At 41.1% G+C, this 237,805-nt stretch overlaps 2 protein-coding genes and 1 non-coding gene across 3 annotated transcripts; 1 reads left to right on the top strand and 2 right to left on the bottom strand.

The window, feature by feature from the left end:
- The first annotated feature begins 23,158 nt into the window (after positions 1 to 23,158).
- LOC103179091 (protein phosphatase 1 regulatory subunit 12B) lies at positions 23,159 to 43,019 on the top strand. The gene is made up of 7 exons (XM_007894182.2): positions 23,159 to 23,733; positions 29,207 to 29,223; positions 30,122 to 30,257; positions 30,957 to 31,061; positions 31,185 to 31,235; positions 32,716 to 32,766; positions 40,888 to 43,019. Exons 1-7 carry the CDS (start codon positions 23,632 to 23,634, stop codon positions 40,972 to 40,974), a joined length of 549 nt encoding a protein of 182 aa, XP_007892373.1. The 5' UTR covers positions 23,159 to 23,631; the 3' UTR covers positions 40,975 to 43,019.
- A 15,489-nt stretch (positions 43,020 to 58,508) lies between these two features.
- Positions 58,509 to 194,581, bottom strand: LOC103179110 (synaptotagmin-B). The gene is given in 10 exon segments (XM_007894209.2): positions 58,509 to 64,292; positions 68,233 to 68,366; positions 90,090 to 90,207; positions 91,091 to 91,258; positions 95,161 to 95,207; positions 95,210 to 95,327; positions 102,510 to 102,638; positions 111,326 to 111,501; positions 112,672 to 112,857; positions 194,539 to 194,581. Coding segments are annotated over 9 exon segments (1,272 nt in total). The 5' UTR covers positions 112,847 to 112,857; positions 194,539 to 194,581; the 3' UTR covers positions 58,509 to 64,085.
- On the bottom strand, positions 129,200 to 129,271 carry trnaa-cgc. The gene has a single exon. It is a non-coding gene; the product is annotated as a tRNA-Ala (tRNA).
- Positions 194,582 to 237,805: the final 43,224 nt, after the last annotated feature.

The following is a 237,805-nucleotide window of genomic DNA, read 5'->3' as shown; positions in this document are numbered from 1 at the left end:
TAATAATTAAGTGCATGTAGCATAGTTTCCTTCAGTTATCCATTCTTACCCAAGTGTCAACTGTTACCAGTGCCTCATTCGGCAGAAGAAAAGATGAATTCAACAGTTCCTCCATTTCAGTCATTCCCATCACAACCTCAGTCACTTCAGCTACTGCTATAGCAACATTTACCTCAGCTGCAGGCCAGCAACCCAGTCGAACTGCCATCACCTCTCCCTCCTCCTCTTCCTCCATCTTAAATAGTGTTGCTTCCACCACAATCAACCAACAGGGCAGGTAAGACTTAACACGAAAGGTATGCTTTCTCGTGTTTTCTGGTAATACCACAGCCTGATTTTAATACTTGTATTAAACAAGTATATAAAGGAATGTATGTAACGACTTATACAAACAAGTATTTAAAGGAAATGCCTAATGCAAGATTTCTAAGCCATCTCAACTTTTATGCTTGCTTTAATCGTTGTCTTCGTATCTTTGTCCAGTTCATTTAGTCTATTAAATCTGTGTTTGGTTACTACTAACATTATTAATAACACACAGTTGTTGCAAGGTTTTTCTAACTGAATTATGATCAATCCAAAGTTTTCTTGGTCAGCATGGTATCACTATACAGCAGGGTGTCATTTGGTTACTATACGCCAAGTATCCAAAACAAATTGAGAGCTCCACCTATTCCACTTATACATGGAAATTTTCCAGATATTTATTGGAATGGAATTCACACTCTCTCCCTGGAGTGTTGCATTCTGCTTACCTTATTCCCGAGCGTATTAAGTACAGATTGGCAAGATCCAAGGTTTGGAACTCCAGAATGCGTGTTGGGGTACTGCTGGAGTCCAATCACCTAAAAAACCCACATACTATCTGGAAAGCTTTCTTGTCGCTTGTCCAGTTAGGACTACCCTATAAATTAAGACTTTGGCTTGCAGAGTTAACAGGAGCTGAGTAGGAAAAGTCCCTGCACTCAGTGACAGGTCTGCCATTCCAAGTCCTGTCAATGAGCCAGGCTGGCTGGTCTATCATCAGCAGTGCCCTGGAGTTCTGCGGATTCACATGGCTAAGGAACTGAACTACCAAAACTGCTTGTTGGCTTCTTGTTTCACTTTAACTTACAATAATTCACTTTCAATATCCACGGTGGAGCAACAACTTGTATTTATATAAAAAACAGAAGTCACTAGGATTGCTCAACAGGTCAGGCAGCATCTATGGAGAGAGGAAAGTAAGTTAGCATTTCAGGTCGATGACCTTTTGTCAAACCTGCTTTTTATCACTTGTGCCTTTCAGTTGAGGTAAATCTCAAAGGCCTTTACAGAGACTACTATATGCTGGACACCAAGCAGGGAGGGTGGGTGGATAAGGGAGGTGATTGTTGGCGAAGAGGTAAGTTTTCAAGAGGCTTTTAAGACAAGAGGGGCAATGTGGAAGGATTTAGTGAGGAGGTGTAAGAGGGTAGGGATATAATGGTTAAAACCTTGGCCGATAATGGTCGGCTGAAGGAAGTGAGCACGTATGCATACCACCTAAATATGTAAATTTCCTTGTGTTTGGAATGTTCCTTTAATACTGCCTCAAGACCCTCCTCTTCGACAGTGCCTTCAGTCACCCTCCTACCTCTACCTTTCCCGCCCTCCACCCCTCCTGATCCCAACCACCAGCTCGGGTGTTGATCCCTGACTGCCCAGCGCTTTGGGACGTCCTGATGGGAAAGCCGCTTTGCAAATATAATTTGTTGTTGTTCTCTCTCTCCATGGAGAGATGCAGGGTACCCCTCTTATCAAATTCCGGATAACATTGGCAAAAGCCAATGCTTGTTGACCGCAGAATGTGCTTTGGGGTACTCTTGGAGATTAACCAGTTAAAACTATAGTTTGCTACTTGGAGTACTGTGTAGAAAGAATCCTGCTGACGAGCCAGACTGTCTGGCCTCTCATCAGCAGTAACTTGGTACTTTTGACCCACTTGACTTGGGAAGCGGAATATCGAGACCACTACCACTCACTCGATTCCGTTGACAAGCTCGTCACTTTGGAACCAGCTCAGCCCCAAGGAGGATAGTCACTTGTTGGTCAATTAACAGCTGATGCTTACAGGTTTGAGTCCTTCCTTGGTCGGTATTACAATCCCGGGAGGACCATTACCAGATAGGAATTCTCCCTCCCTGCAACCGCTTCCCCTTTTTATCACAAATTCACTTCACTTCTCTTCCTGGACTTTCTGAAGAGCCGAAGAATATCCTGAAGCTGCATATCTAGGAGCTCAGAACCAAGAAGGAGAGCCGTATTGACTCAAGTTTTACATGTCATAAGCTTAGTTTGTATTGGAACTTTAGTAAAATGCCGTTTGCCCCTTCTTGGTCAGTGCTCAAGCAAATGTTGTTCACTGCAGCCCCAGAAACAAATACAAATTATAAATTGGGAAGGAGGACCTTAAAGAAGTTTAAAAAGCGTACTAAGTCTACCTAGGACTTCACATCCTTTACTATGGTTGCACATGTTTTACCTGGTTTGTTGGTTAGTATTTGGTTCAAATAAAATTGATTTGTTCCACAACTGTTGGTTTGACTACTTCTTTTGCAACACCCCTGTGCCGTTACAGCATCTTTCAAATAGACATTGATGATTCAAAGTAACATGACTTGCCAGTTGCTGATTTCAGGTAGAGGATTAGGGTTGGAAAAAAGCCCATAATAACATTCTGGTATTGCTGTTGTGCAACTCCAGTGTCCTAGATCAGTTAACTCAACAGGTTTTGAATGTATGACCTGGTCTATATTTAGTGTTGCTTTTAAAGTATTGTTGTGAATAAATTGATAGTTGAGCAAGATTGTTTAAACTTTTAGAACAGTGGTGGCCAACTTGTGGCTTGTGGGCCAGAAGTATTCTGCAGGTTGGTCAAGAAGCAGCCCCTCAAACATTCACACGAGTTTAGGTAAGTCTGCGTTCAATCGGTCACGATATAACTTTTTTATAAACTTAAAAAAAGGACTTTTTTNGACCTGCCATAAAGATTGCCCACCACTGTTTTAGAGGATGCTATTTATTTCTCAGACACATCTCAATTTAGTGAAATATTAATGTGTATCTCGCTATACATCAAGTTGAGAGTGTCTAGAAAATGAATACTCCAGACAAATTTGAGGGGAAGACGGCGTTTGGTTGATTCTGAATCTGCTTTAATTCTATTCACATTTTCTTATTTCACATCTTTCCTGTTTACATTTCGAAATCTAATAGCACTGTGAATTATTTCGTTCTGTTCGATTTAGCATTTACAGTATAGTTGTGAATCACAGTTCCATTTATACATGGATTTTTTTTAAAACCTTGGAATATGCCTTCTTTCCAATACCAAATCATGTTCCAATACCAAATCATGTTCAACGCAATACACCACACATGTTTTTTGGGGGTAACATGAGATGCTTCCCCAGCATGTGAAAGGAAAAGCAAAGATTGAGTTATATTTGTACACCTCTTACCTACAGCACAGGAAAGCAGCATTGTAAGAACCAGAAAGGATTTTGCATTCAAAGCAATGTTCCAGGTGATTATGCTTCTGCAGGTAAATAAAGGCTGCTGAGCATTTTATCAGTAACTACATGCAAATAGAACTTCAATTTGACTGTTTAACAGTAAATGATTTTGAAGGGAGATCAGGGGAGGAAGAAGAGGAATGAAGAAGAACATTCTGTGTGTACACCACAATTGCAGCCAATGTCTGTGTCTTCCTTTTGTCATTTGATTGTGAGACTATGTCCCATTGTAATGAATCCTTCTACCAAGAGGAACAATCATCCACTATCTAACCTGTCAATTCCTCCTAATGTTTTAAATACCTCAATCAAGTCACCCCTTGACCTTGTCTTGTCTAAGGAATATAACCCAGTCTACCAAGCCTCTCAGTATAGCTAAGCCTAACTTTTAATTAAAAAATTCCACAACGTCAAATGTTGGGTTGACCAACCACGCCTAACATACATTTCATCTAACTCTCACACAGTTTCAAGTGGGAACGCCTTTATATCTCCCTGAGCTCCTCCCTCAGCCCACACCAGACTACTCTTCCCAGCATTGCTCCTTGCCCCCAGCTCAACTAAAATGTTTGTGGATTGATTGCATGTGGCCTGGGCTGAGCCAACTTCATGATTCTCATGCACTGAGCTGTTGTATATTTATAATTAATTTTGAAACTCCCAAGTGTGCACCAAACCCTTTATGTAGTTGTGAGACAGCCAGACTGGTTGCCAGAACAACCAGTTTATTGGGGAGGGGAAAATAATTGCATCCAGGTTATTGAATGAATATTTAATTTTTTAAAGATCTTGGAGATGAGTAAAAACATTTCCCCCCCCCTTTATTCAAGTAAAACCTCAGCAAACATCACAGATTAAGGACGTTGTATTCTGATAAGTAGTAGCTGGTATGCAAAGAGCATTGTGATGAATCTGATGGTTATTTTCTAGCTCAATTATTATAGGTATAGGGACCTACTTGTTCTAAATTTGTAATTTATTTTTAACTTGGTTGGAATGGTTTGCTTGTAAAGATCAGCAGCAGAAATCTCGGATGTACTAACTTGAAGATCTCAGGTGTACAGTCACTTAATTTTTTAATCGGCTATCAGTTTCTATGGTGATAAAGTATTGTCTGGTGTTTCAGTACAGTTTGTTCAGTGAAAAATGCAGTGGCTCACAATAACCTTAATGGTTCTCCCTGTAGGTTCTGTAAAAGTTGCTACGTAACCTTCTTCATGCCCTCAAAATCTCTTAGTGCCTGAGTGGCATAAAAATACACTCAGGAATGTCAGAGGAGAACTAGTATTCCATCAATCAGTATAGCACACTAATATAATGTTGGTAATAATAATTATAATAATAATCCTTGCATTTGATATAGCGCTTTTCATGTCTTCTCGACATCTCAAAGCGCTTCACTGAATAGACTAAAGTGAATTGACCGTATATTTGTGGGTAAAATGCGACAGCCAATTGCGCACAGCAGCGTTGCACAATCAATTGTAGATTGAAAATGACCAATTTATTTTTTTTTGTTTTGGAGGGATTATTATTAGGTGTGTGGAGTAAGGAAACTTGCCCAAGGTTTCGCCTTCTGCCTGGAATTGAACCCAGGTGTCTCGAACCACTGAGTTACAGGACTCCTCAGCTCACGTGAACAAAATAATTGCCGTTAAACATTTTAATAGGAACCTTTTTGGGGAATGGATGTTAAGATTGTGAGATCATATTTTTCTTTCCTCAGTACTTTATTTTACATCCAGCTGTCAATTTCAAGTGAGTGTTTTCTGTAAATATGACATCTTATCTGGTCTTTGAAGTTCCCAATGGAATGAGGATCTGCAGACTACATTGTGATAAAGGCTTGCTGTAAATTGTCAGTGTAATGATTCATTCTTCTCGTGGATGCTGGCTGACCTTTCCTCATATAGGCATGCAGATGAGACCTAAATCTGGGCAAGATTACAATGTCGTTGGATTTTGCTGTTGGTACAATGCGCCATCCAGTGACACCTTACTATAAAAGGCTTCATCAATGGCCTACAGCTAATCTTACTCAGATAAAACTCGTGTCAGCTTGGATTTCATTGAGAAACCTTTCCACAGCATCAGCGGAGAAAGCAGTAACTGGAAGCATGTACTCCTGATATAAATTTCCTGGCATCTTAAGTGTAACCGCATGTTGCAAAATAGTTTGTAACGGTGACGTTTTACTTTGTAGATAGCGGGTTACTTAGTTGCTGTTAATGACATGGCCTTTTTGACTTTTGTAAGTGAAGGTGCTCAGTAGCAGTGAGTAAGGCAAACCAGATGCTGGGCTGTACGTGGAGTCCTGTAGCTCAGTGGTTAGAGCACTCGCCTCGCAAGCAAGAGACCTGGGTTTGATTCCCGGCAGGGTGAAACGTTGAGCAATTTTTCTTACTCCACACGTCTCTGGTTACCTAGCAGTAAGTAGGAACCTGATTGTTAGTCGATTCGCGGATCGGATCGTACTTCCAGGGGTTATATTATAATTCCTTCAAAGAAATATTGGTCATTCAGTCCACAATTGTTTGTGGGATACTGCTGTGTGTAATTGGCTGCTGCATTTTGCCCACAAAATATACAGTCAATTCGCTTTACAGTATATTCTGTGAAGCACTCTGAGGCACCTTGAAAACGTGATAGGGCGCTATATCAAATTCAAGGATTATTATTATTAAAAGGGCAATATTGAGCCGAAATAGTGGAGTAATTCTGCCACTTTCTAAATCATCGGCACAACCACACTTGGAATACTGTGTGCAGTTCTGGTCACTCAGTATAAAAAGGATACTGCAGTGATTGAGAGTATACAACTACAACAATATAGTGCTGTTCACATGGGGTTAGTAGTATAGGACACGACATGTCAAGCAACTGCCAAGATGGTGGAAGGCGAAATAGATGGACCTTGGTTTTCTTTCGCCTAGCAAATTCTTATGTTCTTAAGGTGGAAATGTGATTCCTTTTCCTTTTAAAGCTGAGATTTAAAGTTTGAGCACAATGAATTTGTACAAGAGGCTGGTGTGAACAAATAATTGATTGAATACTACTGCATAAACGTTCTGCAAGTTTTCCAAAATTTGAAGTGAAAATTTACTCTATTTTCAGTTGGTATTTGAAAAAAAGCTTTATAAATCATTTATATGAACAATATTTTTTCAGCATTCAGATTCAATATAGAAAATATTTCATTATTATAATGTCGGAATAGTTATAAGGCAGTAGTCCTATTGGGACATTCAGGTGGAAACTAAGCTTGAGTAATTTACATTAATTATTTGAACACGAATATTTTTACAACCTTTAAGCTTATATGGCTACTTTTATAATCATTACTGTGACATCTGTGCACTTATGCAGGAAGAGGGTCACACAAAAGAATGAATTGTAATCACAGCAGGGTTAGAATTCAGTCTAGTCCTGAAATAAAAGTAACACAGTAAAATGAACTACAACAGATTAGCTAGTTTGATAGTGACCAATTTGAGTAAGCAATATTCATTTAAATAACTTCCATCTTGAACTCCTTTGCTTTGGTGCCCAATTAGACATAGAAACAACAAGTACGTTGTTCTTGCCAAATACCTCCTTGCAAGATCAGATAGTTCTCAGTCTGCAACGACATTTAAAACACTTTGGTGGAATTTTGTTTGAAAGAAAACCTTGGACTGGTTTAATAAATGAATATAATTACGTATGAGCTTATTTCATTCCACAAGCATTTTTACTATGTTTTATACTTGTGCATTGTGGCATGTGATGGAAAAATTCTGATTATTCAGTAATTTGGGGGACAGATAATACAAGTTGCTAACTTCAGTGTTAAAGGTTCAGACATTTTGAAAGCTCATGTGATGTCACGTCCTGCCGAGCTGCAGCGTTCACATAGTTATTTCTCACTCGCAGGCTCAGCGATATCTAGCATAATGCAAGGGTTTGCTTGTCTTCCATTGAGATTACACATAGTTCCTGCAGTCTGCTGCAAAGCAGCACCTTTCTGTAAGCGTTCTTGTCCTGACCTTGAAACCAAGATGCAGGCTTACATAGAGAGGTATAGTTTTGTTTTTTTTAACTCTTAATTGCTTGGAGCTTCTGATTTATTATAAAAGTGACAATTTATTATTAAAGGAGCGTGTTTGTTCCTACTCGTAATTAAAATACATGTTTGCGTTGAATTTAACCTGGGCACTCTCTTGAACAAGTCTTAAAACAGAACCCGTTTTCTCAATTCAGATTTTTTTGTGTGTGTTGTAACAAATAGGAAATATTGCCTGTTGGAAGACAAGGTAGTAGTACGCTTGCGATGAGGAAAGGATTGACTTGATTGCATGCTGGTTGAGATGTATTACTGTACATATCTTGTTTAAAAAAACACTATTTATTAATTTAGGATGTTGATAAGTTAACCTATTTGAAAAACAGTTTCCATTATGTCTACTGACCTGCTAAAATGGTTATCCTGTGCATAAAGTGTGAATAAAGTTTGAGTGATAGCGCTGCTTTCATTACTTAAATTGAAGGAACAGACCAAATCACTGTGCAGAGCTCTTTAGAAGCATACTTTTTTTAAAAAAAAGTGATCTCTGTGTTGACATATTTCAGATCCTATCTCACGCCTGTCAGAGATGAGGAGGCTGAGTCACAGAGAAAAGCTCGTTCCAGGCAAGCAAGGCAGACAAGGAGATCAACACAGGTCAGTGGTGATGTCGAACTTTTAACATTTAGTCATTAAAAGTTAGAAAGATCGTATCCTTTTGCTTGTAAAATCAGAAACTTTTTATTATTACATGCAAGTTACCCCAGAATATGGTCAGTGAGGTATTTTCAATGCAATACTTTGCCATACATTTTAATTGAATCGTGGTTGTAGTTTCTTCTGATTCACTTTCAGGAAGAATCATTCTCCCTTCGGTCTTGATCATACTTTTGAAAAAAATACTTTTCTAGTACTTTCAGCTGGTTGATTTTAATTGCCAATGTGTTGTGTTTTGAATATTAATGTTGCGACCAACTGGATGGAATGCAATGAACTTTTCCAGACTTACACATTCCTAACTTAAAATGTAATAATGAACCAAAGCGTGCCTAGATTAAGTAATTCTTATCTTTATCTCTATCTGTTCATCTCTCTTCTTCCCCTCCACCCCAGACAACACAATCCTTAAACATAACAGGTTGATTAAATAGCACTGTTTTCAACTGCTTTCGATTCTGTTGCTGAATAAACTAAAGATGTATTTAGTACAGCAGATATACAGACAAGGACTTCCAAGACTGGCTTTGGGTTTGAGCTCCAGAATCACCTCTATCTGCACAAAGGCAATGACCAAGGTGGTTTAATTAACACTGAGGCTAATTATTGTGACTTTTGGACCAGTAGGCATTTATAGCTTAAAACTCAGTCTTTGAAACAATTTTTTTTTGCATATTTATACAGTTATGAATACACCCTACATAAAATAAAAGTTTAAAACAAACTAAGTCGTTTTGGGGGAACGATTTTAATATTTTGCCTGTCTTCCAATTGGGCGACAATTGGAAAAAGCTAGGACTTTTATATACAAAAATAAATCTGCAAAGTATTTATATTTTGCATCAGTTACAAAAATAAAACTTAATGGAGTGATCAAAACCCTGTTGTGCACTTGTATAAATCCACTTCATCCAGTCCTGAAGAGAACTCTTGTGGTATTATTAGATTAACTAGAAATAGCCTATGATGGAATGATCAATTTAGCAACAGTGACTTGCTAACTAATTTGACTTAGTTATAAAGGTCTCATTGTGAACTGGCACAAGATAACAACATTAAAACCCATCCACTCCTCCCCTAATCACACAAAACCTACCCTATTGTGGATTTCTTTCTTATCCACTCTGTGTTCTGAGAAAATGAATTGTGTTGATATTCCCTGAATCTCAAAGGTAATTAATCAAACTTTCCAGAATATTCATCCATCCTGACATCTCCACCATCAATCTCTGGCCTCTTTTCTGCTGCGTGATTTTCCAGATACATTTTCTCAACTTTCATTAACCTCCTATCCCCTGTAAACGGGGAGAGAGAGAGAGAGCTGGAGAAAGATAGGGGAGAATTGACTCATCTTCTAGTTTAGCTCTCACTGCCTAAGCCCAATTTACGTTCACCTTAGTTTTTCTTCTCCTCTTTCCTCTCCTCCCCTTCCCACTATAACCTTCTTTAAATGAGAACAAGTTCAGCTCTGAGAGTCATTCACAACATAGACCTTAAATTTCCAGAATCATCTTTGTTGTTTTTCCTTACAACCTCTTCAATGTTTGTTGTCTGTTTGAAACACCTAACACTGACCACAGCATGCAAATGTGGCCTCCCTCATAATCTAGATAAGAATGATTTGGTTTGAATGTAGTCAGAATATTTTCAAGGTGCAACTTCATGTTGGATTAAGGGGACCTTACAGAATTGCATAACATTTTAAATGGGATTGAAAAAGTAAATGTCAAATAGAAGACATTTACTTTTACAGTATACAGAAGTATACTTTAAGATGAACATGCAAATAGAAAAAGAGAACACGAGTTGTGAGGTGCAAAGACCAGTTTCAGAACACACACCAGAAAGTGTTTCTTAATGATTGGAACAGTTTGTCAGGAACAGTGGTTGAGGCCAGGACACTTGGCTCATTTAAAAGAAAACTTGATACTGTGATGGGTGCGTATTCTGGAAGGATGTCGTCAAATGGGGAAAAAGGGCCTTCTTCATCCAAACAAATCTTGTGATCTGTTTCTGGGTCTTTCTATGTCAGAACCTTTCCCATCTTTTTCATCAATGCTTCCATGGGTTTTGCTACACTGAACCCTCTTGTTCCTCATAACAATAACATCAAATTACATCTGTATAGCGCCTTTCACGTCAGGAGGACGTTGCAAGGTCATAAGCTTAAAGTATGGTATTGCACACCTTTCGCCCTAATTGAAGTCAAACTTCATCTGCTATATACATTATAATCTATAAGTTAGCCACATTGTGATATGTCCTATTTCTCTGCTATTCTTTTGAACTACAGTCTTGTGCGCTGCACTGCAGTTCATATTGATGAAACATCTATTAAAGGATGAAAATTTTACGTTAACTTTTGTGTTGTTATTATTCATATTGTACTCCGCCTTGTTACATTAGGGTGTAACACTAACAGATCTGCAGGAAGCTGAAAAAACGTTTAGTCGATCTCGTGCTGAGAGGCGAGCTCGGGAACAACAAGAGAAAGAGGAGAAAGAAAACCAGGAAAAGCAAGATGAAGAAAAAGAGAAGCAGTCGTTAACTCAAGATTCAGACGATCAAAAGCAACGATGGAGTAGAAACCTGGAGGACGAGGTATGTTAAACTGATTGAATAATTATGAACAGAAGTGTTGATGCATTTAAGTATAAATGCAAAAANTAGTTTATTTAAAAAGTAGTGTAGCAGAATAATGTTTAAATTTACTATTAAAACCCAGGTGCTTGTGACAGATGTGGATTTTAATTGTACAAAGTAGTAATGTTAATCAAAATGTAAGTTTTCCACTATCTGAGAAGGATTTTAACAATCAAAATGGGTTGTGCTAAATGATCAACTCCAACATTTGCAGAATACTTCCATGCATTAAACATATTGTGACCTGAGGAAGATTTGCGTGTGATAATTGGTTTATGCCACATGAACACATTTGACAGGTGGAAGGGGAGCACCTATTGCCCTGTTCCCAGGTCTCGGTCAGTGTTGTTCTGAAACACCTGGTCTCAATTTTATCTTCTCTCAGACAAAAGTTTCTTGATATTGTTTGGTAACTGTGATCAGGACTGTACACCCAAATTTGCATGCTTCTGATTCAGTGCACCAATGCAATAACATCCTTGTCCACTTAGTGGCACTGTTCTTGCAATTCTCTTCTGGCTCTCACTGAAACTTATTTCACATGCTCTTGTACAAGTCACATATACATATACATGTATAAAAGAATCTATTTTAACTCCTATAATTTTAAAAGTAGAATAGATTACACTACAGGTTTCAACGTCATTAAATACAGTATCTGAATTCCAAATACATTTGATAGCCAGCCTGTTAGCAGTTGGCAGCAGTCTGAGTCAGAAGGTTGTGAGGTCAAATGCCGCTTCGGGAACTTCTATCTCCATTTCCGTGGAGCGCTGCATTTTTGGAGGTGGCATTAAGCTGAGGTCTTGTGGAACATTGTGTGCAAATTGGCTACCACATCTGCCTACAAATTACAAAGTCACTACAATTTCAGTAAAAATCCTGTGAACCACTTTGAGATGTCTCAATGACACGATACAGCACTGTATCAAAATGCAACCATTGTTATTTCTTCATGAAAAAGATTGGTAAAGGGAGGAATAATCCCCATGAAATTCAAGTAACCTGTACATTTTATTTTAACTGGTGTTTCTTGGTTTAATTTAGAATGTTAATGGAATTTTTTTCTTCTGACTAGTCTGGGTATCGACGATCACGATATACATCACAAATAGATAGTCCAACAACACCACTGGCATCGCCTTCTACATCAAGCAATTTTCTGTATTCAACAACCCAACAAAACCGACTGAATGGTGTTATAGGTCAAACGTCATCTAATTTATCACAGTCAAAGATTATGTCCAAGGAGATGGAAAGCAATGGTAATAACACTCAGTTGTTCAGATTCATGTATTCTGTTCACCCTCTTAACATTGATTTGGAGGAAATACCAAATGTTTTTGTTTAAATAATTATTAGAAGGTGTTTAATGGCCATTTGGTTTATAATGTGTATTATAGGTTACCTGAATGAAAAGAAAATTAGAGTACTCGTTTCATTGTTTTGGCCAGTTACTTCCCTTGTCCCTCTTGTAGGTGTGTTCTTGGAGTTTCTGTTTCCACAGCCTCTGATTATTTATACAAGAGTGTTAATTGTAACTTTGGATAAGCAATTGTTGTGGGTGTGGTGGTGGGGAAGAGAGAGAGGTTATATAGCTAAGGCTGATTATGTCTTCACTTGGTGTCCACTTATGGATCTCCCAACAGGTGCCATTAGTCAATGATCAGGAATGATGCTCAGGACAGTTGTAATGTTCTTGTTGCTTTGTGAACGAGGATATATAAACTTGGACACTAACGGTTTATGAAGTAAACCATAGCAAGGACAATTAATCAAAAGTGACTGTTACTTCTGATGCATTTTGCCAGAATAAGTCACTTTAGTTTGTAACAGGTATAACTTCTAACTATTATACACCATGTATATACAGAGTTTAAAGTGAAATCAAATTCCTTTCCAACTGTACAATTGTTAACATTTGTCCCAGTCTGTGATAGGGAATGCATAAAGAATAGATTGAACTTTTACACAGGACAACCCCATGGTGAGTTGTTTTGGGGTTTGTAAAATTAGACCATGTTATAGGGGCTCTATAATTTTGAAAAAAAGGCTGCCTGTCCCACTTCCGGGTCTTCACATTTCAGCTCCTTCTCAGATTGACCTACTTCCTGCATAGTCTGCAGAATATCGTCGGGTGCTTGCTGGAAGTGGTCTACACTTCTGGTAACAGCAGTCCATTGGACACCTCTTGATATGAGGACCAATATGTTGTGAACACTTTATACCATGGAAAGCTCTGTAGAGCTTCCCTGTAGTGTTGTTACTGAGTTGGATTTAATGTGTTGAAATAAATAATACTGGTGAAGTTGTTCTGAATAACATTTTTAATATCATAATGATTATGTCAAAAAAGATGGCTCGGAAAAAGCAACTGATGATGACAAGGATGCCAATGACCGACAGCTCTCAATAAGAGAAAGGCGACGCCCCAGGGAGAAGCGACGATCTACTGGAGTATCGTACTGGAGTCCAGATGTTAGTATTACTTGTTGATATTCTGACAGGAGCCTATTCAGAGTGTTTTGAATAAGTAATTTGATTTGAATAGTCAATTTTGTTCAATTGGTGTGAAGTGTGTGAGATTTATATTAATTTTTTCCCAAACATTTTAATATCTACATGTTTATGCTTTGCGATGTTATCCGAATGTATGGGGTTAACTTCCACATGTACGCAGATGACACCGAACTCCATCTCTCTGCCTTGATTCCAGGACTACTGCTGTTCTGACTGATTGCCTGTTGGTCATCAAATCCTGGATGCACTCTTATCTTTCTTCAGTTGAATGTTGACAATTACAGAGGTTCTCCTGCTTGGTGCCTTCTCACCACAGACGCTGATAGCATCAAACTACGTGGATGCACACTCAGCCTCTATGGAACCTCGGTGAATTTCGACCCAACTGTCCTTTAAACCTCACATTCGTGCTCTGACCCGCTCAGCTTTCCGCCACCTCTGTAATATTGCCTGCCTCCACCACTGCCGAAACCCTCATCCACGTTTTCATCATGTCGAGGCTAGATTACGTCAACTCTCTGCTTGATTGAATACCACCTCTTCCCTTTGCAAGCTATCCAGACCTCTGTAGACTATTGAAAACTCTGCAGCTCATGCCTCCTTCCCCCTCCTTGAGCCTGCCAACCCCTATCTTCGCCCAATTCCAATGGCTTTGCATCCGCCAGCGGATGAAGTTCAAAATCTTCAGTCTCACCTTTAAATCCCCCCATAATCTTGCCCCTTCCGTATATCTGTGACCTCAAACCCTAGTAAACCGGCCACTCCCTCCACTCAATGGGCACCAGCCTGCTTCCATGTTCCCTGCGCCCACCATTGGATTTCAGCATATTGCCCCCACTCTGAAATTCATCCCTGGAGTCTCTTCAACTTGCCCCTTTGCTCACCTCCTTCAAGGTCCACCTCAAAACCTTCCTCTTTGACTGTTCGTTTGACCATATAAAATAAACTCCCATCAATAATTAATAACAAAAATGACATAATTGTAGTGCCTTATCAAGGTATATTCCTTTAAGAATAAACATCAGTTTGTGAGTTCCTTATTTAAGTTTTGCTTTTCTTCAGGGTGACGAGTGTGATCGAAAGGACGATGAAAAGAGCACTCAGGTAAGCCTGGCATTGGAATGACAATGACATAAACAGCTGAAACACAAAATCAACTTTTTTTTTATTAAGTCTTATTATTTAATGTTACTTTCACTGTCTTTTAAATAGCGTTTGAACACAATTTAACATTGCACATTGCAGGAGCATTATGCCTCCAAATAAAAGCATACGTGGTGAAATCATTTAGGCATTTGTGAAACGTTTACAGCGTAAAACACAAATCTTGCTTGGCACAGCTGAAAGCACATCCACTTGTGTGTATGGTTTCAGGCTTAGATTAAATTGAGCATTTTATAGGGAACAAACGAGCACTGTCTCACATACTGTAGCATTGTAGCAGGACATCATTCCAGTGTGCACAAAATTCTCTCGAGGACTGCATTCCCGAAACTTATTTCTTCCACAAAACACACAGTCCCTACACTTGACAGTATATCCTGTGAAGTGCTTTAGACGTTGCGAAAACGTGACAAGGTGCTATATCAAATGCAAGGAATATTATTAGTATTATAGTAGATCTTTGAGGACCAGGACCTTGAACTGAATCCTCTGTGTGATGGGATAAAGTGCTATATCAGATGCAAGGATTGTTGTTATTATTTTCTTCCGAAATAGGGGAGAATGGGCAGTTGAGGTGATTATTTAAAAGATATACGGGGATAGTGAGAGACATCCACTGCTTCACAGCTCATAGATTGTTGTTGTTTCGGAACTCTATCAAGATGCCACTTCTACTAGCAATGTTGAAGTACGGAAAGAAGTGGTTCTTGTATCAAAGTTGCCTTCCACTGTTTTTGGAAGGGTTACCTTGGTGCTGCACAGGGTTGAAGGAACCTCCGGTGTTCGTACTCTGCATATAAGGCTTGCGTGCAGGTATTGGAGATGCTGCAGAAGACTCCGCATAGTCACATTATGTTTGAACTTGCTGTCTAGGTGATTCCAAATTGGCTTGCTCCTACCACTTGTCCATTCCAGCACTCGCCTCACAAGCGAGAGGACCTTGGTTTGCTTTCCGGGCAGAGCAAAGCGTTAAGCAAGTTTCCTTACACCATACGCCTCTGTTTACCTAGCAGTAAGTAGGAACCCGGTTATTAGTCGATTGGCGGATCACTTTTCTGGGGATAATAATCCCTTGAAAACAAGTTTTGAAAAAAAGTGGTCATTCAATCCACGACTGCTTGTGGGACACTGCTGTGCGTAATTGGCTGCCCACAAAAATATACTGTCGATTCACTTTACAGTATATTCTGTGAAGCCCTTTAAAATGTCTCAGAGACGTAAATCGCTATTTCAAATGCAAGGATTATTATTATTATTGCTGGTTTCCAGGCTGGCATGATGCTTCTGGTTCATGTAACACTGCAGATTAGTGCCACATACTGCTAGTGCCCCAGAATGGTGATAAATTGAACCATAGGCACATTGCACAACCATTGCCAGGTGTCATCCAGAACTCTGCAGCCTGTGTCCTCTCCCGCACTAGGCTCCGTGACCCTATCACCCTCATTCTCGCTCGACTACACTGGATTCCCACCACACAGAGGATATAGTTCAAGACCCTGGTCCTCACCATCAAAGTACTCCATGGCCTCGCTCCCCCCTACCTCTGCGATCTTGTAACCCCCTACCAACCTGCCCACTCCGTCCGCTCAGCAGGCTCTGGTTTGCTTCACGTCCCCTGCCACGCCCGCTCCAACATTGGTGGGCGGGCCTTCCGCCACTCTGCCCCCACCCCCTGGAACTCCATCCTGCAGTCCCTCCGCCTCGCCCGCTCCCTTGCCTCCTTCAAGACCCATCTCAAGACCCTCCTCTTCGACCGTGCTTTCGATCTCCCTCCTTCCACCACCTGCCTCCATCCTCCCCAATCCCGACCCCCAGCTCGGATCTGAAACACTGACTGTCCAGTGCCTTGGGATGTCCTCCCGACCTGAAAGGCACTATACAAATGTAATTTTGTTGTTATCATTCAGAGGTTTTTCAGCTGCATCTACAACAACAACAGCTATTTGCAGTTATATAGTGCCCTCCACGCAGGGTAGCGTCTCAGAGCGCTTGAAGACTAGAGATCTTTGCAGAAATTCTAAGAGGATGCAAACAGTGTCTATTTATATGATGGTACATTTCTGGGTCATCATTTGCTTTACTTGCCTTCAGCTTCCTCAAATTTCAAAGATTAAAATTTCAAAGATTAAACACTTTAACTCATTCTCCAATTTTTTTTCTAAATATGAATAGTGTCTTCAAGGACAGAAGATTTCTGTCCATTATATTTGACTGCTTGAAGGAATGAAATGATTTATTTTGAAGGACAGAAATGTTTCAGTGATTTAAGGCTGTGAACAAGGCATTCAAAAAGCAGGCTATTGTTACAATTGTCTATTGTTCATTATCTTTAGGCATCTGGTTTAAATGTTGACACCCTTTGGAGAATATAAGAGTTTCTAAACTGTCTAAAAGACTTTGTTTTTAAAAGCCACCTATATACAACATTTGTTCTTATCGCCTGCTTGAAGTATGTGTCAAAACTTCTATTGCTTTTAACTCTTAAAGGAATCGACAATCCCTCAAATGTTTGTGACAGTGCACCTTCATGTACATGCTGGACCATTCAAAAGAACTGTACTACAGCTGAGGCTTCTGTAGATATATGTAGCATTTGAAACAGTTGGGATTTAAGGAGTCTAATAATAATATATCGGAGAAGCAAATCGAATTTTGACCCCAGTGTGTTTGAAGCCTTCAATACAAGAGCCACTAGATGGTGCTGTCAGTTCAGTGCAAGACACTTCCTTGTTTCCTGGAAAAGAGAACAGGCTTAGCTTTTAGGATTGTCAGAGTGCCAACAGCATTGGTTTGTAAGAGGTAGCTTCCTTGTTTTGTTGTGTTAACAGAGTAAAAGGTTTGAAAGTCAGTTTTCCTAATGTCTCATCCATACTAAAAAATTGCACCAAACTTCTTTATGAAGCACATATAGAACGATTGACTATATATTTAGTTTGTGTATACCCACATCTGGGAATGGGAGTTACTGATGGAAATAATTCCTCTTTCAGACAATAACTCTTAAACACCAACATTCATCTACCAAATTTGTATCTCTAATTGCTTTTAGTTTTAAAGCTTTTTTTAAAAGCACTTCCTTATGACTAAAGATTGCAATAAAAAAAGGTCTCCTAAACACAGGGAAGCATTTTACAAGTACCATGTACAATTTTTTAATCTTGAATCTTGCTGTGAGAGTGTGGATTACTCAAATGTCTGTCGAAGACTTTCCTTTGGGGAAACGGTTGCATTTTTATTTGAACAACTATTTACATTTTTTTGTTGAAAACTCCCAGTTGCCATGATATAGTATTTTTGTGTTTAATTTAGAAAATAAATGATCCTTTTTACAGTATGGATTACAGCTGTGTTTTTGTAATATTTACAGCAGTTGCAAAGAGCACCATAATGTAAATGCTTAAAATATTTTCCCCCAATACAAGCTTTCTACTAAAGACAGTGAACAGTTAATTTAAATGTTGACTTCAATTCTTTATAAAGTTCCAAATATTAAGGCAGGATGACTTGACTTTACAGTATGCAGACATAATGACCGCTCTACAAATATGCATTTTACTCCTCATGTATGGATGTTTACTTGAAACTGTTCTAATTAATATGGAGATTCTGTTTTCTTTGCTAGCATTCTGGTTTCTAAAAATGGCACTGAAGAATGTCCACATATTGTATTGTGGACAGTGTGCAATTTGATTTGTTTCCCTCGAGTACATATAATAATTTGACCACTTACAAAGCATGTTAATTTTGTTTCAGAAAGGCACGCTTTGTATTCTAAATTCTACAAACGCTGTTTCATCAAAATGGGTTAGGATCTATTTCAGATTGTTCCCTTTCTAAGCATATGTGGTTTCATGTTGTCAGCTGATTTCCAAATATGGTAAGGTATTTCTATGCAGAATCTGTGGAGCTTACTGGGTGGATGCAGGTCAGAGGATAGGTGAACACAGTAAGCAAAACTAATTGTAATTAGCTTTTAATTGGATATTAACATCATTAAGAAAACAAAATTGTCAGATGTATTGTAAAAGAGATTTAAAACTTAATGTTTAAAAAAAATCTTGTGCAAATTCTAATGTATTATTTTCACATAATATTTTCTCCCTGAGCCTTTGAAGTTGCAACTTGACATGTTGCATGGGCAATTGAACTATTAACAGCAAGATACAACAAAATTACAATTGTATAGCGCCTTTCACGTTGGGAAGACTTCCCAAGGCGCTGTTATATCAGTGTGTCAGCCTGCCTCAAGTAGTACTCTCGCATCTGAGTCAGAAAGTTGTGGGTTCAAGCCCGAGAGGGTTGCATTGAACCGAGGTCCCGTCTGCCTGTTCAGGTGGATCTTAAAGATCCCATAGCACTATTTGAAAAGAGTAGGGCATTTCTCCTGGTTTCCTGGCCAAAAATACCCAAATAAACTTGGTCACTCAACTCTATGGTTGTTTGTGGGACATTGCTAAGTGTAGACTGGCTGCTGTGTTTTGCCCACAGACTAGAGTCAATCCACTTCACAGTGCTTTGAGACATCTTGATGATGAGATAAGGGGCTGCATCAAAATGCAAGGATTATTATTAAGGAGAACATAGTAAGAGGGCATTTGATCCAGTATAGTAGTTTAGTGTTTGCTTCTGCAATAAAGCCATCTATCCTAATCCCAATTCCCTGCTCTTTCTCTTATCCTCTAATACCATTTCTTCACATATGCTTATCTAATTCCCTTTACACTCCTCAGTGCATTCTATCAATAGCCACATCTGGCAATTCATACCATGTTCTGACAACCTTGTGGGAAGTTTTTTCCCCTAATTTCCTTTTTTCTCATCTAGTTGTTTGAAATTCATGTCCTCTTATCCTTTAATCACCTAGCAGTGAAAATAGTTCCTCCCATTTATCCTCATTAATTTCATTATTAAAAACATCCCTCGCAGCAAAATCTCCTGAGATTAAAGCCCATCTTGCCATTCAGAACAAGTCAGGGCTTTCAGTGGTAATATTTGTAAAAAGTTGTGGAAGGCCTTCTGGATTAGTGTAATACTAATCACATCAAACCAGAAAATCCAGGAATGCATAAAAACAATGTACTGTGCAGATTCTTGTAAGCAACAATATCATACAACAGAATTACCCATACAGACCAAAAAAAACTTTTTTTATATTTGCATACATTGGTTTGTCTCTTCGCCAGGGCCACTTCTACTCTAGCTACATATTCAGTGCAACTAAAATGAAAGTCTGCCCTTAATATATACAGAACCATTCATCTGGCCTCCCACTAAGCCAGGATAGTTTCCAGTTATGATGCAGATATATGAATTGCCATTTTGTTTAGCTGAGTACTTTGTGTTCTACAGAACAGCCCTCTTGAGTCTTGAAACATCTGTTAAGTTTTATCTATTGATTCTCATTTTGGAAAGAGGATGAGAAGAACATCAGGCAAGGTCAGTAATCTTTTAAATGGTCGTAAAAGCTTGAAACTGCAATCAAACTATGTAACTTTGGGCAAAGAACAATTGAATCACACATACATTCATATTTTTCCATTTTTAGTTCTCTGTTTCCCCTATTTATTTATTTTCCTCAACACTTATGAACTTCATCTTTCTCTTTTAGTTTTCTGTGATCTGGCAAGATAATACTCTCTAAAGATGGATAGCTAGATAGATAGCTGGATAGATAGCTAGATAGATGGGTGGGTGGGTGGATGGATGGATGGAGTAGTACAAAAAAATGTGTGCACTGGCCCTATCGAATCTCAAACCAAACTGCCAGGTTTGCCTTTAGATCTTATTCCAATGCTAATGATGAATTTCAAGATCTTCTGTGTTTAGAAATGCATTTTTATGAGAGAGAGAGTGCGGCCTTGTATGCTTGCTATTTTACTGATCTTCAATAAATCTGTTTGATACAATTGTGCTTCGAGGCAATTACAGTGGAAGCCGGTTAAGCTGGACACGTCAGGGATGGACATTTTGTCCTTCTTAAGAGATGTCTAAGGTTAACCTAAATACCATTCCCTCCAGAGGAGCTGCGGCCGGAATGGTTAAAACACTCTCACAGAATTCAGTAAAATATATTTTCCTTTGATTGCCTGAAAAATACCATCCAGTACTTTCCCGCCTTCAGTGGAGCCCTCTGCAGTGCTCCCTCCCTCCCATTGCTGTTGCTGAGGTGATTGACATCCTGCAAATGATAGGCATGCCACCCATTCACAAGCAGCTCAACTGTCAATCAATAGTGATTTGACTCCTCCCATTCCCTCTTATTTTTCCCTGTTCCTCCGCCCTTTCACTGATTGACAGCCCAACTCCAGCCGCTCGTGAATGGCTGGAGTCCGCTGTCAATTGCAGTTTCACTCCTCCTATCTCCAAACCAGAGCCCCTCATGGCTGACGGCTCGACACACACAAGGCCCGAGTGAGTATATTCAGCAGCTACCAACGCTTTATTTTGTCCAGATTAACTGGATTTTCATCCACATTAACAGGCATATTTAAGACTGGTAAGAATACAAATGAATCAGGGCTGGACGTTTTGTTCGATTTACTCGACATTCAGGGTTAACCGGCATCTGGTAAAAGCAGATTCTACCGTATATCCCTAACAGATGTGCAGTACACCAATCTGACCAAGCTTCCTACAGCAAAACCTCAGGACTGGAAATTGGAAGTCAGTTTATTTTATTTAAACGTTTGAATGCAAAAGATAATCCATTGGAGTCTTGCTCAAGAGAAAGGTTGTTAAATTTTACGATGCTTGAGATTTCGACTTGCCCTGTCAGCACCAAAAAATAAGATTTGTTTCCTGAAAGAATTTGAAAACTACATTACTGTTAAGGGAACCTAACTTGTTTATTATGAAAAAGGTTGAGTCAAAAATCCTCCTTTTGTGGGACGGCCTGCTTCAGTTGATAGCCCGGTCACCTCTGAGTTTGAAGGTTGTGGGTTTCAGCGCCTTGGACGAACTTCCGCCGTGAAAGGTGCTTTACAAGTGTCATTTTGTTGTTATTGTTGTCCATATTGGGACTTTGAACTCTCGTGGTGTAGGCTAGGCTGATACTCCAGCACAGTGCTGGGGATGTGGTGAATTGTTTGAGGCATCATCCTTCAGATGTGATGTTAAACTGAGGTGCTATCTGCCTATTTAGCTGATGTTAAAGATCCCATTGTGGTTCACAAAAAGAGAAGGGAGTTTCTCCCAATATCATGGCCAACAATCCCCAAGATAAAATTGGTTATTCTGATATAGCTGACATGGACATGGTTGCTTCAGTTCAAATTGGCTGCCATGTTTGCCTACAAAATATAAAATCACTCCACAGTAAATGCTGAGAAGTGCTTTGAAATGTCTTCCCGAAGTGAATGGTATTGTATCAAATGCAAGGATTATTAATTGTCATGGTGGAACAGCCCAGTTCTATTTGTTAGGTGATGTGGATTAAACCAGTGTTTGGAGGGGGACAAAAGTATTCATTACTCTTTGATGTCAGTATCTGGGTTAGATTCTCCCCCAATTTGATTCCTTATCTTTTGACGGCACTGACTCTTGCTGTGGTACCGTTGATCGTGAGCTCGCAACTGTCTGGTATTTCAAGTCAGGTGATTCTTCATGTGTGAGCCTGGATAATGATTGTCTGCAAGGTATATGATCCTGGATGCTGTTACAGTCCTGCATGATCCATTTTTTTTTCTCTGGTGTCCACAAACGGTTCATTCCATTAGATGTTGCTGGAGGGTGATTAGCAGTGAAAGCTAGACATTCTTTGCCTCCATAATGTATCACTCGCAAAAGCAAACTCAGCATAATACAGAAACTCACCTTCTGGTCTGTATTGCTTTGTACTGTACTGGCAGTCCTTTAATAATTAATTGTATTCTATTTTTCTAAATCTAATTGGAATAAAAAATGATTATGTTGAACATTACATATGACTCTGGGTAAGTGATCAAACTTATTAATAGCAGCAATTTTGCTAGAATGTATCTACTTGTGCCATAGAAATCCATATTCAGTATTAGAACCATTCTTGTAATAAAATTGTTTGCCCTTGTTTTGCATTTGCAGCTTTTTATGATCCGGATTGAATGCCAATTAATTTAATATTATTTCCCGATGATTATTAGTGATTGCTGCATAAATAGCCGAAAAGACACACTAGCACAAGGCCTTGATAATTAAAGTAAGAATTCATTGAAATATGTCGTGCATTCATAGGAAAGGGTTAACGGTTGACCAGGGCTGGATTGCTTTATTCAGGGGATTGAACACACCGAAACACAGTAAACTATTCCAAAAGTGATATTCTCACATTTCATTTTTTTAAATCAGGTTGCTTCCAACTAACTCCTGATTAGTTGACTTCCGAATTACAAACTATTGAAACCTTATGTACATCAGGGAACATTTTAAGGAGTTTCTTCCTCCAAGAAAGGCTTAATTCCCAGCTGAAAGCGAATGATGCCTTTGGCTTAATTCCAGCATTCCTATTCAATTCAGGAAAGATTTGGAATGTCAAAAGAAAGCAGTAGTTGATGCAGCCCAGCTAAGGCAGTAAGAGCAAAACTTGTTGAAGTTCTACATCATCGAAACTGCTCCGCCTCTAGTGTGAACAAAATCTCAAAATGAAAGATCGTGTTTTGATAGTTATCACAGTGGTAGTACTCAGGTAAATGGAAAACTATTTGTGTGCAGCAGCTGTATTTTGAAAAGCAGTCTTTTGGATTTTATTTGTTGGTTTTACTGCGGCTTAATATGTCGAACTCTTGAAGCATTTGTAGCACGAAACTTCAGCTTGAAGAACGTCATTTCAAGCAGGATTCTATCTTACCTGGCAGCTTACGCCATTACAAAAAACTCTCCACAATATTTGCTTGAAGTATGGAACAAACTAGATGTGTGTTTCCGAGTGAAGACTAATTGATTCTACACAAAGGAGACCTACTAACAAACGTTCATTTTTACTTCTGTGAATTTTGTACTAATTGGAAGTGAGTACCTGGGATTTGGACAGCTATGGCAACACTGTATTCCAGGAATAAGGACCTTTCAAGGAGCAGGAAAATGCAACCAGAGACACCCCCTTGCTCACCTTCACCCACCAGCAAGACTTTCCGCGTAAGAGAACTACACTGACTTTCCCTACAGAGCTCTGGTATAGTAATAAAACTAGCCGAACAAGTTCTAATCAGGAAGGAAGTTGTTTTAAAATAAGGCTGTAATTATATCTTTACTTTGTAACTCAAGTGGAAGTTTTGAAGCAGTTGGGCGGTAATGCAAAAATAGATCCTGGCAGTCTGGCAATTTTCAAAGATGTAACTTCTGGGCAGATGGAGGGTTAATTAAATGTAAGCGCAAGTACTATTAAATTAAATGTAGTTCGGCTATACTTTTTTATAGATGAACTATAGATTTAGACTATTGTGAAAAAGAATGTGCATTCAACTAAGCCATTTCAGTGACTTATTTTTCTGCCACAGGATTTGTTTTTAGTCCTTTTTACAGCTGGAGGTTTTGATGATTGTATTGAATGATTTACCAGTCTATAGGGAACTGTGAGCATACAAATCAAATGCACTTTTTTGTAAGTCTGACTTTCATGGTTCTGTTTACTGTTACATTCGGACACATCTGACCTCAGGCTTTCCTTCTGAATAATTGGCACTGACATATATGTCTGTGTGCCTGCGGGATAAGCCAAAGTAATGGTCTTAAACTAGTATATTAAAAGTATTGCTGTGCAGCAGAGTGGCTAATTGGTGAAACATTTAAAAAAGAAAATAATGGATTTTGTTTTTGTAGCCAATTGTACCCTGTTTCATTTAATGCCAATTCTAATTGTGTGGCCTCTTAACATATAGAGGAATGGTTTGTGGAAAGTTAGCACAAGAGTGAAGTAGTAATTAGCAACAGCTGTTGTGCAGCTGATGTGCTGCCGGGTAGTGTGCAAGGGAACCTAGTTTGGGGCCCAGAGAAAGTTTGCCAGAAGAAAATAGCTTGAACTATGAACTACAAAACTTTTTTTAAAAAAAGTTTTTATCATACCAATGGAAAGTACCAAATAGTTGCATTGTAAACTGTATGGCATCAATTCAATTTGTCTTATTCCTTGAATATTTTCAGGTGAGAAATCTAATTTATGAAACTCAAATACTGTTTCGCATGGGATCTGATATTATTCTGTGATGCATTTTTTTTATTGCTTCTAGTATTTTATGTCTTATAATACTTATATTTCTTATAAAACCACACGATTTTTCATGTTACTGGATTTGCCAGTTCAATGATTTAAGGTCTATACACTTCAATAAAAAAATCCTGAATAATTGGTAATGGCAGTTTTTGAATTAAGCAGATTACGATTTACTGTATTTCTTGGAATTCCACAGATGTGGAGATATTAAACAGTTAAGTTTAAGATTAAAGAAAGTATTACATTATTCTGGAAAAAGATAAAATTCAGATAAAGAATTGCTATGTAGTCCAAATCAGAATGAGAAGAGCCAAAATGTCGGGCCAGTTAAAGATATAAAACTGATCATTCATATAAACTGATTTAATACCATATTTTTAAAATTCTGTGTAGAAGCAGTCAATGACAAATGTTCTCATATTTTAGCAAAACCCGATTTCTGGTTAGAACTTTATGATCCCCTTCCAGTGTTTTGTTTTCTCTCCATATCCCTCCTCTCTTGAAAGCTGTGACTCATTTTGGGATATTGCCCTACTATACCACATGAAGTAGGAGTATTGATGGCATCTTTAACAGTGGAAACCTTTGTTTCGAAAGACCAATTTGTCCTTATCTCACATCCACCCACGTGTGCACTTTCAGTCGGGTTGCAATAACAGAGACGGAAATCTTGGCCATTTTCTTTTCCCCTCAGAATTTGAAGCACATTGAGATCCTTTCACTAAAAGTACATCAAAGTCCAGTCATTTCACAGTTGATGAGCAAGAAAGGACTTGCAATTGTCTCAACACGAGACAGGCTTTGTGCTGATTCTAAAACTTGGATGTAAAAACTTTAGCAATCTTAATGAGTTCTTTTCTTGCTTTTGCGCTGAAGAATGTTGTTTGCAATGATGACAGCAGCCAGGTAAGGAAGATGGCTAGCCTCCATATTGTCACCTATTACATTGTGGCAAAATATTTGTGAGAAATACAATAAACCATTGAAGTAAGAGGAGCATACCAAGTACCAAATTTAGATCACATCTTTTCAAGTGCTGAGAAGCAAGTATTGGGAGGTTTCTCGTTTTAAAAGATATGTTTCATCTAGGCAAGCATCATTTTTATAAAAATACCTGCAAAACTGAAGAAAAATGAGCTCCCAGCTCACAAGCACTGTCTGTAGGCAGGCATTTTGACAATGAAATAGCATTAGCTGCTGCCCTTATTAAGACGGAACGACTGTTCACGATGGTTTATTTGCTGAACACTGCATGGAAAGGCTCGCTTGAAATGAAAACACAACTAAAAGTTGAAATGCATCAAAAAACACTATTACTTTGCGAATGTTTTTGAAACTATGACTTTGAGTGTACAATATGACTGAAGCTACGACTTTTTTTAAAGGGTAGCGTCTCTGGGAATGATTATGAGGCAGCCTTATAAACCGCATGACCAAGGCTCAGCCATCCTTAAATCCCACCCCCGCTCCATTGTGGTTTGATTTTTTTTGTGTGGTTTATTCTGTGAGCTCCATTTTTCAACTTAAGTTGGTACTGTAATATGTTCACCAAGAATAAATCACAGATATAACTGCTGCTCATGGAATTATCTAGTTAATTTCTCAGACTTTCTGGACAGTGTTGTCTCTGCAGGAAAGGAGATTAGTGTGAATGGAAGGGATCATTTGATAATGGGAAAGAGAAAACAAATAGTGAAATCTCAATTTTGTAAAAATCATGGAATTCAGATTTTTTTTACCAATAAGAACGACCATTATTAATCAGTTAAAGGAAACCAGAATGTGTTCTTGGAGAGTTTAATAATGTTCATAAGATGTGAGCATAATCTAAACTGAAACTAATAAAAAGAATAATTCTTCCAAGTACATAAAGCCAATAGCAAAATTCGCAGTGTACAATCGACTCAAACTGGAGTGTAAAAGTGCAACAAATAAAAATAAACACTAGGTACTTTTGTTTGTATGAAAAATACTCATACTCAGTCAATCTAGAACTTAAATTTGTCTTAATTGCTTCAAAATAAAGTAATTTAAAAAATAATTAAGTTGGCCTTGACGAGAGCAAGCATGATTCCAACCCCCAACATAAAGTCAAATAATGGTCAAATTTGGTATGAGAATATTGTTTTCACGCTACTGTACTGAGTTACAATAATATACTTACCAGTATAGTCGTATGGAAAAATATGACTGAAAACAATCAGTATAATCTGATATAAATCCACTGATTAAGTTGGAACTGTGCCTATCGGTTTGCCACAAATTTAATCAAAAGTCTTTGATATCTTGTTTCCACTGTTAAGATATCAAATTCTATACATTTGTGAAAATTAAGAAATTCTCTGATTGCTGTTCTGTGAATACTTTCTTTAATTATTCTGACATTTGAAAGATATTTTGTGCAATACTTAAATTGAAAAGTCTGCTTACAAATTTCATTATTGACCTGATGTGAGAAGAAGGTTCCCCCTGCTCATGAAAAATATCTGTCTCCTCAAGTTTTGAAGCCCTCTTTATAAATGTGTTACATAATACAGTAAATTAATTTTGTGCTTCAGGCTCTATGACACCGAAGGCCATTCTACCCTGTGTATTATTGTGTTCTCCTATAAAACAAGTTATCCTCTTCCCCATGCCCTCTAATAACTTTCTTACACCTGTATTTATCTGATTTCCTTTTGAATATCTATATTTAGCAATTTGGAATATTTGCTCCATGATACACTGGGAGATGACAAAAGTCCAAAATTATTTTGTTCTGTTATTCCTAAATTATTGTTTTGTTACACCCAAGTCATTAAACCGCCAGCTATAATTGTCATTTTTTTAAACAATAATGTTAACAATTTTTTTCACGGTTGTGGAACTTTGCTAATTTTGCCATTTTGCTAAAGATGCTATAAAAAATAAAATAATCCCGATTACAAATTTGAAGTATACATACATCATTAATCTTCTATCATTTTCTTTTAAAATGCATCCCACAATCTTTTGTGTGTTTTTTGAATTAAAAGAAGCTATTGCAGCGAATTTTAATTTGTATGGATAACAAACTTGAATTTCTAGTCTGTCACGGGTGCACTAGGTTTCCTACAGACAAACTGCGTGCGATCTGTCCTCAAAACAGTAGAAGTCTGCTAACCCCTACAAAGGTTCCATTTGCTCTTTTGTACTCATGTAAGTAATTAATTCTCACTTCCTTCATCCCAACTATAATTCTTTTCTTGATAACTGACTAAGCAGGCTTACTTGATGAAGGTTTGACTTGGATTAATTTCCCCTGATTATAGAATCATAGAATTTTACAGCACAGAAGGAGGCCATTCGGCCGATCATGCCTGTGCCGGCTCTTTGAAAGCGCTACCGACTAGTCCCACTCCCCCGCTCTTACCCCATAGCCCTGCAAATTCTTTCGTTTTAAGTATTTACCTAATTCCCTTTTGAAAGCTATTATCGAATCTGCTTCCACCATCCTTTCAGGCAGTGCATTCCAGACCAGAACATTCTTTTTTGGTTAAATTCAAATCTTGAAAAACAACTATGTACTTTAGCTAGATAGATCCATAATGATATGGAGATACATATTTCTCACATCCATATTATCCTTGTTGCACTTGCATTGTTGCTGAATGAATACTGTAAGAATATATTCAGCCAAGCTACAAATTGTTATTGTTATCTGTTTTGTAATTGATCATGCAAGTTTCTGCTCTTGCAGTGTAATTGGGGCAATAATACATTGTTTGAAGGTAAATTGCTTTCTTCAGAAAATGAAAACCATGTTATGAAATCATATAAAGGGACAGACACATCGTTGAATAAATTGCCGCCACTCATTATTTCAGATCAACCACACTGCTGGTAATGAATTGTGTTCAACAACCAAAATAGTGTATACAGTAGTGCATGTGTGGGTGGCGGTGGGGGGAGAGAGTGAAAAGTACTTTCATTAAAATTACCCTCCTCACAAGCATTACCATCTTGTCTTGGTAAGAATCCAGCCTTGGCTGGTACTGACTCTTGTTTATGCGAGAGGCCATTGGGGTAGGCGATGGTTAGGACTTCTGGTTGAAACCTGTGGCAACTGACTGGACATGGAATCATCAGATATGGAGTAGAGCGTCTTTTTGGCCAAAAGATTTGACCTCGTTGGCTTCCAGTTTCTTGCATCTACAACCAAGTAGGCAACATATCTATTCTCAGAGAGATTCTCTATGACTTTCACAGCATTTATGAGGGAAGTGTTTTAGATTAGAAGAATTCCGTCATAAGGTAATGTGCCCCTTGATGTATAACCTGAAAATAAATATAGGCATTGTATCATAAAATCAACAATAGTTTTCATGAATTATAGATGTTTAGCAGTGTTTTCATAACTTTTTTGTTTTTTTATTTCAGCATGATCGACTTTCTAGGTAAGACTATACTGATACTTCTCTCAATTTTTTTATTTAAACATAAAGTGTTTTTGGTCAAATATTTGTGTTTTTCAAAGTATATGATTTGTGAGAATAGCCAACACAACTCAAAGCAAATTTGCCCTGTGACAATATTCTTTGGTATTATTTTTTATGACAATCCTGTTGTAACGTGCCTCACTATTGTGCCAATTCAATTATAACTTGGCTGTCATGGGATCTGTGTCCGTGGTTGCCAGCTTTCACTTCGCGGGAAATAGCAGCAGCAGCCATTTTACAGGAAATGCTATCAGCCGCATATATAGAACGTCACCAGTCGCCATTTTAAATTTGTACCACGGTATAATTTGAAATTCAAATTTATGAACTAGTAATAGCCCATTATGATTGGGTTCTTCTGTGTCAGGAATTGTTGATAAAAAAATTTTGACCATTGTTTTTTGACCATACTCAATAGTTCCATTCTGCCTATAAAAGCTGCCATGAATAAACGCTTTTGGTATAATGATTTCACGGTAATCTACAACTTTAATTAAAGGTCATTTCAGGGTGAAGAAAGGAGAGTTATGAAATGTACTGAATGAATCATGATTTGAGCTGCTGGCTCAGTAATTCTCATGATCCTTTTTTAAAGAAGCACACAGTTGTGTATCTGCATTTATTCATCTTGAAGATCTATCCTAATATAATTATTGTAGTTAAGTATAAGTATTGTAGTTATTCAACTATAACTACAATTTTCAATTTTTACTTGACCTTTGAAGACGAAAGCTTTATATTTGCTGTGTGCTGGTACTTGAATGTCCTTTAACTATATTTAAATCTGCAGTTAACCAGATTGCTCAATCTGCTCTTCAGTGTCTGACATTGGGTTAATGTTGACTTTTATGTTTAGGTTGGATTCAGGATCGTCAAGTGAGAGTTATGGTGACCGGTTGTTGAGTCGAACCAGTTCTTACACACGTAGGGAGAACCGCCTGGCATCTCTTAGTAAACTAGATCAAGACGATGGCACAAAGAATTATAAAAAGGTAGACAATGATGTATTTGACTTGAAATTTTTCCTGAAATATTTGTAGCCTTGTATAGATTTTTTTAGTGTATTCCTAAAAATTTAAATACTTGTAGTGTATTTATTTATTGTATTCCTGTGTATTCATGACATTGGTAACACTTTAGGATGCCTTGTGCTGCCCAGAAGTGAATGCAAAGATTATTATTATTAAGTGATGAGACCTAGGACCACACAAAATCCTCTTTATGGTGAATGCGCTTAAAGCAATTTGATTTTTGTGATACTCTCTTGAGTAGTTTCTAGGGTTTAACAGCTGGTTGTTGTTGTGAAATGTTTGTCCACTTACCTATCTGCAGTTGTGCAAACTTTGTAATCCCTGCCTTTCACCTTCCGTTTGGCACGAGGAAAACTTGGTTGCAGCCTATGTCCAGTTTACAGAGCAGCAGAAACAAGGTTTAACCAGCGTGGTCCAACTGGGCGCATCCAGGCTGGGCCGAAAGGTGATTTTATTTGGCCTGAGACCATTTCCAACTTTCCAACTTATGCTCCTTCCCTCCCTAGTGAACATCCTCCCATGGCAGTGGCATTAGTTTTACAAATGTTGTTCAAAACATGATATCGAAATTATGCATCCTGAAGTAAAAATATTAGATTTTGAATCACGAATCTTTGAAAATACTAATTTTGATCTTTGTCTTTTTTTGGGGGAAAAAAGTTATATGAAGAGGCTTTGGCTGAAAATGAGAAACTTAAAGCCAAACTGCAAGAGGCACAGCTTGAATTCACTGAAGTAAAAACGCAGCTGGAGAAAGCCACACAGGTTCAGAAAGTTTACAAGAGATTTTAATGAAAAGATTACTTTTTAATCTTCAATCCCATGATTTAAAAAATGTTTGTTTTTGATGATTCAGCCCAAACTAATGTAAGAATTTATCCATTTCAGAAGCAAGAACGAATTTCTGATAAGTCCTCTATGCTGGAGATGGAAAAAAGGGTACGTTAAGGTTTTCCTCAGAATTTGTAAGCATGGAAGAATGAAAGGAAAAACATTACTACTCTAGTTGCTTGCTAATTCTGTGCTTGTAAACACGGTTTAACTGTGTTTAAATCAGCTTTCTTTTGTGTAGCAGAAAGGAAAAAAAAGACAGATTGATTTAACTCTTTTGTCCAGGCCGGTCCCTTTGCTTAGTGAGCATTGGTTTGCTCCATATCTTCTGACCTATCCACCACACAATTGGCGAACAGGTTTTCAGCCATTTTGCTTGCCCTCTCTGGAACTTCATCCTGGGTTCGCTCTGACTCTCTCCCTCCAACAACTTATTCAAGATCCATGTCAAGACATACCTCGCTGATACCCCTTCTATCATCTTTCCCCTCTCCACCCCATTCAGCTTCTACCCCCAACTCAGGTGCCTAACCAATTTGGGAATGCTTTGAGACATCTCCTAGCATAAGGGGTGCTATATAAATGTAAATTTAATTAAATTGGAGATATATTTTCAAGCTCTATAAAGCAGCTTATCAAAAATATTTTGAGTTAAGTTTTTTTTACAAAAAAACTGTTTTGAAAGTTATGGAGTATGATTTCATACAGAACCATTTTTATAGGCTATGTGGGTAATGATGAACAATTGCTCATTGAAACTACAATATGGTACGTCACAGGGGGTCAGGGTATGGGTGGCTTCCACTGTTCCCTGTCGTCAATTTCTGATTTCAATTCTCTCTTCCGAAGCAAGTGCAAGTCAAGGAAGTTGTAAGCAGTTTACTTCAAGTAATGGAAAAGAAAACATTTCAGATACCCTCAGCATCACTTTCAAAGCTTCAAAAATATTCAGATGTAAATCTTCAATTCAAGTCAATTATTAAAGAAAGTAATGAAGTAACACTTTAGGAATGCCTAACGAAATGTTCAGTGGCAGTCTGTGGCATTGAATAACTTCACAAAATGAAGAATTGAAACCTGTATTTGTGCCAAATGCTGGGGTTCCTTAATATGTTTAGATAATTAGCCTAAAACTATTTCAAAGCTGAATAATTTCAAGAGACACTGCTTTCATGAAAACAAGTTTTTTTCCGGATAGGGAGAGAGGAGAGTCATTCCTTATTCTTGTATTCATGATGTCACTGTAATGCTTTTCAGAGAAATTTACATCTTCAATTAAAACATTTTGATGGATGTTAACCATTATCAGAACAAGTGTCTGTCATAATGTTCTGAGATTAATAGTGTGTGTTATACTTTAAGATTTTTACAAAACTCAACTCTTTTTATTAGGCAGTGACAGACCTGTCTTCTCATCTGAAGACAGGGTAAAGTTCCTCTTGATGGTCTCCATGACCAATAGTTACCGACATCAGGGTACTGAGTTAAAAGAAGAGGGGAAAATTGAAATAAAAATAAAACTTTCTAGGATTGAAATACTTTTGTATCTTATTTATTCTAACATAGAGAATATTTTCTCTTATTGTAGGAAAAAAGAGCTTTGGAAAGGAAAGTTTCTGAAATGGAGGAAGAGCTGAAGGTATGGTCCAAATCATATAGCTTCACTATACCGATGACAGTTCTATCTCTTATGAAAGAGCAACTAGTGTGAAATGAAACCTATATTACCTATATCATAAAATGATAAAAAGATGCGTAACCATTGACAGGAATATACCATCATGGGCCAGAAATTCCACTCAGTCGTAGACTGCAAGACAACTTATGCTTAAAATTTAAAATTGGATGGTGTTTTGGAAAATTCTTAAATTTAATCTGAATTTGGAAATTGGGTCATTTCGACAACTGCCGATTGATTACTAGCAATCGGAGTAAGACTGAATTTAATAATATTGCAAAATCTTACATTGTAAGGCATAAAGGTTTTAAGGAGGTGTCAGAATGGCTCACTTAGTAGCACACTTGCCTCTGAGTCAGAAAGTTGTGAGTTCAAGCCGTATGTTGAGACTTTGAACTCATATTCTAAGTTGACACTCCAATGCAGTGCTGGGGCTATGCTGCATTGTCGGCCGTGCTGTCCTTTGGATGAGACTTTAAAAATGAGAACCGTTTGCCTGTTAAGGTGGATGTTAACTTTCCCATGGCAGTATTCGAAATCAAGGAAGATTCTCTTGGTCAACAATTCTCCATATAAAATTGGTCACTCACTTCATGGCTGTTTGTGGGAACCAATGGTGCAAATGGCTGCCGCATTCACCCTCAAGACACACAATCACTCTACTTTGCAGTATATCCTGTGAAGCGCTTTGGGACGTCCTCCTGATGTGAAAAGGGCTATGGTAAATACAAGGAATATTATTATGGGCTAGGTGGAATTTCTAGCCTTATATACTTTATATATTATATATTAATATTAAGGTCAGTCTTATGATATAGGTAATCTCACCTGTTTAACTAGTCATATTATGAGAATGATTTGATCCTTCAGAATTATTCAAGAAGAAACTTAACCTTGAATATAAATTAACAACATAATTCCAGTTAAAATACTGTTTGTGTACAACGTAGATCTGTCAAACCTCAGATCCTTCTTTCCTCAGGTTCTTTTGCCCTTTTGAAATGGCAAAAGATTGAAGAAATATTGAGGTATTTTTGTTCAATTGTTTTGTTTTTCTCTGTTGATTTACCATGCTTTTGACTCCTGTTATTCCTGTGTCCGGTTCTCTGCAGAACCTTCAATAAATAAAGCAGATTTATACTTTGAGGTTTAATTGAGTGTCTGCTGACTGAGAGCAGAACCTTTACCACAGTGATTGATAAATGCTCTTGAGTTTTATGAGTAGTTTGAGACTCGGGACTTGTAACCTTTACCCTCACTTTATGCATCTCTTCCCTTCCACATCCAGACACCTGTTTCTTCTTGTCTGCTCTTTGCATGTGCGATTTTCAACAAGGCAATATCTGGTCTAAATGAGATTTTCAATTTGTAACCGTTGATTATTTGCCTCATCTGACACTCTGGCCCAACATGCGTTTCACTTTTGAAATCATCGTCATATTGAGAATAGTATGATTAGAATTTTTTCTGGAACCTTCATAAAAAAATTCCCACATCCTTTTTTTTAACCATCATGTGCCATCTGTTTTGTTTTGTATCTGTCTAGTGTATAAGTGCGCAGAACACATAATGGTCCCTTAGGAAGAGGCCAGTGATTATTACAAGACGCACAGTACACAGAACAACTGGATAAAGTATAGGAAACTGATCGTAGAACCAAAAAAGGAGATAAGGAGATTTAATAGAGGCAATGAAAAAAGGATAACAGGAACATAAAGAGAAAATTAAAAAAAAATTTATAGACAAAAAATGAGAGGATAATAGGGAAAATCTACTCAAGAGTATGGAGGGTAAAATTAGTTGCGTAGAGGAAGAAAATGACTCATGTATTAAGCAGGTTCTTATACAGTAGAGGGAGTTGTTGAGGTACTGGAAGAGCGGAGGTGGATGAGAAGGAACAGCTGTTAGATATAGATGCCAGTAAGGAAGTGATAGACAAATGGTTTATAAAACATAAAGTGGACAAGTTGCCCAGACCAGATGGGTTTCATCCCCGAATGCTGAGGGAGGTTAAAGACCAAATAGTGGGAGCACTGGCTGAAATGCTTTTTTTTAAAGAAGTCTTGAAAACAGGAAGCAATTCAAGCAATTAGAGGGTGGAAAATATTAATCTCATTGTTCAAAAAAGGAAACAAGAAAAACCTGGAAACAACAGGCCAGCTGTGTCATACTGGTGGTGGGGAAAAATGTTATAGAAATGGTATAGAACCATAGAAATCTCTTAACAAAGAACCTATTGTTGCGGGCCTGTTTGTGGGACCCTGCTGTGCGCAATTGGCTGTTGCGCTTCGCCCACGAAATATACATTCAATTCACTTTACAGTATATTCTGTGAAGTGCTTTGAGACGTTTTGAAGACTTGGATTATGCAAGGATTATTATTAATATTATATAACATCATGTTTGTGTTGGCTCTTTGAAAGAGATCTGTCCAGTCACACCTGTCTCTTTTGCCTGACTATTGCATCCCTTACTCCAGATATCTATCTAGTTCCCTGTTGAAAGTTTCTATCTTTCTACTGCTGAATGTGGACAAGATGGAAGCCGTACTCCTCGGCTCCCATCAATGTCTTCACTCATGGATCTGAACTCCTCAAACTCCCTGGGATCTCCCTCAGACTCACCGAACTAGTGCGCAGTCGAGCCGTTCGGTTCGACCCCCAGCTGTCCTTCCTTCCCATATCATGTCCAGGACCGCCTTCTTCCACCTCCGCCACATTGTTCGCATCTGACCGTATTTACCCCAAATGCAGCCGAAACGCTCGTGCATACGTTTGTCACTTCCCGCCTGGATCACTCAAATCCTTATTGCAAAATGTTTGGATAATTGGAAAATATAGGGGTATTTTTAGTGTGCAAAATTCTACTACTTGTGAACAAAATAACAGAAGTTGGCATTTCTTTCATTTCTGCAATTTACAAAAGCTTCTGAATACATACAATTTTTAGCCTTCCCTGAACCTCAATATATGAAAATTTTGATACATTAACTACTCTAACAAAATAAATAATTCCTCGATAACTCAGAGGGTACTGTATATTGCTAATTGTGTCCTATTGTCACCCAAGTTGGGATCAGTGAGCTAGCCATAGATTGGAGCTCAAACCAAACCAGTGATCTACCTGGTATATATGGCTTGCTTACCACTCTATACATATTCTCAACTATGAGGGGAAGCACAAGGCCTATTTCAAACCAAGGTTCAGCAGCATTCTTCATTTAAACAGTTCTTCAATGTGAACTCTGATAAGTTAGTCTGGTGGGAACTGGAATTTAACAAGTGTTACTATATGAAGCGATTTCATACTCAGTGTGACATTACCTGCTAAAAATAGATGCAGTTCCAAATTTAATCAGTCACCTTGTCTGTCCAAGTGCAGAATATATCATTTAATCACCTTGTGTTATGTATTTTTTGTCCTCCATCATATGAAGGATTTTTTTTATATACAGAGTTAAATATTTGACATGTGTAGTGATATGGAGAATTTTTCACACACAGAGTTGTTTCGATGTGGAATGCCTTTCTAAAAGCGGTGGTTGAGGCAGAATCAACATTTGCTTTCAAAAGGGAACTAAATAGATGTCTTAAAAAGGAGTCAATTTCAGGGGTACGGGGAAAATGTGGATAGATGGGACTGAAGGGATTGCTCTTTAAAAGAGCCATCACAGACGCGATGAGCTGAATGGCCACCTTCTGTGCTGTAAACTTCTATAGTTCTGGACAGGAAACCCTCCTGGAACACGCTCTTTTGAGCTCATAAACCGAATGTTGCTTTATAACAGGGAACAAAGCCACAACAGCAGCTGCAACATCACTTCCTGTGCCTTACACATGCAAGAAATCAGCAACCATACACATGGGTCCAATGATCAATCACATTGTAACAATTCTGAGATACATCTTTTTAATTCATAGAAAGCAAACACCTATGTATGTTACAGTCGGGTTAAACAAAAATGTTTGGGCTTTGTATCTTTTTCTGACTCTGTCAGTCTTTCTCTGTGTATCTTTCTGTGTGTCTTTCTCTTTCATTCTAACTCTATTTGTCTCATCAGTGAAATCCGAGTTACTGTATGCCGCTGTCTCCAAATGTTTATGAAGCACATATAAACCCTGTGGATATAAGGCACCGTTGATTCTAATGCATCCTAATTTGGGAGCGGATTTTTTAAAAAAAACTTTTGAATTGAGTAAATAAAGTATATGTGAGGTGATGTCTGCGTTTTCATAAGGTCTCAATACTTTTAACTGGACACTATATAGCAGCTCAGCATTGAAGTCTACAACACATCGGTTTCTATTTTCCTCCACCAAAGTCTGATTTGTCTATAATTTTAGATTTTTTCCTACTGATGTAAGAATTTGCTGAATTTTATCCATGCCCTTTCGACATTGCAGCTGTTTTGAGCAGAAGCATACAAGAGTCATTGTACCAGACAGAACATTTACAAAGCAACGTAATGCAGCATTTTTTAAAATGTAGAGATGTTGACCTTCATTAAGTGGCTGAAAGGGCAGCTCTTTTGTATGTCGCATTGTTTGTGATTTTGTTATTAACAGTTCACCTTTTCGTAAGAAACAGATAACTGCTGAAAGAAACCCTATGGCCTCTCTCAGGAAATGTTATTATCATCTGAAAGCTTGACGGAAAGTAAATTGCCAGAACAATATTAAGCTTCCAGATTTTAAGGATTAAAATCCAGTAATATAGGGCAGCCACTTGCACAGTTGTGTCAGTTTGATGACTTTAAACTGCTGTGACTGTGAGAATATAATAATAAATTGTAAATGCTACTTTCTAAAGTCGGATCACTTGAGAAAATGAACTGCATTATGTTTACGATTCTTCTCTGCATTTTGGTTAGTATTTATTATTATGACACTTCCATTGTTTAAAATTATTGAAAGTTTACACCTTTATGTTTTTTTTAAACCCAAGTCCTGTTTTTAATGTTAGAAAAGAAATTCAGTTATATTTTTCATGAATGTTTACTAACAAGGGGACGGATGTTATTGCTTATGGTGAAATGTAAAGTAAAGCTCATACTCTGTCCCGAATTATACCTGACATTAAAAGCATCACCCCCTGTGCATCAGTGAGTCAATTTTATTTTCCACAAAAAATGTCCTTGGAGACTGAGTTAGATTCCTAATTTAGTGCCAAATTAGGGACAGCTATGCCACTAGGAATTGAGAGTATCTGGACTTCATTTGCAAAGATCCGGTATGGACTGGAATCAAAGCCACCTTCCAGCAGCAAAAGAACAATACGTTACATACAATCTGTTACACCAAACTAATATCCCCTTACATCCATTATGCCAGGCTCCACTGGCTCCCAATCACCAAACGGATCGATTTCAAGATCCTCTCACTTGTTTTCAAATCACTTCATTCCCTTGCATCTCCCTTCCTATCCAACCTGCTTACCCTCCAACCCACCACCTGTTGTCTCCACTCGGCTGGCTCCGACTCCTATTTGTCCCTCGTTCACTATGCTCCACCATCAGTGGCTGTGCCATAAGCCACTACGCCCCGAAACTCTGGAACCCTCTCCCTCAAACCCTCTGCCTTGTCCTTCCCCACCTTTAAGTCTCGCCTAAAGACCTTCCTTTTTGATTGTGATTGTCAGACTCCGCCACTATATGCGCTCCGGGACGGAGGCTATATAAATGTAAGTTAGTGTTGTTGTGTGAAGTTATTGCTCATTTCTAATGCTGTTGGCATTCTGTATCAGCACTTTACTGATCTTGTGAATTTGCAGGAAAATGTGTTTTGGTTGCACAGAAAGGAAAACTTCTTTTAGTCGGACAGAAAGGGAAACCCATGACCAAACTGGAATAACTTGATTTGGTCGGTGCTCCTGTTAAATTCTAAATTATTTTGTGTTTCCAGGATCACAAATAGTCCTAACACTCAATCACTTCTTGATGTAATCAGAGAGGCTCATGCCTTTCCAATTACATCATGGGGTGATTGAGTGTTACAAAACAATAAATCAGTTAAAAGTGATCTAAATAGCATAGATTCCATATGTTTGTTGTATGCCCCAAATGGCAGGCATAACATAAAATGATCAAGTGTTTGGAGAAAAAAAGGAAAAATTGTAGCACATTTAATGCAGAAATACTAAGTCGGGGGATTTATTTATAGTTATATAACTTGCATGTAAGGGGATATTGACACTTTATAAGACAATTTAATGCATCCTTACTTGGCCTAAAATATTATACATTCAGTCAATAACTGGAAAACATATGGAGTCAATCATTAGATTCAGTGAAAGCCAAATAGAAGATTATAAATTGCCTAACAATGATAAGATAGACCAGATCTACCGTTTCTGAAGCTGAGCAAGCTCACAGAATTGTTGAGGATCCAACATCTCATTAATTGTGGAAAGCCGTAAGACATAGTGTATCAAGAAGTCTAAAAGGCCAGTGCCAGAGTACCTCATGAAAATAACTCTGTTATAAACTAATGTTGCTGTATCCTGTTCTGTTTATTGAAATATAATGCAGAAATATGACAGTCTGGGTCATCTATATATAGACTTTCTTAGATGGATTACATTGTAATCATTATCTTGGGAAACATTTCAATCACCAATACAGTACTTGCTCCTAAGATTTCTTTATTACATTTCAGAAACGCTTTGTAATTTTTCAAAATCTAGAAAACGGCAATTCAATTGGTTTAAATCGTTTTACGAAAGTACCTCTAATACATGTCCACATTCCCACGTAAACCTTTGTTTGCCAGAGGAGAGAAAAGACATTTTGTTAGTATTGCAAATGAATCTTGGCATTGTGTGATGTTGTTCATTGTGATAAAATACCATTCCAAATAAGTGCTTTGATTCTTGTGGAAGGACAGAAGAGCCCACCCCATCAGTTTCTTAACATGGCAGACCTCCAGAATGACTTATTAGGGCATCTACTTCAGTCTGCGTTTTCCCTGAAAACTTTGTTGCGATTGGTTTATCATCAAATGTTCACATATCCAAGCTATGAAAGTCAAGAATGCCATTTAATTTACTTTTTTTTAGCGTAGGAAAGTCTCTTACACTGTCTTATAATATACTTCTGTATAGTTGTGATGTGAATTTCCACTCAAATTACTCTAACACTTAAATTGTCTCCAGAAATAATATTGGATGTAATGTACAATTACTGGTCTGTGAAGTTATTCATTTTTGACGAATTGGGTTGCCAGTTTTCTCCCCTTCTGTTTCCTCCTCCTCTGAAAGATGCTGACTCTTGCTGGTTTATATTTGCAGGGTGGCTGGAAACCCTGAATTACCATATCCAAGTGGTAATTTCACAGCCTAAGCCTAAGAATGTCAGCAGAGTATTGAACTGTGGAGGTATCACTGCCTATCCCAGCGAAACAGTTTTAGTTCAAGGATATCTCTGAAAATGCCTTGCAGTGCCTGCATCATGGGCAAGAACCATGACAGAATTTCTTTCTCTCTCCACCTCTGGTGCGCAAGGGAGCTAAGGCTAATTGTAGGGTGCCAGGATCCCTAGCTGAAACCGCCTAACCCAGCACAGAGTGGAAGCATAGAAGTGTAGAAACTTTCTGCATAAAAGGAGGCCATTTGGCCCAAGGTATTTGTGCCATTGCTACCTGTTAATAATAATATTAATAATCCTTGCATTTGATATAGCGCTTTTTACGTCGGGAGGACGTCCCAAAGCGCTTCACAGAACACACTGTAAAGTGAATTGACTGTATATTTGTGGGCGAACGCGGCAGCCAATTGCGCACAGCAATGTCCCACAAACAGTCGTAGATTGAAAATGACCAATTTATTATTGTTTTGTTTTGGAGGGATTATTATTAGGCTCTGTGTGGAGTAAGGAAACTTGCCTGGAATTGAACTCAGGTCTCTCGCTTGCAAAGCGAGTGCTCTAACCACTGAGCTACAGGACTCTGTTGCTCTGAATCACTTTTTTTGACTTCATCCAATCTTTCGCTTCTCTATATTCCTTAATAGTTTACTGCTCAGATGCTTTTAAAGTTGGAAGAGTTCAGAGAGCATTCACCATTTTAAAACTCACTTTTCTGCCCACAGGTTTTAACGGAGCTGAAATCAGATAACCAAAGGCTGAAAGATGAGAACGGAGCTCTCATCAGAGTAATAAGCAAATTATCAAAATGAAGAAGAATCTGTTTGGGCAAAGAGCAGGAACAGAAATCAACTGAGAACGAACCTGCTTTGCTCTGTAATAGAAGCATCACCACACAAAAGCGGTTTCTTCAGCAAAGGGGAAAGAGCTTGCACTTGCACCCTGTCTGTTCATGGCTTTCTCCCTATATTATTTTCTTTAAAGTTACATCAGGTTGCAACTGCAAGGCTTTAAGTGATTCATTAAAATGACCTTGTTTACAAGAAATGTTGGGGCAAAAGAACGGAACTAAAAAAAAACACGCGCAAGTACATGTTTATTGAGGGAAAGCTTGCAGCTTTATCACAATCAAGCCACATTCTGTAGTGTTTCAGATATGGCTTTAAGAAATGCCTTTCACTACCACAGCTGCTCCAAGTGCTGTTAATTGTGCACCTCTATTTGCCTGCTGCACATTGGGAAGGATGCTCCTGCTGCACAGTATTCACTCAGAGACAGCTCTGCACAGTAATTAAAACCACTGCAGAAACTGGCTCTTGTATTAAGATAAATTCCATCAGCTAGACTGTATGGTACAGAAAGTATTAATTGTACGTGCAATATGCTCTTATTTTTAACGTGATGCTCGTATCAAGTTCAGCTGCCTTCCTTTCACTTTATTTCCGTTACCTTCATTTTAAGCAGTGTATTTTAATTCTTCCCTCATTTATTTTCTCTCTAAGTTTTGAATTGGTTTGTTGTGAGTGCTTTGAAATGGTCAAATTGCTTTTGGTCGTGTCTTTGTGACTGTGTGAAGTTAAGTATTTGTACTAATGAGGGTCACAGCTCTGTGGTCGTGTTTTCCCAGGAACGGTTGTTTAAAGTTGAACCTGATTCAGATTAAGTGTTTAAAAGGGCTGTTTTAAAAGATGAATTTTAATGTAAGGTTGTTGGTTTGCATTTTTCTCTCAAGACACTCCACTTTTTTTTGCTTTACTTCTATTTCACAAGAGGCTAACTTTAGGTCATACATTGTTAACTTTATTATTCTTTTGACTATACACTGATAAGGGATGTAGCAAGTAAATGTAGGCTCAGACATCTACTGTATTTACTCTTGAAATTTTCACTGATGCATGAATCATATACTGTATTTTCATGTAATGCTACAGGAACTTAAAACAAAATGGTACTTTTCTGTAGATAACAGCTCCTTATAAATACAATAGTGTTCAGGGAAGGAAACCATCCAAAGACTTAAGATATAGTTATTGAAAACTTGATGGAATACAGATGTGAACATATTTGTACAGTGCATTCCACCGCTAAAATGTCTGGTACAGGCAAAGGCAATAAGGTACTGTAATTCAAGTAGCATGTATAGACCAGTGGTACATACATTCAAGGTTATCAAGTTTAGCCTGTTTCTAAATGGTCAGACCTACATGTGGCTTAAAATGCTTGGCCTGATTCTTATTTAAAGATTATTGTGTAACATGGGTCTTGCAGTAGTCGCTGCTTCTGAACAGAATACATATGATCAAAAGTAATAGTGGTCTTTTATGCAGTTAAAACGGCTATGTACATATGAAGTCATAGGAGGGTTAAAACTAAATGATCAGATTGCTGGGAATGTACTTTATGCAACTGTTGGTGGCCTTTTAAAAATGTAATGAATTATGCTATTAGATATCTTTTAGTGTTCTCATTTGAACATATCTATCATGTTTTGAGAAAATGTACACAATATTTAATGCTTGTAAACACATCTGTATTTTATGGTTAAGTAGACCACTGAGATCAACGTTTGAAATGACATTGTACAGCCATTGTTTGTAAATTGAAAACGACTAAACACATCACCTTTCCAAATGCTTATATTAAATGTGAGTCTCTATTGCTCTGATAATACAGTGAGTGTGTTATGTTCTTATGGCGCTATCTGTTCTAAGGTTGGGAGTACTGTATTTTACATGAAATTTTGTTTTGTGAAAGGGTTTTGTGCAGATACAAGGTAAAATTGTGTACTTATGACTCTTTAGAAACGCCATTCGATTTACATTTGGCTAAGATAAAATAAACTTCGGACTTAATACAAGTATGCATTGTAATTTGCTTGAACCCAGTTCAGTGTACTTCTTTAAAAGAATGTACTTATCACCTAGTGGGTGATAGGTGATGAAGTCAACCTTCGGTTACAGCCTTTTGAATGTTTTTTCCTGCTAAGATTAATGTTATTTGTAAAATGGTAACGGCTACCCTTTACTCACAAATAAAATCACAGAACACATATTTTTAGATCCATTACAAGGGACATAATGTGCAATTCCGGATTTGACTTTCCCTAACATATATAGTTAGGTCTGACTGACCCAAGTGGTTTAAAATGAAGACTCAATTTAGAAATTGTAAAGTGGTTCTGTTCCACGGCTTGTAGTAATAAACAACTGAACCTGGCAATAGATTTGTCGATTTAGAAATGTGGTTATCTTAGATATATGCATTCAAGGCATTCAATCATTGCAGATACCCAATAAGAACCTTCTTTGTTGCCAGGTTAAGATGTTGTAGATTTTGGTTAATTTCATTGTGAAAAATTGCACAATAAAATTAAATGTGACCAATTTTTGGTTGGGTTTGATTCCTCTAAAATTCCTCTTTTTTTAACTGGTCTACCTAGATGGAGTGATAGCCTGCTCCCAGATCACCACCAATACTGTATGAAACCAGTCACTAAAATACACTGGAGCAGCCCAGGGATAAAACCCACTTGTTACTTTGCCTCTGTGGGATGCACTTTTCCTCTGTAAGTGCCTTCTCACTTGTGTGGCTGAAAAGTCTGTATATAAGTAACAAAGCAAACATTAGAAGGATAATCCTTTGCTGAGCTTTTCTACAAATGTGGCAGTTTTTTTTGTTACAAAAATATGTATTTTAATAAAGGTTGCACGTGTTTTAAAATAAATGAGATAGTGTGTTTATTAGAAAGATCAATATTTGTAACGGCTTTGCGTGAGATGCAGTTGTGTTTTGTGAAAGGTCATTCTTCTGGTGTGCTTCTGACTGTTTAGAAACACCGTTAGATTTAGAAATCCTTAAAAATAGTACCTAAAGATATGCTTTGGATTTACCAAAAGAATGCTTAAAACGTACCTAACCCAGTTTTGTGTATTTCATTTTTTTAAAAAAAGTACTACTTAGTAAGTAAATAGTGAAGCCAACCTTTGCTAACAACTTTTAACATGTTTGTCCGTATTTTCTTTTGTGAGGGATATCAGCTATACAAGGTTACGGTAGTCAGAAACTAACGGGTTATTTTGTATATAACCATGTAAGGTCATTGAGAGGGAGTGTAACGAAGGACTATAAAATGCTAAGTGCGATTGAGAAAATAAGTGCAGACCTCTCATCTCAAATTTATCAAGACAGCAGAGTCAGAGAGCACTGGTTCAAGGTTGTGAGGCACAAGCTCTTCACACAGAGGGCAATTAGTGATTGGATTAAATTTGCGGGAAAAGTGATATTGGACTAATTTAAGAAACCGCTTGATGTTCTAATTGGTACTTGGTAAGGCGGGTATGCTGATGAGATCAAGTGAGCCGAAGGACCTTGTTTGTCTGTATCTCTAGTAAAAAGTAGCTGTAGAATTTAAGCTGTGCGGAAAGGTTGGTGATGCTTGACATTTTCTGTTTTGAATATTGATAACTGAAGGGACTCGCGAGAGGTATTTAAGATGACAGTGGAGTCTGAAAATTTGAATTCAGATTTTTTCTGTTGTGTGCAAAATTCAAGAATAAGAGTAAATAGCTTCACAACAAGGAGACCAGAGAGCATAGGAGAGTTTTCAGTGTAACAGTGATAAGCATGTGGAGCAAATTTACTAGCACAGATGGTGGATCAAGAAACTACAAAGGTGTTCTCACCAAATGCAAGGTTTCAAAGGTGTTAGTTTTGGAGATGAATAAAACAAGGAATCTTGTGAGAAATTGGATTGATGGGCAAGATGGTCTGATTGAATTATTATTTTCTGAAAGTGTTAGGATTTATGGATAAATACCAACCATTCCCATGTGCCCACACATTCTGTTAGTTTCTGACTACTCAGTTGAAGGTTTGTTGCCCTTGCTCCCTAAATACCCGCAAAACTAATAAGTTGGTGAATTCATTTTATATTGCTTGTAACAAACAAGAATGAAATCATTTTGTAGAATTTGTCACCGATTGAGGTTATCCGAAATTACATTTTCCAAACTGCAGATGTGTGGAGTTGAGTACAAAAGACAGCATGAATCTTGATCCAGTGATGTGATATTTACTGTCAATTCTGGAGTAATTCTGTAAGTGAGGCTTTTAGGACATACTGCTAATGGTGCATTTAGGTTGCAGCGGTTAAATGCTTAAGAAATTTCCTCCCACTTCTCAAGGCAGTAGGTTCCTCAGTGGTGTTAGGTGTTAATCATTTCTGGCTTTGGCAAGCTTCCGTACAAGCTATTGATGTGGTTTTCAAAGTGTTGGCCTGTGCAGATGTTCTTCATGCAGAGAAGTTCTACAGCCAGAAGATCATGGGAAATTCATGACAAACAACTGTTGGCTTGTGGCGATATGTTGCCCCCAGTTGCAAAGGAAGAGTTACAATACAAAGAAATAATTAGGGTACAGCGGTGCAAATTAGATCATTTGTAATTGGAATCCTAAACCCAATATCTGAGGCTATATCGGATGCAAGGGGGATGGAATTTTCCCCCATAGGCTGGGGACACTTCCCTTTCCGAGGTCCTATAATAAGCTGTTGGACCTAATAGTAACACAGCTCAGTTTATTACCTCAACTGCAGTCAAAGTGATGTGTAGTTTTGGCATTCGTGTATGCACTGTCACATTTATACTGAATCAAAACCAGTTTGGGCTGACTGTAACTGCACTACTGTTTGTGGAACCTGCATAAACACCTCCCTCCACCCCTCCCAGAATGTTAGAATATAAACAAGCACATGATCTAGTCGGCACAGGCACGATGGGCCGAATGGCCTCCTGCGCTGTATAATTCTGATATAATTCAAAATCTGAAAGTAGAACCTCTTCTGTCTTATTTTTTAGAATTGGCAATGGACATGACAGCATTTAGTCCCTTGTCTACACAGGAAAGCCCCATTTGTTTGAAGGAGTGAAATAGCCTATTGCCATGATCTTGTCGAATGGCGGGGCAGGCTCGAGGGGCCGAATGGCCTACTCCTGCTCCTAATTTTTATGTAATTGATTGTGGTGGATTTTGTCACCAAAATAACAGGAGCTGTAAGAAATTGAAATTAACAGCAGTTTAAAGCGTTGTAACCCATAAAGGAATTTTATTCAGCTCTCGCGCCTGTTATTGAAGAGCAAGTGAAATTGTGATACAGCGATTAATTACTTTCTTTACTTTCATTATAATGAAAATTGTAGGAATCGACAGCAAAACAAATTGCGTTTATAAAGCGCCTTTACAGCGGGAGGATGTCCCAAGGCGCTGTAATTGATTACCAATGCAACACTAAAGGTAAATTCTTACGAAAACAAACTTTCCCAGTTGAGTCCTTATTTTCTGAGATGACTATCGTGATCATTACAGTAATGGGGTGGGGGGAAAAACTTGGGAGTCACTTTCATTATTCCCTGGGTATCATTGGCTTAAGAACCCACACTGCTGATGCTTGTGTGATGTAAGTAATGAACCCAATGTTATTATGCAGCACAAAGCATCAGACCTGTATGAATGGAAAAGGGATGAAGGATTTCCAGTGAATATCTTCTTTATAAAAAAAATAATTCTTTTGTGGCCTACAAAGTTTTTAAGGTGAGTAAATGGGATTTTGCTTTTATTTCCCTGCCTGGCAACTATTAAGCTGAATTTTAAGAATCTTACACTGTTCAACTTTAGATCAGTTAATGGATTGGGCATGATTGCATTTCCAATCTGCTGCACATTGTGTTCTGGTTTGCCACAGAAGGTTGGCATTGGAGTCTGATACTGATGGAAACACATCGCCCTTTGCAACTGCCTTTGACATCCCAGTGTGGAAGTTTTTACTCAGAACTAAAACTGAAGTGAGGAATTCTGCACTGTTTACGTGTGTCCTTTTGATGTAATTCAGCTGCACAGTATATCTTGTGAAGTGCTTTGAGATTTCTTGCAGACGTGATAAGGCGCTGTATCAAATGCAAGGATTATTACTAAATTCATAAATAATGTGAATTAGTTTCGCACAAAATGTACAAAAGGTCACTTGTACCTCTCGGATTGAATTGTTGAACCGTTGAATTGTTGAACAATTAATGAATTAGTTTCAGCTATTTTAAAAATATCCGTCTGGCAAACCAGTAATCACTCAAAGTAAATTTTTCAGGCACTTTGGTATTTCTTTAATATTTGGCAGAATCCATAGCTGATGGTACTCATGGGCAAAATCGAGTTTTCAGCCTTTCTGCCTCTGCTATCTGGGACTCCATCCTGGAGTCCCTCCACCCCCCCCCCCCCTCCTTCCCCATCTTTAAAGCCCATCTCAAAACATTTCTGTTTGACTGTGCTTTTGGTCACCTTTCTCTTCCCCCATCCTGAGCTCGACCTCCCAGAGAGTCAACTCTGCCAAGCGCTGTGAGACGTCCTCCCATAAAATTGTGGCTGGTGTGGATGTTGGTTACCTTTTATGTGTGTACGAAGTGTGTATGTTTTAAACCAATAATCTTCAATATAATTTACACCTACTGACAGGATTTCATAATGAAGTTTATTTATTGATCCCTGCATTGAGATAATACCACGTTGCTAGTTAAACTGTATTTTGTCATTAGTACGAGCTGAGTATATCTTGTATCTGCGTAAAGCTCACTTGAGTAAAACTGTTAAGAGTAATGTATTTTGTCATATATATATAAATAAATGTATTTTAAATATTTTCCTGCATCTACCATTTGTGTTTTACAATAAGACTTAGTATGTGTTGGCTTTATCTATTGAGTTAACCATATTAATCTGATGTATAAATAAACCAAATGCTTCATGAAAGCATACTTTTGTGGTGGTTTTCCTTCAAATTGCTTTTCTTACGTTGGGAAAACTTCTAGGTTTTTAAATGTAGTTGTCAAAGTCTTAAAGCTGTAACAAAAACAGAAGTCCCTGGGAACACTCAGCAGGTCAGGCAGCATCCATGGAGAAAGGAAAGTGAGTCAACGTTTCGGGTCCACGACCCTTCGTCAGAACTGGGGCACGTTGGGAGGGAGAGGCTTTTAAGGGCTAACAGAGAAGGGGGAGGGCAAGGAAGACAAAGGAGAAAATGGGGTAGAGGATGGGATGATGGGTTAAATTGGTGTTATTGTGCTAAACAAAGTGGGGGGGGGGGGAGTTGCAACAAAATAGGAAGACCAGAGAGAGAAAAGGTGTGTCTGGGACCAAAATGATGTGGTAATGGTCACAGACGAGCGGGAAGGGGGAAGGTGAGCTGTTATGGTCTGAAATTGTTGAAATCAATATTGAGGCCAGAGGGCTGTAAAGTCCCTCGTAGACAGATGAGGTGCTGTTCCTCGAGCTTGCGTAGGAGACCGTGGATGGAGAAAACTGTTAAAACTGTCTTAAAGCTGTGTTGTTTTTCCAGCTAATGTGCTGTAAGTGTCCTTGCCATGTGCTAATGTCACATAGGAACAGGAGTAGGCCATTCAGCCCCTCGAGCCTGTGCCACCATTATATTAGATCCTAACTGCTCTGTACCTCGCCTCCAATTATCTGCAGTCACCATGTGGGTTCTTGCTTGCTGATTGTGTGCTTTTCCACTTCACCTGCTCTCCCAGCCTTTGCTGAAGGTGCTGAGGCATGCTGCAATGAGCAACCATCTCTGCCTTTCGGTACCTTTCCCAAGTGGAAAGCTTTTTCATACACAAGGTCAGAAAGACCGCGGTGAAACACCTATTGACTGCACAACTCGGCTAAATCTTGTCCTCGCCCAAAGCCGACCCACATGCCCACGTTATACACCCTGTTTTGCTGGCTGAACGTTGACAGGCTCTTCAGGCGTTACCATTGCTGGGACGTCGCTCAGTAAGTTTCAAGTGATTTGCTGGTAACCCCAGTGCACTGTTTGTTCTTGTCTGGTTTATTTCAGTTAAAGCACACATTGCTGATGCAGTGAAAACAAATTACATCTACCTATTCAGGGTATGCTTGACAAAATCCGATATTACATCCAAGTGCTGAATGCCTTTCAGAGCTGATTAACAAAATGCGTCTGCAGATATCCAGTTACGTCAAGTGTGCGTTTCTTTCTGCTCCTCACAGCCCATTGCCTCCCAAGTCTACTGTCAACTGAAAGGATTCAGGGTTATTTGATTTAGAGATGAATGAGTCATTCTTGTGGAAAATTAAATTGGTAGGCTAGCTCAATGGATTGATAGATCTACTCCTGTCTGATACTGTTCCAAACTCCTTGCCTGTGCTACACATGTACTGTGTGTTATTCTGCGACCAGTCACCCCAAATGTGCAGTTAGCTGTTCTCAATAGGTAGTTCCTTCGCTTTTGCCATATTTGGGCTGTTTGCCCGTTTTCAATTATGGCCTTAAAATATAATAGGTTTGACGTGATGATGTAATTAAGCTGCCCAAGGGGACTGTCCAAATGAAATCAATTGGCTGAATGCAGGTTTGTAGCTGCAGTGCAGGACATTGGGCTGTGAGCAATGATGCAGAAAGCTGCTCCTTGTGAAGCCACATATATAATATATACACCTAAAAAAAATTAAAATTTGTATTTGCAAAGCTATGAACAACTTCTAATACGTATGAAATGTAGGCTCAAGCAGGGCTCATTTGAGTGTATCTGGTCACAAAAGATGAAAAGGATCCTCATTGTAGGTTGTTAGTACAAGTGCGTTCCTCTACGAAAAAGGTCATCGGCTTCAGATCCAGTGTGATGAATGGACTAGTCACTGGTTTGAGATTTAATGTGATTACAGTTGCCCAGCTCAGTGTTCAGGGATTATGAAACCATCTCGAATAGATGCATGTCTGATCTGTCTGTACAGCAGTCAAATGCTTGTAATGCAGAACCTATATTTTTCTTAAACGCAAGAACATTTCATAAATTATTTCAAATACAGTCTCCTTATCTATCCCAATAGAAGTTCTCAGGGTACAGGAACTTATCAGACTAATTTGCAATTTGTCATTCTTAACTCTGTTTAATGAGAGCAAGTGTAACCTATAATATAATATAACAAAATATAATAGTATGTAATCCTGTTCACTTATATGTTATGGTTTAAAAACTATACAATATACTGCCAAAAACGGTTGAATTATATTAATCGTCTTCTAAACTGATATTTATTCTACTTTCCCCACTCTCTGTAACTCCATCCTGGAGTCCCTTCGACTTGCTCCCTCTCTCACCTCTTTGAAGCCCTACCTCTGTGACTGTGCCTTCGATTATCTTTCCTTTCCCCACTCCTTCGGCTCTCACCCCCACCTTGAGTCCCAGGTCAGTATTGTTGAGCACTTTGGGACGTCCTCTTGACGTGAAAAGTCCTACATAAATGTAAATTTGTATTGTAAAAGGTGTACATTTTCTAAAAGTGCAGGGAGTGCTGCAAGTTTCCAAATTCCAGGCAGGGCGAAACCTTGGGCAAGTTTCCTTACTCCACACGGAGCCTAATAATAATCCTCCAAAAAAACAAAAAAACAATAATAAATTGGTCATTTTCAATCTACGACTGTTTGTGGGACATTGCTGTGCGCAATTGGCTGCCGCGTTCGCCCACAAATATACAGTCAATTCACTTTACAGTGTGTTCTGTGAAGCGCTTTGGGACGTCCTCCCGACGTGAAAAGCGCTATATCAAATGCAAGGATTATTCTTCTTCTTATTATCATCAGAATCTGTTGCCTTTTTGAGCTGCTCGAAAGAGCGGGTTGCCTTACACAAATTTTCTGTAGTTCTATAGTTGTGTGATCTATGTAATTATATGCAATGAAAACTTAAATGAGCTTTTCAAAACAAGTCGATTGCTTGCCAGTACTCTGCATTATTTCAAACACGTCTTCCTTAATCTGGTAAAATGTGATGGCTGTTTGTGAACCTTTGCTGTGTGCCAATTGTCTGCCATGTTTGCCTTCAAAGAAGAATCACTACATATTACAATAAATCCTGTGAAGCACTTTGGCACATCCTCCTGACATGAAGCTGCAAGGATTAGTTATATTCATACAACATGAAATACATGTACACACTTTTTGCCTGAACTAGTACAGTACTGTTGAAAAGGACCAAACGTCATAAAAATAAATTGTTGGGAGAATAAATACAGACAGAAAGCCATAGTGAATACCCAATACTTCAAGTACTGGCTCCAACTCTGGGAAAAAGAAGCAAGCTCTGAAAAATATTTATACAATGACTTTGGCACTGCTCGACAGTATAAATAGTTTGATTTAAGTTGTTAATGTTCGGCCCAGTATATCAAAACACCAACCAAACAATCTTGGGATCAGAGATTCCAGTCGCTTTTGAGGTTCTGTGCAGCTACGTAATGTGAACAGCTACAGTTACAAAGCTCCATTGAAAGCTGGGTTTAACACAAGCGAGAATTTTCTTTATTTATCTAGCATGTTTCATGTTGGGAGCACGTCTCTCAGCACTTCACACGGCTGACTGACTGACTGACTGACGAGGAGCCCGAGCTGAGGGGTGGGTGAGGGGGAAGGTGGGCTGAAAGTGTGGTCAAAAACATAGGTTTGAAGGTGCGAGGGAGGGAAGGGAAGTTGGAAGGATTCCAGAAAGGGGGTCAGAATGGTTGAAAACTCGCCCTCCGATGGTGAGGCGCGTCGAGCAGGGGCAGTGAAGGCAGGGTTTGCTGAGCAGTGGGCAGAAGTTTGCGGAAATAGGGTGGGGCAAGGCCTGGAGGGATTCAAAAGTGGATGAAGATCCGCTTGATAAGACACAGAGTTGATAAAACTTTGAGAAACTTTGAACTGGCAACTGTTTATTAAAATAAGCAAAAAGACTATGCATAAAGCCAACTCTCAATGAGCAGCGATCAGATGATTTTACAAATTTATGCTTGACAAACCGTGACTGTCATATATAAAGCAAGATTACTTTAGATATGGAGATTTCTCGGATAGTTCACACAGCCACTTTCTCTCGATGGTAAACAATGATTTAGTTGGAACGCAGAATGTGCATGTTTAGTAACAATAATCCTTGTATCTGATACAGCGGCTTATCACGTCATCGAAAGGCCTCGAAAGTGCTTCACAAGATATACTGTAAAGGGGAGTGATTGTGTATCTTGTGGCTGAAATTAAAGAATCATCTTGAACATACATTTTGGTATGAAATAAGATTGAGTCTGAAGACCTTCCTCTTTGACTTTGCCTACAGTCACCTCCCCTCTGCTTGGCCTCGAGCTCCGAGACTCCAAACCCACGCTGTTGTTGTTGTAGATATTGCACTCCAATACGAAACAGCGTTTCTAGATTTACTGTCATGCTCACAGGATGAAGATTTAGGGATATTTCCATATATGGAATTAGAGCTTCTGTTTTATGATCAGCAAACGAGCAGGTCTGATCTGCTTTAAGTGGAATCTCAGTTACCAGCCTCCATGCAACAGTGTTGATTCTACTTCATTCATAAACAGTCGTTTCCAGTAAACATATTAGGATAACATCAGAATTATTAATTTTATGAACCTCCTCGCTGCTCCAGGTTGTCTTTAGGTTTGATGTGACCACAGTAAGTGGATTTCTCAATCAAATGCAGGAATCTTTTCCCGTGGGTGTTATCGGAGGAAAGCATAGCTTCGGAAAGATTTTTTTGAAATGTCCGTCAGCGTAAGAGTGTGTCAGCCTGGCTCAGTCAGTAGCACTTCTTGCCTCTGAGTCAGAGGGTGTGGGTTCAAGCTCTAACGCAATGTTGGGAGTATTCTGCGTTAAACTGAGGCCCCGTCTGCCTGTTCAGGCTGATGCTAAAATCTCATGATGCTATTAAACAGAGTGCCCTGTGCCCATGGCCAACAATCCCCCAAATAGAAAAAAAATGGTCATTCATTTCAAAGCTGTTTGTGCGACATTGTTGTCCCACATTACCCCGTAAAACACACAGTCACTGTGCTTTACAGTATATCCTGTGAAACGTTTTGGGACATCCTCCCAGCGTGAAAGGTGCTGTATCAAATGTTAGTATTAATATTATTGTACACAAATTAACATTGTGTTGCACCTTTCACTTTGGAAGGAAGTTCCAAAGCACTGGGGGTGGGAGCTGATGGAAGGGGTGGAGATTGGGGGGGGTTGGAGTTCCACGGAAAGATGGCAAACTGCAGTTATATAATAATAAAATTACATTTATAGAGTGCCTTTCACATCGGGAGGACGTCGCAAAGCACTGAACAGTCAGGTGTCAGGGCCCGAGTATGGGGGAGGGGTGGTGTAGGGGCGAGGGAAGGCAGAGAGGGCGACCAAAGGCATGGTCGAAGAGAAGGGTCTTGAGACCGGCCTTGAAGGAGGCAAGAGAGGAAATGAGGCAAAGGGACTGTGGGATGGAGTTCCAGAGTGTAGGCGCAGAGAGGCTGAAAGCCTGGCCACCGATGGTAGGGCGGGTCAGGCAGGAGACATGGAGCAGACCGAAGCCCGCTGAACGGAGGGAGCGGTCAGGTTGGTAGGGAGTCAGCAGGTCAGAGAAGTAGGAGGGGGCAAGGCCATGGATCTTGAACTCGATCCTCTGGGGGATGGGGAGCCAGTGGAGCCGGGCGAGGGTGGGAGTGATGGGGTCACTGAGCCCTGGTGCGTGAGAGTACACGAGCTGCAGAGTTTTGGATGATCTGCAGCTTGTGAAGGGAAGAGTTGGGAAGGCCGATGAGGAGGGAGTTCCTGTAATCGAGACAGTTGAAGAGAGATTCTTATTTGAGATTTAAAATGACAGCGAGAACAAGATGGAGGAGTGGATGACGTGTAGCAGGCCTGAGTTTGTCGAGCAAAGTGGGAAAAGCAGTGGGTCAGGAGATCAGTGATGGAGGCACTGGGTGTGAAGGATTTATAGGTGAGGGCAAGGATTCCCTGCTCTTTCCTCATAATATTTTTTGTTCTCACTTGGCTCCCCTATTTTTAACCTGTTTCTCTATCGTCCCGTAGTCTTACACAACACTGAAAGCTCTCTCTCTCCTCTATCAATGCAAGCTTTGTAAATCTTCCTTTTTTAAAAAATTTCCTGTCCCATCTTGGCTGTTTCATTTGATTCTGTTTAATTTGCTCCCTGCAGTGCTAAAGTATACACTTGGGGCAACTTCCAAATGTGCGTTGTGTCATGCATGCAGGGCCAACATTTTTTGGGCTGACATTTGCAATGTTTGAAAGCCTCATTGTTTACAAGCTCATTTTCTCCCTTTTACACATTCATACGTTCAAACCAAATGAAGTGAAACAACAGCCCTGAACTGCAGGCGGAGAAAGTATAATTTACCTTAGGGGATCACTAGATGGTGCTAATGTTGTACCACTTCTCTGCAGTGTCCTCATCGCTTCACAAGGTCATTTCAGACATTTTTTTCATGCACCAGAGACATGAAACGGAGACTCTGTGTAAATTAGCTACAGTCAAATGTTATCCTACATTTCTCTACTTAGACGTACTGTATGTTTTTCTTTAATTTAATTATTATTACACAACATTCTTAACAAAATCTATTTTTCCCCCATTCTATCTTCGAATGCATCTAAAATAATCCTTAATAATCATTTGCATTTGACATAACTCCTTATCACATCTTCGAGACGTCTCAAAGCGCTTCATAGAATATACTGAAAAGTGAATTGATTGTATAATTTGTGGGCAAAACGCGCACTGCTGTGTCCCACAAACATTTGTGGATTGAGTGACCGAATTATTAATTTTTTTGGAAGGATTATTACCCTCAGAAAGCGATCCGCCAATCGACTAACAACCAGAGGTTTGTGGAGTGAGGAAACTTACCTAAGGTTTCGCCCCACCCGGGAACGACCCCAGGTCCTCTTGCAAGCTAAGCACTATGCTACGGAAATGGTTTGAATGTATGAATGATCACATGGTTGATTTGGATGAAGAAACCCCTTTGGCCCATCTGATATCGTCCCTCCAGAACCACCCATCACTACATAGGAGTATTTTCTCAACGTACTGTATCATTTTTTGGAGATACAAAAAAAGATAAGCAGCAGTGAGTGGAGTGATCTATTACTTGCTCAGTAATACAAGTGATGCTCAACCGTCGTCGTCAGATGTTTCAACCTTTTTAAATCCATCAATAATAATTGATTAATGAGACGAGCAATTATCTCCTCAGAGTTTGTGATGACTTAACAATTAAGCGACGGCACGTCTTATGCGGTCTCTCATATGCGGAGAATTAATCGGTTTGTGCTCATCGCCCGATGACAATAATTTTGCCCTAAATATCTCAACATTTAGTATTGTGCCCAAACCCTGTGCTTGGGAAGCACAGACAAAATAAACCATTCTGATTTCTAGTGGCAATAACACCAGCTGAGTCCAGCTTGTAATCGTATTGCTTAGAATTTATACAGCGTTTTTCAAGTCAGGCCCTCTAGAGTGAGCCAATTTGTGGGGGGAGGTTCAAAGGTCATTCATAGGTTGTGGGTTCAAGTACCACTTTGGGACTTTGGTCTCGTATTGTCTATGTTGATGCTCCAGTGCAGTGCTGGAGGTGTTCTGCATTGTCGGATGTGCCATCGTTCAGGTGAGACATTAATCCGAGGCCCCGTCTGCCTGTTCAGGTGGATGTTAAAGATCCCATGACAGTATTTGAAAAGAAAATGGAGTTTCTCAGCGGGTCCTGGCCAACGATCCCTCGAATACGTTTGGTAAAGCTGTGACTCTTGCATTGAGGAACACTGCAGTACCATTCCTTTCTTTCACAATGTCAACAATTACTTGGGAGGTAGAGAGCGAGACTGGAGCAGAAGCAGAAGTAACATGGCGGTAAGAACACAGAGAGAGTGACAATCAGGTTGAAGAACTCAAAATTGATGTGTTGAGGGACAGGGAGCCAGTGGAGGCTGGTGAGCAGGAGGTGATGGCGAGTGCAGGAGAGGGAACAGATGATGGAGTCATGAACGAGCCAGAAGTTATGAAGGGTGGAGCAGAGGAGGCTGGCAAGGGGAGCATTTGAGAACAAATAGTTTTGAGAGGAAGAAGATGGGGATGAGGGTTTTGGCTCCAGGCATGAGATGGGGCCAGAGGAGAGCAATGCATTACTTGTATTAGTGTTCTAGAGATGGAATAAAGCAGCCCTGGTCAACAACAACAACACAAATACATTTGTATAGCGCTTTTCACGTCTGGAGTACAACCCAAGGACTGGATCAAAGGTTTGAATGAGAGCTGAGGGCTGCCTTCTATACTTCTGCTGTTTTTCATTGTGAATCTCAGATAGCTGCCTATATAGTCAATGAGCTCCATTAAAATGTTGCTGTGACCCCTCTATTTGTATGTCAGGTTACTTTGGATAAAGTGGTGTTTGTTTAAGGAGCTGATCAAATGGGTCTGGTGTTCTCAGCCTTCTGCAGCTCGGGTACTCTCGTGCACCAGGCTCCGCCACTCCATCACTCCCACCCTCGCCCGACTCCACTGGCTCCCCATCACCCAGAGGATCGAGTTCAAAATCCTCGTCCTCACTTTCAAGGCCATCCATGGCCTTGCCCCCTTCTACCTCTCTGACCTGCTGACTCTTTGCCAACCTGCCCGTTCCCTCCGTTCAGCGGGCTCCAGTCTGCTCCATGTCTCCCGCCCTACCATTGGTGGCCGGGCTTTCAGCCTCTCTGCCCCCACACTCTGGAACTCCATCCCACGGTCCCTTCGCCTCGCTTCCTCCCTCGCCTCCTTCAAGATCGGTCTCAAGACCCTTCTCTTCGACCGTGCCTTTGGTCTCCCTCCCACCTCTCTGCCTTCCTTCACCTCTACACCACCCCCTCCTCCATGCCGGGCCTTGACAACTGACTGTTCAGTGCTTTGGGACATCCTCCCGACGTGAAAGGCGCTCTATACATGTAATTTTGTTGTTGTTGTTGTCGTTGAAAGCAGCATTTTACACAAATGCAATCTGTTTAATTCTGGCATTCCAAGTCTTTTGCCGTAAGGAATGTGCCTGGATGTTGCAGGCACATTTAAGTAATGGCGAATTTCCTCATTTCTGCTTTTTCCCTTAGCTAAGCATTAGTATTTGGAGGGCTTGACCACGGGTAATTATTTTGGCTGATCCTTTCAGATCCTTGTTTTTTGTCGTAGATGTCATTTGCCTCTTTGTTCCATATTTGTCCGTTCTGTATTGGTTCCAGTTAAAGCTGAGCCACAAAGGCGTGACTCTTTGAGATAGCTTCTTTAATGTCTTTAAAATTAATTATAGAGGCTTGTCTGATATCTTTGAGAGGTTTAGCAATGTGAGAGGCCTGAAATATAGACTTCTGCTGGGCACCACAGGTGTGTGTTGGTTTAGTTTTGTTCCCCTGTGACGATAGCTAGTCTTGTATCTAGTAGCTGAACACCAGTGTTACACAGAAATGACCTTTCAGCCTTTGGATGGCTCGAAGGAGGATTTAGTAATTAATTTGCACAGTAATATCATTAGCGTTTAATCCGCCAATTCTTGTTTGTTTCCAAAACTGTTTGTCATTCACTCGATGAATGGAGTTTGCTTATTGCCAAACAACATTTTTTTAAAAAAAACCTTCCATTTTAATCATTAGCCCCACTCAGAATGAATACAGAAGTTGTCAAAAATGTTCCCTTTCGCCAAAGGTTTACCAGAAAAAATTTAGGCAAAAGGTCTGTTGACTGGAGTGGACATGTGCAATGGGCAGAATGGAGATTCCCTGCTGAAATTTCTGCCCATAAGCAAGAGATCCCAACTCTGCCGAGTGGGATGAGGGTTAAGGGGACCTCGGTTAACCTCGGACGCGCTTAAGTCAGACAAAATGTCTGGCCCCAATGTATCCGGTTTAAGCGGTGTCCACTGTATATAAAATGAGATTACTGACCCTGGCCAACAGGTGATGGAAACTGATCATTGCGTGTGACTATTGCGTTCTTAATAATAATAATCCTTGCATTTGATGCAGCGCCTTATCACGTCGTTGGGACGTCTCAAAGTGCTTGACAGGATATACTGTAAAACGGATTGACTGTATATTTTGTGGGTGAAACGCGGCAGCCAATTGCACACAGCGGTGTCCCACAACAGACATGAGTGAGTGACCAATATTATTTTTGGAGGGGAATTGTTGGCCAGGACTCAGGGAGCACCTCCCTTCTCTTTTCAAATAGTGCTGTGGGATCTTTATTGTCCACCTGAACAGGCAGACGGGGAGTTCGGTTTAACATCTCAGGCTATAAAATCTAGCGCCTTGGGACGTCCTCCCGACGTGAAAGACGCTATACAAATGCAAGAATTGTTATTGTTGTAATCTTGTTGTTGTTGAATAAGGAATATAATGTGGTTGAGTTTCCACACTGCGTCTCTCAGACAACATTCCCACCTTTCACAGTGAACACACCAGCAAACGGGCAAACATGAAGACAGTGAGATACAAGATGTTTTTTAATGGACTCTGCTTTGCATTCCCTTATGTCATTTTAAACTACACAACAAACTTTTTCACACAAAGTAGAAACAAAAGGTACAAAAATTTCATCAAAACGAAGGACAGTATACAGCAACATTCTCCAGACAAACAAGCAGGTGGTAAAAAAGTTAGTACATGTTTGTTTATGACACAATGGCTCACATATACTGTATATTGCACAGACAGGCAGCGTGACGTATATAGTTGTACACAGAAGACAAGTGGTTCTGAATTGCTGTAGCAACTGAGAATATACCTATGAATTTGCTGCCCTGTTGTATGATTGATACCTATTGCAGAGTGCAGTTTGCAAAGCAGAAACCCAATGTGGTGGTCAGATGGGGAATTTGTCGGGGAAAGGGGGTGGCGGAGGTGGGAAGAGAAGAGGAAATTAGTCGACCCATTTCCTTTGAGTCAAATCTGAGTTTTGCTCTTCATTTCACCACAGAGTCTCCCCACGCAGTGAGTAACAAGGTACGTCCGATTTTAACAAAGTGATTTAAGTGTCAGACTGACTTAAACCATCCTTTTACTTTTGCTACGATTTCTTGAATCTTGCAGAGGGTTCTAAACAACAACTGGCATGTATATAGCGCCCCTCACACAGGGTAGCGTCCCAGAGTGCTTAAACAAGGAGCTGAAAGCCATTTTGAGCCCCGGAGGGGAGGGGGCGGGGGGAGGAAGAGCGGAAAAGGATGGCACACACTAGGAATAAATTTGTTGTGTTGAAATTGCTCACTGCCACCTAGAGCGAGCGCCCATCCATAATGCATCCTCTGTACCAGCTGGGAGAGGGTAGAGAACAGCCAGGATACAAGGCATAAACAGGCTGTGTCCTTTCTGATTTCTGGATACATTTTGTTGGTTGACATCCAAAAGACCTTGTGTAATATTTTTATTTTGCATGTTGCCAACGCTTATTTACATGTGGAAAATAACTGCAGTCTGTTTTCCTACAGAAGGTCTCACAGTCCTTGGTAGGTTCCCAGGAGAGAAAGGCTATTTTCAGTCACATCTGTGCGAATGACCCAAATAAGGGAAAATGACAGGAGGGACACCAAGTCGAGAGAAAGAGACCATTTTTCTCTGCTACAGTCAAAAGTTCGAAACTGCAGACTTCGCCAAAAATCCTCTCTCAAAATCCAAATATTGCGGAACTTGTAACACTTTTACAAATGATAATTGACACTTTACAAACATAAATATTTTTTAAAACATTATCTACAATAATACCTTCTCTCTATTTTTCTTACCGCAATACACATTTAAGCAGACAGTGATTTTTTTTAAAATACTCGCGGAATGTCTTTTTTACATATATAAAAGTTTTTGAAGTTTAACAAGAACAAGGTCGTTTTACCTTATATGGGCGAAAGACCTGAGACAGTGAATCTTGTGAGATTTTAGGACCTGTATGTGGATCTCAGTGTTTTTTTTACTCTTAATCTAATAGTTATTATAGAGGATGTGTCTTATTGTTAATGTAGTGTATGCTGACAGAAAGGATTACACGGGTAACTGGAACACATACTGTCGGTAATCTTAAATACAAAATATCGTTGTGACATTTTAAAGTTTTTTTTATCCCCCAGTCTGTGTTTTGCTCGTTAAACATCTGCCAACACTCTGAACCCACTGATATTCATTCCATTAGTTAGAGCTGGATTTTTCCTATATGCTGAACAATGTTCTTATCCATGAATCTGCAGAGAGGTGAACTTGATGCACTGTATTTCAATGTGTAGTTTAAGTGCAATTGATAAATTTCTACTGAAGGTTACAGTCTAGTGCCTTATAGGTATATCAGTATATTTACCAGAGAGCCACTTTGTCCAGCAAGGCACACTGAATGGAATAAAAAGGTGACTAGTTTTTCGACAGATACACTTGTTAATAGAATTGAATTTGGAACCAACACTTGTATTTTATTTGCCAGTCAGTGGTGGCGTATTGATTTTTTTTTTAGCCGCTGAATTGAGTGAAAACTCAGGCAGGTTGGAATGCGCAGTCACTAATCTATATCCTCTCCTAGATTGCTTCTCCTCCAAGTTACTACATTCTGCTCTGGATTGATCTGGACATCTTTAGTGCAAAGTATCCACCCGTACCCTCCTCTGCTGCACATTCAACCTTTTAACACACACACGGAGGCCACCGAAGCATGAGAAGCCACCGTACATGATACATTTCACTCAACTTATCCAGCTTGGTCAATGCCAACCATTAATGCTTTACAAAGAGTAAAGGGCTGAGTCTTCTGATCTGGTCTCTCTCAAGTGAATTAACTCCACACGTTCTACCCTATCTGGTACAATGAGCAACTACCCTAACTAGTAATTTCTGCCATAGTTTGTGGGCTTTGGGTTGAAGATAATATAAAAAATGAATCAAAATATTTTCTTGTATCCTTCCCTTTTCCATAGAAGGAACATTGTGAAGCTGTTCTCCTGAGCCAAAGCTTCTCCCGAGATTTAAGAAGTACTGTCGATAAAGTGGTCTGTCGAATTGAAGCAACTGAATAAAACTCGTCGCGAGGCTAAGATATTTTAATGGCATTTAATATGTCTGTGCAAGTAAGCTGTTTGCGGGTAAGCATTACAGAACGCTGTGTGGCTGTATCTAAGGTTCCCAGTAACCACCGTTCCCTTTCCCTTTGTTCAGTTTTACCAACCCAAATCACATCGGGCTCGAAACCTGATAATTTTGGAAATGATAATAAATTGCCAACCTTGACCTCCAGCTTTGACACCCTCAACACCGCAAGATGTTGAAATTACAACCTTCTTCTCTCCCCTCCCCCCGAAATACAGATTCAAATGAAGGCTGCCACAAACCAGCACTATTAAATTCCATTTTTCAATGAAGTTGACAGATATATGTCCTGTAATGATAATTACAAGGCTCTTTAGCACTTACTGTCTCATTATTTTAGCTCATAATTACCAACAGGAGATGAGATAATCCTGTTGCCAAATGCGCAGTTACAGGGAAATTCTCTCCAAATGAAATGACTTATTTTCCATGAAATTGTATCCCAATTGTTTGGAATATAATTTCACAGGAACTGACAAACAATTGTGTTTCCAGTGTCGATCAATGTTGTCCACAGAACCATTCCAGACGCCGGCACAAAGGCAAAGAAAATTAATTTCCCACTTCCTCAGAACAGAACTGCTTAAGCTCAGCATGAATCTTAAGAGAGGTTGGCTTAGCTCTACAGCTATTTCATTCCCGTTGGGCCTGTCGAAATGACCTCTTCTCACCATTTTCAGCTGTAGGAACACAACTCCTAGCAACATAGGAACAGCAGTGGGCTATTCAGCCCCTCAAGCCTGTTTCGTCATCTATTAGAACATGGCTGATCTATACCTCATACTCTAATTTACCCGCCTTTGCGCCGTTCGGCCCAGCATTTGCCCTGCTAATGCCCACTGAGGCCGTGTCGGTAACTCTGTGTTGCACCCAGTGTAGGAAAGGCTGCCCAAAACTTCCCCTACAAGCTTTTTCTTTTTATTCTCAGATACTCGTGCTTTCGGCTGCTTTAATTTGTTCCCAAGACTTTCAGTGTATTATGATGCTGTAAGGTCCCTTAGACCCAACTACTATCACCCGTAGAGTACATTTCCACTGCAAAATTGCAATGGAGGAAATTTCGAATGGTACGTGTTGTCAGTTCCTGTAAGTGCCACTCATAAGCCAATGTCACATTGAGAGGGACTCTGCGCAGGGCTTTGTTGGTCTGAAATAGATGTGCGCCTCACTGAAGATCAGGTTCATATCAAGCCACCAGCCAGCATGACTAATTGCAAAAAACTGCTTAGCCATTAATATTAATGTCTCTCTGTACAGCAAAACTTTAATGATCACATCTTTCCTTAAAACGTACGGTAATATTATAATAATCCATCATGAAATTCAGTCCTAGGCAGTTTCATTAGTAAGATTTGTTACTGTACAAACAGAGCATCAATTTTGACTATCAAAAGTGCAATGCATGATAACAGCTCCGGAGTCATTTTTCAGACTAAAGACATCAATGCATTTTATTCTTCTCAAATATTATCACGTTGAACTGAGTGTCTCTCCTGTCGTTAGCAGCACATACAGCACTTAGCAGAGACAACCCCAGCGAACAGCAACATCACTTATTGGGGCTGAATTGTACCTTTGTGACATCCTGAATTGTATTTTCCATCTCCAATGTGATGTATTATGTATAATACTCTTACATATTAATAGGTGTCTGCACCCTGGCTAAATCTGTACATGTCAGTTATGTCCCTCAAGTAACTATATTTTCACTCCTGGTAACTATTGGTGCATTTCGCCTACAATATATTTCCAAATTCTACAATTCTATACAGGAATGTTTAATGCGAATCTCTTGTGGGTACGACCTGCGGCAGCCCAGCTTGTGTGGTAGTTAGGGAGAGAGAGAGAGAGAGAGATCTCCTGTGAGAAGCCAAACCAAAGCAGGCCATGATTACAAGGCCATTTAATGCCCTTCCCAGTTTCTCAAGGTCAAAGATCACACCATTACCATTTTCTGGCAGCTTAATGCAAGGCCATGCATCCAAACACCCTCACATCTGCAAGTGCCTTAGGGTCCCCCTGTAGAACCCCCCCCCCCCCGTGAGGTTATGAGCTAAAGGCAGAGTTTGATTCTAAGCCAAAACGAGATCCTGGCGAACAGACTTAACCTTACAAAAAAAAGCCTCGTCTGCAACGACCCTTGAATCGATGCACATTAAAACAGCCTGAGTTGGTGGGTTTTCGCAAGTTTATGATCTAGTGCCTGACTGTGGCCCCAGGTTGTTGCGTCTCCAGGCTTGGTGTGTAAATCAGGGCGACTGGCTTTCACTCCTGTGTGGGATTGCTTTTCCCCCTCAGTCCATTCACATTGTGTAAAATACAGCATCGTAAAAATATACAGCGGATGCATGTCCGTAAAATGTAGACAACTCACACGTACACAAGAGGTTGAATCGAAACATGCTGCTATTTACAATAGATTATCATCATGCATTATCCACAAGAGTTTCATATAGAGCTGCTGAAACTGGAAAAAGAGTAGAGTGAACCTTGGGGAAATCTGGAATACAACTTGGAGGTTTCAGATGGCTTATTTATTTGTTCAGAACTATGGAGGTTAGTGTGTACCAAAAAAATTAACCATGGTTTAACCCTTTGAGTACTGGATTTTCTTGCACCTTTACCCAAAACACAAATCGCCATCTCATCAATCAATGACAAATGAGGTCCCAGAAAAATCACAATGGTTGAAGCGCAAAAAAAGTACAAGATGCAAATCCTGCAACTGCCGCGACCGAAATGAAAATCACGAGAGAGACAGAGAGAAAGAGAGAGAGAGAGAGAAATAAACAGAAGAAGCCACGTGAAACTTGCATATATTTTTGCCCCGGTGCAAAATGCTACAGTAGCCCTCAAAGGGTTAATGGAGAATGGCGCATAACTGAGGTATCGATAGCATCTGATCAATGACGAGTTTGTGGAAGTGAGGGAATGGTTTCATTTCTTATGACCCAGAGCAGCGTCGACCTCCTCCTCTGGTTTTAGAGAGTGCCACTGTGCGATTGGCCTTCTTGGGTTTGCCAGCATGTCTGACCAGTGCCGGAGCTCTGTGCCCGAAGCATTGCTGCCCACAAATATCTTGCCGATGGCATCGTTCTTCCCGATCTTGTCGTAGTCCAAGACTGTGACGCAAACCTGCACTTTCTGTGTGACAAGAAGAATTGCAGACAATTATTTAGTCTGTCGTTCCTTCCGTTCGACGGCCCCAGTGGCTTCGAAGCAATTTTGCTTTGTGCAGCAATCGAATGTTTGTCTATGTAGCATTGTCTATTAAATAGTTTAGCATTTATGTCTATGTCTACGTTGCCATCTTGTTTTGATTGTGTTATTCATTTAGGTTCCTTCTGTCTGCCTTGTGATTCAGATTCAATGTAAAAGAAACTCCTTTCACCATTATTTCAAAGTAAATGTGAGTCTTTCTGCCAGTTACCCTGCTTTAAAAATCCTGCCTTGATAAGATCCGTCATTCACTTCACAGCTGTTTGCGGGACACTGATTTGCACAAATTGACTTACAAAATACAGTCACAACTATACTACGCTTACAGTAAATCCTGTGAAACTCTTTGAGACATTTCGACGATGTGATAAGGCACTATAATTCGCTATGTCAAATGTAAGGATTATTATTATTGCATTGTTGTTACAACGTGTTGCAGGCGCTGTTCTTTGGGTAGGACTGAGGTCCAGTCTGCCTATTCTGGTGGATGTTAAAGTTCCCATAGCGCTGTTTGACTCGAGAAAAAGTTTCTCATGATAAATTGGCCTCTATGTAAACTGATCATTAACTTCATGGTTCTTTGTGGATCAATGCTGTGTCACTATTGGCTACTGCAACTGCCAAGTAATAATAATAATAATCCTTAATATAATCCTTTGACACTTCAATGCAGTTCACCAAGTTTTTTCTAAAGTGTAACCGTATTTGTAGGCAAACGTAGCAGAGAATACACAGTAACTATCACTTGAGAGCAAATTACGTGGGAAGTAAATGAAAAGGTTTGACATTATATTAAATGCAAGAGTTATTATTACTACTTTCCAGGCTCCAGGATTCACTTTCAATGTCACTCGGGGCAAAGCACCCGTCAGGTAATGATTCCCTGCAGCAAATCTCGTGGTTCAACTGTGAATGAAGTGATTGACTTTGTTGAAGGAGATAATGAAAGTGAGTTTGGACTTTTGTTATCTTTGATTTGATTTTGATGCAGAAATATGATCACAAGTTCCTGAATAATAAAGTTTTGAGGAATCGTTGAATTCAACCTCTCCCTCGCAACAGCTCACTGTAACACAGAGGAGACTGAGTTTCCAATTAATCAGTCATCTCAGACACTGCGTTTGTGCCATTGTTCAGCTTCTGACGACGAGACGTTATTAATCATAAGCAATTAATGGATTTCCAAATAGAAAACTTCCAGAACAATGCAAATAAGAAAAGATGCCTGTCTGTCTACCTTGCGAGAATATCCTTAAGTTTATTCTGTTTTCTCTCTGACCTCTCCCCCACCTCCCTCCTCCCCTCATAACCCCCTCCACTCCTCCTCCTTCTCCCCCTCTCCCTCCCTCTCCCCCTCCCCCTGTCTCAACATACTTCAGTCTAAAAGGATATTTCATTTCCATTCAATCTGTAGTTTTGACCTCATTAGCATATCTATTCCTCGATGAAGATGTTATCCTTCTTACGGGAGCCGTGGTTAATGAGCCTGGAACCACTAGCAAGTTATTCTGGCGAGAATTTCAAGTTACTTTTAATGGTCGCTTCCACCTTTCTTTCAAACACAATAAGAACACTTACAATTCTAATGAGATTTTTTTCTCTAGGAAATGCATCTGATGGAGACCTGCCCCTGGGTGCCATTGTTCACCTGCCAGCGATTGCACTGAGATGAAAAGCCCTGGAAACCAATGTCTTGTTGGAGGTGGAGAGGCAATGACATGGTGCCAGGTGGACAACATCATTATGCAGGCGCTTGTTTTAACTTCTTAATGATTAGCATAACTGCTCTATTATGATTGGGAAATGCTGGCTCGCGTGGACTACAGACTCCGGCAATGACAAGTTGGGCTGAATGGCCTGTTTCCGTGCCGTGTAACTCGAGGTTGCAAGATAAAAGCTGCAGAACTTGGCCAAACCAGATTTGCCAACAGCCCCAACACTGGTCACCGAGAGGTTAATCTCTCAGCTCTGATTGCTCTCACTCTTACAAGTGAACGTGTGAATCGATCATTCCTGCCTGGACTGAAGCTGGCAGGAAGCCCTGATAATTGAATGGGACATTAGCTATGGGTTGGTCCATACTGTGGCCTTTGAGATGCTCATTCATTACGTCCAGGCTTGACTTGACTAGGATAACTCCCTGGACTACCCAATGCTTCCCTCCAAAAGCTACAGGTTATTCAGAACTCTGTAGTTCGAGTTCTGTCCCGCATTAAGCTCCATGAACCGACCACCCCCATCCTCGCCTGGCTCCCCATCCCCAGAGGATCAAGTTTAAGATCCTCGTCCTCACCAAAGTATTATTTTTTTTGGAAGGAATTACGTTAGGAACGAGGGTAAGTGTGGAATTGTTGTGTTGAACGCTCTTGTAGCAGCTCTCGAACGCAGGGAAATCTGTGTGCTTCACATTGACCTTTTTATCCCGAGCTATAATCTAATAATAATCTAATATTATTATTATTATTATTATAATCATGGGTTATTCTGTCTATTTTATGTCCTTTCAGCAAAGTATTGCTTGCACAACTGACCACGAGGGGGCGATGCATATTAGATATTTGTGCCGTTTTCACAAGATCGTAAGATTGGTTTGAATGGAGAAGTTCCTTCAAAATGCGATCCCATTCTTCCAGAACCCCTGCCCTCGCGGGTTAGTCTGATGTTTTTCTAAATCAATCTATGTTAAGGTAAACATGCGAATGAGAGCTGCTATCTCACTCATCAATTTATAATAATAATAATATTTTATACAGCGCTTTATCACGTTGGCAAGACTCCTCAAAACGCTTCACAGGACATACTGTAAAGTGGATTGATCGTGTGTTTTGTGGGTGAAACGCAGCAGCCAATTGCATACAGCAGTGGAGTGAATGACCAACTTTACTGAGGGAATTTGTCGGTCATAGTGTCACGGGATCTTTAACGTCATCTGAACCTCGGTTTAGCATCTCATCCGAAGGACAGCACCTCCCACAATCCAGCACCGCATTGGAGCATCAGCTTAGACTGTGTGATTCCGAGTTGCGAAGTGGGGCTTGAACCCGCAATGGCGAGAGTGCTACCAGTGAGCCAAGCTGACAGAGATATTTGTAATGCTAAATATAATGCCTAAGTTAATGCACGAGGAGGATGGAACTTTCAAAACCGTAAATAAAGTAAAAACTGAGGATGAAAAATAGCAAAACAAATCCAATCCGAAGATTTCAGAAGAGACCAAAAAATTCTCCAGGTCCTCGTAGCCTAAAGTTGTGAAATTAGAGCATTGATTTAAGATTGCAGATGGAGCAAGACTTTTATGAATTCTTAATTTCAGTCTTATTATTATTACATTTGCTTTGTGGCTCTTTGTGGAAACTTTAAAAAAATTACTCTTGGTGAGGAGTTTTATAGACAGGATGTCTAATGTTACACCAGGGAGCTGAGGAAGCACAATAATAACACAGCTGTAATGTTTTATAACAATGAAAATCTGTCTGGAATTTACTCTCTTAACATGCCTCCAGTCCCGTGGAGCCTCTTTAAACATTCATACACTTTGCATCTTTCCATTTCTTCTCGGTACGTCATGTTAATAAGGCACCTTCATGATAAAGCGTTTGTTCAGTCTTTGTGCAGTTAGGTGGCTTTGCCAAACACTTGATGTGATTGCCATATTAAAGCCCGCAGCTCTCTGTAAGTAAGTATGCTCACAGCTAAAGTCTGACCCTAACCATTAACCCACCTTTCCTTGACAAAAAACAGATTCCCCAAACTTGGCTTACGAAACGGTTGCTCCTTTAACTCTTAAAAGTGCTGTGAGCGCACCTGCATTTCCGTCTCGGGGGGGCAAGTTAAGTATTGGCTATTTAACTGTGTTTAATTGTACCTGTATTTGTTCGAATGGAATTTCGAAGCTGAAGGACTCATTGTAGTAAGGGTTCAGCGTATTTTTCTTCACTGTGGTTTTCTTCTTCTTCAGTCTCTTCCCGTTTGTCAGCAGATGGATCTTGACATAAGGATCTGTGAGATTTTTGTGAAACAACAAAACAAAGACGAAGTTAAGTGATCAAGAATCCGAGGCAAAATTTGATCCAGGTTTTAACAAGGTTGTTAGAATGCACCGCCCTCCCCTTACTGACTCCCCCTTCCAACCGTTTACAGCTCTTGCCCACAAAATATACAGTCAATTCGCTTTACAGAATATTCTGTGAAGAGCTTTGAGACGTCTAGAAGACGTGATAAGCCGTTATATCAAATGCAAGGAATATTATTATTATTATTATTGCCCGCCACCTAGTGACAGCCTCGAGAATAACACCGGTAGAGACTCGACCGCAAAGCAGTGGGTGGAAATCAAAATAGGAACCACAAAAAAAAAAGTCAACTCTCATGATAACAAACTCAGGTACATGTTACAGAGATACAATGCTTTAGCAATACAGTCAGCCCTGGAATAACATATCTCCGCGTAATTTATAACACAGCTGCACCATACATGTCTCGCCTGTGATCCTGCACAGAGCAGAGATGTAAACTGCCTCCTGACATCAGCCATGTCTGTTACAAATAGAACATTCTCGATGGGACTATTAACGTAAACCATGAAAAATGCTTGAGATGCACCAAGACGGTAGAACAAGAGGACGCAGGTTTAAAGGGTTGAAAAGGAGAAATTTCCGGCCAGACACCAGGAAGTATTTCTTTATCCAGAGGCTAATTAATGACTGGAGCAGATTACCAGGAAAGGTGGTTGAGGCCAGGAATTTAAACTCATTTTAAAAAAACCATCAAATCTTTTTGGAAACATCGCAATTTACACTCTTTTGTTTGGTCAGCCGGGTGTCTGACACATTCGCAAACCCATCACAACGCTTAAGAATATCCAAAGCAAGCTGCGATTTCCATGCATCCCACCTGCACATGGAAATCTCAGAGATAGATTGTCAGAATGGGCACACCCTCTCTCCGGATAGTATTAGGTGAGGGTTGGCAAGAGCTTGGGGACTCCAGAGTGTGCGTTGGGGTAACTGCTGGAGTCTAACGAACTAAAACTGCACAGTTTGCCATTGTCATTGCTGTCCGGCAAACTTTCCCGCTAAATACATAGGATGTTACAGAACAAAAGCAGGCCATTTGGCCCAACTAGTCTGTGCCGGTGTTTATACTCCACAAAAGCCTCCTATTCCTCTCTCCACATATGCAACAAGTTTCCTCTTAAATTCATTGATGCTTGTTGCTTCAACCACAGCTTCTGGCATTGAGTAACACATCCTCACCGCCCTCTGTGTGAAGAAGTATCTCCTAAACTCCCGTTAGATCTGTTGCTGCCTAGCTTATATTTGTTTGAGACTCACCAACAAGTGGAAACAACCTATTAATGTCCACCTTATCGAATCCTTTCACAGTCTGAAACACCTCTATCAGATCCCCTCTCAATTGTCTCCTCTCTGGAGAGAGTAGCTCAAACCTGTCCAATCTTTCCTAATAGCTATGTCCAATCATCCTTGGTAACATCCTAGTAAATCGAAGCTGCACTCTCTCCAAAGCTACAATATCTTTCCGTAGGAAGGTGACCAGAACTGCACGGAATGCCCCAAATTTGGTCGATCCAAGGCTTTATATAAATTTAACATTATTTCCCTACTTTTGTACTCTATTGTTATCAATGCTATTCACTAGTCACCTACAGGAGGCAGTAATAATAATAATCATAATAATTCTTGCAGTTGATATAGTGCCTTTCACATTAGGAGGATATCTCAAAGCTCTTCACAGGATTCATTGTAAAGTAAAGTGTAGTGACTGTGTAGTTGGTAGATAGGATTCATTCTGCAGTGGGAACAGATGATTGCATGATGCCCATTCCCACTCCCCCTTGGGCTCTCCCCCCACACACATACGCGCGCACACATCCCCCGTTAATAATTCCTCCTCCTCCAAACAGTATTCCATTTGATTGACCAACAGCTAAATTCATCTGCGAAACAGCCGGCAGATTGGAACAACAGGGAGCCCTGGGGCTTAAACACCCAGCCATCTGGCTTTGAAACAAGCTCCTTACAGCTAATCTGATCCAGGCATTTAGGTGGTTAAGTCTAGGCTGCATGTAAGAGGCAGCTCTCAGGGCTAAACAGTTGGAGAGCAAGCCTCACTTCAGTTGGTTGGGTCCAGAATTCACACTCAAGCTAAGTCATTGACGGAAAGAACGAGCCTTGAAGCAAACTACAGGAGCGAGACCCTTTTTCAATCAGTCTCAGCACTGCACATCTCCTGAACTATAACCGTTGGTTAAACAAAATTAAATAGATGTTCAAGCTTGGTCACTCACTTTGTGGCTGGTTGAAGGACATTGCTGTGCGCAAACTGGTTGCCGTGTTCGCTTACAAAATACATAGTCACTACACTTCACAGATTGGTTTGGATGAAGAAGGACGTTTAGCCCTTTGGTTTGGATGAAGAAGGACGTTTAGCCCATCTGATCTCATCCAGAATAACCACCCTATCATCCCTCCATTACAGCATCAAGCTGTTTTTTTTAAGTGAATCAAGTGTACTGGCCTCAACCAGGATCAAGTGAATCAAGTGTCCTGACTCGTGGAGTCCTGTAGCCGTGGAGTCCTGTAGCTCAGTGGTTAGAGCACTCGCTTTGCAAGTGAGAGACCCGAGTTCAATTCCAGGCAGAGGGCGAAACCTTGGGCAAGTTTCCTTACTCCACACATCTAATAATAATCCCTCCAAAACCAAAAACAATAATAAATTGGTCATATTCAATCTACGACTGTTTGTGGGACATTGCTGTGCGCAATTGGCTGCCGCATTCGCCCACAAATATACAGTCAATTCACTTTACAGTGTGTTCTGTGAAGCGCTTTGGGACGTCCTCCCGACGTGAAAAGCTCTATATCAAAATGCAAGGATTATTATTATTAGTATTATAACCACCGTTACTAGCAACCTGTTCCAGTTGTTAATTATACTCTGACAGAATATTCTGTGAAATACTATACTTGCCAGTAAAATATTGTGCAAATTTTTTCCTAACGGGCGGATGTCTCAAGGCGCTTCATTGGATACACTGTAAAATGTAATGACTGTGTATTTGTAGGCGAATACGGCAGTCAATTTAAATACAGCAAAGTCCCACAAACAGCCATGCAGTGAACGACCAATTTTATCTGGGGGGAGGGAGGGGGCATTGTTGGTTGAATTCGACAAATTGTCCGTCTGTAGTTTGAAGCCAATTTTCTATAAGTTCCAGCTGTATTGAAGAGTTTGACGTTGAATTTTAGATGTTCCAATCGCTGCATAAATAGAATAAATCTGGACCCGGTGGTATTTCTCCCCACAACTGGTTTGGATTGCAGTCTGCATCCCTTGCTACACGGTGCCAGAGAAAGGTTTAAGTAACTGGTGCTGAAATCAACTTGACATCTCATTCCCACCCGGGAATCTGGCCACACAGCACCGTGGAACACATTCTGGCAGGAACACACTTAGAAACATCGGATCCGAGCTTCCCAAACAGGATCCATTCCCTTCAGCATCCCACAACCAAACTACCAGTGGAAAATATTTTATACTACTTTTAAGCCTTGGCGATTTTATGAATTTGCAACTAAATTATACTGTGTCTATGTGTGTGTGGGGGGGGGGGGGGGAGAGGAGAGTAAGGGGGTGTCATGTTAAATGTGTTGAATATACACATTTTCAGCTCAAGTTTCAGAAAGCAGAACAGCAAACATTTAGAGTGATTTAATAAGATTGGAAACAGTGCACAGGGCCAAATGTTTTTTTCTGTGATAAATGTGTTCTCTTTGACTGGAGAGAGAGGAATGTCTGTGTCAAGGAATTTCATACGACCTTGGAAAGGGAGGCTGTGAGCTCCCTGAGGAGCTTCCCGTTTACTCCACACAGTGAGACTGTTACTCTTCTGCTGTATTTTCAGATTCACTCGAGTCTTTGGGATGAAAAATGCGGTGTGTGATGTGTTCATTATCACCGTGATTATCATCACTAGTTTGCATTTTTCCATCCCATATTTTGCTTTGCAACGCTTCCATCTGTAGAGTATGGTTAGAGCAATTGCCTCGCAAGCGAGAGGACCTGGGTTCCAATCCCAGGTTGGGTGAAACCTTAAGGATGTTTTCTCACTCCACACGCCTCCGTTTACCTAGCAGGTAAAGTAGGAATCTAGTTGTTAGTCGATTGGTGGGTCACTTTCTGGGGTAATAATCCTTAAAAATAATATAATTTGGTCACTCAATCCACGACTGTTTGTGGGACGCTGCTGTGCGCAATTGGCTGCCGCGTTTCACCCCAAAATATACAGTCAATTCACTTTATAGTATATTCTGTGAAGAGATTTGAAATGTCTCAATGATGTGATAAGGCGCTGTATCAAATGCAAGGATTGTTATTTGATTGTATCAACGTTTCACAATTGCTTCGAGAGGCTGCGGGGTTTTGATTGCATCTGGTGTTTGATCATTATCCCTGAGCCTGAATCACGATCAAACTGAAGAATATATGTTATGGGAAAATGGCTCAGGTGCGGTGATGGGTGAGATGACATTCGAATGGCAGGCATTATTGGGAAAAACACAGCTCACTACGCACACTGAATCCTTTTAATCACATTGAAAGTCTTTTAGTCAGTAACGGACTCCGTGCGGTGAGTCTCGTTCGATTCAGGTGATGGTGGATAAGCGCTGGTGTAAATTTTCATTTCAGGTTAAATATCGGGTGGTCCAGTGGCTCTCCAGGCTGGACTGCATGAACACACCCATATGGTTCAGGAGGTAAATTAAACACAGTACAGACCACCGTGGTGTAGCCTTTAATATTCCGTGCTCTAGTTCAGGGCTGCTGCCTCCTTAACGATGTCAAATCATATGTGAGATGACCAGAGGTGGCGGGGAATAAACCATAGGACACCGCAGCAAAGCTTTTCCAATTTGGTTTCACTTTGGAGAGCAGGGAGACCCCCGCTGATCTCTGAATAGATATTTGGGAAATTCTTCCATTGGATAATTAGAAATTAAATTCACAGAACATCTGTGCTTTACACTAGAAATATGCAATTCCTCTCCAGCAATTGGTTTGGCACTGGCTGTTTCCTTTGAGATCCTGGGATTGTAATTTAATATGCTTCCACTCACTCTGCTTTGCAGGGCTTGTGGTTTATGCAATGGCTTCTACAGAACCATCTAATGGCAATGAAAGCCAGACTCCATTAGTAAATAGCAATAACGCTTGCATTTGAATGTAGAGCCTGTAAGATTGGCACGTCTCGGAGCTAATTGTTGTCAAGCTCCCTCAAACTGGCACAAAGTGATGATCTATTTTTTCTGGAGCATTGTGGGGCCAAACACCAGGAAAATCCTTCTCTTTCCAAATCGTGCCACTGGATCTTTAACGTCCACCCTGGACAGGCAGACAGGAGCTCAGTTTAACATTTCAGCCGAAGGATGGCAGCTCTGACAATGCAGCGTTCCTCCTGTATTGCACTTAGCCGACAGCCTGAACGATAGCAGTCAAGTCATAAAATATCAATGTCAACCCATATCAACCTGTGCGCTCCCTCTGCTCAGCAGGCTCCGCCCGGTCCTCCCCATCATCGGCGGTCGGACCTTCAGCCTCTCTGCCCTTACCCCTTGGAACTTCATCCCGCATTCCCTTCGTCTTGCTCCCTTCCTTGCCTCAAATCAAGGCATGTCTGAAGACCCTCGTCTTCAACCAGGCCTTCGGCCACATTTCTACCCTCCCTGATCACAAAAAAAATTGCAGGGGGAGAGGACAAAGAGCAAGTTTGGCTTCTTGTGAATTGTCCTCACCCTCAAACTGAGTAAAATTGGGTTGGAGAGAAACAGTTCAAACAACGAAGGTCCAATATGTGGAACATCAGAGAAAAAACTGTCTTGTCCCTGTGCAGGCTGCAGCCAGTGATAAATCAGGAGGACCTCTGCTTCACAGTGAGGACACTCAATCCCTTACAGAGCCAACGCAGTTCAAATTGCTTTTATTTTGCCCGGTGTTAGCAGGTTTGTGACCTGAAATTTTCTTTTCTTGTCTGGCCCCCCTCCCACCCCCCCTCCACCCCCCCACGTCTTCTCCTCCCCTCCGTTGGATGATGAGAGAGAGAGAGAGAGAGACAGACGCATACAGTAAAGCTACGGTTATATTCCTCTTAACCTTGAAATATCACACCCAACTAATGCGAGCCATCACTTAGTATAAAAGTACCCGAGATGGATGGAGGGCGGCTTTTCTGACAACTCAGCTATGAAAGCAGTTTTATTTTTAGCCTGTCATCTTTGAAGGTCAAGGGAAGAAGTGAAAACAGAACTGTAAGTAGGAGGCAACGCAGACGGAACTTGTTCTGCGCACAGGAAATCTCAAGCCCTGTCAGCCCAATCTCGAGCGGTGATAGCTGAAGGCTCGGCCACCAATGGATGGATAGACATGCAGCAGGGGAGTGGGATAGGAACAGGAGTAGACCATTCAGCCTCTCCAGCCTGTTCCACCATTCCATTAGATCATGACTGATCTGTACTTCAACTCCATTTACCCTCCTTTGTCCCAAATCACTGTATATTTTGAATTGACTGTATATTTTGTGGGTGAATCGTGGCAGCCAACCACGCACAGCAGTGTCCCACAAACAGTCCATGGATTGAGTGACCAAATCATTATTTCACATTTATTTTTAAATGTATTTTTTGAGGGGATTATTACCCCCTGAAAGCCATCTGCCAATCGACTAACAACTGGGTTCCTACTTACAACTAGGTAAACAGAGGCGTGTGGATTAAGGAAACTTGCCTAAGATTTCTCCACGCCCAAGTACTCTCACTTGCGAGGTGAGCGCTCTAACTGCTTTGCTGCAGGTCTCCGCAATGCTTTCAAGGATTTCCATAATGTTTCAGGGCGATTGAGCAACAATAAAACAAATCACAAAAATATCAGCTCGCCCCCATGACTCCAGGTTACGGCTATTTGTTCCAAAGTACAAAACTATTCTGAGAATGTCAGCCACCAGTATTTATGGCCCTGCTATAAAACAATCTGAGACCCCACGACAGCAAACCGAGGAAATTGTTGTCACACTTATGAATAATTTTGATGCAATGTTTGCCTCCGAGCTGTTTTTCAAAACCTGGGAGAAGTTAGATAGGATAATACCAAGGGAATGTATTTTAAACTGGAGGAATTCATTAAGTCATTACATAAGGAAGTTGCTCACTTGCGGTCACTGAGCTTCGTTGATAAGCTCACGGTTAAGAAGCCGTAATATTTTTTTTTCCGGCTGAACTTTGAAAATTCTGAACTTTGAAATATGTTTCTTGCTCGAGTGGTGGGCTGACAGGATTAATCATATTGGGTTAGATTCCCTATCACCAGGATCTAGGAGTAGTGTTCTCGCAATTGGGCTAGATGTTGAAATTATGGGAGATACAAGAGGATATAGAGGAGCTAAAAGTAGGCTTCATCCTCCCCTCTATCTTGGGCAGGAGCATGAGAGGTACCAGAGGAGTCTGCCAGGAATTCAAGACTTATACAAACATGGGCTTTGTAAACTGCAAGAGTTAATAATAATATAACAATAATTCTTGCATTTGGTATAGTAATAATATTCCTTGCATTTGATATAGCGTTTTTCATGTCTTCTAGATGTCTCAAAGCGCTTCACAGAATATACCGCAAAGTGAATTGACCGTATATTTGTGGGCGAAACGTGGCAGCCAATTGCGCACAGCAACGTCCCACAAACAGTTGTGGATTGAAAATAATCAATTTATTATTGTCTTTTGTTTTTTTGGAGGGATTATTATTAGGCGTGTGGAGTAAGGAAACTTGCCCAAGGTTCACCCTGTTGCTCAATTCCAGAATAAAGACAAAATTTCAGAAAAAATATTCCCAATCTCTCTCCCCACTCCCCCACCCCACACCCATTGAAACCTTTCCAAATACAGCACTGCCTGGTTGTAATATCCATAAAGGAACAGTAACTGAGAGAGGGGAGAGAGATAAGCACTGAAAGGAACAGGAAACATAACCTCTTAAAGTTAATGTAATGATAAGCCTTCATTCAGTTGCACAACAGAGTTTATGCGTTAATTCGGGGCTAGCGATCAGCGGTTAAAATTAAAATTAAAGCTCCTTTAACGTTGAAAGGATGACTCAAAGTGCTTCACAGGGTTTACTCTGGAGTGGAGGGACTGTGTATTCATAGGTGAACACAGCAGCCCAATTGTATACAACAATGTCCCACAAACAGCTGCGAAGAAGAGTGAACTATTTTATTCGGGGGCTTTGTTGGCCAGGACACCAGGAGAAGGCTTTCCACTTGTGTCAGACATTCGGTCGACCCGAACAATGGCTTGTTATTACCAACCAGCAGTAATAGTCTTTCCCTATTTATCCTGTCAAATCCTTTCATAATTTTGAAGAACTTTAATCGATTGCATCTTTAGCTTTCTCTTTTGCAGTCAAACCAATGAGATTCGTGAAGAATTTGAAATTGAATTCTTGAAGCACTGACAGGAACAAGATTTTCATTTACTCTGTTGAAATATGGATGAGATCAATGTTTTAGTGGCTAAGCCATTGCAATATGGTTTCAAAGCCCATTTAAATTCACAAACCTTCCCCCCCCGAACAACTGCAAGACATTTGAAATGAGACCGATTAACCCCGTTATAAGACAACGAAGGAAACCATAAACTCGTCTCTGAATCAGAAAGTTGTGGGTTCAAGACCCACCGCACAGTTCTGAGGTGTCCTGCATTGCCAGGGGATGAAATGTTAAATGGAGCTCCCGTTCAGATTGGAATTAAAGATCCCATGGCGCTATTCGAAAAGAGAAGGCCGTTTCATCCTGTGTCCCAGCCCACAATCCCCCAAATAAAATTGGTCAGTAACTTCATGGCTGTTTGTGGGACATCGCTGCCCGCAAATTAGTTGCTGCGTTCACCTACAAATAAAAAACAGTCACTACGCTTTACTGTATGTCCTGTGAAGTGTTTTGGGTTGACCCCTGAAATGAAAGGCACTATAAAAAATGTAAGGATCATTATTATTATTATTATTCATTTAGAGAGCTCAGGAACTGGAAAACTTATCAATTCAGTCATAATTCGAAGTTCTGTTTTCTGTAGACTTTGAAAGAAATTTTAGAAAAACCGCAGCTTCAGAATTAAGACTGTACATAAGAATATTTAAGGTCTGCATCTTGGTCTGCATCCTTCTGCCGCAAAAGGTATTATACAAATGTAATTTCTCGCTGTTGATCCTTTGTCTTGTTTGTGTTGAGGAAAGAGTGACGGAGTCTTTGAAAGGGCCTCAAATGAAATTGACATTGTCCTTGAAAGCTGAAGAGCAATGAGTCAGATCTCTACAAACTTGGAGTAATCAGAATAACCAGGATTCTTTCTTTCTTTCTCTTTCTCTCTCTCTCTCTCTCTCTCTCTCCCTCTCTCTCTCTTTTTTTCTAGCTCTCCGTGGGTTTTGTCAAAATAGGAAGCAAAGGGGCACGAAATGCTATTTGTTCATTGTGTGTTTCATGGGCACCTTTTACTCCAGTAACTGATGTGGGATGTTTGACTGGGCAAGGATGAACAAAGAATTCCATTTGGTGGCTTAACAGACAATAACCCTTCTTAACAGGAGGCGGAAATCATTTCAGCAACTAGAATTAGTTTGTGCGCTACTATCATTTTTGCTCATTGTTCCTTTTGTACTGCCTGGGCCCAAGGACTTAAATAGCGTGACTGCACCAAAGGCTAATCCAAAACAGACTACATGCTTTTAGATTATTCAGAGAAGATTAAATTGTGTTGACCTGCTCGTCTCAGGAACTGAGAGATGCCTACTTGCGAAGGAAAGAGTTTTACTTTGTTCAAGTTGCGGTTGATTTCAAAGAAAACACACGGATTGTGCCTGGGGTCTTGTGACCAGGCTCTGGCTGTGGGGCCAATTATGCAGTGTTTCTTAATGGGATTTCTTAATTAAGAAATGGGAGTGCTGGACTCCTTCTACTACGTCACGCTGACTCGAAGGAAACTCCACTCTGGAGACATAAACTCCTCGCGGTGTTGATGTGAGTCTCCATCACGGACTTCATTTCTTAATTAAGAAATCCAGCAAAATAGAGCCTTGTCGATACCCCTGGCGGTAAGGACAGTGCACTTCTTCCTGAGGTTGACTTTTGCTGAGCAACAAGGAACACTTGCGTACAAACTGCTGTTAATAGGATCTGTTTATTTTGTTTGTTAATGACCGGTGGACTTAACTCGTTGAAACCCATGTAGGTGAGAAAGGAAAGTGCTATCTGTGTTTTTTTTTTTGTCTGTGTTCCTCTCAGATATCGCATGCAGAAAAGACTCTTGTTCAAGGGTTTTGTGAGATGGTATGATTTTCTTTACTGTCCGATGGTTAAATGCGTATTGCTGTGTGGTACTGAACGATGCAGATCCTAGAATACTGCGGTTTGATCCCTGCTCTGTCCTGAGCTCACTGGTGTCAATCGATGTGCTTAGACCAGAGACAGGAGAGCAATCAGAGGCAGCTCCTGATACCTATTCATCGTGCTGGAAGCTATACAAACTGGTCATCTTCCTACTCCTCCAGCAATGCGAACACATTGGAAAAGCCTGCTGAGTTCTGCAATCACTCATGCTGTGGAGTCCTGTAATGTATTGGTTAGAGCACTCGCCTTGCAAACGACAGGACCTGGATTCATTTCACGGCCAGGGTGAAACCTTAGGCAGGTTTCCTTACTCTACATGCTTCTGGTTACCTAGCAATAAGTAGGATTCCGATTGTTAGTCGATTGACAGATCGCTTCTCGAGGATAATAATCCCTCAAAAAATAATAATAATAATTTGGTCACTCAATCCACGACTGTTAGTGGGACACTGCTGTGCGCAATTGGCTGCTGTGTTTCGTCTACAATATACAGTAAATTTTCACTTTCAGTGTATTCCGTGAAACGCTTTGAGACATTTCAATGATGTGATAAGGCGTTCTATCAAATGCGACAATTACTATTATTACTATTATAATAGGGCTCCAGTCTTCTCCACTGCCAGTTTGAGAAAACGTGTGAGTTTTTTAATCTAATTTCCTTAAGTAATTGAAAATTCGAGTGTTTTCCCATGGTTTCGTGCTTTAAACTGGATGAAATGTGCAGCTTTTTATTCTTGAACGGTTACGAAAATGATTACTGCCCAACAATAACGCAGCCTGCTGGCTCTCTCCCCGGCCTTCCTGCTGATTCAAAGCCACTATTTGTATCATTCCACTCAAAACAACAAAAACAGCATTTCTATTCTTTATTAACGAGAAGGTAATTTCTTAAAGGCCAGTGACAGCTAGTCAGTGATGTGGGGCACTCCATGGTAAGCTACTGCTGCTCTGACTTCTCTTTATTGGAGTCGGACATGCCAGTTGTGGCTCCCATTATCCTTTAGAAACCGAACTTTGATACAATCAGAGAATGTCAAGATCCTCACACTCCCCTTCAAACCCCCTCATGCCCTGGCACCTCCCTACCTCTCCGACCTGATTACTCCCCAACCCACCACTTTGCTCGACTGGCTCTGCTCTCCTGCTTTTTCCTCGTGCCCTCTGCTCCACCATCAGTGGTCGCGCTTTCAGCCACTGTGCCCCGAAATGCTGGAACACTCTCCCTCAATCCCTCTGTCTCGCCCTCTCCTTCCCCATCTTCAGGTCGCGCCTGAAGACTTCCTTTTCGACTGTGCTGACAGTGTATTTTGTTGCGAACGTTTCACATGAATGTTTCACAGTGACGGAGTTGGACAATAAGTGAGGGAGACGGGGGAGGCGGAGATGACCTTAAGTGCAAATCAGGAGGAGGATTTTTAGGTGGGATTATTTAGATTTAGATAGATAAATAGAGAGGGAGGAGGTGGAGGGGTCAAGGGATCGAGGGGTGGGGACCGTGCTGGGGGAGGAAATGGTTGGGGGGTGATGGCTGCAAGTAGAGAAGCAGGATAACAGAAGACCAGTGAGATGGGGGGTGCTGGACTGTGAAGGGGTTTGCAGAGGAGGACTTTGAAGTCGATGCCAGGGGAGACAGGGAGACAGTAGAATAGAATAGTCCAGTACCTGACATAGTTGGTTTATTTCCCACAACTTGATCTTATCGCCCGTCGGCGTAAGTGCAATTATAAGGTTCTGCGGCTGTCGCAGTCCACCTCCGCCAAGCTCCACTAATCCCGGCATTGACAAAGAAAAGGGAATCAATCAGCCCGGAAAGTTGCCCTGATGCTGATATTCATTTCAAAGTCAATGCGGTAATAGGAAATATCAGCCTGCTTCAGCGGCAGCGAGGTAAGAATTTTAAAATTATTTGCTAAATCAGTAAAATAGATCTGAACGCAAGTTTTGGCTAATATCACCCTCTGCCTGTTTCTTCAGGGAGGGATTGTATGTAACATGTAGTCTGGTGCTGTTCATGCATTTCAGCTGAAACTGCAAGTAATTTAAAATATATGCATTTATATTTCGGTTCTCAGAAAGCTTCCAGATTTGATCAGATTTCCCATTATATGAAATCCTTTGGCTGTAACAATCTTATTTCCTCTGGAAAGCTAATGCTGCTGAAGCAGAATTCAATCAGTCCACAAAAGGTTCGCTCAGCCAGGCACTGCAATTGAGAATAATGAACAGTAATGATCAGCAAAACAATTTCTATATCTTGTGATGAAAACTCACATCCAAGATGTGCATTTATTTCACTTTAGTTGCTCCTTAACAGCGCTGCAAAGCACAGCAATATCGCCTTTGACTTTGACATAAGGTTGGCAGCAAATTCGAAACCATGAGGACTGGATTGGTAGAGTGGTGAATTCTCGCACATTACAGTATAAAAGTGCTTTACACACTCCCAAGGGAGGTTCGGATGAAGAAGGCATTTGGCCCACTCGATCTCATCCTTTCCAAGATACCAACTCCACGCTTCCCATCGAAGCATTAAGCTGCCTATTAAATGAGTCCAGCATCCTGACCTCAACCACCTTTCCTGGTAACCGAGTCCCAACTGTTGATCGCCTCTCTATGTAAAGAAACACTTTCCTGGTGTCTGTCCTGAAATTGTCCTTCTCACCTTCTCAATGTGTACTTCTTGACCCCTTCCAGTGCAGTAAATGTCCTGTTGTTTGTGGTGCTCATGTAGATAAATGATGGTGTCAGATGCTGTGTGACACGGTTTTGGGAGTAATGACTACTTAGAGTCATTTGAACCATAGAAATTTATAGCACAGAAGAAGGACACTTGGCCCATCACGTCTGTGCTGGCTCTTTTGAGAACAATCCACTCAGTCCCATTTACCTGCCCTTTCCCCATATCCCTGAGGTTTACTGGCAGAAACTGCGCCTAAAAGACTGTGCTTTGACACAAATGAAGGCCATAGATATAGAAGGGGAATTTGCAGATCTATTTCACTGAGATGCCCTGAGTCCTTAGTTCTGTCTAATCAAAAGGGTACGAGGAGTCATTGGAAAAGTGGGATTACATTATAGATGACTCAGTATAGAGTAAAAACCACCAGCACAGATGTCATTGACCACATGACCATCTATTGTACTGTAATATTCTATGATTCTATGCCCCACCATCGGTGGTCGGCCCTTCAGACATTTCGCCCCCACCCTTTGGAACTCCATCCCACATTCCCTTCACCTCGCTCGCTCCCTTGCCTCCTTCAAGGCGCGACCCAAGACTTTCCTCTTTGACCGTGCTTTCGGCCACCTTCCTGCCCTCCACCCTCCGTTACCCTGATTAACCCCCCCGCTCGAGTTCAAATCCCTGACTGTCCAGCACCTTGGGACATCCTCCCGACGTGAAAGGCGCTACACAAATGTAATTTTGTATTATATTCTAAATGTGAAGACCAGATCCACATCCCTCTCAGTCAAAGTGAGTATCATAAGATGACAGAAATAAATTGAGAGAATATAAAGCCATTCTGAAGCAGTAACAAAGACATCTGATGAATAGCATTCTCCATGAGCTCAAACCTCCAGGTTAGCAGGAAAATTAGCCGTTTCCTCCAATTAACAACCAACAGTAATAACAACTATAATACTAATCCTTGCATTTGATACAGCACTTCTCACGTTGTTGAAATGTCTCAAAGCACTTCACTGGATTAACTGGAGGATGTGGCGACTGTCCCACAAACAGCCATGGAGGGAAAGACCAATTTTATCTGGGGGATTGTTGGTCAGGACATTGGAAGAAACTCCCTTCTCTTTTTGAGTAGTGTCATGGGATCTTTATTGTGCAACTGAAAAGGACCGATGGGACCTCGGTTTAATGTCTCATGGCAATGCAGTGGATTGAAGTGTCTTCCTAGTTTGTGAGTTCTAATAATAAATAATAATAATCTTTGCATTTGAGCATTTGTTTACTTTTTCAATCCCATTTAAAAATTGTATTGCTTAACCAGTTAAGCTAACGGGTCTCCTTTCAGACATCTTCTCTCAAGACCTAAGTGCTTTACCATATAGAGTATTTGATCAATGCTCAATCGTTTTAAGGTGATGGTAATCCTAACAGGACCCTTGTAAATACACCATGCAGTCTCACTTTTTATTACAAACATTAAGTATTTTAATTTATCTACGAAAGTAATTGAATATTTTACAAACTGAACGTGTCGTTCATCAGTTTTTAATTCTGTTATTTTAAAATAAAACACCCTCATTTAATTCTAGTAATTATAGGTCCACAGTACAGTATACTAATCTTACGATTCCTTCACCTTTTTTCTTCTCAATTATAATAAGTAATTAAAGTTCATATTTGGATGGCTTCCACTTACCAAGCTTTAATTTATTATTACACTAAAATGTTCTATTTAATGTGTTTCTCACTTGTTCAGTCAACTCATTTATTTCATCATATTGCAGAGTGCCCAACACAATTAAGCCGCATATCTCATTGGGACAAAGGTAGGTTTGGAATATATGTCTTGCATGATTTTAATTTTACTTTTCTTAAAATATATTATGTTTCTGACTGGTTAAGCAATACAATACAATAAAAAATTACATTTATACAGCGCCTTTCATGGAGGATAATAGTCCTTGCATGTGATATAGCCCCTTATCACGTCTTTGAGATGTCTCAAAGCGCTTCATGGAATATGTACTGTAAAGTGCATTGACTTATATCTTGTGGGCAGAACACGACAGCCAATTGCGCACAGGATGTCTCTCAAATAGCCATGAGGAGAATGACCAATTTTTTCATCGGGTGGGAGGGGCGAAGGTGGGAGGGTGCCACCAAGGACATTGGGAGAAACACTTTTCCCTCTTTGAAAAGTGCCACCTGAATAGGCAGACAGGACCTCAGTTTAACTTTTCATTTGAAGGATGGCGGCTGGAACCCTGAGCCATGCTTTGGAGCATCAGCCTAAGATGATCAGCTCAGTGAAGTGACCTTGGCTGTTCCTCCTGCACATTCTCAAGAGCAACCTTCTGCATAGACAACTGCAACTGTGCACAGTACATTGCGGTGATGTTAGGATCATTTCATTACCCGATTAAATTGAGTTATCATGTCATGAAACATAGATAATTTACCCTCCCATAGAGTGAAGGCCAGTGAGAGTTTTGCTGTGCTGTGCACTGCAGTCATGAAACTACAGTAAGATAAGAGATAGCAATCGCCAGTTTGACTGACGGTTCTGATATGATAAACTGTAAGATCAAAGCTTGACATGAAAGTCATCCAAAGTCTATTCCAATTGAAACTCACTGTCAGCTATTCATTTTGTATGATTCACTGAACTTGTTTCAAAAGAATAATGTAGTTTGTTTTTATGATTCCTACAGGTGGGCAGTCATACGCCAAGAGCAATGTTAGACACCAAGGAAAATACTAAATAAAGGAAAACACTATCATGTGGCAGATATTGTAAAACTCTTTGTTTTTTTTCCCCAGCAATGCATTACCAATAAATGAAGCCCTTCCCTCTTATGAATAATAATAAACCTTACACTTGATATGCAGAAAAACTCCTAATAACTCGTCACTCCAAGCAGAAAGGCCTCAAGTGCTATATTCTGTCCACAGTTACTAAATACAATGTTCAATAAATATCTGGCTGCTAATCCAATCAGGGCATGGAAAAAAACAACCAAGGTGGGTAGGTTACTCATCAAGTCACTAGGACATAGCAACCGAGCAAGGGGAGAATGGTCACCCACCCCAAGATGGCAAGCTGAGACATCGGGCAGACCTGGGAATGCCCACTTTGATGGTTTGGGTACATGCAGATAAGAGAACCTCAGCACTGTTGCGCTGAGGTTGTCTTGTTGATGTTCTGAAACAAGCTGTGAATCTGTGTCTATATAATAATAATAAAAATAATAATCCTTGCATTTGATTTAGCACCTTATCACATCTTCTAGATGTCTCAAATCTCTTCACAGAATATACTGTAAAGTGAATTGACTGTATGTTTTGTGGGCGAAACGCAGCAGCCAATTGCGCACAGCAGTGTCCCACAAACAGTCATGGATTAAGTGATCAAATTATTTTTTTTTTCTTTGAAGGGATTATTACCCCCGGAAAAGCGAACTGCCAATTGACTAACAACTGGGTTCCTACTTACTGCTAGGTAAACCGAGGTATGGAGTAAGGAAACAACATTTCGCCTTGCCGGGAATTGAACCCAGGCTCTCTCGCTTGCGAGGCAAGTGCTCTAACCAGTAAGCTATATTTATAACTGTCTGACACTGACTCTGAGTGTCTTTCGCAGACTGACTTGCCCGTCCATTCTCGGCAACTTGAGAAGAAAGTTTCCTGAGAGTGCTGTCCCTCAGAAGTTTAAACTGACTTGCTGAACATTATGGGCCTTGGAATGATGCCCTGCTGGGCCCTGCTGTGCTCTGTGAGATGATGCTCCATTAAATACGAGTGTGGAAAGTATAGCCGCAAGTAGAATGTGCCTTGAGCTAAGGCAATCTATCATGGTTTGTGTTTATATTGTAAACGTTTCACAGATGTCCATTAGTGGCCGTGTATGTATTTGCTGTGGCTGTTGTGTTTTGCTGTGGGATTGTGGTTGATGATGCTGAGACTTCAGGGGATGAAGTTGATAAATCCTTTAATTTGTTATGCCTTTATGTACTCGCCAACTAATAGTGTTTATACGCCTACTGTATCGCTCAGCCTCTGAGAAAATGTTCATGCACAGTTGGTGAGGATGCTGCCTATATTTATAACTGTCTGACACTCAAAGAGCACGACAATAGCTCATGTCCTGATTTCATTTACTCTGATGTTTATTATCATAAAAGATTATCGCGCGGCTCCAGACTGCACCGTCCTTCGCGTCGGATGGGATCCAATTCAGTGCTAGCGACCAGCACCTGTTGGACAGGGACAAGGACATCGCAACTGAGCAATGCGGGGAATGGTCACTCACTCTAGGTTGGCAAGTTGAGACTTTGCACAGACCTGGGAGATGCCCACTTCATGAAGGCTTGGGCAGTTAGAGGATTATTAGCAAGTGGTCGTGGCCAGCTTTGTGATGGCGCTCCTCAGAGGTGTGAGAGAACGAGGCTGTCCTCGAACTACTCATACCCATTGCTATCATAAAGAGGCTGTTCCCAGGTCTGTGGCCTCTCCAGTTGTGAGGTTGCCAAAGCTTGTTGACCGAATCCCAAAGTTGTGGCACCCTGTAGTTCCCATTCCCCCGACTTGCTAAGCACCCGGCCACCTCTCTACATTGTATTCAGTGAAGTCGCTGTGGTTGGGATTAGGCTGCCCAAACAACAGCTGACCTTTACTCTTAAGATACTCAACTCGTGGAAGCACGACCCATAAATGGCAGTGAGCGCCAGCGAGCAGAACAACACGGGTGGGCTTTGAGTAAAGCAGAGTGGGAAGCATTAATCTGCTCTCCCACCCCCACAAGTCACTAACCTGCTGGAAGTGAGCACAGAACATGAGATGCAATGCAACATAACTGATGGGAAGGGTACATATGTTGCGAACGCCTTGGGACATCCTCCTTTCGTGAAAGGTGCTACACAAATGTAATTTGTTGTTGTTGTTTGTTGTTGAGAGAGCGAGTTAAAGGGTTCAATGTTCATTTTAATACTAGCCTGGCAATGGATTTTTTTAAAAAAAACACTGCGATTCCAGCTGTTGGATGTGACCCACTCTGGGGAGAGGGTTACAATGCATAGCCACAACCCAGGAGACAAAGACCACAGACCGAATAAACAACAGGGGGATAAGAAGAGGTTGTCTGGCTGATTGTCACACTCTGCAGTGGTTTGTGATCTGCTACACAGTAGTAGTAAATCACAGATTCGCCCACAAAAATATACAATCAATTCACTTTGTAGTATATTCTGTGAAGTGCTTTGAGACGGCTCGAAGATCTGATAAGGTGCTATATCAAATGCTAGGATTATATATATATATAGACATATTAATGCAGCACACAGTAATGATTGTGTTGACGTTGATTTCACTGGAGGAAGTGATAATGGGAAGTATCTTTATGTTCAAAGCTAGGACACAAGAACAACAACAACAAATTACATTTGCATTGGCCCTTTCACGTCAAGAGGACGTCCCAAGGCACTTGTTTGTTAACGTTTGCCTTTTTCAATGGAAGGTTCGGTTACCCAATCAAACAGAACTAGCCACATTCGACAGCGACAGCCCCAAATCTTAAACCCGTGAAGACACTTTGAAATTCTCCTTTGAACTACGTGGTAGTGCTGTTCTCAAACCACCTTTATACATGGATGACAATAAAGGCAGTGAATTGGGTCACATGGAAGGGTAATAAAAAGGGAGCCTCGGAAAGAGATAATCGATGAGAGATAAATTAGTCCATTATCACAGGGCACTTATACTGCACTGTTTGCAGTAGTTCAACTCGATCTTTGAATTGATTCAGTAACCAGGTGTGCAGAATAACTGCAGTTTTAATGAGTCTGACGCTGGTTTGGACCAGAGTTGAGATACTATCACACAGCTCACATTTGTACTCAGCTGTGGTTGAGGTGAACCTTTTTACGTTTACAGTGAATCTACTAAAAATAAGCAGCGTTCCTGGCTAATATCTTTAATAATATTATTAATACTAATCATATTCATTGCATTTGATATGACTTTCACATCGGGAGCGCTTCACAGGATATACAGTAAACTGTAGTCACTCTTTTTTGTAGGTGAACGTGGCAGCCAGGAGAAGGTTGAGGGTGCGATATGATTACGGTCTTTAAGATTCTGAAGGGAATAGATAATGTGAACCATGAGAAGCTGTTTTATCTTGTACAGAACAGGAGAAGCAGAGGACACGGCCCACGATTGAAAGGGGTAAGTTCAGAACAAATCTGGGGAAACACTGCTTCAGTGAGCTTATCTCTCGGGAGACAGTGGAAGCAAAAAATGTTGCTTGTTTCAAGAACAAATTCAATAAGATTTCTGCTTGAAAATAATATCTCGGGACACAGTATATAATTTGGGACACGACATGTCAAGCGACTGCCAGGATGGTGGAGATGCCCATCCGTTTCGCCCACAAATATACAGTCAATTCACTTACAGTATATCCTGTGAAGCGCTTTGCGACGTCTAGAAGACATCAAAAGCACTATATCAAATGCAAGGATTATTATTATTATATCTGACATGGAAGGCACTATATGTTCAGGCACTATCAAAAAAAATGCAAAATGCAAGGATTATTATATCAAAGTAGATAAATAATAATAATAATCCTTGCATTTGACATAGCGCCTTATCACATTGGTGTGACGTCACAAAGTGCTTCACAGAATATATTGTAAAGTGAATTGACTGTGTATTTTTTAGGGTGATGCCAATTGTGCACAGATAGTTAATGCACCTTGGAATGTAATGGTTAATCAGAATACGTTCTAAATGGAAATGATCGGGGAAGAGGAGATTACACTGACCGTTACAGCATGGAAACAAGCCATTTGGCTGTTTGCCTACAAAATACATACAATCGCCCCACTTTCCTGTATGTCCTGTGAAGCTCTTTAATTAAAACATCTCGATGACTTGATAAGGTGCTATATCAAATGTGAGGATTATGATTATTCAAACTAGTCCGAGCTAGTGTTTATACTCCACACAAGCCTCCACCCCTCCAATTCCCTCCCTTCTGATGTACGCATCAGGTTCCTTCTTAAATATGTTGATGAACAAAGAGATTTGATGATCCAGGTAAATCAGTCATTAAAAGTTAGTTCACAGGTGCAGAAAGCAATCAAAAAGACTCATGGGATGCTGCTCGTATGCACAGTATCAAATATCAGTCTAACTCTCTCTAGGGAAGCTATTCTGCTCCAGGCAGCTTTCTCTTAAAACCAGGGGATTTCTGCCACCAAAACCTAAACAAGCAAACGCAACTAAAGCGGGAAGATTATTCCATTTTACGTTTTCAGATTCAGAACTCAGTCAGAACTTGCAAGCGGCTTAACTTAATTACAGATCCCAGTGGATTAACAAAAAAAAGTCATGTCTGCATTTTTCATTTTAACTGGTTTTTAATTTCATTTTTGGGCTTTCTTTAATCTTATTTTAAGTGCGCCATTAATCTAGAATTTTTTTCTAAAAAAAAATGGTAGGAAGTACCGCAGGCAAGATCATTTTCTGCACTTATTTAAACCATGTCTGTTTTGTAAGGTCACTCAAGGTTTCAGGCTAAATGGCCTGTCGTTGCGTTTGGAACTTAGTGTTTCACAGAGCTCTTCAGGAGTGAAAGCAGTATTCCCATCCTTGGGAATCAATCAATCAATGGGCCTATCAGTGGTTGAATCAGATAGTACTGATGCATTTATGAGGAAGCTAGATATACACACACAAGGGAATTGAAGGGTATGGGAGAGAGTAAGTGGAAGCTCGTGTGAAGTATAAACACTGGCACGGACTAGTTGGGTCAAATGTGTTGTACAATCTATGTAAATCTATGACAATGGGATGACAATAACTTGGTGTGGTGCTCTTAAAACCCAAACAGTCCATTACAATCATGCTCAGCAGCAAATTAAAAGGATGTATTGAACTGCAAGACAGAAACTTTAAGGGGTCTACCATGTATGTGGCCCCAGAACCCATCGTCACGTTCTGATGTGTTCAGAATATGATCTATCCCTCTGCCTTTGCCCCTCTCGCTATCTATCTTCAAATTCCACCTTAAAACCCACCACTTTCTTTCTCTAGAGACAGTGGCAATAGCTTAACAGTGTTTTATGCCATTCTGACCCACACACTTGTGTCGGCCACACACTCGCCTGAAATTAGTCCGCTTTCCGAGTTACAAAAAGTGTCGGAAACGGATGGGAGCAATCATTGTAACAGCATTCCTCACAAAAGATTCAGGACAACCACCACCACAAAGCATTGGGGCAGGGTGGGGGGGAATCCAAACAAATTGCTTCCTACTGTATTCTTGTGGCCTTTAAATTATCAAAATAGCAATTTCAGTTCAACATACCTTCTCTTGCTAGTAAATCTAATTGATAATAAATTCCTTTCAGAGTACCTGGTGACACAAGCTGAATGAGGAGGGGATGGGGGGGCAGCTACTGATTGAAGAAGCTTCATGAGGTCTAGTCTGTTTTTCAGTGAGGAGTTGGCAACATACAGTTTTGCATCTGTTAGAAATTCAATGTGTTTTGCAGTCGTAGGGGCAGGTTCAATGCTGGTTTCTTACCTGAGAGGCCACCCACATCCATTTTCTTCAGGTTCTTTGCCTCCAGAATGCAGACCGTGAGTTTGCCTGCAGTGGGGACGTAGCGCAGGGAACAGCAGATGTCTCCCAGTTTCTCTGGCTGCAGGACAAAAAGGCACAGATTTTAGATCGCACCGTTACGAGATCGGTTCGGATTAAGACCAGTTCGGATCATCCTTCCAGAACACCCACCTGATCATCTTCCCATCACAGTACCAAGCTGCTTTTGTTTTCAAATGAGTCTAGTGTCCTGTCTTGGTGTCCTGGACACTGGACTTCACACAAGTACAGTGTCCAGTGACTTGGGACGTCCTCCTGATGTGAAAGGCGCTGTACAAATGTCATTTTGTATTGTATTGCATTGCCATTGAAAAACACAGCCAACTTCCTGACAACTGATCAGAAATATTTGACCGGTTTGACAGAATTGGAAAGAGTGAGCTATTTCACAACACTGACATTTCTCATATTTTTGATCACAAATACTCATTAAAAAAAGTTGCGGAAAGATTATTAGAATATTGATCAACTCATTTCTACTGCTTACTTCGAAGCACCATTCCTTTTCTTTCATACACAAGTTCTGATGGACTTTCGCACCAGTAACGGTAATAAGTGGGGCAATGTGAGAAAAACAGCAAGAAATTACATTTGTATAGCGCCTTTCACATCGAGAGGACGTCCCAAGGCGCTAAGATTAAATTCCTTAGTCTTGCTGCCTTCGCACTCAGTCAAGAATACTGTGTACTAAGAACAAATCACTATTCACATCTGTTTCCGGTTTATTGGTACTTTAGTACAAATTATTACCTAAGAGAAATCTGAATTAATTAATGATACTTTGCAAACAGCAATGTGGTGCTGAACTTGAGTTTTACAATTCTGCTGTAAATAACCAAACACATTATGTTAAATGTCTATGACAGTTGTGACATCCTCATTTACAGTTCTGGTGATAATCAAAGGAATATTTAAGAGCTTACCTCCTCTTTCTCAGCACTCTCCAGATCTCGCCATTCCTCAAGTTGCTGCCCAAGGTCCACTTTGGTCATGGGGACGAGGACCAGACCAATGCAGTCATGTTTGGAGAACCGATCAAAGTCATACACGGCCATCACGAGGGTCTTTCCTCCCAGCTCCTGATATGGAACCTGTGTAAAACAGCAGAATGCAATGGAAGATGTGTAAACTTACCTCCATTACAAAGACAAACCTATGATTCAGCCTTGACAACAGCTCGTCTGATTTCTCTATCCAAGCCAACTGAGCTCCCTCACCGACATTGAGATGCTGTATGCGAAATTGAATAATGCAACTGGAAGAATATTATAATAATAATCCTTGATATTGCTCCTTTCACATCGTGAGAATGTCTCAAAGCACTTCACAGGATTTACTGTAAACTTGACTGTGTGTTGTAGGCGGCAGCCAATTTGCACACAGCAATGTCCCACAAACAGCCGTGAAATGATTGAGCAAGTATTATCTGAAGGATTGTTAGCTAGGACACCGGGAGAAACTCCCTTCTCTTCATAAATAAAGTGGCACGCGGAGTGTGGTTACACTGGAAGGAAAACACCAGCACAGATTTGATGGACCAAATGGCCTTCTTATGAGCTGCAAAAATAATAATAATTAATATTCCCTTCTTTGATTCCATCGAAATCCACTTGAAGGTGTATATTTAATATGTGTCTAAGATGTAGCAAAGAAACTGATTCTTATAGTAATTTATGGATAAGGGGGCAACCCTATTATAAAGCAGGTGACCTGGTGGACTTCCTGACCATTAAAAGATGGCTGACTTCCTGGTCAACAGGTCACTGAAGCCACCATTTTCCACACGCTGCACATGTGTGCCGTGCGCAGGAAGCGTGGCTGATGTCACTTCCTTTGCAAAGTAGCATCAGCGCCGCTTCCTGAGCGTACCATGCAGGAAGTGATGTCAGGGGCAACTTGATCACCCGGAAGTTGGCAATTTTTTCTACGGTCAGTTACAGCGCAGGGTTTGAGACACTGGACCAGAAGGGCACGTTATTGCAGGGCTGTCCTGTACACTAAACGATTAGTGGCTCATAGGAATTGACAATAGTACTCAAAGGTACCTGCTTCCAAATCCACAGGATAATAATTCTCCCCCCCCACAAAAATAGTAATAGTTTGGTCACTCAGTTCAATAGCACATCGAAGAATATTGAGACTAGACTCTCAAAACAGAGGGAAAAGAACCTTCAACTGCAGTTAAATATTCTTAGTGTCTAACGCGTTTTGACAAAGCAATTTATTCATTAATTGAAACAATTTTGCAACGCTAAATGCAATGGACAGTTTCCCAATGTCATCTCAGTAAACCTGTTAGTGGAGCTCAGCAATGTGCTCGAGTTTGCATGGCAAAACCCTAAGAAGCCATCAGCCGTTAAGTGGAGGATAAGATCAATATTTTTGTTTTCGTGATAAAAGGGCAAATTACGATGCAGTCACGGAACTGGCCTCGTCTTTGCCATGTTGCACAGGAAATCATTGGAATGGAACGTAGATTGAGACTATTTCCCCCCCTCAAAATTCTATCACCCATTCTATTTGCATAGCTTTATCATTTCTCTGTGTCATTTATTACATCGGGGGTCTAAAATGCACCTTGGGGTAATATTCAACGGGTTTAAGTACTTCGAGACTCTGCCCCGCATGTAGGACACTATATCAATTTGTTGTCAGTCTTAAGGATGGCAAATTGTCACGTCTTGGCAGGCATATCATTGCAAGACGCATGATATTAATTTGGGCTCGTCCATGCTCTGCCCAACAGCAGTGGGCAAGAGATTTGAAGAGTGTTTGATTTGTCTTTGCTACAGCCTAACTACAGCAAGCGTGAGATGAATTGGCCTCCTTTCTCTACGGTCCGATTGACACCCAACAGGAACATTCAGCACTGTTATTGTAACACTTGTTAAAGCACTGATCATGTAACTCGCTCTTTCAGTCACACCAAAAATTTTTTTGAACATGTTGGGAGGAGGGAGAGGGGGCATGTACTGTGCGAGTCATAAATTCTGCATGACTATTGCTTCATTTTTTTAAGAGCTCCGGTGCGATGCAGCGTGGAGCTGGAGGGATAAATACACAAACTGCTGGGTTTCCGGCAGAATAAACACAATGAGATTCGGCTAAGGGTGTCCGGGTGCAAAAGGTAGGCGCAAAAGGGTAGGACATTTCTGAAGTATCAGACCAATGAAATGTACCGGTGTGCACATCTATCTCAAATGTTGTCTCGCCAAATCGGCTGGTTTCCAGCGGTTATCGCTTGATTAATTTTAATTACTATTAGATAGCAACACCACCTTTTTAGGCTTCAATCCCAGAGCTTTGCCATATTGGAGTCACTGGCAGATTTAATGAAATTATGCAGCTGAAATGGATCAAAAGCCCCATGTCGTTCTATCATTACTCTTTTTGATACTGACTAAACGTAGCCAGGAAACTAATAATTCAATGCATTAGCTGAATAATACCTTTATATCATTTCATATTTCCTTTATCCGTGGAAGATTCATCTATCTGTTTTCAGTTGACAAGAACCAGGACCTAGTGTACTACAGGGTGATGTGTGTAAAATGTGTGTATTTTTAGCTCCGCATTAAAAGTTATGGCAAGCAGTAAAATCAAGCCTGACAATGGATTTCTGTTAATCTGTCCACATGTCTGCTGTTTCAACAAGTCCAGGGAGGCATCAAAGCAGAACAACACTGAGTCAGGAGTTCTAAACCTACTAAAGTCAGCCAGAAGTACAAGGATTCTCAATCAATGTCTTCTAATGAAAGATGTGGGTTGTACCTAACAGATGTCAGATGGCATAAGAACCAGTGAAGAGACTAGGGGAAATTTTTTTTTACGCAGTGAGTTGTTACGATCTGGAATGCACTGCCTCAAAGGGTGATGAAAGTAAATAATAATAATATTAATAATAATCCTTGCATTTGACATAGTGCCTTATCACGTCTTCGAGATGTCTCAAAGCGCTTCACAGAATATATTGTAAATTGAATTGACTGTATATTTTGTGGGTGAATTGCGGCAGCCAATTGCAGTGTCCCACAAACACTCATGGATTGAGTGACCAAATTATTTCTTTTTCTTTTTTGAGTGGATTATTAACCCCGGAAAAGCGATCCGCTATTCGACTAACAACCGGGTACCTACTTACTGCTAGGTAAACAGAGGTGTGTGGAGTAAGGAAACTTGCCTAAGGTTTCATCCTGCCCGGAATCAAACCCAGGTCTTCTTGCTTACGGGATGAGTGCTCTAACCACTAAGCTACAGGAAACCACAAGTATAATAATAATAATCCTTGCATTTGATATAGCGCTTTTCACGTCTTCTAGACATCTCAAAGCGCTTCACAGAATATACTGTAAAGTGAACTGACTGTATATTTGTGGGCGAAACGCGGCAGCCAATTGTGCACAGCAGTGTCCCACAAACAGTCGTGGATTGAGTGACCAAATTCTTATTGTTTTTTTTCTTGAGGATTATTATCAGGCGTGTGGAGTAAGGAAACTTACCCAAGGTTTCACCCTGCCTGGAATCAACCCAGGTCTCTCGCTTGCGAGTCCAGCGCTCTAACCATTGAGCTACAGGACTTCAAACTATATATTCAATATTCTTTTATTATTAGTTATTATTGACAGATTCTAATAATAAAAGAAAATTGGATTATTCTTGAAAAGGAAACAGTTGCAAGGCTATGGGAAAAGAACGGGGGAGTGTGACTAATCTGATAGCTCTTTCAAAGAGCTGGCACAGGCACGATGGGCCGAATGGCCTCCTTCTGTGCTGTATAATTCTATGATTCTTATGCTGTACTCTCTCCATTTATTACGCTTCATGTTCAATGACTAACTACTTATAGATTAATAATCAAAAGATTAACTGCGACTTCTTCCAATTGTCAGCATTTGGCTGTCACAAAACCAGCACTAACGCTAACACTTGTCTAGCCTGCAGCAGTTTATTTGCCCGTAATGTTTCTGTACGCAGACAACTAGTGTGATATTACCTTGAAAGTGAACGATTCATTGAAGTTAGGATTCAGGGTCTTTTTTGAACCTTTGTCTCGTATTTCTTCTTCTTGTCAGGGAGCAGGAAGACTTTGACGTAAGGATCGGATGTGCCACAAGGATCCAGTGCCGGTAGTTCAGCTGCCTGAAGAACTCCTACTGTCAGCTGCAAAAGATGATGAGAGATGTTAAAGATCTGCAATGTCAAGCAAATGTCATGAAGATGCAATGCACATCGAAGGTCAGGTTAATACTGAAAGCCTTTGTCGTTTTGTGCAGTTCCAACAGAAACCCATTGGTGTTTTCAAGAATGTCCAAAATACAGCAACAACAAGATTACATTTGTATAGCGCCCTTCACGTCGGAAGGACATCCCAAGGGGCTGAACAGACAGAGTTACGGACCCGAGCTGAGGGTTGGGATGGGGGAGGGAGCTCAGTGGGAAGAATCCCAGGTCTCAGTGATTGGTCTGTCAATTCGAGTCCTGCCGATGAGCCTGGCTGGCTGGTCTGTCATCAGCAGAGCCTTGGAGTACTGAGACAACCGTGGATGATTGACAACATTCTGTTGTTGAGAACTTCACCTCGGAGCCAGCTCAGCTTCAAGGAGAAATCACTTCCCTCCCCCAGGAGCTGAGCTTGAAGGTTCTGCTGCTAATTAAGGTCATCAAACATTTGGACTTTCGAGGCATTGCAGTTCAGTGGCTGAAACAATTACTAGTTCTCTGCTGAGGTGAGGATGTGAAGGAATCCAGGTGTCTGTGTCCTCATAGTTGCTACCAATTTTAATGGCACACACGTGGTGTATAATGGACACATTTCAACAGAATATCTCCATAACAGAATCTGTAAACTACCGGTAACCTTGTATCTGACTGTCAGCAAGAGATAAAAATTACAGGGAAACCACACAACAGTAACCTTGCCAAAATCACCCTGGCGTTATGTCGTTGATTTATTGCAAGGCTTGCAATACTTGACTCACAGAGGGTTACAAGGCCAGCTTTTAAAGTGCTTTTTTAAAACATAAGGAAAGACATTCAATGTGTAAGACTTATCATTGTGTTTGTTCCAGCCATTTAACAATGACTGAACCTCAACTGCAGGCAGAGTGAACACCATTGATGGAAGCTTGTGATGAGCAGAGTTATTGACTACAGTATATTTGGACCATTGCAAACAATGGCTTTCGGGTTGTTGCTGTTAGTTAGATATTACTGCAGCACAACTCAGTGGGAACGAGTCACAGAGAAAAGAGGTCAGCTCCCAACCAGCCTTTATGGTTTCACATCGCTTATTGGTTTCTGTTGATTGCTTTTAATGAGATCAGTGGAACCTTCCTGCTGGCGTGAAATAACAATGAAATAATTATCATAAATTGACAGTGTTTTGGATCGCTGTGACAATCATCACTGGTAATAGTATCACATGTCAGAATGCTGACCCTCCATAGACTTAGCATTCTGGCCAAGTTGCATTGATGGAGGAAACAAAAGCCTTGGATTGTTCCTTGAACATAGAACTCTGTTACGAAAAGTGAAATGGGTCACAATTTGGACACGTGATACTGTCATCGGTGTCAATGGTCATAAATGTCACTCGACCAGACGTGTGGTCAAAAGCTGTCAATAGTTATCAGTGCTGTCTTTTGCCAGCCCCTGGACTGCAATTTTGGTCGATGTGACAATTGTCACCGGTAATAGTATCACATGTCAAAATCTTGACCCTGTAGACTTTAGGACACGTATTAAAAATTATTCCAGAAAGAGCACGAGATGGAACATTGGGTTAGGTCACAGTCCTTGTTTTTGCCACTGGGACCTGGGTTCAAATCTAAGGGCAGAACAGTGGAATGAAACTAGTTTTTATTTCCGCAGACAGCTGTCAAAAGGTGAACTGAGTTTGTGCAACCTCAGTCCAGCCCCCGCACAGAAAGGGAGCAAAATAAGGTCTGTCCTAACACTGAATTGGGAGTGTCACTGGAGAGGTAGTCCTTCTGAGGCTGTGAAGGGACATTGTTGGGACGATGAACAGGAGCTTCAGCGACGTGTGATTCAGGAATCACTTATTCTGTTCTCAATTGCAGTGTAACTCCATTGCACTCGACCTACTGTCACAGTAGAATTGTAAATATCCAGTCTCCTTCCAGGATGTTGTGAAAGTGATTCATATGAAACAAGCAGCCTGATGTGAAAGTGTATTTCTTTTTGGTGTCAGCCAGGTGTTGCTTCCATGTGGAAATCCATCACCAAAGCTGAAGCGTATCTGTTGCAAACTGCCGGGAATTCCATATATACATGGAGCAAGTGTAAAGAACTGCTGTACAATGGAGTAACTTAACCTTCTGACAGGCCTCTCTATTCTCATTCTGGACTCGTGGAATATGGGAGTTTTTGCTTCTGTTTTGTTAGAGGCACAAGTTTAGACTGTCCATTCAGATGTTACTACCAACATCCAATTTAATGGAGGTTGGAGTGCATTATATGTTGTACTTTTCATTTTCTGAATTTTTTTATGCATAAAACTGGGCTTGTTTATATGGGTTTGTGCTTGTATTGGGTTTTAACCTACAGTCTTCTGTGTGATTACTTTTAGGAATGCAACCTTAGATTTTGAAAAAATAAAAATGATTTTAACCCTCACTCTGAATTTACAAACTATGGTTAAGTCGAACGGAGCATACACTGAGTTGAGTGAAATATTTACTTACTCTATTGATATGTCCTTTCAATGTACATTATTCACCACACTCCTAGGTTCAGTTTTAATCAAATTAATTTTGAAAGTCGGCAGTTACCCTTACGATCGCTTTCTGAGGCAATAATAAATAATTCTTACATTTGATAAAGTGCCTTGTCACATCATGAGGATATCTCAAGTGTTTCATGGGATTTACTGTAAAGTGTGGTGATTGGGAATTTTGTGGGTGAATGCGTCAGCCAATTTGTGCACAGCAATTCAAGTGAATCCATGAAGTGAATGAGCAATTTGATTTGGAGGATTGTTGGCTGAGCCACTGGGAAAAAGCCCCTTCTGCATAAACTGAATTCAGCACGGCAGATTGGTGAAAAACTGAATGCTTCTGAGAGTGTGCAAATCCTAAACCGTAAAGCATGGAGCTGGTTACATTTACTGTTATATCGGCAGATCCCCAAGCTTTCATCCTGACTGGCCGTTTCTCTTCGGTTGTAAAATCCACACTCTCATTAATTGGCAGAAGCACTGAGGTAAATCAGAAAAACACATCATCTGTCTCCTGGGATGGATAAACGCGTTACGGCACGTCTGTCAGATCATCAGCTGTGGGCTGCATCACTGCAGCGCAATTCCCTCATTACAGTCAGGCTCCGGTTTATAACCCCATGTAGTGCAATAACCTATAAAAGAAGCTTAGCAAGTAATAATTGCCATTTAGGTATTTACCTCAAAAGACACAAGTGTGAACTGTAACTTTCTAAACCAGCTTCTGGACCAGTTGGTTCTTTGTTTTACACAGGGACATAAAGATCTTTTAAGTTCCCAATCTTTTTCTAAACAGCCATAGTTTTAACGGTCTGTTGTGTTCTTTTTGGAAAGCCCAAACTGAATTCAACAAGTTGACAAAATCTGCAATCTTCATTGAGGCCAGGACACTCGACTCACATGCAACGAGCAGCTTGACGCTGTGATGGGTGGGTATCTTGGAAGGATTGAGAGCTAATGGCTCAAAGGGCCTTATTCATCTGAACCAGTCTTGTGACCTTGTGAATGGTGTTGTATCGGACCCTGAGTCAGACTGAAGTCACCTCTCTGAGATTCTGCATGAAGGGCACTTTAAAAATAATAACAATAATAATAATCCTTGCATTTGATATAGAGCCTTATCATGTTGTTGAGATGTCTCAAAGCGCTTCACACCATATACTGTAACTTGAATTGACGGTATATTTTGTGGGTGAAATGCAAGGTGTTGTTGTTGAACAATGTTCTAATGTTCAATGTTCATCTAATGTTCGTCCACTGGGGGTGGGGCGGGGAGTCAGGGAATCGAACAGAATTCCGGTGGAATGACACAGTTAATGTTTTTTTTAGGGTTAAGACTTCTGCACTTGGATTCTTGAACTGCCTTACACATCGCTGGCACTTTGTGTTAGAAAATGGAAACAGCGCAGAGCCTGCCTCAACTAATTGTATCCAACACCTTTGAAAGGGGAACGTCATTAATGCAATCGGTCTGACTGCATTTGAACTTGAAACTCGGGGTGAGATGAAAGGGCATTTGTCGAAACCTACCCGACCGCCTGGTTCTCTGGCTCCAGCATAAAGGGAATAAAATGCTCTCCACTAAAGTGTAAAGTCTTCTGTTATGCAGCTATCATTCAACTCGACACCCCCCCCCCCCCCCCCCCCCACCCGAGAAACAAAAGTGTCAAGTTTCAGATTGAGATGAAATGCAACACAAAGGTCTAAATGCTCCCGACTTCATAAAAATCCTTTTGAATGCAATCTTGCAGACATTTGTCAAATCTATTCGCTGCACTTACTTTTGTCTACCTTTATTTCGGATCGCCCTACCATCAGCTTGATTAATTATTCAAATCTGATTATGGAAACACCAGATAAAATATTTTTTATAAAACGGGGGCAAGGGCAATTCTAATTCCTAATGCAAGGCAAATATCATTCTGCTTGAAAATAATAGGCTGGCAATAAGAATTTGGAATTGCAACTTCAGCCCACCCATGAAGAAGTGAAATGACACATGTAAATTCCATCAATGACAACCAGCTGAGCTCTTGTACCATCAGAGAGGATCTGTATGCCGGCTTCCCGGAGCTTAGTGGGTAAAAAAAATAACCTGCGCTGCATGCCAGCTGCAATGAAACACATCGAAATAATTGCACATTGCTGGGATGCTCTTGGTTTGTATTCAAACCGGGTATTTCTGAGTTAAGGGGAGATTTAGTAGAAGTGTTCAAAATTATGAGGGGTTTTGATAGAATAGATAAGGAGAGACCGTTTCTACTGGCCGCTGGGTTGGTAACCAGAGGACACAGATTTAAGATAATTGGCAAAAGAACCAGAGGGGAGATGAGGAGACATTATTTCATGCAGCGAGTTATTACTATCTGGAGGAAGCAGAATAATAACTTTCAAAAGGTAATTGGATATATACTTGAAATAAAATAAATTGCAAGGCTATGGGGAAAGAGCGGGAGAACGGAATTAATTGGATAGTTCTTACAAAGAGCTGGCACAGGCATGATGGACCGAATGGCCTCCTTCTGCGCTGTAGGATTCTCTGCTTCTATTCTATTTTATGAGTTGATTCGCTCAAACGCTGTCGTGTTATTTTCCTATGTGCCAGATTTCCAGCATCTGTAGTATTTCATGTTTTATTTATACTGTAAAGTGAATTGACTGTATATTTTGTGGGTGAAACGCGGCAGTCAATTGCATACAGCAGTGTTCCACAAAGAGTTGTGGATTGAGTGACCAAATTATTATTTTTATTCAGGTGTCGGGATTTAATTCTCTGCTGCGTCATTCAGGAGTTGGAATTTGAATCCAGGTCACAGACACAAGTGGCACCTTGAAAACTTGACATAACCCAAAATACTACCTGGGTAAGAAGTGATTACCCACGTAATGATGCCTAAGTAATTACCTGGGAAAAGAACATTTAGTCCACACAAAACAATCCCTGTTTGTGAGCTCAATGCCATCCGTGCTGTCGACAGATGATGGAAGCAGAATCAATTCCTTTTCCAGAGCTCTCTAGCGAGTCTTGAAACCTTTCACTGTGGTTTGCTCTTAATTAAGGCCAGCTACATAGAGGCCACAAAGAGACGACACAGAGGCTCAGGGAAACAGATGTGCAATGGACCATTGGCTCCGTTTCAAAGGATTTAAGACTTGTTGCGATGGTAAGGAGTCTTGCAAGAGCCCTCATCTTGTTTGAATACAGAAGAGTGTGCAGCGATGTGACAGCTGCTTTGGTGTGCGGCTTGCACTGATGACTGTGCTAGTGGATAGAATAAAAGTCTCATTTTCGCTATACTTTCCGACCTAACAAACGAAAGCTGAGAGTTCTAGTCTAAATCCAATGAAGTGTGGTGGCTAGTTAGCACCTTATGGGGGCAAGTGGGCAGGAGCATTGGGCCCAAGCCAGTGTGCTAATGATTGTGCCGGTGTGCCAGTCGTGGACCCGAAACATTGACTCACTTTCCTTTCTCCGTAGATGCTGCCTGACCTGCTGAGTGTTCCTAGCGACTTCTGTTTTTGTTTTCAGATTTCCAGCATCTGCAGTGTTTTGCATTTTGTGCTAATAATTGATCAGGTTTAAGCTCACCACTGCTCTGCTTAATCAGCCACTCTCCCATGGTGAGGAAACCCACCAAGAGTAGAGGTTCCTTCATTCCGCTTTGGACAGCTGCACCTCACTGGGGGCTGTTGTTATGAAATAATACAAATCGTTTTCCAAACCCACTTTAGACTGATGATGTTGAGAGGGTTGGCTTGAGAAGCAGTGAAAAGAAACTGGGGACAGAACAGGAGTTCAGATCTTACACCAACTGATACTCAGAACTGTATTCTGAGAGAGAGAGAGAGAGGGGGGGGGGGGGGGGGGGTAGAGAGAGAGGGAGGGCGGGGGGGATAAAGAGAGAGGACGGGGGGATAGAGAGAGAAGGAAGGCGAAGGGCGATTGAGGGAGGGAGGGGGATAGAGAGAGGGAGAGGGCGGGGGGGATAGAGAGAGAGGCATGGGAGGGTGTTATAAAGAGGTGGGGGATATTAGAGAGGAGGGGCATCGGGAGAGAGAGGGAGGGTGGGTGGAGAGAGAGAGAGAGAGAGAGAGAAATAGTACATTTGGTAAGTTTGACATGACAATGAGACAAATTGATTGTTTTTTTTCCTGCTCAAGAACCTTTTAAGCTGACGATTGAGAACGCATGCTCTCAAATACAATAAAGCCGCCGGAAAAGAGGTCACATGTTCAGGACTGGGACAGGCAATCATTTCAGCAACGAAGGTAATTAATGCCTGGGACAAGTTACCAGGAAGAATGGTTGAGGCCAGGTAACCGGACTCATTTAAGAAACAGCTTGATGCAGTAATGGTAAGATGATAGCATGGTTTTGGAGGGATGAGATCAAGTGGGTCAAAGGATGTTCTTCATCCAAACGTTGTGAATCAGGTGCCGATCCTTGACTGTCCAGCGCCTTGGGACGTCCTGCTGACGTGAAAGGCGCTATGTAAATGTAATTTGTTGTTGTTGTTTTTGAACCAGCTAAACGGTGGAGGAACCCATGATAGTTACTGTGTAAAATCTCTTGTGAAAACACTGGAAAAGTTTATATGGTAACTCACCTGATTGCCCTGAAAGTCATAATCCAAGGAAAACTGCAATTTCCCCAGTTTTTCTTCCTCTACTGGTTCCTCTTCCTTGTCTTCGCCTTCAGTCAAACCAGTTTCCGCGTCGTCGTCGTCCTGTTTGCCCTGTGAAGAAGAAACAAAAAGTTTCTGTCAGATTTCTCGACACAGACGCTCCCTAATGTTCAGTGCAACATCTGGGCCCTGAGATCCAGATGTGAAGGGACGAGCTTAATTGCAAGCCTTTTGTAGGGCCATTTACAGGACTGATTCCAAAACAATAAATAATAAAATTTAGGTAAGCCAGGATGCAGCCAAGTAACAGCTTTGAACTGCTGACGGACGGGTCAGTTCAAAGTGACGCTTGGAGTTATTCACCCATTTTACAAACACAAATCGGAACTTTAACTGAGGGAGCATTTTAAACGGCTATCGATCTTTGACAGATTTGAACCACGCACAAAAAAAATCATGCCGGTCACAATGGCCGTTCTATCGGTTAAACGACCGTGTGTCACTGCGGCGCTGATCAGAAGGAAGCTCGATGCAAGCTGAATGTTAATCACCAGACGTGCAGATGACAAGCTGCTTGGCAGGCAATGCTGGAGATATTGCCAGTGTTTGAATGGCAATTTCCCACCCCACCCCACCACCACCACCACCGCCACCACACCACACGCAACCCTACTTGCCATATAATTCACAGTCTGTACATGCTGTCTCTGATCAATCAGACACTTTAAGACTGTGACAATGTACACGAACGTTAAAGCCAAAGTGGCCCCAGTGGCTTCACAGTGGCTTGTGATTGCTATTCGGAACAGTTTATCTGTGAAATGAATGAGAGGCAATAAGTTCGGTGTTTGTCCTTGGTGTCTATCCAAACTTTTCTTGCGATGCTGCTTAACATGTCAGCCCATATAATACTAATATAAAAGTCACCACCTTTGCATTCGACACAATGCCTTACCATGTCAACAGCTCGTTTTAGAGATTGGCACAATTTAGCCGAGCGCGTGTAGAGAATACCGAAATGTGGCGTTTGTCTTTTAGTGATTTTAAAGAGACTCTTTCGTGACCGACTCTTAACACAGTAATATTCAACTGTGGACTTTCAACTGATTTTCTTGAAGTCCCACAGAGATGTTTGTTTTCTTTTTAAAAGTTGACAGGACAAGTGGGCAGAAAAAAAACTAGAATATTTCTTGGTCGGCAGTGCAAATATTACTGAAACGTTAATAATAATCTAACAATAATTCTTGCGAGTGGTATAGAGCTTTATGAAGTCGTCAAGACGTCTCAAAGGGCTTCACAGGATGTACTGTAAAGTGGTGTGACTGTGTGTTTTGTGGGCAAGCGGGGCAGACAATTTTGTGCGTAGCAATGTCCCACAAACAGCCACGGAGTGTGAGTGAATACTTTGTAACTGGAGGAACATTGGCCAGGACACCAGGAGATACTCCCTTCTCTTTTCAAGTAGTGCCATGGGATCTTTAACAGTTGGTGAGTGAAGAAAATTGAAAATTTAATGCCCTGAGGCAAAAATGAATCAGAGTAAACCCCTCCCCCAAAAAAGTTCTCCATTTTTATTAATTTTTATTATCCCTGTACAAGGTGCACAGGTTGAAGAGATTCATGAATCATTTAGAGTATTCATCCAGTCAGTGCTGCACTATTGATCTTTTGTGTCTTTCGGCAGAGTTTATTTTACGGAACATTTTGCCTTTTTCTTGCACGTTTGAAAGTGAAAGGATTTTGTATTGACTTTAGAGCTCTCATTCCCCCGCTTCAAGCTTTACTTGAATTTTTGGGTTTGGAAAGAAGAGCTTGCAATTGTTATAGCGGCACATCTCCGCACTGGGCAACGCACTAGGCATTCTGCGGTAGCAAAGTGGCATAAACTGCCATGAGATGATGGCCAATTAGTCATTTATTTGGTCATAAGGACACCAGGAGAAACTCCCTTCTTTTTTCGAGCATTGTCACAGGATCCTTAATGTCCCACCATCGGCGGTCGGGCCTTCAGTCTCTCTGCCCTCACCCTTTGGAACTCCAAGCCACAGTCCTTTCACCTCGCCCCCTCCCTTGCCTCCTTTAAGGCACGCCTGAAGGCCATCCTCTTTGACCATGCCTTCAGTCACCCTCCTACTCCCACCCTCCCTGCCTTCCACCCCTCCTGATCCCAACCCAACCCCCAGTTTAAGTCCAAATCCCTGACTGCCCAGCACCTTGACATGTCTTCCCAATGTTAAAGGCACTATACAAATGTAATTTGTTGTTGTTGTCCATGCAAGCAGGCAGGCTGTAAGTAACCATTGCCTGGTAAATCATAGAAACCTCTGCTTGGTCAGCATGGGCGGGATGTGAGCTGTGGTATACATAGAGCTATTTGACTGGATTGCAACTAAAAATATTGCAAATAACTCTTCTGGTTTGTCGAAAGAGCCCTATAGGGGATGGAATAATGGAATCTAATTTGTGGTATTTCTTAATGGGATTCCTCAGTTAGTTGAAGAAATTGGTGAAGGTGCCTCTAATGGTAGCAGGAAACTCACCGCAGGAACTCTGCTCCGACCACAATGTACTTCCAGAGTAGAGTTCCCAATGGGAATTGTAAGAAACAGTGGGAAATTAGACCCTGTTATGTATGACGAGTCAAAAATACTTGTAAAACTTTTTTAAAAAGTGTTGTTCGGTTGGAGATGTGCTGTGATAAAAAATAATTGTTTCACATTATCTTATATCAAATAGGTCAAATGTGTTTTGCCACTATGAAGCCAACTTCACCATTAAACATGCAGAAAACATTGCTTTTCATTGTCGCTATAATTTAAGGTGTTTTCTAATTGGCATCTGCAGTCATAGCCAGTTAGCGCCAACTCAGCAATCCTTAAACAAAACGCAAAACACTGCAGATGCTGGAAACCTGAAACAAAAACAGAAGTCGCTGGTAACACTCAGCAGGTCAGGCAGCATCTATGGAGAAAGGAAAGTGAGTCAACATTTCGGGTCCACGACCCTTCGTCAGAAACGTTGACTCACTTTCCTTTCTCCATAGATGCTGCCTGACCTGCTGAGTGTTCCCAGCGCCTTCTGTTTTTGTTTCAGCAATCCTTAACCCTTTGCACTCAACGTGGTAGCAGATTTTTTACAATCCGTTCCCTTCTTCGGTTTGTTTTCTTTACAGATTTTTTTTGGGGGGGAGGGTAGTGAGTGAAGGCAAAGGGTTAAACCTTAAAGCAAAGTGCAAACAAACTCTTGTTATGAACCTACCATCCGATTGAAATCCAGGATAGTCAGAAAACATGGTGTGTCAGACAGTACACATCAGGAATAGCACAGGAAGGGGAAAAGAATTGAAAAGACAAACAGGTAGTAAACCATCAACAAAAGTCACAGAGAGAAATGATGCACACGGACTCGCCTGGAAAAGATCAGATTTTTAAACACTTGCATGAGATTTTGTCTGTTTAAAATGCAGTGCACAGCACCAGTCTCCGGATATGGAGTCACATACTGCAACTCAAAACTGACAGAAACATAAGAATGTTCATGGTTGAGTCCACGTTGTATTTTTAGCCTGCTACAAAGCTGGATACGGTTTGAAGAGGCAATTTGTTTTCCCCCTTTAAAAGGGAGCGACACGCTGCGATTGTGCCTCTGATCTTCAGCTCATTGCCTTCAAAAGTAAACTCGATGGTTGAATCAAAACATTATTTTTTATCTTTTAGTGTTAGGTTTAGTGTTACAGGTCCATAATGTGGCGTAACAAATTAGTGTAGCCAGAGACCATTGTAATGGAGACAGGACCCTTGTACATTCACCTCAATTGTGTGTGTGTGTGTGTGTATGGGGCAGGGGAGAGAAGAAGGAGGTGCGTTTAGGTTGCTGACAGTATAGAGGGTCTGGAGAAAGGAACAGGAGTAGCTTGGAGCTTGCCCATTGTAGATGTTCAAACGTTATTCTGCTGGAGGCTTGGCAGTGCATCAACTCACACGTTTAGACATCTATGTTTTTATTGTAAAGCACTGGTTGTGTTGGTGAAACTGTTAGACAGTGGCAGAGGTAATGTGGGGGCGGGGGGGGAGTGAGGTGGGGGAGGGGGATGGCACAGACAGCCCCCACCAGCAGCCTTTAGGTGTATGTACGAGAGGAGAGGCAGTGTGGAGGGTTGCAAGACCTGGCTCTGCCACTGCTGTTAAGATTTACGGGGGGCTATTTTGTGGAATTTCTTAACAGGTTTCCTTAAGAAGGATTTTCTATCAGAATTTGCCCAGCCCGAGTGTGTATGTCTCTCTCTCTATTCCGGCAGGCAGGAGATTCGGGTGGAATGACTTAGTGTGAGTTACTGGAAGGACTTCCCTATTTGTGGGATCATTTGGAAATGACTCAAATTACTCCCCCCCCCAACCCCTCTCCACTACGTGTGGTTATATGTGTTAGGTTAGGGCATTAAGGGATATGGGGCAAGGGCGAGTAATTGGACTTGAAGTACAGATCAGCCATGATTTTATAGAATGGTAGAACAGGCTGGAGGGGCTGAATGGCCTACTCCTGTTCCTATGGTTCACAGTGCACGCCTACCCAATTACAAACCCAGCAATTTGGGTTGCTCTCAGCCGACCACACCTTCACGTCCGGGTGTGTTTATAAACAGGCAATGCACCTGTTTTCACGTTAAAAAAGTCTTTCTTGCGATCTGTCGTTCTCTACCTTTGAAATTTGTCAACAGCCATGTAACAATTTATTTTGCAGCTTCAGCTTCTGGCTTGCAGCCCAGACATTTCTGATGACAAAGTGTGTGGTTTTTTTTAAAAAAAAAATTGCTTTGAAAGGACTTTTATCTTACTGAAGGAAAGGTCCCATTCTCAGCACCTCAGAACATTACCAAAAAAAATGCTGAATTGCTCTTCCCTGTAGCGTGGCTAAGAATAGCGTTTCCAATTCTGCAAATCGTGTTATTGTTGGATATTGCTTCAAACCGCTTCCAGGATTATAAACAGGCCGTTATAATGTGTGGCAAAATGCAAACAATAATTTAGCCTGTGACTGGCACACGTCTTATTCAATATACTCGAGTACATCAATGAGACATTCAACAAAATTATACACAGGATGAAAAAAAATTTGCAGTTTGTTAGTTCTCAGTTATCAATTGTTTTACTATCAGTGGATAAAATTGCAGTGATTGTCTGACAATCAGTAATCCTTCTGTGTGGATTCCTATCACCTACATCGCACGCTGTCTTGGCTGTCAAGTTCTATTACAGCAAATACAACCGAATCCAATGACCCTGAGTAATTTCAATGCTGCAATCTTCTCCTTGGCCTGAAATAACAGATATTTATCACTCAAACCTGTGGCTCTTGCAGTTTACACCATTCTTTGAACTCCTCGATGAGATTACCTCCTCAGAATGACTCCCCAAGTACACTTCGGTGAGGCTGGTTAGGAGATGGTAGCTGCTGTCTTCAGCAGAATTCCGTGGGATGTTACAGCAAACAGGAGGCACAGATATAACTTATCTTACAATAAGATCACAGTGGAGCCATTAGCTCCAAGTGCACTTTTCACTTGTAAGGATGAATTTGGACGACTATATTCAGAATGAAATGAAGAGAATCCCGTTAATCTCGTTCACTCCGAGTATTTCACTTGAGGGACAACTGCAGCTCACTAGGACCTACTCTAGATTTTCAATTCCTTCCCAAACTAATGGGTTTAAAGATCTCTACAACTACTGTACGTCTCCCACTAACCGCTAGATACTATAAGTGAAAAGTCAAGTTTGAAAATGAAGACAATTACAAATATGTCTAACATTCAAATTATATTTTTTTCCCCCAAAGAGAGCGAAGTCTACAGAAGCTTGTATCTTGTTCAAATTCAAAGGAGTTTTGTATGCGTATTGGTGTGCACTGCGAAAGGTTGCACCATGACAACTTATCAACAATTTATATGTTGAGTTCCTCCAGTTAAAGGCTTCTTGTCATGTTCCTTTTAAGTATTAGAGATATTAAAGGGGTGGCGAAAAGACAGAGCATTGGGTTTACAAGATCTGACAAGATCTAATGAATTTTTGGTGGATAGACTGAATGGCCATCACCTGATTCTATGTCCCTACCACTTACAACTTAAATTCCTGTGTTCCTACTGCTTACTTTGTTCCTGTGTTATTATGTACAGACAACTCAGATTCAGTTGAGTATTCTCTTTGTTTCATCTATTTCTGTTTCATTTCATTTACGTATTCATTCAATAATGCTTTGAAGGATTGCAAGAGAGCAAGGGAACACTGTGAGGGAGATTTCCCCAAATTATACGGTGATTATTGTATATCTCAGTTCATGTCCTCACTGCTGCTCGGCTCTTCCAAGGTACTTTCCCTGATGATGCTTCGAGCAATTTTAACAAAAGAACTGAAAATATCAAGAGCAATTGACGGAGAGAGAAAAAACAAGATTTAGATTATATGCACACAAGTCGCCCTGAACAAAAATGCAACAAAAGTAGAAATATTTCATGTTCACCACACATTTGGATCTAAAAACTGGTTCCATTTGAAATCGAATTGGTAAAAAGGTAAGAGTAAAAGCTCTCCAAAGCCTGAGACTAGGTTCTGTGTGACTGATAAGGCTAAGTGTCATAAATGTTTCTGATGTTTTTTTNAATGGTAGGCTTGCAGAAAACTAGTGTTTCTTTCATTCCTACTTTAGAAGATTAAAAAAAAAGGTCTTGGCTGGACGAGTTTGTCTTTTCAAGGTCACATGCTTGTCCAATTTCCCCCCCAACACATTGTATATCTGGTTCCTATCTGAAAGAAGTCAAAACACGTGAGTCATTAATGAACAAATACTACTAACATCAATCCAAATAGGGATGCCAGATCAACGTTGAAATAACCAGTGCATCTCACTAAGTAAAGCACATCTGTATTCAGAGGGCCTCTGCCTTTCTGAGCACAAATGCAGTCTCTCTCTGTGTAAATAAGGTAACTTTATTTCTGCTGCTTGTTAATATTCTCCGGTGTCGGTTAGAATTCTGAATTTTTTTAAGAGATTTTTTTTAAGATTGTCGGATTCGTTTTTTCCCAAACGTTAAAACAGGAGCTGGGTGTCGCTACAATTCTCAGCCATTTTTTTCTGCGTCTAAGTTGCATGTGGTGTGTTGATAATGATTTTTTTTTACTATTTTCCATAGCCAAAAAGGAACTGACTTTGTGATGACTTTCGCACAGTTGAGAATGTGCCAAGGAAACTGGTGCATTAATTGGAATAGTCGGCATTGCTGCTTATTTAGTGCATTTGGAAAGAGAACTCACAGTAATTCTCTGCAGAGGGACCTCAGCAGGTGAACATAGTGAAATGTGTTGGCTTCAGATAAAACCCAGGTGAAGGGTTGTGGGCATGTGCACCGATTTTCTTTACTTTGACTCTGTGCAAGGGAGGCGGTGGGGTGGTCTTATCACAAGGGATAAGTATCAGATCACTCGCTGCACTTCCTCCTCCCCCCCCCCCCCCCCCCCCCCCACCTCTGGCTCCCGCAGCTTATTGCTTTTGTAGTATTTCCTTTATTACAGAGTATTTGTTGAACAAAGGAAATGAAATGTAAAAAGCGAGAGGTAGTGCAACGCACAGCCGTCCGTTCTTTGTAGGAAACGCGTTACATTTCTTTCTATTAGAGTGAAACAGTCTTTATCAATCAAAGAGCAGATGGGCCAGGAACACTGGTTAGGTATGTCCGTCGATAATCATACAGGGTTTGGAACACATTCATTTGGCACGGTTAATGTGGTGTCCCTGTTTGCCCCACTGCGGTCTAACAACTTCCTTGCGATACAAAATCGATGCGATATGTCCTATCACAGCAGGCTAAGATCCAAGGTAATGAGTTTTCCCCTTGTTGCGAATAACACGAGGAGCGAGACTGTTTCAAAACAATTTGATGCGATGGAAACTGTGCTACAAAAAGAACACTGTAATCTTGTTCTTCTTCAGAGACGTCAGCACGCCTGTGCTTGTTTACAAGCTGATGGGATTACTTATGCCCAGCAAACATTTTCCAGTCCTTTTAATTATTTACGTACTTCATCGAAGTGAATTTTAAGATAATCTTAGAACCCGTTTGAGTTCTGCCAATAACACATCCATTGTGTTGAAAATTGTCATGGAACCATGTAAGTAATTAGAAGTATACAGCATACTGGGCAGAATGGGCTTTTTCTATGCATGTACCCTCCATACTGACTCTTTTAAAGAGCAATTCTTTCATTCCCATTTACCTGCCATTTCCCCCTTACCCCTGCAGTTTATTTCTCTTTAGATATCTATCTTGTTTTGCTTTGAAAGCTAATGTGGATTCTGCATCAAACACTGCTCCCCTAGGGCATCCTATAACCTAACCACTCCTGCGTGGAAAAAAAAATTGTCCTCACATCCGATTTACTCGTTTGAGAAGTATCTTAAACTGATGCCCTCTAGTCACTGACTCACCAATTGCCACCATCATCAGTCCTTACTAGTCCAACGAATGGCCATATTTCAGCAGAACTGAATGTGTAAAGTGCACAATCCTTGTGATCGTTTCAGAAGATGCTTCGGTCAACACTAATAATCACACAATAAATTGGATGCTGCGCGGAATCAAAGGGAAATCGTTTGATTCAACTAAGCCAAGGCGTGAGCTCAACCAATGAAAATTTAACTTATCGCCTCACATTGGTAATCTAGCCGGCCACACAACGTAGTTTTTAATGGGAAACGCCAGCCTTTGTGTATGGCAACTTGGACCATTTTCCCCTCTGTTACATTACCTGATTTCCACCTGAGTTTTTCACATCTTTCATGTTGATGGCGTTCTTCATACCCTTGCCCTTTTCCTTCTTGTTCTTCTTCTTTTTACAGCAGCACTTCTTGCAGATGCAGAGGCAGCACGTGAGGATGAGCAGACCACCAACGACAGCTATGGCTATCAAGGCCCATGGCGGAACTGGCAAAACAGGTGTAAAAGCATTGGAGAACTGGCATTGATAATCACTTCCACCTCAGGTATGAATAATAACAATCCTTCCTTGCATTTGATGTGGCACCTTTTCCCATTGTCAGTGCCTCTAATCCACTCGCAGCATTTATTGCATTGTTACTGTGCACATGTAGGCAAATGGGGCAACCGATTTGCACACAGCAATGCCCCATAAACAGCCATGGAGTGAGGGATCAGTTTGATTTCGATATTTGTTGGTCAGGACACCGGGAATAAACTCCTTTTTCTTTTAGAGTAGCACATAGATTCTTTAATGTCCACTTGGACAGGCAGATAGGATATTGGTTTTGCATCTCATCCAAAGGACAGCACCTCTATCAATGTAGTTGTCCCCCTGAACTGCCCTGGAGTGCCAAACTAGACTGAGCTCAAAGTGCCAGTGTGGAGCTTGAACCAACAACATTCTGACTCAAGAGTGCTGCTGACTGAGCCGGGCTGACTATTATCATGACTGGCAATGTCAGGGCTTACAGCTTTTACATTAGTTGCTGACAATATAGCCCACACTGTCCTTTTTTGGGAAAGTAACTTTTGCTTTAGGACTCACACATTTCTTTTGAACACTGACCACATTTCTAATATCCAAATCAAACTTGACCACACAGAAACATTAAATGTCCCATTCAATCCATAAGAACAAAGTGAAGCCAGTGAAAGATAAGAACAATATAATGTTAGATATTACTAAAAATGTAATAATGTTAACTTTCCTTTATTTGGTTTCCTCGGCTATTTATAATTTGACTCCAGTGCCATGGGATCAGAACAGGCAGATGGGTTTAACATCTCATCTGCAGGATAATACTTCCAACCACGCAACATTGCATTGGAGTGCCAGCTTAGACTACATGAATTCCAAGTCCCGACTTGGGTCTTGAACCCACATCCTTCCAACTAGGAGGTGAGAGTGCTAACAACGGAGCCAGGTTGACACAAATTATGAGATTTGTGAAGCCCTTAAGACAGACATTTCAGGTTTGATTAAGTTTGGGTTTCCTGGTCATTTTCATCGGAAAATGATAACTGAGCGACAGAGTTAACTGTGTTAGCGAAAAATGGGAAACGGAATGGCCCTGGGGAATACATCCTTTCAGGGCAATAATAAGTTGTACTCACGTGGAATTTTGTTCAGTTCATTCATAAATTTGTCTTTCAGTTTCTCAAAGACATCGTTTTTGCCTGCAGCGTGTCCTCCCGACTCTGTTGAGTTGTCTCCTGGCCCGACGGGTATCATGGTGGTGCTACTGATGGGTGCAGCTAAGGCCTCTGAATTAGTTTCCCCCAACTTCATGCTGAACGGCGCTGAAAGAGAAACAATGCGATTGCCATTCAGCAAAAAACGGCAAAAAGTAAAACATCCTCCGGGATCCCCAAACAACTCCTGTTGCTGATTTTCTTGGCCACAGTTTCTGAATAATACATTAATACGTTGTCGGCCTCATTTATTATTTAAAAGACTGTAAAGAAGAAGAATAGAATGCTGCCTCGATGGGTGTGTTTTGAGTGGAGTGAAGTCATATTATTTCATATGGAGTGATGATGTCGTAAACAGGAGAAACTACTTTGCACCTCAGAAAGCACCGTTCACCTGTCATTGTGAATATGTTCTCTGAGGTAAAGAACTGCAGATTTGAAAGGCAATTTTTTTTTTCAGATCAATGTTATGAAACTAATCAAAGGCTCCCAATACTCTTGTTTTCTGATTTGCTCTACTACGTTGCTTATTCGATGCATTTTGTCTTTTTTTTCCTTATATTTCACTGCCCTTTTCCTCACTAGGGACCACTCTCCCTTTTGGCTTCTCCGAGTGCTGCTGGGATGTGGAATGCCCTTGCCAAGCAAGGTGGTCGAGGCAGAACATCATTGTGGATTTCAAGAGGGAAGCAGACAGATATGATAACAACAACAACTTGCATTTATATAGCACCCCTCAGGCAGGATAGCGTCCCAGAGCACTTGCTAAAGATAAAGACTTGAAAGGGTTTAGGGGATAGAGCAATGCATTGGGTTCAAATGGACAGCTTGCTTGAGAGCCGGAGCAGATTTGATGGCTGAACGGCCTCCTTCTGCCTGGTGGGGGAATGCAACACATAGACCGTTCTGGTTTATGCAAGAGTTGTCTTCGAATTCCTAATCTTAGGCTCAGAACTCTTTGAGGTAGTGGCGAACAACACAACAAGAGAACAACAACTTGCATTTATATAGAGCCCTTCAGGCAGGGTAGCGTTTCAGAGCACGTATTACCCCAGTGTGAGGATGCAGGAGCAATTATGCATTTTTAGTTCGCAAATTAATGCCAAGTAGCGTAATAGGTTTGTGACCAAGGGTAAAGCACATGGGATTGATGGAAAAGTAGTCTAATGGATAGAGGAATGGATTGACAGGTGATAGAGAGTGGGATTTCAAGGATGTTTTGGCAAAAGGCATATCGTGACGATCCTCAGGGATCAATGTTGGGACCTCACTTGTTCTCTAGTTGTATTAATGATCTGGACACAGGGGCTGGAAGAAATAATATCGAAATTTGCAGATAATGCTAAATTAGGAGGTGCTGAAGAATCCGGGAGGCAGAGAGATATTGACAGGCTAGTGGAACAGGCTGGTTTACGGAAAATGGAATTCAATACAGAAAAATGTGAAGTTGTTCATTTGAGCAGGTGATTAGAGAATGGAAATACAATATATCTGAAGCAATGAAATTCTCAGAGGGATGTGGAGGTAAAAATACACAGATCGTTAAAAGTGGGACTACAGATAAAGGAGCCCATTAAAGGGCAAAAGGGGATTCTTGCTTTTACAAACGGAGCCATTGGATTTAACATTAAAGAAGTAATGATGAATCTGTCGAGGTCAGGAAAATCGAGTTCCACCACAAAAGTTTCACTTGCTCAGCTTAATTAAAATGAGATATTTAATACGCGTACAATTCCTCACAACTTATAAGATTGGATTACTTATTGCAATTCTTTGTTGAAATAATCATGTTAGAAGCATCAATTGGCCAGGAATAGAGACACAATTGTTAGAGAGGCAGATGGTGAGGCTCCAATGGAGGGCAGGATGGTTAGACTTGTGCCGGTTCTGTCAGGGGACAATGCTGTGGGTAGTATTCTGGAAATCAAATGATTCAATAGACATTCTTTACTTGTATCTTGTTTGCGATTAGAATTTACATTTGCATTCACATCATGAGGATGGCTTAAAATGCTTCACACAGCAGGATGGGAGGGAGAGGGGGGGGAGAGGGGGAGGCGGAGGGATTCTGGGGAGGAATTCCAGAGAGTGGGGGCAGAATGTTTTTTAATATTTCAATCTTTTACGCAGGGATGTTGAGGTAGAAAGCCATCAAGTTCACATTGATGACCTTGGGTTGGATCAGTTCAGATTGGATCTGAATCACCAAACTAACCCATTTCACCCAGTGTTGGTGGATAATAACTTGAGATTGGTTGGACAGTTCCTATTGATAAACTAATGCTCCCTATTTTGCCAGTTGCTGGGTATTGCTTGGTATCCACCTTTGGTAATTACCCTTGGTACTCGGTAGTAACGTGTTACCCAAAGATTGAATGAAAGCAACAAATAATAACAATAATAATCCTTGCATTCGATATAGCGCTGTAACACATTGTTGAGGCGTCTCAAAGCGCTTCACAGATTATAGTGTAAAGTGGATTGACTGTATATTTTGAGGGCGAAACCATTTGAAGTATCCCACAAACATTTGTGAATTGAGTGACCGCATTTTTTTTAAGGGATTATTACCCCTCAATCGACGAACAATTGGTTTCCTACTTACTGCAATGTAAACACAGTCTTATGGAGTAAGGAAACTTGCCTAAGGTTTTGCCCGCCAGGGATTCGAACCCCCGTCCTCTTTCTTGAGAGGCGAGCACGCTAACCACCACGCAATGGGACTCCACATGCACGAATCCAATGCATTGGCGCAGTTTGCCAAACGAATCCTTGAAACCGAAAAAGCTGGGCAAGACGTTGCAATGAAAGCTCAGCACTCAAATGGTTACCCGACTCTCCTTATCACCGACTTATAGTCCCTTATTTATACTTCAATAACTTTTGATTAATAAATGAATTGGAAATGAAAAAGTAATTCAACTATAATAAGATCATAGCTCTTGAGAGAATTCATTCTAATTTTTTTTGGCATCCAATCCATTGTTTCGTTTGTCATTTAGGAATAAAATGAACAATGCATATTACTTTTACCATTTACATAAAGATATAATTTGCCACAGTAAAATTCCAGAAAACTGCTGTATACCAGCTACTCTTTAAATTGTAGAATACATTAGAGATAAAATGAAATTCTCATTACGCACACATTGCATTTGTAATGCCTCTTTCTAACTTTACTAGCAGTGACATCAAATGGTCCCAGTTTTACTCCATGTAGATTCTGATAATCTCTGCACAGGAATGATGAGATTGGAATCATTAGCATGTCTGATTTTCCTTCAATACCACAGGAGTAATAATGATGCAATAATAACAATCCTTACATTTGATATAATGCTTTTCATGTCGGGAGGACGTCTCAAAGTGCTTCACCAGATTTACTGTGAAGTGTAGCAACTATGTATTGTAAGGTTTGCCAGAATGAGACTTCACCCAATATAGGGGGTGAATTATAGATCTTTTATTCTCATAGACAGTTCAAAGGTTTATGCTTTAACACATACATTACTATACTGCTAAGTTACATTAATACAGTAAGATTCAATCAAATCAATATGATATTACCCATCCAATTAGGGGAAGTCACTGACTATCAGCTGCTCACAATTGTTCCTCCTACAATGATTCCAACTTACTTTTCTAAATTACGTATATTTCTACTACTCCAATCATGAATTACCACATGATAGTTTGTACTATACCTTGACCTCCTGATCACAAAGTGGCCCCTACTATGGCCTCCACATTCTACTTGCCCTAATGTTACCTATAGTTCTTTCTGCATATTCTTCTAAAACCTCTGATATTACTCAAAAGAGGCTAGGCTTCCTTTTTATCAGGGTCTACCAAGGAGACGTCACTGTACCAAGAGTGACCATCTACCTTCAGTCTCTGATATCATTGTCCAACCATCTGATATCAGTTCCCTTGACTTGTCTCTTACTAAAATTACCCACGGTACGAAAAANCATCACCAAATAAGGAGAGATGTTCCTCGACTAATACTAATTATCGACTGCTACCAGATTAGCTATACGCTGCATCAACTAGATTACTGCAAATTATGAGGATTATGTCACTTAGCTCAAGCAATTGTTAATACAATATAAAAATTCTATCATTCTTATACTATTCTTATAGTATTTTGTGGGTGAACCCAATATAATAATAATAATAATAATAATCCTTGCATTTGATATAGCGCTTTTCACGTCAGGAGGACGTCCCAAAGCGCTTTATAACAATAATAATCCTTGCATTTGATATGCCTTATCATGTCATTCAGACATCTCAAATGTGTCCCATAAACGTTTATGTGGATTACATTACAATTAGTTTAGGCAAACAAATGATATCAGAGACTCAATTTTCCGTATTAGTGCAATAATTGTGTGTAGTTAGTTGTGTAATTTGGGGAGAAAAGGCATGGGAGTCATGTGGAGCAATCTGTAAATTACGGGAGTCCATTCTAAGGAAAAAAAGCATGAAATGTTTGGTGACAATCGGGTAATGCAGCAGCAAACTTGAGAACCTAGAGGTCAAAGTTTTACAGCAGTAGAACAAAAACTTGCAGTTATGAGGTGCCTTTCACATATAATGATGTGGTCATTTGCCAAGCAATACAATAAAATTTACTCTTATACAGTGCCGTTCACGTCTCAAAGTGCTTAACATTGCCGCTGGGCCCCTGAGCTGGGGGCGGGTGTCAAAGGGAGTGGGGAAGGGGAAAGACGAACCAAACTGCGGTCAAGGAGGTTGGTCTTGAAGGGGGGGAAGTGACCATTCGTGCTGTCAAAGAGGTTTAAGGCAGGTTTTAAAGACTGATGGGGGGAGGTTGGGGCCGAGAGGAAGGGAGTCTAAAAGGTTAAGGAAGTGATAAGTTTTGAAGCGCACAAAATTTACATTTCACAATAAATGCAATTGCCCCAAATAATAAAGAGAAAATCACAAATCTCACAAAATATGCTGTTGGAGATGAGTTATTTTGTCCGTCAAGTAGATTAGCATAAAATTATCATAACTATTACAAAACCGCAGCGTTCATAAAAGTTGGAAGAGCAGAAAGCCTGCTGTATACACACAATTTAAATCCGTAATTAAAGTTGATAACACATAAACTATTCAGTTTATTAAGCAGCTCACAGCCACTTTGTGAAGCAACTCAGACATTTATATGCCTTTGATTGATAAAGCATTAAAGCTGAAGCTTACTTTGTTACAATAATGGTTGTGCTTTGTATCTGAAGATTGCTGTTCAACACAATAAATTTGAGTATTGTGTAAGAGCTGCTGCCCCACAGCAACCACACTCTTACGTATCCGCTATTATCCCTGGAACACGACGACAAACCGGGTTCCTACTTACTGCTTGGTAAACAGAACGTGTGGAGTAAGAAAACTTGCCTAAGGTGTTACATCTCCTGGGAATCGAACCCCAGGTCCTCTCGCTTGCTGAGGAACTCCTTTGTTACTTTACTACAATAAAGCGTTTTGGTGACATTTTGCTGAAGAAAGTTGGATGAACTATGTGTTTTGCTGTGAAAGGCAACAAGGCCTGTGCAAGAGCTAACAACAACAACTGGCATTTATATAGCACTTTCATATAGAGCACCTCACAGTTGTGGGGGTTGGATGGAAGGAGGGGAGAGGAGGCCATTGACGCTGTCAGAGAGGCAGTGCTGGAGCTAGTGGGAGGGTCATTTGAGTTCGGCCAAAACTGACTCGCTTACTTGTAGTTCTTCAAGACCACGTTTCCGTTTTCAACCACCCACAACCCACCCGCTGGCTGACCGGCAGCCCAGACCGACAATCACAGCCCCGCAGCCTGCCCCTCTGACAACCGACTGCAAATCAAAGGCTGGACATCGCCTACAGCCCACCCGCTGACTGTCTGACAGGGGTGGAGCCAAGTTGGCCAAATCCTGACCTGAACCCCCACCCACCCACCCCCCCACGCAGAGAGTTTTAAGTTTTAAGGTGGGATTTGACGATAGATAGGAAAGGGAATGAGGAGGAGGGAGAGAGGCAGAGAGTTCCAGAGATTGAGGGCGTAATGACTGAAGGCATGGCCACCTTTGGTGGAGTGGAGTGGGCAGGGGGTCACACGACAGGGCTGTGTTAGCTGACAATGGGGGTTGGGGAGGGAGAGCAGAGGAGTGGGATACACCAAGAGAGATTGTGCATTGTGTAATGTGATTGCAGCTCACCATCAATGCAATTATAACATGACACGAACGGAATAAGATTTAAGCATGCGACCGGATAAACAGAGAAAAGAATAGATGATGTACCTTTCAGAATTGGTTATTGAGCATTGTTAGAAGACAAGGGAGTAACTCTTTCTCCTTCAATATCATTCAGTAAATTGTAAACCTATTCTTACCGCTGAATGCACCTGGGTGTGGAATGATGTGGGTGTATGGGGGGAGGGAAGGGGCAGAGGGAATAAATGCTGGTCGCTGTCATTTTCAACAGCAAATCTTTCAAAAACAAGTGCTGCGTGCATTAGGTCAGGAAGGTCAATCAATAGGAGCCCATGTTTTGACCCGCTAATCCCAATGCACCCCGATGAACAAAAAGACAGTGTGCACATTTGTTCCGCTTTTATTGCTAAGAGGTTCACTTTGCAGAACAGGAATTTTCGATCGTTTCACATGACCCACAAAAAATATAAGGCAGGTTTCAAACGTGCTTAGCCTCTTTGTTCACTGATCCTAGCCAAATGAGTCCAGCCTCATTAAAGAGTCTCAGTTCACGCCTCTCACATCGCTGCATGACGGCTACAAGATATTAGCTCTTAATGTTTCCGTGTTGGTGATGTACTGCGTTCTGGGGCATCGAGATCTAATTTATGGCGATTTGTAATGGGATTCCTTAATAAAGGAAACCAGAATACGTTCACGCCAACTCACACAAACTTGTTTTTGATGTCCGAGTTCCTGCAAGTCACCTTGACGCACTTTCAGTTAAGGAAGCCCCTCACTCAGCTTTCTTAATGAAGGAAACCTGCGCAGATGCTGGACACCATTGACTGGAACATGCAAGCAAAAGGTGTTAGCCCGGCTCAGAGGTAGCACTCAAGTCTCTGAGACAGAAGGTTGTAGATTCAAGCCCACTCTTTCAGGACTTTGAGCTCAAAGGCTGACACTCCATTACAGTCCTGGGTGTGTGTGGTATTGTCTGAGGTGCTGGTCTGCGGTTGAGATGTTAAACTGAGGTCCCATTTGCCTGTTCAGGTGGATGTTAAAGATTTCATGGCGCTCCTTGAAAAAGAGAAGGGACTTTCGCCCAGGGTCCTGGTTCCAACAATTCTCCAAATAAAATTAGTTGTTCACTTCATGGTTGTTTGTAGGTCATTGCTGCGTGAAAATTGACTGCTGCGTTTGCCTAGAAATAGACAGTCACTACACTTCATAGTAAAATTCTGTGAGGTGCTCTGAGATATCTCTCGGACTTTATAAGCCACAGTATCAAATATGAGTATAAAAGCTTGCCTTCCAAAGCTCTCCTGCCAAGATCACCGTGTGATTGTTTAATATCAGCTGCATATTAAGATGTTCATTCTTACTGGAAAATTCATGATGAAACACCAAATCGTGCTCAAAGAGAAGAAAAAGTAAAACATTTTCCAAGCTTTCAATCCGGTGAATAATTTAAAGCAGTAATTTACAAAAGGGGAAATTTTCCTGTCATTTAACAATTTACTTCACAAGTAATTAACCCAGAGTGCTGGTTCCGAACACAATAAAGGCTTTTCATCTTCAATTGTGCTTCATGGTTACTGACATCCTGCAGCACGTAAACTCTTAGAACATCCCCTTTGAATTCCCAGCTAGCAAGCGCTTGATATCAGAGGAGGTCGTGAGCAGAGGACAGACTGGAAATAGATTGGGATAGGAAATCATGGCTATTTGTGGGACACTCTTTTGTGCAAATTGGCTGCTGCATTCATTTAGAAAATACAGTCACAGTAAATCCCGTGAGTCAATTTGAGACGTGCTCTCGTGAAAGGTGTTACTTCAAATGCAAGGATTAAATAATTACTTATGTGAGAGATTCATGCTTTGGAATGGAATTTGGTTGAGGTGAAGGTGGTTGCCTCCTTTGACAGGTTCCCATATTCTGTGATAAAGAATTCTGTTCACATTCAGAGTAAAGATCTAGAGTGGATCTGGTACGTGGAAAAAGATTAAAAGTGGTTCTCAAAGCTTTTCTGTTTAAGATCAATTGTTAAGAATTGTTTGTTCAGTATTGATTGTTCAGATTGCTCGAGGTTTAATCTCTACCTGTTATTTTGCAATGCAATACTTCAATGCCCAGGTTGCAGTGCTATATCTCAATCAAACACCAAAAAACAGGATGTAAGTTTGATTTATATTTCCTTGTAACACAGTTGGCCCCCTAATAACTTAAAAAGTGGTTGCTCTTGTCATATCGTTCGTATCTCAATAGGTAGCACATTGGGACCTGGCATTAATAGATCTGTCAGTATCCTGATTATGAGGTGAACCAATTAAAGAAGCTAATAGGATGCAAAGCTGCAGAGCAGAAAAAGTGGACCAGTTAAAGCTTCAAAGTCCAGATCAGGAGGTGGAAGTATAAATAAGAGGGCTATTGCTTGAAAAGTGGACATGCTGTAAATAACAATCTGTTAGGGTAAATGACAATTTACAATATGTCCAAAAACAATTTGCATGTTTACAGGTTGTTTCACGCAGCGCAAGCATCACAAAGGGCTTTACGTGGTTGATAGTAGGAGAGGAGGTGGCCGACTGCAGTTAAAAAANTTGGTTCATAGATGGGGTTTGAGAGTTGTGTTGATGAAGGGAGGAGGACACAGTGGAGAGATTTGGAAAACTAGAAATTGGTTTGATCCACCAAGCCAGACAATAGAGACAAAAGCTTGGGGTTGCTTCTGATACAACAAGTTGCCACGAGGGAGGATGTAATGAAGAAGGATGAACATTGTTGGCCCAATGGCCATTTCTGATCCAACACTTTATGTACATTCTTACTAAGGAAATCACAACATGCTGGAGTGAGGCAAGCTGGTTCTGGGAGTTAGAGCCTTGTGTTATTGGGAGAGATTTATAGGATTTAGCTCGTTTTCATTTGGGAAAGAAAATCAATTGAGAATTGTTGTGAATAAGATATTCATAAGTAGCTTATTGAATCTGAAACATGTTTACACAACCGGAGGACACCAGAGAGATTAGAGATGAAAAGAATATTTCTCCCTCCCACTCCCAGAGATGCAGGAATGTGGAATAGGTAGGTGCTCATCAGAGGCAATTAATTTTAAGTTGGGAATTTCATTTCGAAGACGGTGCTGAATAAATAAATGGCAAAGAAGAGAATTCAAGCCTCTGTGTATAGACACACATGTTCAAACATTGCGCAGAACACAAGTACCATTCCTGTTGGGACTACAGGAAAGCTATCATTTGAATACAACTGGTCAGGGCTGAATACTGTAGATTGTCATGTCAAACTGATATCCTGCAGTTTTCACTCAATTACCTTTGGCAGTCAGGGAGAAATGTCAGTTTTATTATCGTGGCAGTTTTATCGCCTAAGATTATTCACCTTTTGCGGGAGATGGGATAAATTGAGGAACGAGCCCATGAGTGCACAGACTGAACAGGCTCATTGACTTGAACTGGTTTCTCTTATTCCATAGCCCTGTTGTGAGGGGAACTGCTCTCCTGATTGCCAGATTGCTCACTTTACACTCCACTTGCTTCAGTCGGTTTCACTGACTGATCCACCAGTTGGCACATCCAGCAATTAGTACTCTCCCTGGGTTTGTTGTGAATTATGTTCTAATTCAATGACAATTAAAGAGCTTTGTTTCCGTGAGTCCTGGACTTGTCGTGCTGAAGCTGCTTTATTTTCAAACACAATTGAAATGTTATCTAGAAAAAAAATTCTAGTAATTTGGAAGCTCTGTTTTAGGATTTCAGTTTCAGTTAAATCAATTTGAGTGTATTGCGTTCATTTTTGATATTTCAAGAAACTGTCAGTCCGACCTTCATCAGTTCTGTTGAGCTTTTGAGCTCATAGTCTTGGCTGGCGCTCCAGTGCAGTGCTGGGGAAAGTGCTGACCTTCACGGAGGTGCTGTCCTTCGGATGAGGCATTAAACCGAGTCCCCGTCTGTCTGTTCAGGTGGATGCTAAAGATCACATGGCACTTTTCAAAAAAAAAGGGAGTTTCTCCTAGTGTCCTGGCCAATAATCACCCTCGCAAAATATAGTCATTCATTTCATGGCTGTTTGTCGGGCACTGCTGTGTGCAAACTAGCTGCCACATTCGCCTGCAAATGCACAGTCACTACATTTTGTATTAAATTCTGTGAAGTGCTTTAAGACGTTTATATCGGAATGCTGCATGGTCTTGAGACAACCCCACAATAGGAGCACAGCACTAGTATTAAGATATTCTACTTATTCCCTAGGCCAATATTTCCAATGAATGTTTTGCATTGGTATCTCATGAATAAAACTGAGAGTTGGCTGTGTGTATCCGTGTTTTCTGATTTGCGTGCGTTACTCTCTGCACAGGAGGATTAATTGATCGCAGGGTTTGTAATAATTGGTACGAAGGTGATCTGATTAATGTTGATGGATTTTTGCATTTTGTAATTTTTTNCAGATATATACTGTCGTTTAGACTTTGACGTGCGTATTTGTCTCATCAGTGCCAGGAAATGAAATTGAGATGTTGCATTACGGTTCAGAAACAGAAATGAAATAACAGAGTCATTTCTGTTAATATTTCAAAACGCTGCTGGTGTACAAAATATTCCTTGAAGAGAGGAAGCGAATGAAGTGCATTCTAAATACAATGCATTACAATTTACATTTATGCAGCGCCTTTCATATCAGGACGACATCTCAAAACACGTCACAAGGCTGGATTGGATGGCCACCTGAGCTGGGAGTGGGTGGCAGCCGACGTGATTAGAGAGGGTAAAGTTGACCGAAAGATCTGTCGCAGGGGTGCATTATGAGACAGGCTTTGAAAGAGGGAAGGGAGGAGATCGTAGAGAAAATAGAATCATAGAAACTTACAGCACAGAAGAAAGCCATTTGGCTCATCGTGTTATTATTTTAAGAATAATCCTTCAGCCTCATTTACCTGCTCTGTCCCCATACTGCTGTAGCTGACTCCTTTTTAAGTATTTATCTAGTTCCCTATTGAAAGCCAATATGGATTCTTGACCAGCACTCCTGGCAGGGTATTCCATACCATAACTGTACGTGAAACAGTCCTCCTAACTTATCCACTTGCTCATATTACATAAAGAGACCACATGGGCTTATGAAGGATTACAGGCACTCAGCCTATTGAATATTATGCACAATGTGCAATTGGTCTATTAAATACTAATCGGCAGTAGTTAATTGTCACTGAACAGTAAAATTACCATTCATATCCATAGAATAAAATTTACTTCCTAGCAGGCTTTTGGTGCTGTCCATCACTGGGCTTGTGGCACGATGGATGTGTACTTACCGTTAATTAACCACAAGGGTTTGGAGACTAGCCACATCTATTGTCTTCCAAAGGGGGAATAGGGGAAAGGATGAGTGGGTTTTGCTGCCTCATACACTTCTAGTAGGTTGTGGATGTGAATTGACAGATATCTTGGTTCTCCATCCCCTCCATCACCCTGCTCTTGCATTTATATAGCACCCGCCCCTCACGCAGGAGAGCGTCCCAGAGCAATGGGCTGAATGGCCTTCTTCTGTGCTGTAAATTCCTAACCAAACATTTCTAATTGAATAACATAAGGGAACAAAATTGCGTGAAAATACCCAACAATGAAAAACATCTCTGTGTCCTGGATCGTAAAGCGAGTTTGCATAGACCAATGCCAGAAAATAATTGGACCGTTCAGGAGCTTAAGGTCAGTGTTCCCTGTAAAAGATCATTACATTGACAGTCTGCCAAAAGACATTTTTGGATCATGGTCCCAGATAAACAGTGGGCATTATTGCCTTGCATAAAATTGTCTGCCTGTTACTCCTCATCACTGCCTCCTTCAGTCACTTAAAAAAAACTCACTCTGTGGGGGAACGAGCTACCTTGTTACAACAATCGTCTCCTAGGTTTTCAACCATGAATAATTAATTCCACTTTCCACTGGGTGTAATTATGCATATCATTATCTGCTGCACTGAACCGAGGAGAATCCTGCACCAATTTGACCACAGTATCGCCATAAACACATGCTAATTTCTTACTTATTTATAATACTATGTTTCTGCACGTAGCCTCAGGTCTCAGCGGGCTATAGGAATATATACTTAAGGGTGACTTTGCTTTGGTACAGTTTTATAATAATCCCATAATAATCCTTGCATTTGATAATGCTCCTTATCACGTCTTTAGACGTCCCAAGGCACTTCACATAATAATAATAATCCTTGCATTTGATATAGCACTTTTCACGTCTTCTAGACGTCCCAAAGCGCTTCACAGAATATACTGTAAAGTGAATTGACTGTATACTTGTGGGCAAACGTGGCAGCCAATTGCACACAGCAGTGTCCCACAAACAGTCATGGATTGAAAATGAACAATTTATTATTGTTTTGTTTTTTTGGAGGGATTATTATTAGGCTCTGTGTGGAGTAAGGAAACTTGCCCAAGGTTTCGCCCTCTGCCTGGAATTGAACTCAGGTCTCTCACTTGCAAAGCGAGTGCTCTAACCACTGAGCTACAGGACTCCACATACTGTATAAGTGGATGGACTGTGTATTTTGTGGGCGAAACACGGCGGCCAATTGCACACAACAATCAATAGCCCGCAAATAGTCATGGAGTGAGTTAACCACTACTCTCGGGACTCCGCAATTTAATGCATACTTCTGTGTACCAACTTGTTTTGGTCAGTAGCACTCTCACCTTTTGACCCAGTTGCCCACAGGAACAGAGGTAATCACAGCAGGACAAGTCAACCTATTCTATGTTCCTTTTTTCCCATCATCCACCCACACCTTCAGCCTGTACGATCGTTTCGTCTTAAAATGTAAGATGGCCCAACGTTGGGCAAAATATCTTGAATTCAGGTTCGATTCAGAAGTTGGTTTTCAACGGTTCTTTTTTTTAAAAAAAAACAACTGCGGAAAATTAAGGCTGAATTTAGGAATTTTCCAAACTTCTGCACAATCTTTTAGAAATTTTAAGAAGATGCTTTTAAAAGCTTAAATCAGGCAAAATGTTGAGCCTCAATTGTAAAGAAGTACTGACATTTTAATGAAGTGCTGGGGAAGAGCTGCATTGTCAGAGATGAGGAATTCAACTGAGCTCCCATATGTCTGTGATCGCACAGCAACACTCAAGAAAAGAGAAATGTGTTTCTCCTGGTGTCATTGGCCGCCAATTTTCAGATACTATAATTTTGCGACTGTTTGAGGGACATTACTGTGTGCAAGTTAACTGCTGCGTTTGTCTACAAAAATATGCAGTCACTGCACTTTCAATTAGATCCTGTGAAATACTTGTTTCAACAGTGGGTTAAGGTGATGTCAATTGCAATGATTATTATTAGTAATACCAAATGACAAAAAAAATTGGGTTCAGTGCCCTGAGATAACATTGGTGTTGTCAAGTGTGACTGCACCCTTTGATTCCACCAACATTGTTGACCAATGGCTGGTGTGACATAACTAAGCAAGTGCAACAGACATATCTGCTACAACGGCAAGGAATTAAATTCACTCTGAAAGGGAAGGAAGGGCTGGAATTCACTTGACCACATGGATTGAAACGCAAGGCTACTGCCGAGGCTTCTAGAGACCCCAAATTGAAAAGTACGAACAGTCTTTAAGTCATTTAAGGGTCGCAATTAGCCAAATGAAATGTCTAGCCCAATGAAACCAACCCAGGCTTCAATCTGCTGGATGGTTTAATTAGCAGCACAGAGAACTAACAGAAACTGCAGCCCAGTATTGGAAAATCTCCACCTGGATTAGTTATATGCCACAATGGAGAGTAATTAACTCATCCCAACTAATGCAGGCTCCATTCAACAGACCGTTGAGAACCCTCTAGAGCAGCAATTCAAAGCTACCATTGCAAACCTCAATTAACTGGCTCCACAGAGAACTGGAGGGTAATAATCTATTGTGAAGACAGAAAGGAGGCAAAGGGAATGAATGGCCCAAGACAAAGGTTCTGTGGAGTTGAGATGTACTCCTCTCTGAAGCTCTAGAGCTGTTGATAAATGTGGTGCACGTTAAGAAGTCACTACACGTTAGGGCAAGATCCTGCAAAGTTTCAATTAAGTGATAAAGCAAAGATTATTACTAATATTGTTATTGGGGTGAAAAATACGGATGATAATTATCACCTGACATTAGTTACAGCAAGTAAATCATCTTAGGATCCTTTCAGATGGATATGTGCAAATATTTGCTTCATAGAGCTGATGTATCAGGTCAATGTTGGAGCAGGCCTGATGCGCTGTAATAATAATAATCCTTGCATTTGATGCAGCACCTTATCACATCTTTGAGATGTCTCAAAGCGCTTCACAGAATATACTGTAAAGTGAATTCACTGTATATTTTGTGGGCGAAACGTGGCAGCCAATTGCACACAAACAGTGTTCCACAAACAGTCGTGGATTGAGTGACCAGTAATCTTTTTTTTGAAGGGATTATTACCCCAGAAAAGCGATACGCCAATCGACTGATAACCGGGTTCCTACTTACTGGTAGGTAAATAGAGACGTGTGCAGTAAGGAAATTTGCCCAACATTTTGCCCTGCCGGGATTCAAACCCAGGTCTCTCGCTTGTGAGGCGAGCGAGCTCTCTAACCTCTGAGCTACAGGATTCCACATAATTCTTGAACACAAAGTCTATCGGTAAGGATATTGTTAAACGGTTTGTACATGCATTGTACATACATGACTTGCATTTTGTAGCTGCATTTGTACTGGGATGAGATCAGGATTTAAGAGTTGTGTTTGCCTGCACAGGTTGCAGAATATTGATTGACGATTGGTTTATTGTGTTGTTACCTAATGAATTCTGCTGGCTGCTCCCACTACTTCGAACTCTGCTGCTAAAATCTTATTCTAACGTGAGCTGCTGTGTAAGTTATACCGCCCAGAGGGCTGTTGCATTACGATTATTGAAGGGAGAAATGGCTTGTGCAGTACAACATGATGGGAGTTTCCTGATGACTTTTCCGGGTCTGGGAGATGGATTGTCAGCTTCCCACTGAAGCGGTTGGAATTAATGAGGTTGTTGGAGGAGGAGATGGTGTCTGAAAGTTGTGCAGAGGTTAACAAACAGTGCGTAGAACAGACTAGAATGAGACTCTTACGACCAAAATTGACCTTTCAAAAGCAAATATCTTCAATAAAAGGTTGGCATTGCAGGCCAGTTCTCAGAGAAAGGGAACTAGGTGCCGACTGATGAGTGCACTAATATTGACCCTATGAAGAGTGAGACCCAGGTTAAACCTTTCACTCAATCCCCACAGCAAAGCTGCTGTCTATCTCATGGGTTCCACTTTTAAGCCTCTCCTCTCCGCCAGCAGGTTCCTCCAAGCTTCTCCTTTCATGCCCAAGACTAAATTGATAACTTGTCTTAGGCCATTTGTGGTCGCTGCTGATACCTCTTGTGATTGCTCGCGGATGATAAGATATCCACTTAAAGAGGAGAATTCCATAAACTGGGGGCGAAATTCTGGTGAGGAAGCGTAAATTGAGTTAGTGTACACCATCCGCTTTCTAAACAAAGAATGTTGTGCGGTCCTCACATTTGATGAACAACAACAACAACTTGCACTTATACAGCGCCCTCCACGCAAGGTAACGTCTCAGAGCATTAACAATGGCGGAGCCTGACTCCGAGCCGGGGTGGGGGTCGGGGGGTAGGGGGGGAATATAGCGCCTTTTCACTTTCTCGAGATGTCTCAAAGGACTTCACAAGATTTACTGTAAAGTATAGTGGTTGTGTATTTAAGGGGAATGCACAGCCAATTTACTCACGGCAATGTCCCACAAACAGCCATGGAGTGTATAACTAATTTTATCTGGGGACTTTTGAATAGTGCCTTGGCATCTTTAACTTTCATTGAAATAGCAACTTTCAAACATGAAACTTTCAGTTCTCCAATCATAACAAGTTTAAAGTCACCGGCAACACATTTTGAATTGCATAAAGTCAGCACGTGATTCACAATAATAAATCTAATAAGAATCCTTGCATTTGATATAGCACTTTTCACGTCTTCTACATGTCTCAAAGCGCTTCACAGAATAGACTGTAAAGTGAATTGACTGTATATTTGTGAGCGAAACATGGCAGCCGATTGCGCACAGCAGTGTCCCACAAACAGTCGTGGATTGAGTGACCAAATTGTTTATTTATTTATTTCCTAGACGGATTATTATCAGGCGTGCGGAGTAAGGAAACTTGCCCAAGTTTTCGCCCTGCCGGGAATCGAACCCAGGTCTCTCGCTTGCGAGGCGAGTGCTCTAACCACTGAGCTACAGGACTCCTCATAACACTGGGAAAGAAGAAACAAATCACTTCTGGAGTCACAAAGAACTCGTGCTTCACTGACAGTGTATCATTACATCGTTCAAGAAGATTTAAAACTACAATATTTAATTTGTTCGGGTATTACACCATTGATCAATCACTTAACATTAATTTAACATTCCATTATTGCTTTAATATTAAAATTCATAATAATAGCAATAATAACAATAATCCTTGCATGTCGTTGAAATACCTCAAAGAGTTTCACAGAGTATGTGTTGGAAAGTGGATTGACTGTGTATTTTGTGGGCGAAACGCAGCAGTCAATTGCTTATTTAAATAAGAGAAATACTATATAAATGAGGACCATTGAAGTTAGCCTTTTTTTATTCCTGTCAAAAAATGGGAGGAAAATCCGAGGCCGAAAAATTGACCCTCAAAATTCAGTGAAAATCTTGATTTACGTTGGAACATTAAAAACACACTTCAAATCAAGCAGCCCTCCAACAAAACATAAACGTTATTATTTGATTTTAAAGATACGTGTGCTTCACAGATCACAGGCAATGAGTCCGATTAATTCATTCTGCCTCGAGAACCGTTACACAACACACGGCAAGAGGTTTGGAACCGCTGCTGTGTTCAGCAGAGATTTTCTTCTCTGAAGTTTTTCTTTCCCAACTAAATGATCTAATTATATGGCGACTTTGGCAAATTATCACAGCGAGGAGCACATTTTATTGCTAAACTGGAAAACTCCAGTCACTTTACCTCCAAGGGCCACATTAACATATTCCACAATTACAGTCTTATGTTCTTATGTACAAACCCATCATTAGGATTGTTTGAAAGTCAGAGGAATATTGTAATGAGTCAGTATTCCATTCTGCAATCAGGTTCTTTTCTCTATCAAAACTAAAAGCGTTTCATTTAACAATATGGTTTCTTTCCACCCCCCACCCCAGAGCTGAACGAATAAAATGAAATTGAAAATAATGGAGAAATGTTTCAAAGCACTTCACGGTATTTAATATAAAGTGTAGTGTCTGTGAATTTTGTGGGTAAACAAGTCAACGGGTGGGACATAAGTTTAAAGACACTATTTAAGTTTGAAAAACTGGATTTTCTTTTAGACATATAAGAGATTTATGACAATAGAGGTGGTCCATTGATTAGAATCGATTAACAACCGGGTTCCTACTTACTGCGAGGTAAACAGAGGCGTGCGGAGTAAGGAAACTTGCCCGAGGTGTCGCACTGCACGGGAATCGAACCCGGGTCCTCTCACTTGCGAGATGAACAATCTAACCAATAAACTACAGGACTATTATAATAAAAATCCCAAATAAATTGAAAGACTGAGCAATTTATTTACATTTGAAAGGAGGGAGGTGAGCGGTCAGATGAGCGGAGGAAGAATTCACGACGATGGAAAATGAGGTTAAACGTGGAATTAAAAAAAGGGACCTGAGATGTTTCACAATGCCGTAGAATTCAAGTCAAGTGAATAACACCGCAGATGGACTGTTGCCAGTGGCTGTATGTCTTAAAGTGCAGAGATCCACGTAAGTAGTTTTCTCACTGCTTTGCCCATTTCCCCCTTGGGAATAAGGATCGTTTCATAGTGTGTCACAAGGAACCTAAGTATGGTCTCAGAGGTGCCACATTATTCACTAATAGAAAGTCAGTGGCACAGAAATAGGAGTAATAATTATTTTGTCAATCATGGTTTAAAAGCCCCCTCTGTTCCTATGTGCATGATGTACCCAATCCTTCCTTGGCAACAGAAACTTTCTGAGAGATGTGCAGAATTTGTCACTTCTAATTTCACCAGTTTATCATTTACTATTAATAATAACCCTTGCATTTGAGATAGCGCCTTTTCATATCTTTGCGACATCTCAAAGGGCTTCACAGAATATACTGTAAAGTGAATCGACTATATTTTGTGGGCGACACCATTTAAGCTGCATATGAATACAAATTGTAGTTACAAAGAACCTTTGTTATCAATTTTGATTAACTTAAGTTTATTAATTTTCCTGCTTCCCTCTTTTACATTTCCTTTTTCTCATTCTTCCCTATCCATTATGTCCCCCTCAAGCCTCTGTTATCTCAGCTCAGTTGGCAGCACTCTTGCCTCAGGGTTTGTTGCTTCACACCTCACATTGGGTCTTGGAGCTCCTTGTCCAGGCTGGCAGAGCACCACAATACTGGGGGAATGCTACCTCCTCAGAGGTGATGTGCTTCAGATGAAACATTAACCCGAGGTCCTATCTCTTTATTCAGGTGGAAGTCAAAGATCCCATGGCACTGTTACAATAGAGGAGGAGGTTTCTGGCCTGCTCAATAATCCTCCAGGTATTTTGGTCATTCACCACATGAGTGTCTGTCCTGAAATTACCTTTTGCAACTTTAAACCTGTGTCCACTTGTTCTTGGTGTACCTTAAAGTATTGTTCTGTTCCAATGAATCAACTTGTTAATATCGTCACTGTTCTGAACCCCCTCTGTGTCGGGGCATTGAGTCATGCCAGCGGCTTGTGAGTTCCCAAACATCAGGGAACGTGTTAAGTAGAGCCAGAGTTATAATGATGTTGATTCACTGCCTCCAAGAATTCTATAAATCGCAGCGGAGAATGAGTCATGTTTATGAAATCGGGCTTCTCATGTCATCTCACTCAGTTGAATCACTAAGGTGCTGTACTTCATTGGCACGAAAGTCCTATTTTAAACTCTTCATTGGCTATTATTTTTCAGGACTTGGCATTTATTAATAATAATCACCCTTGCATTTAATTTAGCACCTTATCACATCGTCAAAAGTGTAGTGACTGTGTATTTGTAGATGAACATGGCAGCCAATTTGCGGAACGACCTGCATTTATATAGCACCCCCATATAGCACTGGAGTGTCAGCCTAGACGGTGAGCTCAAAGCCCCGAAGCAGGACTTAAACCCACAAAGGAGTCAGAGGCAAAAATATTACGAACTGAACTAGGCCAACAATTTAGGAACATGGGCGCTCACGCTCTTTCATAAAGTTCCCTTGGAAATTCAGGGAAATTTGCTGTGCAATAAACTAAAAGAATTTGTTCCCTGTTCAAGGTGCACCAGAACTTATCATCATCCTTATCATCCTTGCGCTTGATATGCCGCCTAATCACATTGTCGAGACAGCTCAAAGCGATTCACAGAATATATTGTAAAGTGAATTGACTATGTATTTTGTGGGCGAAAAAGCAGTAGTCAATTGCTGTTTCTTGAATATAATATAACTTAAAATAGTACAACGTAACTATAATATAACTTAAATGTAACTTCTCAAAATATAACAAATTGACATTGTTAGATCCATTACATCAGGCTCCCCTTCAGCCAAATGTTCTTAGAGACTTGCTTCAACCCACTGGACAAGATCAATGATCGGCGACACATTAATATTTCAAAAGAATATACTAGTGCAATAATCTATGAAATATTTAATGGCTGATACTAGAAGATATGTTCCATTGTTAAGGCAACCATTTATCTTCTTTCTAACTCCCTTTGTTTACCTGCTCAGTGCTGGATTATTCCAACTTTGAAGAAAATGTCTTATTTATTAGATGTGAGAGGAATGGTTAATGCAATTTTTCTATGAGACCATTATTCATAAAATGTCTGCTTGCTGTGCAAAAACACACAGTCACTACACTTCACAGTGAATCCTGTAAAGAGCTTTGAGATGTCCTGCCAGCCTATCAGCTACTTCAAATGCAAGTTTTTTTAAATATTATAATGATTTTTTCATTTGGAATTTGACATTTACTTTTAAACGGAAAACATAGTTGTGCCTCAGTCCAGCTGGTGGATTCCTCTGCCTTGTTTATCGGTCAGCCAGAGCGACAGACATGACAACGAGCCTATTTGGTTTTGAATCTTTCACCATCTGTGTGAGAAAATGGGTCAGGCCACAGATGGCGATATGCAGGAACATCTCCCAAATCCCTTGAACATTCATAGCAGGCTCAATGGGCTGAATGGCCGCACTAAACTCTGTACCTCGAACACAACAGTTTTAGCCAGGCTCTGCTGAACAGATCGATTTCAAGGTCCTCAACTACTTGTCTTCAAATACCTTGAAGCCCTGGCACCTCCCTACCTGCTGACTCCCCAATCTACCACCCGTTGCCTCCGTTCGACTGGCTCCGCACTTTCAGCCACTACGCCCTGAAACTCTGGGACACTCTCCCTCAATCCTTCCACCTTGCCCACCTTCCCAATCTACAGGTCACTCCTGAAGACCTTCCTCTTCGACTGTGCCTATATAGCGCTTTTCACATCTTCTAGACATCTCAAAGTGCTTCACAGAATATACTGTAAAGTGAATTGACTGTATATTTGTGGGTGAAACGCAGCAGCCAAATGCTCACAGCAGTGTCCCACAAAAAGTCGGGGGTTGAAACGACCAATTTATTATTGTTTTTTTTTCTTGAGGGATTATTATCAGGCGTGTGGAGTAAGGAAACTTGCCTAACGTTTTGCCCTGCCGGGGGATCGAATCCAGGTCTCTCGTTTGCGAGGCCAGTGCTCTAAACCCTGAGCTACAGGACCCAAGCTACACCTTGTTGTTGTTGGTGTTGGCCTTCTCCTATTCTTGTATTCCAAAGCATAGCAATGGCAAGGGAGCTGAATAACACTGGCTCGCATTGGGCTTGAACTTGCAGTAAATTAGACTTTTAGGAGATCATTTGCAGGAAAATTACATTAGCAATTCTTAACATCAATTATCATCATTTACCACCTCGAGCTCCATGGACATTCTGATTCAACATTATGTTAATTGGTGCAAACAGTTGGCCTCCGAACGAAAGGCAATTGCACGAGGGCTTTCCACATGGATTTTCAATTAGACAAAATTGTCACACAAGAACTTTCAACTGGAAAAAGACACTATGTTGAATAAGGGAAATGAAATCTTGCAAACATTACAATAGCTGGAGTCTTTTTTATAGGCCATTGGTGTTTACGAAGAGATAGAAACATTTCAGCATAGAAAGAGGACATTCAGCCCATCGTGGTTGTGACATGATAGTTTCTCCCTCATTTGATTTATCTGCTGTAATCCCATTTCCCTGCTTTTATCTAATTTCCTTTCAAGTGATATAATTGACTTTATTTTGGCATTAGCATGTTTGAACAGACTGGAGATGGGGAGGTAGTTGGAGAGCAGGGATGGATCAAGGGAAGGTTTTTTGAAGATGAAAGTGATGCTTTTAAGGGGGTGGGAACAGTGTCAGTGGACAAGGAGAGGTTGATGATATCTGTGAGTAGACGGGCGAGGAGGTGGAGCTGGGAGTTAACGATGGGGGAACGAGGGAGCAGGTGGTGGGTTTCATTTTGGTCATAATGGTGATGAGAGAGGAGGGGGAGTTAAGATTGAAGATACAGAGGGCGGGATGGGTAGGGGCTGGAGTGTGAGGAGGAGGTGGGGAAGAGGGAAACAATTCATAAATAGCAACAAAAACATTAAGAGAAGCTGATCTACTTTCATGAGCAGGAGGCTGAAATTTCAATATCATCATGACACATCTCGATGTAAATTTATGTCTGCAGTTTCCATTTAATATTTGATATGAGGAGACGAACATAGATTTCAAATAACCCCCCCGGTGTTTTTTCTTTACTTCAAATCATATTTTTAGTGCTGGAAAGACATTTACCAATTTTATGCAGCAAAATGAGCCGTCTGCATATACACCCCTCAGCTTCAATTTTCCCTTCCATTTAAATTGAAAGCAGGTTCAGGAAACTGGCACAGTGATGAAATTATTTAAATTCTTCCTCCACACACCTCTGTTTACCTAGTAGCAAGTAGGAACCCGGTTATTAGTCAATTGGCGGATTGCTTTCCAGGGCTAATAATCCCTTTGACAAAATAATAAATAATAATTGGCTGCCACATTTCGCCCGCAAAATATACAGTCAATTCACTTTACAGTATATTCTATGAAACTCTTGGAGATGACATGGTAAGGCGTTATATCAAATGCAAGAATTATTATTATTTTTATTTTTGGGGGTCGGCCAAGTGTCTGACACATGCAGAAACTCATCACTGTGTTGAAGAGTATACAAAGCAGACTGACAGTTCCATGCCACCTACGCATGGAGATTTCGATGTGTCTGGAATGAATGTGTATTTTCTCCCTGGGGGGTACACACTCTGGTTACCTAATTATTATTACAACAGTACTTGCACTTATATAGCGCCCTTTACAAGATGTAGCATTCTTGAAGCACTTAAAGTATTCAGGCACATTACTTAAGTATTAGGCAAAATTCTAGATTAAATTTGAGTTTAAACTACTTTATTTTATAGAATTTACTGAGGCCAGGTAATCTTTAGACCAGTAGATTATTTAACAAGGGAAAAGTATCTGCTCGATAGAGGTAAAGTATTACTGTGTGTTCTTTACTTAGAGAAGAAAACCTGTCAAACAGTTTTCATTATAGATCTAAAGTATTTGTCTTACCGTGTGGTGTAAATCTGTCAATGTATATACTCCTATCTATGGAGCTGAATTCAGTAAACAAAGCACCAATACAGTAATATCACAGATGATTAAATAAGTAATCTTTCCATTGGATTTAGTGCCTTTTCACATTGAAACGTCTCAAAGTACTTCACGTAGTCTTCTGTAAAGTAATAATAAAAAATAATCCTTGCATTTGATATAGCGCTTTTGAGGTCTTCTAGACATCTCAAAGCACTTCACAGAATAGACTGTAAAGTGAATTGACTGTATATTTGTGGGCGAAACCCGGCAGCCAATTGCGCACAGCAGCGTCCCAAAAATAGTCACGGATTGAGTGACCAAATCATTATTGTTTTTTCTTGAAGGATTATTTATCGGGCATGTGGAGTAAGGAAACTTGCCCAAGGTTTTGCCCTGCCGGGAATTGAAATCAGGTTTCTCACTTGCAAGGTGAGTGCTCCAATGACTGAGCTACAGGACTCCATGCCTACAAATACACAGTCACTAAAGTAGTCTTGTGACTGTGTATCTGTAGGCGAATGCAGCAGCACAAATCAATGTCTCACAAACAGCCATGAAGTGAATCACTAATTATTTTTATCTGGGGGATTGTTGACCAGGAGAAACTCCTTTCTCTTTTTAGACAATGCTATGGGATCATTAGTATCCATCTGAACATGGATAGGAAACCGGTCGAAAGACTCATCCAAAGGCAGCGTTTTTGATGATGCAAATGCTGCATTGAAGTGTCACACTGGACAGTGAGCTCGGTGAACGTTGTTGTATCAAATACAAGGGTTATTATAATTATCATTTCTATAGAATCAGCAAGAATGTGGGGCTTGAACCCTCAAACTTTGGTCTGCCTGCAGCAGAAGGTTATTTTTATAGAGTTTTGACAATGGCAGGTCTGAGTATGGAAGTGAGACTCTACATTTTTCACCATAATGAGCTAGGTGCTAGATATTCAGCATTACTGGAAATAAATCCCTTGTTTGGAGGGGAGAAGTTATATCTCATTATCTCTCGGTCCCCAGAGCCTCAGATACTCAGCTTGCTGCGAGCATTGTACTTCTCGCAATAGAACAAGCACCCAAAATGGTCGTCGCCACATTAATAATAATAATAATCCTTGCATTTGATATAATGGCTTATCGCATCTTTGAGACGTCTCAAAGTGCTTCACAGAATATACTGTAAAGTGAATTGAATGTATATTTTGTGGGCAAAACGCAGCAGCCAATTGCGCACAGCAGTGTCCCATTAACAGTCGTAGATTGAGTGACCAAATTATTATTTTTTAAAGGGATTATTACCCCCAGAAAACAATCCACTAACAATCGACTAACAACCGGGTTCCTACTTACTGCTAGGTAAACGGAAGTGTGTGAAGTAAGGAAACTTCCCTAAGATTTTGCCCTGCCCAGGAATCGCTTGTGAGGCGAGTGCTCTAACCATTATGCGACAGGACTCCACCATTATGCTCCAGCAATCCAAACAAAGGTGAGCCAACCAGCAAACTACATTAAACCTTTAGTTTGCCTACAAAATACGCAGTCACTACACTTTACAGTAAATCCTGTGAGACGTCCTCCCAGAATCAGAGACGCTATCTCAAATGCAATTATTATTGATAGCAGTAGTATTATTTCAACAAAAACAATGAAGAATCTTTTGCTGCAAAAAAATAATTTGTGCAGTGAACTTGCAACAGCCATCACAAGGTTACTCCCCAAAATACGTGCCTTACCCTTTCAGTTTAACAATGGAAAATTAACCCCAAAAAGAATCTTACACTGGGCTCAGATGAGCTCTCCTTTCTGCACCAGCAATGGGCAGTAATGTATCTCACACCACCTAACCCTAGGAAGTAAAAACTTTATTGATAAACTATTGAGGTCTTAAAATCAACCTGAAATGAAAGCTCTGGTCTTGTATTAAATCCTTCTAGCTTGATTGAAGAGACATTAATCTGCATTAGTTCCGTGGACCGCAATTCTCTGCAGTGATTAATTCAATACCAAATAATATATCAGCGAATGAACAAAAGTGTTTACGTGTGTTTAGCTGTGAAATCTGATATATGTTCTTCTTACTGCACTAAACAGCAATTCTGTTTTCATTAATCCTTTAAATCCTATGTAGGATTACGATGCTCCAATATCATTCTTTTCTTCTGTTAATCTATTACTGCTGGGGTGTAAATGAGCTCAGCTGAGCAACGGGAGACAGAATTTTAACACCTTCATCTACTGGAGAGCTGTTATATATTGCAATTATATTTGCAATTACACAGCGATCTTCACGTACAATAACGTGTGGGAGCACTTTACAGTGCTGGGAAGGATTCCGGGGGGTTGGGGGGGTGGGAGGGGGGTGGTTGTGTGGGGGAAGCGACCATATGTGCGGTCAAAGAGGTAGGTATTAAGGTAGGACGAAAGATAGAGAGAGGGTGAGATGGATGGGTAGAGTGAGGGAGGTCCGAGGTTGGGGAAAGAGGGTAAAATCAGAAAGTAATTACTGCGCCTACAGGTTACCTCCCACCTCCCCCTTACTTGGCATTTGCCCATTGCCACTTTTGAAGGGATGTGCAGTATAAGCCTGAGTTAGCCGAGCAGATGTGGTGAGCAGATGTGTGGGGTAGGAGATCAGAGAGATAGGGAGAAGCTAGGGTATCGCAGGGATTTATAGTTGAGGGTAAGGACCTTGAAACCAACTCGCTGGGAGCCAGTGCACCAATGGAGCCCTGGTAAGGACTGGGGTGATAGACATGTGGAGTTTGGTGCGATTGGTATCAGCAAACGCTCAGACCTAAATGTCCCAAAATGCTGGAACATGCGGAGAAAACTCTCAGCTCAGTGTACGAGCTATTGAAAGCTGCAGATCCCTGCTCTGCATCTCTGTACCACTGCAAGCAGCATCGTGGCTTGCTGTTGCTTAACTTTTGTACATAAATTCTATAAACAGGAGGGCTTAGATTGAATTAAAAAATTAAGAACAAAACCCAACTCTGCAATGCTTTAATACCGTTTTCATGGCATTTAAATATGAAAAACAAAAATGTCTTCAATTTTACATTAATGTGCAAATGCCAACACTGTTTATCAGAGTCCCCAAAGGTTCCAGCCGTGCATATGAGAGTGAAAAAGCGAGCCAAAGAAAGATACACAAACCATTCTGGCAATTAAAGGTTGAAATTCTATTGGTAAATCAGCTTGGAAATGGCCTATTTGACAGCTAAACAACATTGAGGCAGTTTCCAATCTGGTATGGAGAAGTGCACTTCGGGAAGCATCGTATCGTTAAGTGTAATTTAGTTTAACAAATCAGAATATTTTAGATGGACCGTGTGGCATATATTCCTCATTGCCCCTTGACACAGCGCTGTGAGTACAGAGAATTTCTCAGGTGTATTTCGTAATGCAATGTAACAAGGTGCCAGAGGCAGCCCCTTCAGCTGTTATATTTGTGCCGCCTCCACCACTTTCTTGCTTTCTTTGAGGGATGCAGCAAATGACATGTGCTGTGGTTTTAAAGAAACCTGTGCTATTTTTCCCCCCACATTTTTTGCTTAGGCTCGATCCCTCTCTCCCCTCATTCAAGATTCATCTCAAGACCCACCTCCTTGTCTGCGCTTTCGGTTATCTTTCCATTCCCCACCCCCACCTGGGTTTCAATCCCCAGCTCGGGCAACCAGCCAGTACTGTTAAGCTCCTTGGTTCATCCTCCAGATGTGAACAACTCGATATAATCTGCATTGTATCAATCAGGACACAGGCACTGGAGGCAGCACAGAGCCTTTGTTTGTTTCTTGATCAGCTGGAAGTCTTCTCCCATTTCCAGTCACAGGGTGATTTCCAATGTGTTGGTGAAACTTACAGTTTGTTTCTGATGCTCTTAACACAGTCACAGAGTCTCTGCATGTGTCAACTGGGGGGACCATAGGGTGGGACTTATGGTCACCTCCCCTCTTCCCTCTCCCCCTGGCTCGTTGTCAGACTCTGCCACCGTCAAGCACACCGTGTGAAGGGCGCTATATAAATGCAAGTTGTTGTTGTGGTTATTCTTCATTCATTTTTCGCCCACAAAACACACAGTCACTACACTTTACAGTATATCCTGTGAAGCGCTATGAGATGTCTCGACAATGTAATACGGCGCTGTATCAAATGCAAGGATTATAATTTTTTATTATTCAAACTGATTCTGTGGGCGGACATCGATCCAAAAAGAAAACTTCTGTGGGTGTTAGACTTGGGTGCCCTGCACAGTTTTGAAATACTGAAAGATTTTCCCAGAAGGCATGGACCAGTTGATCCCATCTCCTTTGCACCATCATAAACAGCTGACTGAGCTTTGCAAGTGTTTACGCACCGAGTCTGCAAGCCTGACACTGGTGGTACCTTCTCAGTGAGTTTGGGCTTGTTTAATCTCAAAGCCTAAAGAACCAAAAGCAGAACAAGTCTAAACACTGGTGATTTGGGAATTTATGCATTGCTTTCCAGGGGAAAAATCAATACCAACCACAGAACTGATCGATAGTTGGCAGTTTGCTGCGGTTGATTTTTTTTTCATATTCAAGCAAATATGTGTCCAGTATCTGTCCTGTCAAACCAGTTGAAACGCTGTTACGCTACTGGGATTTCATATGGAATTAGTGCATGCGAGTGAATGGCCGGTAACTATCTTATTCTACTCTACAATTCACTCATTCCTTCCTTGCAAAGCAGTTGTGAATTGCTTTTTTTTCAGTCAGCCGGGTGTTTGACCATGCGGAGTATGGAAACCGAACCAGACTGAGAGTTCAGTTCACGTGTGTATGCCACCTACGCATGGAAATCTCACTGTCTGTAACGGAATGAGCCATCTCTCCCTGGAGCGATGCACCCTGCTTACCGGGTTAGGTGTCTGAAAGCGCAGTCAATTCCAGACTAAATCACAGGCGGATCTCTAGATTGAGAGTTAAATAGTAGTTGCCTGCCTGCATGCATGCGGTTAATAATACCCAGGATTCTTTGTGCAGTTGTTCTGCAAAATTCTCAATATTAAATTTTCAATTTCAAAATAACTTAATGAATGGAATAAAGATTCTCTTGCTTCCCAGAGTTTGCAACTGGGGAGAAATAAAATAACTCAAAGTTGCAAAACACTTTAGGAATCCCATGTTCATCACCAGTTAAAGAGAACAGTTTCATAAGGTATTCATATCTCCCTATACTCCAATACATGACTTGATGTGTGCAATGTCAAATACAAGTATTATTATAAGTAGGAACAGCCAGCTGTGGGCATGGTTCAGTTGGTAGCACTCTCACCTCTGGTTGTTAAAGCCACACATTAGGACTTGGAGCTCATAGTCTAGGCTTGACATGCCAATACGGTGCTGGGTGCCAATACAGTGTCAATACAAACACTGCATTACTAGAGGTGTAGTCCTTCAGGTGAGATGTAAACTGAAGTCCCATCTGCCTGTTCAGGTGGCCGATTAAAAAATATCCCAGGACACGATTCGAAAAGAGAATAGTTGTCCTGGCCAACAATCGTCTAATTGAAATTACTCATTCACTTCATGGATGTTTCTGGGACATTGCTGTGTGCAAATTTGCTTTGGCATTTACTTACAAATGCAGTTACTACACTCTACAGTATATCCTGTGAAGTACTTTTAGATGTTTTGATGACATGATGCAGCACTAAATCAAATGCAAAGATTATTCTTAACCATTATTATGAAGCCAACAATATTAAAAAAAAGTTACAAAGAAAATCATGAACCAATTGTCTCTGAATATAAGTGACTGTGAATTAACTCAGGGGAGATATGACAGGACATTACAATGTATGCACATTCTCTGTTGGTTCTGTGTTTGATTGAAATAGCACTATGTTTGCTGAGGTAAAGCTGAACGGGTTTTATATCCACCAATTGGCATTGTGGAGCCATTGAAATGGATTCCCAAATAATGACCGGTCAAACCCATTATATAAATAATTAATGAAAAAGTTAAAGTCAGTAAAACATTTATTTAAAAGAAAATCAAGAAAATGAAACTCAGAAGCTGATTTCATTTAATGAAAAATAAGCTATTACATTTTTATATCATTTTAATGGACTTTCCTTGATGAATGCATTGATCTTGCTAATAATGGGAAGTGTGCCATTAGCGAAGCCATGTTTTACAGACTTTTGACTCCATTACGCTTGAGCTAAATTAAGTCAATGAAAACTAATAATGTTGATTGACCTGCTGAACTGAGTTCAGTGTGGTGCATTCATAATGGGAATATTTGCATTGGATTTCTCCACTCGAAAGAAATTCCTCAAAAATAGCAAATGTGAAAATGTGGAGTCCTGTAGCTCAGTGGTTAGAGCACTCGCTTTGCAAGTGAGAGACCTGAGTTCATTTCCAGGCAGGGCGAAACCTTGGGCAAGTTTCCTTACTCCACACGCCTAATAATAATCCCTCCAAAAACCCAAAACAATAATTAAATTGGTCATTTTCAATCTACGACTGTTTGTGGGACATTGCTGTGCGCAATTGGCTGCCGCGTTCGCCCACAAATATACAGTCAATTCACTTTACAGTGTGTTCTGTGAAGCGCTTTGGGACGTCCTCCTGACGTGAAAAGCGCTATATCAAATGCAAGGATTATTATTATTATTATTATTATTAAATGGCCTTAAGTATGTTTCCTCTTGTCTTTAATTGTGCATAATGCTGGCTTTGCAAGTACTGAGACATGGCTTTTAGCTAAAAGCAAGTGATTTAATCTAGGGAAGGAGGGTTGCGAATTTACACAGCAAAAAAGGTGCATTTAGAGAGACATTGACTCGTAGACGATCCCAGGATCTGTTCTGCAGCCACCGATTTGCACAAGTTTTATAAATGATTTGGGCACAAGTCCTTTTGATGTTATAATATTTGCTGACGATACTTGGGTTACTTGAGCAAGTGGAAAAAAACGACATTCAGGAAGAGTGAGGTCGACTAAACGGATGGGGGAAGGAATTGTGGATTTTAATGCAGATAAATGAGAATTAAAGCATAATGGACCCCTCCCACCCCCAATAAATGTATACAAAATGAAGACATTTCCGACAGGAAAGAAAATGATTTGGGTGTGAGTATTGATCATTCCCTGAACTTTCTGCACAATATTGAAGTCACACTCCATAAAACCAGGTATTTAAAGGCCTGAATGTAAAAGAGAATCAAGGTTACGAATTGACTCTAACCCTAGATGCAATCTCTGGATTGCAAAAAAAAATCAAGGAAGAATCTGCAAATCAAGAAGAAATATCTCCAGAAGGCATAAAGTAACCCTTTGCTATCGACTTTGATAGAGTAAGAAGGACAGAACCCATCACGTGACATCTGTCAAACTACGCTTGCAAACTGGTTGCAGTAAGATTTGTGTCCCTGATCAGTTGAGCCCCGCATTGACCTCAGATTTCTGTCTGACTTTCTCCGTTTTGTAAAGGAGGATGAGCAGGAAGCCATTAAAGGATGTGAAAAGGGTACATACTCTGGGACAAGGTTTCTACCCTTATATCTGAGTTTTAAAATAATGAGGCTCATTGTTGATGTAAGGAGGTTATTTGACATAAACTCCTTTAATATAAAGTACTGGACATTGGTCTGTGCAAATTAATTGTTGAGTTCACCTTTAAAATCCACAGTCACTACATTTTGCAATACTAAGAACTGTGCTTCTGATGTAAAAGGCGCTATAACAAATGCAAGATTATATTTTTTGGGGAACTAGAAAGATCAAATCTATATTTTCTGTATATTCTCATTGAGACGTCAACATAATTCGAGATTATAATAAAACGTGATCTGTTGGAATATCGATGCAATAAACTGCTATCAATTAATGTTTCTCTCCTCTGCACAGTTCTTATTTGTGCTTTTATGAATGATTTATGTCAGTCACCAATATTATTTGCCAAATTGTATTACAGTTTGTGTTTGCTTATAAAAATACAATCACTGCACTTTACAGTAAATCATGTGAAGCGCTTTGAGATTTCCTCCCAACGTGAAAGGTACTATATCAAATGCAAGGATTATTATTATTTTCATTACAGTGGCAGGACCAGAAATAAATGCACCAAACATAGCACCTCTTCCTCTGACGCATCATTGCTTCCCACAGACACTGTCTTGAGAATATACTAAAGAAATAATGTTATTTTTTGCACCATTCCCACAGAAAGAACTATAAAGGGAAACGCATTTAATAATAAATAATAATTATGATAATAATCCTTGCATTTGGTACACAACCTTTCAGGTCAGCAGAACGTTGCAAAGCACTTCACAAGATTTACCATAAAGTGTCGTGACTGTGCTTTGTGAGTAAATGCATATTTATATACATCTTACGTAAACAATCATATTAGTAAATGATGTGTAAAAAGTGTGAGTTTATATTTATAACTAGAATAAAGGGATGTCTCAATCACTCCGCCTTGCTTCCTCCTTGCCAGTCTTCAGATCGCACCTGAAGACCTTACTGTTTGACTGTGTCTACGGTCACCTCCCCCCTCTCCTCGGCTCGGCTTCAAGTTCCGCCATTGTTAAGTGCTCCGAGCCACTACCTCAAGTTGTTGTGGTTGTAAAGTCAGTTTTATCAACAAAATAGATGAACTTATCCTCCACTGGTGGTAAATGGTAAACGTAGAATCTTTCATGGACGAGGGCATGTTGTTCTCTACTAGAGGCGTTGTGCTTGTGGAGTCTGTTGCTTGTGAGCTTTACTGTCCCTACCCTCTGGAACTCCATTCCCGAATCCCTCCGCATTGCCCCTTCCTTCGCCTATTTCAAGGCCTGTCTGAAGTCCGTGCCTTCAGCCACGGCCCCACCCCACTCCTCCTGCCCTCCAACCTCTTAATTGCAACCCCCAGCTCCTGTGCAACCCCCAAACTGTCCAGCGCCTCGGAACATCCTTGAGCTGGGTGGAAGGGCGATGAGCATTCTATAGCTGGTTAAAAACTTAAATAAAGAGATACATCAGAGAGAACATTGGAGAGCAAAGCTACTTGGGTCACTCATACACACTCCGAGCCCTTGGTTCAAAATAGGCAGAGCGCTCTCAGTTGAGAGGCAAAGCATGACATGAAGTGGGGAAAAACAGCATCTAAACTGTGTGGAACAATTAAAACAACATAGGACACAGCACATAGCAGCAGCAGCTTTCCCTGAAGGAGATCAGATGTTGGATTATTTTGAGCAATCATTATGCCCATAAAGGTCGCTACAGGATACTGTTATTTTCAAGGCTTCAACTCGCATGTTTGGAACAGCGAGACAGCAAAGAATGAAGCGTTCTTACACTTTTCTTAAAAAGAAGTTTGAAACCTCCAGCTACTTCAAGAAAGCACACATTATGCTAAATGGCAAAGCAATTTGCACAGCTATTTACTCATTAGCTCTGAACAGACCCAGGAGGCGAAAAGTAATTCTCATCGAATCTTAAAACTGTCATGACATAGAAGCCCGGGAGCAGAACAATTCCAGAGACTTTCTCTTCTTATCATTGTGGACTCGCAATACGAGACCAACGTCTTGCCTTTCTGACAGCTGCCGAGAGCCTAAGTAAAATCAGTTTGGACATTTTCAATCTAGCTTCCCAATACATGAGTCTGGAGCTCAAAACTGCCCATAATTTGTAATTAATTGGGTAATTCTCATTCAGAGATGCCAAATATCATGGCTGGCACAGGGCTTGGAAGTGCCCAGAGTACAGCAGGACGTGCTCTTTATGAACTCTTGGGGATGAGCAACAGGTTAGGCGGAGGATGTACCATAAAATTATAGAAATTTACAGTGCAGTAGGAGGCCATTCAGCCCTTCGAGGCTGCACCAGCTCTCGGAGCAAGCTGTTCTTTCACTTCCACTGCCCTGCCCTATCCCCATACCCCTTTACAAGCCTTCGTCCTGTAGCTCAGTAGTTAGAGCACTCGCTTTGCAAGCGAGAGACCTGAGTTCAATTCCAGGCAGAGGGCGAGACCTTGGGCAAGTTTCCTTACTCCACACAGAGCCTAATAATAATCCCTCCAAAAAAACAAAACAATAATAAATTGGTCATTTTCAATCTATGATGTTTGTGGGACATTGCTGTGCGCAATTGGCTGCCGCGTTTGCCCACAAATATACAGTCAATTAATAATAATAATAATAATCCTTGCATTTGATATAGCGCTTTTCACGTCGGGAGGACGTCCCAAAGCGCTTCACAGAATATACTGTAAAGTGAATTGACTGTATATTTGTGGGCGAACGCGGCAGCCAATTGCGCACAGCAATGTCCCACAAACAGTCGTAGATTGAAAATGACCAATTTATTATTGTTTTGGGTTTTGGAGTACACTTTACAGTATATCCTGTGAAGCGCTTTGGGACGTCTAGAAGACGTGAAAAGTGCTATATCAAATGCATGGATTATTATTATTATCCTTCATATACCTGTCTACATCTCGCTTGAAATACACAATAGACTCTGCCTCGACCACTGGCTTCCACATCCCAACAACTCACCTTGAAAACAAATTTCTCCTAAGATCTCCTTTCACTCTTCTTGCGACTATTAAGTGGATGATGAGCTCCAAGCTGCATGGATGTGCACACTGCATGTGACCTATCATTACCGAACACTGTCACTTTTCACCGCAATCTGTACAAATCTCACAGACAATAGATGTAACAATTCTTACTGGCAAGTTAGTGGTCGGTGGTTCTGTGCATTTAAATCTAACTCAGATCATTCCTGGGTCTGTGGAGCATCAGCTTTTGGAAGGTTCTAGATTTGGATGCAAGGACACACTTCTGGGAAAAACACTTTTGTCGTGATTGACCAGTGTGTCTGACTGTTCAATGAGTCTTAGAGTTCTAGGCTGTTTCCCAAGCTCAATATTCCAATGGATAAAATGGTTCTGACTATAGAAGTGTCACGCTGAAGTTCCCTGCTCTTTAAAATTCACTCTAATCGATATTTGAATTTCCGAATGAATTTATTTTAAGGATGATGTCTCAGAGAAAAGGTGTTTCGGTTCACAACGTCAAAGGACTTTTAGCATTTATTTTAATCACAGGCAAGAACTCCCAATTTAGGATGATAATAATTCTACCATTTGCCATAACACCTCATTACATTGTCGCGACATCTGAAAGCTCTTCACAGGGAAGAAAAATCCTTCCATTTAATATCAGATCTGCGTTTACAACCCTTAAATCCAGGGTAATTATGTAAACGTAAGTTTTCAAATGATGAATTTGCAATTCATTTTGGAAATGAGCTAAGAATCTAAACACCTGTGAGAGTATTATTTTAAATTCTATTTGCCTACAGAAACGCACTGTCACTACATTTTATAGTAACAACGGACCACCTGATGTGAAAGGAGTTGTATCAAATTCAATGATTATTAAAGTAGCCAAAAAAAGCAAAACTCTCCAAATAAAGCAGCTTCTGTATTACTCTCTTTTGGCTCCACATTTCCTTTAGCAACTAAAACATCGCAAAGAATAATGAACTCTATAGATTTATGCCAACACTACTGGACTTTGCCCAGAAGAGGCAATTATGGGAAACAGCACAGAGCAGTCGTTAACTTTAATGTAATGGTTTTAACAAAGATTCAAGCATTAAAATCCTCAAGTCTCCTTTCTCCATTGGCTGTGAAAAGTATTTGGGGAATATTGCCTTGGTTTCTGGTGGGCATTGTGGTATCACAGTACAAAATATTGCCTTTTATTGGGCCATGAGACTTTTTCCTTGTTATAAGAGCACATTGGCAAGTGCCTCCTCTTGCTGGGAATAAGAATTTTCCCATTTGCTTGCTCGTGTCCTCTTCCGCACGAAACTCTGTGACCCCATCATCTCCACCTTCGCCCAGCTCCACTGGCTCTCCATCCCTCAGAGGATAGAATTGAAAATCCTCGTCCTCCTACCTCTGTAACCTGCTAACCCCCTATCAACCTGTCTGCTCCCTCTGCTCAGCGGGCTCCGGTCTGCTCCATGTCTGCGCCCGACCCACCCTACCATTGGTGGCCGGGCTTTCAGCCTCTCTGCCCCCACCCTTTGGAACTCCCTCCCATAATCCCTTCGCCTCGCTTCCTCCTTTACCTCCTTCAAGGCAAGGCACGACTCAAGATCCTCCTTTTCGTCTGTGCCTTCAGCCGCCCGCCCTGCTACTTCTCTGCCCTCCCTAATCCCAACCCTGCCCCCCACCCACGCTCGGATCCTGATTCCTGACTGTTCAACGCCTTGGGACGTCCTCCAAATGTAAAGGCGCTTTACAAATGTAATTTTTTGTGGCTGCTGTTGTTGTAAAGTTATTCAGAGGAGCCTCGGGCTTTCTGGAGTAGGAAATGAAAAACACCCGGTGCAATAGGGAGTTTGGGCTGTGGTGAATTATTGGTCAGTGTTAGCCCATCAGTAGTCTATCTACAAGCAGTGAGAAGCTTGCCGCGGACAATGTTTTCATTAGTAAGCTACACAGTTTTAGCTGGTTAAACACAGGTTCTGGAGCCTCCAAGCCTTGGCTTATGTCGGCCTGTGCCTAATACTCTCTGGAATTAGATAACCAAGGTATATATTGATTGGAAGTTGTTTTTTTTAGAAAATATTCAGATTTTGGTGTTTTTTTAAAAGAAAATTCTGATTTGGGAGCAATTCTTAGACAAAATTCCAAAGTTGGTGTAAGACTTTAGAAGAATGTTGTAAATAGTGAATAATCAGTTATTTTTAACCATCTCTTACATTGTGTTTTCTTCTCAAATACTCGAATTGTAGTGCATTCCTTTTTTTACATTAATTTCCTTCCTTGCAGAAATACTTTAGAATAATTTCTCCCTCTCTCCATTTCTCTTCTCTGCCAATACAGTGCAATAGAAATTTACATTTATAGAGTGCCTTTCACGTCGGGAAGATAGCCAAAAGCAATGTCATAGAGGAAGGTATTGAGGCAAAGCTTACAGGAGGCGAGGGAAGGGGGAGAATCAAAGGGACTCCAAGATGGAGCGGAGGCGGGTAAGATTAAAGACCGACCTCAATCAATTTTTCTCCCACAAAATTCCTGTGTGTTTGGTCACTTTGATCCATTTCTTTATGTTCTCTCCTCACTCACAGTTCACATGAACTGGCCCTGGTTCTCTACAACAATCATAATCCTTCAAAGACTTAAAACATTGTTTTCTTCGAGCAACTATTACAAAACTGTTTCAACGAGAAAAAATATATAGATTGATACAAATAATTAGCTGCCTCTGTAAATATTCCGTGAAACGCCTGAACACTTTGCACATAACAAACTTGTACTATGTGGTGAATCGTGAGCACACTGTACTAGTGAGATTGATTGAGTACCATGGTTTAAAATGTGCTCCTTTTACACTCCTATTGTTACTCATTCACATTAGTCGTGAGGTTTTTTTGGGGGTCAGTTGGGTATCTGACACAAGTAGTCAGTTAGGACTCTGGATAATAAATACAATTCACATTTATATAGAGCCTTAGGAGTATGTCTCAAAGCGCTTTACATTGCTGGTTTGATACCCGATGAAGGGGAGGGCTGGGAGCTGATGAGGGGAACAGGACAGAAATAATAGTGACCAAAATAATCCTTGTATTTAATACACCGCCTTTTCTTGTCATCTCAAAGTGCTTCACATGATATACTGTTAAATAGTGTTACAGTATGTATTTTGTGGCAAAATGATGTAGACCAGGTGGAGAGATTATTTATCAAATGATCCTTCCTTTATTTCTGTCTGTGAGTGATGGAGAAGAGCTTTTTCAGTGAGTGAGTGGTACTCAAGTCTTGGGTCAAATGTGGGTTCTATAAAGAGTTTAGAGTTTTTGAGGGGTAACAATGTATTTGGCAAAGAGAAAACCTTGCTTTTGAGGGCAATATTGTCCATGCAGAATGTGAGAGTTTTAGCATAAAAATCAGAAATTATAATACAATGCCAAGAATAGCCTGAGAAGGAATATGAATGGAGTCATCTTAGGAAAGAGGTTAGTTGAAAAGTTAGCTTAGAATTTCAAACCTGTTCCACTTTAATAAAGTCCGTCTGCAAATACACAGCCACTCCACTTTACCAAAGGCTAGAGGCGTTAGCATGTGATATATCAAATGCAAGGATCATTATTATTAAGCACTACAGGAACACAATTGATAAAAAAGCATAATTGTTGATGATTTCCAACACCGTTAAAAAAGTGAGTTGTCTTCTCCAGACCAGGAATATTTTAACCAACACTTGAGAGAAAACCTTTTTTTTCAATCAGAGCAGACAAGGTTTCTGTTTTTTGTTCAAAGAATTTGCGAAACTTCACATATTCTTTATCAAGAGTGGACACGGGAGATGGTAAGTCTGTTCGTGACTGATGCTGGGTGCATTATTTAGCAACCGCTTTGTGATACAGATTGCGCCTTAGCTTGGTCTGTGTTCTTTATTTTGTTCCGCGCCGCTTGCCTACATGCGTGCTCTGTGACGCACGATGCCACAGCATCACAGTCAGCCAGCCCGGCCACCAAGTGTAACTGCAGGTCGTGCATACATACCTACATACATGAGCACAGGTGGCATCACAACCAGTCCTCATAATTTAACCGTTTAAGCCTCGGTATCATTCTGGTGAAGCTGCGTTGTACCCCTTCAAGGGCCAGAATATGTTTCCTGAGGTATGGTGCCCAAAACTGAACGCAGTACTCCAGATGGGGTCTGACCATGGCACGCATGGAATAATGATAAGGTCTATGAAGGTTAATTTCCTCCCTTGATATACAAGAGAGGATCGAGGGTTTCAGAAGGCAGAATCTCAGTGGCATCTAGTTTTAATGTCAGAACAATTTTAGGTGGAATAATGCTCATCTTTTGCAGCTTTATGCTAAATGAGCAAGACGGCACCATGCCAAATGTCAAACTGTTTTATACCGAGATGCCAATTATTGCGAACTGTGCATATCAAGAGTAGAGAGTCTACAACTGTTTGCTTTCCTGCAGCCAGAGCTAATGGGAAACAACCTTTAAATGACATTTAGCAAACCTTTTGAAACATCTGTGCTTGAAAATAAATTTAATAAATAAATTAAAAAGTGTCGGTAGACCTCATGCAAATCCACTAATGCTGCAGGAAAGTTTTATGCCTCTTTCCTGTTACAGGAATAGGGTGAAATTGCGTCCAGCGATTCATCAATTGGACCATTAATGTACATATATTTCGCCCTCCAAACCCCTCTTGCCTAGGGCTGTGAAGAGCGGTGCTAACTGGCCACCAGTGTTGCCTATCATTCAATGGGACTTTGTCCAGCTCTTCAATAAGATTAAGAACCCAGAATTACTAAACTTATAAAGAAACTTAAACCTATTTAACAAACAGATACAGTGAACACCAGGTTTCTACCTTAGCCGAGGGCATTTTTGGATTCAGGCATCAGCCCCTGGAGATAGATTTGGCAGAGAGGTTCTAAATTGGATACATGCTGTGTGGTTCCTATATCAAATTGATGCTAGTGATATTGTGTAAAAAGGACATAGGTATGGGAAGAACTCCTTTCATATCTGAAGAGTTTGGGATTTCCTTCAAGAGAGTCACAGCCTGCTGACCAATTAAAGCTTAAGTAAAGTCACTTTTAATTTATTCTACCAATACAAGAGAATTGTTGACAGTACAGTGCAATAAATTTGTATTTGGAAGCACCTTTCATGTGGGAGGAGGTCGCAAAGTGCTTATCACTGCCGCCTGGGCACCCAAACTGGGGGTATGAGCCAAAGGGGGCGGGAAGGGGAAAGATGACCGAAAGCGCAATCATAGAGACTTGAATGAGAGGAGGGAGGCAAGAAACAAGGTGATAAATGTCAAAACAGCAGAGATTTAGAAATTAAATGGCGATGCCATGTACCACTCTACATCCTGTAGCTCAGTGGTTAGAACACTCGCCTCGCAAGCGAGAGACCTGGGTTCGATTCCCGGCAGGGCAAAACCTTGGGCAAGTTTCCTTACTCCACACGTCTGATAATAATCCCTCAAGGAAAAAAACAATAATAAATTGGTCACTTCAATCCACGACTGTTTGTGGGACACTGCTGTGCGTAATTGGCTGCCGCGTTTCGCCCACAAGTATACAGTCAATTTACTTTATAGTGTATTCAGTGAAGCACTTTGAGACGTCTAGAAGACGTGAAAAGGGCTATATCAAATGCAAGGATTATTTTACTTTAGTTATGTAATAGTGGAAGGTTTTTGACTTGGGGCAGATTATTTTCATGACCAATGCTCTGACATTCCAAGTCACAATTGGCACACAAAGCAAAGGTCACAGATAGTAGGAGTCAGTCACTGGATTCCGCAGCTGAAGCAATTGATTCCATTAGAGGAGACAATGTACAGAACGGAGAGTTTGGAAGGTATGAAGAATATGGAATTTGGAGCAAGCGACAAACGACCGGGTTCCTACTTACTGCTAGGTAAACAGAGGCGTGTGCAGTCAGGAAACTTCCCTAAGGTTTCCCAAGCGATAGGACTGAGGTTCGATTCCCAGGTGGGATTCGAACCTGGGTCCTCTCCCTTGAGAGGCGAGCAAACTAACCACTACCCTACGGTACTCACAATATAAATTAGTTGTGTCTGCCATGCTGTTCCGATATTAAATTAATTACCCTCTATGGAATAAGGATTACAGCTGTGCAACAAAAAGCACCACAGTACAGGAAAAAAAGAGTGCAGTTGTGTTAGGGCAGTTCAGCATTGCAGTATGATATACAGTGGGTATCTGCACTGATATTGTAGCAGTTATCTTCTCCACAGAACCCAGTGGTTCTCTCATCACACATGACAGAACCAATCTTCACAGCTTTTAGTTTAAGCAAGTCAGCACAGAAACATAGACTTTGGGAGATGTTTATATTGCAGGGTAAGCGCAAGACAGAAAGCCAATGAACAGGATGGATGCCAAGCATTCATTAAGAGAGATGTAGCGAGACATCCATTTCAGTGAGCTTGCTTTCAAAGCAAGATTGCTGGGGAAAATGCTGAGAGGCTTATCGCTGAGGTTCTGTGGCATCACCTGTTTGTGCAAATCACATTAGATGCCCCTTGGAGAACATTGATCCCGAGTGACTACCTAAGGCGCTGAATAAATAAATGTAAATTCTTGTTGTTGTTAACACCGATGCCCAGTGCTGAGGAAAACTGGGCAATAAGACCGAATGGCATTCGTCTCTGTCTGTTATGTCTAACCCACTGTTAAGATGCATGTATCGGGAAAGACTTGTAATATAGTTCGTTATGCACCTTTATTCATCAATTTCATGAAGAGTCCTTTGAGACCTGCACACAAATAGCACCATTAAATTCACCGCAGCCTGCATTAAAATAGCAACATTAAATTGCCAGTGAATATTTCCCAGTATTCCTCGAGCTGCCCTCTGCTCCTCCAATGTGAGGTACCTTTCAGTGAAACCGCATCCGTGCTTTAGGGATGAAAAATCCTTATTTCTATTCACATCTTTCAATGCTGTGATGATACTTTAACATCTTTCCACACATTAAATTTGCCAGCTCGGGCGAAACCGCCTACTTCATAAGCCTCTGTTTACCGAACAGTAAGTAAAGAACCCAATTGTCAGTTGATTGGCAGCTTGCTTTTCGAGGGCTAATAATCCTTTAAAAAAATAAAAATGTGATCACTCACTCCACGACTGTTAGTGGGATGTGGCTGTGGATAATTGGCTGCTGGGTTTCTCCCACAAAATATACAGTCAATTCACTTTACAGTATATTCTATGAAACGTTTTGAGACGTCCCAACGACATGATAAAGCGCTATATCAAATGCAAGGGTGATTATTATTATTAAATTTGAAGGCAATAAGAATGTTTTTTTCTTACAGGCTAAGACAAGATAGAATTGTAGTCCTCATGTGCTGCATTGCTGGGATGTTTTAGATCTTTTACTGCAGCGTAACTGGTGAGCTAGTCATGTGGGTGATGAAAAGGAAGAAAGCCATCATTAGGGAACTGAGTAGCATAGTAGGTCAGAACGTTGTGCCTAAAAACATAACCACATTATCGTGGAAACAAAATCTAATCCTGTTCCAATATATCTGGTGCAGGATTGTTGTTCCTCTTCGACTGTGCTTTTGGCCATCCTCGCATCCCCACCCTCCTGCCCTCCAGGCCTCCTGACACCAACTCCCAGCTTAGGTCCAAAAATCCCTATCCTCACCTCTCAGAACTCAGCATGCGTTCATCTGAGACTATGCGGATGGAAGTCTGCTTTCACCATTGACATTATGGCCCTGTGTTAGAATTGTTTGGGCAGTTGTTTCTAATTCCCATTGAGTGTAAGTCTCCAGCCCAAAGCTACCTCTCACAGGGCACTGCAGGGCAGTAAATTGGTTAATGGGGAAAACCATCTTCTGATTGTTATTTCTATGAAATTGTCAAAGGACCATGATGATAAAGGATGTGGGAGGTAGAAATGTCACACTTGTGAGCAAAGTAGTCTCTTTTCTGGGGGTTTCAGTTAAGGTTTGTTAACTCAGTTAAGTTAATGTTTGTGGGACACTGTTGTGCACAATTGGCTGCCGAGTTTCGCCAACAAAATATACAAAATATACAGTCAATTCACTTAACAGTATATGCTGTGAAGCACTTTCAGATGTCTCGAAGATGTGATAAAGCGCTATATCAAATGCAAGGATTATTATTAGTATTATTATTTTTATTATTATTATTATAAGGTACATTGTAGTTACACTACATGATACAGCACAAATACAGGCCATTCAGCCCAACTAGTCTGTGCATTTTTTTATACTCCACACAAGCCCTCACATGTCCTATTCCCCGAACCGATACTCTTCTATTCTTTTCTCGCTCATGTGTGCAGCGTGTATGGATGTTATAGAGCAGGCAAACTTTATTTTATACTATATTTGTATATTTACTATATGAAACATCACTCACTTCAGTGAGAACATAAATTCCTCATTCCAATAAAAATCAGCATAATCTTAAATTAAATGACTTAAACATTTATACTTTTAAGCCAAACTAAAAACGTTAAATGTGAAACATTAAATAAGTTAAGGGTCAGCTTTGCTCAGTTTGTAGCACTCTCGCCTTTGAATCAGTAGGTTGTGGATTCAAGCCTCACGATGGGATTTGAGCCCACAGTCTCGGCTGATGCTCCAGTGCAGGGTTGAGGGCGTGATGCATTATTGGAGGTGCTGTCATTTGGGTGAGATTAAATCTAGCTCTGTTCAGGTGGACCTCCCTATTGACACTAATGCAATGAGTTGAATAACCTCCTGTTGTGTTGTGGATTACTTTGGCTCCAACACATCTTAAATTTGACATACTTCAAGATCATGGATGATAAAACTGCTAGAAGATTAAGCTTCATATCATCAGTAGCTGTTGATAGAATCATAGATATTACAGCGCAGACGCAGGCCACTCAACCAACTGAGTCTATTTTAGTGCTAACTCCTCCACTGGAGCTATCTATTCAAATCCTAATGCCCTGTTTTTTCCTTATTCTCTTACATTATTCTTCCCATGTGTCCGATTGGAATCTGTGTGTTACAAACAAAGTGTAAATGCTAAATAAAAATATTAATTCATTTTTCAAAAAATTATGCTGTTAATGTGGGTGCTAAATTTACATGGAAACTCAATTACATAATTATTTACAATCATACTTTGCAGGAAATCAGGTTATGCAGCTGGCCCTAGAATATGAGCAGTGAGTACCATGATCAGTAGTGTAAAAAACTGTTCAAAAGAATTTACAGTAATTAAATGAAGAGAGTGGGAAGCAATTAATGAATGGATTGATATCGCTGATGGGTTTAGTTTCTCATTAACAATCATTTTCGTTCTGACCTTGTTCTCAAAATATCTGCACATTTTTGATCCTAATCAAAAGGTGTTTGTTTATGGACTCTGAGATGCAAGGCTACTGAAGGTGAATGGAATAGGAGGCGTCTAGGGGATCATGCAGAGCATAAACATTGGCGCAGACAAATTGAACCAAATGGCTTGTTTCTGTGCTGTACTGCTCTATGTATTGTATTTTTTGGGGGTCAGCCGGGTGTCTGACACTTGCGGAAACCCATCACCATGCTTAAGAGTATCCAAACCAAGCTGAGAATTCCATGCATCCCACCTACACATGGAAATCCCAGAGAGAGATTGTTGGAATGGAATGCGCTCTCTGTCCCAGGAGGGACGCCTCCTGGTTATCTAATTCTAGAAAATATTAGGCGCAGGTTGGCAAGAGCCAAGGCATGGGGACCCCAGAGTGTGCGTTGGGCTAACTGCCGGAGTCCAACCAGGTAAAACTGCATTGCTTGCCATTGATATCGCTGTCCGCCAAGCTTTCCCGCTGGTGGTCCAGCTAGGATCAGCCTACCCCTTAGGACTTTGGCTTTCAGGGTAAGCAAGAGCTTAGTGGGATGACTCCCTGCCCCCAATGGCGGGTCTGGCCTTCTAGGTCCTGCTGATGAGCCAGGCTGGCAGTGCCCTGCAATATTGCAGACCCGCCTGGCTCAGGAACTGGCTTACCGAGACTGCCACAGCGGGCTAGTTCTATTCCGACATTCCATTGGCAGGCATGTCACCTTGGAGCCAGTTCAGCTCCAAGGAGACCCCGCTTGCCTTCCCTCCCCCAAGGAGGAGAGGAGGATACATATGGGTGAAATCTTGGGCAAGTTTCCTTACTCCACATGCCTCTGTTTACCCAGCAGCCAATTGGCAGACTGCTTTAGGGGGATAATAATCCCTCTGCTCAAAAAAATAGAAATCCCTTGGTCACTCAATCCACGACGGTTTGTAGGACAACACTGCGCAGAATTGGCTGCCACGTTTTGCCCACAAGATTCACACTTTACAGTATATTCTGTGAGGCGCTTTCGACGTCTCGACAACACGATAAGGCGCTATTATTATTATTGCAAGGATTGTTATTATGTAACTCAGAATTTTTGCAGTAAAATTACTTCAGAATTGGGTACCTAAGAAAATCAAAACCAATCTTTTCAATGATGACACCTGCTTAATATTCTTTGAACCCATCTCTCCAGGATGGAACATGAAGCTGCTTCCCTCCCCACTCCCTGGGCCACTTGAGCACTTGTTCTCAGGAGAACACAGGAGCTGCATGTCTCAGGCTATTTCTATCCCCAGAGGCGCAAATCCTGTTTCCAAACCAGGTGTTTATGTACAATTAGGAATGAATAGCTGTCCACCTTATATAAAGGAACGGTGTGCAATCTTTGTATTTTAAGCACGATCTCGAGTAGAACTAACACTTAAATATAAAATAAAACCCGTTAATAAGGATTTCTGCGTTCACTCTTTCAACGGTCCTCTAATGCGTAATAACGGAACAATGCCCAACTCAGCACAGACAACCAGTCTTGAAAAAAGCCTTTGTTACATGTAAAAATGTTAATTTAGTGCCTTGAAGGAGAAAATTCCAGTTCTGCGGGGCAGTGTGGTGAGATGGTAAGACATTGTTGGTGATGGTGAGAAATTGTTTACAGTACAATTATCCTGTTACGTTAAAGTGAAAAGAAGAAATTACAGCTAACATAGAAGAAACTGGGGTAAAATCAGATGTTCTGTCGTTCAGATGAGACAGTAAACCAAGGACTCATCCGCCTGTTCATGTTAAAAGACAAGAGAAAGGAGTTTCTCCCAGTGTCTTGGTCAACAATGCCCCAAATAAAATTGATCAATCACTTCATGGCCATTTGTGGGACATTGCTGTGGGCAAATTGTTTGCTGAATTCACCTACACAGTCACGACACTTCATAGTAAAACCCTGTGAAATGCTTTGAGATATTTCAAAGGTACGATAAGGCACTCTATCAAATGCGAGTGAAAAAAACTGCAAATGCTAAAATCTAAAATATTAGCAGTAAAGGCTGGGAATGTGCAGGAGACAAATCAGTGTGTGAAGTGATGGGCTGATTAACGGTCGGCTGTAACCCTTCATCAGTGCTTAGATTTCCGTGAACACTGAAATGATGGCATGAAGCATTAACACAAAGTTGCTCCGGTAACTGATTGTCCTGCTGTACATTTCAAGTTTTTTTGTTAAACAGACCAACGGAAGCATTCACTGCTTGTCAGTACAGTTACTGACTCGTGGTCAGGTGCTCATAATAGTCTCCGTCTTTATCTATTTTTAAATCCCACCTGAAAACCTAACACTTTCGAGTGCTACCCTGCGTGAAGGACGCTATATAAATGCAAGTTGTTGTTGTTGGTCACCTCCCCTTTCCGTTTCTCTCTTGCTCGGTGTCCAACCGCCCCACAGTGAAGCATTCCGAGATGCTATTCTAAGTGAAAGGCATTACATAAATGTAAGTTGTTGTTATTTGTCAGTAAAGTTACTGAAAGCACTTTGAGACATTACTCTACATACAAGATGTTGCTTAATAATAATAATAATCCTTACATTTGGCAAAGCGTCTTTCATATCAGGAGGGCTTCCTGTGGCGTGTCACGGGATACACCGCAAAGTGCAGCGATTGTGTGTTTTTTGTGGGCAAACAGGTTACATTGATGTAAGTTGACAGTGTCACTGAGCATTCGTGCTTACAGTGGGACTGGACCGAACACAACATCCCACCAACTGAAAGCAGTCAGTACTGACAATGTCATATCTGCTGTGAACCGAATGAGACATATTGAACTCTAATCTTCAATTGTCTCCGAATATTGCCGTGAGCGGTTACATATTATCAACTTATTTTTTGCCTTAAAAATATTATTTATTCTGGGAAATAAAGTTAATTGGTTTCAGCCTGCTGTGCTGGCAATGTTTTCAACCTTCCAAAGTGAGATTAGTGCTACACCAGGAGACTAGCTGATATACTGTATCTGCTTATTACTGTTAATTGTTTGACCCAGAGCTCTCCTACTGTATCGGCTAATACAATTCCACAACTTCCAGATCATTAGAGATGCCAGTTGGCTTACTGGCTCCTTTTTCCTACCAGTTTATTCAAATAGTCCTCAGTATGAGCGTTCCTGAATTGTAATAATATTTCATTTGATTGCATAACTTTGTTCCACTGCAGAAGAGATAGCATTTGCAAGTAAAACATTGCATATTGTTGATGGAGAATTGTGGCATTCCCGCTGCTGTTTGTCCAGCTAGGACCACCCTACCCACGAGGGCTTTGGTTTGCACGGCTAACAGGAGCTGAGTGGGATGACTCTCTGCCCCCAGTGACTGGTCTGCCTTTCCAGGTCCTGCCGATGAGTCAGGCTGGCTGTGCTGTCATCAGCAGTTCTCTGGAGTACTGTGGACTCGCCTGGCTCAGGAACTGAATTACCAAGACCGCCACAAAGAGCTGGCTCAATTCTGACCTTCCATTGCCAGGCGTGTCACCTTGGAGCCAGGTCAGCTCCAAGGAGACCCCGCTTACCTCTCTCCCGCCCACCCCCAACCCCACCTCACCCCAAGGAGGATAGCAGATTGTGACATTGATCTGCAGGGTTGCTGGGAGTTTGGAAAAGATGTGGGCAATGAGTGTGTGGAGACTGGGGAGCCTCCTTACTTATATACTTAAGAACCTTGCTTAACCATATATATTTTGTAGAATTTAACAATTCAGAGGTTTCCAATGCATTATGTGAGCTACTTTATGCTCACACAATGCATTATGTGAGCATAAAGGCAGTTCTCTTTATGCTCAGCTAACATAGGTCAAATCACGACTCCAGTATTCAGGAAGCGGGGTCTTCTTGGAGTTGAACTTGCTCCAAGGTGACATGCCTGACAATGGAATGTCGGAATCGAGGCCGCCCTCTGTGATGGTCTTCAGTCCGGTTCCTGAGCCAAGCGAGTCTGGAGTATTCCAGGGCATTGCTGATGGCAGCACAGCCAGCCTGGCTTATTGGCAGGACCTCGAAGGGCAGACCAGTCACTGGGGGCAGGGAGTCATCTCACTGAGCTCCTGTTAACCCTGCAAGCCAAAGCCCTAATGGGTAGGGTGGTCCAGATAGTATAATGCATCGTTTGTAGATAGTATAAGAGCCAAGGTTTAGGGACCCCAGAATTTGCTTTGGGGTGCGCCTAGAGTTTAACCAGCTAAAACAACATAGCTTGCCATTGAGAGCACTGACTGGTAAACTTCCTGCTGCTTGTCCACGTCTAGGACTTTGGCTTTCAGGGTTAACAGGAACTGAGTGTGAAGAATCAATGTTCTCGGTGACTGATCTGCCCCTCAAAGTCTTGCTGACGAACTAGCCAGGCTGGTCTGTCATCATCAATGCTCAGGAGTACTGTGGGACCCACCTCGCTCAAGAAACTGACAACGGAGACCACCACAGAAGATTGGGTCAATTTTGACATTCCTTTGCCAAACTCTGCCAAAGGAGAACCCACTTACCTCCACCCCCCGGAGGATAGTCACCCTTCTTTTAGGATGGGGAGGGGGGACAATTATCTTGAATGCAAACTTCTCCATAATGACCAGCAATATACATGTGATATACATGAAGAGCACCTCCTCTGTGAAATCGGTAGGTCTCTGCTCCCTCCGCTCAGCGGCCCCGCGGCCTGTTTCACGTCCCCGCCTTTCCGGCACCACCATTAGCGGGCAGGCGGATCCCTAATCTATCCAGAGTCTTGGGACATACTCCTGGCGTGAAAGGCGATATACAAATGTCATTTGTTGTTGTTGTAATAATCCCTTCAATAAATAAACAAATAAATAAAAATAATTTAGTCCCTCAATCTACGACTGTTTGTGGGACAGTGCTGTGCACAATTGGCTGCTGAGTTTCGCCCACAAGATATACAGTCAATTCACTTTACAGTATATTCTGTGAAGCGCTTTGAAACGTCTCAATGACGTGGTAAGGCGTTGTATCAAATGTAAGGATTATTATTGCTATTAACATTGCTGTTATCCTCACATATCGGGATGTGCTGACAGGTTATTTGCACTTGTTGGCAAAACCTTCCGATTCTGACCAGAAGAAAAGAAAATTTGAAAACAGACGCATTTGTAAAAGTATGATTTTGGAACAGAAATTTGAAGGACTGCGTTTTTCCTTCAGTGCTCCATGACTCTCTCTTGTGTGAAAGGCACTATGTAAATGTTGTTGTTGTTCGGTTGGCTTGGACACATGGCGTAACAGCGAACTGTCTTGCTGTTTCCTCCTCTTCGACTCATTTCCCTTCACTGCAGAACACGAAACGTTTAACGCAAACTGTTGTGTTGTGACCATTTTAAAATCTATTATACGAGGGTTACTTCCCCCAGCCCCAGCCCACCGTGGAAGTTCGAGCTAAATTAACACAGCAAAATCTATCAGAGTACACAGCAGGAGCAAATGGTTAAAGCACTGCAAAGGCAGTTGTAAATTCAGATGCTGGGTTGCTTGCTGGTGACAACACATTTTAAGGCATTAACTTGATCATCTTACACTGCACTATATGGTAAACTATTGGCTGGGAATTTAAACCCTAGAACTCTCTTCCTCTATCCCTCCGCCTTGCCCCCTGCATCCCCATTTTCAGGTCCCATCTGAAGACCTTCCTCTTCGACCGTGCCTACGGTCACCTCCCCCTCTCCCAAGCTCAGAGTCGTGCTCCACCACTATCAAGCACTCTGGGACCCTACCCTGCTTGAGGAGAGGTTATATAAATGCAAGTTGTTGCTGTCTTCATAGCGCCTTATCACGCCATTGAGACATCTCGAAGCACTTCGCAAGAATATACTGTAAAAATTTATTGATTGTAAGCTGAAACTTAAGTGCAATATCCGAGCTAAGAGATGGGAGCAATGCTAATGCAGGCGTAGCACGTTTCTGCACACACATAAAGCTCAGGGCTCTGAAGTACAGGTCTATCTTTATACCTCTGCAGTATCGTTCTCCCAAGTTCCTGTTCTCACGTTTTTGCCTACACCAGACACTCACATAGCCCGCACTGTTCACCAGCAATCGCTTTCCGCTTCCCAGCACAGAGTCTGATGGATCACTTGACAGTACAGTAGCAGTAGACAGTAGTCTTGGGTCGAAATAAACCGTATCAAGCCGGACCAAAGCAAGTCAGCGTTGATTCATTCCCAGCGTAACAGAATCTGACTCCATAATAATGACTGTGCAATCCAGCCAAGTCTGCGTGCAAGTATTCAGCAGATTCATTAATCAATCCATCTGAACCTTTTTATTTTTAATTTTTAATTTTTTGGCAGATCTATCACTGAAAGCTTGCATCGCTAGATTGCACATTGCAAAAGATTAAAAAGTCCAGTGAACAAGGCACACTTAAATTAACTAACATTTTGTTATTGGCAAGCAGAGGGATTTGACATTACATTACGTTACATTCACACACGGATTAATAAAGTTAGCTAGCGGTTAAAACCACAATTTAGTGTATGAAATCAACACGCACACCACAAGAAAAAAAAATTCTTACCATTTATCAGCTGTAATGTGATGGTTTTTTTTATAGCTTGCTTCAAGAAATTTGCTGATCAGCCAGACAGCTAGCCAGCCCTATGCTTATCCGTTGCTCTCTGCAATCCCCTTTCCTGAATGCACACTGCTTGTCGATCAAGCACTACCCGCAATAGTACACATGCGGCTCTCCAGCTTGCTGCTTGCGATGCTGCTCACACAGCCCTGCATGCGGAGATAACAGGCGTGGACTCACATTCAAGGGCATTCCCCAGGAATCAATATGTAAATTCTTCCCACAGGACGAGCTCTGCTATACTCAGACCTGTGCGCGAACTCCAGGCATAAATCAAATGCCACACAAGCAAGGAGAATTGAACTCTATTCCATTTTATTTTCGCAGACACTTAAAAGTTTTAATGAGCTGTTTTGTATTAAGTAACCAGAGGACTCCGAATCAGTGACTACCAACACCACCTGAAGAGATAAAAAAAAAATCCTCTCTCTTAACTCACTGCTTTGGCATCGAAGAATGGGATATTGTCTTTCTTGCAGATTAACTCTTTAAATACTGAATATTCTCGGCAGCTTTTACAGTGCACAAATAAAACACTTCAATTTACCGAACTGACACGACGGGTACAAATTGTTTATTTTTACGATATGATTTATAATAATCCTTGCACTTGATATAGTGCCTTATCACAACATCCAGATGCCTGAAAGTGCTTCACGGAATATACTGTAAAGTGGATTTGACTGTGTATCTTTTGTGAGTGAAATGCGGCAGCCAATTGCACACAGCAATGTTCGACAGACGGATGAGTGACCAAATATTTCTGTGGATTGAGTGATGGAGAGGATTTTTTTTCTTTTTTGAGGGATTATTACACCCAAGAAGCGATCTGTCAATTGACTAACAACCGGTTGCCTACCTGCTGATAGTTAAACAGAGACGTATGGAGTGAGGAAACTCGCCTAAGGTTTCGCCCTGCCCGGGAATCGAACCCGGGTCATCTCGCTTGCAAGGCGAGTGCTCTAACCACTAAGGTACGGGGATTTCCCCACAGTCATTTCTATAATTATTGCAGCATCGGAGAAGCCTGTCTCTCCACACTCGAGCTCAGGCACAAAGTCAGGAATGATCCGGAGTGAGACGTAGCAGGCTGTTATTCACCATAGGATGACAGAAATTGACAGCACAGGAGGCCATTCGATCGTTCAAGTCTGCACCGGCTCTCAGAGCAAGTGTTGATTCAATCCCATGCATTTTTTGATCTTTTTATTTTCCTCACCAATTTTCTCCACTTCTCTACTAAAGGCCTGACTGATTTTTTCCAACGGGATTCAGTTTCTCATTGTATATAAGAGTTATTATTCATGTGTGCTTTAACATTCAGTGCCATGCACTATTTGGGATGCATCCAAAAGCAGTTCATTGGATGGTGATGAGGTATCACCCTGACTCACTTAATGTTTTGTCTGAAGGACAGCATCTCTGACAATGAAGTACTCCCCCAGCACTGTATTGGAGTGTCACCCCACACTTACGTAAATTCCAAGTCCTGACGTGGGGCTTGTAACCACAATATTCTGACTCAAAGGCGAGAGTGTTGCCAGGCTGACATATGAATACAGTACTGAACAATGATTGCATATCCGCTTCTAAAGATGTACCTGACCATGCAGAATTTTCCTTGCTTTTCAAGTGCAAACAAGATTATCACTTGTGGGTTTTGTTCATGGTTTTATTCATTAGGAAACAGTAAAATGTTTTCCTCCGTTTCCATTCCCTGCAGGTGTCCCCTTTGCATGTCTGTGCTGCCTACAACTCAATTAGAACAAACACGACGACAACAAAAAAATCATCCAAATTTGAGGACAATGCCCGATTGGGTGCCCAGCACTAATAAAGGCTATCAGTAACCAATCTTATTACTCTTTCCCACCGCAGTCACACTAAATATATTGGACTAGAACATGTTTGCACACCATAATCTAAATGTTAGAGCTAGACCTATTGGTAGTGAAAGGCAATTCTTTACTCAAGAAATTGGTGGGGTGGTGGAATTCACTTCCGAGATGCTACCCCATGTGAAGCCTGCTGTATAAATGCCGGGTGTCTGACACACGCAGAAAACCATCGCCATGCTTAAGCATATCCAAACCAAACTCAGAGTTCCACAAGATGAAGGATAACGTCTTGAAGCACTTTACAAGGTTTGGGGAAGGGGTTAAGGCTCTGAGACGCCGTCCGGCATGGAGGGCGCTATATAAATCCAAGTTGTTGTTGTTGTTGAGGTAGTGCAAGCTGGAAAACACATCCACTGCCCAGTCTCTAGCCAGCCATTGAATTTGTGCTCCACAAAGCACACTTTCTGTGCAGGGAAAATACTGCTAAATTTTAGATTAGAAAAGAGCAACGAATCAAGCCAGATCCCATTTCACAGCTTTTCCATTTATTCATTTATATCGTCATCGCACTTCCCTGAAAGGCTTCACATTAAATAGAGCCTATTTCTTCCACACCAGTGTCACTGCAATTGTAAGTGTGCTTATTTTGTTTTATTTTATTTTTTAAAGAAGACTGGCACATGTATGAGAATAATCCTTGCCTTTGATATAGCACCTTATCACACCATCGAGCCGTCTCAAAGTGCTTAACAGAAATTACTGTAGTGTAGTGACTGTATTTGCAGGCGAATGCGGCAGTCCATTTACACACAGCAACGTCCAACAACCAGCCAATGGCTGAAATTCATCAAATACTTTTTTATTAGATTACTCATTCACTTAGATCAATACTCCTTACAGAGCCGCATGTCACTGATACCAGATGCACTTTAGTCAATGGTTTTGGCATTCAGTCAAAATACAAACTACTTCTCTGCATTGTCCCTGCACTAAGCAGCGATGACCAGTTAGTCGAGTACCAGCATCAAGCAGGAAAGATAGCAGTGAATCTTTGTGAGTGGATTTTTGTTCAAAAAAATCATCCTGGTTGCATCAAAATGAGGTGATTGTTATAACAACAATAACAACAAATTACAGTTGTATAGATCCTTTCATGTCAGGAGGACATCCCAAGGCGCCTGGACGGTCAGAGATTTGGTAAATAGCAACAAACACGGTACTGGCATCGTATTCATCATTTGTTGCTAATTATTAGTGAATAGAAAAGTATTTTTTTTAAATTACATTAGTTTAGTGTAGAAGAAGTATGAGCCATGTTTATTTGTCATTAATAATAATAATCCTTGCATTTTTCACAGGATTTGCTGTGAAGTTTAGTGACTGTGTATTTTGTAGGTGCAACATGGCAACCATTTTACACAGCAATGTTCCACAAACAAATGACTGATTAATTTTTTTTTATCTGAGGGATTGTTGGCGTGGACACTGGAAGAAACTGCTTTCACTTTTCAAATAGAGCCATGAGCTAGTGTCCAACTGAACAGACAGAGGGGATACTTTGGTTTAATCTCTTGTCCGTAGAGCAGCATCTCCGACAATAAAATGTTCCCCCAGCACTACACTGGAGTGTTAACCTGCAGGGTGAGCTCAAAGTCTCCGATGTGCGGTTTGAACCCACAAACTTCTGACTCAAAGCAAGAGTCCTGTAGCTCAGTGGTTAGAGCACTTGCCTCGCAAGCAAAAGGACCTGGGTTTGATTACCGGGCAGGATGAAACGTTGGGCAAGTTACCTTTCTCCACACGCCTCTGTTTACTTAGCAGTAAGTAGGAACCTGGTTATTAGTCGATTGGCGGATCGCTTTTCCGGGGGTAAAAATCCCTTCAAAAACAAAATAAAAATATAAAAAATAATAATAATTTGGTCACTCAATCGACAAGTGTTTGTGGGACGCTGCTGTGTGCAATTGACTACCGCATTTCACCCACTAAATATACAATCAATTCACTTTACAGTACATTCTGTGAAGTGCTTTGAGATGTTTTGAAGGTGTGATAAATCATTATATAAAATGCAAGGATTATTATTATTATCATAAGAGTGCTACCCAAACCAGCCAAGCTGACACCCAAAATATAACCACAGACTTGGCTTGAGAGTAACATATATTGGGATCTTAACTTGTACATCTATGACAAATGAATATTAGGTTGTGTTGAAATCATGACTTATTAAAAGGTTCCAAGATAATTTAATAGACTACAAGAGCTTTGCTGTCATGTGTTTCTGGCTTTCAGCAGTCACCAGGTTCTATATAATCCACATAAAACACATTGCTTTCATTTTCTCACTGCTTTTTTAAGGTTATTGTGATAAGGAAACAATGGAGAAAAATTCTGCCTGGGTCTAGATTCATTCTATTAGTGTAACAATTCACAATGTTAAGAATTTGGCAAAATGTTGAATTCAATCTTAACTTTGAAGTTGCTTTGCTGTAATTCATAAAAGAATTTACAGAAACAAAGGCTTCAAAATGAAGGCTGTATTTAAGAATTTGCGAAATGCTGAACACTGTGAAATATTGTGAATTACTCTATTTGCTAATAGATTAAATCTAGATCCAGATGAATTTCTCCCCACAGGGTTGGACAATAGTGAATATCTTTTTGCAGGGTGAATTTTGTTTGGTGGATGCCTTTCTTGCCGTTTTTTTGATTGCATATCATCTTGCCCCAAATTGATCACTGTCCACAATACCATTATGGATTGGGAGACTCAAGCAGATCAGCCTTTGGGGCCTCTACAAATTAATGATGCTCTGTAGTTTAAGTGATTTAGGAAGTGAGCTTCCCCTCCTCAGGACAGGCTCACAGAGATTGGAAAAACCTACCATCCAGAATACCAACATGTTTTTGATTCATCCTAGGATTTATAATTCGATTCTCAGAGGAAGGCTCCAACACTAATGGGAGTGACCAATTTTGTATTTCAGTGTGGGACAGCTGCTCTGGAGGCTTAGCTTGGAACGAAACACAGTCATGTGCTGATTGTACCTCTCTGTCTCTATCTCCCATTGGGAAACCAAGATTGGCTGCTTCCCCAGAGCAATGTGCTGGAGGCAAAGAGAATGCAACCTGTTGCCCATCACATCAAGCTCTTGTTGCTCTTGTTGTACTTGTGAGCCTCCATTCAGGCCAATGTCTATTGCTTGCTTATCCTGTTTCAGTTAAATTAAACTAATTTAAATTAAACTAATTTAACTTAAAATTTAATTTAAATTAAGTTAAATTAAACGTCGATGGCGCAGCCTGTAAAATGTGAAGCAACTTGTACTTATGCAAAATGCAAAATCCTTTGTGTGCTATATATTAACAAAGTATTGCTATATATTATATTTTTATATGCATGAACATGGTGTTAATATATATTACATAGTGAATAACTTCATGCATCAAGAATGGACTTTACATTTGTTCTGTAGCGCAGGCAAGTTGACAATTAAACCAACGACTTCTCGGCTTTGCTATATAACAATGTCATTGAATCCTCAGTGGAAGGGAAAAGCCACTCTTCATTTCTCTTCAGAAACCTACGCAGAGTAATATTAAAAACCACCGCCATGCATTCGAAAATGTGATTGAGCTTCTCGCTGATCAAATGATTGGTGAGTGCTGCGGGCAGCAGTATGTTTGGGACAAGATAATGTCACTAGCAATAGAAACTAACCTCCGGGAGCATTAATCTAAGCAGCAAAAGCGTCAGTGTAATTAATTGCTATTTAACTTGCTTTCCAAGTGGAGTTTGCACTGAAACTGGTGGAAAAAAAAGTGTGGTGGAATCCATGTTTCATCTTGTTCTGCTAAATGAATAGCAGCTGCACATGGTTAACAAGCCACCATAGTGATCTGCGGTTTAAGGTTCGTTTCTTATATACAGCAGATCAACCTGCTCTGATTTCTTAAACTAATTGTCCTGCACATGTGAGGGAGAGGAGAATAGAGGGGTATGCGGGAAGTTAGTAAGTGTCTTCAGGATGGGTGTAGACTGTGGACTGGCTGGGCGAAATGGTCTCTTTCATTGCTGTAAATTCTATGTTGTTTCCTTGTAAATTACAACATTGGAGGTAGCCCTTTGAGCCTAAACTGGTGCTAGATCATCCATCCATGACCACTCTAGTCCCATTTCCCTGCTTTTTCCTCTATCATTTTATATTCTTCCTCATCAAATGTTTATTCAATTCCCTTTTAGATGAAAAATAATAATAATAATAATTTGGTCACTCAATCTATGACTGCTTGTGGGACACTGCTGTGTGCAATTGGCTGCTGTGTTTTGTCCACAAAATATACAGTCAATTCATTTTACTGTATATTTTGTCAAGTGCTTTGAGACGTCTTGAAGACGTGTTAAGACTCTATGTCAAATGCAAGGATTATTATTATTAATAAGTCCCTTGCGATGGCTGAACCATAGCCCAGAAAACAACGCATAAGATCTGGGAAGCACTGACAGACATTATGAGGTAGTTTGCCACCCTTGGTGATGTCCTTATTATAAGTAACTGTGATTCCTATCTTCAAGAAAGGGAAAAGAGCAACTACAGACCTGAATGGGATCAATCATTAGAAGCAAAGTGGACGATTACAAATAATAAGAGAAGGCCTGCACAGCTTCAGAAGATGTTGACCTTGTCTGACCAACCTCATAGACCTTGTTGGAAAGATGCCATCCCAATAGACTACAGGACATCATTTGACATAGTGTACCTGGACTGCTGAAACATCTTTGACAAAACAGCACATGAAAGACTCCTTTTCTTGGTAATAACACTGGATAACAAGTGTACAGCATGAATGTGGATTAATAACTGTCTCAAGGGAAGGAAACAGAGAGTTATCTTTAGAGGAGATGTATTAACTGAGGTATCTTAGGAGTCTTTACAGGACCCTCCTGTTCGGAGATCACCTGGATACACAGAGTAAGTCACATTTGTTTACGTGGCACTAAGTAGGAACCCAGTTGTTAGTCAATTGGTGGATCATTTTTCCGTTAATCCCTAAGAAAACCAATAATAATTTGGTCACTCAATCCACGACTGTTTATGCTGTGTGCAATTAGTTGTCGTGTTTCGCCCACAAATACACAGTCAATTCACTTTACATTATATTCTGTGCAGTGTTTTGAGACGTCTAGAAGACATGTAAAGGGCTATATCAAATGCAAGGATTATCATTATTTGCAGACAACATCGGTTAGGGTGTTGTCAGAGTGTTGAGTCAGAGGAGACAGCTATTGTCCACAAAATGGAGCTCTGTACAATATGTACCCGAGCAATCACTGGCAAATTAAATTGGATACAGATAAATGCAAGGTACTTCAATATAGGAAATTAAAATAGGAGATGCTGGTACTCCATGGACAAGATAGAACATGCCCGGGGGAAGTTGAAAGAGATCTAAGAATGTCAGTCGAATCGTCAATCATTCTACGTGCGTGAGGCAGCCTGAGGTATTCTGTAGTTCTTTTAACAACCACAGAAATCGGACTTCAAAGTTAAATCCTAATCTAACAAATTCGGTAATTAGTAATTTGACAAATTCCGCTCATCCTGAAATTTGGGTTACGGAGTAAATCTAGAACAAGGTGGAATTTCTATCCACTGTTGCTTTAAAGTGCTTCATACCTGTACGTTATTTTGAAATACAAAATTACATTTGTATAGTGCTCTTCACGTCGGGAGGACGTCCCAAGGCGCTGGACAGTCAGGGATTTGGACCCGAGAGCATGGGCGGGGGGATGGGATCAGGGAGGGTGGAGACCAGGAGGATGACCGAAGGTGTATTCAAAGGGGAGGGTCTTGAGACATGCGAGGCGAAGGGAATGTGGGATGGAGTTCCAAAGGGTGGGGGCAGAGAGGTTGAAGGCCTGACCACTTTTACATTGCTATGCACACGTTTGGTGCATTTGCCTACAAAATGCACAGTCACTCCACCATACAGTAAACTCTGTGAAGCGCTTTGAGATGTGCTCCCGACGTGAAAAGGCGCTGTATCAAATGCAAGGATTAATTTACTAATATTAATCAAGGGACCAATTTTGCATCTGATTCACGAGTGAAATACTGAGATCCTCAAACACACGTTACAATTGCTGATCAATTGCTTTGAAATGCTTTAGGAATTTCTACCAGGCTCCAGATTTACTCCATTTGTCTTACATTTTAGGGCATTCGGAATGCAGATTTTTCCTTTAAAAGAAAATAGAGCCCTGGTGTTAAAAACAGTTTTCTCTAAAATCTTATACAATCCTGCTTTCAAAGTTAACACCGAATTCAACAACTTGTCAATTTCTGGCCACTCTAAGTAAATCGAGGAAAATCTAGACCCAGGTGGAATTTCTCTCCAGCAGACTCACTCACTGCTGTTCTTCATTAGACTGCAATGCAGTATTATAGCAACACTTGGAGAGCGTTGGCTAAGGGCAGTTTCTGAAGCACGTGGTTAGTCTGTGAATGCGAAAGGAAACCAGCAACCCAAACAGTCAACCGATTAACAACCTCGACAATTTAACGGCAAGCTCAAAGTTGGCATTAAACATTTATTTTTTNACAGTGATTTAGCTACAGCTTAGGAGGGGAAGGTATTTTCATAAGTTGTTGTGCCTGATAAGGGAATCTGAGGGCATGGGATAAACATGCTCTCTTCCTCTTTCAGGCTGCACAATTGGTCATAAATTGATTGCGATATTATACAAGACTCTCCTTCTAGACGTTAATTGATTTTAATTGTGTGCTTTTTGCTGCGCTAGTGACCATTATCGAAATCAAACCCTTTTTAAGCAGATAACGTGTTTTGAAGTTAATCATTTCTTGGTTGCCCAACTCTGCACAATGTGAGTCATGCTGACCCAGAGACTCCTTCACAGGGTCTTACCTTTCTGTGCTCAGCGATAGGCAAAAGCTAAAGCAACTGGGAGTTTTATTTTGCTTTATCTCCTGCTCTTTTTTATATTCTCCCTTCCTCATCTCCAGGAAGACAGTTATAATAATAATGATAATAATAATAATCCTTGCATTTGATATAACGCCTTATCGCGTCTTCGAGACGTCTCAAGGCGCTTCACAGAATATACTGTAAAGTGTATTGACTATATTTTGTGGACAAAACGCAGCAGCCAATTGCACACAGCAATGTCCCACAAACAGTCATGGATTGAGTAACCAAATTATTATTTATTAATAATTAATATAATTACATTTGTTATAATATCTATTTCCTTTGAAACATCTGAAAGCACTTTAATGGTAATTGTTAAATTGCAAGCGCTTGTCACAAGATCACATCATTGGTTCGGATGAAGAAGGGCCTTCGACCCATTTTTTCTCATCTTTTCAGAACGCCCACCCTACTGTCTTCCTAATCACACTATCAAACTGGTTATTTTTAAATGAGTCCAGTGTCCTGGCCTCAACCACCGTTACTGGATCTTACATCCGCCTGAACAGGCAGACGGGGAACACGGATTAACGTCTCATCCAAAGAACAGCACCTACAATAAGTCAGCACTCCCCCAACACTACATTGGAGTGTCAGCCTAGACTGTGAGTTTAGTTAACAACCTTGAGCTCCTGTGAACTTCAACCCAGCCTTAGACTCTATGGAATCCTGAAGTTTCAGCAACTACAGTCAAAACCAGATGCAGATGAACCCAAACTTTCCCCCCTTGTCATGTTTTGATCTGGGAAGTATGATGAGTGTGGCAGTGGCGAGGAATCTAAATGTAGAGAGGCATCTGTAATGGAATTAAATTAATGCCTTCACCACTGGAGACTGGTGTTCCTTTTAAAACGTGTGTGATTAATACAGATTTTTTTTTGAAATTGTTCAAGGTTTAATTGAAACGTTAACAACTTTAGCAGAGAAGTGGTTAAAGGACTTACTCAGTGATGAGGAAGAGAGGAGGGATTCCCTTGACAGACACCTTGGGAAGGTTATACTTTCTCGACCTACCTCTCGGCTAGCAAGCTGCATCAAAGATCAAGTGACAGTTCTGCAGAGCGGAGTTTAAATTCTGCTGTGCTCTCTCCCCACTTGCCCTAGCCCTAGGAATAACAACATTAAGCAGTGGCCTGGCTGTAATTCTGTAATTTCTCATTTGAAATGACTGAGTCAGTGCATATCCTTGATGGTCCAGCACTTGTGAAAGGCGCTATACAAATGCAATTTGTCATTGTTGTTTGCTGAAGCTGAATTCTCTCCTTTCGTGAAGTCACTGCAATTCTCAGTCTAAATGGACTTTCATTACCTCACAAGCACCAGCTTTACATTGTCAGTCAGGGGACAAAATGTGTCACCATCATTACAGCATTTATCGCGAGGGAAGGATCCTCCATTGTTACATGATTGAACCTCCCTTAAGATTCAAGCAACAAATCCCACTGACTAGTCCACAGATATGAATCAAGTATTACTTCAGCCTAGGAATAGACGTCTTAAAGGCGATTGATCAAAGCAACGGCCCTGGAGCTCAAAGGTTTAGCGGAGTGAATGGCAATTCTGGGACCGATATTAGGAAATTGTTGCGAGGACAGGGGAGGCCCAAAATTCCACCTCGTCTTAGCCTGCAAGACCATTTTGCCTTAAAGTTTTTAAGCCCGGGCGGAATTGGTGAAAAACTGTTATAATTTGGAAGCCGGGTTTCGGCAGTTCCTATTAAAAATACAAGGCTTCCAAATTAAAACTGAGTTTACGAATTTAAATTCTGCACAATTCTGCACAACCTTAAAACACAGACAAAATGGTCTTACAGGCTAAGGCTAGGTGGAATTTCAGATCTAGAATGGTCAACGGCTGACATGGGGTCACCAGGAAAGTTAGTTGTGGCCAGGAAGTTGCCTCTTTAAGATGAGCTTGATGCTATATGGGGAGAAGGGAGAGTCTGCAAGGAGGAGATAATGTACATAATAACAATGCTTGCATTTGATATAGCAGCATATCACGTCTTTGAGACATCTCAAAGCTCTTCACAGAATATACTATAAAGTGATTGATTGTACATTTTATGGGCAAAATGCAGCAGCCAATTGCACACAGCAGTGTCCCACAAACAGTCGTGGATTGAGTGACCTAATAATTTTTTTTCAAGGAATTATTACCCCCAGAAAGCGATCCGCCAATCAAATAATAATTGGGTTCCTATTTTCTGCTAGGTAAACAGAGGCGTGTGGAGTGAGGAAACTTGTCTAAGGTTTCGCCCCGCCTGGAAATTGAACCTAGGTCCGAGTGCTCTAAGACGTGAGACTGTGAAATGCTGCAGCAACCTCGACATTAGGTTTATGCTGCCGAGATACAATACAAAGTGACGATATAAAATTACAATTGTATGGCGCCTTTCATGTTAGAAGATCAAATGGACAAGATCCAACTTCATGTACATTTGTCTTGTGATTGGAACACATCGCTTGCCTGCCATACCATGTTGATGTTGTTATAATGCTGAACGTCACCATGTTAGTTTCAAATGGTTTCAAATAACTCAAGATTTGGTTCATCTCCTTTTCTGTCAGCCAGCGACCCTGAGCACTTATATTCTGAGTGGATTGTAGTCAGTCTCTACCCAAAGGCTAAGCTACCAAACTCAAACAAAATGGGTGTCGGGTATTGGAAGCCAAATCGTAGGGGTGCGGGCAGAACTGAGTTTGTGCCATTTCACCTAGAGAGAAGCATCCAGAGCCAGAGATCAACACATACATTTTGTGCACGTTTCACCCACAAAATACACAGTCAATTCACTTTACAGTTTATTTTGTGAAGCACTTTGAGACGTTTTGAAGACATGATAAGGCACTATATCAAATGCAAGGATTATTATTATTATTATATCGATAGACATAATAGTTGCTGGCACCTCCAACTGGTTTTCCATACTTCCAGATCAAACTTTCACCCCAGATCATTTCTGGACCAAATTTCAGTCTCGCATTTGAAACACGTGTTGAAAATGTGTAAAAACTGATTGCAATTACCAGTGACAAACAGAGGATAATCAAACCTCGAAAGCAATTAGAGGAGCCATTTATTCAGATAATGAAAAAGGATTTACAACGTTCTTGTATCTATTTCTATTGTTTTCTGTAGAAATAGGAATTGCAACCCACAGAGGAATAAAAAAATCATTTTGCGATTTTTCTTTTCCCTCTCTGAGCAGCCTGGCTCCTCTGTGGTGTGGCTAACCCTTTGTGGCCCATTCCCTACCTGCATCCTCGGGCACACAGACTTGGTGATTCCATTGGTAACGTGAGACTGTGAAATGTGACCCCAAACCTCGACGTTAGGTTTATGTTGCAGAAATAATTCATTATTATCTGAAGCATTGGGGGCCTGATTTACGATATTTTTCATATGCGATTCCTCGATTTGCACAACGCACACTCCCTATCAAGCAACCCTGTTAAGAAAGTACACAAATTAGATGACGTTTGGTTACTGGGTGATGGAAAGTCAGCAGGAAATGTTTTTTTTCTCATTTGTCTTTACGTTTTCATTCCTCACAGGTGGGCGAGTAAAATGGTTTACTTCTATGGTTTGGCTGTGTCAGCTATTGCTCCTTCCATTGCCCCAGCCCCCCCACCCCAAACATATACACTTGGCCATCTGCGCCTGGCACTTGTCCTTCCCTCAGACGGCTCATTGCCAGCTCAAGCCTTGCTGCCACATTGGCAAAGGCTCATGAGGTGCTGCAGGCAAACACACACACACTCACACACACAGACACACACTCACACACACAGACACACACTCACAGACACTCACACACACACACACACACTTACACACACACACATACACACACACTCATACATACTCACACACACACATGAACATACTCAAATGTGCTTCATTCTCCTCTGAAATGGGTGGATGTACGTCTCATTTTTCTTATTATTTGTACAGCCTTTCACGTTGGCAGGACATCCTAAGGTCAACAGATGGGCCTCGAAGGAGGCAAGCGAAGAGGCAAGGTGAAGGGACTGTGGGATGGAGCTCCAAAGAATGGGGGCTGAAAGCCTGATTGCTGATGGATTTTATAACCGATATATTTATAATTATTATAACCAATGCAGCAGATGCAGGAGGCTTACAGTAATCACCGAACTCCATATATTCCTTCAATGCTCAAAGATCCTGTCTCTGCCGATCATAACTCTGCCACAATGTCACCCAACATTGATGCACAGACCCCTCAGAGGACAGTCTGCTGTGCACAGTCTGCCTGTTCAGGTGGATGTTAAAAATCCCATGGCATTGTTCGAAAAGAGAAGGAAGTTTCTCCCACTGTCCTGGCCAACATTCACCACTTCTCTGGTAAAATGATTCATTCACTTTAGGGGGTTCTCTGTGAATCATTGCTCTACGCAAATTAGCTGCTGCATTCGCTTAAAAAAATACTCAGTATTTTTAAAAATACTTTACAGTGATTCCTGCGATGTGGTTTAAGGCATCCTTCTGTAGAGAGTAAAATCATTATCATTATTCCAAAAGCCCTGGATTTGTTAAGAACATCTTTCAAGTATAGATGTCTAGAGAAGCTCAGCTGCAGATTATCCCCTGTTTACCATCCACCTTGATGCTCCAGGGCAGCCCGGCTCTGGCCTTCTGTATGCCCCTCGGGCCTTCCATTTTGCTCTTATTTACTGTTAATCAATGTGTTAACATTGTTAAGGATGTATCAGAAGTTCAGAACTTACATTGAGCTCTATGCAACTTTACTTATCCTTGACTGAGCGTCTGTCCACAACACTCCTGGTGTGTACAGAGTGACAGCCTTAGTCTACTCGCTGCAGTTGACATTGCAAGTGAAGGTGGAAGTAGGAAACATGTTCTCATATAAATTCAATCATCAATCATCAGCCCAGCTCAGTTGGTAGGACTCTCGCTTCTGAGTCAGAAGTTGCAGGTTCAAATCGATTGTCAGGACTTTGAACGCACACAGTCGAGGCTGACATTACCAATCCAATGCTGGGGTGCCATTCATTTTTGGAGGTGCCATCGTTTGCATGGGTTGATAAATCAAGACCCCATCTGCATGTTCAGGCAGGCGATAAAGGTCACACGGCACTACATGAGAAGAAAAGGAAGTTTCTTCTCGTGTCCTGGCCAACAGTCCCCCAGATAAGATTGGTCAATCACTTCAAGGTTGTTAATGGGACATTGCTGTGCGCACTCAGTAGAATATCCTGTGAAGCAATCAATCAATAATCAATCCAAATAGGATCTCCTTCTGTTACCTGGTGCTGCTTCAAGCTGATCCGAGGGACCTGCTGTGAAAACAGATCAAATTGTAGCAATGTTCCTCCTTCTAGAAAATATGGCCACTAAATCCATGGTGGACGCTGCTGTGCGCAATTGGCTGCTGCGTTTTGCCCACAAATATACAGTTAATTCACTTTACAATTCACTTTGCAGCATATTCTTTGAGACGTCTCTTTGATAGCGCTCCTGTGTCTGAATTAGATGGTTGTGCGTTCAAGCCCCAGGTTGGGACTTGGGTTTACTATCGCCCCTGACGCTCCAGTGCAGTCCCGTCTCCGGCCTTCTGCATGGCCCTCGTGCCCTCCATTCCATCATTTGTGGCCACACTTTCAACCACTATGCTCCTGAAACTCTTCTTCTTCCCTCCGCCTTGTCCCTTCCTACCCCATCTTCAGGTCTCGTCTGAAGACCTTTCCTCTTCGACCGTGTCTCTAGTCACCTCACCTCCCCCTGGCTCGGCATCGTGCTCCGCCACTGTCAAGCTCTGGGATGCTACCTTGGGTGAGGGGTGTTATATAAATGCAAGTTGTTGTTGATGTTGTTGAGCGCTGTATTGTCAGATGGAACGTCCTTCAGATGAGATGTTAAACTGAGAACCCATCTGCCTACTCAGCTGGATGTTAAAATTACCATGACAATGTTGTCTCATGACTGGCCAACAATCCTCCAGATTAATTGGCTGCCTGTTGGACCCTGCTAGGAGCAGAACCCACTGCCATGCTTACCTACAAAAACAGTCACTACACTTGGCACCAATTACCTGTACCAGGCTTTGAGACATTTTAATATTATGGGTCCTGACCTTGAAATTGGAAAGATTAATATTGTTTTGGGATCTGTATAAAAATGTTTACGATCTGCTGTGCCTCCACTGTAATAGGGAAATCAGAATAACTCTATTACTTCATTGCCATATGTCAACCTGACTCAGTCGGTAGCACTCTTGCCTCTGAATCGAAACTCACAATGGTACTTTGAACTCACAGCCTTGGTTGACCATTCCAATACACTATTTGAAAAGAAAAGGGAATTTATCCTGGTGTCCTTACCAACAATCTCCAATTAGAGTTGGTCATTTACTTCATGACGATTAGTTAGACATGCTGTGTGTAAAATGGCTGCCATCTCTGCCTACAAATATACAGTCACTACACTTTACAGTGAATCTTATGAGACGTTTCAATGCTGTGATGGGGCACTATATCAAATGTGAATATTATATAATATTATGTCAAATGCAGGGATTATTATTTTTGGACCTGATAATAAATCATGTGCAGGTTTCACAGAGCAGGCGTTCTATCAGACTATTGAAAGCCTGTGGTATAAAAAGGTATAAAGAGACCAACAGTATGCTGCAATAGCAATGCTGGCAGACTGCAAGCCTACAGTTACGCTTGGTTGCTGAGTGAAGCTCGCTGAAATCGCCTTGATGCCATTTGGGTTTCACTGCAATATGACAGTTTACATTGCTATGGATCTGAAACCCACCGGCCCGTATAATCAGGGTTTCCTGCTGAAAGCCACTCAACAAACATATGCAGCGATGAGAAGTAGACGAACCAGATCAGATAGGAATCCGTGTTGGTCTTAGCTATTATCCCTTGGCTTCCGTCCAAGAGAAAGATTTCCACAGCCGCGGATGTTGCAGTAGATCATCAAACCCCGATGTCATCTCTGACATGGTCTCAGAATTTATTTTGTAAAATATCTAGACCTGTGTAGTTCATCAAGCTCTTTGCATTCCTAAACTCTGACTGAATGATAAGCAGATTTCACAGTCGTCTGTCAGTGACTTGAGACTGGGAAGCCCAAATGTTATCCATACCAAAGGACGTCTTTGTTTGCCCCAAACCACTGGAAATCCCTGCCTCATTCCCTCTGCCTCGCCCCCACTCTTTGCCCGCCTTCAAATCACAGCTGAAGACTTTCTTCTTCGACCGTGCCTTCGGTCACATCCCCTTTCTCCCCAGCTCAGCATCAAACGATGCTATTGTCAAGTCTCTGAGAATCCACCCTGTGGTGTTATTGTTGTTGCACATGAATAATAACCCTTGCATTTGATATTATATTAATAATAATAATAATCCTTGCGTTTGATATAGCGCCTTATCACGTTGTTGAGACATCTCAAAGCGCTTCACAGGATACACTGTAAAGTGAATCGACATGAATGGAGCTGTGTTGTAATCTCAGATGAACATACATGCCCATGCAGACTACATACAATCAACACCACGTGAAATGTGTCTCTCATCCCATACAGTCTTCTTCATTCCTCCTCTAATGTACCTTCTGGTGAGAACGGCCCGAATCCTAACAGAAAGCTGCTTTAGAAATTGGCTCCGACTTCAAACTGACTGTGATAAGCCTTTTGATCTCTTTATTTTTGTATTTGACTGAGGAATCTATCAACAACTCAGCGTTTTAAACCTTTTTGTCCCAGTAGAGCTAATCTGCTTTTGAGAAGACGCCGTTCGGGCATCTGTTCCCCTTTTGGGTGAATATTGCATATAGTTGGCAATAAGAGGAAGGGAAAGAGAACCTGCATTAACAAATCAGGCTGACAAATTGTGGTCACTGACATCAAAGCAAAGAGCTCCAGAAAGATGCAGCCAAAAAAAAGTTACACTTTGCAAACATAGCTCAGGGCGAAGTTGAAATGCACTGCGTCCCTTTCTCAGTGGTAACTTTATACACAAAGAGGAAAAGGAGCAGGAAGAGCCCATTCAGCCTATCAAGTCTGTTCCACTAGCTTATTGCAGCTTACATAACATAAAAACATAAGAACATAAGAAATGCTAAGAAATATTTTAATCAACAACAACATTACATTTTGAACCAAAAAACATAATCACACTGCTCCGCCATTTTGTCATAGACTTAGTAACTCTACTTCCCTACAAGTGGAGTCCTGTAGCTCAGTGGTTAGAGCACTCGCTTTGCAAGTGAGAGACCTGAGTTCAATTCCAGGCTGAGGGCGAAACCTTGAGCAAGTTTCCTTACTCCACACAGAGCCTAATAATAATCCCTCCAAAAAAAAACCAAAACAATAATAAATTGGTCATTTTCAATCTACGACTGTTTGTGGGACATTGCTGTGCGCAATTGGCTGCCGCGTTCGCCCACAAATATACAGTCAATTCACTTTGCAGTATGTTCTGTGAAGCGCTTTGGGGCGTCCTCCTGACGTGAAAAGCGCTATATCAAATGCAAGGATTATTATTATTATTATTATTATTAAGTATCAGCCGTTCTCTCTTTGAAGCATCCCTGTTGATTCTTCCTCTGTAGCTTTGTGGAGCAGAGTATTCCACATCTTTACAACCCTCTTTGTGAGGAAATGCCTCCACAATAATAATAATAATCCTTGCATTTGATAGAGCGCTTTTCACATCTTCTAAATGTCTCAAAGCGCTTCACAGAATAGACTATAAAGTGAATTGACTCTATTTTTTTGTGGGCGAAACTCGCACAGCAGTGTCCCGCAAACAGTCGTGGATTGAGCGACCAAATTATTATTGGGTTTTTTTCCTGAGGGATATTGTCAGGGGTGTGGCCTAACGAAACTTGCCCAAGGTTTCGCCCTGCCGGCAATCGAATCCTGGTCTCTAGCTTGCGAGGCACAATTATCTTGGTTCTGATTTTAAGCCCTTCCCCTTGTAACAGATTCCCTTTATTCCCAAAAGAAAGAGTCCTCCATCAACTAATCGGTCTATTTCTTTAATTATTTTACACACCTCAACCCCTAAACCTTTTCTGCTCTGAGAAATATAACCTCAGCCTCTCCTCATAGCTGATGCAGTTGAATATTTTCCTACACTAGTTTTTCATCACAATTCAATGGAGAGCTTCAATAGCTCCAGTTACATCCTCATCAATTTCCCTCAGACAGTCTCCAGAGGCTTCATAACTCTTTATCCATACCTGCGTCTATCTATAAATACTGTTATTGTTTCCTATTTGCAGGAATGAAAATCTGGAGAGATAGAGTAGAGAACACGGCTCAGAGAAAAGCTGTGATATTGGAAGAAATTCCCTTCTCTTTTCAAATAGTGCCATGGTATCTTTAATGTCCACCTGAACAGGCGGTTAGGACCTCAGTTCACTGTCTCATCCAAAGGACGGCATCTCTGACAATGCAGCCATACAGAATACCAATTAAGGCTGTATTCGAGAATTTACGAAATTCTGAACGTTCTGAATTGCTACACAAACAAAATAAATCTAGACTCGGGTGGAATCTCTCCCAGATGGTTTATTCATCATTTTCAGCCAGTAAAAATGGGATTGGTACTGTCAATAGGCACATTCAAAGAGTTTCTATAATTAACAGGATCCAGGGGGAATGTTTGTGTTATGTTGCTAGGTATACACAGACTGCAAATAGTGATTTGTAGTGAGTGTGCAGGTACATGTGCAACACATTCTAATACTCTGATTTATACACAAAGACTATTAACAGTTTGCCTGCAATAGGCCAAGACCTTGAGGCAAGGGAGTGCTCAAACGGGGAGCTCGTGTAAATATGTCTCAATTCACTGTTCCTGGGGAGTTCCGAGCAGATTGATGAGTGAGAGTGAACCGTGTAATAATCATCTAGTGCCATGAGCCAGGGCTTTGCATTTTCACCTCCCTGTATTGGAGGCAGGAGTTAGAATCATAGAATCATAGAATCTTACAGCACAGAAGGAGGCCATTCAGCCCATCGTACCAACTCTATAATAATAATAATAATAATCCTTGCATTTGATATAGCGCTTTTCACGTCGGGAGAACGTCCCAAAGCGCTTCACAGAACACACTGTAAAGTGAATTGACTGTATATTTGTGGGCAAACACGGCAGCCAATTGCGCACAGCAATGTCCCACAAACAGTCGTAGATTGAAAATGACCAATTTTATTATTGTTTTTTTTTGGAGGGATTATTATTAGGCTCTGTGTGGAGTAAGGAAACTTGCCCAGGGTTTTGCCCTCTGCCTGGAATTGAACTCAGGTCTCTCGCTTGCAAAGCGAGTGCTCTAACCACTGAGCTACAGGACTCTAGTCCCGTTCCCCTGCTCTTACCCCAAAGCCCTGCAAATGTTTCTTTTTCAAGTACCTAGCCAGTTCCCTTTTGAAAGCTACTATTGAATCTTGGCCCGAGTTCTTGGCTGACTCAGGCTTATTGAATGCCTATGACCCTTCCATGTCACCATCGGCAGCCGAGCCTTCAGTCACTGTGCCCATAATCTCTGGAGCTCCCTGTCCCTATCCCTCCACCTGGTCCCCTCTCTATCTGTCTTGAAATCCCACCTTAAAACCTACTTCTTTGACCGCACTGATTCCCTCCCACTTCACTCTTGTTTGGCGTCCAACTTCGTCACTGTGATATACTCCGAGACATTATCTTATGTAAAGGGCACTACAAGTGCAAGTTGTTGTGGCAGATACTGACCATTACTAAAATAATAAAGCGCTTTACAGGATATACTGCAAAGTGGAGTGACTGTGTACTTTGTGGGTGAAACATGGCAGCCAGTTTGTACACAGCAATGTCCCACAGACAGCTGTGGAGTAAGTGACCAATTTTAATTGGGAGATTGTCGGCCAGGACACTGGGAGAAACTCCCTTCTCTTTTTGAATAGTGCTATGGGATCTATAACGTCCAACTGAACAGGCAGACGGGAACTCAATGTAACATCTCATCCGAAGGATGGCACCTCGGACAATGTAACACCCAACCCAGCGCTGCACTGTGGGTCAACTTGGGTGATGTGATTCTAAGTCCCGAAGTGGGTCTTGAAACCTCAACCTTCTGACTCACCATTGCCATTGCACGTTATTCAAAAACAGATGATTCCTATCCTGAGGCTACTGTTAGGTTCCAGCTTGTTTGACAAGAAAAACAAAGGCAAATGTGAATGGAGGTAACATTCACAATATTAGTCACTTAATCCATGATTGTTTGTGGGACACTGCTATGAGCAATTGACTCCCGCGTTTCGCCCGCAAAACATACATTCTAGAGTATATTCTGTGAAGCACTTTGAGACGTTTGTCGCTATATCAAGTGCAAGGATTATAATTATTATTATTATAATACCTTCAAACTTTTTCGGCAAAGAATGAACTTTTATTTTAGAAAGAAATGCTTTTATCTAAAATCACCCCTGCCAGCTTTTTGCATTAACCAAGTATATCTTGACTCATTTTGATTCGTTCACATCAAGGATCTCTAGGATGATGGTGTGATGTTAGTATGAAGATATGAATTCCCTTTTATCCACTGTATGTCTCAAAGGCGAGACTAACTGTGTGTGGATACAATACAATTTATCAATGTGTTTAATATCTACTGATAAACCTATCCGTGAAGACTAGTCACTATAGATCAAAGGAACATTTTCAGCTTCCAAGGGCAAGGTGGAAAGTTGTGATTCAGTTCAGCTACGAACCAAGCCAAAATAGTGTCACAGGATCCTTAACGTCCACCTGAACAGGAAGATGGGACCTCGGTATAACTTCTCATCTGAAGGATGGCACTTAGACAATGCAACAGAAATCCCAATTTGTGTCGGTTACAGTGGTGTTTGGATGTGCAAAATTGTGTTATTCAGTCTTCAGAAGAAGGAGATGGAAACTGCAAGTCCAGAGGCTCTCTCATGTCAAAGTGTTTGAGGAGTCATTCTGAAATATTCTTGGACAGCACATTATTCTCTGTGCTGCTTTGTCAATTGTAAATTGGGTCCAGTTGTAAACAAAACAGCATTTCACAGTACAATACCCAGGTCTTTGCTGTAAATATTCACCTACAAATAATAATAATAATAATAATAATAATCCTTGCTTTATTTTGTGCACAATCACCACACTTCATGGTAAAACTCTTGAAGTGATTTGAGATGTCTCAGTAACGTGATAAGGCTCTGTATCAAATACAAGGATTATTATTTTCTCAAGCCTGTGCCAGTGCAAGATCCAGGCAATTGATCCCACTCCCCTACCTTTCCCCACACTCTATTACACTTGCTTCTCAACTATTTATCTACTCTCTTTCTAAAAGCTGTTATGGATTCCGCGTCAACTTAATTGGCCAATTAATTTATTCTGCCCACGTTGTTCAAAGGAAACATTATATTGTGTAGGAAAAAGACGATGAATTAATATTACTCAGAAAACCAGTGGGAGACTTGCCAACAGCTACATTGCTGTTCAATGCTGAGGCGACTTTTGACTGAGTGCTTGTTTCATTCCCTGATGAAATGTGGCCTTCGACCTCTCTACATTTAATAGGCATCTGTTCTATATAGTCAGGCTTCTGCAGTAATTCTTGACCAATGGATTTTTATCAAAACATTTCTTTCATGTATTCAGAGATGCAACACCGCTCTCTCACCTCTTGATTCTAGCACTTATGCAATCTGATTTACAGTGGGACTTTTGACAAGGTGACCAAATGCATTACGTACCATTTAATCTAGATATTCCTCCATTTAGCACTTTACTTACTTACTCTACTTAGCAATGTACAGACTTTCACACCTCAAGTATAGGATTAATGACAACAATAATCATAATCCTTGCGTGTTTCACGTCGGAAGGCATTTACTGTAAATTGTAGTGACTGTGTGTTTTACAGGCGAACACGGCAGCCAATTTGTGCACAGCTGGCCGTTTGTGGCAATGTCCCACAAACAGCCAAATAGCATGTGAACAGCTTTAATATATAGTGAATCCTTGATAAGGAGCTACGTCAAAATTCAAGGATTACTATTATTAATAACCCAAAAATCTTTGCATGGTGGTTGGCTGGAAAGCGGAATTCTCTGCCACAATCAAAGCAGAGTCCATCGATTCTGTTAAGGAGAATTAGATAGATATTCGAAAAAGAGGAATATTACAGAATATAATGTGAGTTGGAGAGTGGGTTTATAATAAGTAGCTCATGTGGAGAGAAACAGCAGTGCAGATTTGAAGGGCCAAATGACCTGTGTGGTAATGAGATATTGGATTCTATGATTTGATAAGGATGATCTCAGCTGGAGCAGCAGTAAGGTGAGTTACAAATTGGCTTTGGCTTTTGAGTAAGGGAATCAGTGACTGGCTCTATCCAGTGCTCCCATCTGGAGATGTGAATGTGTGGACAGGAATGGGCTGGACTATAATGCCTTCATGATTGAATCGCTTCCAGACATTCACTGTCAACACTCACATGTCATTAATGGTCACTTGAGCAAGGCACCTGGTACCCAAGGAATTGCACTCCAGTAGAAGGAGACATAAATACCTTCAGGAAAGGAGAACATTTAAAAAAAGGAACTTCAGTATGGTAACTTTCAGTCTGACGTCAACTGTTCAGATACTTGTAAAATTTTTGTAAAAATATACAGTATAATAATAATCCTTGCATTTGATATAACCCCTTATCATGTCGTTGAGACGTCTAAAAGTGCATTGCAGAATATATTGTAAAGTGAATTGACTGTGTATTCTATGGGTGAAATATGGCAGCCAATTGAACACAGTAGTGTCCTGCAAACAATTGTGGATTGAGTGACCAAATTTTTTTTTGGAGGGTTTATTACCGGAAAGTGATCCGACAATCGAACTAACAACTGGGTTCCAACTTACTGGTAGTTAAACAGAGGCATGTGGAGTAAGGAAACTTGCCTAAAGTTTCGCCTTATGTGCTGTGAGTATATTCTATATATAGATTCATTTAAAATGAATGAATCAAGAATGAATCTATGATGAGCCACTCAGACACCTGATAAAAGTTGTTTTCAGTGCACACTTCTACAATAATACTTATAATTCCACTTGAAATCATTCCTTTTGTAATTGTTTTATTCTATATATGTGCATATAGTATATCCTGTAGCGCTTTGAGACGAATTAACGACATGATAAGGTACTATATTAAATGCAAGGATTATTATTAATATAAATCATAGTGCTTGAATAGCTGGCTAGTGAGAGACAGATTGCATAGTGAATGACTTGCTTCATCATTCAGATTGGGAAGGAACGTTTGTCTTCAGTCTTCTCCCGCTAAAACATTGTCAAAGCAGATCTCTTGCGAAATACATCATGGAAGAAGTCCTTTTTGGGACAAGTGAGACACATTGGCCACTTACATCCAAATTCCAGGCCAGACGCCAATGTTTAATACAAGGCGTTTCTTTCATATACCCTGAATACTTCAGGAAGATTGATCTGATGTCTGAATCTGGACAGGAAGATGGATTTGTATGTCGCAAGAATAGGAACAAAAGAGTTTAGGATTCAAACTCCTTAATGGGTGTTGTGCAACGACACTCTCTCAGAACACTGGAAATATGTGTCAGGCATGAATAAGAGATCAGCTAAGTTAGTCTTGTGAAGAAGGGTGCTTCAAATAGCAGTGGAATTGTATGAAGTACAAAATATTCTAATTTTCTTGGGTTAATACAATTGAATAAAGTGATTGTTTCAGTTTGCAAAGCCAAGTGCACTTTCTAAAATGGTATCTTTGCTTTGACAGATTCCTGCGTTATTGATTTAAAATGAATGAATCAAGAATGAGTCTATGATGAGCCACTTAAATACCTGATAAAGGTCATTTTCAGTGCACGCTTCTCCAATAATACTTATGATTCCATTTGAAATCATTCCTTTTTGTAATTGTTTTATTCTTCAGATTAAAAATGAATGAATCAGAATGAAAATGATATGATACATTGCCAAAGTACCCGATAAAGGTCACTTTCAGTGGATACTTTTCTAATAGGACTTTCACTTGAAACTATTCCTTTTGTATTTGTTTTATGCTTTAGATTAGGTTTAGATGTGATGTGAGCAGGAGCAATTTCAAAAGGCAGCAAATGAATTGTGTCTTTTTTCTGTCACGTTCATCTACAAAATACACAGTCGCTACAGTCTACAGTAAATCCTATGAAGTGCTTTGAGAAACTTCAAAGACATGATAGGGCGCTATATCAAATGCAAGGATTATGATTCCTATTATTATTATTGACCATATGGGATTCCTCTCCAATGCGTCGTCTGTTTTATAGTGAGAAGACACGAGGCACGTTTTGTTCTGTACTGCGAAACGGAGGGAACTTTTTTGCTATGATGGAACTTTATTTGGCTCTTTCCCCTTTGGACTTCAGAATCATTTCTAACATAATAGCATCTGAACCCCCCTCAAAACTGCAACAAATAATGTGCACTCAAACCTGTCGGTCACCTGATTTTCCCTGACAAAGATAAAGGCCGGCTGTGTGTAAGAGGAGGAAGTTAGATAATGCCCGCAGTGCCTGGAAAAATCACTTGACCTGAAAGGTCCATTTTGGAAATTGGTTTAGATGAGGAACAATAATAATAATCCTTACCTTTGGTATATCGCGTTTCATGTATGAAAGACGTCTCAAAGCGCTTCACTGTAAAGTGCAGTCACTTGTGGGCAAACATGGCAGCCATGAAGTGAATGACCAAATTATTTTTAATTTGAAGGATTGTTGGCAAGGGGACTGGAAGAAACTCCCTTCTCTTTTCAAATAGTGCCCTGAAATCTTTAATGCCCGCCTCGCTTTAGCATCTCATCCGAGGTGCAGATTATCGGTATTATAAGAATTCTTTCGAGTTAGCAAAGACAACGACTTTCACTTTCATTCTGATTGAGCTTGACTGTAATTTTGGTCTGAATCTCTGGACCACACAGAGCATATTTAAGGATATTAAACCAAATAGCCAGCAGATGCAATGACTGAACAAACACTCATTGGTAAGGATTTCAGTGATTGAACGTAAGCAAAAAGACAACTTTTCTAAACATTGCTTTACACTCCTTCAGAAGTTATTCTGCTCTGTTTGTTCAACTCAGAGAATGTGTTGGCCTCGGGGCTACTCGCTTTTCAATATATTTAGAAAATGTGCCAAGGTGATCTTATAAATATCTACAATGAGATTTTAAATTACATTATAAATATAATATTACATTTTCACATAACGTTGCATTGCAATTATTTATAAGCACACAGTGGAAAACAAGGAAAGAATAAGGATAGTGGAATAGCCCTGCGATCATTACACTTGCTCCACTAAGTGAACACAACAGAATAGATAGCCTCCTTTCAGTGCTGCATGATAAGCTATGTCTTTTTCACAAGTTCTTAACTTTGTTGCACCCTGTGAAATGTAAAGTGTAGTCACTGTTTTTAGTGTCCCACAAACAGCCTTGAAGAGAATGACCAATTTTAGTTTGGGGGATTGTTGGCCAGGACACCGGGAGAAACACCCTTACAATCTTAATGTCCACCTGAACAGGCAGAGTTCCAGGACATCTGTTTAAGGTCTCAAGGCATTGGAGAGGGTGTAAAGGAGATTTGCCAGGATGGTACCAGGAATGAGGGACTTCAGTTATCAGGAGAGGCTAGAGAAGCGAGGATTATTCTTCTTGGAGCAGAGGAGGTTAAGAGGAGACTTAATAGAAGTTTTCAAAATTATGAGGGGATTCGATAGGATGAACAAGGAGAAACTATTTCCACTGGTGGGTGGGTCAGTAACCCGAGGGCACCGATTTAAAATAGTTGTTAAAAGAAACAGAGAGAGGAGGTGAGGAGAAATTGTTTCATGGAGTGAGTTGTTCGGATCTGGAAAGCATTGCCTGAAAGGGCGGTGGAAGTCGATTCGATAACAGCTTTTAAGAGAGAAGTAGATAATTATTTGGGGAGGACAAGTTTGCAGGGCTATGGGGAGAGAGCGGGGAAGTGTGATTGAATTGGATAGCTCTTTTCAAAGAGCCTTCACAGACATAATGGGTCTTTTTCTGTGTTGTGTAATTCTATGATTCTAAGAAATGTTTTGAGACAGACTGGTTTATTAATAGATTTCTTACAACAGTTTTCCTACAACACTAATCAAGGTATAAAATCAAACTAAGTAAAATCAGGTGAATTCTGAGAGATGAGTGAGCAGCATATCCTAGCTGGATCTATTAACATTTCGGAATCTGCCAACTTCTTCAATCCAGCTTTTCATTTTGAAGCCGCTTTTCTATAAGTTTGATTTTATGGACGGCAGAAAATAGGCTTCAAAGTGGCTCCCAATAATTTGCCAAACACTGCACACTCTGAAATGTTGCATTAAATGGACTAAATCTAGACCCGGTGACATTTCTCCCGGTTAGTGCGCTATTTGAATTGCTTTCTCATTTGTTTTTTTTCGCTAGAGTGCTACTCTAGTGGCGTCTGAATGTACGTGCACTGCGGTGATGGGCATGTACAATGGCAATTTCAATAGTGAAGTGCTCTTTCTCCTCCACTACTTTTGCACATTATGCAAGAGCAATTGCAGCGTGTTGAGACACTTGAATGTTTTCACTGCTCATGAGGTCTGCTCCTGACAAGTTAATGTGTGCATCACTGTTAAAGGCAGCGCGTACCTGCAGCAAAGGAAAAGTGGTGAACAAAAGAGGACCACAGTGGATACCATCACGATAGCTACATTTTGCACTGTTGAGGAATTGGGCCCTTTGATAATCGAGGCTAAAATTAAACTTCATAATTATACAGTGCTACAAACTCAAGATTTGTGCTCAGCAGTACTCGCAAACTAACAAATAAAAACATCTATCCCAGCTATGTTGAGCAATTGACCAAGGATAACAACAACTTGCATTTATATAACGCCTCTCACGTAGGGCAGCATCCCAGAGCGCTTGACAGTGACGGAGCATGATGCCGAGACGGGGGTGGTGGGGGCGGTGGTGACTGTAGACACGGTCAAGTAGGAAGGTCTTCAGGCGCGACCTGAAGATAGGGAAGGAAGGGGCAAGGCGGAAGGATAGAGGAAGAGTGGTTCTGGAGATTGCTAGTATCACTGGAGGTTCTGTTTGACAGATTCCATAGACATTGACTAAACGCTACAGGTCCCCTGACACTGAGTACCCAACATGTATAGGCTCCAGTACGCAGAGTGAAAATCTTGTGCTCAATCTGGAACTTGTTTTAACTTGGTGGGAACCTTGTTCAAGAGCCAAGGCGCACACTCTAGGTAGCAAAACCATGGTCAAAGAGAGCAGGAGACAAGACAATCAAACTCAATAAGCAGCAGTCAGATGATGCTAAGTTATAGGTAGTAGAAAATAATAACCCTTGCATTTCATATAGTCCCTTAACACATCGTTGAGACATCTCAAAGTGCTTCACAGAATATATTGTAAAGTGGATGAAACACAGCAGCTAATTGTGCACAGCAAAGTCCCACAAACAGTCGTAGATTAAGGGACCACATTTTTTTTGAGAGATTATTACCGCGCCAATCAACTATCAACCAGGTTCCTACTTACTGCTAGGTAAACAGAAGCGAGTGGAGTAAGGAAACTTGCCTAAGGTTTTGCCCTGCCTGGGAATCGAACCCAGGTCCTTTCGCTTGTTAACCATTACACTACAGCACTCCCCTTTTGTCTGATTATGCTAAACACAGTAATTACTGTCAAGAATAGTGACTGTCATTGAAGGTAAGGTGTTTGGATAGGTAAAGGATGACTTACAGTAGGTGACGGTGTAATGAATTTTCCTTTCAACAAGGTGAATTCATGCATAAGGAGCTAGCAGATTTCGAGCTGTCATGAAATAACTAATACTGCTGACACAACAAGAAGACTTGCTTATATTATATGCTTAGAGCACTGTGCCTTACCTGTGGGACCTGAGTATGAAGTCAACACAGACAGACAGATGTTCCATTCTCTGAAACTAGTCGAACGTCTCAAGTGAAATAAATTTGCTCAGTCAAATCAGTTCCCATTGAATGAGTGTGGAGTACAAAATGAATGCCTCAAATTCAGCACCAATTGACAATTTTTCTAAATATCAAACCCGGATATCATAATACAATATGATTTACATTTATGCAACGCCTTTCACGTCAGGAGGACACCTCATAAAGTTCGACACTACTGGCTGGGGACCTTAGTTGGGATGGGAGCTGAAGGAGGTGGAGAGGGAAAGATGACCGAAAGCGTGGTCTTGAGATGGGTTTTGATCGAGAGGAGGGAGGGAGCAAGTCAGAGGGACTGCGGGACAGGGGTGGGGAGCTGGCGAAGTTCCAGAGAGTGGGGGATTAGTGGCTAAAAGTTTGCCTGCTGATTACAGGGCAGATAGGGCAGGGTTGCTGAACGAAAGGGACTGTCGGATGGGTAGGGATTTGGTGTGATATGCAGGGAATAGATTGTCAGATTGGTAAAGGGGTTGGTTGGATCCCAGGACAATGTCAGATTGATTCAGCATCGGATGTAACATCACGTACTATCTAAAGTTAGTTTAATCCTCTGCAATTTGGTGGTTTTATACAGTTGCAATTTCCCACTATAGCTACTTGCATACATGAGGGAGAAAGGAATAGAGGGGTATGGGCGAGGGGATAAGGAAAGCCGGAGGCTCATATAGAGTATAAAACACCAGCACGGACTACTTGGGTCAAATGGTCTGTTTCTGTTCTGTAACTAACATTGATATGTAATTCTATGTATGTACCAACAATGTACCTATCCATCACTTTGATGTTTCAAACCAATGATACTTTGACAGCAACGGATATCAACCAACATTTTCATCACATTGAAATAAAGTAAATACCAAATGTCAGGTCAGTGAACCTCTAGATTGCACACAGGAAAACATTTACAAACCCCTGGCAATGGACGCACCTTGACATGTGGGTGCATTAAAACAACATATGTTTATGGCAAAAAATATATATTCTCTGCGTAAAGTAAATCGATTCAGCGGATCACATTGTCTTAGATGGTTAAGACTTCAAAAGAAATTTCCTGGATCCCAGTCAATAAGGGAATAAAATTCCTCAAATGCAATATTCTGGCTCGGAGTTCCAGTGCAGTCCAAGGTTATCATCTTTTCTATCAGTACAGGATTGTATTTTGATTGCAACCTGTAACTATGAGAAATAGCATGGAGAGCAGGTTTGGACAGTGAGATCATTGTGACTGACTTGGAATTGGGGCCATTCATTAATCTGTGCCTCACACCCAACAACATTCATTCCATTAAGATTCAACAAATCACTGCATTTATTTAACCCGTTCCATTCTCAGACCTGACCTGACAGGGTAAGACATTCTCAATGCCAGGAATGCACAGACCTCAAGTACTTTAAACGGATTAAATGCAAAGAGGAAGGTTGCACATTGTACAGTACTGCCCACTACACGCCGGGAAGCAATGTCAAGATTTTACACCAGAGTGGTTTGTGATTAAGAAAGTTAATGGAAAAATTATATTGTGTGAATATGAAAGAGACGACCTGCTGAACAGAAATAATTCATTGTTTATGCACCTCTGTCTATTTCATGTTCAAGCAAAACATATTCGAAAACTAAATTGCATATTTAATAAGATGGTCTGTGTTGAACTAAACTTTCCTAATGCCATGGACAATTCCTTCTGCCTGTGATCCAAAACAATCTCCATAGATCAATCTTATTGTAACTTCGTTGTAAATGTACATGGCTTTATATGTGTTTTCTTACATTAACACTCACAGGTCTTCTACTAATGTTTTACTTTGTCTCCTTCCGTGTTGAATGTGTGTGGGTGTGTAGTAAATTTTTATTTTTTAAGAACATGACGTAATAATTAACGCCGTGCAATAATTAATCAATTAATAATCCTTGCATTGTGCCTTTCATGTCGGCAGGTCGTCTCAAAAGTGCTTCACAGGATTCATTGTAAAAGTTTGTGACTGTGTATTTACAAATTGGCAGCAGTCAATTTTACGTGAACCATGTCTCACAAACAGCCAGGAAGTGAATGAGCAATTTTATCAGGGTTGTTGGCCAGGACACCAGGAGAAACTCCCATTTCTAGTTTGAATAATGTTGTGGGATCCACCTGAATAGGCAGAGGGGAAGTCGGTTTAACGTCTCACCCAATGGACAGCACTCACAGCACTGCACTGGAGTGTAAGCATAGACCGCGAACTCTATGCCCCGTCCGGTTGTGGAGCTTGAACCCACAGCTTAATGACACAGAGGCGAGAGTGTTACCAACTCAGCCAGCCAGCCAAACAACAGTGGTTTGACTGACCGTTAGGCAAAACTGACAGCCAATGGATCTGAAAGAAGGGAGAAACCATTCATTGGGGATGGATGTGCTCCCAGCAATCGTCTGTCAATGGGCAACATGTTACACTCCAAGTGAGCACAAGTTCAGTCCTTGTGACAAGCAGCATAGCCATAGTTATAGCGTGAAGTTAATTATCCTGTTGAACACTTAAATTGTCCCAAATTTCAAACCATAAATATTTATAATAGAATTCACAATGTTGTAAAGAACAATTTAATGAGGAGCAGGAGTATGTCTGATGTTTGGACACTGTGTGTTGAAGGTGTGGGAAATGTGTATTAAAGCCTGACGACTCCTTGTATGACTAATCTCCTTGTCAGCCTGTCAGAACTGCAATTATTCATGGCAGAGATAAGGGGGAAGCTTGAAAGATAATGTTAATGGGAATTGTGTTGCTTTCTGGGGAGTTTGTGGCAGGCAAACTAATAGAAATAAATGTATGCCCCGGATACATCATTAGCTGCAAAGATAAGGAGCTACATCAATTGCAAGAGTTATTATTATTATTATTATAAGTTGTTTTCGCAAAGTGCAATTTCATCTTCCAATTTACTTTGGTAAATTGCTGTTTACACAAAGGTTAATCAACAGCTGGAGTGACAGAGGCCAGGACACAGGACTCACTTAAGCAATAGCTTGATGTTGTGATGGGAAAATGAGATTGTGGATATTCTGGGAAGATTAGATCAAATAATAATAATAATTATAATCTTGCATTTGATATAGCACATTATGATGTCATTGAGACGTCCCAAAGTGCTTCACAGAATATATTGTAAAGTGTATTTTGTGGGCGAAATGCGGCAGCCAATTACACACAGCAGTGTCCCACAAACAGTCGTGGATCAAGTGACCTTTGTATCAAGCGATTATTAACCCCAGTAAGCGATCCGCCATTCGACTTACAACCGGATTCCTACTTACTGCTGGGTAAACAGAGTAAGGAAAGTTGCCTAAGGTTTCACCCTGCCTGGAATTTGATGCAGGATTTCACCACATCTCTCTCGTGAGTTTGAACTACATTCTGTATGACCCAAATATCTGATCAATGCATCTGCCCGTTTGCCCCTATGTCTGTTTTCTGTTGAAGCAGAGGAATTGCTTCATGCAGTACAAGTCAGGGAAACACCTTGGAGCCAATCGTCCATCAAAAGAATACATTACAGTTGGTGCCTTCACAATAAAATAATTCTGAGTTCCTCCTATGCATTTCAGTTGGCCCGTGCTTTTTCCATGCTGGGTGTATATCATTTGCAAGTTAATGGAGTGAGACCTCTTCCAATTCAAATGTGCCACCATATTCATAGTAGATGCACTAATGACTGGATGATCGGCAACTGTGTACTTCACTTGCCGGAAGCCATTGATGCAATTATTTCTGCCTCTGTATCTGATGCTGACGGTGCTGTAATGTGACCAAGTCCTCCGGGATGCTACTCAGTATGCAGAGCGCTATATAAATGCAAGGTGTTGTTATTGTACCGTTACCCATGTATATCAGTGTTAATTTGTACTGTTTCACATGTGATATCAAGGATCTCCAAAATAATAAAGTATTGTTTTTATAGATCGCCTGTATAATACACAGTCAGTCACATCACTTCACTGCATTAATGGGGAGCACTGTGAGATGTCTTGATGATAAGACGCAATGATTATTATCATCAGTTAAAATTTACATCTAAGCCTCGATCGAACACACTTCCAGCCAGCTTTGACCTGTATCTTATCTCCTGTTTTGCTGTGTTGCATCTGAGAGTGATGTTTACAGAAAACGATCCATACGTTGTTTCTGGGTAATGGTAAACCAACTCAAATCAACTCCCGTTCTTTCTTATTTCTTAAACTTCTGATACATTTCCAACATTTTGTTACAAAAAAAAACAAGCATCCCAATTTCAGTTCAAAGAAATGATCCACCCATCTGCGTTGCACCTGATACTCTATTGTAACCAAAGTCAAAGCAATACTTACGTATTATGCTGCAGTCCTAAGGCCTTTCTTTTCACTGGCTCAACTGAATGAAAAGAGAAAAAGGCTGTTTAGACCTAAATCAATGAAATGACTGAAGCTCAGAATTTCAAAGCCAATATACAATGATACCATTCAGCTTTGGCTGCAATAATTACACATCAGCCTGAATTTGAGAAATTGCCATTCAATTACTGCTGCTGTTTCCTATTGTATCTACTCTCACTCTAGCTAATAATGCAGCAAAATACTCAGCAATCATCATACATTCAGAAGACAGAGGGTCTGAAAATTCCATGTCAAATAATTCTTGAGCTGCACAAATGCCACCTGGAGTTGGGAAAGGCTTTTGTTTAGGAAACTCAATTCTCCAAAGACTGCGGATCCTGAGAGCTAGATGTTTCTAATATCTAGGTTTGTCCTGTGTTTGCAAGACGGAAGCTGCCTTCTCTCAGCCTTGAACCTCCGCCTCTTCTAAAACCATTCACACATCCTCTGGCTCTCAGACACATCTTTATTTCTATAAACTCCCACTATTGCCTTCTTTTGTCTGGCACCATCAACACCTCTTATCTCATCATCTACTGTCCTCCACCTAATTTTTTCCTGTGTCTTTCTTACCCGCCCCCTTCTTGTCCTTATATCTGGTCCTTTCCAACATCCCCCAGTTCTGACATCGACCTGAAATGTTAACTCACTTTCCTCTCTCCATAGATGCTGCCTGACCTACCGAGTGCTCCCAGCTACTTCTGTTTTTATTTCAGATTTCCAACATCTGCAGTATTTTGCCTTGTGCTGAACCTCACCATTCTCCTCCTCATAAATCTAAGATTCTTTACTCAGCTTGTACATTGGGTGATGAATCAGTTCTTGTTTCAACCTTCAAATCTACATCAATTAAATCATTTCAAGGGCACTTGACAATATACTTTGCAAAAACAGGGAGTGGAATTTGCCCTGACTTGACAAAAAATAGGAGGTGGTTTTTAACCATGAGATAAGCAAGTACCCATTAGTGCACAGCAAATACTGCATGTAGATTCGATACACAAGTCTTACGAGGTTCAAATCATGCTACCACTGCTGATTTAGTTTTACAAATATCATTCTGTTACAACAACAGCAACTTGCACTTGTATATCTAGTACCCTCCATGTAGGGTAGCATCTCTGAGCCCTTAACAGTGGCGGAGCCTGACTCTGAGCCGGGGTGGGGGAGGTGGCCATAAACAGGAAGATTTTCAGGCAGAACTTGAAAAAGGGAAGAGAGGGGGCAAGGCGGAGGGATTGAGGGAGAGTGTTCCAGAGTTTCGGGGCGGAGTGGCTAAAAGCGTGACCTCCGATGGTGGGGCAGAGGGCGCGAGGGACGAGCAGGAGGCCGAGCGGAGTCGCCGGGTGGTGGATTGCGGAGTGAGGAGGTCGGGGAGGTAGGGAGGTGCCAGAATGTGAAGGAATTTGAACACAAGTGTGAGGATCTTGAAGTCAATCCGTTTGGTGATTAACTATTACAAGTATATCCAGCCAAGGCATCATTTAACCCAAGGTCTCTACATCTATGTACAATAATAAGTTACCAAGGTTGAAGCGAATATTATAGGCAGCTTAGATTTTAGTGTTCTCCTTCCAGTGATTAGTGAAAGGGAAGGATCTTGGGCTTACTATTATATCAACAACCAGCATATTCACTACAAATCGGTATAATTTGTTGCAAAATACACAGTCACTGCACTCTTCAGTAAATCATGTGAGGCACTTTGAGACGTTTCAACGATGTGATAAATCGCAGTGTCAAATGCAAGGATTATTATTATTAGATTAGAATTTCCTTGCTGTATCACCAACTAGCAGGCAGTCAAAGAACAGCTTGACGCTTTGGAAAAGAGGACAGGAGACTGACTGTGTTGACATGTTGTTTTGAGCTCTTGGTGTGTGCTTTAATTTTATTTTATATTGTGTGCACAATTATAAACACATCTGCTCAAATGGGACAAATACAATTGGATTTTTGAGGGGCAAATAGTTGCTGAACTCTCAATGAGAGGAAGCAGCTCACACCGAGAGAAAGTACTACTGCAGTACTACTGTACAGCACGGAATATAGATGTAATAGATGTAATCAGACATGATGGTAGTGAATATTTCTCTTCAATCCTGTTGGCCCTTCTGAACCTGCGTCCACCTTCTCCTGATAGCATTGTTCTGGCAAGGAAATCTCAAACAATTTCTTACAAAAGCAGATCAGTTAAGCTATTCCTGACTTTGCTGGTAACAGAGGCATTTGCTTCTTGCAACTTTCAATTGAAATTTGCAAGAATGTACTGTGATTAGACCTGAAGGCATCTGACTATTACTCTTCAATTCCATTGTCCCCTTTCACTCTTACTCGCTCACGGGAGATGTCACCGAGAGGTTGAGATGGGAGGGGAGGGAGAGAAGAATGTGCAGCAGAAAATGTAAGGCGTCTGTACCATTCAAGTGGCCCAAAAAGAAGGAGATAATAATAATAATAGTAATAATAATAATAATCTTTGCATTTGATATAGCGCCTTATCATGTTTTCGAGAGCCCTGGGGGACGCCAGACGGGCTGGAGGAGAAACCGCTAGAGGCAACAAAGTGGAGATGGTGAGAGAGATAGGAATCGAACCAGGCAAGGGCAGCTCCCTGAAGATTGAGTAAAGCGGAGAGGCGGTGTATGAGGATGGACTGGTCGACAGTGTCGAAGGTGGCAGAGAGGTCGAGGAGGACAAGGAGGCAGAGGGAGCCCTGATCACAGATGTTCAGAATGTCATCAGTGACTTTGACCAGGGCTGTTTCCATGCTATGGGCAGCCCAGAAGCCGGATTGGAGGGGTTCAAAGAGGGAATGGCAAGAAAGAAAGGAGCGGAGCTGGGACGTGACGATTCGTTCTAGGACCTTGGAGAGGAGTGGGAGGTTAGAGATGGGGCAGTAGATGGAGAGGAGGGATGGATCCAGGGAAGGTTTTTTCAAGATGGGGTTGACGACGGCTGTTTTTAGGGGTGTGGGAAGGTGGTTGGAGGAGGGTTTTTGGTGGAAAAGAGAAGCCTGGGATAAGTACGAGCCCGGTTATTATTATTATTCGATTGGTGGATCGTTCTTCCGGCGGTAATAATTCCTTATTACCCTCATTCATTCACCTACAAAATACACAGTCGCTTCACAGTAGAATTTGGTTACAGTTCCTTAAAGGTGTAATATCAAATACAAGAATTATTATTATTATTTCAAATCCCTGATTTGAGGACGTCTCGGGACGTCCCCTGAACGTGAAAGGCACTAGACAAATATATTTCGTTGGTAGTATTATTATTAGGATTGTAATTTTACCTGATCCTACCAAGAAATTTCAGTAACTTCCACTTTTTTCTTTGGCTGGAATTCAGGTTTTTTTTTGTAAGCCACAATCCTGTTAGCCATTGTAAATGGCTGATACTGAAACCCCATCTCACAACAGCCAGATCTTTCCTCTGTCCTGAGACTCTGTGTTTGACCAAGGCTGGCCTGTGATGGGGCTGACACCCATGGAGAGATGCACAATCTGTCAGCACATCTGCTAAAGCGCATGAAATTAACTGCGGCGTGCACCTAATTATATTTCACACTTATGCTCCTAGCGTTTAATTGTTATTAGATTTGATTATATACAGTGGCTGCTGATGAAGTCGTTTTATTTGCTACAACTTATAATAGACACGCTTCACAAAAAAAGAACTTTTCCGCTGTCAAACATTGCGCAGTGTTGAACACGTGGGCCCTAGATCGCAAGATTGGTTTGGATTAAGAAGGCGTTTCAACCCACAAAATATACAGTCAGGTTTCTTTACTGTATACTATGTGAAGCATTTTGAGTCGTCTCAAAGACATGATAAGGCACTAAATCAAATGCAAGGATTATTATCATTATTATTCCTCCAGAACACTCACCTCCCTGTATCACAGTATCAAGCTGTTTTTTTTTAAATGAGTCCAGGGACCCAGCCTCAACCACCCTTCCTGGTAACCTGTTCCAGTCCTTGATTACCCTCTTTATAAAGAAAATTCCTGGCATCTGTCCTGAAATTACCTGTTTACAACTCTAAACTTGTGTTTTCTTGTTCCGCTGTCTTGGTGCATCCTAATGTATTGATCTGGGTTTACTTTTTAAATTCAATTTATTCCACAGAGTAACAGTATATACAACAACAACAACAACAAGATTCCATTTATAGAGCGCCTTTCACGTCAGGAGGACGTCCCAAGGCGCTGCACAGTTGGGTCATGACCCGAGCAGGGGGGAAATGGTCAGGGTGAGGGGAGGGAAGGGAGGGAGAGAGGAGGGGGAAATGGTCAGGGTGAGGGGAGGGAAGGGAGGGAGCGAGGAGGAGGAAGAGAGTCGAGAGGGGAGCTGAAGGCACGGTCAAAGAGAATATAGGAATTTGACAAGCACTTAATTAATGGCGTATTTCAGCAAAATTCTTTCTCTGTCAGGACCCTTTAAGAGAGACTGTCCTTATCCTTGCAGTCAAGACATAATTGATGGGCAGATCTTACAACAGGATATTTAGGGAGTTTATTGATTGGGCCAGATCATGAACTGCAGATTAGAATGTGATTATTACACAGTCCAGTCCAAATCTATCAAGCTAGGATGGTGTCCAAGGGAAGATTATCATTAAATCTTATGTTTCTGCCTTTCTGTCTGTGTTCTTGATAGTGACAACCCCAATTGATCTTCATAACTGCATCCTTAGCCTGTTCCTAATGACTCTTTCTATTCCTCTACTCTGGTTCTCAACTGGTTCTCCTTAGGCTTTCCAGGGCTATACAGCTTTGGTTGCCTGGGATTGAGGGGCTCATTTGCTCGTCTCCGAGTGGGATTTGAGTGGGATATGTAAATAATAATAATAATGGAAAAGCCCAGTGAAGGAGCATCCATTGGGGAAGCGGTATGGGCAGTCATTCATTGATTACCCATTATTAGGGAAACCCTTAGGTAGAGACGCACAAGATAATAATAATAATAATCCTTGCATTTCACATAGTGCCTTATCACGTCGTCGAGATGTCTCAAAGCACTTCACAGAATATACTGTAAACTGAATTGACTATGTATTTTGGGCAGAAATGCAGAAAGATCCTCTATTTAAGAAGGCAGCAAGCCCTTTGGGACACAAGCCTGTGTGAGGAGCACTATATAAATACAAGTTGGTGTGGTTGGGAAAGACTCCAACAGGAGTTCCCAAATCTTATCCTTCCTTGCCCAGGTTCTCTGGTCCTGATGTTGTGATGGTGTCACCAGTTGCTACAATGTCTAAGGTTATTCAAGAGGCATCACGGGAGTCGGGGGAAGAGTGTGAAGCAGAAAGGCAGAGCTCCTCAATGACATAGAAGAAATTTAGAGGAAACAATAGAGGAGCAGCAATTCTATTAGCATCTGCTGACATGTGCTCTCATCAATGAATTTAAGATAATAACAATAATAATCCTTGCATATGATATATGCAAAGATATTTGCAATTGTAGGTGATTTCTAATTAAAGCTCGTAATAAAGCCATGTTAAAAGCTAGGTAGGAAACATGTTGAGCAATAGGCTAAATAGGACAAGGGATTTCTGCCAGTGGACTAACCAACAATCCCGCAAATAGAATTGGTCATTCACTTTATGCTGTTTGTAGGACATTGCTGTGTGCAAATTAGCTGCTGTTTTTGTCCACAAAGTGTATTCTGTGAAGTGCTTTGGGATGTCGTCCTACTGTGAAAGATACTATATCAAATGTTACGACTATTATTATTATATTATTTCTATTATAAGTCAGAACCCCGTGCTTACGGTCACCTCCTCCAAGCTCAGGGTCGGGTTTCACCACTGTTAAGTGCTCCGAGATCCTACGCTGCTTGAAGAGTGCTATATAAATGCAAGTTGTAGTTGTTGGTGGTGTAAATAATCTCTAGAGGGCAGCACACCTTTCTTAAAGCATGTTTTCCTTTTTTTTGCATTAATCAGCTACTGTTTTTATTGGAAGCCCTGGAATGTTATCCTTTAAGCTGTAGCTTCTGCAGTGACGTTTTCTTGTATAGTATTTACAATTTTTTTTTCATATAATATTTATTTGTGAGGTGCAATCTGGGGGAAGGAGGATGAAATCTGTGCTTTCCTTGGCCAACGGGTGAATATTCTCCAACGGGCTCCGTGGCCTCAGTCATGTTAATTCATAGACTGTAACTGATAAGAGCATTTTGCTCTCTGATTGTTCTGTTAATGCTATCTGTTTTATGCATTCCCTTGACCCCTCCACTCTGCCCTTTACAATTCCCTCACTTTACCCCTGCGCATTGCTCCTCTCTGTCGGTTTTTTAAATACCACCTTAATACAAATAGATAAATAAATTTAGTCACTCAATCCATGACAATTTGTGGGACACTGCTGTGCGCAATTGGCTGCCGCGTCTCGCCCGCAAAATGCACAGTCAATCCACTTTACAGTTTATCCTGTGAAGCGCTTTGAGACATGTCGAAGACGTGATAAGACTCTATATTAAGTATTATTATTATTATTTTTATTATAAATAAAACTAGCTCTTCAACTGCACCTACAGTCATCATTCCCCCCTCTCCTCCCTTGCTCGGAATCGCACATCATTCCTGTGAAGTGCTCCAAGATGTTCTCCTATGTGAAGGGCACTTGCCGAATGCAAGTTCTTGTTCAGTAAATTTACAGACATTGGCAGTAGAAACTCAGTCTGGGATTCTTCAGTATGAACTCACCCAGAAATCAAAGTCTGTAAATCTCAGAGATGTCCACCTCCCCCCTTTTCTCTGTGAGATGAAAATCCTGTGTAACGCAGGTTTATTCCATCCACGTTCTTTACTTAATTAAAAACCATCGACTTTCTGAAGACACATAAAATGTTTAAGCGTTGTACTATCACAGTAATGAAAGCATCACAGCTTGAAACGTGTGGAATGCTATCATTCTGCTTTCACAGTAATACAATAAAAGTTCAGGACGGTTTAGTGTGTTATGATTCTTGATGTGTATTTTATTGGTACCACAATGGTTAAGCACTGCGGAAATAACGCAACCCAACCTTCTTAATTTGACTGACAAAATAAGCAAAGTGCAGATTGCTGACTATGAAAATGGGATTGGAGTTGCTATTTTTACACAGAATATATAATTTAGAAAGCTTTATGAGCCCCGACTCTTCTCTGCAGCATGTTCCATAATTAATGATCAAAGTGCAAGCACATAAAAGGGATTAACAAACTGTAAGGACTATTTTACAACCAGTTTTACATTCTGTTCCTTATCCTGTAGTGATATTAATTCGAGCCGTAATGATGTGGGAAACTTTAATTCAAAGTATTATGGGATTTCCACAAGGTCATTGTATAAAGCTGACAGAATGAGTGCAACTGTTTCCCTGCTTCTTCTTTGACCGCACCTTTGGTCATAAAAATAATAAATAATCCTTGCATTTGATATAGCGTTTTTCAGGTCTTCAAGACGTCTCAAAGCGCTTCACAGAATATACTGTAAAGTGAATTGACTGTATATTTGTGGGCGAAATGCAGCAGCCAATTGTGCACAGCAGTGTCCCCACAAACAGCCGTGGATTGAGTGACCAAATTATTATTGTTTCTGTTTTTGTTGTTCTTGGTCATCCTCTAACCCTCCCTGCTCTCCAGCCCTCCTGATCCTAAGCCCCAGCTCGGGTCCAAATCTCTGACTGTCCAGCGCTTTGGGATGTCCTCCCAACATGAAAGGCACTGTGTAAATGTAATTTGTTGTTATTGTTGTTGCTTTTGTGCACTTCTTAACCTCAACAGTCACAAAAGTCACACGAGGATCTAATAGGAACAGACTGGTCTAACTTTTTCTAAACTATAAACATGGCTGCTTGCGGGATTTCGTTGTGTGTAGTTGGGCTGCTGTCCTAGCCTATAAACATACAGTCACTCCATTTCACAGAGGATCCTGTGAAGCACTTTTGGGATATCCTTCTGAGGTGAAAGGCTCTATACCAAATGTACTTCTAATTGTATTCAGGTTTGCACAATCAACGACAAAATCTGACATATTTTGATTTACTCCATGAAAAAAATACGACGCTACATCCATTCTGCCTCATTATTATAAATGTCAATGTTATGATCTTCTCCTACTTACTTCATTGCTTTCCACATCATGGGGTGAAATTGTGCAGCATTTCATAATGCGTCCTTCGTGATAATCACCACAAGAAACACATTGTGAATTGCCATAAATTTCACCAAGACAATTTTACGTTTCTCCATCTGTTCAACATTATCACACATATCTCTCTAGATACATATTGATCCTTTGCTTTAAAAGGCACATCCAAACCATTGTTGTAACCTTAGCATTCCTTCTCCCTCTCCTTCTTTTGGATCTCCCTTGGTGTACCGCTTTGGGCTTTTTTTGGTCAGCCGGGTGTCTGACACATGCGGAAACTCATCAACGTACTTAAGAGTATCCAAGCCTATCTGAGAATTCCATGCATCCCACCTACACATGGAAATTCCCGAGATAGATTGTTGGAAAGTATGTGCACTCTGTCTCCCTGGAGAGACGCTTCCTCCTTACCTAATTCCGGAAAGTATTAGCCAAAGTTTGGAGACCTCAGAGTGTGCATTAGGGTAACTGCTGGAGTCTAACCAGCTAAAACCTCATAGCTTGCCATTGATGGTACTGTCTGGCAAGCTTTCCTGCTGCTTGTCTAGCTAGGACCACCCTACCGTTAGGGCTTTGACTTGCAGGGTTAACAGGAGATGAGTGGGAAGAATCGTTGCCCCCAGTGACTGGTCTGCTGATGGGCACTGCCTGGCTCACGAACCAGACTATCCCTTGCTACAATCATAATTAAAGACCGCCCAGAATTCTGCCCTAAAACAGGTCCATTGATTAAGTTTCTGATTAGATGAGGAATTCAGTGCTCAGTGATGTTTGGTGTGAGTGAGCAGTTGTTGCTGAAATATAAGGTGGAGTGTCCATCCATGGATGCACACTCCACCTTACTAAGCCAGTCTGGAACCTTGGCGACTTGTTTGACTGTCAACTATCCTTTCTACCCCACATCCGTGCCATGACCCATCTGCCTACACCCACCTCCGCTATATCGCCTGGCTCCGCCACTGTCTCACACCGCAAGCCACCGAAACCTGCATTCATTACATCGAGGATTGACTATGCAAACTCCTTGCTTGTTGGCCTCCCCAATTCCTTCTTCCATAGGCTGCAGATGATACACAACTCTACAGTCCATGTCCTCTGCCGCACCAGGCTCCATGACCCTGTCACCCCGATCCTCGACCGACTCCACTGACTTCCCATCACACGGAGGATACAGTTCAAGATCTTGGTCCTCACCTTCAAAGCCCTCCATGGTCTTTCTCCCCCCTACCTCTGTGACCTCCTATCTCCCTGCCATCCTGTCCACTCCCTCCGCTCAGTGGACTCCGGCCTGCTTCGCGTCCCCTGCCTCGCCTGCCCCTTTGCTGTGCGGGCCTTCTACCACTCTGCCCCCACCCTCTGGAACTCCATCCTGCAGTCCCTCCACCTCGCCCCCCTCCCTTGCCTCCTTCAAGATCCATCTTAAGACCCTCCTCTTCAACCGTACTTTCGATCTCCCTGCTTGGCTTAGAATAAACTGTGCACGTAAGTTATACCCGGAGTGTGGTCACACTGCTTCTGGCACTGACCGGCCAGCTTTCCTGCACTGAACATTGGCTGATGATGTCGGCATGTGGCTGCTAACATCACGCACTTTGCACGAGAAAAAGTACATCAGTTAATTCCTCTGGTGGTGCGCTGCCTGGCTCACACAGGTCATCAGTGGTACATTGAAATAAACAGCAAACACAGACAGAAATGTTTGAGCTACTGATTTATTGCCCTTCTGGACAATGTGATAAAATCAATCCAAACTACACCTGTATCCCACCCACTCCACCACCCGCTGCCTCCACCCACCCAGCTCCGACCTCCTATTTGTCCATCGTGCTCTCTGTTCCACCATCAGTAACTGTGCCAAAACTCTGGAGCTCTCTCTCTCAATCACTCTGCCTTGATTGTGTCTTCCTTTTGATTGTTCTTACGGTCACCCCTCCTCCCACGCCCCTTGGCTCGTTGTCGGACTCCGCCACTGTGAAGCGCTCTGGGACGCAACCTCGTGTGAAGGGCGCTATATAAATGCAAGTTGTTGTTGCTGTACCACGGTACTGCAGTGTTTCTAAATCTGTTGTTAAAATGAAACGAGAAAAGATTGAGGCTTGAAGGAGAATGGGGGCAGGGCAGGGCAGTGAGATTGAATGAACACTTTGCTCTGAGAGTCAGTGTGGACTTGATGTTGTAAATGCTAATGATCATGTGGTATTTCAAAGCCCTTTTGTAGGGATTTAACCTTTAGGAGTTTTCCTTTTCAAAGCAAATAGGAGGCAAAATCAGTGGCGTGACATTGCTTCATTCAAATTCCCTGGGGAATAGCACTGAACTGTTTGGACATTGGGACTGATGAAACAATTTATATTTATACAGTACCTTTCACATCGGGAAGATGTCTGAAAGCACTTTGCCTTGGTGTCTCGGCACCTGTGTGGGTGGGAGGTGAGGGGTGGGGGATGGGGGGAGAAGCAGATGACTGAAAGCGTGGGCAAAGAGATAAGTCTTGAGAAAGGCTTTGAAATTGAGGAGGGAGGGGGTGAGTCAGATGTACTCCGGGATGAGTTCTAGACAGCGGGAACATTTGCAAAGAATTAGCAGAAAGTCTACCCTAATAATAATAACAATAATCCTTGCATTTGATATAGCACCTTATCACGTCTTCTGGATGTCTCAAAGAGCTTCACAGAATAGACTGTAAAGTGAATTGATTGTATTTTGTGGGCGAAACACGGCAGCCAATTGCGCACAGCAGTGTCCCACATACAGTCGTGAATTGAGTGAACAAATTGTTATTTTTTTTGAAGGAATCATTTTACCTCTGTAAAAGTGATCCGCCAATCAACTAACAACCGAGTTCCTACTTACTGCTGGGTAAACAGAGGCATGTGGAGTAAGGAAACTTGCCCAACGTTTTGCCTTGCCTGGGAATCAAACCCAGGCCTCTCGCTCAAACCACTATGCTACAGGACTCCATAATTTATATTTGTAATTTAAGTCCAATGCAGAATTTAACACCAGGGCACTGCAGTGGTCAGTCCAGCCAGCCTGGCTCATTGATGGTACTTGGAGTGGCACAATGGGGTCAGGAATTCTTCCCACTAAGCTCCTGTTAGCTCTGTAAGCCAAACCACTAATGGGTACGGTGATCCTAGTCTGATTTGGATTTTCTTAACCACGCTGACTGGTTTCCATGTGGGTCAGACACCCAGCTGATGAAAAAAATGAAGTACAATTATCAAAAGTCTTTTCTCCTCAAAACAGAACAGATATGTTTTCCCAAACAAGCTAAGAATGTAGCCTCTTTAAAGGCAGTATGGAAATTATCCTCTTCTAATTTGCTTAATTGCCTATAGAAATGCAATCTAATGATTCCTTCATATATTATCCATAATAGTGGATATTCTGCAAGTCTCAAGAATATGATTTTCAATTTATAAGGAACACTCTGGTTTCTAATTAATCTTAAATTACAGTTATAAAGTAGGTCAAATTAGCATAATTCATTAATCTTCTTCCCTAAAAGCATAATCATTATACACCAAGTTTCACAAAGATGTGATTTATGCTTTCTGAGGAACTGGCATACGTACGATCAAACCATTTAGGTCGACTCCGGAAAAGCGTAAAATGTTTTTTTCTTGTCAATTTTAATGCTGAAGGTTATAAAATAGAAATGAATCTACAGAATGTGTCTCTAAACCTACCTCTCTGTCTCCGGTCACCTCCCCATTCTCCCTTACTGATCCCGCTGTCATTATTAAACACTCGGAGACATTATCCTGCATGAATGGCGCTGTATTAAGTGCTCTGAGACCCCGTCTGGCGTGAAGGGTACTGTATAAATGCAAGCCGTTTTTGTTGTTGAATCATATGATCACTAGTTAATAAAAGCACTAGGATGAGTATTGCACCAATGTCGGATGAGACATTAAAGCAAGGCCCGATTTGCCTGATTCAATGGTGCTACTCGAAAAGAGAAGGCAATTCCTCCAGGTGTCCTGGCTGACAATGCCCCAGATAAAATCGGTCGTTCACTTCACGGCAGTTTGTGGGTAGTTCCTGTGCACAACCTGGCTGCAAACGCATTCACAATGAAATCCTGTGAAGCGCTTTTAGACGTCTCGACGGAGTGATAAGGATTATTCAAGGATTATAAATCTGTTATGAACCCACGCATTTTTTCATCCAAACATTGTGAAGTCAGTGCAATCGTAAGATGGTTTCAAGCCAAAGAAGACTATCTTTATTCTCCAGCTCAGAAATGCTTCTCCCCTTTTAAAGCCTCTAACTCCAGCTGAGAGAACAGACACATAGATTCTGCTACAATTTCCAACCCAAGGTCTTCATTACTGGTCACTATTCAGCATTTGCTTCTCTTTTGAACGAGTTGGGTTTTGATAGCCAGCTAACCAGGTAATTGGAAACATCATACACACCACCAGTTATCAGCTCCCAGTCACCTTCAATCACCAACGTTCATTGAATAATAATCCTTGCATTTGATATAGTGCCTTATCACGTCTTCAAGATAAAAGTGAATTAACTGCATATTTTGTGGGCGAAACGTGGCAGCCAATTGCGAACAGCAGTGTCCCACAACAGGTGTGGATTGAGTGACCAAATTTTTTTAAAGGGATTATTACCCCCGAAAAATGATCTGTCAATCGACTAACAGCCGGATTCTATTTACTGCTGAGTAAACCGAGGCATGTGGAGTAAGGAAACTTGCCCAACTTTTTGCCCTGCCCAGGAATCGAACCCAGCTCCTCTCGCTTGCGAGGCAAGTGCTCTTGACCACTGAGCTACAGGACTCCACAGCCTCCGAGAGGCATCACATCACATGATCCTATTTGAGTTGAAAGGACAGACAGCGAACTACAAAGTTCTGAATCCACATTCAGTCTGAAACTGAGATCCTTACACTGCAGTTCGCAGTTTAAGGAAATAGTTACTGTAAACCTGAGTCAAGACTGCAGGGAATATTAGCTACAACTTCCAAACTGTAAAACTTTTTAGTGTTTGGCAACATTTGACCGGCTACGACTGTTAAACACTTTGAAACATGTTTCTTGATGTGAAGACACTATATCAATGTAATTTTTTTATTGTATTATATAGATAATAATAATAATCCTTGGAATTGATATAGAGCCTTTCACGTCAGGAGGATGGTCTCAAAGCGCTTCACAAGATATACTGTGAATATGGTGTAGTGACTGGGTCATATGTAGATGAACGCAGAGGCAAATTTGCGCGCAGCAATGTCTTGCAGACAACCGTGAAATGAATGACAGTTTTATCTCAGGGATTGTTGGCCAGGACACCAAGAGAAACACACTCACCTCCCCAGTGGTCAAGCCCTACAAATGGACTGACGGAGAGCAAAGCATGAGCCATTTCCATCTTTGAGACAGAATTTTAGGTCACTAAAGCAAGAGAATACACAGCCAATGACTTTGAAACAGTACACTCTTTGTCAGACACAGTCCTGTGTCTTTGCAGTGGGAATTATTACGTCTCTTCCTCGGCAGCAACTGCAATTCATAATGTCGTTTGAAACAAAGCAAATAGTCATGTGTAACTCCCGGGAATCAAGAAGATTCCTGATCAAGGTTATAGGCAGTTTGCATACCCTGTCAGCCAGAAGTTGTGCTCAAGGAAAAATAGTTTCACTAAAATGTGTTTTACTTACATATGTGACTGCGACCGCCAGGAAGGTGGAACAATATATACAATAATAATCCTTGCATTTGATATAGCGCTTTTCACGTTTTCTAGACGTCTCAAAGCGCTTCACAGACTATACCGTAAAGTGAATTGACTGTATATTTTTGGGGGCGAAACGCGGCAACCAATTGCGCACAGCAGCGTCCCACAAACACTCGTAGATTGAAGTGACCAATTTTATTATTGTTTCTTTTTTTGAGGGATTATTATCCGGCGTGTGGAGTAAGGAAACTTGCCCAAGGGCTCGCCCTGCCTGGAATCAAACCCAGGTCTCTCGCTTGCGAGACAAGTGCTCTAACCACTGAGCTACAGGAAGGCGAACTAGATGGATGTTTTCCGACTAGCATTTCTTACGTTCTTGTGTTCTGTGTTAAATGCTAGCGATTTGTGTATGAGCACAGAATTCAGCAGGTGTGTTAGGGTATCCGTACTGGCTGCTTGTTTTTTTGGTGGATTAAACTGGACAGGGATATAAATTGATTGTCTACATCTGCGAGGCACTTAATACGCAGGTGGCAAAGTGTAATGTGACAGAATATTTACTTTATCATTTCAGGGAAGCAGGAACTGAAGGTGATCCTGTTATCATGAGGATGAATCAGGCAGATTGGTTGCATCATCACCCAGAGAGAGTGAGAGTACAGTCTTTAAAAGAAGTAGCATGTAACCTTTGACTCTTTAACACACTGCAATGCACCTTTGACTTAACTTAAGAGGTCAGGTTACTATCAGCATCAAAACTACTGAGTTCTACTGCAGATAAATGTTTTTTTTTATTCTTGTTTCACTTACTATATTGTGACTCGAGTCTCATTTTGTCATTAAGCACCATTCCCCGAAAATACAGTAAATCCTTAAGATATGGTGTAGGTTTTGTTACTTCAAAGGATTAACATTTGCCAGCCTTTTAGATCATAACCTAAGACTCGGTGTAAATCTTTCGCACATTGAACTTTCCATATAATAAAGAGGGGCCTTTGTCATTTTCCAGTCTTGCTGACAGTTTATTAAGCAAATGTCATCTGATATGATATAGAACAGAATGAACAGAATGAATCTCAATGGATGGCTCTTGTGCCCGCGAAACTGTGGAAATGTCATCTGTGAAGTGCAACTTGCTACGGTTGAATGACGCAGTTTACAAAGCTTGGTTTATACTGCTGGAAGCAAAGTGATCCATACCACTGCCAGCAGGAAGAGAATTAAGAGAGGGAAGCTGGATTTATACAGTACTTTCTGCTCCTAATTGCATTGCCAGGGGCTGAGGAGAGCTTTACCGACACACATGTACACATGCCTTCAACTAAACAAGAGCACAAAGCTCTTCCAGCCAGTTTTTTTTTAATATTACTAAATGAAGGCTACTCTTTAACAATCTTAACAAGTGAATCATAGAATCATAGAATTATATAGTACGGAAGGAGGCCATTCGGCCCATCATGCCCATCATCTCTTTGAGAAAGCTATCCAAATTAATCCCACTCCCCCGCTCTCTCCCCATAGCCTTGCAAATTTGTCCTCCTCAAATATCTATCCAGAGACTGTTTACTGGAAGGGAAGGGTAAGGGTGAAGAAGGTAAGGGGTAACGTGAAAGAGGTCTTTAAAATGATGAAAGGTTTTGATAGGGTAGACATAGGGAAGATGTTTCCACTTGTGGGGGAGAGCAAAACCAGGGGACATTAATATAAAATAGTCACAAATAGATCAAATAGGGAAGTTAGAAGAAATTTCTTCACACGGAGAGTAGTGGGAATGTGGAACATGCTCCCACAAGGAGTTGTTGAGGCAAATAGCATAGATGTATTTAAGGGAAAGCTCGAGAGGTACATGAGGGCGAAAGGAATAGAAGGTTATGCTTGGAGGCTTAGATGAGGAAGGGCAGAAGGAGGCTCATGTGGAGCATAAACCCCGGCATAGACCAGTTGGGCCGAATGGCCTGTTTCTGTGCTGTACATTCTAATGTATAGCTATGTCCTCATGTACACTTCATGTATTATGGGGTGGGAGGGGGTTAGGGTGGGTGAAGGGAAATGTGAGCTTGGCATAACATTCCAGAGTTGATGACTTTGCCGTAATTGCCAGCTGGTTTTCGTTATGTTAATTGCAATTTGCACTTTGCAATGCGAGCAGCAAAATTTGCTTTCTTGCCATAAATTAACTCAGCTGCCTTTTCCTTTTAATGACTTGGGATTTATAATACATGTATAATAAAGTAAACTTGGAATTTAAACGCTTCAAGCACTTCACAGGATGTACTGTAAAGTTACTGTGTATTTTTGCAGGAGCCAATTTGTAGACAACAATGTCCCACAGACATCCATGAGTTGAGTGTCACTTTATGTGTTGGGATTGTTGGATGTTCCAATTTTTCCATTTGGAATTCAATGTGCAAAGCTGTTTTCTTTCCTCCCATAAAACAAGAAAATTGAACTAAACCTGTAAAGACAATTAAAGTTATGCAAATCTTTCTCTTTGCAATTACAGACAATATTTAAATTATTAAAGGCAACATTAGTTGTGAACACTGTTTGCTGAATTGTAATTTGCCTCTATGGCTTTAAGCCGTAGGGATCCATCTTATTCTCATAGTGACAAATCTTAGGCTGGTCTCTCTCTGGGGAGATGTTCTCAGTATCTAGAAAACAAATCTCCAATTGTTAGTACCACAAAGCTATTGATAGCACTGTAGTTGCTGAAGTGACTATATCAGCTTGACACTTTTGACGATGAGATACACTGCACCATTGGATTCATAGGCTCTTGAAATAACACAATAATTAATGACTGCTCTTCAGATGGACATTTCATTTATGTGTGACTATTCTGTAAGTTGTTTGTTGATTCGGGAACTAGTTTAGGGTCACACTTGCAGAATGTTGGTGGAGTGGTTACATGCATGGCATTAAACGTGAGGTAATTCCTATTCAGGTCAATGAGACAAAGTGTCAAAGGAAAATGTATACTGAACTAACTAACTAACTAGCTGTGAGCTTTCAACTGCATCACAATGCACTGGTGCAGTGTTAAAGATGTCAGCTAATCGCTTTAATTCCCTCTGCTGTATCAGGTCAGCAGTTCCTAAAGATTAGCATTGCCGTGTCCCGTCATGAAGTACTTGATATGACATTTATCAAGTGGGTTAATTGTTAGACACAAAATAATAATCCTTCATCTGATATAGTGTTGTTTACATCGGGAGGACATCGCAAAGCGCTTCAGAGGATAATAATAATCCTTGCATTTGATACAGCGCCTTATCAAGTCTTCGAGACATCTCAAAGTGCTTCACAGATACTGCAAATTAATTTATTGTATACTTTGTGGGCAAAACAAGACAGCTAATTGTGCACAGCAGTGTCCCACAAACAGTCGTTGATTGAGTGACCAATTTATTATTTTTTTAAAAAGGAATTATTACCCCTGGAAAAGCAATCCGCCAATCGACTAACAACCAGATTCCTACTTACTGCTAGGTAATCAGAGGAGTGTGGGGTAAGGAAACTTGCCAACATTTCCCCCTGCTGGGAATTGAATCCTGATCTCTCACTTGCGAGTCGAGTGCTCTAATCACTGAGCTACAAGACTCCACAGGATTTACTGAACGGTGTAGTGACTGTGTATTTTCTAAGCGAAAGCAGCGACTAATTTGTACACAACAATGTCCCATAAACAGCCATGAACTGATTGACCAATTTTATTTGGGGCACTGTTGGACTCTAAGAGAAACTTCTTTCTCTTTTCAAATAGTGTCATACAAATTTAAACATTCACCTGAACATGCAACCCAGATAGGATTTTGGTTTGATGTCTCATCCAAAGGAGTGTAACTCATCTGTGAGACATCTTTGATACATGTGAGACATCTTTGATGAGACAGATGAGACACCAAAGGACCACAGCTCTAACATTGCAGCACTCCCCCAGTCTGGACTGAAATGTTAGCTCAGACTGTGAGCTCAAATTCCATCTGACTCAGAGTGAGAGTGCTACCAACTGAGCCAGGCTGGTATCTAAGCTTCCATTCCACGTGCTTCTTTATGACCTCGGAGATCTCCCACGTTTAGAGATATGGAACCAAGGTTACATTCATGATGAGGAACATAGAATAAGTCAAGGTCATTTAGCCAAGCAAACCAGCATTGTTTGATCTCAAACTGACCTTCCCACCTTCTCAAGATACCCCTCTAATATCACTTTCTTCTATAGTAACCTATTTAGGCTTTGACAAGGTAACCAATGCCACTAATTCAAAGGCTATCTAGAATTCATGGAACACCACAGCATGGAAACAGGCCATTTGGCACAACTGATCTGTGCCGTGTTTATTATACTCCACACGAGTCTCTACCCATCCTAAACCCTCACTTGAACTCTTCTATTCCCTTCTGCCTGATGTATGCATCAAATTTCATCTTAAATACATTGACGCTTTCTGCTACAACCACTGTTTAGGTCAGTGAGTTCCACATTCTCACAACCCTCTGCGTGAAGAGTTCCTTAAACTCCCTTTTCAATGTGCTCCCGGCTATCTTACCTGGTTGCAGTGCAGTGTGTCTGTATTCTCTGCTGGTTTAGGGACAATGCCCATGTTTTCTGTGGGGAAAATGATAAATTGATTTCATCCCCGCCATCTGCCAGCAATTACTATTTAGCAAGATGAATGCTGCTTCATTTCATTTACCCTTTTAAAAAAAAATGTATATGGACACTTTTGGCTGAAATAATCATTCTTTCTCAACTCCATTGTGGTCAGTCACAATATCTGGGAATAAAATGGATTATTTGCTAAGTGCCTACAGGTGATTAATCATCTCAGGCAACAACTTGTAACTTCCATTAGTAGCGTCCTTGAATGAAATTAAGCTCATCTGTTGTGATGCAAGCTCTATGTGTGGTTGTGTGTTTGATTACTGTAAATTCAGTGCTTCAGCGATCAGTAGAATGAAGACTAATTTCAATTCCTCCCAAAATGTGGATATAATCCGCAACCGTACTCCATCATAATATATCATGAGCGTTCTCACAATACAGCTGGCAAAGTCTTACATGAACGTACTGGCAGATGTTAAAACCTACTTCAAATTAAGTTGACATTTCCCTCCAGCCAGATCCCAGCCCGTGCGAGAGTGGGGATGGCCTACAGTTTGCAATGGTGCCCAGCATCAGAGAGGCTACCAAAATCACTTCTAATTGCTGTTTGCTTCCCGAAATACCTACCCTACAGTCCTCCCATCACAGTATCAAGCTGAATTTTAAATGAGTCCGTTGACCTGGCCTCAAACACCTTTCCTGGCAACCTGTTCCAGTCATTAATCACTCTCTGCTTCAGTGCCTCCACCTTGCCTCCTCCTTGCCTGTCTTCAGATGAGACCTGAGGACTTCCTCCTCGACAGTGTCCCTGGTTCGGTGTCTTTGAGGTGTCCTTCCAATGTTTAAGGCGCTATGCCAAATGTAACAGCGTTGCCACTTTTAAGCACTTTGAGACGCTATTCCAGATGAAGAGTGCTACATGAATGCAACTTGTTGTTTTAATAAAGAAAAACTCACATTGTCTATCCTGAAATAGCTTTTTGGAACTCTATAATAATAATAATCCTTGCATTTGATATAACGCCTTACTTTTTGGAACTCTAAACCCGTGTCCCTTTGTCCTATTGGCATGGTACATCCCAAAGTATTGTTCTGGGCAAAATTAATCTTATCTATGAAGAGCATTACAGTCACATAGCCTGGCAGTAGTTCATTGTCTAGGCTCACAAGTGAAGGAGAGTCACTTGAGCAAAGTGACAAAAGGACCTTTACTCCAAAGTATGAGTCAGCAGATTGAGGGAGGGAGGGCAGTGGAGGGGAAAGATATACAAATCGCAGATAACTTAATTCACATGTAATCTATCCGCTAATGGTATTAATTGGTGTTTTATTCAACGTTTTAGTCTTACGTCGAAAATAATAAAAAATAATCCTTACATTTGAAGTAGCGCCTTTCACGTTGGAAAGGCACCTCAAAGAGTTCAACAGGATTTGTTGTGAATTGACTGTTCATTTTGTATGCCAAATGCAGGCTAGTTATGTAAATATTAAAAGAAGCATGATGAAATTAACATAAGGGTATGGCTTTGAGTGGGTGGTAACATCAGCATGGAATCCAAAGTACTGTATCTTCAATACTATTCTTGATATCTACAATGTAATGGAAATTTCCAATGAATTCCACAGCTACTCAGAATTCATGATTCAAGGTTCCTGCCATGAAGTGAGAACATCTCACATGATCACGGCAAATATATAGTATTTATATTTGCTGTAGTATCTTATCACATTAGTGAGATGTCTCAAAGCACTTCACAGGATTTATCCAGAAGTGTCGTGGCTGTGTATTTGTGGGAGAACACAGCATCTGCGCACAGCAACATCCCACAAATATCCGTGAAATAAGAGATCAGTTTTATTAGGGGGATTGTTGGCCAGGACATCAGGAGAAATGGTCTTAATCAGTCGTTTTTCAAATAGCTCCATGAAATTTTGAATGCCCACCTGAACGGGTAGATCAGACTCCAAAAGGCAGCACCTCCAACAGTGCAGCACTCCCCCAGCACTGCATTGGAGTGTCAGACTATACTGTGAAGATCAAAGTCCCCCAACGTGGCAATTGAACCCACATTCCACAACCAAGATTGCTACCAAGTGAACCAGACTGACACATAGCTGATAGTTTATCAAAAAATTAAAAATTAGGACAGAGTTTTGAGTTTCTGATAGGCGAAGTGAGACAGCGACAAGGCAGACAGAAGGTACTCCATTCTCAAACGTAGAATAGAAAAGAGAGATAGAAGCATTTGTTTAATAATTGAAACAAGATAAAGTATCAAAAGGAATTATCCATTATTATGAAAATTCCCATCCTTCTCATTGATCATTAAAATGATTCTGTTTGGAAACCAATGACTCAAACTATGGCCGTGGGCATAACACAGTGGCAGATTTGTGGGACTGTAAAATGTCAGTGGCAGCATAAAGCAAATCTAAGCAATAACTCAGAAATAGCCTGTAACTTTAATTTCAAGTTCATGTGAACAAATCTTTTGAATATCATCTTTGAAATATTCCCCTAATGTCTGAATTTCATTTTGTTATCTACTCCAAGGTGCATTTTTATAGTGCAGGGAAAAATTAGATCAGTCTGTTCTTGTTGCTGCCCTTCACATTAAACGTTAAACTGAGGTCCTGTCTGCACTTTCCAGAACACTACTCCTCACGCTTCACAGAGTTTCACTGTAAAGTGGAGTGACTGTGTATTTTGAAGGCAAAAGTGGCAGCCAAGGAACGTTCACACAGCATTGTCCCCCAAACAGACATAAAGTGAATGACCATTTGAAACTGGGGGAATTGTTGGCCAGGCCATCAAAACTCCCTCCACTTTTCAATTAGTGCCGTGGGATCTTTAACATCTGCCTGAACGAGCAGACGGCACCTCAGTTTAACATCTCAGCTGAAGGGCGGCCCGGCTCCTCCAGCAATTCACATGATGGGCTTATTCGACATAGATGTTATTCGTTGGTCAGGAATTCATTATTTGCTTTTGTGGCTTCTTTCCCTGCAGCCTGGAATGTATGAGTACAAGATGCCGCAAGATTGGTTCTGGACGAAAAAGGCCCTTCAGCTCATTTGATCTCCACCTTGCAGAACACCCACTCTACTGTCTCCCCATCACAGCTTCGACCCATTTTTAAATGAGTCCAGTGACCTGGCCTCAGCCTACCTGGCATCCTTTTCCAATTCATCTCAGGATAAAGAAATCCTTCCTGGTGTCTGGCCTGAACGTGGGGATTTGCTGTGCACCAATTTGCCACCTACTTCTTAAATCAAACATCTGTTATAATTTAACAGAATAGTGGATTGAACAGGCTCAAAAGTCTGAATGGCCTCTTCTTGTACCTTTGTTCTATGACTGTGGCTGTAACGCTCTTTTAGTGATGTGGAAATCGAGCAATGAAAACCATTTTCAGCGCTGACTTGAGAAATTAATAAGAGAAATGGGGTTGAGGTTTCAATTCTCTGAGCTTTCTGTTTAATTAACGACAAGTGAATATGTAAATGTGCATTGTAAGAATAAATAGTCTTCCTGTAAATCTTTTCAAATCTTCAGCCTCATTCCCTTAATGTCCAGGTTAAAACAAAGCCTCGTTCACAATGCCTCAATGATTAATGTTTTAGTTATGTCAGAGATTTTTCTTTTGTAAAATATACTAATCAATCACAGTAGAGGTGTGTATGTGTACTTACAGGTGTATATATATGTATTTACAGCTGTGTGTGTATATATTTACAGGGGTGTGTTATGTATTTACAGGTGTGTATATTTACGGGTGTTTGTGTGTGTATATATTTACAGATGTGTATATTTACAGGTGTTTGTGTGTATATGTTTACAGGTATTGTGTGTATATGTTTACAGGTATTGTGTGTATATTTACAGCTGTGTGTGTGTGTGTAGGTATGTGTGTGTACATATACGTGTGGGTATGTGAGAGTAAGAATTGGCTCATGCCTTGGAGATCAGACCAAAGATCAATAGTCCTTTTTCTGAAGCCATGGTTGCCAGTGAAGAAATCTCTTATGTTGATGTGTGTTGGGGTCAATGGAAGTGTACTGGGTGATGTGCCAGGTTTGAATATATCTGTGTGATACTCTTGTAGATCCATATTTTATATAAAATGACTGGTATGAGATATCCACTCTGGACCAGAACCACTTGGAATTACTCTTAACCATATGGAGTTAATATCGAGAGATTCGTTAACATATTCCAATCCTTAATGATCTCTCGTGGTAATGATCCCAGCAATATCCCCAGTGATAATTAAGGAACCATAGAAATTTACGTCACAGAAGAAGGCTGTTCAGATCATCATGTCTGTGCTGATTCCTTTAAGACCATCTTAAAGAATGCATTTAGGAACGCAGTAAATTTGAAGCATGTGAAGGAAAGCCTCAGTGAAGAGTTTCCAAGACAAAATTTGTGATGGTATTTTCATATTGCCTCAGTTGAGATAAAATCTCTTAAAATGTAAATGTTTGTGGTTTGACTATAGAACTTTTAAGTAAAACCCTGTTGATGTGAGACATGGATACTTCAAACCATCTGTATGTAAAACAGGCTGTTTATTATTAATTTTTTNATGCACAGTGTAGCTTGTCTAAATTTGTGCTAAATCTTATTAATCAAGCAGCACTCATTATTGAGTTTATGATGCTGAACAAATTGCAACGTATTTGATGTAATGTTTAACAAATTACATAATTGATAACAATTAAAGTTTTCTTTTATATAAAAAAATCCAGCTACTTTTAAGTTCATGGTTTAAATTGCGTTCGTTTAAATAATGCTAATCAGCCCTCGAAGTGGATAAAAATTCCACCTTAGTCTGGATATACCCTACTTAATTAATATTTTGGAGTGTCCAGAATTTGACCAAATCTTACAAGTTATCTTAACGTTGAAGATGTTTGTTCTTTAAAGTTAAGACTCAATTCAAATTCTGGACACTGAAATACGATATATTTCTAGAGAGAGAGAGAATCAATCGAGACTCTCGTGTAATTTCTTCTCCTTGGTGCCAGTATGCAGCACTCCGAGATACCGTGCGAAGGGCGCTGTGTCAATGCAATCTGTTTTTGTTGAAAGACTTGGTGAACCGGACCTTGGTGTTGTGTTTGATTCTCAACTCTCCTTTCTTACATTTGGTCCCTAATGAACACCACTTTTCTTTGTCCATAGTTTTACTGTCCACGTGCTCTAGCTCATTGAAACCTCTGCTGCCCATATCCTCACCCACACCAAACTCCACACGCTCATCACCGTTTCCTCGCCAGGTTCCCTATTTTGCAATTGTTCGATATTAAAGATGCTCAGGAGAAACCTGTGTTTGATTCCCGGCAGGGCAAACCGTTGAGCAAGTTTCCTTACTCCACACGCCTCTGTTTACCTAGCTGTAAGTAGGAACCCGGTTGTTAGTCGATTAGTGGATCGCTTTTCCGGATCTATTAATTCATTCAAAAATAACAACAAAAATTAGTCACTTAATCCACGACTGTTTGTGGGACACTGCTGAGCGCACTTGGCTGCCACGTTTTCGTCTATAAGATATGTAGTCTATTTACAGTATATTCTGTGAAGTGCTTTGGGACGTCTCGAAGGTGTGATCAGGTGCTATATTAAATGCAAGAATTATTATTATTTTCAATCTTGAATCCTTTCCCACCTTGAATCCTTCCTATATCTGCTATCTTCTCCTATCTCGGTCTTCCACTTTTATGTCTTTGATTTTGTAGTTGTGAAATGTATTCTTTTGGAGAAGAAATTAAGTGTATCCTAAATGCAATCCTTTTCTTAATTAATGGTGGACGTAAATTAAGGGCCAGTTTAGGAACCTCACCATCAGGATATATTTAAAGCTTTGAGTTAAAAAAAGGGTATATTCATTACAATTTTGATTTTCTTGCATATTTTTGAGGATTTTTTTTCCAAAACAGGAACCCGGTGGTATAATTAATGCTATCAGTGTTCTGTTGTTGCATTAGGAATTATAAACAGGCTGAACTAATGTCAGTGGTTTATCATTGACAAGGATTTCTCCAGAGCTCCCTAACTCTCGATCACTCATCCCAGACTATTCCCCGGTGTTCATCATCAATCACCGTTCAAATGTTTAAAACATTGGGATGGAATTGACAACATTTCATCATTACCTTAAATGTTGTAACTCTGCTATAGTTTTAAACTCACCAGAAGTATATTAACTGTGAGAGAGTCTTACTGGTCAGATATAGTGTCAGCCTGGCTCAGTTGGCAGCACTCTGGTCTCTGAGTCAGAATGTTGTGGGGCTCAAGCCCCATGTTGGGACTTTGAGCTTATATAAGTTTAGGTTGATGCTCTAGTGAAGAGCTAGGGGATGACTGAGATGTCGGAGGTGCCGTCCCTGAGTTATTGAAACCGAGGGCTTGTCTGCATGTTCAGTTGGACATTAAAGATCTCGTGGTATTTTTTGAACAGAGAAAGAACAGAGAAAGGAGTTTCTCCCAATGCCCAATCCACCAAATAAAATAGTAATTTACTTCATGGCTGTTTGTGGAACATTGCTGTGTGGTGCCGCCTATAAATATAGTCACTGACTACACTTAGAGACGTCGCAACACCATCAAATGCTATATTAACTGCAAGGATTGCATTATCACTATTAATGTTTTGTTCAAGAAATAGAGGGAAGTTTCTCTTATATCTCTTTGTGCCTTCTATCTCCAGATCCACTATTTTGAATAAAGCAGTGTAAGGGCAGCAATCTTCCTGCCACCTGAAATCATACCCCATCACTGCTCAATACATATCAGGCGCCAGAATGTAATCAGACTGAAACGCTAATAATAATCCTTGCATTTGATGCTGTATCTTTCATGCTGGGAGGATGTCTCAAAACACAGGATTTTACTGTAAAGTGCAATGAGCCATGCATTTTGTAGGCGAACAAGGAAGTTAATTTGCACACAGCAATGTCCCCACAAACAGCAACAAAGTGAAGGACTGATGCTATTTGGTAGACTCACAAATTATAGATGAATTAGTAGGAGAGAACGCAAGATATCCTTCAAAATATATCTGGTTTCCGAGAATTACTAGTAGGGAGATAGATAGATATATATATGACAACAACCACCACAAATTACATTTGTGTAGCACCTGTCACATCGGGAGGATGTCCCAAGGCGCTGACAGGGAATAATAAAGTTCAGATCAGAGATGTTTCTACTGATTCTAGATTTAATTTATTTTCTCAGCATTTCAGAGTGGCTAGAAATGCCAGTCTTAACCTTGAAGCTGGTGTTCTGTGGTTCTTGAACAAATTCACAGAAATCTAGCTTCGAAATTAAGACTGAGTTTAAGAATTTACCAAATGCTGGAAGCTCTGAAATGCTAAGATAAGAGAGGAAATCTAGACCCAGGTGAAATTTCTGTCCCTCGGTGAATTGGCACTCGTCTTCCTGATGCAGCTGTGAATTGTCAGTGAAGGCAGATTAATCTGAAATACGATTAGAGCTAGTAATTAACAGGACGTGCAAATGGAATGAGTGGGAAAATAGAGCAATTAACATGGGAATAAGTTTTTTCAAGCACAGTTATACATTGGAGATGTTACCAATAGATACAACATTACTTAAACCGGGTAAATAATGAAGTGAGTTTCCAACAGAGCCAAAAGTTCTGATAGAATTATGCGGAGCATTAGAGGACTTTAACAACCCATTTAGCCCAACGAGTTTGTGCAATGTGTTTATTCCACAAGTGCTTCCTTCATCCTCTTCATCCCTCTTCATCCACTCTCCCATTCCCCACACAGTTTTCGTGATTACACACGAAAATATGTGACCTTTTTGGCAACATTTTCCACAATTAGTCTTTCGAAAAGCCAGGGGATCTTTAACATCCATTTGAATAGGCAGATGGGACCCTGGTTTAATGTCTTATCTGAAGAACAGCATCACTGGAAATGCAGTGCTCTACCAACACTGATTGGAGTGTCAGCCTAGACTGTGAGCTCAAACAACAACAACTTGCATTTATCTTCAAAGTCTCAACATGGGGCTTGAACTCACCACTTTCGACTCAGTAGCGAGAGTGCTACTAGCTGAGCCAGGCTATTGATCTCCATCAGTACAACCCATTTTTTAATAGTTAATATTTGTAGGGACATTAGATAAGTTTTGCTGCTTTTCATTGTTGAACAGTTTTAGAGCGTAGGATGGAAATTTTTGTGCGGTAGATTTCTGATCATTTAATTACAAAGTCTAATTTCTCTACACCAATGATAGAGCTGGTACATTGTTATCTTTTAAAACAGCTGTTATTATTCTGCTATTTTTCCAGAGCAGACCAGGTTTGTGCTCATTCTGATAATGCAAATGAATAAAAATGATGTGGTCCAGGTTAAATGGCCAGTGTGACTGCACATGAATGCTTGATTTCTCTGTAGACTGTGGCTTTCAGCTATAAGCAATGACCATTGATTCCAACTCTTAACTAATATATAGCGAATTTTAACAACATTTTCAGTCGTTATCGAGCAAGTTGTCTTACTGTGAGGAATGACATGCCCTGCACTTGCTCACTGTGGCTAAATTAGTACAGTATTACCTTGATATGAATCAAATAAATCAGTGAGGGACAGTGTCAACTCAGCTTTAAAAAGCACTATCTTTACCGAAACGTGTTTCAGTCAAACATTTAAGGAGCCGGAGAAAGTGTTATCTGGAAGTAAATTTTCTATTCATCAGAGCGATGCACTTAATAAAAAAATGTTTAAGTGGTCAGAAGTGACATTAATCAGAGCTGCTATTTAAGAAAAATTATTGAATCCAATGGCATCTGACATGCACAGTTGAAAGAATGAAGTAGGTGAAACTCTTTCGGTTAATGACAAATCTGCCGGTATTAATTCAAGTCTATCACACTGTCGGGCTCAATAATTCTTACCACCCAATTCACTCAGTAATGCCATCAGTCTAATTAAATGCAAGTCAATGTTTAACCAAATATTCAGGAACAGAGAAATGCACAGAAAGGAACTTGTGATACAAGTGATATTCCTTCTTTGAACAGCAGGTACCATATTTAATTTTTGTTTGCTAATATTTAAAACTAAATGGGATATTTTAAAAAAAACAAGCTATATGAATATTATTGCAGGTGTTCACAAAGTTAAATCTACAAATCCCAACAACTGGTGCTTGATTCTTCAAACTGAACATGTACCATATCTGTTATACAAGTAGAAATGGCAGTCTGGTTCAGTTGGTAGCACTCTCACCCAAGTCAAAAGGGACTCGAGCTCACAGTCTAGGCTGATAATCCATTACAGTGTTGGGGGAATGCTTTATTGTCAGAGGTGCCGTCCTTCGGATGAGATATTAAACTGTGGTCCCATCTATTCAGGTGGATGTTAACAATCCCACTACATTGGAAGGAAAGGAGTGACAGCTTAGACTATGTGGGTTCAAAGCGCCGATGTGGGGCTTGAACCCACAAGCTTCTGACTCAGAGGCTAGGGTGCTACAACAACACCAACAACAACAACATGATGAACTTGTAAAGCACCTTCCTCATCAGGAGGACGTCCCAAGGCGCTGAATAGTCGGAGATCAGGACTCGAGTGTGATTGGGGGGGGTGGGGACAGGGTTGGGATGAGGAGGTCAGACAGGTAGGAGGGCGGCTGATGGCACGGTCAAAAAGGAGGGTCTTGAGTCGTGCCTTGAAGGAGGCAAGGGAGGGAGCAAGGTAAAGGGATTGTGGGATGGAGTTCCAAAGAGTGGAGGCAGAGAGGCTGAAAGCCCGGCAGCCGACAGTAGGGCGGGTCAGGTGGGAGACGAGGAGCAGACCGGACCCTGCTGAGCGGAGGGAGCAGACAGGTTGATGGGGGTCAGAGATGTAGGAGGGGGCAAGGCCGTGGAGAGCCTTGAAAGTGAGGATGAGGATTTTGAATTCTATCCTCTGAGGGATGGGGAGCCAGTGGAGCCGGGCGAAGGTGGGGATGATGGGGTCACAGAGTCTGGTGTGGGAGAGGACATGAGCTGCAGAGTTCTGGATGATCTGCAGCTTGTGGAGGGAAGAGTTGGGGAGGCCGACAAGGAGGGAGTTTCCGTAGTCGAGCATTAAGGTGACGAATGCGTGTATGAGGGTTTCGGCAGCCTGAGGGAGTCGGGCAATGTTGCGGAGTTGGGAGAAGGCAGAGCAGGTCATGTCATGGAGATAGGGGAGAAAGGACGGTTGAGGGTCAAACAAGATGCCCAGGTCCCTGACTGGCTTGGTAAGGTAGAGTGTGCATCCATGGATGCTGATGCTGCAAGTGCCTGAGGTGCTGACGTGCTGGCGCGAGCCAATCAGGAGGCCCTCGGTCTTGCTGACATTCAGCTGTAGAAAGTTGGCTCTCATCCAGGATTTGATGTCTGACAGACAGTCCATCAGAATGTCAGTTGTCCTGGAATCGAGGGTGGAGGCAGAGAGATAGAGTTGGGTGTCATCCGCGTACAGTTGGAAGTTGACCCCATGTCTGTGGCTGATGTCACCAAGGGGGAGCATGTAGAGGTTGAAGAGGAGGGGACCGAGGACAGAGCCCTGAGGAACACTGCACAAGGAGATGAGAAACCGTTGGCGGAGGCAAATTGGAGACAGTGTGAGAGATGAGACCTGATCCATTCAAAGACAGAACCTTGAAGGTTGAGGTGAAAGGAGAATGTGGTGGAGGAGGAGGGAATGGTACATGGTGTCGAAGGCAGCAGAGAGGTCGAGGAGGACGAGGAGGCAAAGGGAGCCATGGTCACAGATGGACAGGATGTCGTTTGTGACCTAGATCAGAGCAGTTTCCGAGTTGTGAGCAGCACGAAAACCTGATTGGAGGGGCTCCTGAAGGGAGTGGTAGGAAAGGAATAAGCAAAGCTGGGAAGCAACGACTTTTTCAAGGACCTTGGAAAAGAAAGTGAGGTTGGAGAAGGGCCAATAGTTAGAAACCAGGGATGGGTCCAGGGAAGGCTTTTTCAGGATGGGGGTGATTATAGCTGTTTTTAGGGGAATGGGAACAGTGCCAGATGATAGAGAGAGGTTGATGATGTCGGAGAGTAGAGGGGCGAGGAGGTGGAGCTGGGAGGTAAGGAGAGAGGTGGGGTCAAGGGAACAGGTGGTACGTTTCATGCTGGATATGGTGGTGATGAGAGAGGAGGGGGAGACAAGTTCAAAAATATGGAGGGAGCGATGGTTAGCGGTCGGAGTGTGGGAGGGAGATGGGAAGGGAGTGGTGGTTTGGAGGGCAGAGGCAACGGAACGGATCCCTTCGATTTCGGACTCGAGGAAATCCAGCATCTCCTCATGGTTTATCTTGGAGTAGAAGGATGATTTGCCAGAGGCGAGGGCGGAGCGGTAGTCTTTGATGTGGTCGAGCCAGATCTGCCGGTGGACCGTTAGATCAGACTAAGACAGGAGCATTCGATGGCCCGCACCTGAGCCTGAGGGAGCGCAAGTGGCTAGTGTACCAAGATGAAGCTCGTGAGTAGGAGGTGGTTTGGGAGGTGAGTGGGGCAAAGGCATTAAGTGTGATGGAGAAGGAGTTGTGGAGGAGAGTGAGCAAGGAGGATAAATCAGTTCAGGAGGTAGGCCAGAGGGGAAGGAGTTCCGATGACTCCAGGGCAGTGGAGAGGGATTGTGGGGAGATTTTTTCCGGAGAGGTAGGAGATGGAGATGGGTTTGGTAGCGGTGGGGAGAGTTAAAGGAGATGAAATTGTGGTTAGAGATGGCTTTGTCTGTGATTGTGATATCCGAGACACAGAAGCCCCGGGCAATCACCAGGTCGAGTGGGTGGCCACGAACGTGGGCAAAGTGGATGTGGAGGGAGGGGTTGTGAGACGAGAGAGGAGAAATCCGAGGAGATGGAACAGGAGGGGGTGAAGTGACGGTTGAAGTCGCCGAGGATGAAGAGGCGTTCAGAACAGAGGCAGAGGGAAGCTAGGAGGGAATCTAGGAGGGAAGCTAGGAGGGAATCGAGGAGGGAAGCTCGGAGGCTACAAGCTGAGCCAAACTGATATTTAAATTGGCTACAGCACTCAGATTTCCCAGTTGTCTCCCCTTGCAGAACCGGTCAAAGGACTTGATCCAAACGGTTTGTTGCTTGGTGAAGTGTTTCTGCATTTATCTGGATTCCACCATGAAAGAACAACTGGTGAAGCTCAATGTTTTTATGCAGTTAATGGAATCTGTCGCTAGCAAGAATGTGATTTGGAAAAATGCTATTTGTTGCAAAACGACAGTGTAAAGAGAAAGCTTAGTTGACAGCTGTCTTGTATTGATCGCACTGCAGCGTAGAAACCCGCTGAGACTGAATGACAGAGGGAATGGAAGTGTGCAATCAAGTATTACGAAAATCACAAGTATTGATCTATGTCACAATGTAACCAGCTGTCTGATTTCTGAATGAGGATCAAGGGCATGGCTTGGTCATGGATTCAGAATTGGCTGAAGGTAAGGAAGTAGAGGGTCATTGTTATAATAATAATAATAATAATAATAATAATAATAATAATAATAATAATAATAATAATAATAATAATAATAATAATAATAATAATATTCCTTGAATTTGATAGAGCACCTTATCACAATAAAATGCAAGGATTATTATTATTATTTATTATTTTCACGTCATTGATGATCCCTTCCCTTCATGCCCTCGCACCTCCCTACATATCCGATTTGCTTACCCCCCACTCCACCACCCCCTGCCTCTGCTCGGCTGGCTCCGGACTCCTGTTCGTCCCTCGTCCCCTTCGCTCCACTGTGGGTGGACGTGACTTCAGCCACTTCGCCCCAAAACTCTGGACCTCTCTCTCTCAATCCCTCAGCCTTGAACCCTCCCTCCCCACTTTGAAATCCTGCCTTCCTTTTTGATCGTGCTTATGGACACCTCCCCACTCCCTCTCCCCCTGGCTTGATGTCAGACTCCAGTGCTCTGGGATGTGTGAAGGGCACTACATATATACAAGTTGTTGTTCCTGAGACATCTCAAAGCGCTTCACAGTATATACTGTAAAGCGAATTGATTATATAGTTTGTGGGCGAAACGCCCATGTTAAGGGAGCTAGGTCAAAGTGGGAGAAGATATTAAGTGGGGTGTCTCAGGGGTCAGGACTGGGACTCTTCCTATTCCTTCTATATGTTAATGACTTGGATTCACAGATCCAGTGTAGGGTAATTCAATTTGCTGAAGTTGGTTGGATCTGCTGAGACTTCTACTGGTTGGTTGGACTTCTACTGCTGGGGTGAAATCTCCAACCTTGAAGAATGTCATTACTTTTTCTACAAGGACACAGAGTCAGTTTGTTATAAACTCTCTGTGGTCAATAGTAACCCGTCTTCTCTTTTAAAACAGTGCAATAGAATATTTAACATTCACCTGAACAGGCAGGTGGGACCTTGGTTTAACATCTCAACCAAAGGACTCCATTCTAATACTAATAATACACCCCTCATAATTTTGAACACCTCTATCAAATCTCCCCTTAACCTTCTCTCCCCTAAAGAGAACAATCCCAGCTTCTCTACTCTCTCCACATAACTAAAGGCCGTCATCCCTGGTACCATTCTGGTAAATTTCCTCTTCACCCTCTCCAATGCTTTGATATCCTTCCTAAAGTGTGGAGCCCAGAATTGGACACAATACTCCAGCTGAGACCTATCCAGCGACTTATAAAGGTTTAACAGAACTTCCTTGCTTTTGTACTCTATGCCTCTATTTATAAAGCCAAAGATCCCATATGTTTTCTTTAACAGCTCTAGCAACCTTTCCTGCCACCTTCAAAGACCTGTGCATGTGGACCCCCAGGTTGCTCTGCTCCTGAACCCCCTTTAAAACCACCATTTAGTGTATATTGCTTCTCCTCATTCTTCCTCCCAAAATGCATCACCTTACACATCTCTGCCATGTGTCTGCCCATTTCACCAGCCTGTCTATGTCTATGTCCTCCTGCAGTCTGCCACTACCTTCCTCACTATTTACTCATTCCCAAGTTTTGTGTCATCTGCAAACTTTTAAATTTTGCTCTTTATACCCAAGTCCAAATCATTTATGTATATCAAAAGAGCAGTGGTCCTAATACCGATCCCTGGGGTCACCACTATACTTCCATCTAGTCTGAAAAACAACAATTCACCACTACCGTCTGCTTTCTGTCTCCCAGCCAATTTCGTGTCCATGCTGTCACTGTCCCTTTTATCCCATGGGCTTCAATTTTGCTAACTAGTCTGTTATGTGGCACCTTATCAAACTCCTTCTGAAAGTCCACATACACAACATAAACTACACTACCTTCATCAACCCTCTCTGTTATTTCATGAAAGAACTCAATTATATTTGCCTTTAACAAATCCGTGTTGACACTCATGAATTAAATTATGTAAATTAATATGATTAATATTAAACCGAGAAATATTATTAAAATTCCACTAATGTAGTTGAGTCTCTAAGCTGCTTATTGAATAAAATGTCCGCATTTTAGAATTTGGAAAGGTTTTCTCTGAGTTATATGTTAATTGGTATACTCTGCATTGGGTTGTGAATCAGTGAATGCCCAAGCAAAGGAAATATGACTTCTGTACCTAGCAACGGACTACATTGTAGTTTATGGGGAGGGAATAACATTGAATATTTGATATTTTGTGTCTTTGGAATATGTGAAAATTTCCAAGAGGAAACATAATACTCACAGCGCGTTAGTAACCTGATTTATACAGAAACCCTTTAAGAGGTTCAGTGGGGATTTGTTTATTTCAAGTGTAATTTTTGTGTGCGTAGTGTGTCATGTAAAGATCACAGAATATTTCTCTCATAGACCCAGAGCTAATGATAAAGCGGTTTAACAAGCAGCAGCCTTCATTAGTTTTACATGATGCCGAGAGTAAGTGTGTCCTGAGAGGTTGCAAATAGAATTTAGTCAATCTAATTTAATTTGGATAGAAGGCAATGACTTATAGTCAGAAAACTAATCAATAATTAATAACGCCTTACTTTTTTTTAACCGGTTTCAGATTCCCTTAATGTTAAATTTCCTTCAGACCTGTCCACATCTCAATGTCTCCCAGTTTAATTTATTAATTTATGGTCAACACAACTCCCACTGGATCCAATTCAAGACCCTGATTTTCACTTTCAAATCTCTCCATGTCTTCGCCTCCAACCTACCTCTGCGATCACTTACAACCCTTACAATTTTATCTGGAGGATTGTTGGCTGTGAGACGTCCTTGGTTTAATGTCCATCCAAAGGCCGCTATCTCCAATAATACGGTAATCCCCAGCATTGCAGCCTTGACTGTGGGCTCAAAGTCCCCAAATAGTGCTTGAGATTGTTACCAACTGAGCCAGGCTGACAAGATTATTTGACTCAGGGAGGAAAGATTTATTTATGAGTCACAGACGTGTGACACAGTCCATAATAAAGATTGACTGGCAGGATTTTCTTGCAAGTCCAGTGACATATGAAATATAATGCAAGGAGTATTATTTATGAGGTAGCAAATAAATTAAAGGAGTAGTTTATCGCCTACAAAATACAATCACTAAACTTTGTAGTAAATCCTGTGAAGCGCTTTGAGACGTCCTCCCAATATGAAAGCCATATAAAATGTAAGAATTATTACTGTATTATTATTATTAAAGTTTTCTTCAGTGATTCATACAGAATTCACAGTTTTAGGATTATTTCCTTTGAGTTGCTATATGTTGTAGTCACAAGCATAATCTATTTATCAACATTGAACGGAAATCATTATCTAAAATCATTTACATTCATTTCAGTAACCATAAAACAGCAGGATACAGAAAACATCTATTTGTATTTGTTCATCATCTGAGCTCACCACACCTCATTCACTGAATTTATTCAGTGCCAAAAAATCAGGTAAAACTTTAGGCTGAAACGGTCACAAGTTTCTGTTTAAACAGATGTCTTATTGATCATAATAATAAAACTTGCATTTGATATCACGTCATCGAACGTGCCACAGCGAATCTTCGGGAGATTAAGATGCGATTAGCTCTCACACAGGCTGTCGTAAGTATTTTGCACAGGATAAACTGTGTATTTGTATTCAAATGCAGCAGCCAACTTGGACATAGCAATGCCCCAAAAACAGCTATGAAATGAACGACCAATTTTATCTGGCGGATTGTTATCCTGGACACTGGGAGAAAATCCTTTCTCTTTTTGAGAACGGTCTTTAACATGCGCTTGAACAGTAGATGGGACCTAGGGTTAAAGTCTCATCGATGCGACAGCACCTCCAATAATGCAGAGCACCCCAGAACTGCATTGGAGTGTCATCCTGGACTGTGGGTTCAATGCTCTAATATGGGGTTTGATTTAGCCTGGCTGAGGCTGAGCATCATTAATGTTTTATTGTCTTTTATTGAGTTTGTCAGTGTACATCTTGAAGCTTTGATTTTCCAATTTTTCCAACTTACGCCAGAAAGTCTGAAAACTTTCTTGCGCTTTTCTATCCACTTCCATCCAAATTCACAGAGATCCGAATGGCTCTAATGGATGAGTGGAAAAGAGGTAACATTCCCAGTGAAAACTGCATATTTACATATTTTTGCTAGGGTTCAATCCTTCACCGTCCAGTGCTTAGGGACGTCGTCCCGATGTGAAAGGCGCTAGACCAATGTAAGTTTGTATTGTATAATATTTTGGACAGTTTTCAGAGTAAATTCGACATCTGTAATTTGGGTACTTGTCAACGTGAAATTGATACAAAATGTCAATGGTTTTTATAAGTTTAGATCTTGAAGTTTCAAGGCCTACCCGCTTACATAAGCGGAAACATTACTGGACAATACTATCAAGGGGAAGCTAGAATATTGTTGATTAAAAATTCCGCCTGGGTCTAAGATTGAATCTACTTTTTTTCCATTTCAAAGTGTTTAGAATTCGGCAAGTTCTTAATTTTGACGCCAGTTTTCTGCAAGTTTCTTTTAAGAATGACGGAATGACAGCTTTAAAGTTAAGACTCAATTCAAGAATTTATCCTTGCTTTTTTGATTCAGTGTGAAATGCTTTGATATGCTCTCCTTTCATGCCAGGAGGACATCTCAAAGCATTTTGCTCAATATCACAAGATTGATTTGGATGAAGAAGGTCCTTTGTCCCATCTGATCTCATCCATTCAGAACACCCAACCTACTGACTTCCCATCACAACATCAAGTTGTTTTTAAATGAATCCAACGTCCTGGCCTCAACCTCCCTTCCTGGCAACCTGGTCCAGTTGTTAATTAGATGTACTGGGTCTAGATTGAATCTACTTTCTTTCCATTTCAAAATGTTCAGAATTCAGCAAGTTCTTGCATACAAGAGGTTTTGTCCACAAAACATAGTCAATTCACTTTACAGTATATTCTGTGAAGCGCTTTGAACATCTAGAAAACATGATAAGGGGCTATATCAAATGCAAGGATTATTATTATTATTATACTGTAAAGTGTGCAGACTGTGAATTTTGTGGGAGGATGGGTGTAAACTTGTCAAATTCTGCACACTCTGAAAGACTAAGAAGACAGAATAAATCTAGACTCTGGTCAAATTTCTGCCCCTGCATCTGTTATAGCAATAAGAAAAAAAAACACATCTTGATCTAAAAATATTCACAGGGATATAGGAAAACCAATTATTTCCCAACCTTCTCTTCAAGGGAGCCCCAGAACTGGAGGATCTGGCAGGTTTTGCAGTTGTCTTGTTCAGTGACATGAATTTAGACTTGCCAAGATCCACAGTGAATCTTCAGTGAATTAAGATGCAATTAGCTCTCACTCAGGCAGTTGTAAGTATTTTGGACAATTCCATTTTTCAAAAGAAATGGGGAAATGAAATTTACAAAAGCAATCTCTTAGATTCTTAGCGTTGTTGAAATCTCCCAATCCACAAGGGTTTAAATTAAGTAGTGCGTCCGGAGGTCATGCTGGGAAGAGATGTAGGGAAGCGAGAGCAGACTGTAAATTATTCTTCAGTATTGAGCGCACATTTGTATTTTCTGCTAGTGTAGGGACAGGTTTCAGCTTGTATTTTTTTCTCCATTAATAGTGAGGAGGAAGGAAGTGACATTGTAGGCAGCTTCAGTGTGAGAGGCTGAGATGCAAGTGCACTCAGTGAGAAAAATTTGCACAGGGACAGGCTGGCTCATAATAATAATAATAATAATAATAATCCTTGCATTTGATATAGCGCTTTTCACGTCAGGAGGACGTCCCAAAGCGCTTCACAGAACACACTGTAAAGTGAATTGACTGTATATTTGTGGGCGAACGCGGCAGCCAATTGCGCACAGCAATGTCCCACAAACAGTCGTAGATTGAAAATGACCAATTTAATTATTGTTTTTGGTTTTGGAGGGATTATTATTAGGCTCTGTGTGGAGTAAGGAAACTTGCCCAAGGTTTCACCCTGCCTGGAATTGAACTCAGGTCTCTCACTTGCAAAGCGAGTGCTCTAACCACTGAGCTACAGGACTCCACGTGTGGAAATAGCACAGGTAAGAGTCATTGATGATGTCCTACATGAAGAATAGGTGTACAGTCTATAGTACCACGAAGGACGATCGAATCAAATACTGCAGCTGAGGGTATTTGATTCAAGACACCTTTAATTTGGTAATAATGGGATGAAAGAATGCTGTGATCAATATCACAATTATCACCAGTGATAATTATCACGGCCAAAGCACCGAAAAGTCTGATCCAAACCTGTTTAACTATCGACAGGTTTGGCAGAACACCTCCCTTCCTCTGTCTCTGATTAACTCAGTCTGCCTGTTATTTCAAATAGCTTGTGCCCTACATTCACGTTCTGTTTGACCCACAGTTTACATTACCCTCTGACCAAGAACAATGGTAGTTGGGGGGGGTGGGGGGGGGGGGGGGGTGGAATATGACCAAAAAAACATTCAAGAAAAAGGTCTTAGGCTGGGCTTTAAAAGTGGGGCGGGAAGGGCAAGTTGGAAGTTTTGCAGGATGGAATTCCGGAGTGTGGGGGCACCATGACTAAAAGCTAACCCACTGATGATGGGGTGGATTGGGCGAGGGACACGAAGCAGGCTGGTATTTGCTGGGCAGTAATGTTGCAGGACGTCGTAGAGTTAGGGTGGGGCAAGACCACGGAGGGATTCTGAACTGGATGAGGATCTTGAATTCGATCTGCTGGAGCTGGGCAAAGATGGAGGTGATAGGCCCACGGAGCCTGGTACAGAAGAGGACAAGGACTGCAGAGTTCGGGATTGTCTGCAGCTAGTGTAGGGAGGAGCAGGGGAGACTGGCGAACAAGCCATAGAATAACCTTAGTGCAGATTTTATAACCTGCAAATTTGGAGATATATTTTATGTATAATTCTGATGTTATCAGGACCAAAGTTAGATAAAACTTGTGAGTGTATCTTTATTGCAGAGATAGGAAAATCCGAGCACCAATTTCAGATTACCTTCATACCAAGGGCTATGTTTAAGGAGATTGATTTATCCTGTAACTTCCCAACTGTACTGAGTCCTATAACATGACGACTGAGTATTGTATTTCATCGCACCTATGTTTGTACCAAGTACTTATGGGACAGACAGTGGAAATGTACACATTGATTGAATGTAAAGTCTTGATACATCAGTGAATCACTGAACACTGATAAATCTACAACGAGCACTTTTATAGTGCCTTTCACGTAAGGATAGTGTCCTGAAGTGCTTTAAATCTACAGAGTGTAAGCTGAAGGACATAAGTCTACACATTGACCAGGTCAAGGCTCTGTATTTACATGCTAGATGGCATAAATTTAAGGTCACCACTGCAAAAAAAAGGAAAAGTTGAGAAGAATTTCCTTGCACAGGCGATTAATAGGACACACTTGGAATTCCCTGTGGAAAGGCGTTATATAAAATACAAGGATCATTGTTATTATTATTATTATTTAAAAACCTTTGCATTTGAGCTGAAAACCAACATTCTGCTACAGAAAAAACGAACTTAATTACATTCAATTAACCGATTGCACAAAAAGGAAGCTGTATAGTGCTGTCTGGAAAAGGGTTTATAGTGTTAATGGATCTGTAAAGCATAAGAGAGAACAGGGTGGGTAAAACAACTGCATGTATAGCTTTGAGGAGACTTGAAATTCAGTATGTGGAATAGAGCTCACCACAGGGATTCCTGTTGCTTTAAACTACTGCAATGCAGTGCTTGCAAAATTCGTGCAAAGTGCCGAGCTTGCTCACATTGATTAAAGAATACAGTCAGTCTCTGATAAAAAAAAATCACCTTTAGCAACTGCCAAGAAACATCTTGATATTAGTTGGTGATGAATAATACAAGAGATTAGAAGAAAAGCTAAGCCACATAGATATATAATGGATTGTTACTCTCTGACAAGGTGACCTTGGTCTGGTCTCGGTCACTGGTACCGTACTTACACAGACCGGAGAAAATTAACTGCATAAAAATGTATTGCAGTCGTAGGATTTAACTGCATTACCAACCACTCGGGGCGGGGAGTTTAACTGCATTAAACATACCTTACCAGGGTGTAAACCTCGTTTATTTTTTTCTGTATTGATCTAGCGAACAAACACCTTGTTTTCTTACTGTTTGGTATGAAAAGAGACTTTTATTTTAGTCAGCAGGAAGCACAGTCGGAAATCCATCGCCACACTTAACAGTTTCCAACCAGAATCCCATGTATGTTTGCCACCTAAAACATGGAAATTTCCCCATATCTGGAGTGGAATGTGCACCCTCTCCCCAAAAGGAGGTGCCATGCATACTAATTCCGGAGTGTACTAGGTGCAGGTTGGCCAGAGTTAAGGCTTGGGTGCCCCCAGCTAAAACCACATCGCTTGCCATTGAGAGCCCTGATTTGCAAGCTTCCCACTGCTTGTCCAGCTAGGTTCACCCTATTCATTATGGGTTTCATATGGGTCATAATGGTGGTGAGAGAGAAGGGGGAGACCTTCATGTGGGGAAGATGCACTGGACAGTTGAGGGTTTGCACCTGATCTGGGGATTGGATTCAGGAGAGGTAGGGTTGTGGGGAAGATGACCGAAGGCACGATGAAAAATTAAGATTTTGAGGCGGACCTTGAAGGAGGCAAGGGATGGAGTTCTAGGGAGCGGGGGAAGAAAGACTGAAAACTTTAAATTCAGAACGTTAATACTAATAATAATCCTTGCATTTGATATAGCGCATTATCACATCATTAAGCGCTAACAGAATATGTCATAAAGTGGAGTAACTGTATTTTGTGGGCAAAATGTGACAGCCAATTGCACGCAATTTACTAACATTGACTAACTCTGGAAGTTTCGACATCTTTCAGAAGGCAGAAAGCCTGTTAATATCTGCCAGAAACAGTCAGAGATTTCAACTCATTTCATGATCAGCAGGCAGTCACTTCTCCTTGCCAAGTTTAATGATGAGTAAACCATTCTCTGCCCTGCTTTGCATAATCTAGTGGACGACTCACTGAAAGAGCAGCACTGCTCAATAACATAACGAATCACAAATAATAATAATAATAATAATCCTTGCATTTGATATAGCGCTTTTCACATTAGGAGGATGTCCCAAAGTGCTTCACAGAACACACTGTAAAGTGAATCGACTGATATTTGTGGGCGAACGCGGCAGCCAATTGCGCACAGCAATGTCCCACAAACAGTCGTAGATTGAAAATGACCAATTTTATTATTGTTTTTGGTTTTGGAGGGATTATTATGAGGTGTGTGGAGTAAGGAAACTTGCCCAAGGTTTCGCCCTGCCTGGAATTGAACTCAGGTCTCTCACTTGCAAAGCAAGTGCTCTAACCACTGAGCTACAGGACTACACAAAGTGGAGGGCATGACTGCATATGATTATGATTAACGTACTCAATGTCAGAGGTTGCGGATATCTGTGAAACTGGAGGAATGCATTACATTGATCAGTCAGGAAGTTTATAATGATAAATAATCATAAACCTTGCATTTGGTATTGCACCTTTCACATCAGGTGGGAACCTCAAAACACTCCGCAGGATTCACTATTATGTGTATTGACTTGTGCATTTTTGTGGGAGTAGCCAATGCGCATACAATATTGTTCCACAAACAGCCACAGTGTGAATAACCAAAGGGATTGTTGGCCAGGTATACCAAGAGAAGAAAACTCCATTCTCTTTTCGAAAAGCGCCAAGGGATCTTTAACATCCACCTGAACAGGCAGATGGGACCTTGGTTTAACGGCTCATCCAAACGACAGCACCTCCAACAATGCAGCACACACCAGGCCTCTGGGTTCAATGTGCCAACATAGGGCTTCTGACTTAGAAGTGAGAGTGCTATAAGAGCAACTGAGCCAGGCTGACACCTAATGTTATATGAACTTGCATTATAATATTTCATAAAAGAGAGTGGTAATATGCCAGGTGTATAATAGAAATGTTGATTTATACGGTTTCTCTACTGTAGAGGGAATAAAAATAGCTCATGCTTTGTTAAGTGTTATGCTCATAGAATGCTCCAGTCCCATGTAATTAGATTGTACATCATAGGAACCAGTGAACTGGCTGGAATACTGAACCTGGATTTAGCCCAATTTGTTCCAAACTAATTCACGCTGCAAGCCGGCAACGAACATCTCAAGCTGCTGCTTTCTGATCATGACAAAAGGAAAAGATGGAAGAGCTGAGATTTCTGTAAAACTAACAGAAATAGTGGTGAAAAATGAGACGAATTCTGATGTGATATCACAGTATGAAATGTTACATTTTTCAGACTCTTTGCACGTTCCATGTGGCATGAGAATCCTTGACTGGATTTATTATTTACTTTACCACAATTATTATTTACCACAACTATTTACATTTATATTGTGCCTTTCACCCTGGGAGGACTCGTCAATGTACTTCACAGAACCGATTGGGAGCCCAAGCTTGGGGAGTGGGAGAGGGGGAGAGCTGGAGGGGCGGGATGGGGGAATCTGGGTCATAACATAACATAGCATAACATGACATAACATAACATAACATAACATAACATAACATAACATAACATAACATAACATAACATAACATAACATAACATGTAGGAGCAGGAGTAGGCCATTCGGCCCTTCGAGCCTGCCCTGCCGGTCAATCATGGCTGATCTTCTAATCTAACTCCAGCTAACAACCTGACCCTGCCTTATCCCCATATCCCCTTAATCCCTTTTGCAATAAGAAATCTATCTATCGCAGTCTTGAATATGTTCAAGGACTGAGCGTCAACAGCCCTTTGGGGTAGTGAGTTCCATACATTCACCACCCCTGGGTCGGGTGGGGAAAGGGGAAGAGATCCTGAAGCACAGTCAAAAAGATAGGTCTTCCGGTGGGTGTGCAAGGCATGGAAGGAGAAGGCAAGCCAGACGGATTTCAGGATGGTGTTTTCTCAGAATATTAAGGGTCTGAGAGTGTCCTCATTAGCTCCCATTGTCTCGCACCTTACAGTACAAATAAAATCAGACCATGTCACCCCTTCAAGCTCCACTAGTAAATTTTCCAGGTTGACTGGCTCCCCATCAGTTTGCAGCAGAAAAGTAGCCCGAGAGAATGTATTCCAGCTCTACTCAGGCATGGCCTCCAGCTTCCCAACTTTTAGCACGCCATTTTTGACTGCTGTTAAACACTGGGAAACAAAAACAGAAGGCGCTGGGAACACTCAGCAGGTCAGGCAGCATCTATGGAGAAAGGAAAGTGAGTCAACGTGAGTCAACGACCCTTCGTCAGAACCGTTCGTGGACCCAACGTTGACTCACTTTCCTTTCTCTATAGTTGCTGCTTGACCTGCTGAGTGTTCCCAGCGACTTCTGTTTTTGTTTCAAATTTCTAGCATCTGCAGTGTTTTGCATTTTGTTAAATACTCAGAATTGGCTTTGGAGGCCTGGCAAAAGCGTGTCATTATTCTGGAAGTTGAAGCATGATGTTGATGAGCTAAGCCATTATACAGATCCCAAGAGGTCTGTTTGAAGAAGGCTCCAAATTTGGCCCATTGGATCTCATCCGTGTCCAGGAACCATCCTATTGTATTCTTATTACAGAATTAAGCTGTTTTAAATGAATTCAACTTCCTGGCCTCAATTTCCTAGAAAGCAATAGAATACAAATGCATATCCCCCCTACTAGGTGTCAACCTGGCTCAGTCGGTAGCACTCTCACCTTGGAGTTAAGGTTGAGAGTGTTAAGAGGTTAAGAAAATAATTTGAGGGTTTGAGCTCATAGTCCAAGCAGACAGCAGGATGTTGCCTGAAATGAGAAGATACAGTTATAAGGAAAGGCTTGTTACACTGTTTTTTTTCTTTGGAGCTCAGAAGGCTGAGAAGGGATGTGCTGGAGGTATAAGACGATGGGAGGCATGAATAGGGTCAAGCACCTCTGACAACGCAATGCTTCCCTAGCACAGTGCTGGAGAGTCAGCCTAGACCACGATCTCCAAGTCCTTTGATGCAAGACTTCAACCCACGTCAAGCTGATCCCAGAGGAGCGAGTGTTACAACCTGAGTCAGGCTTGCAAGGAATTGTCGCTAACAACATTGGACTCAAGAGGTGCAGGTGCAGGCTTTTTATAGGAACGTCTGAATCAACGTATTGGCCGGATGCAGAAGCACCAGAGTTGATGCCATTTTGCCTCATGTTACAATTGCCCATTTGTGCAAAGATTATCATCCTGATCTCGAAAGGAGGATAATCAGGATCTCAATACCGTTTTGTAAAAATATAGAA

Source organism: Callorhinchus milii, unplaced genomic scaffold (genome assembly GCF_018977255.1).
Source record: "Callorhinchus milii isolate IMCB2004 unplaced genomic scaffold, IMCB_Cmil_1.0 Scaffold19, whole genome shotgun sequence".
Taxonomy (NCBI): domain Eukaryota; kingdom Metazoa; phylum Chordata; class Chondrichthyes; order Chimaeriformes; family Callorhinchidae; genus Callorhinchus; species Callorhinchus milii.
Note: the sequence above shows the minus strand (reverse complement) of the source record. Positions and strands in the feature narration are given on the sequence as shown.

Bases quoted from the DNA above. Each gene is read 5' to 3' on its own strand.
- LOC103179091 (XM_007894182.2), top strand. From the start codon at position 23,632: ATGGCAACACTGTATTCCAGGAATAAGGACCTTTCAAGGAGCAGGAAA. The intron at 31,062-31,184 runs GTTCAGAAAGTT...TATCCATTTCAG, and splicing joins AGCTGGAGAAAGCCACACAG to AAGCAAGAACGAATTTCTGA. The intron at 31,236-32,715 runs GTACGTTAAGGT...CTCTTATTGTAG, and splicing joins TGCTGGAGATGGAAAAAAGG to GAAAAAAGAGCTTTGGAAAG.